The sequence below is a fragment of the Ovis aries genome, chromosome 4 (assembly GCF_016772045.2).
Source record: "Ovis aries strain OAR_USU_Benz2616 breed Rambouillet chromosome 4, ARS-UI_Ramb_v3.0, whole genome shotgun sequence".
NCBI lineage: Eukaryota > Metazoa > Chordata > Mammalia > Artiodactyla > Bovidae > Ovis > Ovis aries.
In genome coordinates this window covers 94,330,824-94,608,763 of record NC_056057.1, presented here as the reverse complement: position 1 = coordinate 94,608,763, position 277,940 = coordinate 94,330,824, and the positions used below count along the sequence as shown (strand labels likewise).

Sequence of the window (277,940 nt, the reverse complement as noted above, 5' to 3'; positions counted from 1 at the left end):
CCTTTAGAGTTGTTCACATGAGGAGAAGTAAGCAAAGAGCCTGTTCTGCTTTTTATCATGGTCACATCAATGATATTAGGACCTGCCAGGGCCAAAATTCATGTATACGCCAACTCTGACCCTATTCAGTCTCTTTAAGTCCAGTCATCTTTGGAGAGAAGAGCCAAAATTAGGGTGAGTGGGATACAAATACTTTTTTTTTTTTTCTTTTTCGTTAATTTTTTACCCATAGACTTGAGAGAGGAAAACAGAAGGTGGGAGAATGGAAAAAAGTGTTTACAGGGCTAACTATATTACTGAAAAATGTGGAAATTATTTGACTTCATGAGGGGTGAGGCAGGAGAGGAAAGCTGAAGCAAGCCCTGGATGCTTTAAAGGAATTGTAGCCCTGCACAGGCACTGGACACGAGGACATGTCCTGTCTGGTGGTGTTGCCATCTCAAGAACAAATCAACAGCAACGAAAGAAAGAAAGAAAAAAAAACAATAAATTTTTAAAATTTAATCAGTGTTTGTTTTTCCGTCCTTTCACTGCCTCATAAATCTGAGATGGTACAGCTGGTGACTGCCTGAGTGAAGTCTTAGTTGTTCTCAAATAGATGTCTGGGTATGGAGGTTGAAAGCCAGGTCCCTCCCACTGCCCAGACCCTTCATATTTCAGGGGAGTGGCTCGCTCTGCGTCTTTCATTCTTCCAGCTTACCCTAAAACTCCTGCTACATTCTGTCCTCCCGTATGGCCTCAGTGGGTAGGAGAATGGGTCACTTGGCATGTTAAACAGAATGTAGTGTGTTCTTTTTGCAATGGCCGTCCAAGTAGATTGTTTCCTAACTACTGAATAGTCAATCTTGAAAAAAAAAAAGAGCCCTGTAATGAAGAGTCATTGACATAAAATAAGCTGCATGTGTTTAAGGTATACAGTTGGTAAGCTTTTAACATAGGGTACACACATGAAACCATAAAGACAGTGAACCTAAGTTCTTCTCCCAAAAGTTTCTTCATGCCTCTTCCCATCCTCTCCCACACTCAAGTGACCACTGCTCTCCTGTCATTGTGGAGTAGTTTGCATTTTCCTGAGCTTTATGTAAATAAGGTCAAAGAGTATGTTAGTAATTGGGCTTAGAGCTAATAACCTTGACCACAAAGTTGCATCTAGCATTTGGAGTCCTTGAAACAAACCTCTCTGCATAATATCAGCTCCGAGTTTTATTCTCTAAAGAGGCAGTGTTACAAAGTGGAGGAAAAAAACGAGTATGGAACAGTATTTGGAATAAGATGATCAAATTCTGGGGATCAGCACCTTAACCTTAGTCATCCTGCTCATTTTCTGGCTAAACAAAATTTTGAAGCCTAATTCAGCCTTAGGTCCTTACAATGATCCATTGACTAGTCTGTTTAAGGAATTTGGCTTTTATCACAGAAAGTTGTATCTGGGACTGAAAAATGTGAAAGGCTTAATACGACTCCCCAGCCACCAAAAAGTAGCCTTTGGAATATATATCTTAGTATATATCAAGAACATCTCCACAGCTACAGTATTGAAAACCAGAACTGTTATTAATGGTTCTCATTGTAATCTTCAGTGTCAGATTGTTTATTTAATACAAATAGTCTTGCTAACAACTTTTGTCATAACAAGGATACCCACCTATATTTCAGTTTAAAAGGATCAGTTTACTGTTTGGGGTCAGGTATCCTAATATAATCCTGTCTTCCTGCTTGACATTGTCTAGTGGAAGCAGAATGAGTCTTACACCTGAATTAACCTGTCATAAAGTTCCCACGGAGCTGTTCCCTTATTTCCATGACTGACTTAGCCAAGTAATTTTAGTCATGATTGTGTGAAACACAAATCACCTATTGGGCCTATTCCCAGCAAGATTTTACTAAGGAGAAGTAACTTATAATTTTATGTACCTGTTCTATAAAGATCAGTAACTTGAGAGTGTATTGTAAATAAGATAGGATCTTTTGGATGGCATCCACATCTCATGAAAAGTACATGTCCACATTGTGTAGCCCTGGTACTAAGTCGCTTTACAAGGATGAAAGCCAAAAATCCAGAGAAGTTAAATATCCAAGATTTTGCAACAAGGTATGTCCAATTTTGGTGAGATGTATTACTAGCAAGTGAGAAGGTTGCCTTGTGAGAACACTCCTCTGACAAAAATGGGGGAAAGCTATTAATATTCTCTCCTACTGGACAAAGACTGAGAAGTTCTTCAGGTTAGTGAAAAGCTGAATAAGAGGAAGGAGTCTTGAATTAAAAGGGAGTATTATGTCGGATACAAGGATGAACTTGGGGAGGAGAAGCCTTGAAGAACTGAGGGAAACTACCGCATGCTAAAGAGGTGTATTCATCCCCAGCATCATGAGCATCAGTATTCTGTGGATTCCAACCTGCATGCTAGCAGAGGCCACCAGGGCAAAGGCCACTACCAAGGGGAACTGGAGCCTAGTGGAGCAGTGAGTGGCAACACGTTGTCCTGACTTTAACTCTGGAACTTAATGATATTCAGTATCTGCTACTGGGGGGCCGGCAGAGCGGGGAGGGTTGGCAGTGTAGCGGCTAGTGCTCCATCCGCCACTGGCTACTACAACACAGTCACCCTACGGGAAATGATGGCCAGGCGTGCCAGGGTTTTTTGCTTTTTGCTTTCATTTTTGTTAAGAAATCAAAATGTAAGTAGAAGCCAAAGGAGGATCCTCAGCAGCCACTGCACTGCCTGCAGTATTGGAGAAGTCAGTCCAGGGAAGGTCGCCTGCTTCATCGTTTTCATCTACTCAGGTGAGAATGGCAATTCATCTCTGTGTTTTCCTTGCAAATAACCATGAGAGACATCAGATAAATCCAGACTGAGACATTCTAAAATGTACCCTCCAAGCCATCCAAGTCATCCAAAACCAGGGAAGTCCAAGAACCAGTTAAATCCGTGATAGCTAGGGAGACACGATCACTAAATGTAAAGTGATCCTTTGGATAAGGTGCTAGAACAGAAAAAGTATGAGATTAAAAACTAATGAACTCTGAATAAAGGGTGGAATTTAGTTAATGATGTATTCATTTAGTTTCATTAGTTGTGACAAATGTTTCATAGTGATGTAAGGTGTAGTGTAAGATGTCAACAGTTGGGGGAACTGAGTGTGGGTCGTATAGGACTCTATTAGCTGCTGCTGCTGCTGCTGAGTCGCTTCAGTCATGTCCGACTCTGTGACTCCATAGACCACAGCCCACCAGGTTCCCCTGTCCCTGGGATTCTCCAGGCAAGAACACTGGAGTGGGTTGCCATTTCCTTCTCCAGTGCATGAAAGTGAAAGTGAAGTCGCTCAGTTGTGTCCGACTCTTTGCGACCCCATGGACTGCAGCCCACCAGGCTCCTCCATCCACGAGATTTTCCAGGCAGGAGTACTGGAGTGGGCTGCCATTGCCTTCTCTGACTCTATTAGCTACTTTCCTGTAAATCTAAAACTATTCTAAGATTATTTTTTTTTAAATCACTAAAATCTGCACAGGCCACTTAACCATATGAAGATGCTCATCCTTGTTCATAATGAGAAATGGTAGACATACTATTTCTCACCTATCAGATTGGCAAAAATCCAAAAAATTGGCATTATAACCTTGTTGAGATTGTGGGGAAACAGCTGCACTCAGAGATTTATCTGGATTTTGCAAATATTTAAAATTAGACCCATTTTTATCCTTTGAGCCAGAAATCCCATTTCTGTGGATTCATCCTAAAGATAAACTGGCAAAAGTAATAAAAAGACATAAATATGCACAAGCTTATCCACTGTAGTGTTGGGAACTTAGATGAGAAAGACTATAAATTGATAATTATTGAAGCTACTACATGGGAATTTTATACCATTCTCCCTACTTTCACAGATGTTAAAAACATTCCATAATAAAAAGATAACAGCAAAATTGTTCAGGTCAGAAAATTACATCTATAAGCCAGATTCAAACAATGAGCTCCCAATTTGTATGCATTGTCCTAATATATTTAATAGCGTATGAATATACATGAGGCTAACAGATAGTAATGGTCCTTAGTTGAGATCCAGCCCCTTTTCACCATTATGGGAAAATTGATTTGGACAGGATCTTAGACTCTGCACACATTTAAAAGTCCACACCCTTGCTTCAGCTGGCTTCCTCCTGGAAAGCAAAGCCAGCCAGCTGAGTGCTTGTGAAGGCCCCACTGACTCATCAGCCTGGAAGGCAGGCCCTCCCTGTGTCAACAGCCCCAGAGCAGGAGGGCAGGTGCTGGGGTAAAGAGAGCTAGCTGGCAGGAGAAATACGGTCCAGTAAAACAGCATGGGAGCAACTGGTGCTGAAAAATAATAACTGAGTCTGTTTTTAATATTTATTAATCCAAAAATACATAAATGTCCCCTTTCTATCCCAGGTTCTTAGTTTCTCAAGGGAGGTAGCTGCCAGACTTAGTATCTGGTGTAATACTTAATCTGTCTCTGGATGTTGTGAGGAAATGAGGCTCAAGCTGTGTGTGTGTGTGTGTGTGTGTGTGCTCACGTGTGCGTGTGCGCACGCGCACTCAGTCGCTCAGTCATGTCTGACTATGAACCCATGGATTGTAGCCCAGCAGGCTCCTCTGTCCACGGGATTTTCCAGGCAAGAATACTGGAGTAGGCTGCCATTTCCTCCCCCAGGGGATCAACACTAAAGCTAGGGAACTCCAAAATCAGGCCCATGTCCTGCAGAGGACCTGCCAGGGAGGTCTGACCCCCAGCACTTGGCTCTTCTTGCCAGAAGAAATGAGGCAGCCACAGGAAGGGACTGCTCTGGGGCAACTCCCTCTGTACAACTAGGCCCCCTGAGTTGGCGGAGTTCCTTCCCTCCACACTGATGCTGATGGCCAAGTTCCCCCAGAACCAGTCCAGGAGAGACATATGCAGGAAGACAGAGTCCTCAAAGCAAAACTGGCTTCCAGCTTCCCTCAGCTTCTGAGGAGAACCTGGATCTCAGGCCTCTTTTCCCTCTTCTTCATGACCCAGATCCGCTTCTGGAGACCCCAAGATAGGACCCTGCTGCTCATCAGGTGCCCCCTGGGAACTTTCGCCCTCCACATCTCCGCACAGCCACCCAGGAAACCTGGGCCAGTCACTACATGCAGCCTCCTTACTGCATGCCAACTGGGTGCATGGGCCAGGGTCCCTGTGCAGCACTGAGGCCTGGCATGGCAGGGGTTTGGGCCACAGGCTGCAGATGCTGCTGAGACAGCCAGATGTGATGGAGCTCCTTGAACTGTTCCACCATGCGGTCTTTGAGGTCTGGGTTTGAGATCTGTAGCCGGATGCTATCAGCTGACCAAGAAAGCTCCCCTGAGAACATCTCCAGCAACAGCCGGGCTGCTACGGGTACCACCTAAGCGGGTGAAGAGGAGACAGGACAGGATGAACTGTCTGGATTGGCAGGGCTGTCCAATCGAGTTATACATGAGGGGATCCACCAGGGGCAGGTGGTAGTTCACATCTGCCAGAAGAAGGGGCACCAATTTCTACTTCATAAAAAGGCAGCTTATGTGTGAGCAGTGCCGGTCCTCATTTAACACTGACTGCTGAATTCACCCTACCCAGACAGTCCTGCCCCTCCACCCTGGGGCAAGGGCCCAGGATTCCCCAATATCCAAAGCAGAGTTCGGGAGGTTGAAGATGGGCGTATACCTGTACAGTAATGAGCTTCTTCTCCCGGGGCTTGCAGTCAGGCCACTCCTCCCCAAAGCAGAAGAAGATCTCGAATGGAGGCGGGGTGTTGGTCTGGCCCTTCTGGAATAGGATGAGCTCTGCATGGAGAGCAAGACCCTCAGTCAGAGGCGAGCACAGGCCCCTGGGTGAAAAGAGACCCAGAGGAACACGAGGTGGGGCCCTCACCATTGAGAAAGTCCTCCAGGCTGAAGAGCTTGGTCTTGACCTCCCGCTGGATGGGGTTGGGGTGCGAGCCATGCGCTGAGGCGCAGGGCCCGCTCCAGAACACCTTGCACTGGCACAGGCGGATGGCATACAGATCCTGGCCTTGTAGCTGAAGGATGAGCCCACGGTCCAGGACGTCCAGCAGCTGGTTGGTGTAAAAGCGCTGCTTCTCACTGGGGATGTCCTCAGGGCTGGGGAAGCGCACTTGCTCCAGGCTCACCGGGCCAAAGAGCTCCACCTGCTCCTGGGTGGCCTCCAGTTGGCTGTAGAAGAGCCGGCAGCCTTGAGGGTTGCTGATGGTGAGAGCCCGGGGTGGCCGCCCCCGGTATTGGAACTTGATCTCCAGGTCAGTCACTGCAGGACAGAGAGGCAGGCCCGCCCCGCCCATGAGCCCCATGCCTCCGCATTCTGCCGCCCACTGATCTTCTCTGCCCTCTCTGCCCTGCAGCCAGGCCATCATCGGTCCTCCCCACTTCCCTCCCAGCCAAGCAGGGATTGGTATGGGCATTTTTGTTCTTCTCTTCATCATCCTCCACCCTCCCAGCTGCTCCTCCCTGCCCGCCCTCCACCCCCGTCCCTTGGATTCTTACGAGGCAGCATGTGGGGGCTGATCAACAGGTCAGGCAGGAGTTGTTCGCCTGCGGGGGGCAGGCTGGTAGACAGGGGCCCAGGCTGCGGGTGCGAGCTCGGCAGGACCTCAGAAAACACCTCCCCAAAGTCAGCGGCGTTGCCAGGAGCAGGGACCAGCAGGTTGGGGCCTGGAGCAGGGGGTGCCAACACCACAGGCGGCTGGAGAGTGGGTGGCCACTTGACATCCTCTTTGGGTAAAGAATAGGGTGCCATGGCAGGGCCGGGCTGCACTGCTTCTATAGAAGGTGGGAGTGGACAAAATTTTAATGTCACTTCTAGGAACTGCCTCCAGGCTTACCTACTCCCAGCCCTGGGCCATCCCCCAGCCTCCCTTCAGGCCCCTCCCAGGCACCTGTGGTCCCCGCAGCTCCTCCTTATACTAGACCCCCAACCACACCACCTCCCAGCCCCACCTGTGATGCTCAGGCCTGGTAACATCTTCTGGAGCTGAAGAGAAGACACAGGCAAAGGAGGAACGAGGAGGCCAGAGAGAGAAGGGAGGACAGGTTATTAAACTGATCCGATGCTGAAGAATGAGACCCACGAGGCAACTCCCTGGTCTTCAGCTCAGGCGAGGCCAGACCCTCAGGCCCAGCTCTGCCATCCAAGGCATGTCAGTAGGCTCTTGGTGCCCCAGTTTCTGCTTCTGCAGGTGGGAATACCTACTAAGCCCCAACTACTGAGGCTGAGACCATGCATGAGCATGTTTTCTACCAACAGAGTCCCAGGGAGGTTCAAGGTGGTGACTTTGTTCCTGTCCCAAGAATCCCAAGAGAAGAAACTCAGAGAAGGGCTGCAGAAATGGCAGCAGGCTCCAGAGGAGTGGAACTGCCCAGTCCTGCAGTGGAGTGGGACAAGCAGCCAGGCCTAGCGAGGCCCAGGGCAGTGGCACAGGCTGCCAAGCGCACCCCCAAGCTCACCTCCTCCTCTTCTTCCTCCTCAGCATTATCCTCACTGGGCTGTGACTCTTCAGGGGGAGACAGAAATAACAGACCGGAAGGGAGTCAGTGGGGGAGAGGGAGGAAGGCCTTCAGGGCTCCGGGTGGCTTCTCTCCTGCCCAGAGCTGCCCAAACACAAAGGGAAAGGCCACACAGCCACCAGCAATCACTGGGGACACTGCCCCTGACCCCACGGCGCTCCCCTCCCTGGGTCTCCCGACCTACATTCACTGGAGCCAAGAACCAGGATGGGGTGAGGAAATCAAACCCGGCGGGGAGGGGCCTGGTCCATGCCAAGCCGCTCCTAGCCTCACCAGTGATCCACTTCTGGGAGCCCTGGGTTACTGCCCGAGCGGCACATCCCCAACCACTGCACGCTGGAGGGGCCCCAGGCCTCCGTGCATAGCCCCCTAGGTGGCCCACATTCAGCCAGGCAGAATACCTGCGGGAGCTGGGCCATTGGTGCAGACCTCGTAGATCTTGTAGGGCTGAGGCGGCATGTCCCGGGGCCCGTCATAGATGAGGCGGAAGTCACGGCTCTTGTTCAGGGCACAGCGCAGGTTGGCCTTCCACTTGGCAGGATCAGCCTCGTCCACCCCCTCGGTGTACTTCCCCGTCTCCTTGGCCCAGGCCTAGGGCAGGAAGACAAGACAGACAACCACAGAGAACCACGCCCCTCACCGAAGCCAGCCCCTCTGGGCTGGGGGCAGTCACTGCTGTGGATGAGACCATTACACAGGCGGAGCCCAGCGCCCATCTGCAAAGTGGGAGTTAGGAGGCCAGTCTCTTAAGGCTCCAGCAAGCTAGAGGAATTCTAGATGCTTTGAAAGGCATCATACTCACTGGTCTTAAGATGGCAAACAGGTATAATCTCTAAGGAGATGGGATAACATGGTGGATAAGAGGGGTCTGGAGAAGAACTGGCTTTGGATCGGAATCTGCCACCGCCACCTGTGTGCCAGGCCATGTCACTTTGCCTCTCTTTGTTTTGGTCTCCCCATCACAGCATCTGCCTCACAGTGTGGTGGTGGAGACTCAGGCTTAATGCCCATAAAGCGCTCTGAACTGTGTCTCCCCTTGGGATGGACTCTGTACACTTGGGCTGCTGGTATTATTATAACGATTTTTTTTTGTAGGGTGTGCCTCACCATGTGGCTTGCGGGATCTCAGCTCCCTGACCAGAGATTGAATCGGGCCATGGCGGTGAAGGCGCTGGAGTCCTAACCACTAGATCACTAGGGAACTCCCAGTACTGTTATTTTGGAAGGTAATTTGGTTGATCTCAGGATTACACATTTCCATCCTTTAACCCAGTAATTTAACTTCTGGGAATTTATCTGACAGATAAAGATGCATCCACACAAAAGCTTGCACATATAAGCTTATTCACTGCAGCTCTGTTTCTAAAAGAAAATGACTCTCAATTATCTAAATGTCCATCAATGGGGGCTGGTTAAATTATGACCAACCCATAAAATGGAATATTGGGCAACAAGAAAAAAAAAAAGGAGGAAGTTTTTTATATACTGACACGTTGTAATCTTCAAAAAATGAGGTGCAGAAGCATCTACCATTTTTGTCAAAAGTAGGGGAAAGGATCGGAGAAGGCAATGGCACCCCTCTCCAGTACTCTTGCCTGGAAAATCCCATGGATGGAGGAGCCTGGTAGGCTGCAGTCCATGGGGTCGCTAAGAGTCGGACACGACTGAGTGATTTCACTTTCACTTTTCTCTTTCATGCACTGGAGAAGGAAATGGCAACCCACTCCAGTGTTCTTGCCTGGAGAATCCCAGGGACGTGGGAGCCTGGTGGGCTGCCATCTATGGAGTCGCACAGAGTTGGACACAACTGAAGTGACTTAGCAGCAGCAGTAGGGGAAAGGATAGGCACATATTTGCTTGCATATGTACAAAAATCCCTCAGGAAGGATAAACAAGAAACTGAGAATACGAACTGTCCCAAAGGAGGAGGTTGGGTGTCTGGGAGACCGTCTCCCATTTGGGAGACTTTTTGCATTTTACACTTTTTTAAATGTTGAATTATGTGACCATGTTACTTATTCAAAAATGAGAAATGGATTTGAAAGGAACCTTGAAAAGACAAACACTAAGCGCAAAAAACTAAGCAATACATGGCCAAAACTTTAAAAATAAGCATTCTCTTCGACCCAGAAGTGTTCAACTCTAGGAACTAATCCCAAAGGAAACCATTTGAGATGTGCCAAGGATAAGAGTTTAGAGGGTGTCCATGGCAGTGTGATCTTCAACATGGAGACACTGAAAGCAACCTAAGGTGTCCAAAATCTGGGACTTGGTGACTAAAGTGTGCTCCCTGCTCCGATGGAATGTTCAGTGGCATTTGAATGTGGCATTTGTTGGAACGGGGAAGCCGGTCCTGATGTTGGGTGGAAAATGCAGGTTACAAAATAGAGTCTATAGCTTGATTCCATCTTTGCACTTCATATACACATGGAGAAAACTGATAATACAAGCAAAAAAATATTCATAGTATTGAGATTATGGGGGAATTCTGTGGTCCTTTAAGTGCATGTGTACACCAAATGTGCATCCTGGACAGGCGCTCACGTATGATGAAAAAGTACAAAGAGGGAGAGGGGGAGGAGTTACCCGAAGGTCTCCTGGGGCCCCTCAGTCCTCACCTTGCTCCAGGGATCTGGTTAGAAAGGTTGCCCAGCGGTGATGCCTGCAGCCCTTAGCCCCGGCCTGGGGTCGCTGCCCACAAGGCAGCTGGAAAAGTGGCCAGTCTGATGTAGGGGAGAGCCCTTTTCTAGGGAAGGGCCTTCAGAGGCCCAGGGCTTACCTTGAAGATGGTGTTATCTCCGTCATGGCTAGGGCCGTGCCGCGTGGCGTGGCGCCAGGGGATGTAAAACAATTTCTTTTCCCCGTTGACCCACTGAAGCCCAGGGTACTGGCAGCTGTTGACCTGGGCCACCAGCCAGGGCTTCAGACGCACGCGCCGGGGCGGAAGCAGGGTGGCGGGGGCCGGCTGGTTCATGGCACAGGCGTCTGCTGGAGAGAGCGGGGGCAGTCAGTGCACATCAGAGGGCCGAGCCACGGCCCGCAGGACTCCGCCTTCCTCCCAGCACAGGAGGCCAGAGGACTTCCCCTTCCTCCCAGCACAGGAGGCCAGAGGACTCCCCCTTCCTCCCAGCACAGGAGGCCAGAGGACTCCCCCTTCCTCCCAGCACAGGAGGCCACAGTCGCTCCAGCCTGTCCAGATGCTTGAGTCAGTTCTCCTCTCCAAGCATCAGCTTTCCTGTCACAAGGTCCCTGCGTCTGGGCTTTGTCTGAGGGAAAGGAAGGAGGGGTACACAGCTGGAGTGGACACTGTGGGTGTCCCACCCAGACGTCCTGTGTCCGGCGGGGCAGCAGTTCCCCAGCTGCTGTGAGTCCCAGCACAGCACGGAGCTGCCCATTGCCGGAGAGCTGCCCTCAGCTGCCCCCCTCCAGGGCCAGGCCACTCCTCCACTCTGTGGGGCAGAGCCCACAGTCAGTGACACACAGGGACAAAGGGCCGGTCCCCTTGCTTCAGGCGGAGCAAATGTGCACTCCCCACAGACTCTAGCTGAAGCCAGTCTCCGGCTGAGCCCACATCCTTGCTTAGCTTTCTTCCTGCTTCCCCTGTTCCCCTCCCTCTCCCTCTCCAAACCAACTTCCAAGAAACCCCGCTAAGACAAGGCAGAAGCTGTGAGTCAGGGAGGGGTTTCCACACCCAGTCCTCAGAGCTTCCTTCCTTCCTTGGTTTCCCTCAGGGATGAAGCTTCCCACCCTCCTCCGACCTGGACATCTTGAAAGAAATCCCATGAGCCAACTCCATCTACCGCCTGAATCGCTGGCAAGGACAGTGGCCACCAAACTTAGAACTTCTGCTTTTCAAGGCAGCAATTTCCTAGACTCTGGTTCCTCCACCAACCATGCATTCATTCAGCAGCACCTTATGTTCGCTGTGGGGTCCACACAGATAGGGTCTCCACCAGAGCGAGTGCCACCCCCCACCCCAGGTCACAGACTTGCCTCCCTGGTCAGAGGCCAGCTGGTCACAGGGAGTCTCTGCCTCCTCCACTGCACCTGCCAGCCCCTCTCCAGACCCCGGACCGAAACTTCTCTCCACTGTCCTGAGCCTGCTTTCACTCTGCTCCACTCCTGCAGGGTTTCTCCCCTGCGCTTGCCCCTCAACTGTGAGCCCGGGGTCAGCAACAGAAGGGACGGGGCCATCATAGCCCCCCCGGGCTGAGACTCAGAGGAGACTCTGTCGATGGGCAAGGAAGGAACAAAGGGCTGAGCCACGACGAGAAATGAGGCTGCCTCCCACCCTGGGCCCTAGGTTTCTGAGCACATGTGAGTTAGGTGGGCGTGCACTTGCGTGTGTAAGAGGACACACACTGCGCAGGTACCATGCTCCTCTCCCACTTCCTTGGTCCACCCGTCCCTGTAGAAGACGCTCCACAAGTGATGGAGAGGGAGCGGCCACGACGGTGGCATAGGGGTGGGGTGGGCCGGGGTCTTTCGCAGAAGTCGTGCTTCCTGGAACAAGGGTGCCAACACTAGCCCTCCGGGCTGGGTCCTCCAACACTCACAGCTCCCTCTCCAAAGTGCCACGGGCTGCCCTGGACTCTCCTCCACTGAGACAAGTGGGGCTCCTATTCCGCCCTGCCCAGCCTCCCCCACCCAGACGTCTCGCTTACTTTCCAGGTCAGTGGGCGACCTCTTCAAGGGCAGGAGTGCCTCCGGGTCTTTCTTCCTCACCACTCTCCCCTCTTGGGCATCTGCATTTACTGGGCCAAAGTAGGACCTAAGGAAGGCCAGCCAGATGTTGGAAGCGTCCGTCCTCCAGCTGTTTATCGCCCCACCCCCACCCGGCTGCCACCCCAACCAACGCTGCCCTCCCCAACCAACCCTCCCCTCCTCTGACTCAAAGGTGAGACCAGACCCAAGAGGAAAGCTGTGAGCGCTGTGGGGCAGTGAGGGTCTGAGGTGGGCAGGCCTGTCCGGGAAGGGATGACTGAAGGAAATGAGGTATCTGGGTGGCTGATGTAAACACTCAGTGGGGTGGGGATGAGAAATACCCCCGTGTGGCAGAAAGACTAGGGTTCAAGTCAAGACCAAGACAGCCTCCCCTGCGACAGACTACATCCTTGCTGAAGAACCTTCTGACAGCTAAAGCCACCCAACCACAGGCTGAACTGTTGCTGGGAACAAAGGCTTCTGGGAGTACAGAAGTCTTGGTGGGCTTCCTGGCCTGCACTGGGATACACACGCACACACACACACACACACATACACACACCCCATCATCCAAGCCTGCTTCAGAATGTCCCCTGAAATTCCCTGCCCAACACCTTTCTGGGTTGTGGCGCCTAAGCGCCACCTCCACGCTGCTAAGGATTCTTGTCTGTGGGCCTCTCCCCAGAGCAGTGACCAGCACTGGGCTGAGACAGAGAGGATGGGAGAGCACCCGGCCCTGCCCCCTGGTCTCAGAAGATGGGTGACTCGGTTCCCCTTTCTGCACTAGCCTCCACCCAGCCCTAGGGGAAATGAAAGTGGCCAGACCGGACAACTCGGAAACCTGACTCACTATGAGCTGGGGGAGGGAAAGGATGGGGAGAAAAATCACATTTGGGTCCCCCCGACCAAATGCTCCATCTCTCATCCTGTAGCCCTTCCCCCAACCCTCAAGCCCGCTGGCAGTCGTCGTCCATTGTGTGATTCACAGCGTTGGAGAGCTTCATCCAATTTGTGTCTGCTGCATCCCCACGCCTCCCAAAGGCCTGGGTCCTAGAACAGACGGGCGACGGTCACAGCAGCAGGCCATGCTGGCTGCGAGAAGGTGGACCGGGGAAAGTTCTGCTGACAGAGGGCAAGGCAAGCTTCCCTGATGACCCCCACACATGGTCTGGCCTGCAGCTGTGCCAGAGGTGGTGAACTGGGAAGCCAGGAAGGTCGATTTCTCTGCCCAGGGCAAGGAGGGTGTCAGGGCAAGTCCAGCTGCACCGCTCTACAACACCAACTCTGAGCTCCTGGCAGTAAGGTGCAGCCCCTTCTAGCAGCACAGGGAAGGGCTCTGTAGAGGGCCTCCCACCAAAAGCCTGGCCGTGGCCAAGGGAGGGTCTGCCTAGCAAGCCACACAGGGAGCTTCAGCCACAGTCTGCCTTGTATCCAGGGTCATCAGGACCAGGCTCAGCATCAGCTCGCCAAAGAGGCTGCTTCCTGCCTGGAGATGGACTTAGACCTGATGCAAGCTATCCCAATGCCAGGAGTTCTGAATTTCAGTGCCCTTGTGCTCCATTCCTACTTCCATCCTGAAAGAAGCAGTCACTCAGATTCCCAGGGGGTCCCAGAAGCATAGCCCTGAGAAAGTCCATTCTACATCCCTCCCTCATCAGGAAAGTGGCTCACGAGGTAAAGAATCTGCCTGCAATACTTTGCTCTAGAATAACAGGTCCTATCTCTGGATGGGGAAGATCCCCTGGAGGAGGGCATGGCAACCCACTCCAGTATTCTTGCCTGGAGAATCCCCTGGACAGAGGAGCCTGGTGGGCTATAGTCCATGGGGTTGCAAAGAGTCGGACACAACTGAGGAACTACACACACACACACACACACACACAGACGCCCCTCGTGGCTGCTGGGAGGACTTGACATCCCATCAGGATGCAGGTTGGTCAGGGGGTCTGCCCTGACTCCTCAACAGCTGTGCAGGTTTGCAACCCCCAGACTAGCCTTGTGGATTAGAGCCCTGAAAGATGGGGGAAGGCGGGATGAGCATACATCAGCTTCCATGGAAACATCAAAGGAGGAGTGGCCTGCTGAGGACCTGAGGAAGGCCCTATTATAGGGGAAGGGGCAGCCCAGGAGCATCTCCGGAGGTGCACAGGCCCGGCAACTCCTGAACTCCCAGGAGCCAGCCACAAGGGAAGCCTGAACACTGTGGGCACCAGGGACCTCCTAGGGGAGAAGGCTCTGCAGCCCCCAGCACTGCGAGATCAGCAAGCCCTTGCACCTCCTGAATTTGATTCAGACGTTTCCCGAAAACTCCACACCAAACTCCTGAAGAAGGCATGGGTGCCCGGCGTCCAGCGAGACCTTAAGCCCCTCCCCCTCCAGGGGAGACGAGCTGAGACTCCAGGGCGGCAGATGAGGGCAGAAAGACGCTTCCCTCGGCTTCCTCTGGGGGCACGGTGGGGTAAGGCCAAGGCGCAGGTGGGGAAACCCCAGGGTTAAAAAAAGGGTGGTTTCCCAAGGCTTCCCTTGACTTGCTGGGAGCCCCAGTATCCAACCCTATAACCCTGCTCTGGCCTGGCTGCCTCTCCCGGGAGACTCTAGCTTTCTCCATCGACTCCCCCCCGCCTCGTCCTTACTGGTCCTGGTCACTCATCCCCGCTCTGGGCGCGCAGGGAGCCCCAACTCGGCTCTGCTCTCAAGACCGTCCCCGCAGGTGCCCGGCTTGGCCGCGCCTCCTGGCCCAGCCCACTGAACTACCCCCACTCCCTCCCCGGCCCGGAGCGCTGGTTTAGGGTCTGCCTCTCCGACCGCTCCTCAGGGTGGAGGAGCCCCCGCCCTCATCCCCGCTCTGCTGGGGGCAGGGTGGCGGCGAAGGCAGGGAAGTCCCCTCCGCCTCAGGTCCCCAGGGCCAGATCCGGTGCCTCCGGGGCCACAGAGACAACTGCGCGCCCGGGCCGCGCAGGTGTTCACCGTCTCCTATCCCGCAACACGGTCACACTGGTCTCACTTTCCCTCCACTTTTAGATTCTCGATTGTTTCCTTCTGATGCTCGGGGGAAGGCTGTAGAGAAACTAGTCTAAGAAGTATCACGTCCGTGGTTCTCGCTTAGGAGGGTCAGCAGCTGCTTTCCTCCGCTGCAAGTAAAAGGACAGCCGGCGCCTCGCCTGACACCATCTTCCCAACCACTCTCTGCCCGAATTCTTGCCATTGTCTTAAGATCCAGGGAGAGATGGACCTCTTAAACCTCATTCTCTTACTGGAAAGGATGAGGGGAGGGCTGCCCAGGGAAGGGGGATCGGAGCGTACAGAATTCTAGGCGGAATCGGGGCTTTCCCTCCATGGCCCAAGCCGGGCGCTGCCCATCCCATGGCAGCCGGGCGCTGCCCATCCTCCGCGAAGGCCAGAGGAGGGGAGAGAAGCAGGAGAGCTGGCGCCCCCGGCCGCGGTGCGGACTCCGCCGCCCGCGCGTCCGGGCTCCTCGGGTGCCTTCTGGACCAAGGCTGATGGTGCGGGGCACCCCTCTCTGATCAAGACATAGGAGGCATCTTGGGGACCCCCACAACGGCGGGGCGCGTCCTGCCTTGGGCGTTCCCCACCCTGAGCTCGGGCACCTGGAAGAGCCGGACGCTGACCCCTCCCGCGCGCCCGCACCGCTTCAGTCCCCAGCCCGCCGCCGGCAGGTGCCCCGCGGGCGCGGAGAGGAGCGCGCGGCCGCCTGGACTTACCTGTCTGCCGTGCGCCCGCGTGGCTGCGCCCGGGAGCCCCGGCCAGGCGGTGGGGCCGAGCTGCGCTGTCCTGGAGCCGCGCCGGTCCGCCCGCCCGCCCGCTCGCCACTTCCGCATCACCCGCCCCCGCCCCTGGGCCGCGGCCGCCCAGCCTTGGTGCGCCGGCAGCGCCCCGCCCTTCCCCGCAGAGCCACCCTGGGGTCCCCGCGCAGACTCAGCGACCGAGGGACGGGGCTGAGCCCCGGGCCAGGCTGGTTCCCCTGCAGCCCAGGGCCTGGCGGAGATGCGCGGCAGCGCGGTGGCCTGGACGGACTGCTGGGCTCCGTCAGAAATCTGGAGGCGCAAGAGTCGTTCGACAACCTCAGCCCCCCCACCCCACTCTGCCATAGTGATCGGCTGGGCCCGGGAACTTTCTAGCCTGTCCCTCCGGGACCTCTAGATTGGTACGGACACTGGCGATCAACCGATCCACATACGAGCGCGGTGGGGGTAGTAGTAGCCCCTGGCGTTCGCCCCACGAGCCCGCGAACCCTTCCGAGGGTCGCCCAGTACCCAGCCACTGGCATCCAGACTCAGACACTCCCTCCACAAGGTGCCTACAGACAGGGATGGTCAGGCTACTCTCTTTCTGATCCTTAACCTTCGCACCTGCCTGCCCCTGCTCCCCGTCCCTGATCGCCTTGGGGACCTCTGTGGGTCAGCACCTTGGTCTCTCGTCCCACCTCTTCACTCACCGCTACCTTGACCATCCGTCTGCCAGTCTGAACGTTTTTTGGTTCCGCAGGCAGGCCTCGTTCGCTGGTTGCAGCCCTCACATTGTCCAGTTACCACTCCTGGAGCAATCTTCGCGTGGGAACTCCTGCTCCTCTTCAGATTTTGTTTCAGCATCACTCCTTTGAAAAGCTTACCTTGACTTTGTCTCCTAGGTAGGGTTCCCAGACCCTGAGGCTTATCTTCACTGGTTTTCACTTAGGAGTTTAATGTCTGATTTCCACTAGAATCAGCTTACTCAGGAACCATGCCTGTCTTTTCATCTCCTATTTTCTATAGTAATTTTTAATAAAAAAATTTTATATGAAGGAAATTTATGTCAATCGATTACATCTTAGATAGAAACTAAAATATATAAGTTCTAGAAAGTACTCTTTGCCCATTAAAGTTTAGTGCCTGTATTTTTAACAAACACAGGGGTAGCAGTTAGTGGATGAATCAGAACTTTGACCTTCCCTTCCCACCTCCATCTCTGTAGAAATACCTGGGTTAATCTTCACCCCTGATCTGTTTCATTGCTCGTTACGTGCTGTCCTTTTTCTCCTCTCTTGCATTTCTCTCCTTCTCCCCAACTCTTGTAGCCCTAATATAAAATAGAAATATAATCTTATATAAGTATTGTATTATTTGTATCTGTTGAATATGTCGCTACTTAAGATTTTTAAGATTTAAAGTGTGAATGCAGAAAATGAGGATAGGGAGATTGTTCTGTATTTCTTTCTTTAAAAGTGAAACTGCTATTTAAATTGAAAATAGTTCCCCCCAAAATACAAACCTTTTTCATTGGAGGTGAGTCGTGCTTAATAGGAAGTATTCTATGTTGGACTAGAAAATATATCTGGAATGATTGTCAAGAAGAATCTTCTAAATGTCCCACACACACAGTCTAAGGGAGACTAGAACTAGGATTCTGCCCACCCCCACGACTATCCCCAGTCCTCAGGTGAGGCCCCCCACCCTGTGAGCCCCTGAACTTGGTCTAAAACCATTTGGGGGATTTCCCTGGTGGTACAGTGGCTGAGACTCTGCGCTCCCAATGCAGGGGGCCCAGGTTTAATCCCTGATCAGGGACCTGGATTCCACTTGCTGCAACTAAGACCTGGCACAGCCAAATAAGTTTTAAAAAAAGAATCCTCTGGAGGCCATGTGTAGAAGAGGGGGCACTGCCCTTGAGCTTGCATCCACTTCCGCTGTGTTCAAGCTCAGGGACCTTAGGCAGGTCCTGTGAATCTCATTTCCTGCGGTGAAAGGGGAGATGATGGTACTATTGAGATCGCAGCATTGGCATGAAGTTCCAGGGCCAGGGGCTATGCAAGGGCTCCACATCCCTTGGGTCCTGCCTTCCCCAGGTTCAGGGGAACCCGAACCAAGAAGCACTCTGGGCCAAAGACACGGCATCAGGAGGACGGGGTGGGGACAGAGAGCATCTCTCAGACTCTTCCAAAATTCAAGGGTCCCCTTGCTTCCGGATGCTGACTTATGGTGAGGCTCAAGCAAAGGAGAAGTGAGACTGAACCAGGGACCCCATGTGATCACTCCAAGTTCCCCCGCAGTGGGGCCAAGGCACACGGGGAACGAGGAGACGTGGCCTCCACAGCTGGGAGCCTTGGTAGAGATGTGTGTCCACGCCTCTCATTTCCAACGGTGAGACAGCCCCTGCCCCCACTTCCCCTGGTCGGGGCATCAGATTGAGGGTGTGGTGAGAGGCCTGATTCCGGTTGAAGCCACAGTGCGTGTGTGTATGTGCAAGGGTTGGGGGTGGGGGGAGCCACATCACCAAAGGGAACCGAAAGCCCAGTGTGAGTGGTGGGGAGAGAACCTAGAGGTCCTGCAGGCAGCCGGACAAGACCCCCTCCCGACTCTAGACCCGTCCCCTCAACACAGGCCCAGGACCCAGCCCCCACACCCTCCCTCAGTCCGGGCTGTCAGGCTTCCCCGGGGCTGGCCTGGCCCTTAGATATTCACTCCCATTTCTGGGAACTTGTTGGCGAGACACTAGACTCTGGGATCCAGCTGCCCCGAGCCACACCCTGGCTCTCCCCTCAGGAATGGTCTGATCCTGGGCAAACCTCAGACTCCGAGGACCCCCAAGTCCTGCCCGTAATGTGAGAATGATAACCTGAGAGTCACAGTGAGCCCTTCAGCCGTGCCAGGTGAAAGTGGCCAACCAAAGTCCGCTCGGTCTAAACACCCCTGCCCTCCTGGAGCTTCCATTCTGTGCAGCCAGACAGGCAGTCAGTGCCTCAGGAACAGAGCTGGGCCAAGGGCGCCCCGTGGTCTGACCACGGGCTTCATGCTGCCATTCTGGCTCCTGCCTGCAGAGGACATGACACCGTATCTGACACGCACCGCCATGGCCCAGGACACCGCAACTGGGGCTTCCTTCCCCTTTCTCACTAAACCCTCCTCCTCGGAGCACTCTGAGGTGTGAGCTGGAAGTCCCCCACTCGGCCAGCACTGTCACACAGATGCCTCTAGACCTCACATCCCCCTTCTCCCAAACCTGCTCTCTTTCTTCAAATGGCCTGAGTCCCAGGAAGCTCCGTGGCCGCCCTTGTCCACCCCCAGGCCCACTGAGAACCAGTGCTACTTCCCTTCTCCTGCATGGCCAGCCCCTCTCCTCTCCCTAATCCTCGGCAATCTGGCTCCCACCCTGTGCCCATGGATTCTGCTCTGGGCCTTGGACCCACAGCTCCAGCAGCCCCTGAAACCCCCAGGTATGCCTCAGAAACTCCAATCTCTGAGTTTCTTTCTCGCTTCAACCCTCAGGTCCTGAGACTTCACTATTGCTTGAGTTTCTCGCCATCCACTGTAAATAAATGCCCTGGCAATCTGCTCCTAGCTCAGCTCGGGGTCTTAGTGTCCTCCTCTACCCCACGCCGCCTGCCCCTGCCCTGCCTCTTGGTGCAATCATCATTGGTCCTTCTGCCAACTGTCCCCCGACTTGTATCATGTGCCCCACTGAGACATGAGGATGCCTATCGCCCAGATCCTCGTCTTCGCGCCCCTTCCTCCATCTGCCCTTGGTCTGATTCAGACTCTCCTACAATATGCTTAGTTCAGTGCTTCACTCAAACCACTTCCCTCCCCTCTCCTGGGCTGTGTCAAGGAAGGGGCCAGGGCCTCCATCCTTCCTGCCAGTCTGGAGGACTCACTTTAGAGCATGCAGCTGTTGGACAAGGAGGAAAAGAAAGAGAAGGAAGTCCAACCTGGAAACCGCAGCCTTCCAGGGCTCTGGCAGTGGGAATGGCTGAACCCCTGCTCTGTGGGTACGGAGGCCACCCCAGTCCCACAGGAACCAGCAATGGACTTCAGTGTTCCTGCTTGTCCCAAACAGACTTGGCCGAAGCCTAGAATTCATAGGTGTCCCCACTGGAGAAAGGGATCCCATCTAGATGCATGAGGACCACTCATCATCGATGTGAGAGGCAGGAGGCCCCGTGGCTTCTCAGCCAGGTTCATCTCAAGTCCCTGAAACTTACAACCAGGGCTCAGGATCCCCCTTGGGGCAGGGACTATTGTCCCTCTAAGGTGAGGGGTGGTGTGTGTGGCTCAGCTGTGTCCAGGATGGCAGTGTCAGCCCAAGGACACAGGGGGCCTCTTCTCAGCTCACATCTGGCCCTCAGGGTGGTGGAATGAGGCCAGAGCCACCATGGATGGGAAGGGACACCCACGATGGCTCTGGGAGTCCAGAGGAGGCACTCTCTGACCTGGAGGAGCTGGCACGTGAGATTATGGGAGGATATTTGTCCCACACAGCCTCTCAACACTTTATCGTGGGAAGGGGATGTCCAGGCTGTCCCTCTGGCCTCCTAAGGGGTGGGCTGGCTGGGGGTCGTGGCATGAGTACATCATGTGTGTAGCAAAGGCAGGGCAAGGAGCTCCTGGAGGGCCGGGAGCCAACGGAGCTGTGGGTACAGGTATTTGGTTCTTCCCAGCCAGGTACCCTTGGGCCAGAGCTACTGCCTTGTAGGAATCAGGCCTGGGGGCCCAGTTGGGGAACCCCTAGGCTGCTCTGCTGCTATGGCCTCTGATGTTGGGGGCAGAAAATCAAGAAAGCAGAGAGCCCTGAAGGCTGAAGGACTCTGGAGGTGGGGAGGTGGGTTAGGCCTCTCTGGAGAGGAATCCAGAGGAAGTTCTTACCAGGCCAGTGTCCTGGAATCTCAGTGTTTCACAGTTTTCCAAGTTGGGAGCCAGCTGGCACTCTGATACCCACCCAGGACCCTGTGCCAGGCAGACTGGACCCATAAGGACGCTGGTGGGCATGCAGGATCCAGGAGTCTTTGCTGATCTGTGCTAGTCTGTGGACCAGTCTCCCCTACCTCTTTCAGCCTGCCCTCCTCCCTTTCTTCTGAAGCAGCACTTCCAAAGCTGCAGGGAAGGCGACATGGCCTGACAGCTTGTCCAGGCCCATCAGTGACTTCCAGGACAGGGACAAGAACGAGGAACCTGCTCAGGTAGAAAAGAGCTTATGGGGGCTTCCTCATCACCCCTCCACATACTGCAAAGGCTTTGGTGGCAGTAACAGATCACAGGGATGCCCAAAAGGACTCGGCAAGAGGGTAGTGAGCCTGAGGATCCTGGGTCCATCTGGAACTCGGCTGTCTAGAGAGCACGTGTGCTCAGTCCAGCCTCCTCACTGTAGTTCAGGGTCATGGTGGTCAGGAGAGAGAGAGTAAATGGCAGGCCTCTTGCAAAGGGACAGCCCATCCCAAGCAATGGGGAAGAACCAAGAGAAGTCCGGCCAGCCTGGTGAGTGAAGGCCCTATTGTAAAGGGACGTGGTGTTCTGGGGAGGGCAAACTGCATGCTGGGCTGGGTGGAGGAACCCATGTGTGTGCGTGTGTGCATGCTAGGTCGCTTCAGTCAGGTTCAACTCTCTGCAACCCTAGGGACCATTCCTCTGTCCATGGGATTCTCCAGGCAAGAATACTGGAGTGAGCGGCCATACCCTCCTCCAGGGGATCTTCCCAACCCAGGGATCAAACCTGAGTCTCTTACACTTCCTGCATTGGCAGGTGGATTCTTTGCCACAACCAGGTAATGCTATGAACCCCCAAGACATGCGGGACACCACTAAGCACTTTTCATACATTATTGCATTTAACTGTCACACCGACCACCATGAGATAGGTGGGCATCATTCGTACGTGTCCCCATTTGCAAAGAAGCAAACTGAGTGACTGACTTGCTAACCTTTCGAACCTGAGCAAGTTACTCAACTTCTTTGTATTCTTAGCCTTATCTTTGGTGTTCCTCGGCTTGAAGAAGCATCACCATGATCTCTGCCTTCATCTTCACATGTTGCTCTCCTTGTGTCCATGTCCCTGTGTCCCAATTCCCTTTTTTATAAGGACACCAGTCATACTGGATTCGCACCCACCATAATGACCCCATCTTAACTAATTACACCTGTGAAGATCCTATTTCTAAATAAGGTCGCATTCAGAGATACTGGCAGTTAGGACTTTAATTTGCAGGGAGGACACAATTCAACCCATGACAGTATTTACCGTGCAATCCATTATCCACCAAACATGGGTCACATTTGATTCTCATAACAGCTGTGCAAGGCAGGGATATGTACTATCTTCATTTCATAGACAAAGACATTGAAGTTCAGAAAGGTTAGGCAGTTTCCCCAAAGGCACACAGCAACTAGTAAAATGAGGCACTTGGATTTGAACCTGACTACGAGTGATCTTTGTTCACTTTAAAGTCACACAGATCTTGATGTCAGGTCGCAGCTGTCTGATCTTGGGCAAAGCATTCAGCCTCTCTGAGTCGCAGTGTCCTTGTTTGTAAAGGGGCTTAACACCCTACTGCCAGGAAAGAACTGCTATTCAGTAGTAGGGTTGGGTGGTCGGGTTGTCTAGCCCAGCGCCTGGCACACAGCAGCAGAAGTGATGATAATTTAAACATAGCAGCAGCTACTCCCCAGAGTACATCCTGTGTTCTGATGGTTCTGGGTGGCTGCCTCACTACAGCCAGCTGTCCTCGCTGAGTCCCTGGGGTAGGCAGAGCCAGGGAGGCAGGCAGATCCCACCCTCTGCCAGCCCAGAGCGTGTTGGGGCTATTCCCCCACCTCCAGCCGCCCGTCCGACATGCCTTCCCCTGGGAGAGGAGAGGGAGCCGGCTGCTAGGGGCCTCCTTCCTCACTCTCAGGCCCCAGGGGGTTGTCTGTACAGAAAATGTGGCCTGTGTGTGCCGGGGCATGCTCATGGCCCCTGAGAGAGGCTGCCCACTCCCCAGCCGCCTCACCCTCAGAAACAGGCCCAGGAGAAGGTGTGGGATCACAGAACAGAGCTGGGTGGGTGGATGGGGGACTGTGGGGAGGGGCTGACCGCCAAGGCGGGGGCAGTATGAAGTGATGGGAAGGGTTCTCTATCCTGATCTGATTGTGGTGACAGTTATACAACCCTCTGTATATTCCAAAACTCAGAACTGTGCACTAAAAAGTTTTCACTGTATGTAGGGCATTAAAAATAAATAAAAAGGGCACCCAGAAAATCCAAATTCTACATGTCAAGAAGTTTTAGGAATAGAGACTTCCCTGGGGGTCTAGAGGCTAAGACACTGTGCTCCCAGTGCAGGGGCCCTGGGTTTGACCCCTGGTCAGGGAACCAGCTCCCACATGTCACAAGACTTTGCATGCTGCAATGAAAGATCCTGCGTGTGGCAACTAAGATCTGGCACAGCCCAATAAATGAATAAATAAAAATAAATATTTTTTAAAAAGAAATGTATTAGCTTGTAATTTTCTTTTCATGGAAGCAGAAGACCTATATATGGTAAATAGGCCTTAAAGAACTCTTCCAGTAAGTCTTAGATAAAAATTCTAAATAATTTTAAAAAGAAAAGTAAAAGAACAGACTCATCACACAGACGCTGGGGTGGTAATTGCCCCAACCCTCTCCATTTCTTCCTCCCTCTGCCTGGCTCTTCCGCCCTTCCCCTGCTTGTCCTGCTGCACCTCTACTGACTTCCTCCCGCTCTCAGGAAGCTGAGTACTGTCTCTGGGGTTTGATGACTTCTCACAGGCCCCCCGACTGCCCCAGGGACTCAGAAAAAGGGGACACCTCAGTGTGGGCAGCTCCAGATAGGAGGCGTATGAGACGAAGTTGTGGCAGGATGCAGGTGAAATTAAATGGAAGCAAGTTTAGAATGTTTGCAGAGATGTGAACAAGATTGGGCTTCCCAGGTGGCGCTAGTAGTAAAGAACCTGCCTGTCAAAGCAGGAGACATAAGAGATGCAGGTTTGATCCCTGGGTTGGACAGATCCCCTGGAGGAGGGCATGGCAACCCATTCCAGTATTCTCGCCTGGAGAATCCCATGGATAGAGGAGCCTGGTGGGTTACAGTCTGTGGGGTCGCAGAGTCAGACATGACTGAAGCAACTTAGCACGCACGAACAGGATTGACGAAGCCACTGTGAAACTTTCAGGCCCCCAAGGTGAGCATCAGAAGGGAACTGTCACCATCCACAGAGGGGCTGCCCTCCAGGATCCATGGCCATGCACAGTCAGCGTGGGTTGGGGGGGGGGCAGGGGGCTCCATCTGTGCCACCCTCCTGCCCTCCTATTTCTTTCCAATGCCTCCCCTTAGCCAATTCCACCCAGAATTCAGAGGCCAAGGGACCCCATGTCACACAGGCCCAGCAGCTTTGGGGAGTGAAGTAGAACAGAGAAAAGCAGAGGGTGGTACCCGGACCGGAGGTGGTGAGGATGGGGGGGCAAGAGGTGAGAAACCAAAACCCTGGGAAGGGAGGACCCTCCTGGGGAAACTGGGGGCATACCCTGGTCCCATGGTTGCCTCAGGCTTCTGCCGAGGGCCAGCCAGCCATCCTAGCTCTTCCATGGCGGGAGTTCCTGGATGAATGAATGATGGACGGGAAAAGGCGTGGGTGACAGAATGAATGGGAAGGGGTCTGTTTCCATCCGCACTAAGAACAAGGTGAGTCCTGTTCCCGAGGATTTCCACCTTTCCAGGACTTTAAGGACTACTTCCTAAGTACCCACTTTGGGGCCTTACAGAAGACCCTGAGCAAGACAAGCTGAGGTCACGGGCTGGGCAGGACGGGGCGCGGTGGGCCATCAGGTACAGGGGGAGCCTGAGGGTCCTGCAGTATAAAAGGCCTGGCTCCTCCTCCGTCTCCCTGGAAACCTGCCCCGGAAACCTTCCCTCCCCAAGCCCCACCTTCTCCATCAGGGTTTCTCAAGGACATGGGCTGGGTTCACTGGGCTCAGTCAGCCGTTGGCTGCCGAGGAGGGGAGGCATAGCAGGGTGGAAACCAAGGGACCTGTCACGCTGAGTAGCGCCCGTGTGCTCATCCGCGGAGCAGCAGCCATGCTCCCCAGAGCGGGCCTCCTGGTGGGGGGAGCAGCGCCTGGCCTTGCACCCGCACACGCTCTGAGTGCCCTGGGAGGCGGGGCTGGTAGCTAATGGGGAAAAGGAGGGTAGCCTCCATTCCCAGTGAGCCCTGCCGCCTGTTGGTCCCTGGGGGCTGAGGGGAACTGTGGACCAGCTCAAGGATCCACACTGGGAGGTATTTGAGGAGCAGGATGGAGCCTGACTACAAGGCTACCAATAAGTCCTGCCTGGATCTTAGAATACGCATTTCCCTGAATGTGGACCTCTGCCCGTGCAGCCCCACAAAGCTCCATCACAACTGCAGCCTGTTTCCTGGGGCTACCACACTGTGGCCATCTCCCTGGTCAGTCCGGCCTCCTGTGGCCCATCTCTAAGGCCATCTTTCTTCAGGCAGCTCTCCTGCCCACTTGCTCTGCCCAGGACCTTTCCTGGGGACAACTTACCTGGATGGGATAGGAAGACAGTAAACTGTCCACAAGTAAACCCTAGAATAACCGCTAAGAAAACAGGAAAAAAGTTTTTTTTAAAAAAATCATTAAAGGAATAATTAAAATGTTATACAAGAAATTACTGACTTGGAACTTGCCTGGTGGTCCAGTGATTAAGACTCCATGCTTCCAATGCAGGGGGCATGGGTTCAGCCCCTAGCTGGGGAACTAAGATCTTACTTGCCATGCAGCACGGCAAAAAAAAAAAAAAAAAAATTTCACTTAATACAAAAGGAGGCAGTCTAAGAGAAACAGAGGAACAAAAATAAGAATGATATATTTAGAAAACAAGTAAAATCCCTAATGCAAATACAACTATATTAGTAATGTGAATGAATTAAACAGTCCAATCAAAAGGCAGAGATCATCAGATCAGATTTAAAAACAAGATCCAGCAAAATACTGTCTATAAGAAGCATACTTTGAAGATACAAATAGATTTAAATTAAAAGGATGGAGAAAAGTTTTATCATACAAACAGCAACCATAAGAAAACGGGAGGCACTATAGTATCACCAGACAAAATAGATTTTAAAACAAAAAACGTAACTTAAGGTAAAGATGGACATTTTATAATGATAAAAGTATATTCCATCAGAAAAGTGACAATTATAAACATATGTGTACCTAACAACAGATCCTTACTCCATGTACAAAAACTAACTCAAAATGGATCAAATCCTATATGGAAGAGCTAATACTATAAAGCTCTTACAAGAAAACACAGGGATAAATTTTTCTAACCATACACATGTCAGTACGCTTGCCTGGCAAATCCCATGGACGGAGGAGCCTGGTAGGCTGCAGTCCACAGGGTCTCGAAGAGTCGGACATGACTGAGCGACTTCACATACACTTGTCTATAGTCAAAGCTATGGTTTTCCCAGTAGTCATATACGGACGTGAAAGTTGGACCATAAAGAAAGCTGAGCTCCGAAGAATTGATACTTTTGAATTGCGGTGCTGGAGAAGACTCAAGAGAGTCCCTTGGACTGCACGGAGATTCAACCAGTCAATCCTAAAGGAAATCAATTCTGAATATTCATTGGAAGGACTGAAGCTGAAGCTGAAGCTCCAATACTTTGGCCACCTGATGTGACGAGCTAACTCATTGGAAAAGACTTCTGTGAAAGATTGAAGGCAAAAGAAGAAGGGGTTGGCAGAAGATGAGATGATTAGATAGCATCACTGACTCAATGGACATGAATTTGAGCAAACTCTAGGAGATATCAGAGGACAAAGGAACCTGGCGTGCTGCAGTCCTTGGGGTCGCAAAGAATCAGACATGAGTTAGCAGCTGAACAACCACCACCATATACTAGGCAATGATTCCTTAAATATGACACCAAAAGTACAAGCTACAAAAGAAAAAAACAGATAAATTGGACTTTACCAAAATTAAAAACTTTTGTACTGCCAAAAAAAGAAAAACAAATCATAAAAAATGAAAATGACCCACAGTATGGGAAAAAAATATTGGCTATCTATATACTTGATAAGTTACTTGTATCTAGAATATATAAAGAACTCTTACAACAAAATAATAAAAAGACAAATAACTCGATTTTTTAAATGAGCAAAAGACTTGAATAGACATTTCTCCAGAGAAGAAACATAAATGACTAATGAGCTCATGTAAAGATGTTCAACATGATGAGTCATTAGACAAATGCAAATCAAACCACAAAGAAATACCACTTCACGTTCACTAGATGGCTATCATCCAAAAAATCAGATGATAATAAGTGTTGTCAAGGAAGTAGGGAAATTAAAACCCTCATACATCACTAGGCTTCCCTGGTGGCTCAGACAGTAAAGAATCTGCCTGCAATGCAGGAGACCTGGGTTCAATCCCTGGGATGGGAAGATCCCCTGGAGAAGGGAAAGGAAACCCACTCCAGTATTCTGGCCTGGAGAATTCCATGGACAGATGAGCCTGGCAGGCCACATTCCATGGATTGCAAAGAGTCAGACATGACTGAGCGACTTGCACTTTATCACTTATCACACCCCTGCTGGGAATGTGAAATGATGCAGCCAACTTTTGAAAACAATTTGGCAGTTCCTCAAAAAGTTAAAGTCTTAGTTACCATATGCTGTAGCAATTCCAGGCCCAGTAATATCCCCAAGAGAAGTTACGGTGTCTGTCCTCACAAAATCTTGCACATAAATATACACAGCAGCATTATTCATAGCAGCCAAACAGCAGAAACAACCCAAATGTCTATCAGCTGATGAGTGGATGAATAAAGTATGGTACATACACACAATGAAATATTAGTTGGCAATAAAAAGCAGTGAAGTACAGATACATGGTACAAAATGGATGCATTATGACAACATTGCGCTAAATGAAAGGCCGGACCAAGGGCTACTTCTATGAAATGTCCAGAATAGGCATATACATAGACAGGAAATGTAGCTGAATGGTTGCCTAGGACTGGAGTATGGATGGTGGCGGGAAATAGTGGGGGAAATGCTAAAGGGTGTGGGGCTTATTATAGATAAATGTTCTAAAACTGATCACAGTGATGACTGCACAACTGTGAGTATATTAAACTATCCAATTGTACACTTTAAACAGGTGAATTTATGGTGTGTGAATTATATCTCAATAAAGCTGTTACCAAAAACCCCAGACAAGTAGGAGTTTGAGATCAGTACTGGGTGCCAAGACATCTGGGGCCTCAAGATGGCCCCAGCTGTGGCTTTGACCCACTGGCCTCCACTCCCTCACCCTCTGACCCCCTCTCTTCATATGACCTGGAACAGACAGCTGCCATTTCCCCTCCCTCAGCCTAAGATCTTGCTTGTGTCCAAACTATGGAGTGGAGCTATGGTGCTGAGTGAGGTCAGGGCCTTGTCCAGAGGCCCCTGGCAAGTCCTGGCCCAAACTCCTGCAAGATTCTCTCTTCTGGCCAGCCTTCGGGGGAAGGTCTGCGTGGGCAGTTTCCTTCCTGCCTGCAAAGGAAGTCAAGAGGCAACCATTCAATTACATTTCTTTGCACTGCCATCTGGGGACGGGGCCTGGAGTCATGGCAGCCACATGGGGCTGTGCGCTGCGCAGCTCGAGGAGGCCTCATCCACATCTCCACCATTGTGGACCCATTACAAAACTTTCCCAGCCCGTGGAAGGGAGTAGGCTGTCTTGTTAAGCTCTCCTTTTCACTAATTTGCACAAATTTGCCTTACAGTCTGAATATGTGCCACGTAGCCACTAGCTACATAGAGCTATTTGTATTAAAGTGAGTTAGAGTTAAATAAAGCTAAAAATTTAGATCCTTAATTGCATTAGCCATATTACTACTAGCGGCTCAGGAGCCTGGCAGGGCTCTTGTATTGGACGGGGCAGATATAGAACATTTCCACTGTCACAGAAAGTTCTATTGGACTGTGCTGCTCAGAACCACCAGCGGAGGTTTTATGGGATCTTGAGAGCAGGACTATGAGGCATTGGAAGAAGAAAAATGGGCGGGAAGAAGAGGAAACTGCATGCAGGAAGCCACACACATTTCCTCTCCTCTTTGCCCCCCCTCTCAGCGTCTTCAAGCCCTAATGATATTCCCAAGGATCATTCTTTGTGAAAAAGAAAGTCAAAAAAGAGGTTGGGGAAGTCCCAGTTTCCCCAGTCAGCCCAAGGCTGATTGGCAAGCTCCCCTCCAGGCTGGAGAACCTCGTGGCTTCGAGGTCCCTGTGTGGTGCCTGGAAATATTCTGCCAGTACTGCCCATCTCCAGGTGCTGGCTCTGTGGCAAGGTTCAGACAGGCAATCTGACTGCACTGGTCTCTCTTTACCAAAAGACAGTAACAGAAAAACACACACACTCCTAAAATCCCAGCAGGTTCCATCCAACAAGGAAGTACTGAGTTCCTACTCTGCTATTAACCTGTGAGCAGTGATGGTCAAGTGTGTGGGCTGACACTGGTACTTGAGTAGGCATGCTGCAATTTGGCATGATCCCTGGAATACAGTGAGATGCACCCCTGCAGGCATTTTAAGGGACAGAAGAAGTCCTTTCTGGAAGGGGCTGGCAGCCTAGTTATTCTGAATCAGATGGAGGGGTGGCCAGCTGTGGGATACAGCTGTGGAATTAGAATCAGATCTGAGATAAACAGCGCCCAGTCAGTCAGGGTAACCTTTGCCTGGGGTGAACATGATGTTGTGAGGGGGGAGAGAGGGTCCTGGGTAAATAGGGAGGTGGAGACAGAAACCACCAAGAGAGGAGTTTCAGGGGCGAGTGTGTGACTTGCAGGGGCAGACTGGGGTGGGGGGGAGGGATGGGATACTGCACGGCCTGTTCCCAAGCGCCACACCCAAACGAAACCATGTGATGCTCACAGGCTTGCATGTGGTCATGTGGGCCAGAGGATGGGTGTGGAAAAATGGACCTTGTTACCATTGGTCACGCTGGGGGGAGTGATAAGCAAGGACGGGCTGAAGCAGGTGTCATGCTGCGCTTTGCCTTTATAACATTGTGATGGCTTACTTCGCTTGTTACAACTGGCGTGGTTTGAAAGGTTGCTGTCGTTTAGTCAATAAGTCATGTCCAACTCTTTTGCGACTCCCTAGACTATAGCCCGCCAGGCTCCTCTGTCCATGGGATTTCCCAGGCAAGAATGCAGGAGTGGGTTGCCATTTCCTTCTCCAGGGGATCTTTCCGAGCCAGGGATCAAACCCGAGTCTCCTGCATTAGCAGGTGGATTCTTTACTATCGAGCCACCAGGGAAGCCCCAGACTTGAAAGGCATTAAGTACAAAATTTAACAATTTCCTCATCCCTATCTCCCTCACTCCTTACAGCAACCTTTTGCTTCCAGCCACAAAATCCAGAGGAAAATCAACCTGCTGCTCTTGTCAGTACAACCCACAGGAAGGGAAGAAGAGAAAGTAACTTATGTTGGGTTCTTTTGTGTATCAGGAGCCACACATGTGTCAGGCACACATCACATGTACATTGCCTCACTGGACTCTCCCAACCTACAGCAGTGGTTATTACTTCCTTTTACAGATGAAGGGGCTTCCCAGGCTCAGCGGTGAGAATCTGCCTGCCAATGCAGGAGATGCAAGAGACATGGGTGCAACCCCTGGGTCCAGAACATCCCCTGGAGTAGAAAATGGCAACCCACTCCCGTATCCTTGCCTGGAGAATTCCAAGGACAGCGGAGGCTGGCAGGCTATGGTTGCAAAGAGTCAGACACAGCTGAGCACTCGTATGCACGTATTACAATACAGATGAAAGATTTTGGCTTAGGGAGGTAGAGTATACGTGGTAAGGTTAGCATATAAGCTAAAGGACCAGGAGAAAAGAGAATTCCCCTCCAAAGGGGTTAGCTAAAGAGAAATTTAAGAAGGGACCATTTACAGGTCTGCAGATATGGTTAAGAGAATCACCAGGGATGCTGAAGGCCAGGAACTTGTTAGCAGGGATCCACTGCCACCCTCTGGGCTGAGCAGATAAGGGACAGGAATAAAGCGGTGAGCAGGAGGCCAGGAAGAAATACCCCAACCACTCTCCTCTTCTGCCTGCAGGTCCTGCCTGTGCCTCTCTTCGACTGACCCAACAGGAAGACAGAGGGCATGAAAGCCAGAGTGAAGCAGTCTGTAGGGCGTGGAGGGGGAGGATGAATGGAAGAGGTAGACATGGAGATCACTCAGCACAGACAGTAAGTGGTGGAGCAGGATTTGAACTCAGGACTTGCTGACTCTAGACCCGGAGCCCTTCTGCTGCCATACTGAGCTACACACACTACTGTGCCCACAAGCCCTGCTGAGTCACAGACGTGGGGACACCCTGTCAAATAAGGACTTAAGCCTGGGCCAGAGTTATTCCTTGTTTCTCTAGCCAGAACATTCCTGGCTAAAGAAAACAAGAAAGCATTGGTTTTTGGTGAGGATGGTGGCATCCGGTTCCACTAGCTGAGCAGAGAGATATGAGCCCCTTAGCCTGACACTTGCGTGCACCGTGTGTTCGTGCCCCTCCCTCCGCCAGGGGCCTTGTCCCGCATCCCTCAGCCTGGCCCAGGGCGTTCTGCCCATTGCTCTTCCTGATTTGTTCATTCCTGTATTCCTGTATCTGGCTCGATACCTGGCGCCAAGAGGCTACGATCAGTCGTGGTTGAAACTCAACTGCCTCTCCCAAACAACACCCTTTCCTAGGTTTTTATTTCATAGAGTGACTTTTCCAGAAGTTTCTGTACCTTCTGTGGCAGACAAAGAAGCTAATATTAGCTTTTCAGGTTGGGCTTCAGCAGGAGATGACCATGATGTCGATAAAAATAATATGTTTTGGGTGCTTAACACGTGCCGAATACCGTGGAAAGACTTCTACAGGCATTGTCTCATTCGCTGGACACCTCTTCTGTGAATTCTTTCAATTCAGTTCAGTCGCTCAGTCACGTCCGACTCTTTGTGAACCCATGGACTGCAGCATGCCAGGCTTCCCTGTCCATTGCCAACTCCTGGAGTTTACTCAAACTCATGTCCATTGAGTTAGTGATGCCATCCAACCATCTCATCCTCTGTGGTCCCCTTCTCCTCCTGCCTTCAATCTTCCCTAGCATCAGGGTCTTTTCCAAGGAGTCAGCTCTTCACATCAGGTGGCCAAAGTATTGGAGTTTCAGCTTCAGCATCAGTCCTTCCAATGGATATTCAGGACTGATTTCCTTTAGGATGGACTGGTTGGATCTCCTTGCAGTCCAAGAGACTTTCAAGAGTCTTCTCCAACTCACCTGCACCTTAATCCATTCTCCGAAGCAGGCAGGTCTGCAAACACGCATCCTGGCAGTGTCTCGCCTCAGGCCCCAGCTGTTAATTGCTCCCATCTTGCTTTGGAGCTTCCCTGTTGAACGGCACTGGACACTTTAGGAGCCCACTTAAACGCTTGTTCACACCTGACTGGGAGCAGTGAATGCCCTGCGAGGCTAGCTCAGGGGAAAAGTGCTTCCTCTTTCCGTCTGAGCTGCTTTCATACAGATGGACCTATGGGATTGGACACACAGATGCCCAACACAGTGATCAGCTCCTCAACAAGGCGGTCTTGTGTCAGCTTTCCATCCTTCCCACCCCTCATTCCTGCTCCCTGGGATCATATTCCAAAATAAACCTACATGTAAGCCTTTGTCTCAGGCTCTGCTTTCAGGAAACCCAGGCTAAGACAGCCCTTATAAGAATCACAAGGGAGGTACTATTATTACCCCTACCTCACAGGGGAGGGACCTGAGGCTGAGAAAGGTTTGATAACTTGCCAAAATCGTATAGCGGATGAGGGTGGGGCCACTGAAATAGTTAGGAAGGAAGGCAAGGGTATGAAATGCTCCTCTTGGGAATAGGAGATTGGATTTACCAGGGATTTTTTTTTTTTTTTTAATTTTTGGCCTCTTTGCACAGCATGTTGGATCTTTTTCCCCAACCAGGGATCGAACCTGGGCTCCCTGTAACGGAAGCATGGAGTCCTAACCACTGGACCACCAGGGAGTCCCCTTACCAGGGAACTGGAATAGAATTTCTGATGGTGTTGCATGTCCACTGAAGTTTGTAGGTATGAATTTGAAGTGAATGTAGTCACCCAAGGGCAGGGATGTTCTCCAGCGATACTCAGGTGCTCTGACAGAGGACGGAGGGGATGGAGTGGGCACAGTGGGAGGGTAAGGGTGTGGGGGGTTGGCTAGAGCAGGAAGCAGCTGGGAGCTGGGGTGGCTGGGGCGGGTGCTTGGGCTCCTGGTGGTGATATGGAGTACGGGCCCTGGGGCCCCAAGGGCCTGGCATTGAATCCAGGCTCCGTGGTTTACTCCCAGGGTGACTTACCTGACTTCTCAGATTCTTCATCTGTAAAGCGGGAATGATGGGGTGACCGACATCCCAGAGGAGAAGCGATAAGACCTAATGCCTATGTGCCAGGCCCTGTGCTGAGTCCTCTTCCCAGCTAACTTACTAAGCCTCACACACCGATGAGGTGGGTGCCATTAGAGCCACAGAGAAGAAAAAGTAGCCACTGAAAGTTAAACGACTTGTCTGAGGTCACAGCAGAGAGCATCAGACTCTGGACTGACCTGGAGTCTGCTCTTAGCCTCTCCTCCACCCAGCCTCCCGGGGCCCTGCTTCTGACAGACATCACTTTCCTTAACCCTGGTGGGAGCACAGCTGCCACTTCCTCGTTCCTCTTCCAGCCAGCTGGCCCTGGCGCTCTTCTGCTCCCGGGAGCCTGGCTCCAGGCTTAGCCAGGCCTGGTCTCAGTACTGGCCCATAGCTGCCCTCCCTGTCCCCTGCTGCCATCTGCTGGGGACCTTTCAGGGGTCCACACTCAGGGTGGGGGCGTTGGGCGGGGGAGGAGACATACCTTTCCCTTGGGGGGGTAGGGGGCAGGGGGAGGGAACGACTGCTATGGCGGGATTCGTGGCTCCACCCTCCATGTCCCTGGCCTGTGAGCTGGGGCCCATTCCCACCTCCCCTGCTTCCCAGCTGCACCAAGGAGTTTCCCAGGCTTGAGGTCCACGTGACCAGTGTCTCTCACTTCCTCCCTTCTTCCCCCTCCCCCTGCAGAGCCCAGGGCCTAGCCCGGCCCCCTGCCTGGACTCACAACGCCCCCCTCCCGAGGCCAGGCCTGAGCCCAAGATCTGGAAATGGGTTGGGGAAGGAAAGTCTTGGCATTTGGGGCCCAACCTGGGGCTATCAGGGTAGATGGGAATGGTGGGTAGAGTCCAGGAAAGAAATGCAGAGGTGGAGAGAGGAGGAGGAAACCAGGAGTCCTTGACTTTGGAGACCTGGAGCATCACCACTTGTTTTCCTTTGTTTACTGAGCACTTAGTCTGTGCCAGCCACTACCCTACCCTAAATTCCTTATCTCCATAGTTTCGCTTAGTCCTCACTGCAAGTCTATACAAGTAGATATTATGGCCAGTTTACAAATAGGGAAACTGAGGCATGAAGTTAGAGGCTTATGGGCACGTGGAGTTGGCTGAGCCGGGATTTGAACCCAGCTCATTTTGCTTCTCCTATACACAGGTGAAGAAGGGAACCCCAGGGTGGCAGAGTGACCCAAGGGTCAGGGAGACCAGCGGTCCCAGAGCCCGAGAGTGACGAATTTGTGGGGTTTTTTTTTTAGGGTTGGCTCCTGGACCTTATGCAGGAGAAGTCACCCCCACTTGCTTCCAGCTTCTGGCCCCCCCAGGCACTCTCCTGCACCTCTGATCCAGGGCTGGGTCAGGATGGGGCCTAGGGGCCCCGGGTGGAGGTGCCATGAGGGAGGCAGGCACCACAGGCCTGGATGACAGACACCAGAAGCCCTCCCTGAACAAAGGCTGGGTGGGAGGCGGCCTGGTGTGTCCCCACCCCCCCTCCCAGTGCCTGCTGAGCCAAGACCACAGTCAGCAAGGCGGGGCGAGCATGGCCAGAGCCGCTGCCGTCCTGCTGTCCCTCATTCTGCAGCTCACGAGCGGGACACTGGCCCCAGGGACCGGCCGAGGTAAGTTGGGGTGCTGAGGGTTTGGGGACAGCCAGGTGGGACCTCACCTCTTGCTCAGCCCAGTCTGAGGGGACAGCTGGGCTGGGAGGGGGCTGCCTCCCGGGGCCCTGCCTTGCGGTATGTTCACCTCTCCAGCCGGCCTGAGTCCTCCCCATCGGTGGAGGAGCGAACGTGGGGGCGGCAGCACGGAGACTATGGCATGGGGTTCCGGGGTCCCGGAGCAGGAGGGGGCTTCCTGCTCTGGCCTCGGGAGGAATTCCTGCAGGCAGCGGTGGGGGAGAGGCTGCCCTGGAATCTGGGAGTCTGAAGTTAATTATTTGTCTCGAGAACGGAGGGGAAAAAAAAGAAGGTCCGCCATGGGAACTGGCTTTGAGTGTCTGTATCTGGCTTTCCTCCAGCAGGACCGGCAGGAATAGAGGGGTCAGTGCATGGATTGTGTCGGGCAGGGGTGGGGGCGGGGAAGGGAGGGGAGCTGAGGACAGTTCCATGGGGAGCAATCAGGCTTTGCACAACAACCAGGAGCTCTTCTCTGCAGGTCTCTCCAGGCGAAAGACTGGCCGGATCTTCCCTGAGGGTCCCAGAGGACCCCAGCTTCTCCTGACCCCCTGACTGTGTTTGCTTCAGCAGGCGGGCTGTGGCCTGAAAGAAGGAATCATGGGGCATGGGGTGTAGAGCTGGGGTGAAGGGTGTAAGATACCAGGACCACCTTTGGCCACCCTTCATGGGGCCGGGAAGGGAGCTGGATCCCACACCAGGACAGAGGGCCATTCCAAGTGATGACACCCTTCCCAAGGTATGGGTGTTGGGGGGTAGGAGAGTAGGCTGAAAAGATAACGGGCACTTGGGAAAGGTCACATTTGGATTTGCCTTCAGATGTGGGATTTAAACCAACTGTGCCAGGAGAAGAGGAGCAGCTGGAGGCAGGGAGATTTCAGCCTCAAGAGTGGAGATAAGAGGGGAGAGGAGTGGAGCTGGGGAGATGGGGTGGGGGGATAACCGGCTGAGACCAGAGACTGATGGGGTTTGGGAGGGGTACCAAGAGGGCAACCAAGCCCCAGATTTCTAGGTAGGTGGGGGTGGCATCAAGCTTCCCAGGTGGCACTAGTGGTAAAGAACCTACCTGTCAATGCAGGAGACCTAAGAGACGCAGGTTCGATCTCTGGGTCAGGAAGATCTCCTGGAGGAGGAAATGGCAACCCACCCCAGTGTTCTTGCCTGGAGAATCCCATGGACAGAGGAACCTGGTGGGCTACAATCCACGGGGTCGCAAAGTCAGGCACGACCAAAGCAACTTAGCACGCACCACAAAGGTGGCATTAACCAAGCCAGGGAACTCAGGACAAAGCAGGTTTGGACAAAAGAAGACAATTTAGGTTTCGGACCAGACTCTCCAACCCACTTTGGTGGAGGCAGTCGGGGGCTGGGGAGTGAGCAACATTGTGCCCTTGCTTCACTGGACTAGCAATCACCAGAAGCCCTTTCAGCCACCCAGGCCAGCCTCACTAATGAGATGCCTCTGCGGAAGGACTCTTCCCTGTCCCTCCTCCCCTTCCTCCTCCTCACCCCCTTTCCGCTCCAGACCTCTGCTGCCCGGCCCACCTCACCCAGAGGAGGGATGATGTTTGGGAACCAAGCCTGGAGTCAGACAATCCCCATCTGCATAATCTTTATTTTCCTGACTGGAATAGAGACCAAAGTGAGGTGAAAGTGGCCTTCCCCAGCCCCTCCTAGGACCCAGTGTCGTGTAGAACCCAGGACTGGCTGTCTTCATTCTGATGGAGCCTTGAAAGCTAGTAGGGGCCCTGGCAGCACTTTCCCCAAACCCTTCAAGAAATGCAGCCACATCCTGCTTTCTGGAGCACACCCTGCCCAGTGTGGGTTCCCAAGCCCCTCTGTCATAGGCCTGGAAAGGAGTGGCAAGGCTTGGGCGTGATAGCAGGGGGAAAAGTTGCCCATTGCTGTGCCCAGAAGCTGTGTCCTTTCTGAAGATGAAGCCGAGCGGATGGAGGCGGGGTTTGCTCACAGACACCAGGTCCCTGGAAGCAGGCCCATCTTGCACTGGTCTGTCTCCCTCTCCTGCTGACTGTGCTGACTTGCGGGCCCTCCCAGCATGACATGTCAGTTCCCCAGGCTGTCCCTGGCAAAGACCCTGGTCTGAATGAGGCTGGATGACCCTGGCACGTTCCCTGTGGCTGGGGACCCCTGCAGAGTCAGAGCAGGCTACAGGGAAACCTGGTCTATATCCTCCCCCCAGGTCCCCAGTGAGCTGGGATCCCTTGGGCTTATACCTGCCTGAGGTTCTTGTTACTCTTATTCAGTCAGTAAGTTGTGTCTGACTCTTTGATACCCCATGGACTGCAGCACACCAGGCTTCCCTGTCCTTCACTATTTCCCGGAGTTTGCTCAAACTCACATCCATTGAGTCAGTGATGCCATCCAACCATCTCATGCTCTGCCACCCTCTTCTCCTTTTGCCTTCAATCTTTCCCAGCATCAGTGTCTTTTCCAATGAGTTGGCTCTTCTCATCAGGTGGCCAAATTATTGGAGCTTCAGCTATAGCATGAGTCCTTCCAGTGAATATTCAGGGTTGATTTCCTTTAGGATTGACTGGTTTGATCTCCTTGCTGTCCAAGGGACTCTCAAGAGTTTTCCCAGCCTCACATTTCGAAAACATGAATTCTTTGGTGCTCAGCCTTCTTTATGGTCCAGCTCTCACATCCATACGCAGCTACTGGAATAACCATAACTTTGGCTATACAGACTGTTTTTTTTTTTTTTTTTTTAGTAAAGTGATGCCTTTGTTTTCAATATGCTGTCTAGGTTTGTCATAGCTTTACTTGGGAAAACTGGTCTGGGTCACTTTTGTCCACCCCGGGAACCCTCCTCCTCCTCCCATGCTTTCACTCCAGCCCCTCACAGACCATCTCTCCTCCCCAGGACGGTGGGTTTGGCATGTGGACAAGGGTTGGGTATAGGACTGATATCATTGGGAAGACAAACCCAGGAAGCCTTGCTAGCCCCCTCACCCATAGGCCCTCCCTGGATCCTTGTGCCTTCAGGTGGGGCTGTCTCCAGGGAGCCCCTTGGCTTTGCTGACATCCACGACTACCAGTCAGAGGGGCCAGCCCACTCCTCAGCCCCTGCTGGGATCCCCGAGGAACGGTGGCGCCCCCTGGAGGAGCGGCTGGAGAGGCTGGAGGCTGAGGTCACGGAGCTCAGAGAACAGGTACCATTGAAGGCAGTGGGTGTGCCAGGGGCAGAGCAGGCCTGGTGTAGTGGAAAGAAAGGAGGGAAGGGGAGCCTGTGGGCCCCTGAAATAGAGTTTTGTTTTAAAAGCACATAGAAAGGCTCTTATCTGAACAATTAACATCGATTCTTTCTTACATGAGAAGGACCTGCAGGTATCTGTCAACCAGATTTTCATTTTCTTTCATGTACTTGGTGGACATTATGGAGTGCCTACTTCATATAAGACATTGTCAGGGAAGATTTTGGATGGATAAAGGTCTTTAACTGGGTAATGAGGCCTGGGTCCCCTTTTGTCTAAAGAAGAGGACTGGGGACCCATACTCCTCTGGGAGCCCGTCCAGACCCCAGGCTGTGAGAACTGGTGCTGTCTGATCGGGATGCTGCCTGGAGGTCGGCCCACCTCTGCTCCGTCAATTTTCCTTCTCATCCTGCCCTGGCTTTCATACCCTGCGGGAGACGGTGGGGAAGGCTGAACCAGTGCCTCCTGCCCCCACCTCTTCCCCAGAACAAGGACCTGCAGGGCAGGGTGACGCAGCTGGAGTCCTGTGAGTGCCACCGGGCTTCCCCCCAGTGCTGGGGGCTGGGCCGGGCCTGGCCCGAGGGGGCTCGCTGGGAGCCCGACGCCTGCACAGCCTGCGTCTGCCAGGACGGGGCTGCAAACTGTGTCCCCAAGCCTGGCCCGGCCCGCTGCCATGGTGAGTGCCATCCGCCTGCCCGTGGGCACCACGCTGGGGCTTGGAGATGGCCCTGAGTGACAGCACCGTGTCCTCCCTAGGCTGCAGCCACAATGGTCAGGCCTATGGCAATGGGGAGACCTTCACCCCAGACGCCTGCACCACCTGCCGCTGCCTGGTGAGTTCTCGTGGACCCCCAGGATACCCCACCCCTGTCCCCCTCACCTCAGCTGCCTGTCACTGCAGCTGGTGTGCAGAATGTATAGAAGTGGGGGGTTCTACCTGCCATCCCTCCAAGCCTTGCCTCTGGCAGCCTTCAGTTGATTCTGAATTGTTGTGCTTTCTGGAGCTCAACCCCCGCAACACACACGGAGGGGTTCTTATCCTCCTGTACCCGCTCCTCACCTGTGCACCCTCAGTGTCCCCCACTCATGCGTCTGTCCCTGTCATCTATCTGCCTCTTCTCCCTCACTTGGCTCCACCTTCCTCCAGCCTTCCCTTCTTCACCCCTCCACAGCAAGCGTTCGGTTCCCTTCCCAGGATCTCCCCACTCTGGAGATGTGGGTGGCTCTTGAAAGCGCTGGTTTCCGAGGGATGAGAGTGGCAGGAGATGATGGGGGTTGGGGAAGGACATCCCTTTTCTGCCCTTGGGCCAAGAGTAGCCTGCAGACTCTGAGCCTGCTCAGCCTCTTGCTCCTCCGGTGGGGGGAAGTTTTGGTTCTGGAGGACCACCCTCCAGAGTTCTATCACCTGCTTCCCCACAGGAAGGAGCTGTAACTTGTACCCAGAAGCCATGCCCAAGAGGACCCTGCCCAGAGCCAGGAGCATGCTGCCCACACTGTGAGCCCACTCAGCTTCCTGTCTGCCCCAGCCCCACTTCCCACACTGGTTCTGGGGCCCCCAAGCCTGGCCTGCCCCCTGCCATGTGCCCAGGGGGTGCCCGCCTGCTTGCTCCAGTTTAGGGAGTTTAGAAGTGAAGTGCAAGTCAGCAAATGCTGCCTCTGGCCTGGGACTGAGCCAAAGGCTTGACATGATCTTCTTCATTCCCTCCAGGAGCTTCTAATCTAGTAAGAAGATGAATTTATATAGCTAGTGCAATATAAGATTTAAGAGCCAGTGAACAGATTAAGAGGATGCAGAGAAAGGTAGTAAGTGGCTGGTTGCCAGAGGAGAGGGCAGTAAAGCAGGGAGGGCTCTATGGACGATGGGTCATCCAAGCTGGGTCTTCAAGGGAGAGTGGGGTTTCCTCAGAAAGAGGGTCCTCTGTGCACCAGAATGTGGAGACATGTGTCACAGCAAATCAGCCTGGGAAGGCCAGTGGAAACAGGCTGCTATAAGCCTTGCAGTTTGGACATTCTTTTGTGGACAATGGGAGCCACTGAAGGCTGCAGAGCCAGAGTGTGGCATGTTCCAAGAGGCATTTTTGGAATATTCATCTGGTATGGGCTAGATGCAGGAAGACCAGGTAGGGGTTATTGCATGCCCAGTGGTCTGGGCATGGAGCCAGAGGCGACAGTGGGCTGCAGAAGGAAGGTTGTTCCTAAGGAACATGGTTGTATGCCATGGAAGAGTGGACTCTGAGCTTCAGGAGACTAGGAAGGCCATGGGCCAGTGACATGAAGAGAGCTGGGCAGAAGTGGAGGCAGTGACTTCTGGGAAGTATTACTAGCTCATAGTTAGGAAGATAAGGTTTTCAGGTTCAGCAAATAAAAACAGGATGCCCTGTTATATTTGAATTTTAGATAAATAGCACATATTTTTTAAAGTATGTCCTGTGCAATGTGACTGGTGATAGAAGCAAGGTCCGATGCTGTAAAGAGCAATATTGCATAGGAACCTGGAATGGCAGGTCCATGAATCAAGGCAAATTGGAAGTGGTCAAACAGAATATGGCAAGAGTGAATGTCGACATTCTAGGAATCAACAAACTAAAATGGACTGGAATGGGTGAATTTAACTCAGATGACCATTATATCTACTACCGCAGGCAGAAATCCCTTAGAAGAAATGGAGTAGCCATCATGGTCAACAAAAGAGTCCGAAATGCAGTACTTGGATGCAGTCTCAAAATGACAGAATGATCTCTGTTTGTTTCCAAGGCAAACCATTCAATATCACAGTAATCCAAGCCTATGCCCCAACCAGTAATGCTGAAGAAGCTGAAGTTGAACGGTTCTATGAAGACCTACAAGACCTTTTAGAACTAACACCCAATAAAGATGTCCTTTTCATTATAGGGGACTGGAATGCAAAAGTAGGAGGTCAAGAAACACCTGGAGTAACAGGCAAATTTGGCCTTGGAATGCGGAATGAAGCAGGGCAAAGGTTAATAGAGTTTTGCCAAGAGAACGCACTGGTCATAACAAACACTGTCTTCCAACAACACAAGAGAAGACTCTACACATGGACATCACCAGATGGTCAACACCGAAATCAGATTGATTATATTCTTTGCAGCCAAAGATGGAGAAGCTCTATACAGTCAGCAAAAACAAGACCAGGAGCTGACTGTGGCTCGGATCATGAACTCCTTATTACCAAATACAGACTCAAATTGAAGAAAATAGGGAAAACTGCTAGACCATTCAGGTACGACCTAAATCAAATCCCTTATGATTATACAGTGGAAGTGAGAAATAGATTTAAGAGACTAGATCTGATAGATAGAATGCCTGATGAACTATGGATGGAGGTTCATGACATTATACGGGAGACAGGGATCAAGACCATCCCCATGGAAAAGAAATGCAAAAAAGCAAAATGGCTGCCTGAGGAGGCCTTACAAATAGCTGTGAAAAGAAGAGAAGCGAAAAGAAAAGGAGAAAAGGAAAGATATCTGAATGCAGAGTTCCAAAGAATAGCAAGGAGAGATAAGAATGCCCTCCTCAGTGATCAATGCAAAGAAATAGAGGAAAACAACAGAATGGGAAAGACTAGAGATCTCTTCAAGAAGATTAGAGATACCAAGGGAACATTTCATGCAAAGATGGGCTCGATAAAGGACAGAAATGGTCTGGACCTAACAGAAGCAGAAGATATTAAGAAGAGGTGGCAAGAATACACAGAAGAACTGTACAAAAAAGATCTTCACGACCCAGATAATCATGATGGTGTGATCACTCACCTAGAGCCAGACATCCTGGAATGTGAAGTCAAGTGGGCCTTAGAAAGCATCACTACGAACAAAGCTAGTGGAGGTGATGGAATTCCAGTTGAGTTATCTCAAATCCTGAAAGATGATGCTGTGAAAGTGCTGCACTCAATATGCCAGCAAATTTGGAAAACAAAGCAGTGGCCACAGGACTGGAAAAGGTCCATTTTCATTCCAATCCCAAAGAAAGGCAATGCCAAAGAATGCTCAAACTATCGCACAATTGCACTCATCTCACACGCTAGTAAAGTAATGCTCAAAATTCTGCAAGCCAGGCTTTGGCAGTACATGAACCGTGAACTTCCAGATGTTCAAGCTGGTTTTAGAAAAGGCAGAGGATCCAGAGATCAAATTGCCAACATCCGCTGGATCATTGAAAAAGCAAGAGAGTTCCATAAAAACATCTATTTCTGCTTTATTGACCATGCCAAAGCCTTTGACTATGTGGATTACAACAAACTGGATCACAAGACCCTGTGGAAAATTCTGAAAGAGATGGGAATACAGACCACCTGACCTGCCTCTTGAGAAACTTATATGCAGGTCAGGAAGCAACAGTTAGGACTGGACATGGAACAACAGATTGGTTCCAAATAGGAACAGGAGTATATCAAGGCTGTATATTGTCACCCTGCTTATTTAACTTCTATGCAGAGTACATCATGAGAAATGCTGGGCTGGAAGAAGCACAAGCTGGAAACAAGATTGCTGGGAGAAATATCAATAACCTCAGATAGGCAGATAACACCACCCTTATGGCCGAAAGTGAAGAGGAGCTAAAAAGCCTCTTGATAAAAGTGAAAGAGGAGAGCGAAAAAGTTGACTTAAAGCTCAACATTCAGAAAACGAAGATCATGGCATCTGGTTCATGTTCATCACTTCATGGGAAATAGATGGGAAACAGTAGAAACAGTGTCAGACTTTATTTTGGGGGCTCCAAAATCACTGCAGATGGTGACTGCAGCCATGAAATTAAAAGATGCTTACTCCTTGGAAGGAAAGTTATGACCAACCTAGAGAGTATATTGAAAAGCAGAGATATTAATTTGCCAACAAAGGTCCATCTAGTCAAGGCTATGGTTTTTCCTGTGGTCATGTATGGATGTGAGAGTTGGACTGTGAAGAAAGCTGAGGGCTGAAGAATTGATGCTTTTGAACTGTGGTGTTGGAAAAGACTCTTGAGAGTCCCTTGGACTGCAAGGAGATCCAACCAGTCCATTCTGAAGGAGATCAGTCCTGGGTGTTCATTGGAAGGACTGATGCTGAAGCTGAAACTCCAATATTTTGGCCACCTCAAGCGAAGAGTTGACTCATTTGAAAAGACCCTGATGCTGGGAAAGGTTGAGGGCAGGAGAAGGGGACGACAGAGGATGAGATGGCTGGATGGCATCACTGACTCGATGGACGTGAGTTTGAGTGAACTCTGGGAGTTGGTGATGGACAAGGAGGCCTGGCATGTTGCAATTCATGGGGTCGCAAAGAGTCGGGCATGACTGAGCGACTGAACTGAATTGTGCAATATTTTCGGTGTACTTATACTAAAAAATTTTGTGTTGTTCATCTGAAATTCACATTTAAGTGGGTGTCCTATATTTTATCTGGCATCTGCACTGCAGGAAGAATAGCAGCTGGTAGTTTGAAAGGTGGGACAGGGGCCCAGGCACTGGTTGAGGTCTGGCAATGTAGCCTGAAAGTCTTGGCCAAGGTGAGATGAGGAGTAATGTCTTTGGAGTCATTAGATCTCAGAGAAAAGGGACACACACACATACACACATGTGCTCGCACGCGCACACACATAGCTCATAAAATAAATGGTGCCTCAGGGCCATTGCTAGCCCATATGATGTCTTAGAGAGCTGACTCTTTTGAAAAGACCCTGATGCTGGGAAAGATTGAAGGCAGGAGGAGAAGGGGATGACAGAGGACAAGATGGTTGGATGGCATCACCGACTCAATGGACATGAGTTTGAGCAAGCTCTGGGAGTTGGTGAAAGACAGGGAGGCCTGGCATGCAGTCCATGGGGTTGCAAAGAGTCAGACATGACTAAGCAACGGAACTGAACTGAACTGAACTGATGATGTCTTTGGTGAAATTTTTAAAAAGTCACTCTTCCCTCACTGCTTCCATGTGCTGTAAAATGATGGACCTACTGATATTAGAGTCAGACACTATACTGCCATCTGCTGAAATGTTGTAGTAAATATACAAATCTGATTCTCACCTGAACAGTGCCCCTTTGATGTTTTGTCCTTGTCTTTTGCCCCAATTCTCTGGGTCCCTTACTTGAGGGCGTGGCCCTGGTTTTGCAGGCTGCCCTGGAGGCCGCAGAGATGGGGAAACGTGGCAATTGGAGCGCTGTGTTATCTGCACCTGCCAGGTAAAGGAATCAGAGCCTGGCCCCAGCTACCACCTACGTCCCTGCTGTCCAGCATACCCCAGGCCTGGCAGTGCTAAGCCTGACCCGGGGGCCAGGCAGGGCTCCTGCCGCCACCCTGGCACTGAGCCCTGGAGCTATCGAGGCCTCCACTCAGCTTGGGCAGTGGAGAAGGAAGGAGGGCTCTGTGTCTGTCCTGCAGGCAGGGACAGTGCGGTGCCAGGGGCCCTCATGCTCAGAGCTCAACTGCGTGGAGAGCTACACCCCACCTGGGGAGTGCTGCCCCATCTGCCGGCCAGGTGACCTGCCCTTGTCTTGTCCACCCCGCCCCTGCCCCTGGCCTCAGCCCCAGAGGGTTCCTTATGTACTTGGTGTCATGCCTTCCCCTGCGTGATGACCACCCACCTTGCTCTCTGCTGACCAGCTTGTCTTTCTGGCAATCCTCCCCAGGCTGTGAGTATGAGGGGCAGCTTTACGAGGAAGGGGCCAACTTCCAGTCCAGCTCCAACCCTTGTCTCCAGTGCTCCTGTCTGGTGAGTCCTCGGAACCTTTGCCCGGGCCCTGCTCCTCCTGGGATACCCGCGCCTGCTCTGGGCCGCACCTGCCACTCTTTCAGCCCCTCACATACCACCCAAGGCCTGATGCCAGAGAGATTCTCCCTCCATCCCCACCCTGTGGCCCAGTCTGCTCTCTCTGGGAGCCAGAGCCTGAGGCAGCACAGCTGTGGGTGTGTTATAGAGGAGCCTGGTTCGCTGCGTGCCCACGAAGTGCCCACCCATCCCCTGCTCCGAGCCAGTCCTGAGGCCTGGGCACTGCTGCCTGACCTGCCAAGGTGAGAGCCCCTGCCCCTTCCCTGGTGGAGCTCCAGGTGGGGCTATTAGGCTGTTTCGTCAACCCAGAGCCCACTCTGCAGACCCCTGACCTGGGGGTCCCGTCAGCGGGGGAGCCGTGCCTGACCATGCCTGCTCCAAGTTCTGCCCTTGACACTTAGCACCTGTGTGCCCCTGAGGGCGTTACTCCTGTCTCAGTTCCCCATCTGTAAAAGGGGATGATGATACTGTATACCTGAATAAACATTGACTGTTACCTGCTTTGTGCAGACACCCGGTGCACCCTTGAGGCAGACCACCAGAGGGTGACACTGAGTCACAAACTAGGACTGGCAAAGGCAGGATTAGATTACACACAGATACTATGGAAACTCAGAGGAAGGAGACCTAGTGGAGACCTGGGCATGGAAGGGAGGGCGTCCTGGGGGTGGTGGGTCCGGACTGAACCTCAAGGCTAAAGAGCAGTTCGCTAGGTGAAGGGCAGAGGGGATGCCAGGAAGAGAGGGCAGTTTGGGACTAACCCTCCATGTGAGGTGGGCGTGTGTTGGTTGGGAAGGAGCTGGCAGGTGGGCGTGGCTTACACTGAGAGGTGGGGCGGGGCCAGAGACAGGTGGGCGGGGCCATGCTGGCCCTCGAAGACCTAGAGAGTCAGGCCAAGGAGCTGGGGCTTGACCCTGCCTGGGGTGCTGGGAAGCCGGGGCAAGGGGCCCAGGCAGAGGCAGGATCTGGCTGGGTTTAGGCTCCGAGGAGGACCCTCAGAGGGCATGTGGAGGAGGGAGGGTCTGGCTGAAATTTCCACCAGGCTTCCTCTCTGCCTGTCTCCCTCAGCTCAAGGCTGCACAGAAAATGGTTCTCACTGGGAGCATGGCCAAGAGTGGACCACCCCTGGGGACCCCTGCCGGATCTGCCAGTGCTTGGTGAGTCCCCATGCTGCTCCTGGGTTGCCCCCACCACTCCCCGACCCCGGGTCACCTTCAGTCCACTGAACACATCCCAAAAGGCACTGTGAGGGGACAGAGATGGAGGAGACCTAATTCTGGAGGCCGTGAGGCTGGGGAAGGGGTTGTGCCCCGTATGTCCAGTTCCAAGCAGAGTAGGTGGGCAGCATGTTGGTGAACCCAAACCAAGGCGCTTCAGGTTACAGGAGGAGTGAGGCTGGGCAGGCAGGATGTGACGGGGGCACAGACTCCAGGGACAGAGAAATACAGGTGATCTGAGATGTCCAGAGCCCTGCTGCCTGAGCAGGAGCCACTCCGTGTGGACACTGAGCCCTCAAAATGTGACTGTCCTGTTTGAGATGGACGTAAAGGGCAGACTACGCACTGGATTTCAAAGATGTATTATGAGAGAAAGAAGCATAAAATGCCTCTTAACAGTTCATGTTGATTAGATGCTGAAATAACTTCTTGGATACATTGGTTTGAATGGAATATAATGTTAACATTTAGTTCCATCTGATTCTTTTTCTTTTTGAATTTTAACTACCAGTGAATTTTAAATGACATATGTGGTTTGTGTTATATTTCTGTTGGGCAGCACAGATCTAGAAAAAGTTCAGGGTGGGGTGGTGTTTACTTAGGTCTGAATGAGTGAGTAAGATTTGAGCAGGGAGGAATGGGGGGACACTCCAGGTGCTATAGACTGAATGTCTGTGTGCCCCCCTCACATTCATATGTTGACATCTTAACCCCTACATGATGCTATTAGGAGGTGGGGCCTTTGGGCGGTGATTACTTCTAGAGGGCAGAGCGCTCATGAATGGGATTTTGTTGCTGTTCAGTTGCTCAGTCATGTCTAACTCTTTTTGACCCCATGGACCACAGCACACCAGCCTCCCTGTCCATCACCATCTCCCAGAGCTTGCTGTAACTCATGTCCATCGAGTCGATAGTGCCATCCAACCATCTTGTCCTCTGTCATTCCCTTCTTCTCCTGTCTTCAATCTTTCCCAACATCAGGGTCTTTTCTAAAGAGTCGGCTCTTCGCATCAGGTGGCCAAAGTATTGGAGCTTCAGCTTCAGCATCAGTCCTTCCAATGAATATTCAGGACTGATTTCCTTTAGGATTGACTGGTTTGATCTCCTTGCAATCCAAGGGACTCTCAAGAGTCTTCTCCAATGCCACAGTTCAAAACATCAATTCTTCAGCACTCAGCCTTTTTTTATAGTCCCAACTCTCACATTCATACATGACTACTGGAAAAACCATAGCTTTGACCAGACGGACTTTTGTTGGCAAAGTAATGAATAGGACTAGTGCCTTTATAAAAAAAAAAAAAAGACCCCAGAGGGATTTCCCTGGTGGTCCTGTGGTTAAGACTCCATACTTCCACGGCACGGGGCACAGGTTTGATCCCTGGTTGGGGAACTAAGATTGTGTGTGCCACAGAGCACAGCAAGTACAGCCAAAAATGAAAAAAGACCCCAGAGAGCTCTCTTGCCCCTTTCACTATGTGGGGGACACAAGCAAGAATACAGCAGGACTGGGAAGATCCCCTGGAGGAGGCCATGGCAACCCACTCCAGTATTCTTGCCTGGAGAAGTCCATGGACAGAGGAGCCTGACAAGCTACCGTCCAAAGCATCTCTAAGAGTTGTACATGACTGAAGTGACTTAGCAGGCACTCATGCTTGAAGCAGGAACGGGCCTCTCACCAGACATTGAAACTCCTAACACCTTTATTTTGAACTCCCTGGCCTCCCAAACAGTGAGAACTAAATATTTTGTTGTTTGTAAGCCACCCAGACTACAGGATTTTTATTACAGTAGCCTGAATGGACTAAGACACCAGATATAGGGAAGAGTCAGGGCAAAGCCTGGGGGAGAAAGGCAGGGACACGAAGGCCTCACGTCCAGGCAGGGTGCACGCCAAGGAGGGCTATGATTCAGAGGGCTGAAGCCAGAGCCACAGAGCTTCCTGACAGCTCACCAAAGACTCTCAAGAGTCTTTTCCAACACCACAGTTCAAAAGCATTAATTCTTCAGGGCTCAACTTTCTTTATGGTCCAGTTCTCACATCCACACATGACTACTGGAAAAACGATAACTTTGACTAGACTAGGATCAGTTATACGTATACACATGTCACCTCCCTCTTGAGCCTCTCTCCCACTGCTCTAGGTCATCACAGAGCACCGAGCTGAGCTCCTTGTGCTATCGCAGCAGCTTCCCATCAGCTAGCTATTCACACATGGTAGTGCATATATCTCCGGAGAAGGCGATGGCACCCCACTCCAGTGCTCTTGCCTGGAAAATCCCATGGACGGAGGAGCCTGGTGGGCTGCAGTCCATGGGGTCGCAAAGGGTCGGACACGACTGAGCGACTTCACTTTCACTTTTCACTTTCATGCATTGGAGAAGGAAATGGCAACCCACTCCAGTGTTCTTGCCTGGAGAATCCCAGGGACGGGGGAGCCTGGTGGGCTCATGCCGTCCTCCCCTCCCCCACCCCTTCCCCGTGCCATAGGACCATTCTCTACGTCTGCATTTCTATTCCTGCAAATAGGATCATTCTCTTTTTTTCCAGATGGGTAAACTGAGTCACAGAGAACTTTAGGTGACATGCCAGGTTATACACCTGCATTTGTTTTTAGGGCTGCATAACAAAGTGCCACAAACAGAGTAGCTTAAACAGAAATTGGTCCTCTCATGGTTCTGGAGGCAGAAGTCCAAGATCGAGGTGCCGGCAGGGTTGGTTCTGACTGAGAACTGTCAGAGAGACTGTTCCAGGCCCCTCTCCAGCTCTGGCGGCTGGCTGGCAATCCTTGGCAGCCCGTGGCTTCTGCCTTCGTTTCCACATGCTGCTCTCTCTGTGCGTGTCTATGTCCAAATTTCCCCTTTTTAAAAGAACACCAGTCATTGGATCAGGGGCCACCCCCTCCCAGTCTCACCTCATCTTACGTGATTACATCTGCTACGACTCTATTTCCAAATAAGGTCACATTCTGATGGAGTTAGGACTGCAACATAAGAATATGAAGGGGGACACAATTTGCTTATAACAACATCTAGTAAATGGATAGCTGGGACTTGAAGGCTGTTTCTGCTACCTGGCTGCGTTCTGATGGCCCCTTCCTCTGTCCCCCACAGGAGGGCCACATCCGGTGCCACCAGCGGGAATGTGCCAGTCTGTGCCCATACCCTGCCCGGCCCCTCCCTGGCACCTGCTGCCCAGTGTGTGATGGTGAGTCAGCAGGGGGTAGGGGAATCGGAAAGTGGATGGACAGCCTATCACAGGCCTCCTGAGAAGACCAGGACACTGACAGGCACGCGTCCCTGAGGAGGGTCTCAGGCACTGTCTTCCCAACAGGCTGTTTCCTAAATGGGCGGGACTACCACAGCGGGGAGCCCGTGGGCTCTGGGGACCCCTGCTCGCACTGCCGTTGTGCCGTGAGTGTGGCTGCCCAGCAGGGAGGGGCTGGCGTCTGGGCCTGCCTCTCGCATGCTGACCAGGCCTTGTTGGCAGAACGGGAGTGTCCAGTGTGAGCCTCCGCCCTGCCCACCCACGCCCTGCAGACACCCAGGCAGGACCCTGGGGGAGTGCTGCCCTGTCTGTGACAGTGAGTGAGGGTTCCAGTCTCCAGGGGGAGGGCTAGCCGCTGCCCCAGGAGAGGCTCTGGGTCTTGGGGTGGGAGTGGTTCCCTCCACTGAACCTACAGAAGCCCCCTTGAACGAACCTGAGCTCTGTCACCAAGGGTGAGGGACGAGTTCTCACCTCGCCTCATGGCATGCTGGGCACCTGGGGGCCGGCAGAGGCTGGCAGGCAGGGCTTCCTGGAGGACACGTGTGACTGTCCTTATCAGGATGGGAGGTGGAGGCCTCAGGTGTGGTGAGGCTTCCCCATCAGCCCCCAGCCCTGTCCCCCTGCCCCTCTGTCATCTTGTCCAGGCTGTGAGTACCAGGGACACCAGTATCAGAACCAGGAGACATTCCAACTCCAAGAGAGTGGCCGCTGTGTCCGCTGCTCCTGCCAGGTAGGCAATCCTGCTGTCTCACATCCCAGGTCTGTCTTGTCCCCTGAGGGCCTCTCACCCAGCCTCCCTCCTAGGCTGGCGAGGTCTCCTGCGAGGAGCGTGAGTGCCCAGGCATGCCCTGCACCCTGCCTGACTCTGGCCCCCAGCTCTGCTCAGGTGTGTGTATTGGGGGACGGGGTGGGGGACAACCATGAAAGGGTGCTGCTCCCAGCAGCCAGGAGTGTTTCTTCACAGTAAGGCAGGGGGCACATCCCTAAGTCCACCAGCCATTCCAGAGTGGGTTCAGAGGCGGCTGTGGGGATGGCGAAGCTGGGGTCCTGGGAAGGGTTCTGGGTGGTCTGGGAAGGACAGGGATGGATGGAGGTGCCTGGGTTGCCACGGTGACACCCGTTCCCTGCCTCACACCACTGTAGTCTGCGTGCTTGATGGAGAGGAGTTTGCTGAGGGTGTCCAGTGGGAGCCTGACGGCCAGCCCTGCACGACCTGCTCCTGTCACGCTGGGGTACCTGTATGTGGGACTTTGCTCTGCTCCCCAGCTCCCTGCCAGCACCCCACCCAGCCCCCAGGTGAGTGCCCTGCCCCGAGCTGGCTTTCTCCCCTGTGCCTTGACCAGTTCACCTTGATGGGTAGGGCTCTGACCCACCTGCCCTGCCCAGGTGCCTGCTGCCCCAGCTGTGAGAGCTGCACTTACCACGGCCAGGTGTATGCCAACGGGCAGAACTTCACAGATGCAGACCCTTGCCACACCTGCCGCTGCGAGGTACCTCCCTAGGCTTGCCGCTGCCGGGCTCAGCCCCTCCCAGGACCCACCGCCATTGCCCTCTCACCTGCTCCCAGGATGGGACCGTGACATGCTCCTTGGTCAACTGCCCTCCCACAACCTGTGCCAGGCCTCAGAGTGGACCCGGCCAGTGCTGCCCCAGGTGCCCAGGTATGTACTCACTGCACCGTGTGGCTCGGGGGACCCTCGACTCTAACACTCCATGGCCCCTTGGGCCCTTAGTGAAAGTGAAAGTCACACAGTCGTGTCCAGCTCTTTGCTACTCCATAGACTGTGGTCTATGGAATTCTCCAGGCCAGAATACTGGGGTGGATAGCCTTTCCCTTCTCCAGGGGATCTTTGCAACCCAAGATTTAACCCAGGTCTCCTGCATTGCAGGCAGATTCTTTACTAGCTGAGCTACAAGGGAAGCCCAAGAACACTGGAGTGGGTAGCCTATCCCTTCCAGAGGATCTTCCCGACTTAGGAATCAAACCGGGGTCTCCTGCATTGCAGGCAGATTCTTTACCAACTGAGCTATCAAGGAAGCCCCCCACCCTGGGGCCTAAGCCTAACCCTAACTTTAGACAGAAATGACTTTCTAAATTGTTTTCAGTCCGACCCAGCTTGGAACTCTCTGGAACTCACAAGGCAGGGGTGGGAGACACGGTAGACATCTGTTTGTCCCTTTGTGTTACTACACCCACCCTTCTCTCCCATCTTGTACTATTTCCTCTTCCACTGCCCACACACCCGGACCTCATGTATCTATCTGTACAAGACTGGTTCAGATGACAAGTGTTCAAGTTTTCCATACCATAGGCTGGAAGCTGGGATGTGGTGTGCCCTGATCCCCACACACATGGAAAGTGTTTGGGGTGCAAATCACAAACACAGGCAGGCACGTGCACTAGCCCTTCAGCTCTTCACCCTCAGAGGCACACACATCTGCCTGCAGGTAAAGGGGCTACACACATACGCACGTGCACGTGTGCTCACAGAGATACCCTTGCGTGTGTACACAGCCCCTCCTCCTCCTCTCCCTCCATGCGGACAGCTTCCAAGTGGCACTTCCGCAGTGGCTCTGGACTCAAGGCGGGAGCGGCTGTCAGCCTGCTCCTTGCGCTGTCTCTGTGCCCCCATCCTGCCCACCCCTGACCCCACTGTGCAGACTGCGTCCTGGAGAAACAGGTGTTTTTGGATGGTGAACGCTTCTCGCATCCCCGAGATCCCTGCCAGGAATGCCAGTGCCGGGAAGGCCATGCCCACTGCCAACCCCGGGTCTGCCCCCGGACCTCCTGTACCCACCCTCTGCCTGGTGTCTGTTGCCAGAACTGCAATGGTGAGGCGAGCAGAATAGGGGGTGGTTTCCGGGATTGCTTGGCCTTTAGGGCTGGAGAAGGCAGCGTGCCCTTGGGGGAGGAGGGCCTGTCCTGGGCCTCTAGCTGCCCTCTCCTCCAGGTTGTGCCTTTGGTGGGAAAGAGTACCCCAGTGGGGCCGACTTCCCCCACCCCTCTGACCCCTGCCGTCTGTGTCACTGTCTGGTGAGTCTGGATGGGAGGAGGAGTCGGGGAGGGAGGGCGGGGATTGGGGAGACCAGGCGAGGTCAGCCAAGATCAGGGTGGGAAGGCGTGGGGTGTCCTCCACCTCCTACGCTAACTGGCCCTGGCCTGGTCCACCTGCAGGGAGGCACCGTAAAGTGCCTGGCGCGCCGCTGCCCACCCTTGCCCTGCCCAGAGCCGGTCCTTCTGCCCAGAGAGTGCTGCCCACGGTGCCCAGGTAGGCGCTGCGCCCCTCGCCGCCTCTCCAGGGTGGATCCCTTCCGCAGCTTGTCCCCAGCCCTGCTGATGGAGGCGCTCCCCTGCAGCCGCCCCCTCGGGCTGCCCTCGGCCGGGGGCCTTGGTCCCCGCCCGCCACCAGGAGCACTTCTCCCCGCCCGACGACCCCTGCCGCTGCTGCCTCTGCCTGGACGGCTCGGTGTCCTGCCAGAGACTGCCCTGCCCGCCTGTGCCCTGCACCCACCCGCGCCAGGGGCCCTGCTGCCCCTCCTGTGACGGTAATGCCCTGGCTATCCCCCTCCCTGTCCTGTCCCCACTTCTTCCAACTCCACCCCTTGCCTTCTTGGTGCCCCTCTTCCTCCACACCCCTCTTTATCTTCAGGAGGGTGCCACCTCCTCTCCCCACTTTCTCCTGGCCTGCCCTTCCCACATTGGTGTTCTCACTAAGAAAATGGGGAAACAGTGCCCACCTGATCCACAGGGCCTGGCAGAATGGGGGGTGGTCTCCGGGATGGCTTGGCCTTTAGGGCTGGGAGGGCAGCATGCCCTGGTAATGCTCCTGGTACTCCATGAGCCCCCAGCCTCTCACCTGCCCACCGCCCACCCCCCCCAGGCTGCCTGTACCAGGGGAAGGAGTTCACCAGCGGGGAGCGCTTCCCTTCGCCCACTGCCAGGTGTCACATCTGCCTCTGCTGGGAGGGCAGTGTCAGCTGTGAGCCCAGGGTCTGTGCACCTGCCCAGTGCCTGTTCCCTGCCCGGGGTGACTGCTGCCCTACCTGTGATGGTGAGGGGCAGGGACTGGGGGGTGGGCTGGGAGGACGGGGTCAAAGTCTTCTTTACTGCCCAGTGTGCATGCTAAGTTGCTTCAGTCGTGTCCGACTCTTTGTGACCCCATGGATTGTAGCCTGCCAGGCTCCTCTGTCCATGGGATTTTCCAGGCAAGAATACTGGAGTGGGCTGCCATTTCCTTCTCCAGGAGATCTTCCCAACACAGAGATCAACCCAGGTCTCCTGCAATTGCAGGCAGATTCTTTACCATCTGAGCCATGAGGGAAGCCCCTTTACTGCCCTCAGTTCAGTTACTCAGTCATGTCCAACTCTTTGTAACCCCATGGACTGCAGCACGCCAGACTTGCCTGTCCATCACCAACTCCTGGAGCTTTCTTAAACTCATGTCCATCGAGTCAGTGATGCCATCCAATTCACTGCCCTGGTGTGGGTCAAAGATATTTTTTATTATAAGAAAAAAAGCCCCAGACTAAATTCTAGGTGGATTTTCCCTATAGACTGGACAGGGGGCTTCTCTGCAGACCAAAGGGAAGAAAGTCTGTCCTTTGGCCAGTCCATCCATCCCCCTGCGCACCGCCCACCCCCCACTGCCAGGACTGAGCCCACCCTTTGCCCCCAGGTCTTTGAGCCCTTGAGCTCAGGCCAGGTCCAAGCTCAGAGCCAGATGACTGGTCTCCTCTCTGATTTCCGCTCCTCCACCTTGGCCTCCCTGTCCTCTCTTGAAGGCTGTGAGTATCTGGGGGAGTCCTACCTGAGTGGCCAGGAGTTCCCGGATCCCCGTGAGCCCTGCAACCTGTGTACCTGCCTCGGAGGCTTCGTGACCTGTGGCCGCCGGCCCTGTGAGCCCCTGGGCTGCAGCCACCCGCTCACCCGAGCTGGGCACTGCTGCCCGACCTGCCAGGGTAGACCTGCCCTCCCACTGCCCCTGTCAGTGGGTCTGGTCACTGTCACCCTCCCCTGAGACAGCCTCACAGCAAGCCCACACCCTGGATTCTCCTCGGGTTCCTCACCCCATACTCAGCCTCCTCTGGGTCTCTGCTGTCACCTCACGCTGACTGTCGTACTCACCAAATGTGCAGAAGGGCTGTGTGGCCAGACCTTCACGGCCTCTGGTTGCCATCCTGCCTCCCTCAAACATGTCACGAGGCTCGAAACCGTTCAGTGGTTCCCACGGCCCTTGAGTCGCCCAGCACGCCCAGCACCTTCCCTCCCTCCTGGCTTCCTTCGTCCAGCCTCCCGAGCCCAGCCCACCTCTCACCTTCATTTCCAGGTGCCCCTCCCTCACATCCTCCTCCTACCCTGGCCTGTGGTCTGTGATCTCACTCTCAGTCCTCCCCTGCTTCACGCACACAAGTCTCTCCCCTTCCCAGCCACTCACCTCTCCCTTTCGGACTGTTAGCTAAGCTTTGGTAGAGGACCCCAGGCCCGGATGTGGTGTGTGGCCCGGTGTGTGTGTGTGGAGTGGGGGGTGGGTGGAAGGCTCCACCGATTGCAGCGCCTTCCACTGCATTCCCTTTTCCGCCAGGATGCCTCTATCATGGGGTCACTGCCGCCCCTGGAGAGACCCTGCCTGACCCATTAGACCCTGCCTGCTCGCTCTGCACCTGCCAGGTGAGGTGGCCCTCTGGGGGCTTGGGCACCCTTCATCCCTTGATCCTCCTCTCTGGCCAGAAAGAAGGTTGTTCCTCCTTCCGGGCTGCACTCTGCCTGTGACATCCACTGGGAGCAGGATTGGGTTCAGGTGTCCCGGGGCGGGGGAGGGGTCAGTATGGGTACCCCCACGGCGGGGCCGTGTGCAGCCCTGTTTGAGGGTGTGATGGCACGGGAGTCAGGGCATGGCCGGGCGACCTCTCTCCCCCAGGAAGGCTCCATGCGCTGCCGGAAGAAGCCGTGTCCTCCGGCTCTCTGCCCTCGCCCCTCTTCAGGACCCTGCTTCTGCCCCGTTTGCCACAGTGAGCGCTCGCCTGCCCCCAAGCGCTTCTCTGCCCCTCCTCCCTCCCTCTGTGCCAGGCCTGAGGTGGGACGGGGCAAGGTGGCTGGGCCCGCACCCTCACCCTGGACACGTGTCGCCCACAGGCTGCCTCTCTCAGGGCCAGGAGTACCAGGACGGGGAGGAGTTCGAGGGGCCCGCAGGCAGCTGCGCGAGCTGTCGCTGTGAGGTGTGGCAGGGAGGTGGGGAGGGGCTGGGGGCGGGGGGAGCAAGCCACTGAGCCTGCCTCTCCCGCAGGCTGGCCAGGTCAGCTGTGTGCGGCAGCGCTGCCGGCCCCTGTCCTGCCCGCTCCAGGTCACGGAGCAGGGGAGCTGCTGTCCTCGCTGCAGAGGTGCGCCGGGCTGGTGGGGCTGCCCCCCTGTTTCCGTTGCTGGGTCTGGGTCCCGTGTCCTTCCATCTGCCCCACCGCCCTCCCCTCAGCTCTCCTCCAGCCTTCCCATCTCCCTGTCCACCCTTCTGGCCTGCCCACACCTCAGGACTTGAGCTCTCACCATGCCCACCTTCATCTCTTCCTTCCTGTTCCTGCCCCTGGCCTGCTCAGCCCATTTCTCCTTCTAGACTCTTACTGGAATCTCCTCAAAGCTATCCTGTTCCTAACCACACCCCATTCATATTGGTTCGGTTCAGTTCAGTCCAGTCACTCAGTCGTGTCCGACTCTTTGAGACCCCATGAACTGCAACACACCAGGCCTTCCTGTCCATCACCAACTCCCAGAGTTTACTCAGACTCACGTCCACTGAGTCAGTGATGCCATCCAACCATCTCATCCTCTGCCATCCCCTTCTCCTCCTGCCTTCAACCTTTTCCAGCATCAGGGTCTTTTCCAATGAGTCAGTTCGTTGCATGAGGTGGCCAAAGTATTGGAGTTTCAGCTTCAGCATCAGTCCTTCCAATGAATATTCAGGACTGATTTCCAGGCTGTTACTGTTTCCATTGTTTCCCCATCTAGTTGCCATGAAATGATGGAATCAGATGCCGTGATCTTAGTTTTCTGAATGTTGAATTTTAAGCCAACTTTTTCACTCTCCTCTTTCACTTTCATCAAGAGGCTCTTAAGTTCTTCTTCACTTTCTGCCGTAAGTGTGGTGTCATCTACATATCTGAGGTTGTTGATATTTCTCCCAGGAATCTTGATTCCAGCTTATGCTTCATCCAGTCCAGCATTTCTCATGATGTACTCTGCATACAAGTTAAATAAGCAGGGTGAAAATATACAGCCTTGATGTACTCCTTTCCCAATTTGGAACTAGTTTGTTGTTCCACGTCCAGTTCTAACTGTTGCTTCTCGACCTGCATACAGATTTCTCAGGAGGCAGGTCAGGTGGTCTGGTATTCCTATCTCTTTAAGAATTTTCCATAGTTTTTTGTGATCCACACAGTCAAAGGCTGTGGTTCATACTGGTAATCATGATAGCTAACATTTATTGAGTATATACCATGTGCCAGACCCTGAGCTAGGCACCTTATACATAACATCTCATCAGGTAGGTATTATGATTAATTATTCCCATTTTACAGGTTAGAAAACTGAGGTACAGAGAGTTAACATAACTTACCTGTGGTCACTTAGCCAATAGGTGGCAGAGTCAAGATTTGTATCTAGGCTGCCTGGTTCTAGAATAGGAGTCTTTTTTAGCCTATTAAGAAGACCCTCACCCCATACAGTGCCCCAACTGGTATAAGAACCATGAGTGTCTCCTTAGCCTGGGAGGTAGGCAGGACAGAAGAAATCTCCATTTAATGGGTAAGGAAATTGAGGGTTGGAGAGATGGAGTTACCTTGGGCACATGGCTAGTGATGGAACCTTTCATTCATCCCGTGCATGCCTGCTAAGTTGCTTCAGTCCTGCCCGACTCTCTGCAACCCCATGGATTATAGCCTGCGAGGCTCCTCTGGCCATGGGATTCTCCAGGCAAAGATACTGGAGTGGGTTGTCCTTTCCTCCTCTGAGAGACCTTCCAGACCCAGGAATCCAAGCCGTGTCTCTTGTGTCTCCCGCGTTGGCAGGCAGGCTCTTTACCGCTAGTGCCACGTGTATGTATTACCCTCCTACCGCAGGCCCGGTACTGCTGCTGGTGCTGGGCTGTGGCGGACAGTGCTTGCCGTCTGGCTCAGGGTCTAGCAAGCAAGCAGGAACAGGATTAGAACCTGGGTGTTCTGACCCCGACCCAGTGTCTTTCCCCTCCATCACACACAGGGGTTCTGTCCCATCTTCCTACTCCAGCCCTGAAGAAGCCCCTCCTGGTTACCCACATGCCCTACTGACTACGCAGGGTGGGGCAGAGGGTCGGGGCAGACATGCAGACTCAGAGCTCACCCCTGCCCACCTTGGACACAGGCTGCCTGTTTCATGGGGAGGAGCACCCCGAAGGCAGTAGCTGGAAGCCCCCTGACAGCCCCTGCTCCTCCTGCATGTGCCATGAGGGTGTCATCACCTGCGACCGCATCCAGTGTGTCACCTCCTGTGCCCAGCCCCACCAGGGGCCCAGTGACTGCTGCCCTCGATGCTCTGGTATGCCCTCGATGCCTGGGGAGGGGTGAGACAGGGGTGGCAAGGAGGCAGAGCCAGTCAGCATCTCCCTGCCATTGCCCTGGGCTAGGTGGCCCCCGTTCTTATACACACTCCAATCTCTGAGGTTGAGGGTGGGGGTCCAGGGGGCAGAGAACCCCACCCCTGGCATGGCAGCCAGTCTGAAAGTTCCCTGGTTCTATTCTACTCTTACCCCACCCCACCCGCACCCCTCCTCCCCTCCCCACCCCCCTAACCTTCACCCTCCAACAAGACTGTGAGCATGAGGGTCGGAAGTATGAGCCGGGAGAGAGCTTCCAGCCCGGGACAGACCCCTGCGAAGTCTGCGTCTGTGAGGTAGGGGAGGGCACCGTGGAGGGGCAGCCTGGGCACTGTGGGGAGCAGGCACTGTGGGGTCAGGGACAGGCGTGTGTCCCTGAGGCCAGGGAGTGAGGCAGGGGCTTCAGGGGAGGAGCCAACAGGGCCAGGAAGTCTGGGGTTGTGGGGCAGGCAGTGCACAGGCCCGCCCAGCTGGACTGGAGGGTGCTGTGGGTAGAAATCTGGGGGGAGGCACCTGGGAAGTGGTCAGGGGCCCTGTCAGGGAAAGTCTGTTTGAAAGAACAGTGAGCCAATGGAAGGGTTTTGAGCAGGCAGATGATGTCATGGGTCGGGAGACTAGGCAGTGGGGAGGGAAGATGCCTTGAGCTTGCAGAAGGCTCAAAGGTCACACAAAGGCTCACGCCCAAGTGACTACAGGAGCAGGCACCCCATAGGCCATCTCTGAGGACTGGGACGGGGGATGAGGGGCAAGTCTGGGGAGAGGTTGAATCTCTCTTTAGACCGGAGTCTGACCTGCACAAGGCAGACAAGAGGTGCTTGGAGTCCAGGGGAAAGGGGGCGGCTCTTGGCTTCCGTGGCCCGGATCCCACCCTCTGCTCTCTCGTTCAGCTGCAGCCTGAGGGGACACCCAGCCTGCGCTGTCACCGGCGGCAGTGCCCCCGCCTGGTGGGCTGCCCCGCCAGCCAGCTCCTGACCCCAGGGCCCCAGCAGTGCTGCCCTACCTGTGCCGGTGAGTCCCCGGACTGGGGGCGGGGGTCAAGAGGGCAGGGCTGCCATCCCCCAGAGTGACACCAGAAGGGCCAGCCAGCTCTCCTCCACAGTCCCAGCCCCTTCCTGAGTCCATTGGGTTGTTCTAGAAGCCCACACCCTAGCCAGTGAGACCTGTACGGCCCTAAGGGGAAACACAGGTGACACCACCCTTATGGCAGAAAGTGAAGAGGAACTAAAGAGCCTCTTGATGGCAGTGAAAGAGGAGAGTGAAAAAGTTGGCTTAAAACTCAACATTCAGAAAACTAAGATCGTGGCATCTGATCCCATCAATTCATGGCATATAGATGGGAAAACAATGGAAATAATGACAGATTTTATTTTCTTGGGTTCCCAAATCACTACAGATGGTAACTGCAGCCATGAAATTAAAAGACGCTTGCTCCTTGGAAGAAAAGCTATGACAAACCTAGATAACATATTTAAAATCAGAGACATTATTTTGCCAACAAAGGTCCATCTAGTCAAAGTTATGGTTTTTCCAGTAGTCATGTGTGGATGCAAGAGTTGGACTATAAAGCTGAGCACCGAAGAATTGATGCTTTTGAACTGTAGTGTTGGAGAAGACTCTTGAGAGTCCCTTGGACTGCAAGGAGATCCAACCAGTCAATCCTAAAGGAAATCAATCCTGAATATTCATTGGAAGGACTGAATGAAGGAAGAAGCTGAAGCTGAAGCTCCAATATTTTGGCCACCTAATTCAAAGAACCGACTCATTGGAAAAGACACTAATGCTGGGAAAGACTGAAGGCAGGAGAAGGGGACGACAGAGGATAAGATGGTTGGATGGCATCACAGACTCGATGGACATGAGTTTGAGCAAGCTGTGGGAGTTGGTGATAGACAGGGAGGCCTGGTGTGCTGCAGTCCATGGGGTCACAAAGAGTCGGACACGACTGAGCGACTGAACTGAACTGAACTGAAGCCTGCTGCCTCTTGTCCAGCAGGTGGTGCTACAGGGTTGCAGTTGTGCAGGCTGCTGGCTTGTTGAGCACAGGGATCTTAGGACCAGCGGGGCACTGAGTGGTCCAGCTACAGAGATGGGGAGAGCTATCCTTACCAACCAACACCTGCTAGAATGTGCTGCAGGGGGAGAGAAAAATAATAATACTTATTAAGCACCTACTTCCCAGGTGGCTCAGATGGTAAAACGTCTGCCTACAACGCTGGAGATGCGGGTTCAATCCCTGGGTCGGGAAGATCTCCTGGAGAAGGAAATGGTAACCCACTCCAGTATTCTTGCCTGGAAAATCCCATGGACCAAGAAGCCTGGTAGGCTACAGGCCATGGGTTCGCAAAGAGTCGGACACAACTGAGCGACTTCATTTTCACTTTCACTTTTTCATTAAGCACCTACTGTATGCCACATACTGCTGCTGTTGTTCACTCAGTCAAGTCTGACTATTTGCGACCCCATGGACTGCAGCACGCCAGGCTTCCCTGTCCTTCACCATTTCCCAGAGCTTACTCAAACTCATGCCCACTGAGTCAGTGATACCAACCAACTATCTCGTTCTCTGTCATCCCCTTCTCCTCCTGCCTTCAATCTTTCCCGGCATCAGGGTCTTTATCAATGAGTCAGCTCTTCAGATCAGGTGGCCAAAGTATTGGAGGTTCAGTTTCAGCATCAGTCCTTCCAATGAACACCCAGGACTGATCTCCTTGAGGATGGACTGGTTGGATCTCCTTGCAGTCCAAGGGACTCTCAAGAGTCTTCTCCAACACCACAGTTCAAGAGCATCAGCCTTTAAGGTGCTCAGCCTTCTTTATAGTCCAACTCTTGCATCCACACATGACTACTGGAAAAAACATAGCTTTGACTAGATAGACCTTTGTTGGCAAAGTAATATCTCTGCTTTTTAATATGCTGTCTAGGTTTGTCATAGCTTTTCTTCCAAGGAGCAAGCATCTTTTAATTTCATGGCTGCAGTCACCATCTGCAGTGATTTTGGAACCTAAGAAAATTTAAAGTCCGTCACTATTTCCATTCTTATTAAGCACCTACTGTATGCAACACACTGTACTTGGTGCTTTTAATAAAGTTTCACATTTAATTCTCACAGTTACCCAGTGATGAGGAATTTTACAGATGAAGAAACTGAAGTTCAGAGAAATTGATTAACTTGCCAAAAATGGCACAGGCTCTGAGTGCTGGAGCCAGGATTGGAACAGGTGTACCTGGCTCATTGTGCTTCCTTCCAGACAAAATGAACAGAAGTGGGAGGGGTAGGCCAGGCAGCCCTATGGTCCTTAGTGACCTCAGGCTGAGGAAGCCACACTTTGTCCATTTCCAGGCCCCCCGTCCTAGCAGGGTTCCTTGTCAAAAGTCCAAACTTTTCTTGGCTGAAACAAAAGGAAAAAGGATTTATCTTCCCTGGATTGAAGGTGTCAGGGCTATAAGTATATCCTGGGCTCAAGAAATCCTGGGGCACAGTAAGGGGGCAGGCGGTCAATGGGGCTTTCGTCCCTGCTCCCCCAGCATCTCCCACACTGCATTTTTGTCTTCTCAGAGGCGCTGAGCCACTGCACAGAGCACCTGCTGGGGTCTGAGTTGACCCCACCAGACCCCTGCTACACCTGCCAGTGCCAGGTGAGCCCTCTTTCCTTGGGGACCCCTCCAGCCCCCTCTTTTTCCTGCTCTGTAGCTGTGGCTCCTCTGTTTAGCACCTCCAGGCTTCCCAATCACCCCAACAACGTTCGCCCGTTTATCCTGAATGTCGCATTCCACCTAGGCCCTGTGCCTTCCCTGCAGTTTCCTCCTGTGCTGTTCCCATGCCCTTCCACAGGACCTGACTTGGCTCTGCATTCACCGGGCCTGTCCTGAGCTCAGCTGTCCCCTGCCTGAACACTACATACCCCCTGGGAGCTGCTGCCCTGTGTGCCAGGGTTCGTGCCCAATTTTGTTCTGCATCCTCAGGACATGAGCCGGGAGGGAGACAGGAGGCGTGGCCTCTATGGGCCAAGCGGGCAACCTGGGGTGTGCACTCCGAATGCAGGCTTTGTTCTTTTATAGAGATGGAGGGCTGTTCATTAGAGGAGGGACCCGTGAGGTGGAGGGAGGCAGGGAATGGAGCCTGGATTCTCGAGGGCTGGCCAGAGGCTTGTCAGGGGGCTCAGGGACCCCAGGCCCACTTAGCAGGGCATCGCACTGCTGAGCTGGCAGCCAGACCAGAGGAAAGTTCCAGCCTCTGGCTCTTTCAGTTTCCGGGACACTCTGGATATCCTGGGCACTGGCATAAGGTCTGCCATTTAGTCAGCCATGGTGCTGCTGGTTGAGGAAATTAACACCCTCAGGGTACTAATTAGATTGGGGGGGGGGCACCGCCCTGCCCTGGGCCTTCAGAGTGAGCTCATGCAGCCAGAATGACAGTGCTTCCCCGTCCCCATTTCTTTGTCCTCAGAATGTGTGGTGGAGGCTGAGGGCCGGACAGTGGCCAATGGAGAGAGCTGGCGGGACCCCAGCAACGCCTGCGTCTCTTGCACCTGCCATGTGAGCTGGGGGAGGGGGTGGGGTGGAGGATCTTACAGACGGTAAAGTGAAGGGCCTCAGGACACTGGACCAGAGAATATGGGGTCTTTGAGGTAATTAGAAAAAGGCGCCCCCTCTGGGTGAGAGGGCAGAGGTACCCCTGTGTGAGGGCAAGCAGCTAAAGGTGATTTCACCCCCTACTTGATCATGCAGTGGGTGCCCTTGTGGGAGAAGGGTTGCTTGCCCAGTCCTTGATGCAGAAGCGTGAGGCCAGGGACTCCAAACCCTACCGGAAGTCCCTAGAGCAATGACGTCTGTCCTCAGCGGGGCCACGTGGAGTGCCGCCTGGAGGAGTGCCAGGCGCTCACCTGCCCGCGCGGCTGGTCGAAGGTGCGGGAGGCTGGCAGGTGCTGTGAGAGGTGCCAAGGTGCGGGCCAGGGCCATGGGGCTGGGGGTCGGGGGCACGGAGCGAGACCCAACGTGAGGGACTGGCATCTGTCTCGCCCCTTCCCGTCCCCTCAGCCCCCGCCCCGTCGTGCGCGCACCAGGGCCGGCAGGTGGCCTCCGGAGAGCGCTGGGACGTGGACGCCTGCACCAACTGCTCCTGCGTGGCAGGCACCGTGCGCTGCCAGAGCCAGCGCTGCCCGCCGCTCTCCTGTGGGCCCGTGAGTGCCAGAGTCTGGGGCGGTGGGATGGGTGGGCACGTGGCACGGCCCACCTGGAGCACCGGGGAAGTAGGAGACCAGGTTCGCCCGGGTCGTGCAGTGTCTGACATGGCCACGAGGTGGCGTCCTGACCTCCTCCAGCAGGAGCTCGGGAGCCCGGGAACCTCCTCGGCTGCCGGGGAGGCTCGGTCTTCCCGGGAGGCTTGGCGTGGGGCCCGGCCGGGAGGGCGGCGGGTCTGACCGTGTGCGGGGCGGAGGCCAGGACGAGGCCCCCGCCCTGAGTCCCGGCAGCTGCTGTCCCCGCTGCCTGCCCCGGCCCGCTTCCTGCATGGCCTTCGGAGACCCTCATTACCGCACCTTCGACGGCCGCCTGCTGCACTTTCAGGGCAGCTGCAGCTACGTGCTGGCCAAGGACTGCCGTGGCGGGGACTTCAGGTGCGCCGCTCCCTCTGCCTTTCTCCCTGCCCGCCTCCCACACCCAGCCCTGCTGACCCCTGCACCCGGGCCTCCCGCCGCAGCGTGCACGTGACCAACGATGACCGGGGCCGGAGCGGCGTGTCCTGGACCCAGGAGGTGGCTGTGCTGCTGGGAGACGTGGCCGTGCGGCTGCTGCAGGGCGGGGCGGCCACGGTCAGTAGAGCCAAGGATCGGGGGGCCGGTCGGTCAGCGCTGTCCCCTTCTCTGTCCCGACCTCACTCCTCCTCCCACGTCTCTTCTCCAGGTGGACGGGCGCCCTGTGGCCTTGCCCTTCCTGCAGGAACCGCTGTTCTATGTAGAGCTTCGGGGACGCACGGTGGTGCTGCACTCCCACCCGGGGCTCCAGGTGCGTCCAGGGCCAGTGCAGGGCAGGGGGCGCCTCGGGCCTGTTCTGTAGGAGGGGTATTACCAGGCCATGGGGCCAAGGAGCTGAGAGAGTTCTGCTGGATTCTAGGGGGAAGAGGAATCAGGGCTAGAGAACCCCAGGTGTGATGAAAGGAGTTCTGAGCCTAGTTTCCAGCCTCGGATGTGCTGGGGCTCTTAGGCCATTATCTTAAGCCAGTCCTCTGAGTGACTGAAGTTGCTCAGTCGTGTCCAACTCTGATCCCATGGACTGTAGCCTACCAGGCTCCTGCATCCGTGGAATTTTCCAGGCAAGAATACTGGAATGGGTTGCCATTTCCTTCTCCAGGGGATCTTCCCGATCCAGGGATCGAACCCAGGTCTCCCACATTGCAGACAGATGCTTTACCATCTAAGCCACCAGGGAAGCCAGTCCTCTGGGACTCAGCTTTCCCATCCCTCAAGCAGGGAAAGGGGGAGGCAATGTCAACTACCCTCTCCTAGATGGTTTCAGAGATTCCAATTCCCGTGTCAAAGAGTAATTCACTCCCCTGCCTCCACCCACAAGCACATTTGTAAGTACACAAAATATGGCTTATCTACACTTAGGATGGGGCTTCCCAAGTGACACTAGTGGTACAGAACCTGCCCGCCAATGCAGGAAACATAGAAGACGCAGGTTTGATCCCTGGGTTGGGAAGATCCCCTGGAGGAGGGTACGGCAACCCACTCCAGTATTCTGGCCTAGAGAATCCCATGGACTGAGGAGCCTGGTGGGCTATAGTCCATGGTGGTTGCGCAAAGTCAGACACAACTGAAGCGACTTAGCACACACGAAAACAGGATACAGACCCTATTTGTGCTTTGTCCTCTGTAAGGCCTGAATGCCCGTGAGGGAGTGAAGCTCTGGAAGTGGGTTGCATTTCACAGGGAAGCCTAGCTCAGGGATGATGACGGGAGAAGGTGCCCTCCTGAGGGAGCTGTGTTCACCTCTTCACTCTTCCGTGTTTGCCCAGGGCTGACACCGCAGGTGCCTTCCTGTCCTTGGCCCGAGCAAGCCTCCCTTCCGTGAGGCACTCCACCTGTCCTTTCTCCTCCCCTCCTGCAGGGGGCATGCTGACACACCACCGAGACGGGCCCTGGGCTTCCTGGGGCCCTTGGCTTTCTCCTGCTCTCCAGTCCCCACCTCTCTGCACAGGTGCTGTGGGATGGGCAGTCCCAGGTGGAGGTGAGAGTGCCTGGCTCCTACCGGGGCCACATGTGTGGGCTCTGTGGCAACTTCAATGGCTTTGCCCAGGATGACCTGCAGGACCCTGAGGAACTGCTCCAGTCCACTGAGGCTGCGTTTGGGAATAGCTGGCAGGTGAGTGGCACAGAAGTGAGGGGTTGGGGGAGGCACAGTTGAGCCTGAGTCTCAGAGCAGCCCTCTGGTAAGGAAAGGAGGGGTTGGGCTTTGGGGCTTTCAGGAAGGTTTGGGGTCTTTTTGCCTGTTACAGTGCTGGGGGGGTGGGGCAGGGCACCTGTTGGAAGGGATCTCCTCAACTGAATCCCCAAGGCCTGCTTCATCATTCACTGACTCTAAGTCTTGGACAAGACACTTAACTGCTCTGGGCCTTGATTTGCCAATCTGTAAAATGGGGGCAAAGGAAAAGTAGCTGATGCTTTCTTTGCTGTTCTTGTAAGGAAGTTTTTGAGGCTACAACAAAACATTTAGTGCAAAGCTCTTGGAAGAACATAACACACAAAGGTCAGCTGCCAGTGGATGCTGTCATATCAGGGCCGCCTTCCCCATCTAGGTCCCAGAGGGCCCAGGACCTGGTCGGCCCTGTTCCCAGGGCCGTGAGGTGGATCCATGCCGGGCAGCAGGGTACCGTGCCAGGCGTGAGGCCAACGCCCGGTGTGCGGTGCTGAAGTCCACCCCGTTCAGCCGCTGCCATGCTGTGGTGCCACCAGACCCCTTCTTTGCCGCCTGCGTGTATGACCTCTGTGCTTGCGGGCCCGGTTCCTCCTCTGACGCCTGCCTCTGTGACGCCCTGGAAGCCTATGCTAGCCACTGTCGCCAGGCAGGGGTGACACCGGCCTGGCGGGGCCCCACACTCTGCGGTGAGGGGGTAGCGCCCTGTGCAAGCTGGGGAGGGGGTGACACAGAGGGCTCAGGTCTGGACAGGAAAGGTTCAGGGAGGGTCACGGGGTTGGGGGGAGCCTGGGGACTGGATGGTGACCCTTCCTTCCACTCCATCCGCAGTGGTGGGCTGCCCCCTGGACCGCGGCTTCGTGTTTGATGAGTGTGGCCCACCCTGCCCCCGCACCTGCTTCAACCAGCACGTCCCCCTGGCAGAGCTGGCAGCCCACTGTGTGCGGCCCTGCATCCCCGGCTGCCAGTGCCCGGCGGGCCTGGTGGAGCACGAGGCCCACTGTATCTCACCCGAGGCCTGCCCCACCATCCTGCTCACTGGGGACCAGCTGCCCAGCACTCCGCGCCACCCCAGCCAGGAGCTCCAGGGGCCAACCTGAGCCAGGACAACACCGACCGGGACTCATCCGGACATGAAGTCTCCCCTTGGCGAGCACCTCCCGCCCTGCCTGGGTGCTGGGAGGCTGGGCGTGGCTCCCACAAAGACCCCAGCTGTGTTGCATTGGAAACAGTAAACTCAGGCTCCACCCTGAGGTTTCCTTGTGTGTATGTGTGCTTCCTCCTGGTGCTGGGGTGGTGGGGGCGCTGTTTGCAATGTGGGGTCCAGAGGTCAGTGTCCAAGAATTGGGGTGGTGGCAGCAGTGGGGACTCAGACCCAGACCTTACACACTCCCTGAGCCTATATCCCTGGGCTGCCCTGCCTGCCACACCCTGGGCTGCCTGGGAAACCCTGCCATGGGCAGGAGGAGGACCCAGGAGTCCCATCCCAGCCCTGTGCTTACATGTCATAGGCACAGCCTGTGGCCCCTCTGCGGGGGCTTCTGTGGATCCTTGTACAATCGTGCAGGGGCTGAGGAGCCCGGAGAAAGGACTCAGTCCCTACATTGCATCCCCTCTCCTCGTGGTTTTGGGGATATTGAGAGCTCAGGCACCCTGTGGGCCACTCTAAGATCTGGTGACACAGGGACCCCAGGCCTGGGGTTGAGGAACGGGACAACAGTGTGTATGTGATGACATACAGGCCCATGATGGACTACACACACAGACCCTCAGAAGCCCAGATAAATCCACACACGCATCCCGTGTGTGTTCGCAGCTACACCCACCCCCGATGGACATGGAGGCAGGGACACGTGTGCAACTTTCAAAGACATCCTTACAGGGAAAAGAACTTGGAGTCTGAAAAAAAAAATCTCTTTTGACAAGAAAAATCTCTTTTCGAAGAGAACTCTGAGTTCTCTCTGCCATCTATCAGCTGTGTGATCTTGGTGTTTTAGGGACCTTAGCTAAATGATTGGGGCTGGGGGACTCAGTTCTCTTGGTGGCGCCCCCAGTATTCCAATAGGGTTGAAGGGAGAGCCAGCTGAACTGAGACCCCGTGCCTGCTTGTTCAGCCCACTTCTGCTGGGGCCCCTTTCACAGAGCTGTTCCAAGACTCAGGCAGGCCAGGATACTCCTGACAGCAGGGGAAGATGACAGACCATCTCATATGCCCTTTCTCTCCCCTTGTCATAACTTACACAAACTGTGTCCTCACCCTCTTTATCTCCTATGTTGCGGGGAATAAGCAGAATGACCACGGACAGTTTGGAGCAAGCGCTAGGGAAGTGCGTTACAATTGACACTTGGGACCACATTTTCCTGGAGCCTGTTTCTTGGGCCGTGTGTCTCCAGATGAGGGAGACAGTGCCCTGTGTTAATTAGGGCAACTTACTCTCTAGAGCCTGATCTTCTCATCTGTGAAATGGGGATGAAGATGAAACAAGTTGCTTCATAGAGTTGCTTCAAGAAAGGATCACACGTCCGTGGCAGCATCTTGTGTCCTGGCATACAGTAAGCTGTTGGGAGCTGCTGCCTGTTTGGGCATGTTGTTGTTCAGTCACTAAGTCGTGTCTGACTCTTCGCGACCCTATGGACTGCAGTACACAAGGCTTCCCTATCCTTCACCATCTCCCAGAGTTTGTTCAAACTTCTGCCCAATGAGTTGGTGATGCCGTCCAACCGTCTCATCTTCTGTTGTCCCCTTCTCCTCCTGCCTTCAGTCTTTCCCAACATCAGGGTCTTTTCCAATGAGTTGGCTCTCCGCATCAGGTGGCCAAAGTATTGGGTATCAGTTCAGTTCAGTTCAGTCGCTCAGTTGTGTCCCCATAAAATATCACATCACTAATGCAGTCGCAAGCTTCATATATACAGTTTTTTTTTTAATCTACAAGCTACTTTATTTCCATTAGAAAAATATTATCTCTATAAAATTTGGTCCAGTTTCTTCTCCTTTACCTCTACCATTCAAACTTTAATTTTACTCAAGTAAAAGCAGAAACACATATTTGACATAACAAAATAATTCACATCATTAAATTAAGAGTTTAATTGAATTAGGTGTGCTCATTCTTATTCCGCAGGACTAGTAACTCATCTTTCCTACATGTTACTTCCTTCTATTTTTATTTTTCTGAGTTAAGTTAGGTATGTCTGTTTTCCCACACCCAGCAATACAAGTGTTATAGAAGTGTAATTTATAATATTGGTAACTAGATTCATCATTAATCTTCAATTCATGTTCAGTTCCCCTTATTATATGCTATTATATGGTATTTTCATATTTCAACCTTACACTTTCCAACAAAGATTAAGCTATTAGTTTAAAAATATTATTAAAATTCCAGACTAAAGAACACTGGGCCCACTTAGAGTCATGCTATTGTGAGAGGTCCTTGCACAGCTATTGCTTTGATCTCAACACAATCTCCTTTGGGCAAAGCAGCAACCTGGTAAGCAGCTCAAGCAGGAAAGCTCCTCTGGAAATATTGTTTGTAGATGTCATTGACAGTATTGAAGTCATTTATGCCAGCCAGCAAAACAGTTGTTTTTACAACATTCGTGAAGTTGTGGCCTACTGCTTTCAGAATTTCACCCATGTTTGTAAGAGCCTGTGTAGTCTCTTCTGCCGCCCCTCCTGGCACAAGCTGTCCACTTGCAGGGTCCATGCCTAGGTGTCCAGAAATGTAATGGTCCTGTTGACTAACACAGCCTGCGGGGACCAATGGCCATGGGGGCTTTTGCTGTGCTGATCACACTTCTGATCAAAGATGACATGGCTAACCTTTTCCCTTGCTGCCCCTCGGAGACAACTACCCAGTATACGACTCTTACTTGTGCCTCTCGGGACTCCATGTATAGTCGACATTTGAACAACATGGGGTTGAACTACACAGACGCACTTATACTCACAATTTTTTTCAGTAGTAAATACTACAGTACCACACCGTCCCCAGTAGGTTGAATCCTCAGATACAGAGGGAGGATTGTAAGTTATATATGGATTTTTGACTGCAGCAAGGGCTGGGGCCCCAAACCCCTGTGTTGTTTAAGCATCAACTGTATACACAAAGCAGATGTTCGTGTGGGGCTGCAAACGAGCACCTGCACACACCTCTCTGTCAGAGTCACAGTCCTCACCCGACACTGCCACCCACGTGGCCAAGAAACCTGGATCCAAGTCAGGCCAGCGTCTCTATGAGACTTGGCTGAGGCTCAGGCCTGGCTCAGATGTCAGGGCCCTGCGTTACTGAGCTCAGGAGCCTTTGTCTCCTTCTTGCCCCTGTCCCCAGCTCCTGGTCCTTCTCTTCTCCAGGAGCAGCAGGGAGTGGGGTGGGGGGGACACCCTCCCAGGCCCCCAACTCCATGGAGCAGGCAGCCACCCTGGGGAACCTAGGGCTCCCTTGTAGCCCCAAGCAGGCCTTGGCCCTGTACCAGCACCTCTTCCGGTGCCCTGCAGGCCTAGACCAGCTCCAGGCTGCCCTGCGGCAGGTGAGGAGCACAGGGCACCATCTCTGAGAGGGCAGGTCTCTGTGGGGTCTGATTCCACCTTACCTCCCCAGGTGCAAGAGGGCCAAGCCTGCCCCTCCGTCCTGGAACTGCCCACCGTGCTGCTACAGATGGAGCGGAGCCGGCGGGGCCAGGAGCAGGTAGGGGCCGGCCGGCCGGGGGTGCGGCAGAGGGCAGGGCGAGTGCCACTTCACATCCCGGCACCCCACCTTCCTGCAGCTCCTGTGGGATTTGGAGCTGCTCACCGGGGCAGGGCTGGGCCTCTTCTGGCCACCCTGGGCCCAATTCTGTGGTCTGAGGGCCCAGGTCCAGCACGCACAGAACCAGCGCAGCAAACCCCACAGCAGGACAGATGACAACTCTGAGCGGCTGTCAAGTGGGGTGAGCTGGGGCTCAGCTGAGAGATGGGGGGTCAGTGAGACACTGGGGCACTCACAGTGGTCGAAAAGTGGGAGGAACGTGGGCTTTGGAGACAGATCCAGGTTCAAATCTCTGCTCTGATGCTTCCTGTGAACCGGAAGCCTGTTTCCTTCCTTGGCTACAGGATGGGAAAGATAAGAGCTCTTTTCAGAGGGCTGCTAGGAGGCCCGTGAACTCATCTGTGTAGAGAGTTTAGCACCCTGCTGGACATATAGGACCGTTCCGGCCTGTTACTGTTCCATAGTGAACTGTCCTAGTCCAATCAACTGCATGGTGACGCCACACTTTAGCCATGGCTGCAGTGAGAGAGGAAAGCAGGGCTGATGGGGCCCAGAAGACAGAGGCGCGGATGCCCAGGGTGCCCCTGAGATGGGACTCCAAGTAGCCCCAGCTCCGGGTCCCTCCCTCCAGGGCTGGTGGCCCTCCCCCTGGCCCACCACCCAGCTGCATGAGGCCCTTTGGGCAGGTTAGTAGCTGTAGCAGGAGTAGGTGTTAGTCATGACTACTGAGGAAGTGTCCAGCAAACAGTTTTGTCCAGGGCTGCAGTCTCATCTGAAGGTTGGAGTGGGAAGGAGGGATCCGTCTCCAAGCTCCTTGACTTGGAAGGAAAGGGGAGGGGTCACACAAGGGCACAGAAGCCAGGAGATGGATCCCTGGGGGCTGTTTTAGAGGCTCCCTACCACACTGGGGGATTATGCCCTGCGGGCTGGGGCACCCCCCCAATCCTTCCAGAATTCCAGGCTGTGCCCACCACACCAGACTGAGGACTCCCTGAGCCAGAACCATCAGCTTCTGGAGGGGTAAGTCTCCCATGGAATTCCATCCACTCCATGTTGCCACATAAAGTGACCAAACCCAGGACCTGTTGCCCTGTTGCCCTCCAGAGCCCTGCCCAGCGACCCCTCCTCATGCCCCTAGCTCCTCCTGAGGCTTTTACTCAGTTAAAACCACATGGTAGCCCCACAGTCTCTGGAAAGGATAACCTCAAGTTCCAGGTCCTAGCAGCCAGTGGTGGGTGCAGACGAGGGGGAGGGGAGGCTGCCATGGGCTGAGTTTGGGTGGTGGGGTGGGAAAATTCCTGCAGCCTGCTGTGGGTGGGGAGGCCTATGCCCCCCCCCACACACACCCACATACACAGCAGAATGCAGAAGCAAGAAGTATGCCTAAGGCAGTCCTTGCACTTCTGCAGGCGGCAGGCAGCGGACCCACCACCAGCCCCGGATCTGAGCGAAGCCAGCCTGGATGCAGACTCAAGGCAGGAGAGCCCTGGCTTGCCTGCAGAAGGGCCCACATCTGGTACTTTGAGAGGAGGGGTTGGCAGCCAGGAGAACAGAAGCCCCTGGGTTAAATTCAGTGAAATGGATGCTGTGAGCTTAGGTTGGGACAAGCCGGGAAGCCATCACCCCAAGTCCCAGGATTCTGGTTCATCCTTACCCATTCTTCCTCTCATACCTTTTTGTGGGGGTGCCGGGGCAACCAGGGACAAAAAGTAGGTTTTCTTTTTAAAAAATAATTCTATTTTTGTGTGTATGTTTGGTGCGCTGGGTCTTCTTTGCCGCACAGGCTTTTCTCTAGTTGCAGCAAGCAGAGGTTACTCTCTAGTCATGGTTCAGGCTTCTCATTGCAGAGGCTTCTCTTGTTTCAGAGCACAGGCTTCAGTGGTTGCAGCACTTGGGCTCCATACTTGCTGCTCCCAGGCCCGAGAGCACAGGCTTTATAGTGGTGGCGCACAGGCTTGGTTGCTCCACCGCCTCTGCTATCTTCCCAGTTCAGGGATTGAACCCGCGTCTCCTGCCTTGGCAGGAGGATTCTTACCACTGAGCCACCTGGGAAGCCCCAGGTTTTATTTTCTATGCCAACTCCACCTGATTGGTGCCAGCCATCTCAGGCACTGTGTCCAGGAGGATCCTGAAGCTAAGCTGGGGCTCAGAGGAGAGAGTGCTGGGAATGGCTGGCTGTCCTCCCTGTTCTCCAGCAGGGATGGAATGGAATGGCAGCTCCAAGCTGCCACCCTCATGTCAGGCACTGGGGAGATACAAGGCACAAAAGAGACTTGGCCAGTCACTTGTCCTCATCTCTGAGGAGATTGCAGCCTAGTGAGAGAGTGTGACAATAAGCAGGTGATTAGAATTCATCAGGATGTATGCTGTGAGCCCTGGGCCTGTTCATTTAAATGAAAGAGGCTCTCAAATGATTGGTTAAATAATAAGCCTAGCAAAGTCACAGGCTTTTTAATTGTGACATCATGTATGGGCAAGAGGAGGAAAGTATAAATGATTATTTTCTGATTGACAGAAATTTTACAAGTATATTATCTTTTGGGACTACATCGGCGGAAGATATCTATTACAGCATTATAACCAGTGAAATAAACGATCCAGTAAGACAACAGATCAGAATTACAGAGGGACGGGGTTGGAGGTTATTTTCACAGTTCATGGCAATAATTTCTGAAGGCTTGGGACTCTTACCAGATGTCTTTGTTCAAAACTCTTCCAAAGACAGATTTGTTTTCACAGAGAACATTCCCATTTGGTTACTGTTATGAATATTCACACATCCATGTTGCATAAAGATGGCATTTCTTGTGAGAGTTCTTAATTTAAGACCTTATGAAATCAGGTTCTTTTAAGTGTTTTTTTATGAATGCAAAACGATGCTCCTTCCTCCACAGCTGCAAAGGAGCAGTGACATTTCATCTCTTTTTTTAGATTCCTTTTGTTAATTATAAAGACTTGCAGTTTTTAGACTAGCCTCTGGCCTAAAATTCCACTTCTTGAATTTCATTTGATTTTGCCTTCCAGAAACCAAAAAAGAGCTAAAGAGGATTATCCTTAATAACAGAAAAGCAGGCACCTATTGTGGGGCTGGACAGGACTTTGTGTCTTTGACACAAGAACAAAGTAGGGGTGTCCTTAAGAGGGACTGGTAACCCTGGCAGACTGTCCTTTCCTGCTCCTGGGCTGCCTCTGGCAGTTTTGAGGAAGACGGTGTATAGGTTCCTCTGAGGTGGTCCTTGGCTGGGAGGATGAGGAAGATGGGGGTCAGCTGTTGGCAGGCAAACCTGACAAGTATATAGCAGGCTGTGTAAATAAAGGTGGGATGGTGAGCTGTGAAGGCCATGAAGTTCCAACGCCAGCCCTCAGGGTACCCTACCACCCCCACTCGGTTCAGTCCCCTCACCTGCTGGGGACTCCCTGGGCTTCCTGGTTCCAGTTCAGGGGTGTGCGTGTGAGGGGCTGGGACATGAGCAGACATCTGTCTTTCTCCTTCAGGTTGCTTCCAAGAGCTGAACATTACCACCAGCAGTAGCCCTGGAGAACCAGGAAACTCAGAGTTCAAGGTGAAAGGGGGAAGTTTCCTGGGCAAGACCCCTCGCAGATGGGGGATAGCAGAGGTGGGGTCTGCCTGGGAGGAGACTGCTGGGATAGGAAGCCCACAGCCAGGTGGAAGAAGGGGCCATTGCTAAAGCACTTTTTAAACTACATAACATGGGTTTAGGGCTTCGCAGGCTATATAGTCCATGAGGTTGCAGAGTCAGACATGACTGAGTGACTGACCGCAGCACAACCTAACATGGGCTTTACGAATTCAGGAGTCAGGGCAGGGGCCTAATGGAAGTAAGGCCCACTGGGGCCCTGGGGTCTCCAGGCTCCCCTGGGGGAGTGGCCCTGGAGGAAGGATTCCCACACAAACCTGGGACAAAGCGTTCTTCCTTCCTAGGGCCTGGCCCAGAGGCCAGAGGGGAGCCACGCAGAGCCCACGCCTCAGAGGCCCCATCAACCATCATCTGGAAGCCTACAGGAGAAAAAGCTGGCTCAGGGAGCCCCAGGGCCCCCAGGCCTCCCCTCCCCAGGCCTGCCAGAACCCCAAGATCCCCTGGAGGGGCTGGGCTGGAGCCTGGGCCAGGAGAGAGCAAAACAGAAGAAACTGCTAAGGACTGAGATTCCTCACAGTCAGAGAGAGGGGGACCCTCAGGGTCAGGGTAAGAGAGAGAAGACAAACCAGGGTCTGAGCGGGGCTGGCACTCAGGCTCTGATGGAAGAGGTCTCTCAAGGTCAAAGATGGGAGGGCCTCCAAGGTGAGCACAGAGGGGCGCCTCAAGGTCAAAGCGAAAGTTGCTTCAAATGCGGGAGAAAGGAGGCCCTCCCGGAGCCGAGTGCAGATTCTCCCCGGGGTTCGGGAGAGAAGATCCTCCAGTCTTCCGAGGGCAGAGACCGTATCCTACCAGCCTGGGAAGCGGCTCGGGGAGAGGGGCCCCGGGAGAAAGGAGGCTCCTCGGGGGACTTCTGCAGGTCCCTAGGGGAACGGATGCGGCAGCCTGAGGGAAGGGAGGGACCAGGGCCCCGGGGAAGGACCACCCAGCTGATGCAGGTTAAGACCGATGGCCTGAGAGGAGGCAGCGCACCGGCCCTGGGAGCGCAGGCGTCCCTCCGGGAAGGGTTGCGGGCTCCGCTTCCACTCGCTGGGCCCCCGACCCGGCCACTGCTCCCAGGCCCAGGAGCGGTGATGCTAGCGGCCCCATACACTGGGGGCTCCGGGCAGCGGGAGTGCCCCGCTGCTCTCCCAGGGCACCTGGGCCCGCTGCGCGATCCGCACTCGCTTCAGGGCCCAGGAGGAAGCCCTGGTCCCGCGGAGCAGGAGCTGGGTGGCTCCACGGGGCTTCAGGGCGCCTTCGGGAGACCGAGGGTTGCTGCGGAGGCCCCCAGAACCTCGAAGACCGCCTGGCCCGAGCCCCCGAGCAGAGACCGGGCGTCGGTGGGCGTGAGCGCCGCGCAGCAGGCGTCGGCTCTGCAGCGGCTGCTGGAGCTGAACCGCGAGGCCCGGCGCCGGCGGCAGCGGGACCGCGAGCAGCAGCGGCTCCGGGTGCGAGGCCGGGCCAGGCGGGCGGGGCCCCGAGGGGCGGCCGCTGGGCCGCTGACAGTCGCCTCCTGCAGGTCCTGGAGCGCCTCCGCATCGCCAGGAACCGCCACTGCCGGGTGCACCCCCTGGAACCCTCACCGAGCCCAGCTCAGCTCCCACCACAGGCAAGACCCCCAGGAGAAAGCGGTGGGGCCAAAACGACCCTGCCGGGGCGGGGGCCGGTGGCCGTGCTGTGGCGCGACCTGGATCGCTTTGACTGGCGTCTATCCCGCACTTGCGATAACATCTGCGGAGCGGGCCGACCCGGGTGCTGCCCTCTGCTGGCCGCTTCGAGCCGCGGGGGCGGGAGGCACGGGCGGGCGCTCAGCGTTCCGTCCCGCCCCAGGAGGACGCCGCAGGGCTACGACGCGCCCTACGGGAACAGCTGGAGCAAACGCACCGGGAAAGGACCGGGCGGCTGCGAGCCCTCGGGGCCAGGTGAGGGGACGGGCGGGGAGGCTTGTGGAGTGGTGGCGGTCACTTTTTCCTGACATCTGGAATGAAAGTCCACTCTTCCCCAGGAACACCCAGAACTTCCAGCAGCTACTACGGCCCCCCGACGCCGCGGAACCTGAAGAGCATTGCTCACCCTTCCGAGGCCCCTCTAAGTCTCTGATGAATCCTCAAGGAGATGATTAAAGAGACGGGGGTTAAGGGAAAAGCAAGAGGGCAACCGGCAGGTCAGAGGGAGTTTCAGAAAGGCCCAGAACGCAGCCTCAGCGCCTGGGAGAGCCAGACACAGACATACATGCAGCTTCCCCCCACCAGGAGGTGTGTTATTTCTTCTTCCCTCCCCTAAGCCCTCTGCGCTGCTCAAGGTCAGAGGGCCAAATCCCGGGGATCGAGTAGCGCGAAGGCCCCATTCTTGCGGAAGAAAGAATCAGTGCGGCACATCTTGCAGGAGACCAGTTCTTGCTTCACTGGGGGGCCTGGGAAAAGATGTCAGAGGCCAGGAGTGGGTTTCTGGGAAAAGAACCGGCAGAGCACAGCAGCCCTGCCTGCATAGCCCTAGGAGTCTGCCTGCGTTGTATCCACTTTGTAGGTGTGCAGAAATAAAAAGAAATGCTTCTGAGAAGCGGGAGTTACATGGAAACAGGGAGCTGGCTGGCTGCCCACCCGGATCAGCAGTGATGGCCAAATGCCAGTCAGCTGTGTGCCAGCATCTCCCCCAGCCTCAGAATCCTCCACAGAGGTGGGTGGTGGGACTCCCAGCTGTGCTTGCTACAGGGACAGACAGAGCTGGACTTCTCTGGGGCAGATAGGGCTTCTTTCTACCTTCTGCTTTCGTTTGGAAATGGTTCCCTTTCCTCTCTCTAAAGGGAGAGGAAATCCTGGGGCAAATCCCCCTTGGGCCCTAGTGGGATTTTTTGTTAAGGCCAAATTTCAACTGTTTATCCCTCAATCATCCACCTTTTCTGTGCCAGAACTGGAGAAAACACCTGACTGAATAGTCTCACTTGAAATTCATGATCACAGACAGCAAAGGAAGTCTCATCAGGCAGCAAACGCATGACACTCCCTGGCATATTCTCTGTCCCACACCTGACCCTTCAGCTCAAACTACACCATTGCCTTCGCTCCTCTCCCACCCAGCTGACAACCATGAGTCAATCCAGACGGACAGCCTTCTTGCCAATACCATGTCCTTACATATCACTGTGTTCCCCCTCAACCCCGCACCTTCTCCCTGCATGATCCAGCCTCTGGAGCAACCTGGGTGAGTCTACCCACTCTCAAGGCTTTAAACAGCACCTATATTCTGATAACCCCCAAACTGTGTCTTCAGCTCTGACCTCACTCCAGAGGGCCAAATCACCGACACCTCCAGCACAACATAGCCAACGCTGACCTTCACACCCCCCAGCACTCTCCCTACCCCCAGTCTCCCCTGCTGTAGCTGCTTTAGTCAAACACCTGCGTGTTGCCATTGCATTCTCTCCTGTCATTCAAACCACCAGTAAGTTCCATTGAGTCTTCCTCCAAATCACATCCAGAATAGATTTCAGCTCAACTGCTAATTGGAGAAGGCAATGGCACCCCACTCCAGTACTCTTGCCTGGAAGATCCCATGGACGGAGGAGCCTGGTAGGCTGCAGTCCATGGGGTCACTAAGAGTCGGACACGACTGAGCGACTTCACTTTCACTTTTCACTTTCATGCATTGGAGAAGGAAATGGCAGCCCACTCCAGTGTTCTTGCCTGGAGAATCCCAGGGACGGGGGAGCCTGGAGGGCTGCCATCTATGGGGTCGCACAGAGTCGGACACGACTGAAGTGATTTAGCAGCAGCAACTGCTAATCACTCTAGCCCAAGCCACTGTCATTTCTTGCCAGGATAACTCAACCATCTGCCAGAGTTTGTTTTTACCCCCGAAAAGGCCACTGCCTACAGAATAGGTAATTTTTTTTTTTTTTTAAGTAAATCAGTATCATTCACCTGCTTAAAACTCGCTGCGGCTTCCCCTTAAACTTAGAATAAAACCCAGGCTCCTCCCCCTCGTCAGTTAGCTCACTCTGCCTTTAGGTCCTGAGAGAGGCCTTTCCTGACAATCCATCCTAAAGCGGCACACGCCCCTGCTTCCTCGCCCATCACGCCGTTTCATTCTGGAACTTGGCCCTCTCTTGCTCTTATGTTTCTCCACTAGAATGAATGCCCCCAAGAGGTGTGTCCATGTGTCTAGTGCCAAGAGCGCTGCCTGGCTCGTGGCAGGTTCTCTGTGTCTGTGAGGTGGATAATTTCTGGGAGGTTGGGGCTCACCCAGCTGCCAGCCATATGTGAAGCTGGTGGTGATGGGGAAGAGGTAGCGTTTCTCTGGCATGTCCAGTTTTCGGGTGCTGAGGTAGCGGTAGCGGCCCTGGAAGTCGTGGGAGATGCCTTCGTACAGCAGGGCCCGGGTGGCAGGCGGGACTGGGTACATTTCTGACTGAATAGGAGCCTCCAGGGCAGGGCTGGAGGCCCTGGAAGGAACTGCTTTGGGGGCAGGCGGGGGTGAGAGTGGAGCTCTGGGGGGCAGGGCTGGCAGCTTGAGCGGCAGGCGGGCTGCAGCCTTGGCCTTCTGCTTGGCCTTCACCAGGGACCCGTACTTGTGGTGCCACTCGCAGCGCAGCATCTTCTCCCTCAGGTATTCCTCCTTCCAGAAGTTCTGCCGCACCGTGTCCATGCTGAGTTGCCGAGACATGGTGGCAGAGGAAGGAGCAGGCGCGGGGTGCCTGCCACCAAGGGGTGAGCACAGCAAGCAGAGTCCCTCTGACAGCAGGTGGCTGCCCAGGGACAGTCACTCGGCAACCGCGCCTCACCTCACACAGGGCCATGCCCTCAGCATACTTCACCTGCCTTGCTTGCTGAGGCAGCCTCAGGCCAGGGCCCACTGGCTAAGAGCCTTGCCCCCCAAACCTCTTGCCAGACTCAAGCCAAGTATCTCTGGCTTCCAGGTTTGCTGTGGCTCCTCCTTCCATCCCTTGAGATTCCAACCCCTCCTAGCCCATACAGACTCAAGCAGGGGCACCAGGGGTCTAGACGCAAGCCTGCTTCCATTCCTCCCTGCCAGAGCTGGTTACCTTTAGTTCAGAAGACCAGGCTGGCACAGTCTTCCTGGTCTAACTCTTCTAGGCCTGGGTCTTTGGCAAAACCTTTTCCAGCCCTGCCAATCAAATCCCCCCCCCACCAAGAGTCTCCTTCCACACATGTCCTTTCTAGCATGCAGCCTCAGATTGGAGAGAAGCAAGAACGTTATTTTAATTTAACATCAATAATGACACTGTGTAACAGCACAGGGAAGAGGCAGTGGAGAGAAGACACTCAGGTTTCCTGTACCCCAACCAGCCTTAATTTTAATGGCAGAGCCCCAGCAACCTGGAAGCACCTCAGCTCTGGTGCCTGTCAGTGGAGTGGGAAGGGGCAGGGAATTGGAACTCAGAGGCTAAGATCTTAGAGACGGGCTGATGGCAAGCCTGGGGAGAGGCTGCGAGGCGGAGGGGAGTCCTCTAGCGCAGGTCTTCAGCAGTGAACATGCCCCTGGCCCTGCGCAGAATGGAGTCCTTGGCAGCATCATACGGGTGCTCCTTGGATGGGATCTCCAGTACTGCCGGAATGGAGCGCTGGTGGGCGTCAAGGGCATGCCGCACCATCTCTGCGATGTACTGGTTGATAAGGATGATGCCGATGTCATCCCGGTTTAGAAACTGCCTGGAGGGAGAAATGAGAAGGGAGTCCAGGGTGGCCCACTCTGAGTTGGTGGCTGGGCCACAGACGGAATGAGCTTAATCCAGAGAGCACAGTGGACAAGAAAAAAGGGTGCTACACTAAACTCTCCACTTTGTTTAGAGTCAATTTCATTCAAAAGTTACGGGCATGGCTTCTACCCCACCCCCACCCCGCCGCCTGGAAGACTCCCAAATGATCTGCTAATGAAGATAAGGGTTGGAGCTTGGTGTGTTCCTTATGCTACCTTCAGGTAAGAATGGGAGAGGACAAGACTATATATGCCAGTCTCTTTTTACCTGCATAAAGAAAAAAAGCAGAAAGATGGAAAAAAAAATACATGACGGAAGTAATGAAGTAGAAGAGGTCAGGGGTTGAGAGTGTGACTTCTCAACGTGTAGATCTTTTAAATATTAATTTGTAAACCACATGAACATGTTAACTTTGGAAAAGGAAACAGATTAAATTTCTAAACACATACACAAAAATTTTTTGACCACACCATGTGGCATGTGGGATCTTAGCATCCCAACCAGGGATCGAATCTGTGCCCCTTAAGAAACAGAGTCTTAACCACTGGACCGCCAGGGAAGGCCCCATAAAAATTTTTAAGCGGGGAAGGCACTGTTCAGACCACTTATGGTCTATGCTGATGAGGTCGGGGGTGGATCAGAGGGGAAGTTTGGCCTGAGCCAGGAACACAGCATAGGAAGAGGAAAAGCAGTAATGAAGGGACCACACTTTCCACACAGAAGGAACCTGGCACTGGGCTCTTACTTTCTTGTGATCACCCACACATTCATTAATTTATTTACTCACTAAAAACTATTTACTATTAAAAAATAAAAACTATCTACAGAGTAGTTATTTTTTACCAGACACTAAGGCAGGTTCGATTGGATGATTTCAGAGGTCCCTTTTGGTTGGAAACTTGAAAAGATCTTGATGTAAAATTTGTCCTTCTCTCATGACAACTTGAGTCACTTTACCAGACTGCTTAGAGATCAGCCTCCTGGGTCAGAGCTGATCATACCCCAGGCAACAGGAACCAGTCTCAGCCAGCAGCTTAGGGCTGGACTGTTTAGGGGAAAACAGGTGGGAGAGGTTTGTTGCTGGCACTTGGCATAGGGGCTCCAGAGAAGGGGTGTGGGAAAGAACAGGGGCCTGGTGCTTTCAACTCTAGTCACCAGGTCACCTCCTGGATTAAGGGACATGCCTGCACCCACAGCTTGATGTTACTGCTTTTAACCCAGGACAGGAAATGAAGACTTGAAGCGCAAGGTATCAGTAGAAGGTAGGACAGTCCTGATATTCTGTCTGCTGAGCTCAGGACAATGGGAAATTCCAAAGCAGACTAAGAGCTGAAGGAGCAGAGAGTTGCCCTGGCTTAAGAAAGGCAGAAAATGTGAGATTGGGTTCAAATCTTTGCTCCATCTTTTTCCGAACTGTATGACTTTAGTGTGTACCTGTAACCTCTCTGAACTTTAGTTTTCTTACCAGTAAATGGGAATAACCCCTACCTTACATGATGATTGTGAGCTTCTAAGGGAGATGAAACACTTGACAGCCCGAGCCCACTGCCCAGGTGTTCACTGAGTGAGTGGTTCCTTCCGGAGTCAACTCACAAGACTCCAGCGCTTGCAATGACCAGGGCCTGCTCTACCGGTGAACCGGGAGCTGAGAGTGGCCCTCTCCAGGCCTGAGCACTCAGGAAGCTCAGCTCTGGCGGGCCAGCTTGGACCAAAGGGCGGTGCCCGTTCGTCATGAGCTGTTCCCCTTCTTTCCTGACACACGGTCATGTGAGGGGGCCCTTTGTGGACTGGTCCCACCGAGCCCCCAAAGGGAACTTGGGCCGCAGTGGCCTCCTCTCCAATCGGTGGACCGACTTCCTCGACCCTCGAGGACGGGGTCTGACACGTCAGCCGGTGCCGCCCCCCGCCCCCTCCCCTCCCCGCGCTCCCACCAGGCAGCAGAGGGTCCAGTTCAAGCCTCGCGGGCTACCTTACCGGAAAGTGTCTTCGATCTCATTGATGGTAGTATCCTTCTCCACCACCAGGAAATTAGGGTGGCGGTTCTTGTTAAGCTCCCCGATGCCGCCCAGCAGGAAGCCAGTCACAGTGTCCTCGTCTCCGATCACCGCAATTAGCTTCCCCCTCCCCGCCATCCTCACAGACGAGCCGAGGTCCTCAGCGACCGCCGGGTGTCACCGAAGCCCCGCCTTCGCAGCGCACCGGCTTTTCGGCCGCACCCCCACGCTTTAGACATGCGCACTTGTACCACTCCGCCTCCTGGGACATGCGCATTAAGAGGAGAAGCGCCTCACTCAAAATACGCCTGCGCCATAATGGGAGCCCCGAACCCGGGGACTACGATTCCCAGAAGTCCGCGCGGCACAGTCGAATCGCGCAGGTCAGTTCGCTGGCTCTTTGGCCAGGTGAGGCAACTGCTGCTAGACGTCTGAACGCCGAAGGAGAGATGGTGTCTGTTCTCCAGGGTAAGGTCCGAGTCTTTACCGTGTATGTATGTAACTATGGCATGTAGTTAACAACTAGTACATATCTACTCAATTAATAAAAGGATAGATAAGTTAATGATGATACTCTTTAGTGAGTAGTGTGTCAATTGCTAAAATGTGAAACGTACGTGGAAGCACCCATCAGGTGTAACTAACCCATGGGGGAGAGGGGGCGCGCGAAGAAGGTCGCTAGCTGGATGAGGCTGGTAGCGATGAGGACAAGAGGGTGCTGTTAGGAAGAGAAACAGCACGTGTGAAGACTTAGGGACTAGAGAGAACTAGTGCCTTCAAGGAAAGAAAAAGAATTTGGAAGTTATCCTGAGGACAGAGTTATTCTGAAGCCACTGAAGGATTTTAAGCAAGAGAATGATACGGCCAACTTCATGTATTAGCGATAGGTTGAGACCTGTGCTGTGTGAGGAGGCAGGACTGAAGGAAGAGAAACCGTTATGGGAAGAGATGATGGTGGGCAGAACCCAGGGAGTGGGAATGGGGAATGTGAGAGTCTGGTGGAGCCAAGAAATATTTAGAGTCAAAGAGGATGGAATTGGTATTAGATATGTTTGGGGAAATAGACAAGGTGACTTCCAGGTCTCTGGCCTGTGCAGCTAGGTGGACGGGAGTCACATTCCTGAGAGAGTGAACTCTGAGATGAGTATGTTGAAGGAGAAAGGTCCACTTGCTCCCCCTCCCTTCTAACAAACAGGCGTCCTGGCATCTGGCGTTTGATCTACGGGTTGAGAGCACTTGAGCCATCCGGATGGTCTGGTCTGGTGGTTACATGTGTGATAGGCTCAGGATTTTAACCTAAGTGGTATGAATCTCGCCCTTGCTACTTAGGGGTATGATTTAGGACTCGTCACCAAAATTCTCAGGACCTTGATCTCTTCAGGTAATAATGTGCCCATCTCACAGAGCTGTTAGGATTAAGTGAGATAGAGTCCTTACATGCTTAGCAGCCGAGGCCATGAGGCCATGAGGGAGAGCAGCGGGACTGGATATCCACAAACACATCCCCTCACAGGTGGAGGGCAGCAGAAGGAGGAGGAGGCCGGCAACCTGGCAGGAAAATGCTCCCATCTTGGGGCGAGGTGAGAGGGGAGGCATAGAGTGAGGAAGGATGTGTTTAGAAGCACCTGGCTCGGTGGCTGGCACAGGGCTGGCCCTTAATGGCCATGAATGGCTGGGAACTTGAGAAGGGATCTTGCCTTCAAGGGTCTGTCAGGTGAGGGAGGGAGCTGTGAGAGCACCCCATTCATCACACACACCTTCATTCAACCAGCCTTTATCAACTGTGGCCGTGGAGAGGCTGAGGACATGAGATTGATAAAATACAGTTTCTGTCCTCAAGGAGCTCTCTCGGGACTGAGGGGAGAGTAAAAATATCACAGGGAGGGGGATGGACTTACAGAAAGAGAGGCCCTGGAGGGGTCTTGAGGGGGAAGAGAAAGACGAGAGGAGCCAGGAGGCAGACATCCTTTGAGTGAAGAGGTGGGGGATGGGCGTATTTGGAGCCAGGCCACGTGTGTTGGGTTTTCTCTGGTCAACCCACCGCTATGTGCCGAATGTCTGGAATGAGTCTAAAGCTGGGGGATCAGTTGAGTGAAGCTGCCTTGCCCTGCTCTGGCTACGCAGTTGCTCATTTACTCGTTGGTCACAGCTGTCTGTATTGGACTTCTTAGGTCAGGGAGCGCAGTCTGGTGGGGCAGGCCCGCCCTCAGATTCACTGTTACAGATGAGGGTAGTAGTAATAAATGCATCCAGAGATGTGTCCTAGGGCAGCATGAGAGCTGGGGGGTAGGTCTGGGAGGATAGGGAGGGGTTCAGGAAAGCTTCCTGTTGGCCAGGAAGGTGAGGAGGGTGGAGAGGCAAGGATGTTCCGGGGCAGAGGCCCAAACTGCAGCACGTGGGTCTGGGAATCTAGAAGTTGTGAAGAGGGTAGGAGGTGGAGGGTGTGGTGAGAAAGGGTACACCGCCAGCTTGGCGGGAGGTTTCAGTGAGTGGGTAGGGAGGCTTTGGGGGCCTTGTTAGAACACGTAGACTAGTCTGGAGAGAAGGGAACCACAGAAAGGACTTGGACCAGAGAGGGCCACAGTCCTATAATGTGACCACCCTCCTCTGGCTGCAGTGTGGTGAGCTGGAAGGAGCTGCTGGTGGATCAGGAAGGAGGGACCAGTTCAGGAGGGAGGCCCTAAGCAAAGTCGGGCTGGAGGGACAGAGGAGACCCAGCTTTGACCCAGGACCTAGCTGGAGTGACAGGTTCCTGGGTTTGTTTGTGGTTCTGCCTGCTGGTTGAGGAGCATTCCTGCATGAGCCAGGGTGACTGTTTTTTAAGGTCCTGATTTTGAGAACATCCTTGAGATCAGGCAGAACAGAAACTGGCCTCCCGGTGGTCCCCGGGGCAAGCTTCTACAACACAGTGCCCCCCTCCCTTTCCCACCCCCAGCTCTCCAGGAATCTGAGGACCAAGCCCACATCCCTGACATGCCCCCCTTTCTTTGGAGCATTCTGTCAACATTCCAGATCTTCCCAAATAGATGGCCCAGTGGGGTGCCTCTCTGCCCCAGGCCCTTCCCCTGGACCTGACTCAGTCCTCCAGGGGACAGGCAGCCAGCCTCTGCCTCCCAAGGCCTGGTTCAGGGTCAACAACCAGAGCTGGCCAGCCAAGGAGAGCACACACACACAAGGAACAACCACGCCTCTGCGACAGGCCGCACTTTATTTGGAGTTTTCCGCCTAAACGGCTCCCAGCTGAGCCGCATGACATGTGCAAAAGCCCCCCAGAAAGCTGGGCCTCGCAGTGTGTAAAAAAGGCCCCCCCATGGGGCAGAGCTGTGCAATTATTTAAAAAAAAAAAAAAAAAGAGAGAGAGAAATCAGTCCCCCAGAAAGCCTGGCTGGGGTCTCAGTCGCCCAGGGCCAGGACATGTGCGCAGCTGCCGCTAGGTACACTTTCTCTTCTGACTGTGCTTCGTTTTCCAAGTCGTAACGCTCTGGGGTTGTGGCCACCAGAGGGGCTGGATGCAGTCCTCAGTGGCTAGGAGGCCTGGCTGGCAGTGCGATTTCAGGGTGACCTCTCTCACACATGCAGACACCCCCAAACACGTGCTCCTCCACTGGCCTCAGCCCCACCAGAAAACACAGGGCTTCCCTGGCCCCCCAACCCCCAGTTCACCCTCAGGTCACATTTGAGGCAAGGGACACTGCCCTGAAACAGACAAGGCCCTCCAGCCAGAGGGCCTGGCGGCGAGGGGCCAGTGCCACTCCGTCCACACCCCAGGGCAGGTGTTTGTGGTGTCTGATTCTGCGAGCGTGCATCTGGGTGTGGCCCATTTGTGTGTGTGTCTGTGTGGGTGTGTGTCTGTGTGTCTGTGAGTGTGTTTGGCCAGAGGTGGGGGCCGAGGCTGGGGGAGGCACTTCTGGGATTCAGGGCACATTGACTTTGAAGGGGCTTCCGGGGACACTCTCGTCGCCCCACTTGACGATGAGGATGTAGTCCCCTTTCTCCTTGACGGTGTAGGTGACGTTGTACACCCGGTTCCCCATGTGCTTCACGTACACCTCCTCGCAGGGGGTCTTGGGCCCGTGCACGCCCACCATCATCATATTGGTGCCTGGAGAGAGAGGCGGCGAGGGACAGGCTCACCCCCAGCCCTTGGCCCCATGTTCGCGCACACTTGCCCACCCCGGGAGACCACCCCCTCTCTCCCGCTCCGCCCGCTGCCTGCCTGCTTTGCTGCAGTCCACGGTGAAGGAGTTCTTCTGGCCCACAAAGGCCTGGGACAGCCCGGGGCCCCGCGTCACCACCTTGCTGGCATCTGAGGAGAACTTGGGGATGGAGCTGTAGCTGGAACCCCGGCTTGAGGACGACTTGGTCACAGTCTCCACCAGAACCGTGGATGTTTCATGAAGGCTGTGGCCTCCAGAGAGCCGGGGACCTGAGGGGCAGGGTGGGGTGGCCACGAGCCGGGTCAGAGGCCTGCTCTCCCCGAGGCGGTAGGCCCCGGGTGGCGGTCCTGACAGCCCCGGCCCCCTTCCTCAGCTCCAGCATCCTGGGAGCAGCGGCCCATTTCACACAGAGCTCTTGGGCAGGCTCATCACCAGGTCTGGGGCCTCCATGGCTCTGTCCACCCACCTCCAACCCTCTGGCTTTGTCTGGGACCCCAAGTCACACAGTAAGTAGAGCCCTGCTTTAAAAAGGAACAAGTATCCAACCAATCCTTCACACAGCTTCCAGAAGGAAAATCAGGTAAATGTCTGCTGAGCTCTGTATTCCTGGAAGCCAGAAACGGGGATGCCAGGAGGGCAGAGTTCAGTGAAAACTTGGGGAGCCACCGCAGGGAAAAGATTAGTCAAGGGATGGACAGTAGAGAGGGATTTGATTTTTTTAAAATGATGTACACAAGTCCACACATAGAAGGTGGAGAATGGCACATTGTGTAAAGCCAGCCCCACTTTATTCCTGGTAACCTGAAACACTGATATTTGGGGCCAACTCTGCCCTGGATGTGAATAGCCACTGGAGCCAGCCCAGGATAGGCTTCCAGCCCAGGGTGAGACCTCACCCCACCCAGGACGCTCACCTGTGACTTTCGCCTTGAAGGGGCTGCCCACGATGTGCTGGGGGCCACCATACTTGATGGCAATGAGGTAGTTGCCAGGAGCCATGGGCGTGTAAGTGACCACGTGACCCTCAGGACACTCCCGACAGTCCAGCTGCACCTTGGATGGGCCGTCAATGGTGACAGACAAGGCCCCTGAGCCTGCATTCAGGGTGTTGACGATGAACTCTGACGACACACCTGGGGACCAGAGGTAGCAAGGATGTAGGCAAGAAGGGCTTGGGGCCCAAAGCTGGGATGGGCCCAGGCTCCCCGGAGCAGACCTCTGCCAGGACTTGGGGCTCATCAGCACTGTCCACCCCTCTCCCCAGCCCCAGGCACTCACCTGTAGTGCCTCCCTCGAGCCCAGGACCATAGGCCGACACCAAGCCTGGGTCCCCAGCCTGGCTCTGCTCCCCAACTCGGATCTTGAAGGGACTGCCAGGGATATGGGCACCATTGAACTTGACGTCGATGGAGTGGACGCCATTCTCATGGGGGATGAAACGGATGGTGTGCTTGTCTGTGGGGACAGAGGTTGGTCAGTGAGCCTTAGTCTTTTCCCTCCCCTTTCCAGAAGGTCCTAGCCTGGCAGGGACAGGCCAGCTCACCACTGTCCAGCTCGGAGACGTAGCACTCCTCCACTGCACCTGAGGGCGTGTGTACCCTAGCATCGATCACGCCCCGTGCGCCATTCAGCTGCACCGCAAAGGACGCCGGCTGGTTCACCTTGAGCCCGGTCTCCTGCAGACACCACAGAGGGTGCTCAGACTTCTGGGAGGGCCTGGAGGGCTCATGTCTGCAGCCTAGCACTGATATCCCTTCCTGCCCAGCCTGGAGGCTCCCTCCTCCCACCCCCAGCTGCCCCCTGCTGCCTGGCCCAGCTCAGGGAGGCTCTGAACAAGGCTGCGATGGGAGGCAGAGGCTGGGTCTTTGGCCTTGGCAACCACCTGCTATGGGGTGGGGCCACCTGGCTGTGCCCGGCATGGTTGGGGACCAGAGATGATGTGCCCTGTCCTGGCTGGGGAGGTAAGACCTGGATACTATAAAGCCGGCCTGATAGAGAACCCAGTGCTGGGACAGCATTGTGTGGACTGCGAGAACTCAGTAGCTGGGATGGGAAAGAGACATGTGGGCTGGACTGCCCTGGGGGCACTTGATGGAGAAGGTGGGGCTGATTGGGCGGCTTGAGGGCGGGTAGGTCGTGAAGATGAGGCCAGTTCTAGGATGGGGAAGGGGGAGGAGGGACACAGTGGCACCTGAGGCTTCCAAGACTACCCCAAGGGGCAGCTAGTATAGCTAGAGCCCCCTGTTGTCCAAACACTGGGAGAGAGGGGCCATCTGTCTGGACCTTCCAAGGTCACTGCTAAGTCCCTGGTCACATGGAGCTGCCATCCTCTACTCCTGCCCATCTCTCAGGGTGGCAGGAGGGCCTCATCCCCCCCTCCACCCCGGGCACACACCTGGAGGCTGGTGACAGTGAGACGGCGAGCATCATCTGAGAGGGAGGCCACGGGTACCACGAAAGGGCTGTCTGGGATGTGCTCGTCGTTGAACTTGATGGAGACCTCGTAGTCACCTGGGGAGAGAAGACCAGTCAGCGCAAGCTCCAGGACGGGGGGCAGCAGCAGGGGAAACGACCCCACCCTGATCTCAGGCCCGGACAAGCTCCTAGGTCGAGCTCAGCTCTGGAGACACGTGTTCCTGGGGGTGTAGGGTGGAGGGAAATGGGCAGAGAAACTGCAGTGGCCCAGGTGAGGGGTTGGTTTGGGAGCCCCATCTCCTGCCGGGCTGAGCAGAAGCCTGGTCTGGAAAGTCAGGCAGGCCCAGCAAGATGCCCACCTGGCTCCTGGACGACATAGGAGACCCCACATGAGCCATCCTTGCGATCCTCAAATGCAATTTCCGCCTTGCTGGGACCCTCCACAGCAATTGATAGGCCCCCGGCACCTGCTTCTCGGGTCCAGATGCTGAACTCAGCTGGAGACAGAAATGGGACGGGGCAACTCTTAGCACTGTCGCCCATCCTGCTGGCTGTCCTGCCCCCATCCCTCGTCCCGGGCACCCGCCCCCTTACCTGGCACGCCAGCCACCCCTCGCTCCAGCCCTGTGCCTCCAGCCCGCACCTTGTGGGCACCGCCTTCACCCAGCGGCCCCACGGTGAACTGAAAGGGGCTGCCTGGCACATGCTGGCCGCGGTACTTGACAGTGACTGTGTGGGGCCCCATCTCCTGGGGCACAAAGCGGACGCTGTACGCGCTGTCCTCCCCCTCCACGATCTCGGCGGCTTCTGTCTTGCCCGACGGGCTGGTCACCTGTGCAGTCATGTCCTGAGAGCTGGCCTCACCTGCAGGGGGTGGGGAGTGTCAGGGCGACACCGGGGCTGCCCCAGGCCCTCGCCCTTCCCTCCCTCCCTCCCTCAGTAAACACCCCCTCCTCTGCTCAGACCAGCAGCCTCCCCATGCTGTCCCAAGGGACAGAAGGCCCACCTCCCTGTGAAGAGCCCAGCTGGTGCTGCTCACCCTCCTGCTGCCGGGTGATGCTGCCAAAAGAGCCCAGGCGCTCCCGGCCCAGGAAGTCCCCGAAGACGGCGGGGAAGGGGTCTCCGCCAACCTGGGTGGACTCCTCCACCCGCACCTCGCGCTTGGTCTCCCCGCCCCGCGTCTTGCTGATCTCTGTGCGCTCTGTGCGGGTGTATGTGTGGCTGCTGCGGGTGAAGGTGCGTGTCAGGCGCTCCTGGGCGGACACCATCTGGAACCAGTTCCCTGTGGGACAGGTAGAGCCGGCGGAGGGGAGGGAGGTGAGAAGTTAGCCAGAAGGACAGAGGCCCCGGGGACAGGCTCTGGGCCCTCCCCACAGCCCCACCCCACCAGGCTCTTCCGGTGCCCACCTGGGATCTTGAGGTTGAGGTCACAGGTGCTGCCGATGGTGGCGATGGACGGCGCCTGCCTGCGCCGGGTGATGCTTTCCTTCATGCGGCCCTCACCAGTGACCTTCACTGTGAAGGGGCTTCCTGTAGGGACAAGAAAGAGCGGGTCAGCCACCTCAGGTCACTCATCTCCGGCCTCCTGGCCTGTCCCGGCCACAGCCCAGAGCCTTACCAGGCACGTGCTTGTCGGCGAACTTGATGTTGATGATATAGGTGCCAGGTTCGGTGGGGCAGTAGGTAACTTTGCACGTGCCATCCTCCATGTCCTCACAGTTGATGTCCACCTTGCTAGGGCCTTCAATACTCAGCCCCAGGCCCCCATAACCTAGTGGGAGGCAAGGGACACGTCTCCCTCAGTCCCCACTGCCATCTGCTCTCCCCTCCCCAAACCGCAGGCTCTGCCCAGAACAGACACCCAAGGGGCACCGTAACCACTAAGGAAAGATAGCTCAGTAGAAGAAGGAGGGGTGAGCCAGGCAGTGACCCAAAGGGTCAGGGATAGGTAGTCTGGAAATTTCTCTAAGGCAGGCCTCTTGGGTTTTGGTGAGCGAAGGAGAGACAAACTCAGGATGGCTGAGCTTTCTCTTAGACACAGAAGTGACAGGGGGACATTTATTCTTCCCAGGTGGGCCCCAGAATGGGAATCTCAGCAGAGACTGGGCCAGGAAGTTCCGGAGGGGAGGTTATGGTCCGGGGCGCTGGGAAGGAAAGGACTGGTCCCAACTTGAGGCACCAGCTGCAGTGAGGGGTCTCCGGGGCGAGAAGCACCTGCATTCCGAGTGTCCACGATGAACTCCGCCACCTGGAACGTGTGTCCTTCGGACAGGCCCTTGCCCCAGACCCGCACCTTGCTAGCATCCCCAATCTCAGACGGTCCCACCAGGATCTTGAAGGGGCTGTTGGTGACATGCTTGCCGCTCTTGCGCACGCTTACCACATGCTCCCCAACTTCTTTGGGGGTGAAGGAGATCCCTGTTGCGGGGGAGGTCAGGCATGAATGGAGCTCTGGGGCTGGCAGTAGTCCTTTCCCAGCTCCCCCACCTTTCTCCCCTGGGCCCCTCCCATGGCACCACGCTCACCGATGTGCCGGTTGGGCAGACGCTTCAGCAGACAGGGCTCCTCGTTGCCCGAGGGGGCACGGATGCTGGCGGTCAGCTGGCTCAGGTCACTCTCAGTGATCTTCAGGGACACATCCGTGGAGGTGCCCACGTTCAGCTGTGACGTCCTCATTGAGTCATCACCTAGGGGAGAGTTGGCATGTCAGGCAGGGTGACTCCAGGCAAGCCCTTCCCTTGGTATCAGGAGACCCCCTGGACTCAACAGAGCCTTTGCCTGCCCCCCTCAACCCCCAAAGCAGGCACAGAGAGACCGGGGAGAGCACAGTCTCCGTGCACATGTTAGGGGCCCAAGATTAGGGATGAGTCAGCACCCCAGTCCTGAATGGGTTAAACCCCTAATTTACATAAATTTAAATTCCGAGTCAGGTAACTTGGTAGAACCAAAAAAGAAAACTGAGACTAAACCACACACAGCCCAGATCCCTTACCTGCTGTGTGTTGCCCCTCCGGGCCTACTGGTTTCCTCATCTATCATCAACATCCTGACTTAAAAGACTGCGAGAGTGTGTTTTCAAAGGGTGGCTGAGTGTTTCTCACTTGCTGTAGAGAATAGCGTACTCCTTACACATATCCAAAAATGCCCTCTTCCACCTCGAGGGCACCCTACCCTAAACACCCCAGACACTTGAACGTGCTGGGCTTGCACAGCGTCATGTGCTGGGGTGAGCCCACGCGTCCCCCAACCTGTGATCTTGGCGGTGAAGGGGCTCCCGGGGATGTGCTTGTCGTCGAAGCGCACGATGATGCTATAGTCTCCGGGTGCCGTGGGGAGGTAGGACACGGTGCAGGTGCCGTCCTTGTTGTCCTTGCAGGTGATCTCTGCCTTGGACGGGCCCTCCACGGCCAGGGACAGGCCCCCTGTGGGTGGAGGCGGGGCCGCGGTCAGAGGTCCTCACCCCTGCTCCGGCTGCTCGCCCCCAGCCCCTGCCGGTAGCTCCCCTCACCTTCCCCGGCATCCTTGGTGACAATGGTGAAGGTGGCCGGCTTGTTGACCATGCCATGGCTCAGGCCTGGTCCGTAGGCACTGACGTGGCGGCTGTTGATGGCGTCCACATAGAACTGCAGGGGGCTCCCTGGGGGTGGTGGGGGAAGGGGGCTGGGTCAGCAGTGAGCACAGGGCTGCCTGAGCCCCCCTCGGACCCCCACCCCTTCCCACAGCCTCCCCACCAGGTCCTGCATCTGTGCCGATGGGGCCTCCCACTAGGACACCAGCCTTCCTGGGGCCTCACACGTGTCTGCACAGAGCACAAGCTCAATAATTATGAGTGAAAGAAGGCCGAGGAGGAGGAAGTCACTGTGGCTCCCCTCAGCCCAGCTCAGCCCGGCCCCCGACTCACCGGGGATGTGGTTGCCGTCATACTTGATTCCCATCTGGTGCAGGCCCTTCTCGGTGGGCGCGTACCTCACTGTGATGGTGCCATCCTTGTTGTCAGTAATGTTGGGCCGGGCGGTCTTCCCAGAGGGCATCCGTACCTCCCCTGCCAGGCAGACATGGGTATGTGTGGGACCCCAGTTTCTCCCAGCTCCACCCCTTGCTGTCCCAGGCTCCCCCCAGCCAGGTACCAGGAGACAGCCAGGAGGCCTCAGGATGAATCCTGACCTGGGAGACAGAAGGCTGGAGTCTCGAGTTCCAGCTCTGCTCAGCTTGCTGTGTGACCCTGGGGAGCTTACTTCCCCACTCTGGGCCCCAGCTTTCATCTCTTAAGGAGGAGCTGGGCCTGGATATATGTCCTCCCTTGGTGCCATCCTGCCACAGGGCCCTGGGGCAGTACCTGTGAGTTCCCCTTTCTGCACAGTGAAGGGGATGACCAGGTTGAAGGGTCTCAGCATGGACTCCATGGGTTCCGCAGGCACCACCGGCTCCTCTGTGGCCTGTGGCGGGGGAGAGGGAACAGTCACCTGGCTGGGAAAGGTCTAGGGAACTTGGCCCGAGCCGTGACTGAAGTCAGAGAAGGTGAGGAAAGAGCAAGATGGTTAATGGTGAAACCAGAGGGCAGGAGAGGCGCATCAGCTGCAAGAGAAGAGGTGCCGTGCCCAGCTCCGGGATCCGTCTGCCCCGCCTGACTTCCCGCCTGCTCCCCATGATGGCCCCCAAACCATGCCCCGGCCCTGGCTGCTGAAGAAGAGAAGAGATGAAGGAAGAGGAGGCGGGGGTCGAGTGTGGCCCAGGTGGGAGGGGCAGTACCCAGTGTGTGGGGTAGGCGCTGGGCCGGTGCAGCTGCGGCACATCAGGGGGCTCCTCCACGCGGGGCATGGCCTCACACGCCTGGGAGGCAAGGCATGGGAGAGCACGGGCTGTGACAGGCCAGTCCCCGCCAGCTGGGGTGACCACAGGCTGGCCCAGGAACCTGATATCCCGGGCTGCCCCCAGGGCAGGATGGCTATCTCGGGTGCTTTACTCTCCCGAGGGCTTCCCTGTCCTGCAGGGCCACCTGAGGAGATGGACGGGGACAGTGGGCCTGGGGGTCAGAAGGAAGATGGCAGGTTCTACCAGAGAGCTGCCTGACGCCCAGAGGGGCCAGAGGCAGGGCTGCATGCCTCCTGGGTTGGGAGGCTGCGGGAAAGCACACGCTCCACCCTGGAGCACTCTGGGTCTAGGATCCATCAGACATAGGTACAGGTTCTGGGGTTCCTTGCTCCCACTAAGAGGGCCTGGCCCCCCTCCCCTGCCACCGCCAGCTCTGCTGCAGCCACTGAACTTACCAGCACGTGGAAGGGGCTGTTGGGGATGTGCTCGCCTCCGAAGCGAATGGTGATGACGTACTTGCCGGGCTCGGGCGCCGTGTAGTAGATGTCGAAGGTACCGTCGTGGTTCTCGACCACGTCCACGTCGAGTTCCGCCCCGTCGGGTGTGGACACCGTGCACGTCACCTTCCCCTTGCCTGCTGCCTTGGCATCTACTGTGATCACTGTCTCCTCCCCAATCTGGATGCGAGGGCCCAGGCAGGCGCCTGCAGCACACGAGTGCCCGGTCAGGGGTCCGCGGGACCTGTGCCCACTCCCCCCGCTCAGTTCCCAGCTGCCCCCATCATCTCAGCCCACAGCAAAAAGAGAAGAAAAAGGACACTCACCCAGGCCGTGACCTCCAATGGACACTGGAAATAGAGAAAAGCGTAAGCCGCAGTGTTAAGGATGAGCTGGGGTGGGGGTGTGGGTGTGTAGGGAGGGGAGGGGCAGGGGTGGGGGCCCACCTGTGACCAGGCACTTGCTGGCGTCCCCAGTGGGCAGAGCATGGATGCGGAAGGGCGAGTAGGGGATCTCATCGCCGCCATACTTGATGGTGATGGTGTACCGGCCACTCATGTCTGGGAGGTAGGACACGGTGTATGTGCCGTCCCCGTTGTCTCGGATGTTGGCCTTCTTGGGCTTACCCTCAGGGTCCTGGGGGAGAAGCAGCGGTTAAGGCCTGCTTGTGCCTAGACCCTGACCTGAGAGGTGGGCAGCACAAAGACTCACCAGGATCTGGACAGTGAGCAAGCCCTCCCCAGCATCCCGGGCATCGATGGTGAACTCCACAGGCAGGCTGGCTGGGATGCCAGAGGCGTTGAGGCCGGGGCCGCTGGCCCTCACCTTGCTGGCATCGTGGGCTGGAAGCACCTTGATCTTGAAGGGGCTTGAGAGGCAGAAGGGACAGACAGTTGGCTGAGATTCAGGGGGAGAATGAATCCCATCTCATTTTGGGCCTGGAGTACCCCCTACATTCATGAGCAGGGGAGAGGAGTCCTGGCAGGGAGGAGGGACCAGGTCACAGCCTGGTCTTAGGGGAGTCTTAGGGGAGGGTCACAAAGGTATACCCCTGACAAAGCCTGGGCATTTCTTCTCCGTTCTCTAGGAAGATGCTTCAGATGGTTTAAAGAGGAGGCTGCAGGAGGCTGCCCTGTCACACCTGTTTGTAGCTACATGGTGCCTTTTCCCAAGGAGCTGATTTTGTAGCTAACTAAGGGGGACAGCCCAACCAGAAGAGAGCCCCTGGGGCTGTGCCACCTTCAGGGTGGAGAAGAAGATGGGCAGGGGACTCTGAGGAAGAGTGGGATGGTGCAGCAGAGAGCAGATGAGGCGTAGACAAATAGGGGAGTGTTTCCAGGGCCCGGGAGTGGCCCTGCAGCTGTGGCCCTGGTGGGAGCTCCCCAGAGCCCAGCAGAAGCCCCAGGCTGGGCCTCACCTGCGTGGCACCTCCTGGTCAGCGTACTTGACGGCTACTGTGTAGGGCCCGTCCGTGGCTGGAGTGTAGTGGACAGTGTGGGTGCCATCCCCATTATCACGCACCTCCACAGGCTCAGCCACACCTGGGCAAAAGGAATAGTCAGAAAAGCCTCCGAGCACCCCTTCCGTCTCCTTCCACCCGGCCCCAGACACTCCATACCTGTGGGGCCCAGCACGGCCACCTGCAGGGGCGCCCGGCCAGCTTGGCTGCAGTCCACTGTGAAGGTCTGGGGTACCCGGGCCCTGACACCAGCTCCCAGCCCTGGGCCCGAGCACTTCACCTTTCCGGGGTCCACCACGTCCTTCACTGGCACCCGGAATGGACTCCCTGCAAGGAAGACGCACGTCAGCCCCAGCCCACCTGCTCCAGAAGGTCTCCCCGACTCAGAGGACACAGGAAAGCGAGGCCTCCCCTGCCTTTGAAATGCCCTGGGGAGACCAGACCAAATGTGCAAACACTTAGAAACTTGCTAAGGAAATATAACAAGGAGAAATAAACTCAGCTACAGAATACATAACTCCAATAAAAATTAATGAAAGTAAAATTAAAAAACAAAAACCAAAAACTTGGCTACAGGCTAAAGCAGGGTGAATCCAATTATTTAGGCCACATGCCTGAAAGAAGGCCCTCCTAAATTAATAAATTGCTAAAAGAAGTATTTGTAAAAGAAAATGAATTTTTTCCAGCATGAAATTAGATAAGTGGGGTGGGGCGAGTCCCATTTCAGCAAGCCCGGGTAATGTGATAATTGAAGACACCAACCATTCCCCACCCCTGCTGGAGGGCAGGGGGGTTCCTGGCTTTGCAGACAGAGCAAGAGGGTGTGAGAGGCTGTCCTGACTGAGCCAGCGACACTGGCTTGGACTGTGAGTGACAGAACTCATGAGATCTGGTGCTCCAGGCAAAAGGGCCGAGACACCAGTGCTGGGCCTCTGGGAATGCTCTGTACCCACCGCCCTGCCTCAGCCCTAACCGTGGCACCCGTGACTGCTTGCTCCTCGTCCCTGCTGCTGGTTCGGAGCTTTCCTCCTCCTCCTACTTCCTTCCAGTTTCCCTCCCGAGGAGCAGGGCCCCTGCTCGCCTCCCCGACACCCCTCCTGCCCCCTTTGCACACCTGGAATGGGCCGGCCCCCGAAGGTGATGTTGACGTCATAGTCTCCAGGGGTGAAAGGGATGTACTCCACGGTGCAGCTCCCGTCCTTGTTGTCCTTGCAAGACATCTTGGCTTCCGACGGGCCCTCGATTGCTAGGCCTAGGCCCCCGGTGCCAGCTCCCCTACAAGATGACACCCCTATATCAGCGCCTCAAGGACCAGTGAGTTGGGATGGAGAAGCAAGCAGGTGAATGGGGGTGCAGGGCCAGTTGAGAAGGGACCAGCAGCTACAGCGGGGAGGTTTGCAGCCTTGACAGGGTGGGTGGGGATGAGGTACACACAGGAGGATGAGGGGGGAGGGCAGGTGGCTGGGCTCAGTGTAACCACAGCATCAGGGTCAAGGTTATGAAAGGGGCAGGCGTACCTGGTTTCCACGGTGAAGCGGTTAGCCTTGTTGACCAAGCCCCCCTCCAGGCCTGGCCCAAAGGCCCGGACACGGGTGGGGTCACAGCCCTCAGTCACGCCCACCCGGAAGGGGCTCTTGGGCACTGCCACGTCATCGTACAGCACCTCCACCAAGTGTGCTCCTGGAAGTCAGCCGCACGGCGCAGGTCAGAGTGTGCGCGGCCCCCACCACCCGCCCCTCTGAAAACGCTGGGGCCAGACCCCCGCCATCCCCGCCCAGCCAAGCCCCTCACCCTCTTCGTAGGCCGTGTACTGCACGCGGTAGGTGCCGTCCCCGTTGTCGGTCACGTAGGTGTCCGTCTTAGCGCCCGAGGGGTTGAGCACGCGAGCCGTCACGTGGTTCCCACCCGTGGCTGTCAGGGATCTCGCGTCCACAGTGAACTCGGTGGTCACTTCACGCAGGACACCTGGGTCCCAGGAGACGAGTGCTCAGCCCTCACCCGGCTGCCCACCCCTGCCCTCCCTCCCCAGCTCCGAGGCGGCTCCTCTCCACCTGCTACTCCCCAGCCTGGACCATCCCCACAGCCCAGGCCCTGCCTCCCACAGCCCCTGTCCTCCCTCCCTTCAGCAGATAGTGACATTCTGCTCACCTGAGTCTCCCCACCCAGCTGTGGGCCCCTGGAGCATGGGGCTGGCTCTTGCAACCCTCTGCATGCCCCCTCCTGCCTGGCCCAGGGTCTGGCCCCCAGCAGATGGTAACTCAGTCACTGAACTGAGCTGAACCATCTCCTGACTCTCGTCGCCCTCGACCCCAAAGCCTTCCCTCTGTACCATCAAGTGCAAGATTCTTTGATTTTCAGATCGGCTGATGAAAGTTGAGGATCTCCCGAGGAAAATGGCCACAGGCAGAAGCAACCTTGCCACCCAGACCAAGGCAAAGCCCCACACCCTGCCCTTGGCTTTGATACCTTCTCAGGGGTGTCTGAGCCCCCGGGACGCCAGCGCTGCCCTCTAAGCCCTCAGCCCTGCTTCCCTCTTCCCCTGACCGGTGACGTGACCAGCTCCAGGTTTCTCCCACTCACCATGCGGCTCCACACCGGGCCCTGAGACCTTGACCCCGCTGGTGTCGACCGCGGGCTGCACGTGAACGCGGGTGGGGAACTTGGGTACAGGGTGCCCGCCGTACTTGATGGTAATGGTGTAGGTGCCGGGGAAGGCGGGGCTGTAGGTGATGTGGTAGGTGCCGTCCGCGTTGTTGTGGATCAGCACCTCGGCCTTGACGCCGGCGTCCGACAGGATCTCAATGGTCAGCTCGGCCTCGCCCGCCTCCGAGCAGTCCACAGTGAAGGTGGCCGCCTCCCCAGCCTTGCCGCGCTCCAGGCCTGGCCCGCTGGCCCGCACCTTGCTCGGGTCAAACACGGGCCGGATGGTAGCCTTGAAGGGCGAGCCGGGGATGTGGGCTTCGGCAAACAGGATGTTGATAGTGTACTCGCCCGGCTCTGTGGGCAGGTAGCTGACGGCACAGGATCCATCCCCATTGTCCTGGCACTCGATCTTGGCCTCGCAGGGGCCCTCCACGGTCAACCCCAGGCCACCGGTGCCCGCTCCCTTGGTGTCGATGGAGAAGGGAGCTGGTGTACCTACCAGCCCGCCCTTGAGACCAGGGCCGTAAGCACAGACCTAAAAGAAGGAGCAGGTGTGTGGGTTACCTCGACTGTTCCCACGTCCAGCCTTCGTGGTTCCCAAATCAGCTAAGCACTCGCAACTATAGCAGCTCCCACAGGCTGAGTCCTGATTACAATTCCAGGTGAGGAAACGCAGGGAGATTAAAACCTTTGTCCTGGCTGATGGACTTGGGATTGAAGCCCAGATCAGATCCAAGGCCAGGTTCTAAATAACTAAGCTGTCTTGATATGAGTTTTTATATATGGAATAGATAAACAAGGTCCTACTGTATGGCACAGAGAGCTATATTCAATATCCTGTGATAAACTATAATGGAAAAGAATATTTTGTAATGTATGCATTTGTATGCATATATAACCGAATCACATTGCTGTACAGCAGTAATACAACATTGTAAACCAACTATACTTTAATAAAAATATAAAAAACAAAAACTAAGCTGTCTCATAGGCAAGTCCTGAGTTGGGGGACTGCCTCGGCTCTGGGCCCTTGGCTGTGCTCACCCCAGGACATGAGGCCTCTGGCCTCGGCCCCTGTGAACTACCCACCTTCCCTACAAGCCCCCAGCTCCCACCCACCCCTACTTCCTCACCTTGGAGGGGTCAGGGGGCAGGACGCCCTCCACGGTGAAGGGGCTGCCAGGCACTGGGTGACCATCATAGGTGATGTCCACTTTGTAGGGCCCCTCCTCAGGGGGCATGTACCGCACCGCCTGGGTCTCAGCTCCACCGCCAGGCTCCAGCTTGCAGGGGATGGGTCGTCGGGAGGGAGAGGTCATCCGCACGTCCAGCTGGCCCTGACCGCCAGCCCCTCGTGTGTTCACAGAAAATGACTGTTCCTGCCCCACAGCCACCTCTGTGTGAAGGGTGAGGGACACGGTGAGCAGAGATTCCAACCCACCACCCCCCTCAACCCTCCTCACTGCATGGGCAGCTCCTGCCCCACTTACTGCTGTTGAGGCCTTGAACCTTGACTTTGCTGAGGTCCAGCGGCGGTGCCACATTCACCACGAAGGGGCTCTTGGGGACAGGGTCTCCACCATAGGTCACTGTCACCGCCATGTTGCCCTAATGGGTACAGCAGGACGTCAGAACTGCCAACATGTCCTCGGCGACACAGACCAGAGGCTCAGAGACCCAGGGCAAGAGAGGATGGGGAGGCAGGAAATGGGCCAAGACCCCAAACAGGCCCTCTGGGACTGGAAGAAGGAGCTCCACGCTCCCAGTCAGCCAGGACAGGAGGGCCGGGGGGCGGGGCACACCTGCTGCACGGCCGTGTACTTGACGGTGTAGGAGTAGTCATGGTTGTCGATGATCTCGAAGTCTCGCACAGCTTCTCCCTTGGCGGCCCCGGCAAAGTGCACGTCCAGCTTGGCCTTGCCAGCTCCCTTGGTCAGCACCGTGAAGTGAGTGGGCTTCCCAACTTCCACACCTGGAGCACCCATCCCGAGATGGTGGTGAGGGATTGGTGGCCATCCAGCCCAGCCCGGCCCAGCCCAGCCCGGCCCGGCCCAGCCCCGCACAGCCCAGATAGCTACCTGTGCGGTTCAGCCCAGGACCCTCTGCCTTGACCTTGCTGGCATCGTGGGATGGGTCCACCTTGATGTGGAAGGGGCTGGCGGGGATCTCCTGGAGGGAGAAAAGGCTTGGTCAGGGTGGACATGGACAGTGTCTGAATCGAGTCCCTTGTCTCTTTTGCTTCCTCTGAGGCACGTTGTCCACACACAGGAAGTGCTCAATCAGGGGCAGTAGAATTGTCCCCAAATGACAGCCTCTCAAGCTGCTGGTTGGGATGGGGTAAGGGGCTGAGGTTAGGGTTGATAACCAAAACCCACGCACAGGGTACCTGGTTGGCAAACAGCACCATGATAGTGTAGCGGCCCGCCCCTGGAGGTGTGTACTTGACTGTGAAGGTGTCGTTGTCATTCTTAATGATGTCAAAGTCAATGTCAGCCTCTGCAGGGCCCACCACGCCAGGGGCGCACTTGATGCCAATGCTCACATCGCCTGAAGGGAGGCAGGCACGAGGCCATGAGTCAGGGGCTCGGCAACCTCCTGCACGTGACGGGGACCACTCCGGGGAATAGGTGGAGGGTACCAGCGCCTCCTGCCCGGACACCCCCAGCCCCACCCCCACTCCCTGCTCCTGCACGCACCTTGCCCTGCCTCGCTGCAGTCCACCGTGAAGTAGGTGGGCTCATTAGCCTTGAGGCCTGTCTTCTCCACGCCGGGGCCATACACCTTCACCCGCTCGGGGTGGCTGCCCTCTCCCACGTTTACCTGTGGGGAGGAGTCGACGGTCAGCATGGGGCCCCTCCCTCAAGGTCCATCCCTTCCCCAGCACTTCTAGGCGTGGTCTTAGCCTCTTCCCAGGGGTCATGAAGTGGGGAGTCGGGACAGGGCCCAGGGACAGCCAACATTCCCCCGCTTGGGGTTCCACCCTCCCTCTGGGGTTGCTGGCAGGGGACATGGGGCTTGGAGGACACACCCGGAAGGGGCTCTTGGGCACGTTGACACCTCCCCAGGAGACGATGATGGTGTGCTTAATGGGCTTGGTGGGGACGTAGGAGCAGCGGAAGGTGCCGTCGCCATTGGGGATGACCTTGATGTCGATGGGGCAGCCGTCGGCGTCCTGTGGGCATCACCCAAAGCAAGGTTCTTAGAGCGTCCCAGCCGTCTCAGAGCGCCCACACCCTCTGCTGGGCTGCTTGCCCACTATCAAAGCCCCTCCCTGCAAACAGATCACAGACCTCCGACCACTGGAGCCTAGTGCCATGAGCTCTGGTGGCCAGGGCACACACTGGAGAGCTGAGGAACCAGGTTCGAGGTCATCTGTGTGACCTGGTCTCTGAGCCTATGTCTCCAAAATGTGTTGTCAGAGGAAAAGGCTCAGCTAAACCAATGTTCTTAAAACTGAATAAACAAACTTTCAAAAAAGAAACATCCTCCTGGACCAAAGAACATATTCGTTAACCTCTAGGGGTCAAAGAACACCATTTTGAGAAACTCACCTGGAAACCAATGTCTTAACCCAACCATCTTTAAATTGTAAATGATTAGCATAAAAATACATATCTGGTAAAATGTTTTTTAAGATTATCATCAATAAGAAAACACAAAACTTTAGACTTCCCATAGTTCAAATGGATTCATGAGAATCAGTCCTGTGATGCCTTGAGGCCCTTTTCTCTAACCTACCCTACCCTCCCAGGGTCCCCACTCTGGCAGCGAGGGGCAGAAAGATGGGGCAACATCCTACCTGGGCGTAGAGCTTCAGGTCTCCCTTGCCAGCAGCCCGGGCATCGATGGTGAACTCTGCTGGCTTGTCCACGATGCAGCCGGTGGGCTCCAGGCCGGGCCCAAAGGCCTTCACCTGTGCAGGGGCAAGAGTGGAGGGCTGGGTTGGGGACTGGAGGAACGTCTGTCCACCCTCCTCCCGGGTGCAGGAACTGGGGACACACCTTGTCCGGGAAGCAGTCGGGTGGAGCTGGCTGGATGTGGGCGATGAAGGGTGAGTCTCGAATGTCCTCGTCGTCACAGATCACGTGCACTGCGTACTCCCCGGGCTCCGTGGGCCAGTACCGCACGTCGCAGGAGCCGTCTCCCTTGTCATCACACTCGATCTTGGCCTGCGAAGGCCCCTCAATGGAGAAGCCTGGGTCAAAGGTGGGGGAGGGTCAAGAGGCACCAGAAGCGACTTGGACCTGCACCAGGCAGGTCCCTCATCACTCTCCCAGGATCACCACCCCATTCACACCTTCAGTGCCTGTCTCATCTCAACACTGGCCCAAATTCCTGCCTCCTGCCCCCCAGTCACTCCCCAGTGTCCCTCCCTCACACCACTCCCTGGAATTCCCACCTCAGCCACTTACCCAGTGTCCCCACCTCTGTGCCAATGGCCTCCACCACAAAGTCGGCTGACTTGCCCACCTGGCCAGTTTCCAAACCGGGACCCCAGGCCCGGACCTTCTGCATGCCTGCCTCTGGGCTCACCTGCACCTCAAAGGGGCTGGGCAAAGAGGGAGCTGGTGTCAGCGCCCCGAGGTGCGCCCACCAGAGGTACCCCTCTTCCTTTCGCTTGGAGCCCCAGGCAGCCTGCCTCCCTCCACCCACCCTGTGAGGGCCCGGACTGGAGGGCTCAGGGCTGCATGGTGCTCACCTGCGGGGAATGGCGTAGCCGCCCCATGTGATGGTCACCACGTACTTCCCAGGCACCACGGGGTAGTACTCACACTCGAACACGCCATCCCCGGCCTCCCGCACCTTCACCGGCTCTTCTGTGCCTCCTGAGGAGACGTGGGAAGAAGAGGGAGCAATGATCTGTGCATCGCCGCACCTCAGTCCCCTCAAGGACCCTTGGGACAGTGCTGTGGGACAGTCCCTGGCTGAGGACACCGCTGCTCACAGGCACCGTGGAGCAGGCACCGTGTAACAGCCTAGTGCAGCCTTCCCAGCTTGCAGCCTGGGAGACTGAGCCAGGCAGGGTGGTTCACCTGAGGTCCCACGATGTCAGTGCCTTTTTGGAGCCCCTCCCCCCAGGGGGGGTGCACAGTGCTGTCCTTGCCCTCAGGGGGTCAGAAGCACTGGTTGCCTTTCCTCCCAGCTCCCCGACCCCCCACCGTGGCCCTGGGCCCTGGTGCTCACTTGGTCCCTTGACTGTGACCTTGAGCTCCCCACTGCCAGCACCCTTGGTGAACACCTTGAAGTCAGCCACTTCTTTGACACGCACACCCTTGGGCTGCAGGCCCCGCCCAGAGGCCCGGCAGGCGTTGGGGTTACAGGCTGGGAGGAAGAGGAGAGGTGAGGTTGGGGGTGCTGAGGGGCCCTAGACGGAGCCTCAGCCCTTACCACCACTCATCCCCACCTCACTGTGTGCAGTCCTGCTGACCGACCTGCCCACCCCCATCCCTTTCCCCCAGGCACAGGCCGTGGCCTCATGCAGCCCTCCCCTGTTGCTCCCTGGTGCCCCCGACACAACTGAGAGCCATGCTGGGCAGGGAGTGGCCACAGCGCCCCCAGACGTCCGTCCCCAGGCTGGTTATAAGAAACCCTTCCCTCGGGGCTCCTCCGAGTCAGGGTCACCTGGGACAGAGGCCAGGCGGAGCCCAGAGCTAAGACAGACCAGGAGGGGCCTTTCATCCACTCCACGGCCATCCACCTAGAGCCATCTGAGCCTTCTTGGAGCCACCACAGCAGCTTCAGGAACCGAGTCATGCCACAAAACACTCAGCCACACCATGGAACAAGGCAGGGTCGTGTAACGAGAAGCCTGCCACAGACCACAGGCAATGCATGACGGTCAGCCTGCTGCGGAACGCTGCCGGTGGCAATGACTTTGCTGCCGAACACAGACCAAAGGACGGGGACCTCAGCCTGCCACAGGACACATAAAATGGCATGGAGCCCACGGGGCGCCACCCGACAGGCAACAGTGTATCATCCATCCAGGCCTGCCCCGGAACACAGACAAAACGGCCCAGTGTCCGGGGACTGCCACAGAACCCAGACCCTTCTCACAGAAATCACCAGGCCAGTCCCAAGAGACGAGAGCTGCCACAGAACAGAGGCAAAGGCGTGGAACCTGGGGCCTGTCACAGAATGCCACGGGAGGGGGGGCGACTGCACCCAGCTCGGGCCATGCCACACAGCACAGGGGAGGCCAGTCAGCTATGGCCATGCCCAGCCCGCCTCCGCTGGCGTGTACTAACGCGGCACCACTCTCTTGGCCTGGTGGACGATGGGCACGGAGGGGGCGGGCGGCGGCGGCAGGGGCTCTGAGTGGCGGAGAGAGAGTGGGGAGTCACTGCCTGAGAGCCTGGTGCAAGGTGCTCCAGTGAATATGCCCTTCCGCCCACATGGTCCGGTCGCTTCCCCCTCGGCCCTTCCACCGTGGCCCGTCTGGTATCCTTCACAGTGACCTGACCGTCCTCAGGGGCGGGGGCTGGACAGACGAGCTCTCAGGAGCCCCACCCTGGGCTCTTCTTTCTGCCCACTTTAAGCCTACAGAAGGCTCCCCCTGACCCCATCCCCACCCACCCCACCCCCTGGTTGCGGTGCTTCATTTCCCGTAAGTCCTCAGACTTGGTGGCAACACTCTGCATCCTGGCCTTTGGCGAGGGGGGTCACGGGGGTGGGTGAAGGGCCTTTACCTTCTGCCACGTGGACGGGGAAAGGACTGCGGGTGATGGGGGCTCCGGCGAAGGCCACGTGCACCGTGTGGGGGCCCTCCATCACGGGCCTGTACGTGCAGCGGAACGTGCTGTCGCCCTTGTCCTCCAGGGCCACCTCCACCGTGTCCCGCCGGCCCTGCGGGTCCACGATCACCACGGCAACATCCCCTGTGCCAGCCCCTGTCACGGCAACGGCTGTCAGCCCCTCCTGCTCGGGTTCCCTCACCCTGAGACCACGGCCCCCAGGCACCCCCTCCCACCCAAAAAAATAGTCATGGTGTGTCCCTCCTGCTCAGGCTCCCTCACCCTGAGACCACGGCCCTCTGGCCAGGCCCTGCCCCTGGCCCCCAGGTCCCCCACCATGAACAGTCATGGGGTGTCTGGTGGAAGGGCCAATCCCCACCTGCAGTGTAGATGTCAAAGTACGTGGGTTTGTTGGCCACATTGCCCACGGGTTCCAGGCCGGGACCACGGGCTGACACCTTGTTAGCATCTCCCAGGGCCATGCCCACGTTCACCTCAAAGGGGCTGCGTTCGATGTTCTGACCAGCAAAGAGCACGGTCACCTGGAGGTCAGAGGCCAAAGGTGAGCTTCTAGAAGAAAGCAGCTCTGAGAGGGGGGTTGAGGGGCGGGGCAAAGCCAAGCAGGATGAGAGGCGGGTGGGGCTGGTGCATGAGGGTGGGGTGGGGTGTGAGCTGAGAGAGGGGTCCAATTCAGCCAGATGCAAGGATGTGAATGGAGTAGGGAAGACACAGGAGAGCCTATAGAGGGATACCTTGTGCAAGCCGGCGACCTTGGGCACGTAGGAGACAGCGTAGGTGCGGTTCTTGTCATTGTTGGGAACCACCTTGGCCTACAGGAAGGGAAACGATCGGCCGTCAGAGCTCCTCCTGACCCCACGCCTTCTGCAACCCCCATGGTGAGGCCTCCCCCTTCTCCAGTGCCCCAGCAGCGATCTCCAGCCCATTCCACTGTTGGTCTGTGCTCTTGTCCGGTCTCCAGTGGCCTCTCCATACCTCCTCAGTGTGGCCCTCAGGATCCTCGATGTAGACCAGAACCTCGCCTATACCAGCGTCCACTGTCTGCACGGTGAAATGGGCAGGCTGCAGCACGGTGTTACCCTGGGGCTCGATCCCTGAGCGTGGAAGGCAGAGCCACGGAGTTTAGGGAGAACCATCCCAGGCCATGTCCAGCTGCCCAGGAAAGACCGTCAGGGCTCAACACATACCAGGCCCATAGGCGATGGCCTTCTTGGGGTTCACTTGCTTGGAGCGAACAGGGGCGCCAGGTTTGAGTTTGGCCTTGGGGAACTGGGACAGGTAGGTCATGACCGAATGTTCATCCACGTTGGGGTCCACGATCTCCTCGGGAGCAATCACCTGCCAGGGAGGAAGGGAGTCAGAAAGTGTCCTCTGTCCCCAGCATCCTGCCCAGGTAGCTTCACAGACTCAACCCCACCCCTGGCCCTCTCCGAGTCCCTTTGCTCTCCGCCTACCTGGGGCACCCCAAGCCAGTCGTCCGCCTGCTGCATGGCCTCCCGGGCGTTCTCCACAGGCTGGTTGGGGTCCCAGGCCTCCCAGTCAGGGCAGAGGCCTAGAGAGATGGTGGAGGGAAGCAGTGATGAGGGGGCAGCGGTCAGCCAGGACGCAGAGCACTTGCTCCACCAACACCCTCCCAGGCCGTGGGTTCACATTCCCTTCCCATACGGCCCCAGGCCCCTGACCAGCTGGGTTCCTGCTGACCCCCAACCTTACGGCCCTTTAGCTGGGATGCCCATTGCTGTTTAGACGCACTGCAGCCCTCCCGATCACCAACAATGAAGCCTTTCTGCCCCAGCTGACGCAGCCTGGCACCAGTCCTGCCAGCCGGCCTCCGGCCTGCCCAGGCCCCAGCACCCACCCTGAACACCAAACTCCAGGGAGCGCACCCCTCACAGACCCCCCGCCTCATTCCAGCAGCCTCAGAGGTGGGCAGTCCCCGTCCCACAAGTGCCTTTGACCCATCTCCTGAAAGGTCTCCTCACAGCTGCCCTGAAGCCCTAGGTGTCCATGCACTTCCCACATCAGCTGTAGAGCATAAGGCTCTCTCTGCTTCCTAACTTCCGCCTCGGGGAAATGAAGGGACTGAAGAGCTTGTTTGAGAGGCCGAGTTCTTTTTGGCCGCCCAGAACCCAGCCCTCCTGATGGGAGGACTGCTGAGGCAGCCAGGGGTCACTCCTGGGAAAGGGTGCAGGGGTTAGGGGGTGCTGGGTCCCAGCCAGAGCTGGAGGAGGAGGGTGATGCTCCCTGGCGGGGAGGGGACCAGCTCAAAGGCTGGAATCCATGACTGGCCAGAACAGCTGAGCTCACTGCTGGCAGTCGAGCCAACCGTGGGCAATGGCTCAGCAGCTGGGAATGCTTCCCAGGAGGCCGGTGCCCCCTCCTCCCACCCCTTGCTCCCCAGCTGACCCCAGGCTGGGGGAGGATTCCCCCAGGGGGACATGGCTCCAAGAGGTGGGGAGACGACAGATCATCTCGTGAGACGAGGGTCAGAAAGAGAGCTATACGTGGGGTACTGTTCTCATCTGTGATGTCTAAGTCTTCTCATGGGCCCTTAGTGGCCCCCGCCTGCCCAGGCCAGGCCTGGGTCACCTGGCACTGGGGCAGTATCCCACCAGCCTCAGACCACATCATCCTGGGCCTCAACCCCTTCTCAAAGCTATCCCAGGGGCTTGCAAAGAATAGCCTTCTCCAGGCCTAAAGTTCTGGCCTTCTCTCTATAAGTCCCACCACATTTTCTTTCTACTGGCTGAGCAGAAATGACCCTTCTGTAGCAAAATAGGAAGTTCATGAAGCAGGGAGCGCCAGGTCCCCACTGGCATCTGATTCAGTTCTGCCACAGATAAGCTGTGTGACCTTAGACAAGTCACTGGCCTTCTCTAGACCTCAGTGTCCTTGCCACTGCAGGATCTGGCAACTCATCGGGAAGGGTTCAACTCCAGCAGTGATCCTCAGCTGGAGCAGGCGGCCCTGATTCCCCCAGCCCTGGGACACACATTCTGACAAACACAAGCCTTGGCATCGCCAGCTCATCCCGCACCCCTTCCTGGCTCAGGGAGCCACAGTGTGCTGCTGGGCCACTCACCAGGGGCACAGTTGTCCACCAGGGCACCCAGAGCTTTGCCGTCCTGCCAGTCCCGGTTGAAGTTGGTGATGGGCAGCTGGGGCACCTTGTTCTGGATCCAGCCGAGTAGGCGCTGCTTGGGCGTCTGCTTGCGGGCATCCTCGTCATCCTCGTCCTCCCACATGGGCATAGAGATGGAGTAGTGTAGGATCAGGGTCCAGATGAGCCCCAGGATCAGCTTCAGGTTCCCATCCACGATGGCCTTGCTGTCTGCAGGGAGGAGGAGACAAGCAGGGCTCATGAGGGTCCCACTTCTGATGCAGCGCCCTCCCTCTCCTGGCCCAGCTTCTGAGGCTGCTGCTTGAGCGTTGGGTCTGGACTCCTCCTCCTGGAACCTACAGCTTCTCTGCCTACCACATTCTGCACCCCATAAGGCCCAGCCCTTGATTTATCTCCCACCCTCCTCAGAACATGGCTGCGTCCCAATATGTCCCTTGGGCAGGTACATTCAACTCTGACGGCACTTGCGTGGGCCTCCTATCAGGCTACAAGCATCTATACAGTTATGCAAGATTGTAAGTCTCACCACCCTTATGGCAGAAAGTGAAGAGGAACTAAAAAGCCTCTTGATGAAAGTGAAAGAGGAGAGTGAAAAAGCTGGCTTAAAGCTCAACATTCAGAAAACGAAGATCATGGCATCCGGTCCCATCACTTCATGGGAAATAGATGGGGAAACAGTGTCAGACTTTACTTTGGGGGGCTCCAAAATCACTGCAGATGGTGACTGCAGCCATGAAATTAAAAGACGCTTACTCCTTGGAAGAAAAGTGATGACCAACCTAGATAGCATATTGAAAAGCAGAGACATTACTTTGCCAACTAAGGTCCGTCTAGTCAAGGCTATGGTTTTTCCAGTAGTCATGTATGGATGTGAGAGTTGGACTGTGAAGAAAGCTGAGTGCCAAAGAATTGATGCTTTTGAACTGTGGTGTTGGAAAAGACTCTTGAGAGTCCCTTGGACTGCAAGGAGATCCAACCAGTCCATTCTGAAGGAGATCAACCCTGGGATTTCTTTGGAAGGAATGATGCTGAAGCTCAAACTCCAGTACTTTGGCCACGTCATGCGAAGAGTTGACTCATTGGAAAAGACTTTGATGCTGGGAGGGATTGGGGGCAGGAGGAGAAGGGGCCGACAGAGGATGAGATGGCTGGATGGCATCACTGACTTGATGGATTTGAATCTGAGTGAACTCCGGGAGTTGGTGATGGACAGGGAGGCCTGGCATGCTGCGATTCATGGGTTTGCAAAGAGTCGGACACGACTGAGCGACTGAACTGAACTGAACTGAGGGGCAGACACTGTTTTGTTTTGTGTCCTTTCTTCTTTGCTGTGATGTACAACAAACTGTACATATTAGAAAGTACAACTAGATACATTTTGACAATATGTGAAAAGTGAAAACGTTAGTCACTCTGTCATGTCCAACTCTTTGTGACCCCATGGACTGTAGCCCGCCAGGCTCCTCTGTCCATGGATTCTCCAGGCAAGAATACTGGAGTGGATTGCCATTCCCTTTTCCAGCGGATCTTCCCTACGCAGGGATTGAACCTGGTTCTTCTGCACTGCAGGCAGATTCTGCACCATCTGAGCCACCAGCGGAGCCCTACCTTTGACAATATGTGCATAACCACGAATCAAGACAGTAAACACATCCACCCTTCCTCAAAGTTTCCTTTCTTTTGTGATCCATCACTCCTGACCCTCCTAATCTATCCTTTGAGACAACAACCAATCTGCCCTTGGTGACTATACATTAGTTTGCATTTTCCAGTTTTATATGAATAGAATCATAGAGTATGTACCTTTTTTGTCTGCCTTCTTTCACTCTAGATACTATATTTTTCTCTCCATATATTCAGAGCCTAGAACTTAGTAAAATCTCAATAAATACTGGTTGAATGAACATTTTAAAAACTGAAGTTGGAGAAGACCTGGTTCCAGTGAAATTCTCCTTTGAATGCTATAAAAGGCTTTTGGAACAAAGTTCTGGGAGGAGGGGTTGGGGACAGTACACGTTCTGTTAATGGCAGGGACCAGTGAGATTTCACAAGAGCTCGGGGAGTGTTACCCATTTGGACTCAAGTCTCAGGAGCTGAGACTCTAGACCCATCCCCTCCCTTGATAAATATTACGGACCAGAACTCCAAGATTTGGGGGTGGGGGGCTGCCTAGTTCCCCTGTAACAGCCAGAGAGAAACATCCAGGAGCTGGAGGTGGTCTAGAGTATAGGTCATTGGAAACCAGCTTACTTGTAAAGGACAAGGCAGGCCTGAAATCCACCAGCTACCCTGAGCACTGCTTTCAGGAGGTTGGGAGGGGGTGACTCAGCCTTGTTTACTGGGGTTACCCGAGAGATGGGAAAGGGTGGTGTTGGAGGTGCCCCCTTACATATCTTTTCCTGCCCACCGCCCCCCCTCCAAATCTTGGGAGACAGCCTTTAGAAAGTTAAGATCCCAAAGGTGTCTCCCCTTACATATCTTTTCCAGAATGCGCCCCCACATACACCCTGTGCCCAGCATTTCCCCAGCCTGCCCCTGGAGGGGAATCTCAGTCTCTCTGTCCCTCTGATCTTGGGCTCTGGCCCCCTTGGCTCCCCCACCCTTTCACTGATTCATCCTTCCTTCCCCAGCAGCTCCCCAGGCCCGCCCCCTCTCCCCCTGGCTCTGCTGCAGCACAATGGTTTGGCAGCTTGCAGATTCCATGACACACTCACTCCCGGCCTCCCGGTGCTTTGGTGCGGTCTCTCTCAAACACACACAGGCCCAGGACACTTTCACACAGCCATGACACCCAGGGCCTCACGGCCTCTCACAGCCCTGACAGCCTACAAAGCTGGTGCTCACACACCCAGAAGTGCTTCTTGCAAACTGAAGCCAGATTCTTGGGAGGGAGGCCCTGAGGCCGCCAGGATCGCCAGGATTGGGAAGGGGTGGGGGGGCGGGTGAGGGGGGTCATTCATATTTGCTGCAGGGAGAGATTTCTCCCCAGCAACTGGCCCTGGGCCAGACAGCAAGTGGCAGGAGAGCAGTGGGTCCGGAGTCCCACTCTGGGAGCAGTGACCTTCCTCGCCCTCCTCCCCCTTGGAGGCCAGGCAGAGGAGGGGAGCTCTGCTCAAGCCAGGCCTCTTCCTTTGTTGCACCCCACTGGGGATACCACCAAAGGGGTGGGAGGAGCTCCAGAGCCAGTCCCTGAGGGCACCCCAGGCCTTGCACGGAGTGGGGGGAGAGGAGAGGACCAGTGAGGGAGGGGCCGGGACAGCTGCTGCCCCCTCCAGCCCCTCCCTCAGCGGTTGGCTCCAGGAGAAGGAATAGCAACTGGGGAACAGCTGCGGGACGGAGCGGCCTGGAGGCCTCTTTGTTCGGAGGGGCGGAGGGGGCGGTGCGGGTAAGGAGGGCACACCGCCCCTTCAACCCAGGCTGTGTACCCAGCCCTCCTTCAGAGGGACTGCTCAACGCCCAGCTCCCACTCCACTCCTGGAAAGGGATGTGGGGTGCCTAGAGGCTCACATTCAGCCCTGAGATGGTACCCAAAGAAGCCCCCGTCCCACCCCCTTCCCACCACTAAGCGGACCGAGGGAATCAGAGGAAGCAGAAAGGGGGAACCCCTGACACCTCCTTCCTGATGGATGGGTAGCTGCTTCTGTCTGTGCCCCCTCCCCTCCAGCCTCCGCCTCGGGCCCAGCAGCTGAATTGCTGACAGCTTATCTCATCAGCCGCGCGAGTCAGCCACTTGGCCCAAATGGGGAACAGTTCCCCGCAGGAACGGGAAAGAAGGGTTCCTTCCCGCCCCCAAGGCAGCTTTCCCTCCTTCCCCCTCTATTCTGAGCCGGCCTCTCCATACACAGTTGAGCCAAGCGGGCTGGAGCCAGAGGCACCACCGTGGGGGAGGGGAGAGGTGTGCACTCAGGAAGGATGAGGCCAGGAGAGGGGCCAAGCGCCCCCGCAGCGGGAAGGGGAGGGGGAGGCCAAGCCATTTCCTATAAAGTCTTGGTGAGGCCCCAGGCTCTCCCTTCGGGATCCCACCTGGGACAATCAGTCCCCGCGGTCAGATCGCAGCTGCCAGGGGGGTGGAAGGGCCCAGGGCTGACTCCTCGATGACCCCTGGCCCCCCCTCAACCACACACACTCGTGGGCAGCCCTCAGTCCCACTACACACACCAGGGTGGCCCCCTCCCCCACCCCCTGTCCTCAGCCTTGTCCTCTGGAAAGCTCAGAGACATCTGCTGTGTCACGGAGGCAGGGCTATTTCCAGGCCGGAGCGGGTGGGGTTGGGGGGGCAGTATTGGGGCAGGAGAGGGTAAGGCGTAGAGAGGACTGGACAGGGCCAAAGGGCCCCAGACTGACCTCAGCTACTAATTCAGGAGGCCCAGAGATGCCCTGAGGGAGGCTGAGGATGGACAGACCTTCAATTATCTGAAGAAATCTCTGGGGCAGCCTGGGGGTGGGCATTGGGCCCCCTGTGAAATTCCCCTTCTGGGGCCCTGGGGTGCACCTCATCAAGGGGCGCTTTCCTGAAAATCACATCAGGACACTTAAGAGCTCACCATAAGGGTAGGGGTCTTGCCCAGGCCCCCAGCCTGAAGGAGTGACTGCAGAGCTGAGAGGGAGCGGCCAACTCCTAGGCTCTCAGAACCCATCCTTGGCTCCCCCAGCTCCCCAGCTTGGAGTGCCTCCCCGCCCCCACCCAGTACTGACACACCTTCCAAATCTGGTTACACTCAATGACTTCCTCCCTTTTCCAGGCCTTGCCTCCCTCCCCTCAGCCCAGATCATTAGCTGTAGCCAATCGGGGCTTAGGGGGTGGGCTGGGGCCGGGAGTGGACGGGAGGGAGCCCCCTCCCTGGCCTACTGAAGCCGATGGAGGACAGGCAGGGGTTAAGGCTGCCTGCGCTCGCTCAGAGCCTTTTTAGGTTTCCGAGGCCAGGCCCTGCCGGCTCTGGCCCCTGGGCCTGAACCCAGCTGCCGAGCACATGCCGGCGGGGGGCCCGGGCCCCACGCCCGCCCGGCCACCCGCTCTCCCGCTCTCCTTGGGATCCCTGGGACCGGGCAGCGATGGGGACCTGCCTTCAGCCTCTCCTCCCCGGTGGAGGTGCTGGAAGACTGGGAAGCCATTTGCTTTGTCTGGGGTGGAGGGGGCGCCCCCGGGAATCGGCAATGAGCATTGATTGGCCCCATCCTCTCAAGCCTGGGCTGCGGGTGCGGGTGTCAAAAGAGGAGACGAGGGGGTAGAAGCAGGTTGGCCAAGAGCGTGCGAGGGGAGCTGAAGCTGGAGGGCTCAGGAACGGCCGGGGCTGGATGCCCCCGGGGGGCCCCCCTCGGGATGCTGGCCGACCAGAGCGGCGGGTGAAGGCAGAGCCCCCTCGGGGCTGGCGTGGGCGGGCTCCGGGAGAACCGGGTCAGGATCCTCCCCCGGTGCCGGGCCCCCCACCCTCGGCCCTGCCTCGGCTCTCCGCGCGCCCACCCAGTCCCGAGCACCCTGTCCCCGTGGGCCAGCCCCTCGTCGGGGCTCTGCCCCCTCGCCGCACGCACTGACCGATGGACACCAGCTTGATGTGCTCGCGTTCGAGGAACTCGAGGGCCACGGACACGTTCTCCAGCTTCATCTGGCGGAAGTTGGGGCGCGGGTGGAACTTGCGGTACATGCGCTTCTGGCTGAGCACCTCGAGCAGCGCGATGAGGCGCAGCCCGTCGCTGAGGTCGCGCTGCAGGTCGGTGAGGCGCTTGCCCACGCACTTGAGGTGCTCGTTGCACCAGCGCGTGAACGTGTTCTGCTGGATCTTCTTCCACGGCGCGTCCTCGGCCAGGTCCTTCTCCGTGGACGGCATGTCGTCCACCTCGTCGCCCAGGCCGAAGCCCGGGGCCTCGGAGTAGCCGCTGTTGTTCATCATGCTGGCGCGGGCTGGGGCGGGGGTTGGGGGCCGGCGGGGCTCGGGCTAGGGGGGCGCTGTCCGGGACGGGACCGGCGGCTGTGCGCTCCGCGGCTCTGAACTTCTTTCGCGCCCCTGGCTGGCGGGACTCGGGCGGGCCTCCTCGGCTCCTCGGCCGCGCTCTGTCTGTGTGTGTCTCTCTCCCTCCGGGGGCGGAGCGGTGCTCTGGAAAGTGCGGGCCGGGCTGAGGCGGGGGGTTTAAGAAGCCCCCGGGCCGCGTCCCCCCCGCAGAGCCCGCGGCCCCCGGGTCCACGTCAGAGCGCCGGCCTCCCAGGAATGCCGCCCGGCCCGCGGGTGGGGGCCGCGCCGAGCCCGCCGGCCCCGCCTCCCTCCCTCCCTGCCTCCCCTCCCCTCCCCTCCCCTCCCCAACGCGGCCCTCCGTCCAGGCTGGGGTCCCGGGTCTGCTACCTCGACCCCCGGCGAAGGAGGCTCTGGCCCGAGGCCGCCAAGCTGGACAGATGAATAGTGGAGCTGGAAAATTAGGGGGAGTGAGGGCTCCCAACACCCCAAAATTAAGCATCGCTAGTCAGAGATGAAATATATACCCCCCACCCTGCAGGACTAAAGAGATGCAAAGGGAAACTGAGGCCAGTGGTTAGAGCAAAACTCGCTGATCGGGTGTTGACAGAATTTTCTGGACTGGTTGGTGGCAGGGCTGTTGACAGGGCCGGGGAGACCTGGCTGCTAGCCCAGGGTATTGTCCACCTGCGGACCGGCAGGGGAAGTGTGTGTGCTTGTGTGTAGATAGACTGAGAGGAAGCGACAACTCCGCTGCAGGCCGATTAGGGAGAAGGCCTGGGGTGGGGGTGTTCCACATTACAGGTAGAAAAATCTCCTCTGCAACCAAAAAAAACACACAAAAAACCCCTCTGCAACTCCAGGGTCCCAGGGGAAAGACGGAGGTTACCCCTGACTCAGTATCCCTGTCACCAGTCCGTTTGTCCTCATCCTCTCAGAATGAAGCTGAGCTCAGGAAAAGTGTACCCAGTGAGTCACACTGTGACCCCTTCCCCCAAGTCTGACTCAACTAAGGTGACGCGAGAGGAGGCAGAGCCTCTGCCCTGTACTACCAGGGAGCCCCCTGGGCGTTGTGCCCATTTGGGCCGCTGGGCAGATCCTTCCAGTCAGAGGGCAGGTTAACCAGACAAGAGACAGAGAGCCCTGCCCAGAGCAGCCTCGGGGAAGTGTGATGGGGGCTGAGGGACATGGAGAGCCCTAGGGAGCCCGCCAGGAAGTCTGGGCAGGACTGGGCTCAGGGTAAGCCAAGGGCAGCTGACATCAGGGAGACTGAGGCACTCAGAGCAGCTGGCCTGGATGAGGTGAAAAAGTGGTAGAATATACTTACATAAAGAGACTATGTATTCTGAGATTCTGTAGGATAACATGTATTCCACACCTCCTGGTACCCCCTTTAGGCCAAGTTTCCCCCACTTTCCCATCCTTCTGGACCCTTAAATTTGGGCCCCAACTCAAGTTGTGTGATGACTGAAATTGGGCACGTTTCTGGTGAATCATTTGACCTTATTGCTCTTCCCCAACCAAGCCAAGTGAAAAGGGAAGGGATGGTGGGCATCTGAGAGGAGTATGAGGGAAGAAGTTCAGGAGCTTGGCGGGGTGTGTGTGTGGGGGGGGGGGCAGCGCTACTGGTGAAAGGGCTCCATGAATTATTTCTTCCCCTTCTCATCAGTTAGGGAGGGGGAGGAGGAGAGAAAGGACCAGAAAGAGAAAAGGGACCTGCTGTGTGTGACTTCAGGGGGGAGCTCTGGGGGCCCTGAGAGTGACAGGAGAGATATAAATAGCTTGGGCCCCGCGGCTCATGTTCTGTCGGCTGCCTGTGACGAGGTGCTCAGGAATTCCACTCTCCTGTTGGCACCCCCTTGCCTGTCTCCAGAACTCTCGCTCCCCCCATGCCACCTTTGTCCCGTGGCCAAGACCAGCCATCAGCCATCAGTGCTGTCTGTCTGCTTGAGAGGCTGAGCTCCCCTGTGGAGAGATGCCCAGCTCCTGGGGACACATGACATGTAGCTGGGTCTCACAAGGGAACTCTGTGTGTGTAAAAAGGCAGACTTCTGACACCCAACCTTAGGTGCCAGTTTGGGGTTCAATGATGAAGAAACTGAGATACATAGATCTGGAAAAGGATGGATCCCTCTCCCTGAACTCCTAGGGAGAAGAGAGAGGGATTGGGTGGTTTTGCTTGGAGCTGACAGCCTTTTACAAACCCTAAAGGCTCACAGTCTTGTTTTGAGGGTGTTTCCCAAGGTCCTCCAGTAAGTTGAGGTTCTCTCTTAAGGTGGTGGGAGTTCAGAGGGAAGCCAGCAAGTGGACAAAGGACTCCCCTCTCCCACTTCTCATTCCCTCTCTTTGGGAGAGGTCTGTGTGCAGTGAGTGAATGGTTAGCAGAGGGTGCCCGGTGCCAAGGATGGTTCCCGGCACCCTTCTCACACCTCCCCTCCCCCCTCACCCCAGAAACCAGAGCCCGTTGCTCTCCAGGATAAATCAGGGCCTGACTCAGGCCCCAGCCAGCCAGTCACAGTCAGCTACCCAGGCACAGGTTGGTGACTCAGCCCTCAATATAGCCCATGAGCCCGGGCCGGGCCATGAGAGCTGGAACAGGCCGTGCACAATGCTGGTCCTGGGGCCTGCCAAGCGGGGGCCCCCTCCCGGAAGAGGGCTGATGTGCTCCTCTCAGAGCCAGGCAGGGGCTCCTGGAGGGGCTTACGGGGGCTTTCATCAGCTGAGTATTTGGGGGCTTTGCTGCTGTGGCTACAGACTGTTTATAGCCCCCTGACTCACCACCCGCTGACCTGTCTCAGGAGACCAGGTCTGGCCTTTCACCTGGCCCTCCCTTTCCTACCAAGGGGCACTATTTCTCTGCCACCAATGCTGGCCATATTTAACTTGAGCTGAGAAGCATCTGAGTGAGCGAGTCCATGTCTGAAGGGCCATGTCTGAAGATCCTGTGTTTCCATAGTCACCTGTGATGGCACCAGGCTGGCCAGGCTTCCAGCGGGCACTTTGTTCAGTCTGTGATACTGACATGGCTCTGGCCCAGGTGTGGTAGGGTTGGGAAGGTACCTAGGCTGAATTCCAGCCTCTTCACCTCTGGTTCTATAGCCATGATCAGGCAATGTAACTCTTTGGGCCCTCAATTTTCTTATCTGCAAAATGGAATTAATAGTACTCTCATATGGATTTTTTTTTAATGAAGATGTAAAAGTAGATAACAAGTGAAATGATTAGCATGGTGCCAGGCAGCTAATAGGTGATCAGAAAAAACAGTTTGCATCCTCTGCTGGTATCCTGGGGACCATGTGGGTTCTAGTGAGCTGGGCCCTCCTCACAGCTACCTCTGCCCCGTGTGGCATCCACTGCCAGCATCTTCCTTGGCTCCCGTTTCCTTCCTTGCATCCTAACACTCTACCTGCCAGAATCAGAGCCAGAGAACTACTTACAATCGTTAGATCCACCCACCCTGCCTCCCAATAGCAGCTGGTCGTGGACAGAGGTGGCAGGTGGTATGCCTACCACGTGGCCTGGGAAGGGAAAGCAGAGGGGGGGCCTGTGGTGCAGGGAGAGAGCAGAAAGGAAGCAGTTACATAGAGGGCAGTAGAGGGGGGAGATGGAGGCCCCTGGAGGTGTTTTGAGTCCTTGGTTCTATCTGTACCTGGGCCAGGGTGCGTGCTTGCCTGTGACATCCCTGTAGATTTAAAGCTAATTCAAGGGACTGTTTAACATTCACCAGGTAGATCTCTTTAATCTACTCTGGTGACCGTGCACCTGCAAGACCAGAAAGCAGAGTCCACATCAACGAAGAGCACGGTCTTCTAAGATGAGCCCACAGGGGCAAGCGTCCTGAAGGGAAGAGCTCTATATTCTAAACAAAAGGACTGAAGAAAAGGACTACTTCCCTGTCATTGCAGGTTCTGGGTTTGGGCCTGAAAAGGACCAGATGAAAGTCCTTAATGGAGGCTGACTGCCTCCCAGAACATAACATCCATCTTGGCTTCAAATTCGAAGTTAAAGCAGTGATACTCAGTGGTAGGTAATCTTCCAGTCCTTTCCACCGCACGTTCTCCAGCCAACTGGTGGCTGGACTAAACTGGATAAAAAGCACAGTCTCAACAAGGGGACAGGGTAGCAGGTAGACTGTGAAGGAATTTCGATTAGGTTACAACTGAGAATACACAATCTAATATAGTTGAAGGCAGTGCCGCTCAGATTTTTTTTGTGCATACTAATCAACTGAGGATCTTGTTAAAATGTAGATTCTGTGTCTGGGCTTGAGCTAAGGGGCTGAGATTCTACCTTCCTAATGAGTTAACAATGCTCATGCTGCTGGTCTGTGAGCCACACTTTGAGTAGCAAGGGGCCAGTCCCCTCTAAATCCCTGTCTTCAAAGAGGAGTCATTTAGAGGGAGGCAAAAGGGACCTGTGGCACTGCCTTCAATCTGCCTATGTGCAACCCTGTGTATAGGGGCTGGTCACCACTTGGGCCCTGGCCCCAGGTCTCCTAGGGGTCCCAGTCAGCCTTGCCACTCCTCTGGGCTGCACATAATTTTAAAATCTCCTAATTCTAAATGTCTTTGCTACTCCCCCTAGGAAAAGACTGTGGAAGAAATGAATTCATTTAGTGCTCAGTGGTGCCCAACCCAGTATATAGGTCCCCCCAGTGATAGGTATGTGCTGCTTTGGATATTTGGAGAAATGAAACAAATTCCATTGCTATCAAGTAGAAAGGAGGCAGAGATAAGAGTCCCAGGAAACCAGCAGTTATGGGGACCATTGTCCACCATGGTGTATGAATACACTTGGGGACTTTTATTATTAATTTATGCTTGTGCTGGGTCTTTGTTGTTGTGTGTGGGTTTTCCCTAGTTAGGGCGAGTGGGGGCTACTCTTCATTGTGGTGCGCAACCTTCTCATTGTGGTGGCTTCTCTTGCAGAGCATGGGTTCTAGGGTGCATGGGCTTCAGCAGTTGAGGCTCGCGGGCCCTAGAGCACAAGCTCAGTAGTTGTGGTGCCTGGGCTTAGCTGCTTCACTGCACGTGGAATCTTCCTGGAGCAGAGATTGAACCTGTGTCCCCTGCATTGGCAGGCAGATTCTTATCCACTGTCCTACCAGGGAAGTCCCTGTGGGTTTTCACATGGTAACATCCATGATGAGAACAACAACCTATCACAAAGGGTTCTGCAGGAATGAAGGTCAACAGGAACGCTCATAAATTATTCTCATCATTCTGCTTGTTCCCACTTAGACTGACTCAGTCCTCTGCCTTGCTCCAAACTTCAGGAGGCTGGCCTTGAAGGACTGTCACCTGGGCACCTCTGCTCTCTGGCTGCTAGCTGGGATCTGCCAATGAGACACACCAACAGAGAACTGGCAGGTGAGAGGAGGGCGGAGTAGCACATACACTCCCCATCTCGCCGTGGCTCTGACAAAGGTTGCAGCCCCTGTAGCCACTGTGTGTGCCTGGCCCACGCCAGGTCTCCAGCTCCTGCTTCCTCCCCTTCCCCCTTCAAGCCCATGATGGCAGCATTTTTCCACTGTTGCTGGTGCCTGGTGCTGGCTTAGTTGTTCAGTCGTGTCCAACTCTCTAGGGCCCTATGGGCTCTAGCCTGCCAGGCTCCTCTGTCCGTGGAATGTTCCAGGCAAGAATGCTGGCATGGGTGACCATTTCCTACTCCAGGGGATCTTTCCAACCCAGGGATCGTACCTGCTTCTCTTATATCTCCTGCGTTGGCAAGTTGATTCTTTACCACCAAGCCACCTGGAAAGCCCACTGGCACCTGGGGACTTCGCCGTTTCTTGTTGGTTCTCCTACCTCTGCCCTCTGCATATAGTCTGTTCACTGAAAACTCTTCAGTTAAAACTTTTTTTTTTTTGGTCTGCACTACATGGCTTGTGGGATCTCAGTTCCCCAACCAGGAACTGAACCTGGACTGTGGCAGTGAAAACCCAGAATTCCAACCCCGAGGCTACTGGACTCCCTTCAGTTCACTGCTAGGAGCCTGGATGATTTTAAGTCATCTCTGAGGGTAAATAGCTCAAGAAGTTGTAAGAACTAAGCCATGAAGGCCCACACACAGGTCTTCTCAGGGCATCCTCCTCACAGGGTCCATGTGGCCCCCCTCACACACAGCACCCAGATCATTCAATTTCTCTACACTCAAATGAGTTCCTGGAGATTAGGGTGAGTGTGGACAGAACAATCCATTTGTGACTTGGCTGGCCACACAAGGAGCTGACCTCATTGCTGAGGTCATTGGCAGGGTTAGAAATTGTAGGCAGGAGCCAGACCCTTAGTGAGTACCTGGTTAGAGGGGAATCACTCTGTGCTGGTTGTGTTGTGAGATGCTGAACAAGTGAAAAGCCACAAAGTCTCGTAATTCAGTTGACATTTAATTACAAGGAACCCAGGTTCTTAGATAGGGCAGGCGATGGGAGCCAGCAGTTCCCCGTAAGCCTGAATGGTGGAGGCTAAGGAGATGGGGACAACGCGGAACACATGGGTGGGGTGGGGTCGCTGGCAGTGTGTCCTGCCCAAAGCTGAGGGTAGTGGCCACTGGGAGTCTGCCCCCTTGGCTGGCCCGGGCCTGCCATCACTCCATGAGGCAGAACTCTGTCTCCTGCGGTCGCATGTTGGGTAACACATACAGAGCCACAGCTGCAAGAGCCAAGAACACCACAGGCTTCCACATCCCAAACATGTTCTGTGGGGACCAAAGACAGACGGTGAGTGCCCAGCCTTCTGAACCCTTCCCTAAGCCAGAGAAGGCCCTGCTGACTGGTGCTGAGAGACACCTCAGCAACATCATTATGGTCCAGTCTCTCTTACCTCCTGGGTGACCGCTGCAGACAATGAGGGCTTAGCCCCGGCACCACTAGGTATCTGGAACAACACTATGTGGATCACCTGAGTGGGCTGCCTCTACTCACGTCCCGTGGTGGAAAGAAAACCAGCCCCTGTGTGTAGGAGGCAAGCTCAGGAGCAGATTTTAGAGCATCCAAATGGTTGCCACAAAGGATTAGATGCTATGGCAGGAAGAAAGAGGGTAACTTTGGGTCCTTGGGAGAAGCAGAAGCATCATTAGCTTGATGGAGGAAAAGTGAACTCAGAGTCAAGAAGGAGGATGATAAGACGGGGGGAGAAGTGAAGAAACTGCACCACGGAGTATAAGCCAACGTGAGGTTCTCATGCCGCCCAGACTGTCTGTGGAGGACAACGTCCTTGAAGGATGAATTCAAGGAAGCCGGTCACTGGCCCTGGGAGGCAAACACCAGGGTCATCAAAACACCTCCAGTCACCGGGCCTGGTGACTGGCTTCCTGAGCATGTGCTGGAGTTGCTGAGGCTTCCAGACTCTGCAGACCACAGCAAATCCTGCTGATTCTTGGGACCGAAGGAAAAGCATCACTCAGGGAACGTGACATCTTGAACAAGAAAATACATATACTTGGGAAATTGTTCTTATTTTATATTCCTTTTTTTTTTTTTTAACTTAGAAGACAATTTGGATTTTGAGTCATAAGTATAATGGCATTAGGCATAAAGTAACAGAAGAATGGTTTTAGGTAAGGACAAAGAATAACTCACTACACTAAGGATGCATTTGCTCAGGGAAAAATGGGTCTAAGATTTTTTTCCTGGGGAGTGCTGCCTTATTTCATTGTGGCATCACCGTTATACCTTTTAGGTGTACTATTTTCACATTTATTTTCTGTTTGTCCTATTGTTTTCTGTTCTGTTGTTCTCCTTTCTTGCCTTCCTTGGGTTAATTTAAAAGTAATTATTGAATATTATCTTTTGGCCATACCTCTGTATTCTAAAAAGAGGATTTTTAAGCCAAGTATAAAGATCAAAGAAAATCTCCTACCTTTGTAGAAATAGGTACTGAGAAGAATAGAAGATGTGAAATGAAAGAAAAGCAAAACCATGTTGGAAGTGCAAATACAGAGTAATTCATGTGAGAAGATAACTGAAAAGGGAGCTAGTAAAAACATTTATTTACTCAGATGCTTACAACCTAACATGCATTGTGAAAAATGTCAGTCTGGGACTTCCCTGGTGGGGCAGGGATTAAGAATCTGCCCTGCAGTGCAGGGGATGTGGGTTCAGGACCTGGTCAGGGAACTGAGATCCCATGTGCCGCAGAGCAACTGAGCCTGTGAGACACAACTAAGACCCGACGCAGGCAAATAAATTAAGAAAAGAAAAATATTAGCCTGATGTTCTTAAAGGAGGAAAGAGCTGAACCCATAGATATGAACTGGTGGCCTTTTACACTGGGCAGAGGCGAGACTTTAGACTGGCTGAGGGGAGGGTGGGTGTGGATGTCCCTAAGGAGTGAGTCATGTCAGGCTTTCCTTTCAGACTGCATTACTGAATTGACTGATCAAGGAAACCCGTGTTTTGGGGACTTAATCAAGGTGTTTGACAAGATTTTCCATGCTATCCTTGGGAAGAATATGAGAATCCAAGAGCAGGCTGACAGCAGCCTGCTGCATGAGCACTCGCGTGTGACCAGTGAGCCTGAGAGCCTGCAGACGGCCTCCAGAGGCTTGCCCTCCCCTCACCTGTAACTCAGGTGAAGATGAGATGGTGGCCGGTCATCCCTGAGCATGAGGTGAAGCTGGGAGTGAATGTATTTTGAAACCACAGGGCCAAGAGAAAAACAAAAACAACCTATAGGTGAGAACAGTGGACAATGGACTAGATTTCACAGAGCTGAATGGAAAATTCTGTCTTGGATCCAAAAAATCAACTTCAGGCAGAGGACAGGGAAAGAATGCTCAGCATATGCAATGTGCAAAGGGGTTTTATAAACAATACATGAAATAAGTTAGCAATGTGGTATTAGTTAGCATGAGAGCCAATGAGATCTGAGGCTGCACTAAGAGGCTGCTGAATGGTGTTTTCCTAATTACTTGGAAGTAACCAAGGAAAACTGCTCAAAATGAGGAGAAATACAGTGAAACAGGATGAGCATTCTTTTTCATTTCTTTTTTGGGTCACACAGCATGGCATGTGGGGCCTTAGTTCCTCAACCAGGGGCTGAACCCACACCCTACCTGCAGCAGAAGCACAGAATCTTAACTATGAGACCACAGTGAAGTCCAAGAGATTAGAATTTTATCTGATGCTAATACTAAGACCTTAGAATCGGATTCACAACTTACTGGCTGTATTACATAACCTCTCTAGGACCTTAGTTTTACCATGTATAAACTGACGATAGCTACCTTGTTGGGTTGTTGCGAGAATTAAATGAGTTGATACTTACAAGGCGATTAGAACAGTGCCTGGCATATCGTATGCATTATGTAAGAAGAGTATGCGCTCATTATTATTTTTGTGGTGTTCTATCATTTATAAAATATTTTCATATACATGAATTCATCTGTTCCTCATATGAGGAAGCCAGAGGACTTACCATCTTTTGCTTACATTTGAAGAGACTAATGTTCAGATTATCCATTTTGCCCAAGACAGACTCAGCCAACGTCCCTGCCACACTTGCTACTCAACTCTGAAGCCTCAGTTCCTGGATGGGGGGCGGCATACTAGGGCGCAGCCAGGCTCTGGGCTAACAGGTTCCTCCCAGAGGACCCTTACCCAGGAGTTCCTTCAGCTCCCTTGGACCAGGCCTGGTTGGGTGTGAGTTGGTGAAAGGTTATGGCTGAGTGCACTGGGTCTCATCCCACAGGGAGGGACTCAAAAATCCGGGAGTGTAGAGGGATAGAGTCCTCACACCAAAAGAGTTAAAGACCATCCAAGAGGAGTAACTAGAAAGTCTAACAGAAGGGAGGAGACGGGTTGAAGAGAAAATAAAAGGTGAGGAGGAAAACAGGAAGGAGAGAAGAGGAAACAGAGATAAATGCTACGACGAATGGTCCAGCAGTTACTCTGAACCTGCGTGTGCTCTGAGCCAACTGCACTCCATTTACAGGGATGTTAGAAGAGAGGGTGGGCAATGGAAGTGGCAGGCGGAGGATGAGAAAGGAGCCAAAATGGGCCAAGGGAGAATAGTTTTTGGGTTCTGGAAGGGTTCTACCTTGGGCTGGTCTACATTCTACCTCCTGAACTTGGTGTCCTGTTAACAGATCAGATTACGTGGACTGGTGCCCAGAATATATCAGTTTGGTTCCCTGAGAACACGGCATCTCTGGTGAATGGAAACTTTTCACCAATACCACATCCTCTTCAGAAAGTCTAGCTTGGGAAGCCAATCACAACAGAATCTGACCCCCCAAAAGAGATGTGGCTTTCTTTTTCTGATTTTTTTTTTTTTTTTTTTTTGGAGACCAGAATTCCCAAACCAGAGAATGTCTCAGTAGGAAGTATATAATATGGTGGAGTTTGATGCCAAGGCTGACAGACAACCGAGACTGCCCTCATACAAATGACCCTGGGGCTCACAGCTCTCCAGACCTCCTCTCTCACCCAAGGGGGGAAGCAGTAATTAATGGTTATAGTGAGAATTTAGCTCTAGGGCTAAACAAAGACAAAGAGCAGCCAGGTGAGCCTTGCAGTCAGACATCGCTCATTGGAAGTAGCTGAAGGGGCTCTGGAAGCAGCCACAGGGCTGCAATCATCCGGATTTTTCCAAGCCAGAGGACAGAAACTCAAACTGTGTCAATGGTGAGCATTCCAACTCCCCACACATTAGGAAGACATGTTCCAAGATGTTATGGGCTTTGTGGTAGCCCAACGGGAAGCCAGGACTAACACTCAGTCATTACTGTCGCCTATTGTAAAATGGCAAAAGCAAGCAGCAAGCTGCTGACAGAAAGGGTGAAGAGGAGAGGCCAGGGCAACCTGCAACCCCCTCTATCCCTCGGAAGGAGAGGACGCAATACCAGTACCTGCATTAGGACGACGTCTCGGCCCACCAGCACCAGAGCAAAGCCGATATGACCACCAGGCCTACGAGAGGCAAGGAGAAGATGGGGGGATCGGGGGTGGGGGATGACTGCAACATGTCAAATGAGGAAGAGGCACGAGGAGAGACCAGGAGATGAGAGATGGTATAAAAAGACAAACACACATGAATCCAACAGATAATGAAGATGATAAAACAAAGGGAAGAGAGAAAGAGATCAAAAGGTTAAACAACAGGTCAGCAAGAGCAGTGGTGTTTCTTTTCCACAACTCAGGCCTGGCTCTTCCCGCAGGTGGCCTACAGAAGACGCAAAATTGAATGGGTTAAAAGCAGCAGCTTAGGTCCAATTCGGGACCAGGTTTCTGGCTTGTCATATCCCACTTGTATCTTATCAAGCCAGGGTTATCTGCAGCGAGACATTTCTTGTGGATCAGTACCTCTGGGAAGTAAAGCTCCAGGGGGTAAAGCTGGGCGCTCCAGATGTGCAGGATGTCTGCTCCGCTTGGGTCACTCTAGGAAGGGCAGTCTCCTGCTAGGCTGCCTGGCCTTTTGTTAGCCGTGTGTTCTGGCTGCTTTCCACCAAGTCTGTGTTCTGGGCTCTGGTCCCTACCATCCCCTAGGAGTCTGATGCTGTCACTGTGAGACAAAATGCACTAAAACAAGCTGACAATGGAGAAGGGCTAGTCATGACTGCAACCATCTTCCAGAGAGAAACTGGATTTGCAGGTAGTAACACATATGCCGGAGAAGGCGACGGCACCCCACTCCAGTACTCTTGCCTGGAAAATCCCATGGACAGAGGAGCCTGGTAGGTTGCAGTCCATGGGGTCGCGAAGAGTCAGACACGACTGAGCGACTTCACTTTCACTCTTTACTTTCATGCATTGGAGAAGGAAATGGCAACCCACTCCAGTGTTCTTGCCTGGAGAATCCCAGGGACGGGGGAGCCTGGTGGGCTGTTGTCTATGGGGTCGCACAGAGTCGGACATGACTGAAGCAACGCAGCAGCAGCAGCAACACATATGCCAGTTATAGCTGCCTGTAAAAGAGGCAGGGCCCACGGAGGCAAAGGAACATCTCCATAAGCAGACACAAGAAATGTACTAGATTTTGAAGTAGAAAAATCCAGGCAGCTGTCTAGAAAGATGGCACATGAGGCAAGGAGATCTGTGAGGAGGAGGTTCTGAACAGGCATGTGGTGGGATATAAAGACTTCAAAGAAATGGAACCCTGAAGGAGGGGCTGAGCTTACTCCTACTTCCCACATCCTAAGTCAAGGTCCTCTGCCAAAAGATTGACAGAGAACTGTAACTGGGTCCTTAGCCAGTGGCACAGACTAAACTGACAGAAAATTCCAGAAAACCTTACAAGTTGACTGGGACATCCCACCATAAGAGACTTACTACCCTGTGTTCAAAGGGACAAAAAGAATCAGTACTATAAACTGAGGACTTCTTCAGATACTAATCAAACCCTTCAGAAATCAGAGCCCCCAGTTAACTTCAACCAGGGCAGAGATTCAGCTAGTATGTTCCTATATAGATGTACCAGTTGTTAAAATATAGAAATGCTTTTGTTCTGTTGGTATGTTACCCAGGACACTCCCCTCCAACCTCCCAAGATCTGGTAACTAGAGGGTTAGGGCTCTGGTTGGCCTCCTGAGATTGGCCAACGGCCCTGCTGTACAGATGGAATGTCCCAGCACTTCTGATGGGCTCCACCCCCTTCCTCATGCCTGTAATACTATATAGAACCCAGGAGGCACACCAGCCTCTCCACACCCCTCACGGCAATAGAAGTCAGCCCTAGGGGTGCACCCTGGGAAATCAGGACTGGATAACTTGCCCCGGCTGACAGAAATGGCCATCACTGTCCTCAGCACAGCGCTAGCAGAGGGTGAAGAACCCTCCTGAAGTAACAAGGGCTACCCTGTAGATGAAAGAAGGTGGGACTCCAACCAGTACACTGCAGTTCCCAGAAAATGTGGTCCCCACCTCCACTCCCACTTCCCCAGTGTGGTGCCTCAGAGCTTGCCGGCCTCTGTTCCTGCCAAAGTCCATCCAAGGGCTGGGCCACCCCCAAACACTGGGCACTTGCAACCAAGAGCCCATTTCCCACACGATCTAGCCTTCAGCTATGGTTACCTTTTTGCTCTCAGAAAGTTTGAGGGGGTTGCTTTCCTCTGAAGCTTCTTCATCATCCTCCTCCTCCTGGTCGTCTTCGTCCTTACCCTCCTGGTTGGGGAACTCTTCGTCTTTCTCCTCCTGATCGTCTTTGAACTTAACCTCTTTAGGACCTGATGGCTCAGAAACCATTCTGTCCTGGGACTCCTCCTTTGTTTCCTCCTTCTTTTCCTCTTTCTCCTCCTCCTTTGTTGGACCATCCAAGGATGTGTGGCTGGCCTTATAGTACAGCACCACCTCCAGACTCTGTGGGCGGGGGCAGGACCGGGGATGCTGCTATGACCTTCACGATGATGCTCAACCACCTCGGGAACACGTGCTTCCTGGTGTGTCATGGTGCGTACACAGTACTGTGTCCCGGGACCCAACTGATGCCCCTGTGCACCATGTGGAGGGTAGCCACACCCAACTTCTCTGTGCCTGTACTACACCTACCTGGGACCACACACCTACCTGGGACCACATGTCTACCCAGGACCACACCTACCTATCCGGCCATTAGCCATTTCCTGTAGTTCTCAGAGCTAAAGATCCTACACCTCAACTGCTGTTTCCTACCCTTGCATGGTGGCTCCCATTTTATCCAATCCTCTTCCACGTATGTGTACACAGGGCTTTGAATAAATTCCTTTCTTTTCATCCATTTGGTGCTTCTCTTGGGCATGTGATCTAGGAAAACCACCTCCCACCCCTCCACAAATTGCACTGGGCTACCTGAAACAGTCATCCAGCCTGGGGGCTAGAGCTCCAGATCCGAGTGGTCCGTATTCTACCCTCCCCTTGACCTCACAAGAAAAGGGAGGACCAAACCACTACTAAGATGGATCTACTCTAGACAAGAGACCCCAGAAGCTTCTCTACAGTGACCTCATCTGGTCACAACGGTGATGGAGATGAATTTTCTTCCCAGGATCTCTGGTAACTTCCTACTCGTCTGACTACTAAGGTTACTACTCACCTTTGTAGTCTCAAGGCCGCTCTCAGTACTCTCTACGCTTGGCTTGGCCACCTTTTTATTTTTCACCCCATTGGCGTTCTTGTTCATGTTCTTGTTGCCGTTCTTGCCCCTGATTTCCTTGGTAACAGAGGACTTCTTCTCTTTGAGCTGGCGGAGCTCTTCCTGGCAGCACTGTAGCTGCCCCTCCAGCTGCTCCTGCACGGCCAGGAGCCGCCCCTGCTCATCCATGCTGGCCTGGTACTGCAGCTGCAGCTCCCGCAGCTTGGCCTGCAGTTCCTTGATCTGTTGGTAGTGGAGAGCCCATTACCCGCAGCTGGGCCTACGTGATTAGTCTGGCCCCTGCCTGGGGGTCCTGGCCTCAGAATCTCCCTGCTAAAGCCCGGGGGGAGGCAGATAATACAGAAAAAGTGAAAACCATGGGAAATTAGCCTCAAAAGCAGTTTTACAAAGAGGTTCTCCCTAATTTGAGGCACCTGACTTACAGCTAATGTGATTTAAAAAAAAAAGGATGACTTAAATTACGCTTTTTCTATGAACTGGTGGGGGAATGACTGCTGGGCTAACTGAACCATGGGGCTTGATTACCTAGTGGTTTTTGATAGGAACTCCTACTTCGCTCAGGCTATTTCTCTCACAGGTCAATCATTACTATAGGAACTGCGTCATATCATTCTGAGACCGGACTGGGCTCTTGCACCTTGCCCTGGAAACAAAGGCAACCGCCAACCCTGCTCACTGCTCACTGGTTTTTGTCCTTCCTGGCTTCTGGCAGCACACTGTGGCCTCTGAGGCAGGTACCAACACTAAGCAACTGAGGCCCATGTGTTTCCTGCTCTCTGAGCTTCTCCCATGTGCACAGTGACCCCCACTGGACAGTGGACTACTCCTGGTCAGAGTCAATGCCCTCTATCCCATTCTTAGGGATGCAGAGCACTCTGCTTGGTATTATGAGAAATCCAAAAGACCTGGCCCTGTCCTTGAGGGGCTTACAATCTAGTTAAAGAGACAAAGTGGAATATACACAAACTAACTAAAGAAAATTGGCAGGTAAGAAAATGCAACTCTACAGAAGTGCTCTAGGACAAAAGAGAGAACAAAATGGCAGACGGGAAAAAAATCATTTCAAGGGGTCTTGATGATCAGTAAATTCCAGAATAGCGGGCACCTGAGAAATGCCTGTCAGAGGCCCAGCAGACTGCCCTGCTGCCTGGAGTTCAGCCCCTACTCCGTCCCTCCACCAGGAGGATGGCACCTGAACAGAGTCAGCAGTGAGCTCCCGTCTCACCCTCAGCCTCTCTGAAAGGACTCCAACCTCCTTGGGTTCTGGGGACACCTATGAGAAGCCCTGCCTCGCTGAAAGCAGTTACCTCATTCTTGTCCTTGTCGTTTTGGGAGGCGACGGGCTTCTCAAGGCCTTCCATGCACTCCTTGAATTCCTTCTCGCAGGCGTCCAGCTCCTCCTTGAGCTCTTTCTGCTCATCCAGCAGCTTCTTCATCCGCTGCTGCAGCAGCTTGTGCTCTTCCTGGCTGAGCTGGTACATGGCCTGCACACCCTGCAGCTTGATCAGCACCTTGGCGACCACGTCCTCAAGGTGCTGTGGAGGGCGAGGAGTGAGGAGGGCACCCTGAGGAGCCCCTGCCCTCCACCCGCTCTCTTCGCTGGGCCCTTTTTTCTCATGGGTACAAAACACTGGCCGATAGGATCTGAAGCTGCCCAGGGGGAGAACACTGGATTTCTTCCCATGAAGAGCACATGACTGTGTTGATGAAAAGTCCAGAATCTTAGACTTCCGTCCAGATGGAACTGCATCTCCATAGGAAGTGGGGAGAGCACCTCATTCATTTCCTGACGGTCACCCAGCTCAGCTCTGAGCCCGCTGCCCACTTCACCTCTCGGGCCCTTCCCCGTGGCCTCTCCTAATGAGACAAGAACCATTGTCCCCTGTCTGACCGGACACCTGACTGCCTTTACCTCCACATCTCCAGGCTCGGCCAGCTCGTCGTCCATGCTGCTGCTGACGTAACTCTTGTGACAGGTGACGGAGCTGCTGCTGCTGCTGCCATAGCTCCTCTTATAGGTGTCGGAGCTGCTGCTGCTGCTGCTGAGGTAGCTCCGCTGACAGGACTCGCTGGCATCTGTGCTGCTTTCGTAGCTCTTGAGGAGGCTCTCTTCACTGGCCTGGCTGCTGCCGTAGCTCTTCTGGTAGCCCTCATCGTCATTGAGGTTGCAGCTCTTGTGGCAGTTCTCGTTGCTGGTGGTCGTGCTCGCGTAACTCTTCCTGTAGGAGTCCAGGCTCATCTTGATTGCAGGGGACTGGTCTTGGAGCAGCTGCATTTCTTCCAGACAGAGCTGCAGGTCGGCCTGCAGCCTCTTCCGCTCCTCCAGAAGCCGCTCCTGCTCCTGCTGGAGCAGCTCCTGCTCGGTCTCACTGGCCTCGTACAGCTCCTGCAGGGCCTGCATCTGGGCGATGATCATCTTGGACTGGCGGGAGTGGGTGGGGAGACACCAGCGTTACTTCAGACGCTGCGATCCTTCCAGCGGAACCCCTCCTGGTGAGGATGTCTGAGATCCCAGGTCAAGGAATGGCACACCTGGCCCTCCCAGCTCACCGTGGCCCAGGACTTCCACTTAGCCTGCAGGTACCTGGCATGATTCAATTTCTTACTCACTGGAGAAAATTTCCTAGGGCAGACACTCTGCAATTTCTGGGCTCTCACTTCCCCTGGCTTCTATGCTCTGGTAACCTCCTCTCTCCCTGGAGTAGCACTGAGTGGGTCTCAAGGTCACTCAGCCTCCCTTCTCTCTTCTTAGTCAGGTGGACCTATTATCCTGATCTATGGGGCTCAGTCCCCTCCTCCACCCCCAATTCTAAAATCACCCCTGGCCACGAACATGAGCGTACAAAGAACTCCTCCCTTGGAAGATGCAGACTTCCAATCAGGGTCTCACTATGAGTCCCTCTCCTGCCTCAATTCCAAATCTGGCTTCTGGCATGCTTCCTGGGCCCTCTGGGCCTGGCTCCTTGGCAGCTGATGCCCAGGATGAGATCTGATCTGTTAAGGAAATATTTGCTATTTCCTGGTCTGGTTCCTGGTCTCTGTTATCCAGGCTGAAATCGGATGCCCCTGGAACCTGATCAACCAAATTGCACAGTTTGGACTTCTGCTGCTCCATGCACCTCTGCCTGTCTAGGCTAATATCTGGACAAATCAATCTCACTTAAATGGAAACTGTCTTCCTGCTCTTCCTTGCCTACACTGAGGCCTCAGACCAAATGCATCTCCCAATCCTGAACACACTTGTTTAGAAATTTCCACCAGTATGACCTCAGAGGCCTGACCACTCACTGGTGCTTGAGACACATGGATTCTCTAGTCTAATGCCTCTGACCTGGCTGTTACTGCTGCAAAGTTCCAATCCAATGAAGACAGTGAGGTCAGTACCAAGAACCCCATATGCTGGGAATTTCTGTCTTGGAAACAAATGGCCCCAGATATGCCTCATGTAGAACACCAAAAGGTTACAGATTTGGATCACTGGAAAGCGAACATCTCAATTATCAACCAGCTCATGAGGAAAAGACATGTTTAGAGTCAGTCCTAAAGAACCCAAACACTAGGTTGATCTACCTCCAACTACATCTGGAAAATGAGGTATTAAAGAGACTGAGTTCAAAGGATCAGGAGATCACAGACTTCCTGGTCATCACAGTGCTTCAGCTGGGCATCCATCCAGAGGAGCAGCTCAGGCCAGCCCTAACTAAGGAGCCCATGAGTGGGCTTTAGCTTCCTCTCTGCTCCTGGCCTTCGGAACTCAGACCCTGCTATGGAGCCCCTTTCCCTAGCATGCTGCTACCCCCAGAACTGTCTCCCTACCTCTTGCTATGGTTACCTTGTTGTGACCACACTTTGAGGACTTAGGCCATTTGGGATCCTCGGGATTCTCCAACACTTCCCGGAAGCTGGACTCCTTGAAATGGTGCAGGGCTCCTTGCAGTTCTAACTGTTCTTTTACTATGTTCTCTTGGTTCTGTATCAGTTTCTTCTGCTCCTCCTGCATGCCTTGGTAGAGCATCTGCACTTCACACAGGTCCTGTAACTTTGTGAGGAGCTCCTGACTCTGTGAGGTGGAGCGGAAGGAAGTGGGCGGCACTGTGATGGTTACACGGAAAGACCTCTGCCTCCTTCCCTCTGGGGACCCTTCCCTCAAAGGAGTTGGCTTTGCTCAGCCCACCTGGGACAGGAGGGGAGTCTTTCTACACAGACCTGCTAGTGGAGGAGTAAAGACCTCCTGTGGGTGGATGTCTTTTGCTTTTTATAAAGTGATTTCAAGGACATTTTCTCCAGATGGACTAAATGTCTAAAACGTTGGACAGATTCCAGAGTTGAGGATGTATTTCAAGATTTAAAGCCCTAATCGGCTATTGTGAGCAGTTTTGTGAGAGGAGACTGGCGAGAAAGTGAGGAGTTAAGACAAAGTTCCATTTGCTCCCTTTCACTTCTCCTCAGGTCGCTCACATCCGGGAAGGGCCTCACAGCTGACGGCCGCCCTGGCCGCCATTACCTTGTGGAAGAGACCAGACTTGGGGAGCGGGAACGTGAGCCTGTGCAGCTCTTCTTGTAGCTGGCCCTGCTCCTCCTGCATCCTCCTCTGTTCCTCCAGGAGCTCGCACTGCTCCATCTGCATCTGCGCCATCTCCTTCTGGCTGGCCTTGTAACTCTCCTGCAATTCTGTCAGTCTGAAGAGCAGCGCGTCACACTGTGGACGGGGCAGGGCACACAGGGCGGTCAGCGGACCACGCCTGTGTTCTGTCCTGTGATTCACCAGAGTCTCCTGCCCTGTGGTCACCTTAGACTAATCACCCCAAGCTCCACTGTGCCCTCTAGAGGCCTAGATGCTGAACGGGAACCCCAGCAGGCCGCTCAGGGCTGAAGTTTGGCCATGCTGGATATTTTGCCTACTAGTCCTCTCTGAGGGTGGTTTTCAAGAGAGTGTTGGCAATGCCCCTCCCTTCTTACCTCCCTCCTGCTTCTTTCCTCTGGTGAAGACCATTTTCCCACCGTGCTGGGAATTCTAGTTCTCCAGTTGTTTCTATAACTGATTATGTTCCTTACCAATAACGATGTATTTTCACCCTAATTTTCCCCCATTTTTGTGTTCATCATCAGCTTCAAGAATCTTTAGAGAAGTATGAACTATTGCTGAGCTGGGGTTGAGAAGACTAAAGTATCCTATGATTCCAAAAACCCAATCTTCTAATATTAGACTAGTCTCAATGCTCTTTTAGGACTAGAGAAAAGACCGGCTCTGTGTGCCAGCATCCTTCTCCCTTCCTATGGTCCCCTCCCCTAGTAGAGGAAGTGATGAGCAGGATATGGACCCCTTGGACCTCTCAATGCAGTCGGTGTGGCGGGAGGAGAGAAAGTGAGCCTGGGTGTAGAAAGGCAGGTGGACTACTAGGGCAGCCCAAAAACCATCTCCAGCGCTGTGTCTTCGGAAGGCCTTCCCCTGGAGACACAGCATGCTGCAGCAGGAGCGAATGAGTATTCAAGCAGTATTTTGCATCATGTGTTGGCATTTTTCCATTTCCTGTCAGTGATCAGGAGCTGAAAGTACTCAATAAAGCTAACCAATAATGACTTGCCTTTTACACACTATGGAGAAAAGGGAAAGGAAGGAAGGAAGGCCTTATTCATCATCAGGATTTTTCACTAAAACAAAGTGAGGTAAGAAGTATTCTGCTCAATTTAAAAAGGGTAAGATTCGAGTTGAGAATTTAACTACTCTGAAGTCATGGAATAAATCCTGGAAAAGCCTAGGTTCTTCTAATAACCAATCAGCGCTCAGGGCACCAACCATGCCTTCTGACAAGAGCACCTACAATCTGCCTCAGAAAACTGGACCTTCTCTTTCTAGTTCTAACAGTCATAGTTGTGTATATGGGCCTACATGTATGTTCTCCTCCACAAATGACAGGATATCACTATAGTTCTAATAATAAAGTATAAAGTCTACTCTCATGGAGTCATGTGTAAAATCTTCAGGTGTTCAGACTGGACCCAGATGTATTGATTCTACTAATCTGTAGCTCAGGCTTAAAGTGAAGGTCAAGTCAAAGTCTTAATGTTAACAGCATGGGTTCTGCCTCTGTTCCCTGCCTTTCCACACTCAGCTGTGACGGGACAGGAGGTCCATCAAGCCTCTCGTTTGCATGACTTCATCTCTTGCCCCTCTACTTCCTCTCTCCAAGGCTCAGGAGACCTCACCTGTCTTAGTTACAATTACCTTATTAGCACACTTCCCCTTGTCCTCTAGGATGGACTGGGTGCTCCTGAGCTGCTGCAGCTCCTGCTGGCAGAGTAGGAAGTCCTGCTCCAGCTGGTCATACATGTGCTTCTGCCGGTCCAGCGTTTCCTGGCTGCACTGGTACAGCCGCTTCGTCTCCTGCAGCTGGGCGTGGACCTCTGCACTCTGGGGTGGGGAGGCACACCCCGCCATTATCCCCAGAGCCACATGGCCACACTCTCTCCTCTCAGGCAGGGGCTAAGGGGTCTTACCCTGTCCTTTCCAGGTCTGGGGTGGGACTCCCTGAGATGGACCAATCCCTAACAGGCTCTCCACAGACACTGGGGGCTTCCTCTCTGGGGAGGCAGGGAAGGGAAAGGGCCTCCTTTCTACAGTCCTTTCGGACTTGACATCACAGGAAGCCGAGCATGTTGTGACCCTCTGAGGTCACCTTTCCACTGAGCACAGTCATAGTTGCGCATATGGACCTACATATATGTTCTTCATGAATGACAGGATGTGATTATGGTTCTAATAGTAGGGTAGAAAGTCTCCTCACCAACAGCTCCTCCACAGAACTACCATTCCTTTCTCCTGCGGACCCAGCCTCTCACGGGAGGGTCTGCCGGGCTACCTTCTCCCTCGCCTGAAGCCTGTTTTACCTTCTCGCTGCTCTCCTGGTAGGTGGTCACAACACCCCTGAGGTGCTGCACCTCAGCCTCGTGGCAGCGCAGAGTGTCCCGCAGGTGCTGCTGCACGTCCAGCAGCTTGTTCTTCTCACATGAGATGCTGTGGCACTGCAGCTGCAGCTTCTGTAGCTGGCACTGTAGCTCCTGCAGTGGAGGGGGCCTGGGGCAGTGCCTCTGCAGTCCTCCACCCACTCACTCTTCTGCTGGAGTCGCCCTCAGACATAGACAGTCTGAGAATCCACTGGTCCCTGCCCTGCGCTTACAGGCTGCCCTCTGGTCCAATGGGGGACTTGAGGGCAGCTGGAGTCCTGGACCTGCGGTGCCATATAGGTAGCAGCTGGAGCTATTTCAATGCTCTACTTTTCTCCCCACCCTGCCCAAACCTCCTGGCACCTAAGCAGCCCCTCATCTTGGGTTGCTGTTACCTTCTCACTCTGGCTTTCTACTGTGCTTTTCATGACTTTGAGCTGCCGGAGCTCAGCCTGAAGTTGTAGCTGCACCTTCAAGAGCTCACTCTGCTCATCCTGGCTAGCATCGTACTTTTGCTGCAGGGCACAGAGTCTGGTCTTCAGCTCCTCGTTCTGTGGTGGGGAGGATGTGGGAAGAGTGGTTACTCTCAGAAATCAGCAGACCCCTCTCCACACCAGAGTGGTTCTTTTTGCCGAGCGGACATTTTGAGGAGCTCCCCTGGGCATTAGGGTTTAGTTTCTTCTCTGCAGCGGACGCTCCATCATGACTACCATTCTAGAATGCAATGCTGTGTGACTTCTCCACTTGCTCTCCAGTTGACCATATCCCTGGCTGCAGGCCAAGAATCAGTAGAGCGCAGCCCGCCTCTGCCTTCATCCTCCCTGGAAGTGGCAACTCCAATCAGGCCCTTCTGCCCTCCCCTGGTGCCCGGCCCTATCCGTGTTTACCTGGGTGACGCTGTGGGACGTCTGAAACCGAAGCACCTCATTCTGTGCACACTTTAGCTCCCTCTGCAGCCGCTTCTGCTCCTCCTCACTGGTCCGGCGATGGTGATGTAGCTCTTGCAACTCACAAGTCAATTTCTTACACTGTGTGGGAAATGGAACAGGAAGCCTGAATTACTACAGGGACCATATGCACTCCAGGAATGGACCTAGGCAGAGTATGGCAGTCCTTTTACTGGAACATTCCATGAAAGGCACACAAGTGAGACCCCAGAGTCTGATCTCTTGCCATAGCACCTGTCTCCCTGGTTAGCCTTGTGTCTAAGGAGATGCTGCTGACACAGGCCAGGAGAAGGTAAGAGAGAGGCAGTGAAGGAGCTGGCCTTTCCCTACCTTGCTCTGCATGTCATGCATCTGCTCCTTGGCTCCCAGTAGCTGCTGCCGCAACAAATGCATTCCAGGATCGGGCTCCAGGAAATCCTCTTCTGAGGTCTGAGACTCTGCTGACCTCATAGTCCGTAGCGTTTGGGACTCCAGCCATCTTTCTGTTGCTCTTCGTGTCCTGTAATTCAGAACCCCAGAGCCACGTTTGGGAGAATGCTCTGCCCAGCACCACCTGCGAAGTATGCCTGGTCCTGATGCCTTCATTTTAGGCAAAAGACAGTTAAGGAGACTTCTCTTGTGATTTACCTCTCAAATACACTTGAAGGATGACAGAAAAAGTCCCCAGCATCTCAACCTGCAAAGGCATGTCTGGTTCTGGGAGACCCTAAGGGTACTAGTCCAGTCAGGCTCCAGGCTGGGACTGGAGTCAAACCAGCTCCAGTTTGGAGGCAATGCGTCCTTTGACTGGATCAAGTCTGGGAGGACAACAAAGGAATTGCTTCTCCTCTGCTCCAGAGCAGAGCCAACCAGACCTAACTGCCTGGAGTGGAAGAAAATGAAATTTCAGAACTTGCCCAGCTCTAGTCCTGAGACATCTGGTTGGATCCCCATACCTGCTTCTCAGCAGTATTCAAACCCTTCAGATACCATGGGAAGGACCAGCTCTCCCACAGTGGAGGAAGGCAGGGGAGCCTGACATCTGCCTTCTCCGGTCCTACTCAGGGAATAGCCCTGTCCTAAAGAGCCCTGTGAGCCTGTGGGCTGTACCTCTCACTCTCCAGATCTGCAAGCTGCCCTGTGAGGCTGCTGTTGCTCTCCTGCAGGGCCCGGTACTCCTCGTTCAGGAAGTGGTAGCGTTCCCGCAGTTGCTGCAACTCTTCTGCAGAGGACAGGCAGAGAGGTGAGACCCCCAGGGAGGAAGCACAGATGACCAGCCCCCAGTTTTCCAGCCTAGAAATCTGGCTGTGGAAAACTGAAGTTTCTTTTTCTAGAGACAGATGAGATACCCCATGCAGAGGTTTAGAAGATGGGGCCCGGAAAGTTTCAAGTTGCAATGGGTCTTTGTCCTCTCAGTGTGCTGCCCATCTTTTCAAATTCCCAGAAGACTGGCCCTGGGTGTCCATCTTCAAAACTTCAACCAAGAGGGCTGGGGTTGGGGGGTGGAGGTGGCAGGGGAAATAAGCAAAACCAACCAAGACAGTGTCTTCAGATTTTCAGCTTTTGAGGGTTTAATTAATTGTGAGGGTTTTTGGTTTATTGTATTTAAAGCTCCCATTCAACTGTTTATGGTTAGGGTCCTTACACTTTTAGTACAAAAAGCTGAGAGTGTGAACTGCCAGTCCTCGGCTTTCAGAGACAACCCAGGCATCCTTGCATTTCTTGTTGTCCTTTTACTTCCTTTATCATCGTACCCAATCCATCGGCCTGCACATGGTCAAGAATTCTTTCTAATGATCTTTTTTATCTGCTGACGAAAAAGCCCACCACAACCGAACCCACAAATCATACATCCACAAGCGTCAGCAGAGATCTGGTTAAAATGCCCCAGCACAAATCCTAAGTTCCATATACCAATACTCTTTCATGATGTGAAAATAGAAACACACATATCTGCTTTTTCATGATTAAGAATTAATTCTCTCAGAATACTAATTCTGCTGATGTTTAAAGAACACTAACTTGCTCCAATTAGAGCCCAAGGCCTATCTTTCCCGCTGTAAGAGTCAACACCCCGACATTCACTTTTAGTATTCCTTCTTTAGTCCAATCAAAAGTCTTCAGCATACTCCAGTTTACCGTAGAAGGAAGGAAGGAAACTCATCTTTAATAAAAGCTAACCATGTGCTAAGCATTAGACCGGATGATTCCCGCCTTGGAGTTAGTTGTATGTGAGTGCTTTCAGCATACTAGGCATTTCATTTAATCCCCAAAATAGCCCTATAAGGTTTTCTTTCTTTCTTCTTTTTTAAATAAACTTTTAATGTTAGAATAGTTTTTGATTTACAGAAAAGTTGCAAAGATAGTGCAGAATTCCCTGGGAGTATTTTTACCCAGCTTCCCTTCTTATTAACATCTTTCCATGGGTACATCTGTCATGAGTAAGGAATGAACACTGGTACATTACTGTTAACTAAACTCTATACTTTATTCAGATTTTTCTACGTTTTCCCTAAGGTCCTTTTCCTGTTCCAGAATCCCATCCAACTATAAAGTTTTATTAATCAATTTTCACAGCTATGGAAACCATGAGATAATAACCAGGCTAAGTTTATCCTGCTAATTAGCAGAGCTGAGATTCTGAACAGCCCAAGCCTTCCCACTGTGTTAGCCTCCTTCTCAGAGTATATCAGTCCAAAGGCGCTTCTGAGAGGCCTATTACAGCTGGGAAAACTTGCAGTTCTTTTGATTCCTTGTTGACTGCCTTTGCTTGACCTGGCCTAGTACAGGGCCTCCCATTATACTCAGATCATAAATCTAGCCTCAGAATAAAGGCAAAGTCTCTGATGTCATGAAGCCTAGCAACTCACTGGGAGACTCTGAGCAGAGCTCTAAGCTTTTGTGTACCTCATGTATTACTGGAAATAACCTCTGTTCCTCTCCAGCTGTCTTGTGCTCTGGTTTGTTGCCCCCTAAAACTTCTACTTGGGGAGAGCTGTGTGCTATGCTGTGCTTAGTTGCTCAATCGTGTCCAACTCTTTGTGACCCCATGGACTGCAGTCCACCAGGCTCCTCTGTCCAAGGGGCTTCTCCAGGCAAGAATACTGGAGTGGGTTGCCATGCCCTCCACTCAGATTCTTTACCATCTGAGCCACTAGGGAAGCAGGAAGGGCTTTAGCACAGGCAAATCAACAAATGTACAATGGCTCTGTGAGGAAGAATTCTCAGGGGACATCTCCATGGTGCTGTTTCTTATACCATCATAGACTGGTTACATGACCTCAAGCTTTTCTCTCTCACAGTCTTGAATCCCACCTAGAAGTTTCTTCTACAGGTTCCCAATTCATGATCTAAGCCCACCTTCTTGCAGCCTAGCTCCCTTTGCTTGATTTGACTCATAGACCGGGAGGAGGGCTTGCTTTCTCATACCTTGCATCTCAGAGAAATCTGAGAGACTGAAACTATTGGAAGGGTCAGAGTTCTTCATGTCTATTTCTGCACGGAGGGAGGTGATCTCCATCTCATACTCTCCTCGGATTCGGTCCATGTCCTCGAGTTCATTCTGCATCCGGCAGATGTCCTCCTGCAGGGAGGCTATGTCACTGTCGTGTTCAGTCGCGGAGTCCTCCGCTGCTTGCCGCAGAGTCTGGATCTCAGCCCGGGCTAAATGCAACTCCTGTTCTATTTCCTTAAGTTCACATTCTTTTTCACGCTCTAACAGGGAAATTTCCTCCCGCAGGGACCGCAGCTCACCTGCAAAGCCCAAAGATGATACTGAGATGATCAAGAGGATAACCGACTGTATTCTAGAGGCACAAAGTTAAAAGGCAGGTTTATTTCTTATCTGGAAACTCCTGACAACCAGGTCTCTACCCCATCAGAGAAGTATAGCTTCACCTGATGTGGAATAAAGGGAATACCTAAGAGAACAGAGTCAATCTAGGTAGTAAGGTGCAACAGGAAAGCAGATCTTGAGGCTCTGCATGAAAAACAAATTAGGCCAAAAAAAACAAACAAAACAAACCCCCAAAGACAAACAAACAACAACAAAAAACAAATTAGGCTACCCCAAACAAAAAGTATTAGGTACTTCTAAGAAATCACCTAACAGTTAAAGACCAGACCTAATTTTCAGCATTTTACTTATGCCCTGCTGCTGCTGCTGCTACTGCTGCTGCTGCTACTGCTGCTGCTGCTGCTGCTGCTGCTGCTGCTGCTGCTGCTGCTGCTGCTGCTGCTGCTGCTAAGTCGCTTCAATCGTGTCCAACTCTGTGTGACCCCACAGACGGCAGCCCACCAGGCTCCTCCATCCTTGGGATTCTCCAGGCAAGATTGCTGGAGTGGCTTGCCATTTCCTTCTCCAATGCATGAAAGCGAAAAGTGAAAGTGAAGTCGCTCAGTCATGTCTGACTCTTCACGACCCCATGGACTACAGCCTACCAGGCTCCACGGGAGTTTCCAGGCAAGAGTACTGGATTGGGTTGCCATTGCCTTCTCCGACTTATGCCCTGAGTCTTCCCAAAACGTATCTACTAAAAAAACACTTATAGACTATTCTCATCTATTCAGCCTTGGAGCTTAGAAATTACAGAGGCTCAGATTTTCCACAAACTGCTTGTGTAAGTACTGGTCCCAAAACAATGTGTATTTAGAGCTCACAGCTGAAATTCAAATGTAAGCTCATGGCAAGGTAATCAAACAATGGGGAAATAAACTAGATGCCAATCAATAAGGGACTGTTTAAACTGAAGAAGATGAAATAGAATATTGGCTGCCATTTAAAAGAAAGTGGCAGATCTATAGAGAAAATATGAAAGGGTTTCCATAATATACTAACTAGAAAGAAAAATGAGCTGTAAAATACATGGTATTATCTCATTTTTGCAAAAATATTTCTATGTATAATATATAACACAAATATATAAAGACACAGAAAAAGGTCTGGAAAGATAGAAGTCCTCAACTGTAAAACACCGTTGCTGCTAAGAAATGATTCAGCATGTGAGAGGGACTTTTACTTTCCACATTATATATATCACCGCTTTGATACTTTTCACAACAAACCTATATTTTATAATATGTTTTAATGTACAAAATAGACATGTCAGAGCTCTCAGTATCTGTGGAGCATCTCAGGGTTTCTGAACAGAGGTACCCATTGGGAATCAGGAGAACCTAAACGTGGAACAAGAGTAAAAGATATTGCCACCAATACAGAATTCAAATTTAGGGGGTCAGGATTAGGAAATTAGGATTGAGTTAAGAGGGTCAGGACCTTCCCACAAACTCTTTGCAAACCGTCTCCCTAATCCTTGCCCCCAACTCCCTTCAGATTTCAACCTTCCCTAGCCTCTCCCCGCACCTTCTCAAAAAATTAAGCAAAGTCCTTCATTAAATGCTCTCATAGCCCCTTGTACTTTGCAGTGTGTGTGTTATTAAAACACTGGCCTCCCCTTCACTTGTAAGCTTCATGAAGACAGGAATCATGTCTGTTTTGCTCACCATTATAGCTCCAGGATCTGCCAGAGACCCTAACATAATGCACTCAATAAATATTTGCTGTATACATGCATAAATGAGGCAGGGGATACCTCTAGTTCACAAACTTTTACTGAGGACCACAGGTGCAGAATTGTATGTTTGGCTATTAAAAAAAAAAAAAAAAGAACAAACAAAAAAACCCCACTAGAACAGAAAATGGAGGTTTGAGAAGAAAAACTTGGACATACTACAGACATAAATGCTGAGCCTATGGGGAGTCCGGAGGCATGGGGGAAGGTCTCTAGCCCTACACTGCCAAGCTCACAGGTGCGATTCTGGGCACACCTTTTCCCAGCCTTCCTCTCTCTACAAGCATCCTAGCTGTCTCCTCTACTTAGTCTATTCAACAAGTATTAGTTGATCACCTCTGTGCCAAGCCCAAACATCCCTGCTCAGATTCTCTGACTTCTTTCCTTTTTGAAGGAAACAAAGTCCTTGCTCTTTTTACTACTGAACAGTCTGCCCCTTGGAGCATATAGCCTAGTGGGGGAGACACACAAGTCATCGGCCATTAGGATAAAGGCCCGGGTGGGTTTTCTGTTAGAACCCTTCACTTCCCCACTCTACCCCTGATGTTCAGGTTCAAGTATCCCTGAGGTTTTCCTCTATGTCTTAAAAAAAAAAAAAGACATTCTCAGATCCACTGAAGAATGGCGAAGGGTCCCTCTCAACCTTGAAAAGCTCTTAATTGGAAACACACAGGGGCAGGGAGGTGGCGCTTGCAGAGGGGTGGAGCTTGCGGGCACCAGGGAGGACCTTATCGGGAGGCTGGGCGGGGCTCACTGGGGCGGCCTCCCTAGGAGTTGGAAAGGCCGGACTGGGCTGCTGAAGAGCCGGCGCCGGTTGACAGTGAGACTGGGGCCATCAGGGCGACCCCGAAGGCCCTGGAGCCGGGCGAGGGGCACAGAAAAATCAGTTCTCACTCACTGCTTATGGCCTCCATCTCACTGGCCCGCCCCTCACCAAGAGGTCTCTCTGCGGGGGGCCCTCCCGCCGCCGGCCGGTCCCAGCCCCCGAGGGGCTGTACCAGCTACCTCTGAGGCCGCGCGCGCCCCCTCTTGGCGGAAACGGGCAACGCGCGTGCGCAAGGACTCCGCGGGGTGGGGTTTGGGCGCCTTCCCCAAACCTTCCCTCATAGCTCAGTGGGTAAAGAATCTATCTGAAAGGGAGGAGACCAAGGTTCGATTCCTGAGTCGGGAAGATCCCCTGGCAAAGGAAATGGCAACCCACTGCAGAATTCTGGCCTGGAGAATCCCATGGACAGAGAAGCCTGACAAGCTACAGTCCATGGGGTTGCAAAATTTGGACACGACTTAGTGACTAAACCACCAGCACCCAGACCTGCAGCATCCCCCCACCGCCGCCCCATCTCACCCCTGCGCTAAGGTGAGGTCTAACGCTCTAGCAGATCCTTTCTTTCACCATACCAACATGATCCAGTGTGACCCATCCCCCAAAAACAAAACACCAGCTGTCCCCTGACTTCCTTTCCGTTGTTTCTCTGCTTCTCTCCAAGACATGACTACTGGAATTATGCGTACTCACCTTCTCCATTTCACTTCCCCTTTCCTCTTCAAGCTCAGTACAGTCAGGCTTCTATCTTCACTGAAACGTCTCAGAGCCCTCCATCTTGCCCAATCCAATGGCCATCTTACTTAGCAACTTTTGACAGTGCTGATCACTGTCTCCTTGAAGCACTTTCTGCTCTTGGCTTCCAGGTCACCAAATGCTCCAGTGGTTCCTCGTACTTCAGTCTCTATTCATTTCTCCTTGCCTGTGAGACTTTTAACTTCCAGAGCAGACCCTTTTCTCTCCTTTTCCTGAATCTCTCCATGTGATTTCACTGTGATCTCCCATGGATTCAAATGTAATCTATATGCTAATGATGCCCAAATTTATATCTCCAGTCTTGACTCTCCCCTGGTTCTAGATTCATATATCCAACAGCTGCCTTTAATATATTTACTTAGATGTCAATAGCCATTTCAAACTCAACATGTAGAAAATATGTCTTAAAGAGTTCTCCTAGCCCTGAAATTTGTTCCTTGTCAAGTTGTTCCCAATCCAGTAGATGACACCACCATCCATTCAGTTTCTCAAGGCAAAGTCATCTTTCATGCCTCTCTTATCCCCCCATCCAATTCAGCAAGTCCTGAGAGCTCTAAATTTCAAGTTGTATTCTCAGTCATCTCCATTTCTCCTGCTCTAATCCAAGCAACCACCATTTCTTTGCTGGACTATTGCAATTATTTGCTGACCAGACTCAACTGCTTTGACTCTCTTCTTGTCATTCAATTTCCACAGAGTAGCCAAAGCATTCTTTTAAGAATGTAAAGTGGATCATATCCCTCCAGCCCTGGCTAATACCCTCCCATGTTTTCCACTATACTTAGAATACAAGTCAAACCTCTCAGCTGACTTATAAAGTCCTCTGTAATCTGAACTCTCCCACTTCTCAGAACTCTCTCTTAGCAAAATCCTCCACATGCACTTTGCTCCAGCCACGATGTCCCTCAAACACATGAAGCTTATTCTTGCCTCTGAGCTTCTGCAGTTGCTAGTTCACCTGCCTGGTGTGCACGTCCCTCAGATATTCTTCATGATTCAGGTCTTAGCTCAAATGTCCCTTTCTCAGACATTTCTAACTACTTTATCAAAAATATACTTCCATCTTACCCCCATCCATATCATATTGTTATATTTTCTTCCTAGCATTTATTGTTATATTTTATTCCTGAACTGATGGTGTTTGTCTGTTTTCTGCCTTTCCCATCAGAATGTACTCTTCATTAGGGCAGGGATCTGATCTATGTTGTCCATAGCTAGTCCTCCAAGTATACAAGCACTCAATAAATGGTTGATAAAGCATATAAGTCAGCCCTATTTTACAGCTAAGGAACTGAGTCTCAGAAAGATAAAAGTGACTTGCTCAATATCACAAAGCTTGTTATGTGCCAGAACTGGGCTCAAGAATCTAGGTGACCTGAGACCAATGCTCACACTCTTTCCCCAGAGCAACATGGCTCCTGCAGTTTCTCTCCCTCCCTGAATGGCAATCCACTCCAGAATTCTTGCCTGGAGAATCCCATGGACAGAGGAACCTGGTGGGCTACAGTCCATGGGGTCACAAAGAGTCGGACACAACTGAGCGACTAACACTTTTACCTCCCCTCCCACCTCAGCGCCTTTATTGTCTACTTTTCCTGTTATATTTTCTACCTTTGCTTACGTCTTCTTTCCCTCCTTCTCTCCCACCTTGGCTTGCTCTCTCCAGGCCTGCTTGCCAGCCTTCCTTATTTTTCCATTTATACTTCTCTTTTGGCTTGATCTCAGTTCTGCCTGGAGACTCCCTGCAGTTTTCTAGGGCAGCTCCCCCAAATCTTCCCAAAGCCCACAGATGTAACAAAACCTGCCTCTTTATTTCATGGCACAGTGGACTGTAGGATGCTTGCCTTGCTGCTTCCCAGAGACATGGGCTTTAGAAAAAAAAGGGCTTTGGGGGCCAGTAGCTCGGTCCTAGGTAGCAAGAGAAACGTTCTCATCTGCTTCCCTTAAAAGATGCACTGAGTCCCCTCCTGTCACTTCTCACTGGCTCACCACTCTTCCCATGATGCTCTTGGAGGGATGGGGGGAAAGGTAATATGGTTTGTAATTCAACCCTGACTACATGCCCCTGGCACTAACCAGGAAAACAAAGAAAAAGGGATGAGAAGGGGAGAGACTGAGGGGAGAAGAGGGAGTTAGCCTCAAGGAAAGGGAGTGAAATGGGAGGGCAAGAAAAGGGAAGGAAGAGGGGAACACAAGAGTCAGTTAGAGGTGCAAAAAAAAAAAAAAAAGGAAATTAAGAGGGTAATGGAGAGATGAGGAGAAAAGGGTAAAAATAGTAGAAGAAACTGAGGAGGAAGTACCGAGTTCGGCTCCATTGGTCTGCTGTGCCTCTGCTAAACCCTCAAGACACAAGTACTTGGATGATCGCCTACCCGCCAGTCCAAGTGCGAGGACTTACCCTGGAGCTGCTGGATCTGCTTAGTGAACACCTCTGCCTGCTGGGCGCTGGCCAGCCGCTCGTCCTCCAGGAGCCCTGCAGGGACAGGGGAGCTGATGTCAGGGTGGGGACCCAGTGTCTTTGGGACCAAGCCCTCCAGTCCCATCGCAGGTGCTCACCCTGCAGCTCCAGAGAGTCATCTTCGTGCTGCCCTGCCAGCTCCCGGGTCTCCTCCAGTTCTGCCACCAGCCGCAGCACCTGAGCCCTCAGCTCCTCCAGCTCCGTCTCCGTGAGGCTCAGGCCTCGGTGCTTGCTAACCGACAGGGAGCCTGCGTTGCCGCCTTTCTGCCCTGGATCATCCTCTTCTTCCATCTCTTCTTCCTCCTCCTCCTCCTCTTCCTCCTCGTAGAGAGCTGGGAGTAACACTTCCCCTAGGAGAGACCCCCGCAACATCCCGCCAGCGAGTAAGAGCCAACTTTCTTACACAGTCCTTAGAGGGCCCTCCACCTCACTGTCCTTAGAGGACAGAGATGGTATAATAGTGCCACCTGGTGTCCCCCAAGGAGCCTCTGGGCAGCACCTGCATGCCTGAGGGGCCCTGAGGTGTGAGAGTCAAGTTTGGAGGTATCCATCCCCCTCCCAGGCACTTCCTGGACCAATATTGCCTCTGGGGCCTCCAAGGACTGCCTTCAGGTGGACTGAACAGCCAGGGACTGGCTTGCACAAGGATACCTTGCTTCTTCTATCCTTGTCTCTGGGCACAAGTAGTCAAGAAAGGATTCAGACACTGGGTGTGTCTTTAAGCCAAACAGGGCAAGAATTACAGTTTGGGGGTTTGTACAAAGTTTACAAACGATCCAGGTGGCTTGTGAGAAACTAGCCTTTCCATTATATGAAAGTGTTGCCTGTCAGTAGGCAGAGAAAGAGAACATCTGAATGAAATGATCTAAAGGATTTACTGGACAAACACTGGGGCCCTTCCAAACATATTCCATTGAATAGACTTTTTGAAATTTTCTACCAAGTCCACTTTTCTTTTCCCTGCTGAGTGTCTGGGGGTCTCACTTCCTCCCCTGCTGACCACAAGGCAGTTTTTAGGGGAAAGTCATAGGTTGTACTTGTGTGTAAAAGAAAGCCTGCCATTTTAATGAGTTAAGAAACTGGGGTGTGTTGGTCCCCAGTCTCTGGCTGGCAAGCACCCCCTCCTTTACTGCAATGCAGTTTCTCTAAATAGCAAAACCTTATCTGGATGGCAATTGTTTTAAAATTCTGAGTCTCTGGCCTGGTTTTGTCCAGTAACCACAGCCTAAGATTCATCTGGGACCCCTGGCATCATCTGTCTCCCCGGGGTCAGTGGAGGTGGGGGGGGAAGGGGCAAGATTGACCACACTAGATGTGCACAGGGACCTGGGGACCCTTCACGGGAAGTCCTGGCAACAGGACTGGCACCCTTCTAGCATCCTCCTGGTGTTGGCAACAACTGCCAAGTCGCATGGGTGTTGTGGGAATACACATGTGTTGGGAGGTTGGCCTTTTCAGCAGCCCCCTTCCCAGGCTCCCTCTTTCAGGCAGTAAGATAGCCTAGAGAACCAAAGCCACCAGGCTTCCATTTGAAGTCAGTGGTGGCAGCACCAGAAAGACAGTTCACGTGCTCACTTCCCTGCTTTTCAAAATAAGAGACAGCTTGGGATCTGGGTCGGGAGGCAGAGAGAACAAACCCCCTGCTGAAAGGCTGCTTCAAAGCTCTGTCCAAAGAGGCCTCTTTCTCTGTCTGGCAGCTCCCTCGGGACACACAACCTGGTTAGCTGGTGATTAGAACCCCAAAAGGATGTACCTTGAACTTCCCTCAAAACCTGAGCCCTGAGGAGGGCTAGCGGGTGCTGAGCTGAACTAGGGGGAAGGTGTGTGTCCTGGCTCAGAGTTCTGGAGGGTCAGAGGGAGGAAGGAAAATTGGGTGAGGGAGAAGGAAAGAAAGCTTTACAGGAAAACTCACCCTCCATAGCTTGCATCCCCCGCCGTTCCAAAGACCCCCAGCGTTGGCCCTTCTTCCTCTCACAACCCTCCGACACCTCATAGGAGCCTAAAGTGGTCACTGTGGGTCCTGTGAGCAAGGAGAGAGAGGGATTGTGGGGTGCCAGGGTGGCTGGGGTGAGGCAGGGAGGGGAAGGGACACACCTTCTAGCCCTTCGGAGCCCTGGGGGTTTTTATCCCGGTGGAAGTACTTGGCTCACTCTGCCAGGCACTGCGACTCCTCTCCCCAAGCTGCCCCTTAGGCTGGGCCTCTGGGGACCCCGCCCTGCCCTGCCCATCCTCCTCTGCAACCTCTGTTCCAGGCTCCTCTCCCTCGCACAGGTAGAAAGGGTGTGTGTCTCTTTAGCCCAGAGGGGACAGAGGGGGAAGATGGACAAGGATGGCAGAGGGTGGGAGCAAGTAAAGAGGCTGAAAGGGTGAGGTAGTGCGCCTAAGGGGAAGGTGGGGAGGGGGCCGGCGATGGCTGGCGGGGGTCGTGTGGACCGGACCCCCTCCCCTCCCCTCCATCTCTCCCTAGACTTCGTCCACCCCACCCGCGCCCCGCGCTCAGAAGCTTTAGGGGTGCGAGCGGGTGCAGGATCTATAGAGCCCCTAGGGCTGGAAGCAGTATGAGGCTGGAGAGTCGAGATTGAGAAGGCTCAGGGCAGGGAATGCCAAGGAGGATGCGGCCGGTGTGGGGAAGACCCAGCCGGGAAAGATGGAGACCGGGCCCGGGTGGGGGGCGGGAGGGAGGGAGGAGGAAGACTTCGGCCGTCAAGGTGGGGAGTAGCGGAGGGGGGAGAGGCCGTGGGGGTCTGGGGGGAGGAGAGATGGAGAAGAGGAAGGAGAGGCAGTGGAGAGGTGAAGGAGGGGCGCTCTGACCTGGGCCCGGGCAGCTCCAGCCCGAGGCGCCCGCGCCGGCCCCGGCGCCCGCCTCCATGGCCGCTCTCGCCACCGCCGCTGCCGCTGCCGCCGCCGCCGCCGCCGCCGCCGCCGCCGCCGCCGCGAGGCCGGGTACCGGAGCCGGGTGCGCAGGGGAGGGAGGGCGGGCCGGCCGAGGGGGCGGGGCCTGGCCGGGCCACCTGACACCGCCCCCGCCGCCGCCCGCCCGGAAGCCGGTCGGCCGCCGCAGCTCCCGAGTTCCCCGAGGCCGAGCGAGCGGGAGATGGGAGGAGACCCGCGCGGAGAGTGCGAGCAGCCAGGAGTCGGCTGCGCGAGGAGACCCCCTCTGCTCCGTGTGCCAGGATCCCGTCTAGCTCGGTGATGAGGCAGGAAAACCAAAAGGATGGACGGATCCTCCCGGCTTGTTTCCTGCAAACACGCGGATGCTTTTCCACTCCCCTGGCTCCCTATGGCGCAGGGCGCGCCCCCCAGCTCTGCAGTCGGCGCGGACCCCGGCCACCCGCCCCAGAACTGCGTGAGGGCAGGAGCGGGGAAACTGAGGCCAGGATACGTGAACTCGGGGCCCTGATCCCTCTGTTGTCCGTGCGTGCGCCCCTCACCAAGCCAGAAGCAGGGACCCTCTTAGGAGGGGCGGCTCCGTGGCCCTACACTGTCCTTAGTGTCCGAAGGCCGCCTTTCTCCACCGCTTGCCTTCCCACGAGCCCTACTCCCGGTGGGCTGCGAGAATGACCCCCACTCATCATGCACGCATAGCCTGTTCAGGGTGGGCACTGCTGATTTACAGTTAAAAATGGGAGATGTGAAACTTACGCGGGCTTATTTCACTTAACTTCATCATTCATTCAAGGAACGTCTACCAGGGGCCAGGTCTTGAAGAAACAATTGTTCTCACATCTCTGAAGGTCTTAGCTAGGAAAAATATGGGTACACTTGAGAACTGGGGCGTCCCAGGACATCCAGAAAAGCACTGGGAGATTCCTAAGCCAGGGACACACACCAATCCTTTCTCTCACCCATCCACTCACAAGGTCTTTGGCATATATTGTCTTTGTCACCGCCACAGGCTCCCAGGTTCACGAGCCCTCCATATTCTTCAGGGGAGAACCTTTCTTCACCTGGACATCCCCTACTTACCCTTCAACACTCAGCAGGGAGTCATCCCTAGGCAGCCCTTCCTGATGCCCCCTCCCACCCCATTATACACACCCTCTCCTCCTTTCTCTCTAGGGCATTGCCAGTCACTCAGGGTTGTCAAGGTCAGATTTTCAATTTTCTGTCTGCCCATTTTCTTGAAGACTGGGAGTTAACATGGTCTTCTGTATATCTCTGCTGTTGCTGCGGCTGCTAAGTCACTTCAGTCATGTCCGACTGTGCGACCCCATAGACAGCAGCCCACCAGGCTCCCCCGTCCCTGGGATTCTCAAGGCAAGAACACTGGAGTGGGTTGCCATTTCCTTCTCCAATGCATGAAAGTGAAGAGTGAAAGTGAAGTTGCTCAGTCGTGTCCGACTCTTAGCAACCCCATGGACTACAGCCCACCAGGCTCCTGTGTCCATGGGATTTCCCAGGCAAGAGTACTGGAGTGGGGTGCCATTGCCTTCTCCTAGCATCTGACAAATTCTCTTACACGTAGAATGAATGAGTAAAGGTAAATCTCCTAACTTCACATCTGTATACTCTGCTTATCATTTAGTATATAATCTCACACTCAAGGAGTTCAGTGTTACCTGTTAACAATAATGTTGCCTCTCAGCCTCTGTCTGTCTCTTTCCCTCCCGCCACACCCTGCCTTCTCTCCTCACCTTTCTTCCTCCCTCTCATACTCCCAGCCCAGTATGTGCTCAGGGAGATGGTGAGCACAGATCAAGATGTTTCTTGTGCTCCCTGGGGGATAGGGCTCCACTCCAGGCCTGTGGTTAATGTGATCCAGCTGTGGGGAAAGACTGCTGAGCAAGTCCACCCAGACCCCTTCCAGAAGGACTGCTGCAGACTTTAAGTTTGTCAAAACTTGGGGAGCAGAGTGCTTGTCAGGGATGGTGGAAAGGGGTTGGCATCAGGGAGATGAAGGGCATAGGGTTCCCAGAAATGACGGAGTCTAATGCTGGAAGCAGAGTGACTCTTTGTTCTGCACCAGCCCAGCTCCTTCTGGTTCTGACTGACCAGCAGGGTCAGTTGGCAGACCTTGACTGCTGACCTCTTGGCTAATAGAGGGAGGGACTGGGAAGGCAGTTGTCAACTGTAACATCCAAGGGTCCAGGCTCTCCTCAGGGAACTCTGATCCTGAGTATTAGGACTAATCTCTCCTTGGCTCCTGGGTGCAGGTCATCATTTACCCTTGATTTGAGGAGTATTCAGAGGACACCTGAACCAATCTATTCTAGGGACCCAAATGTGGGTAATCCCTGAGCAGAACAGTACTGGGTTGAATGTGAGAGTGGAGATAGGAGGCAGGAAGTATGGGGGGAAGTGGACTGTGGTCCAGAGATGCATCTCTGAAGGGCTTGGAGTGCTGGGAATGCCAGCCAGGTGATCAGCTTAGGGGGATGATCTGAATTAATCCTCATAATCCCTGGACCCAGGACTCAGCCTCCCTCCTAATCCCATCCCAGCAGATTATCCTCTCTGAGGACTGATGCAGCCATTTATCCCCATTTACCCTTATTTCTAAATACCTAGATCCTTTCATTAAAAAAAAAAAAGAAAATATTTTAAAGATGCATAAAGTACAATACAGAAAGTAACATAATAAATATCCATGCACTCACCACTGAAATCTAACAACTGCTCATTTCTTGACACATTTGATTCAGATAGCCCATCTGTTATATATTTACTTAAATATATGTATTTATAAACAATGGACAATATATTGTCACTCTGGTTATTTAACTTATATGCAGAGTATATCATGTAAAATGCTGAAATGGATGAATCACAAGCTGGAGTCAAGATTGACAGGAGAAATACCAACAACCTCAGGTATGCAGGGGGTATCACTTTAATGGCAGAGAGTCAAGAGGAACTAAAGAGCTTCTTGATGAAGGTGAAAGAGGAGAGTGAAAAAGCTGGCTTAAAACTCGACATTCAAAAAAACAAAGATCATGGCATCTGGTCCTATCACTTCATGGCAAATAGATGGGGGAAATGTGGAAACAGTGTCAGATTTCATTTTCTTGGTCTCCAAAATCACTGCAGATGGTGACTGTAGCCACAAAATTAAAAGACACTTGCTCCTTGGAAGAATATCTATGACAAATCTGCTGCTGCGGCAGTCGTGTCCGACTCTGTGCGATCCCATAGATAGCAGCCCACCAGGCTCCTCCATCACTGGGATTCTCCAGGCAAGAACACTGGAGTGGGTTGCCATTTCCTTCTCCAATGCATGAAAGTGAAAAGTGAAAGTGAAGCCTTTCAGTTGCTTCCGACTCTGCGATCCCATGGATGGCAGCCTACCAGGCTCCTCTGTCCCTGGCACTCTCCAGGCAAGAACACTGGAGTGGGTTGCCATTTCCTTCTCCAGTGCATGAAAGTGAAAAGTGAAAGTGAAGCCTTTCAGTTGTGTCCGACTCTGTGATCCCATGGACGGCAGCCTACCAGGCTCCTCTGTCCCTGGCACTCTCCAGGCAAGAACACTGGAGTGGGTTGCCATTTCCTTCTCCAGTGCATGAAAGTGAAAGGTGAAAGTGAAGCCTTTCAGTTGTGTCCGACTCTGTGCGATCCCATGGATGGCAGCCTACCAGGCTCCTCCAACCATGGGATTTTCCAGGCAAGAGTACTGGAGTGGGTCGCCATTGCCTTCTCCAATCACAAATCTAGACAGTATATCAAAAAGCAGAGATATCACTTTGCCAACAAAGGTCCATCTAGTCAAAGCTATGAATTTTCCAGTAGTCATGTATGGGTGTTAGAGTTGGACAATAAAGAAAGCTGAGCACTGAAGAATTGTTGCTTTTGAACTGTGGTGTTGGAGCAGACTCTTGAGAGTCCCTTGGACAGCAAGGAGATCCAACCAGTCAATCCTAAAGGAGATCAGTCCTGGGTGTTCATTGGAAGGACTCATGCTGAAGCTCCGATACTTTGGGACTTGATGCGAAGAATGGACTCATTGGAAAAGACCCTGATGCTGGGAAAGATTGAGAGCAAGAGGAGAAGCAGGCGACAGAGGATGAGATGGTTGGATTGCATCACTGACTCAATGGAAATGAGTTTGAGCAAACTCCAGGAGATAGTGAAGAACAGGAAAGCCGGCATGCTGTAGTTTATGGGGGTCACAAAGAGTCAGACACGACTTAGTGACTGAACAACAACAAACAATAGACAATACTGGTTTGTGTGCTTTAAAAATATATTTATTTTTTAAAATTTAATTAATTTATTTTACTTTACAATATTGTATTAGTTTTGCCATACATTGACTTGAATCCGCCATGAGTGTACATGTGTTCCCCATCCTGAACCCCCCTCCCACCTTCCTCGCCATCCCATCCCTCTGGGTCATCCCAGTGCACCAGCCCCGAGCACCCTGTCTCATGCATCGAACCTGGACTGGAGATTTGTTTCACATATGATAATTCACATGTTTCAGTGCCATTCTCCCAAATCATCCCACCCTTACCCTATCCCACAGAGTCCAAAAGACTGTTCACTACATCTGTGTCTCATTTGCTGTCTCACATACAGGGTTATCGTTACCATCTTTCTAAATTTCATATAATGCGTTAGTATACTGTATTGGTGTTTTTCTTTCTGGCTTACTTCACTCTGTATAATAAGCTCTAGTTTCATCCACCTCATTAGAACTGATTCAAATGTATTCTTTTTTAAATGCAAACATTCATGTTATTTCATATAGTACCAGTTCATAAATTTTAACTGCTGAATACTGTTTCATGGTTTGAATATACCACAATCTATTTATCCATTCTTCTGCTAATGAGCATTTAAGACGTTTTCAGTGTTCCAGATCGTAAGCAATGCTGTGATAAACAGTGCTGTGTGTGCCTCTTTGGCATATATGTAGGCACTTCTCTAAGGTAGATACCTAGAAGTAGACTTTGTGGATCATAGGATACATGCACCTTAAACTTTACAACGGATTGCCAAATTGTTCTATAAAGCAGCAGGACCAATTTACATTCCACCAGCAGTGGCTTTCAGTGCTTGTTTAGATTGACGAACATATTTATCAGTCTCTTTGCTCATCATTGCTTCTCGCATTTCATGCCTTTCTTCTTATTTCAGTTTCCTTCTTATGAAGTATATCCTTTGGTGGCATTTCAGACATCTCTGAGTGGCAAACATTCTCAGTCTTTGTGTTAAAAGATCTTTTATTTCAAAACACAAATGGCAATTTAGTGGGCATAGATTTTTAGGCTGACAGTTTTCTCTTGGCCTTTTGAAGATATTCTATTTTTTCTATAATATTTTGCAGTGAATAAGAAGTCAACTGCCAATATAATTGTCCTTCTAGGCGAACAGGCTTTTTTTTTTTTCTGGTTGCTTTTAAGGTTTTTATTTTTCTATTCAATATTCTGCAGTTTCACCACAATCTGTTTATAAGCTCAGTTTCAATTTGAGAACTGTGTCTTTCTTCTTTTTGGAAAATTATGGATCATTATCTATTGGAATATTACATTCCCTCATCCTCTCTCTTTCAGAAACTTTATATACATATAAACTTTATATGTATATAACTGAAATCAGATTGATTATATTCTTTGCAGCCAAAGATGGAGAAGCTCTATACAGTAAGCAAAAACAAGACCAGGAGCTGACTGTGGCTCAGATCATGAACTCCTTATTGCCAAATTCAGACTGAAATTGAAGAAAGTAGAGAAAACCACTAGACCATTCAGGTATGACCTAAATCAAATCCCTTATGATTATACAGTGGAAGTGAGAAATAGATTTAAGGGACTAGATCTGATAGATAGAATGCCTGATGAACTATGGATTGAGGTTCGTGACATTGTACAGGAGACAGGGATCAAGACCATCCCCATGGAAAAGAAATGCAAAAAAGCAAAATGGCTGTCTGGGGAGGGCTTACAAATAGCTGTGAAAAGAAGAGAAGCAAAAAGCAAAGAAGAAAAGGAAAAATATAAGCATCTGAATGCAGAGTTCCAAAGAATAGCAAGAAGAGGTAAGAAAGTCTCCTTCACTGATCAATGCAAAGAAATAGAGGAAAACAACAGAATGGGAAAGACTAGAGATCTCTTCAAGAAAATTAGAGATACCAAGGGAACATTTCATGCAAAGATGGGCTCGATAAAGGACAGAAATGGTCTGGACCTAACCGAAGCAGAAGATATTAAGAAGAGGTGGCAAGAATACCCAGAAAAACTGTACAAAAAAGATCTTCACGACCAAGATAATCACGATGGTGTGATCACTCACCTAGAGCCAGACATCCTGGAATGTGAAGTCAAGTGGGCCTTAGAAAGCATCACTACGAACAAAGCTAGTGGAGGTGATGGAATTCCAGTTGAGTTATCTCAAATCCTGAACGATGATGCTGTGAAAGTGCTGCACTCAATATGCCAGCAAATTTGGAAAACTAAGCAGTGGCCACAGGACTGGAAAAGATCAGTTTTCATTCCAACCCCAAAGAAAGGCAATGCCAAAGAATGCTTAAACTACCGCACAATTGCACTTTTTTCACATGCTAAAGTAATGCTCAAAATTCTGAAAGCCAGGCTTCAGCAGTACATGAACCATGAACTTCCAGATGTTCAAGCTGGTTTTAGAAAAGGCAGAGGAACCAGAGATCAAATTGCCAACATCCGCTGGATCATGGAAAAAGCAAGAGAGTTCCAGAAAAACATCTATTTCTTCTTTATTGACCATGCCAAAGCCTTTGACTGTGTGGATCACAATAAACTGGAAAATTCTGAAAGAGATGGGAATACCAAACCACCTGACCTGCCTCTTGAGAAATCTGTATCCAGGTCAGGAAGCAACAGTTAGAACTGGACATGGAACAACAGACTGGTTCCAAATAGGAAAAGGAGTATGTCAAGGCTGTATATTGTCACCATGCTTATTTAACTTTTATGCAGAGTACATCATGAGAAACACTAGACTGGAAGAAGCACAAGCCGGAATCAAGATTGCCGGAAGAAATATCAATAACCTCACATATGCAGATAACGCCACCCTTATGGCAGAAAGTGAAGAGGAACTAAAAAGCTTCTTGATGAAAGTGAAAGAGGAGAGTGAAAAAGTTGGCTTAAAGCTCAACATTCAGAAAACAAAGATCATGGCATCTGGTCCCATCAGTTCATGGGAAATAGATGGGGAAACAGTGGAAACAGTGTCAGACTTTAGTTTTGGGGGCTCCAAAATCACTGCAGATGGTGATTGCAGCCGTGAAATTAAAAGACGCTTACTCCTTGGAAGGAAAGTTATGACCAACCTAGGTAGCATTTTCAAAAGCAGAGACATTACTTTGCCAACAAAGGTCCATCTAGTCAAGGCTATGGTATTTCCAGTGGTCATGTATGGATGTGAGAGTTGGACTGTGAAGAAAGCTGAGCGCCAAAGAATTGATGCTTTTGAACTGTGGTGTTGGAGAAGATTCTTGAGAGTCCCCTGGATTGCAAGGAGATCCAACCAGTCCATTCTGAAGGAGATCAGTCCTGGGTGTTCTTTGGAAGGAATGATGCTAAAGCTGAAACTCCAGTACTTTGGCCACCTCATGCAAAGAGTTGACTCATTAGAAAAGACTCTGATGCTGGGAGAGATTGGGGGCAGGAGGAGAAGGGGACGACAGAGGATGAGATGGCTGGATGGCATCACCGACCCTATGGACGTAAGTTTGAGTGAACTCTGGGAGTTGGTGATGGCCTGGCATGCTGTGATTCATGGGGTCGCAAAGAGTCGGACACGACTGAGCGACTGAACTGAACCGAACTGAAACTTTATATGTATAATATAACAGTACATTGCATTTATCAGTTTAGTTCAGTTGCAGAGTCATGTCCGACTCTGAGACCCCATGGACTGCAGCACACCAGGCTTCCTTGTCCATCACCAACTCCCGGAGCTTGCTCAAATTCACATCCATCACTTCGGTGATGCCATCCAACCATCTCATCCTCCGTCGTCCCCTTCTCCTCCTGCCTTCAATCTTTCCCAGCATCAGAGTCTTTTCCAAAGAGTCGTTTCTTCGCATCAGGTGGCCAAAGTATTGGAATTTCAGCTTCAGCATCAGTCCTTCCAATGAATACTCAGGACTGATTCCCTTTAGGATGGACTGGTTGGATCTCCTGGCAGTCCAAGGGACTCTTAAGAGCTTTCCACAGTTTGTTGTGATCCACACAGTGAAAGACTTTGGCATAGTCAATAAAGCAGAAGTAGATATTTTTCTGGGACTCTTTTGCTTTTTCCATGATTCAGCGGATGTTGGCAATTTGATCTCTGGTTCCTCTGCCTTTTCTAGATCCAGCTTGAACATCTGGAAATTCACAGTTCACGTATTGTTGAAGCCTGGCTTGGAGGATTTGAGCATTACTTTGCTAGTGTGTGATGTGAGTGCAATTGTGTGGTAGTTTGAGGATTCTTTGGCATTGCTTTCTTTGGGATTGGAATGAAAACTGACCTTTCCCAGTCCTCTTTCTTATGAAGTATATCCTTTGGTGGCATTTCAGTGAAAGTCTTTGAAAGTGAAAGTGAAAGTTGCTCAGTCACGTCCTACTCTTTGTGACCCCATGGACTGTATAGTCCATGGAATTCTCCAGGCCAGAATACTGGAGTGGGTATTTCCCTTCTCCAGGAGATCTCCCCAACTAAGGGATCAAACCCAGGTCTCCCACATAGTAGGCAGATTCTTTACCAGTTGAACCACCAAGGAAGCCCAGAAATACTGGAGTGGATAGCCTATCCTTTCTCCAGCGCATCTTCCTGACCCAAGAATCAAACCGGTGTCTCCTGCATTGCAGGCAGATTCTTTACCAACTGAGCTATCAGAGAAGCCCAGAAGTCTTTCATATTTTGTATTTCATTACTTTCCCCTTTCCCCCCTTATTTTCATCAGCCTCATCTTCCGGTTCATCAACTCTCTTTCCAGCTGGGTCAAGTCTACTGTTTAATGCATTGAGTCTTTAGTGGTATAGCTTTCATTTCCTAAAGTTTTGGGTTTTTTTCCCTCAATGAGCTGCTTTTCTTCACAGTGCAATATTTTCATTATTGTTTACTTTCTTGTCTTTCATCTTTAACACTTTTAAGAAAACTTGTACAGTGCTTGTCATATTTTTCTATTATGCACCGTTCTTAGTGTGTTAATTGTTCTGTCTGCTGTGTCTGCCAATTCTTCCTTATGATGGAATTGCTTTCTTGTCTAGCTTTGAATATTTTATTAAGAATTCTTTTTCAGTAGGTGTTTTTGACTTGTCACTTTTTAGTGAGATTTCCATTTATTTAGTGAGATATACCTCGGGTTATGAAACATGCTTGGAGAGCTCTTTCCTGCTTTCTGTGGCTGTGTGGTATTCCCAGGGATTCCTGTGGTATTCCTTTGCGGTATTCCCAGGGAGTCCTGTGGTATTCCTAGGGATTTTCCTAAACCAATTTATATTGAGTTTCTTGGCTTGAGGAGTCAGCATCATGCAGATATACCCAGAGGCAACACAAGCATCTTCTCAGGCTTGGAGTTCAGTTTCTCAGAGCTGACTTCTATTTCTCCCCCTTTTTTCTCTGCTTCCTTGAACTGAGGTGTGCCATTTTTAGTCTTCCTGCATGGATAAGGTAGATCTTCAATGTTCTAAACTTTAACGTAGAGGGTTCAGTCCCAGCTCTTTGTCTCTGCTGGGCTGAGGGGACATAGCCTAGAACTGAAAGCAATATATCTGTTATCTGTGTCTGAAATAAACCATGGGCTCCTGTGATAGCTCTTTTCCTTCTTCCCCTCTCCCTTCTTTGTTTTCTATTCCTTTTTTTTTTCTTTCACTTTTTGGCCACACAGTGCAGTATATGGGATCTTAGTTCTCTGACCAGGGATTAGAAGCAGAATTAGAAGCAGAATCTTAACCACTGGATTGCCAGGGAAGTCCCTTGTATTCCTTTTTAAATTCTTATATCTGGAAATTTCAAAGTCAATTTTGCAACTGTTCATACTTCAATTTTTAAATTCTGCTTTATGCAATATTTCTGTGTGTGTTTTAGGGGACACTAGGTGAAGGGAGAGCTACGTTAGTTCAGTCTGTCACGTTGTCAGAATTTCCTTTTTAGATTCTCTTTACCTTTAGTAGTATTCCTAACAATCCCTGTCTGTAAGGTACGTTATAGTTTGCAAAGGGCTTTCACATACAGTTTCTGATTTAATTCTCCCAACTTTGAGAAATGAATATTATCGTTCCCATTTTACCAAGAGGAAAGCTGAGAATCCAAATTGTAACTTTGATCCTAGCTTTTGGACTTTGAAGCCAGTATATTTCATAGCTTGGATTTTGCATGGCGGGTTTGCCTTTTATTGACCTCCAACTCAGACCTACTCCTCAGTCCTGACCCCCTGCTCTTTCTCTGAGGCTGAGAGGCTTTCTGCCCGACACAAGGCAACATTTGTCTCTATAACCTTCTCAGGTTCAGCACCTGGAGCTATGACAATCTCTTTCTGCTTGGTTTGGCCTCAGTGGGAATAATGGGGTATCTATAGGACATGGCTAGTGGGGAAATTGACTGGCAGCTTGTCCCGAGTCCTTTATTCACTCACCATCGCATCATCTCTGCTTCTAACTGTAGAAAAGGCAGGCAGTGTATACTTGTGTGTGTGGTGGGGAAAAGGGAATGGAAAAAAAGGAAAATCCAGGAAAAACAGGGCTCGTCCGGGATTTGAACCCGGGACCTCTCGCACCCTAAGCGAGAATCATACCCCTAGACCAACGAGCCACTGATGGTTATCTCTTTCCAGATGTGCCTTCTCTGCCACCTCAGCAGCGGCCACAGTCTGTGGTTCCTGGAAGAGTTTTTTCGTCCAGGCTGGCTCCCAGCCCAGGCCGGCTCCACTCCAGCAGGCCTCACCCCTCAGCGCTCTCCGCTCTTCCCCAGCCCACTGTGGGGACTGTTCCATCTTCCCTGTGACCATCCAGCTCTCCCCCAGGCTGCCAAGTGGAGTTCATGGGGTGCTGCTGGGGAAGGGCAGAGAAGGGGCCAGGCTCCTCCAGCCGCCCTTGTGAGAAGCCCAGGGCTGAGGGGAGCCAGTTTGGTGTCTCCTGCACCCGGAATAAACCATCCTTCTTTCTTATCTCATGATTAGAGCAACAGAAAAAATCCTCCGTACTCATCAGTCTCCCAGATGGGGACCGAGAAGCCTGTCCTCAATCACCTTTGATTAGGTGACAGTCGCTAAATGACTCAGTTTCTTCATCTGTCAGTTGGGGAAGGAACCCCTGCCCTGTCTCACAGGGTCATTTGAGGATCAGGTGAGAAAACATAAGTGAAAGCACTCTACAGGGACTTCCCTGGTGGTCCAGGGGTTAAGACTCCCCTTCCAGTGCAGAGGGTCAGGGTTTGATCCCTGGTCAGGGAGCTAGGATCCTGCATGTCTTGTAGCCAAAAAGCCAAAACATAAAACAGAAACAATAATTGTAACAAATTCAATAGACTTAAAAAAGAAAGGAAGTATGCTGCAAACTGTAAAGTGCTGGAAAAGGAAAGGAGTTATGATGGTGTAATCTGAGGGCAGGGAAAAAAATACACACTAGGAGAGCTGCCACTTAATGCTTACGGTAGGCTGAGCGGTGTGATCTGCGCTTTACAGCTCTTTCTTAACTTCATGGCAGCCTTGTGAGATAGCTGTCACCCCACTGTAAGAAAATGAAACTTGGCAAAACTCAGCTTACAAGGATCACATTTATCTGAATCCAAAGCCTGTTTTAAACACAGTACACATGCTACCCAGACTTTCTAGAAAACCAAAAATGGGAATACATTCTGTAAATACACACACTCCCTCCCTCATCCCAGCCTGCCCTGTTCATCCCATTCAGGGAAGCTGCAGGGACAAGCTGGCCCATCAGCTAAGGGTGGCCAGGGTGGGGTTCTTCAAGCTGGGGTTCCCCAAATGAGAGAGAGGGAGGAGGTCACCCCTCTAGAAACTGGGGCCTTGTAGGAGACCCAGGAGGCTCTGCCACAGCACCACACCCATCACATCCCAGGACACTTGCTTGCTTCCAGGGTGGGGGGTGCCCCCTAGGAGGCTGGGGACTTCTGGCGGGACAGAGATCTCTCTTATTGATCTCTGGATCTAGGCTGACATCTGGCACTCGGCAATACTGCTGACAAAACAAACGACTCCCAAGCACTTCTGTGTGCCTGGCCTTTGGTAAGCACTCTATCAGATTAATCTCATTTCACCCTCACAGCACAGTTGCTGCTGCAGATATCTCTCAGCAAATGACTGTGGAATTAATTAGTGCAAGAATGAAGAAAGAAAGTCAGGGGTATACACACACACACACAAAAAAACCCACCAGGGGCAACAGATACTCGGATCGAGGTAAAAACCATAAGCCTGAAGAAACCCTCTCCACCATCCACATAAAAATAGGCTTCCTAATAAACCAACCCCTTCTCTTGGATAGGAGGAAGAATGGTTCTCTCTTTAGAGAACTGATTGGCCAACATTCCTTTGTACTCAGGGGATCAAGTTTTATTATCTCCATCCAGGAGTGTCTGGACCAGATGACTGACTCAGCTAACTAGTCATGGCCAGAGAGAAAAGCAACAGCTCATCTATTCTCAAACCAAAGGGACTTTTTTGGGTAATTGTTCCCCAGCTTCAAACTGGCTTATAAATAAAAGCCACTCAACACGTCATTCCATTACCTCAGTATGCATTCCCTAATTGTTTCTCTCGCTGGGTGTGCCAGGGAGTGAGGTGGCTCCTAGTAAGGGCTCCAGGGGGACTTGGAGAGAATGTTTCAGGGCTGAGACTGGGGTTGGGTCCCAGCCCAGGCTTGTCTCTGGGGGAGTTGATGGAATTTGAGGCCGGATCCTTCTCAGTGTGGGCGGTCTTGAGCAGTGTCCTGCCTAGTCAATACCAGTAAACCCTTCTTTGCCCAGAGCCATAAGACACTCTTTTCCCACCCCACACTTCCCTGGGCCACCCCTGATGGCTCAGATGGTAAAGAATCTGCCTACAATGCAGGAGATCTGTGTTCAGTCCCTGGGTTGGAAAGATCCCCTGGAGAAGGGAATAGCTACCCACTCTGGTATTCTTGAATAGCTATCCACTCCAGTATTCTTGAGGCTTCCCTGGTGGCTCTCAGATGGTATAGAATCTGCCTACAATGTGGGGGATCTGGGTTCAATACCTGGGTCAGGAAGGTATTCTCATCCCCTGGAGAAGGGAATGGCAACCCACTCTAGAATTCTTGCCTAGGAAATCCCATGGATAGAGGAGCCTGGCAGGCTACAGTCTGTGGTGTCACACAGAGTCAGACACATCTGAGCATGAAATGTGTTATAGCAGTTTTAGCTTCTTTGCCAAGAGCCATAAGACATCCTTTCCCCACCCGCACACTTCCAAATGCCTCCAAGATGGTGGGGTCAGGGAGAGGATTGCTTTCCTGGTGGCAATCCGTTGGCATCTACCATGCGTTGATTTCCAAAGTGACTGCGGCCTGGCTCTAGGCAGTAGGAGTTCAGGCCCTCAGTGACTCATTTGTCTCTGCATTTTAAGGCCAGCAGATGAAATTCTCTAGGGAGAGTCATGATTCTGCCTCCGGGTGGGGATAGGGGATGGGGGGTGGTTTCTGTCCTTTCCTCCCAGATATGAGGATGGCATTTGTTCAAGTAAACCTTGGATGAAATCTCATTTTCAAAAGAGCGTGTGTGAACCTTTCCCTTATCTCACCACTTCTCTGGAGAGTGACTGGTCAGTATTTAATAGACAACATTGTCACAACACATGATTTCAAGCTTGTTGTCACCTCCTATGCAGGAAAAACACAGCAAAAAACGAACACTGGTTGCTTCTGGAGAGGGAAATTGGGAGACTGGGTGGGAAAGAAATGTATTGTTCACTGTATATTCTTTTGTACTTTCTGAATTTTGAGCCCCGGGCATATACAATCCACTCAAAACAGGAATTAAATGATAAAAAACTAAGCAGAGAGAAGCAATGATTCAAGCCTCCAGAGAGTTGAAATGTCCTGTGGATCAGAGCAGCCTGGCAGAGCTGGTATTTGGCCCCCCAGGGAATGGTTCTGGTTTATGTCCTGTTCTGAATCATGCCTTGTGTGGAGCCTATATTGAAGGTACTAGTCAACAGTAGACCCGGGCCAGTGAAACTGGTGGTTGTGCTACTCAGGAATGTTGTTAAGGACCTTGTTTATTAAATCACACTGATGTCTCCTCTGTGAACCCCCCTCTTTGCCTCTCATAATCCGAAGAATGGTTAGTTTGTGTTTGCTTTCTAGACATTGAATTTTGTAAATGGGGCCCCTGGGGAAGCACGAATGTATGGTCCATCAATAGTGAGCTCCCAGAGTAGTTGTATTTCATTCTCGCCCCTGAACTTGCTTCTGTTGTTTCTCTCTCTCTCTCTTTTTTTTTGCTTTCACATTTGATTAATAATTTTTCATTTATCCTATATAGTTCCGTAAGCCTTCCTTAAACTATCTCTGGAAAAGGTGGGAGTATATATGAATACACTGCTGCTGCTGCTGCTAGGACAATAGGGGGATAAAAACCCTGAAACAAATCAGAAAATCTCCTCTTTCACTAGGACTTCCTTTTTTTTTTTTCTGGATAATTTAAAGTACTAGAAAAACATAATTTCTCTTGATTGTTTTCTGTTTGGTTCTGGGCATTTATAAGTTCAACTTGAAATCACTGGTTCTCAGTTGGAGGGGAGAGGAGCAGGGGGGCAATTTTGCCTCTTGGGGGGCCATTTGTGTCTGGAGACATGACCGGGTTATTACCACGGGGGTGGCAGTGGTGCTTCCATCATCCAGAGGCCAGGGATGCTGTTAAACATCTTCCATTGCACAAGACAACCACCCCCCGCCCTGATCCCCCCAGATCATCCAGTGTGGTGGTAGTGCTGAGGCTGAGAAAACCCTGGTCTAAATGTACCTGACGTGATATTCTGTAAAGCCTCAGTGTATTGTCATGTTCCTAAATTAATAAAATAACTTGAAATCTGAAAAGGGTACAATATTATATATTAAATATACAGTTGCCCTTTAAATATACAGGGGGATTGGTAAGGAACCCCTGCAGACACCCAAATCCTCTGGTGTTCAAATCCCTTATATAAAATAGCATAGTGCTTGCATATAATCTCACATTCTCTTGGATACTTGAAATTATCTCTAGATTACTGACAATACCTAATATTTATAATACCTTGTAAATAGTTATAAATACAATGTAAATGCTATGTGAATAGTTGCCTGTATAACGCAATTTTAAGTTTTGGTTTTTGGAATTTTCTGGAATTTTAAAATATTTTGGTTGACCCTTGCAGAAGCGGAGGGTCCACCATACCTAAAACGTCTTCAGTTTTTATATCATTACCCTTCTCCGATACCACTTGTCCTCTCCTTAAAACCTCCCCTCCTCCTACTCCATGGCTTCAGTGACTGGAAATTTTTATCCCTTGCCAGTGAGACTCTATGCTTGAGTAAGGCTCGGTTGGCCTGAGCCCCACGGGGGCATCTGCCTCCTTTCAACTGTGGCTGCGTTGCCCTCAGCTGGGGCCCATTGCCCCTTCTTCTGATGTGGGGTGGAATAGAGAGGAAGACACTGTCTGGGAAGTTGTCAGGACCACAGTGGGAGAGGCTAAAGATGCAGCCACTTGGCCTAAGGAGTGAGCGTAAGAGGCCTCTCTTACCCATAACGGTTGGACTGACAGCCCAAACCCAGCGGGCTCCTGTCAGAACCAATTGCAGAGGTGGGTGCCTCAGCAGAGCTCTGACAACTGAGGGGGACTGAGTCCACTCAGCCCAGGCTGACGCATTGCTGTGTGCCCTGCCCAGGGATGGGCACTTAAAACACTGTCTCCAGGGGGACCTCTGGCCCTGGTCTTAAGGACCCAGGGCACAGAATATGGCAACTCAGGCAATCTAGTGGGGACCAACTGGCCTTGCAATTCCTGGACAGTTAGCTGGCTTTCACCAGGAACCTCCGTGAGGAATCCTACCTGTGGGTGAGTGTCTATGTGGAGTATGTGTGTGCTCATGCACACGTGTCCCTGTGTGCCTGGAAATGTCAGACTTTCAGAAATGGCTGACATGTCTCCATCTAGTATTTCTAGTTCAGGATTCAAGGGACAGATTTTTGTCCTAAAGTGTGGTTTTCTGGGAGTTTCAACTGGAGAAGCTGTAGTCCTTGCTTAACTTGTCTAACTTGGAAGGAATCAAATATAAACTCTTTCTCTCCTGCAGTAGGTAGCAGCCCATATCTCTGCTGAGCTTTCAGACCTTCAGCTCTTGCCTTTTGCTGGGCTCCTCGTAGATTCCTCCGGGCATAGCACAGCAGTCCTCTTAGGATTTGAGGGGAGTTTATATGCAGATTTGAAGGCTTCTCCTTTCATGGCTTCCTTCATTCCCAGAAACCCACCTTCAATTTCCAGCTGCTCTGGAGTCCCAGGCTCTGTCTTGTGACTCTCCAAGTCAATAAAGGCTGGACTTTTTGCTTGAGGAGTCCTAGCTGGTCCTTGCCCTTTAGATGGGGATTGTCCTTAGGAAAAATCCATTTGAATGTAGATAGTAGGTAGTTCCTTTCATTCAAGGGTTGAGTCCCCTTTAGTTTCTGCCTGTTTTGAGGGTACTTTATAGTGCTTTCAAATAGTTTTTTTTTTTCACATTTTGTCCAGAGTTTATAACTTTTATCTATGATGGGATTCATCTGACCTAAATGACTGCCATTACTGGACCATCCTTTCACTTTTAACTTATCTATGTATCTATAGTCACTCTTATCTATATATCTATAGTCTACTGAGGTTTGGAAGAAGATACACTCATAAAGGCTGAAGTGTAGTGTTGAGTGTAAGTGCAAGCAGAGCTTTAAGTATTTTATTTTTTTTGGCCACTCCATGTGGCATGCAGGATCCTAGTTTCCCAACCAGGGATCAAACCCGTGGGTACCCCCTGCAGTGGAAGTGCAGAGTCTTAACCCCTGGACCACCAGGGAAGTCCCCACACAGAATTTAGACTGGAGCTGGGGTCACCAGGGTGGGCTTCTCAGCAAATCAGGCTAAGAGCTGGGCAGGTCTGGGATGGGCAGACAGGAGGAAGTCTGGCAGCTTAGGCACTGCTGAGTCAACGGCAGGGGCAGGTGTGAACATGGTGTGAGAGGGACCACAACACACCAACCTGGACCTGGCTGGGAAAGTTCTGCGCAGGAAAGGTTCCATCTCTGGGGTGACTCGCCATGAAGAAACTGGCAGCCTGGGATGCCTTAGACCTCTAGGCACTGTCAAGTTACCCCTGGACTGTTCCATGAAGGCTGTTCAAGAACACTCTCCATCCTCTACCCTTTCCTGCAGCCTGAGGCTGGCTGAGCCCAAGACCCCTGGAGAGGGAGACTTAGGGGGCACCTTCCACAATGAGGCAGATGGTGTGCAGACACCTACAGGGATATAGTGGTGCCTGAAGCGAAACGAAGAGGCTTGCCTTCAACAGTTCCACTCGAAGGGAAGAAGAGTGGTGGAAGGGTCTTCATTAAATATGGGTCAGCATCTCCCTACTGAGTCCACTCTTATTTATTCCAGCCTGCAGCATTGCATATCTGGATTCTGTGAGCCCAATCTTTTATCCTCTGAAGAACACACAATCGGCTTTGGGGCCACAAAAGGTTTAGGTGGGGGTTTGGGGTCTCTAATCTCAAACTTTGTCCTTAGGAGGCTTAGGATCAGTACTGATCTTTCAGGGAGCCCCAAAGTGGCTTTGGAGGAGAGGCTCTTTGGCAGGGTGGGGGAGAAGTGGTGGGGGAGGATGATCTATAAGAGGAATCAGAGGGGGTGGGGGACATCCCATGAGCAAGATGTCAGAGGAGGAGGAGTTTTTTCTGTTCAAGAACATCTCCTTGGTGGGGCCGTGGGATGGACCTCAGTACCACCTCGCCCCTGTCTGGGCCTTCCACCTCCAGGCAGCCTTCATGGGTTTTGTCTTCTTTGTAGGGACGCCACTCAATGCCACGGTGCTTGTGGCCACACTGCGCTACAGAAAGTTGCGGCAGCCGCTCAACTATATTCTGGTCAACGTGTCTCTGGGGGGCTTCATCTACTGCATCTTCTCTGTCTTTGTCGTCTTCATCAGCAGTTGTTATGGGTACTTCATCTTCGGCCGCCATGTCTGTGCCCTGGAGGCCTTCCTGGGCTGTACAGCAGGTACTGCAGGCGAAGGGAGCTGGAGGGACGGGAAGGATCCTGCTTCAGGATGGGAGCCAGGGGCCAGGCTGTTGGGTTAGAATGGACCGCTAAAGAGGACTCCAGGGGGAAGAAGTTTGGCGTTCTTTTGAATGCTGAGGTAGAGAGCCACCCGGAGGTCTGAGCAAGTCCCAAACTCTATCTCACTCTCCAGTCCAACCCTTACTCTCTGTGCTTTCTCCACACCGCCTGTATTCCTCTCTGCCTGCCAGGATGAGCGGAGCTGTTTACCCCATTATCCGCCCATTTCATCACAGGTCTGGTGACAGGCTGGTCACTGGCCTTCTTGGCCTTTGAGCGCTACATCATCATCTGTAAACCCTTCGGCAACTTCCGCTTCAGCTCCAAGCATGCCCTGATGGTGGTCGTGGCCACCTGGACCATCGGTATTGGTGTCTCCATCCCACCCTTCTTCGGCTGGAGCCGGTGAGAGTGCAGGGCAGTTATGCTGACTTAGCTACAAGCTCAGGTTCTCAGGGTGGGAAGAGAGTGGGGCATGGTCATTGTTCTCTAATTTTTAAAGAGCTGGAGGAATAGAGAAGGGAAAGGGCTGTGGGAGACAAGTGCTAAGGTTTACTCTGTGGTTGGAATTGCCAAAGGTTGGCTAGTAAGGACAGAAAATACCCTCTGCCTGACATAACTCTGGGTTCTAAGCAGAGAACACAACCTAGGAATCTCAGCTCCCGCTCTACCAATTCTTGCTGTGAGCCTCACAGTGAACAAGTGCTTGGTCCCTTGCAGATTCATCCCTGAGGGCCTGCAGTGTTCCTGTGGTCCCGACTGGTACACCGTGGGCACCAAATATTACAGCGAGTACTATACCTGGTTCCTCTTCATCTTCTGCTACATTGTGCCTCTCTCCCTCATCTGCTTCTCCTACTCTCAGCTGCTGGGGGCCCTCAGAGCTGTGAGTGGCTTTTGTGAGGGTCAGGGAGGAAGGGGTCACAGGGCTCTAGATGAGAGGGAAGAGTGGGTATGTGCTCTAGAACACAAAACACCCAGAAATGTCCACAGCCAGTGAGGGGTATCCAAAAGCAGTGCAGGAAGCAGGGACAGGGAGATGAGGGGATGAAGAGTGAGGTGGTCATCCCAGCTCAGATGCATCGAGAGATGCATGTGATTCCATCCAGTATCACGGACTGGAGAGAGAGCTGGCTCCATCTTGCCTTCCTCAAGGAAAGGGGAACAGAGGAGCTAGGTCAGAAGGTGGGACGGCAGAGAGACAATTAGAGCAGATGGCCCCCTGGTTGAAAAACGTCCAGACTTGGGGGTTCAGGGCCAGGGAGCAGAGGGTGTGATGTTTTCTGCGCTCTTTCCAGGTTGCGGCTCAGCAGCAGGAGTCAGCTTCGACCCAGAAGGCTGAGCGGGAGGTGAGCCACATGGTGGTGGTCATGGTGGGATCCTTTTGTCTCTGTTACACACCCTACGCTGCCCTGGCCATGTACATAGTCAACAACCGTAACCATGGGGTGGACTTACGGCTTGTCACCATTCCTGCCTTCTTCTCCAAGAGTGCTTGTGTCTACAATCCCATCATCTACTGCTTCATGAATAAGCAGGTAAAGGCCTCTTTTTAAAAAAACTTTGTTTGGGGCTGTGCTGGGTCTTTGTTGCTGCCCACGGGCTTTCTCTAGTTGTGGTGAGCAGGGGACTTCTCACTGCGGTCACTTCTCTTGTGGAGCACGGGTTCTAGGCTCAGGCTTCAGTAGTTGTGGCACATGGGTTTAGCTGCTCTGCCTACCCCAAATCCTGTATTGAAGCTAATAACCCAAACTCAGACAAATCAAGGAGGGTTCCTGTCTTATAGAGCCAAACACTCAGCTTTGAGAATTACTTTGTTTCCTCAGTTCCGGAAGTGGATTAAAAACTAATGAGGAAGCTCCTGGATATTAACAGAACTGGCAGCCCTTTCCTAGCTGGGAGCACTTTCTAGTAATGGTGGGTGGGGGTACTGTGGGGTCACTTTTGACAGTGCTCTCCTGGCACCCACTCCAGCATTCTTGGGCTTCTTGTGGCTCAGCTGGTGAAGAATCTGCCTGCAATGCGGGAGACCTGGGTTCCATCCCTGGGTTGGGAAGATCCTCTGGAGAAGGGAAAGGCTACCCACTCCAGTAATTCTGGCCTGGAGAATTTCATGGTTTGTATAGTCCATGGGGTTGCAAAGGGTCAGACACAACTGAGTGACTTTCACTTCAATTTTCTGGGACAGGGTGCTTTGTGAGGCTTCCCAACAGTGAGGCCTCAGGGTTAGCCAGAACGTGTAGGGATTATTATTGTAGATCCCGGAGAAGTGAGTAGTGTTAGCCTGGACTAGCCAGCTCTGAGGATTGAGAAGACATAATCAGTGCTGCTCGAGGAGATCCCATGCATAAGGCACTGTGTGAGGCTATGGGGATACAAAGGTCTTTTTTCTCGCGCTTCCGGATGTTGCCTCCTCCGTACTGGTCTGCCAAGATGACTCTCTGCTCTTTCCCTCTAGTTCCGAGCTTGCATCATGGAAATGGTGTGTGGAAAACCCATGACAGACGAGTCTGAAGTGTCTAGCTCCCAGAAAACCGAAGTGTCTACTGTCTCTTCTAGCCAAGTTGGCCCCAACTAAGGAGCCCTACTGGCCTGTGTGCAGTGAGGACTTTACATTTGAGGACATTTCTACTTTCTGTATCAAAAACCAAACCACTACCAACACAGAAAATGGGAAGGGGAGTGACAGCAACTTGAGGGGTCAGTTTTCCATTTTCCTACTGTTTTCTTCCTACCTACAAAGCAGCTGTTCCAGCTGGGTCTACTTCAGACCACCTCAAGGGCCATTTACGCAGTCATCAGTGTCTACTCTTAAGTGGCACAATTTATAGCGTTTGGAGAACAGACTTCTATGTACAAGGCAATTGTAAAGGAATATGGCTACTTTTTCAGCGTACAGACAATTATTTTCCTTTTCAGTAATTTTTTCCCCCTCCTGGGGATCTGTTCAAAGGTGATACATTTTGAATCAGAACTTAGGAAAACACCTTAGAAATGAGACATTAAAAAAAATTTTTTTAAACCCTTTAGTAGGTCCCAAATATGAGTTTGAAATAACTTTCTTATGCTGTCACTGCCGGTAATCGCTATCACTTTGACAGTGACAGTCATGCCCATAAATGCCTGCACCAGCATGAATTATTCCAGGTGCTTCCTCCCCCCTGCCCCCACATCTCTTATTTGGCTAAACTGATTTATCTGTCTTAAGCTGTGTATTTACTAAAGTCAATGGTTCAACTCCCTTCATGTTCTCAAAATGATTGGCGCATCTCAATACTGTTTATAAACTATACAAAATGTTCAAAAAACTGTTTTACCTTATATTCCATCTCCCCACCCCCTGAAGAAGAGCCTTTTTGAAATAAAAATCAAGATAAATGTGTGTACATTCGGAAATGGCTGTGTTTGGTATCAGACAATTATGTAATGAGCAGCTGGGCTCCTCTCCAGTTACATGGCCTAAAAGAAGCCGAGAAAGGTTACGGTTGTATAAGGATGCTAAAGATTTCAGGAATAGAAGGAAAGAGAAACCAATTTGGGAGAAGGTAGCAACTTCTCTGGGTTGGGGTGGGATAAACCTTCTAGGAGAGGTCCATTTTCTGTGACATTTTATAACCCCATAATTCTAAGCAAGAGTTCCATTTCTTAAGAAAATAAAAGACATACATACCCTTCAGTGAATGTAAACAGTTTTATTTAGAAACAGATAGGTACCTGTTTGCATTATAGAATATAAAACTTGGTTTACACTCTATAAAAAATAATAACCAGTATCCAAATTCAAGACAGCTAGCATTCACAGAACACACAATGTGGGTGTGTAGCTACTGTTCACCAGCCTCAGGCTTGATTCAAACCAAAAAAAAAAAAAAATCCAGGAGGGTCATTAGAGATTAGAGTACAAATGCTTATTGATGAGCACCCAGCATCCAGAAATTGCTATCTTAGCAGATGGAGGTTTGCTTTTTAGGTGCATGACTTTAACGTGAGGCCTGGGTTCTCTGCACCTAGTGACCTGCGAGGCTCTCCTGCCACACAATTTGTGCTGTGCCCTCTCCAAGCCAGGGTTGGTGGCATTATTAATCATTCCTGGTCTTCTTAACAATTCAAATGGGGAATCTGGAAGGCAGAGAATTCCCATTTCCTTATACTGGGGTTCAAAGAATGTATCCACTCTCAAGAGCAAAGGCCAGGGTGAAGTTACATATCTGGCTTTTTACCAGGCCAAGTAGCCCACCTGAACATGATTATGGAAGACCTAGGTTCAGATTATAATAATCACCCAGCACCACCTGAATGTATTATCCAGAAAGATATATGAAATAATAAAGGTTATATATATATATATATGTCTTAGTAACCTGAGGGCTAAAAACTTGGAATACATAATTCTTCTCAAAAGAGGTCCATGTGTATGAAAGGGACCAAAAAAGGGCAGTTTCTTGTTATGTAAAATATAGGTGAGTTGGGAACAGAGGTGGTTTCTTCAGCTCTTTCTACAATGTCCCTCTCTTTGATAAGGATTGGCAATGTTGATCCATGATAAACATTTTTTGGCAGCGGGGAGATGGGGACATAGGGAAGGATGAGTCAAAGGCAGGAAGGGTGAGCGACGGTCCTCAAACCAAAGAGCCCTCTCATCTCTGAGCCTTAGCTCAGCCTCCTCAGCTGACAGAGAAACAGGCCTGGTAGATAAGTGGTTAGCATTCTGAGGTATGAGGATCCCTGGTAAATTCAGCAGCATGTGGTTTTCAGAAATCAGCCCACAAGGTAAGAACACTGCAACCAAGCCCCTAACTAATACTGCTATTGAACCACTGTCCAAAAGAGAAAGGGAAGAAAAAATCCCCACCACAACAGGAGGTTCTAAGCTTTCATTTAAGGTGGTCCAAATCGTCTACTTTCTCTTTATCTTAGGGTTTCTTAAGAGAATCCTCATTCAGTGACCATTTCTCTCATTAAAGGCACTTTCAATGACACGATTGGAAAGGAGCACATTTTGACAGCAGTGAAATCAAGATTAGTTCCTTGGAACACTTGGGGAAACAGGAACTGAATGGGGCACTGACTGATTGAATAAAGACAGGCTTGAGCACTTCAATAGATGCACACCCAGAAAAAAGCATGTGCCCTAAGAACACTTGGATTTTTCTTTAGTTTTCCAGCTGTTTCTATTTATATCTCTGTAAAGAGATCACACTCACTACTTGATTGATATTCAAGACACTGGCCCCAACTTTTCCCACCACAGCTGTGCTTGACAAAATTAGCAAACAGCTAGTCCCACAGGGAAGGGGGGGGGGGGAAACGATGAATGAAATCAAGTCGATTCAAGCTTTCTTATAACACAGGGATCTGTCCTTGCCCAGATAATGCTAGGACCTGGACATGAAGCAACTGAATGGAACATGTGGCCCCTACTACTTATGAAATATACTTTTCAATAGGCAAGTTTAAGTGTTATCTCTCTAAATATAAATTGTGGGGAATATTTCTTCCCTTTTCTCTCTCCTGAACATTTCTTATTGATCTCAGGCTTAAACTTAAATCAAAATTATAAAAAATTACATGATAAGGGTTGAGAAAGAGTGAAGGGCTAATGTTTGCCTACAAGTGTGAGTTGAGGATGTTGATCCTTCATATCATACTCTCAACCAGAGAACAAATACAAAAATAAACACACATGTTATACATAATACAAAGTGTAAATCTACAAACACAAGTGTACTAATTAGAGTTGTTCCTCAGAAGCACGGTTTCCCTCCTGTCCCTCAGAGAGGAGGAGGAATGGGGACGGGATCATTTCTGTTACAACTTTTCATGTCTTAAAAAGTTTGTAATAACAGTCTCAGTAGCGCAATTTCATGTGAAACCAGAAGCTGTAAAAATAAATTATTTTGAAGAAATGTGGGTTCCTCTGTCTGCAGCTCAGAACTCATCATGTCGTACTAAGGCCTCACCAAAATCTGTGGCCTGGCTGCCCACAAATAAATCATACTTGTCAACAATCTCCTCCTTGGTAAGCTTGCCATCCTAAAAGCAGAAAGAACAGTGAACTGAGGCAAAATAAAAGTTCCCATTTCAAATTCAGAAACACTGCTATCATACAATAGGGGATCTAAGAATTGCCAAGATTTAAGATTCTAATTCCCACTAAATTAAATGTGAACTCAGTACTCATGGCCCATCCCCAACACACACACACACGAAGAAAAGAGCAATTAATATATTTCCTTATCAAGAAAGCTAAAAGGATGAAAATAATACATCTGAATAGGTCAACACCAGCGGTACGGGTTTATTTCTTGGGGAGAAAATGCTCCCTTTTCAGCAAAATGTGGGATACCTCCTAGATATTGGTAAGAGATAGTTAACAAGAGCCAGGAAAAATACTTCAAAGTCAATCAAGTCACTGTCTAACAGGGACAATGAAATCTGTTACTATCAAGCATAGTTTTCAACTCCAAAATGCCCTAGCTACCAATCAGATTCCAGACAGAACCCCTAATGGAGGTCCAGATCTTATCTCAAGAATTAGCTAGGCCAGATTCCCAAGGGATGACTACACGAGTTTCCTTTCCTCATGTCTCAGCACCTGGCTACTGAAGAGACTGAGCAAGAACACAAAACAGACCGACCCTCAAAAAGGCTCAACGATAAGAAACTACATAAAAACCAAACATTACTCTAAATAAAAGAACATTCAGAATTCTAACCCCCCCATCTTTAGACTGATTTTCAGTCTGCTCTAGGACGACATTCTCTGAAAAAGGTGACAGGGCTCAGTAGTAACACCACTCTTTCAATGAACCAAATGCCTTCTGAGATAACTGGTCAAGGACTGATGCTGAAGCTCCAATACTTTGACCACCTGATGTGAAGAACTGACTCACTGGAAAAGACCCTGATGCTGGGAAAGACTGAAGGCAAGAGGAGAAGGAGACGACAGAGGATGAGATGGTTGGATGGCATCACTGACTTGATGGACGTTGAGTTTGGGCAAGCTCTGGGAGTTGATGATGGACAGGGAAGCCTGACGTGCTGCAGTCCACGAGGTCACAAACAGTCAGATACAACTGAGCGACTGAACTGAATTATAATAGAGAAAAGCTGATTTATAAGCTACAACAAGCATGCTTGACTTAAGAATGAAATAATCAGCTTTGAGTAGGCAAAGTGAGCCTGTAAAAGGTAAAAGAACCAAGGAAATAACAACAAAAAGGCAAAGAAAATATCTTGGGGTTCCAAAGATAGTGGATGAGGCACGCTGGGCACAGGCTATATCGAGAGGCTCTTGCTGAGCCTTAAATTCCTCCAACGCTAAGAACATTGGGCAAAGGGATTTCTAAAATGAGGGAGCATAGAGCTAGTGCTGCCCTGTAAGTTTCAGCTGCCAACTTTAGCTCCGTAGCAGACTTAGACTAATTAAAACCTTACACGCTCTATGTACGTTAATAGGAATTTTTTAAGCAATCCCCTAGAGACAGACTTGGACCATTGCTAGATTGCTTGGGCCTGGTCAGACCTACCTTGTTTTGGTCTGATTCATAGACCAGGTGCCTGGCTTCTGCCTCAGCATGGTCATAATCTGAGGGGAGGATCCAGTCTTTGGTCTCCTCCTTATCCATCTTTCCATCACGGTTCTTATCTCGAAACTCAACAAACTGTTCTCTCTCCGTCTTGACCCACTCTGGCTCATCAGCATTTCCGTCGTGGCTGTACATATCACCTGTGTGAACAGACATCCATACATAAGATGGCTATGTCTTCTCTCAAAGCTTGCCCCATGAAAATCTGATCTGACCTTTCTTCCTCACTCATTAGTCTGGAACCTCACAGAAGTTATAAGGGTATTTTAGGTTGGAGAGATATTATGAAGTAAGGCATTTTCCTGATGATCTTGCAAAAAGAATATTTCAAGCTATTGCTCTTGAGTGATATGAGCAAAGAGAACTGTTTTAAAAAAAGGCAGAAACTGGGATTTTCAGGTGGTCCAGTGGTTAGGAGTCCATCTACCAACGTAGGGGACACGGGTTTGACCCCTGGTCTAGGAAGATCCCATGTGCTACTATGGGGGAACTAAGCCTGAGAGCCGAACTGCTGAAGCCCGCTTGCCTAGAGCCCGTGCTCTGCAGTGGGAGAGGCCACCACAGGCACTGCAACTAGAGCGGGCCTGCGTGCAGCAGCGAGGACTCAGCGCAGCCCTAAGCGTTTTTTAAAATGCAGAAACAAAGGCAGATGACTAGCGTCAAGAAAGGTAAAGACCAACTTTCATAAGACACCTATTCCCCGCGTTCCATTTCACTACAAGGCAGCTAATTAACCTGACCACTAGTTTTAGACAGATGTGGTTGTAAATCCTCAGGAAAACCTGAGAGATGTAATAAGTGTCTGTAAATGTGAACAGTCAAACTGTCTACAACCAATGCCTAAGTATACTTTATAATATATCTCTTAAAATGATGGGCATTGTCTTATGCTACTTTCCATCACATGAATTGTGAAACAATTTGGTCAACTACTTGGTAAGAGGCAGCTCCTTTTTTTAAAGCAATGGGAAAATCTTGCAATTATTTTTGAGGATAATAAAAATAACTTTAGGGACTTCCCTGGTGGTACAGTGGTTCAGATTCCATACTGTGGATGTAGGTTCAATCCCTGATTGGGGAACTAAGATTCCACACGCCAGCGGTGGCATGGTGGAAAAAAAAAGAAAAAAGCTGTACTTGAGAGAAACTGCCTTGAAGGTATAGCATCTAAAATAAACAACTGGGAATTCCCTGGCAGTCCAGTGGTTAGGACTCCACATTTTCCCTGCCAAGGGTGGGGTTTGATCCCTGGTTGGGGAACTAAGATCCCATAAACTGCATGGTATGGCCAAGAAAAGGACAAAAGGAAACAAATCAGAAAACCTCTACAGAAAATACAAACAGAATACAGTGAAAAGGAATGACGAAGAGGAACCAACAACTCCTGGTTGCTTACTCACCCGAGTGTCTCTCTTGTTCTGCTCCCTAGTTTCCCAATACCAGTCTAGGTTCCCTACAACTCCTCAGTGTCAATTCCATAGGGCATCTGGGATGCGCTATTCTAGTGCAGTCCACTACAGCAGCCACCGGCCACATCAGGCTATGAGGAAAGGAAATGTGGCTAGTCTAAACTGAGATGTGCTACAGTGTAAAATACACTTTTGAAGACTCGTGTGAAAAGAGAAAAAAAATAACCCTTCATAACGTGGAAATTATAGTATTTTGGAATGTTAGATTAAATAAAATACACATGTGAAGTAAATTCCATCTGTTTCTTTTCATTATTTTTGATGTGGCTAATAGAAAAGTTAAAATTACATTTGGGGCTCACATTCACATTTTGATTGGCCAGCGCTACTCAATACTTTATCATGACCCACTATTTCCCATGCTGGTCTGAGTTAATGATGTGCTAAGAGCTGACCCACGGGGCAGATTATTTTTATTGGTGGACATATCTTCCAACGTTTCCCAGCTTCTTCTAAGAAAAACAGACTAGAAACAGACTTACCGATATACTCTTCCAGATCAATGAAACCATCAGCATTCTTATCTATATCTTCCATAGTTTCCTAAACAGAAGAGAATACTTAGATCTCGTATCTGGATGAATTAGTTCAGGCAATTATTTAGGACAAGAAACTGTGCTTCATTAAAATAAACACACACGTATATATGTGTTTATGTATATATATTCAAGTATGGTTAAACCATAGGAAAGAGAGTAAGCAACAAAAGGAGAAAGTTTCCCCTGAGAATCCTCACTCTTACCCACCTGTACCACTATATCCTTCATGTAGTCATACTCCTCAGGGTGCAGAAAAGCTGTGAATTCCTCCTTTGTGGCAATGAGGTCTCCATCCTTGTCTGCCATTTTAAACCTCCGCTCATCTCTAACCATCATCTGTTTATAGTTAAATCCATCATCAGGGTCTGGATCATCTAGGAACAAAAATTTAGGTCCAATCTTAAAAGACTTCTAGAAAACATGAAAATGTATGGAAATCAATTTCCAAGAACAATACACCTAGCATGGAAGAATTAACTTGGTTACTCAGGGAAAACTACAGCAGTATAAAGACATTCAGTTTTGGTGATCAAAGACTACAGAGTCAGGTCTGAACTGAATGTAAATTCAACATGGAACCCTGGCTCTTGGCCTATGTGATCCGTTACATAAATGCTTCACTGTTATCGATATCAAGGCTACTAGAGGGCTTCAGTTTTCTAGTTATATCCAAGGGGCAGCAGTGGCTCTAAAGTCACAGGGTCTGGGTTTGAATCCTAACTCTACTACTTCTTAGCCATGTGACCTTGGACAAGTAACTTAAGTGTGCTTCAATTTACTCATCTGCAGAATACAGACAGTAATAGAGTTGGCCTCACAGGATTGTTACGATGTTAAACAAGCAAATAAATAGAAGTTAAGTGCCTCGAACACTGCTTGACACAGAGCTGGCTTTTAATACATGTTAACTATTGCTATGTTTATGAAACATTATTTAAACATTTATTAAACATTAGGCTCTCATTAGGAAGCCAGATATCAAAGGCCTTCTTTCTCATTATAGGCCATCTGGATTCAATACCAGAACAGCACCACTCTGAAAGGTCACATTTTAGTTTCTTTGGTTAATTCAGAAATATACCATGAGATACAAGTTCTGTTCACTACCCCCACTTCCTCCATTTTTATAAAATTCTAGAAAATGCAAACAAATCAAGTTACAGAAAACAGATCAGTGGATACCATGGGACAGGGCACGAGGAAGGTGAGGACTATAATGGGACCAAGGAAGCTTTTGGGGGTGATGGAAATATTTAATTATAGTGAGGGGCTCACTGATGCATACACATATGGCAAAACTCATCAACTGTGCATTTTAAATATGTGCAGTGCGATAAACTGTATGTCAATTATACTTCAACAAATCTGTTACAGAAGATAAATATTAGATTACAACCAAATTGAATTTGGACCTGTTAGGATGTTGAACTGCACAAGCAATAGTTATTGTGGCTCAGCTGGTAAAGAATCTGCCTGCAATGAGGGAGACCTGGGTTCGATTCCTTGATTGGGAAGATGCCCGGGAGAAGGTAAAGGCTACCCATGCCAGTATTCTGGCCTGGAGAATTCCATGGACTGTGTAGTCCTTGGGGTTGCAAAGAGTCGGACACGACTGAGTGACTTTCACTTCACTTCATAAGAATCTAGAAAAATGAACTTTAAATTGAAAAAAAGTGAAGGAGTTCATGGCAAAAAAGGGGGAAAAACAAAAACTTTTCCATCTGAGTTGCTAGATGGACCAAAATAAGATAACATGTGAAGATATTTTGAAAAGTAAAAGTCACCACATTAAAGGTAAGAAATGATTGTTCCCAAAACATATTGATCAAATAAAAAAAGATATAGCACTAGTTTTTATTAACAAACAAACCAACCCACAGGGCCCCTTACTAACACTACACTATTGAGTTTCGATATTGTAGTTCAATCTTTCCATACTTTAAGTATGGTCAAAAACAACAACAATAAACTACTGCTCTATTTTGAGTTGAGCAACTTGAAGCTTCATTCTTTGATGAGGGTCAAAATTCAGTAAGACAGTTTACTGATTAAACTGGGGCTCTGGGGACCCTATGTGTATACTCAAAGCCATAATAGATTAGAGACTGAGAATTTAAGGAAAATACTACCTCACTCAGATACTAAGTCATTTCTTCTAAACAAATAATCAGTACAAACTATGTAACATAAATAAGATAACAGAAGGCAACTTACATATTAAGAGTAGATTCTTAACTGAGAGCCCTTCTTTCCTTAGGTAAAACTTGGTGACTAGGATCACATACACATATATAAGGATGAAGAAGAAAGCTACAGAACTGTATTTGATGACTAAACTCGCATGCCTATCATCACTGCTCAGTGCCCTATCTATCCTAAGCACCAGTTTACTGGGCCAGCTGGCTTGCACACAGTGAAGGGTAGGCTCGTGATCTAGTTTTGGTTTTGGTATAGGCAGGACAGATCTTAGCATCTCATATTTTACTTGTGGCAGAGATGGGGTTAACGTCCCTTTTGTGGAAAGCAGATATTAAGACAGACCCTAATTAGAAGCTAAGATGATTTGTACCTTAACTCAACTGAGTCAAGAACACATTTTCACAAAAAACTCCTCAGCACTTTTGGAAGGCGCCTCCTTACCCCAGCATTGTCCACCCCTAGGCCGCCAGAGAAAGATGCCTTATAAAGACATTGTTTCTCTAGCCAGTGCTTCAGCTTATGCAGTTTCAAGTCAGTAGAAATACTCATTACATTGAATCACTGGCCCTGTGAGGTAACAAAGCTCTCAACAGATTTGTATGCACATAATCATAAAAAGAGTTTAAAACTCCTTCTGGACAGTAAGTGCCTAGGTCTGAGCTGAGATTTATTAACACATCATTCTGTTGAGATCACCAATAGCCTAACCAGTGCTTTGTATTTATAATTAATCCCAAACACATCAGGAAGCTCTGGGTCTCAGCCAGAGAGCAAGAAGCATGGATGTCTCTCTATCTGCACTGACTTTTTGATACACGTGTTCTTAATTGGGAGGATATGTTTGGTTCTTGGCTAAGTGTCAAGCATGAGAGAGGTGGCCGCTCTTGTCTCAGGAATGAGAACAAGCCCCATACAGAAATAAAAATCTGTTCACCCGAAATGCACGCAGTCCTGTAATTAACATGGACAGCTGGTTCTCCAGTGGGGGAAACAGACCATCATACATTCATCGCCTGTTAGTCAGTGATGGAGAACGCCTGCTTTCACCCAGAAATTTATTTAATTTCCAGAGTAAAAATGCAAGAAGTAACATTTATACATTCTTGTCTCATCTCAAACTGTGACCACGTACAAAAAAGGAATATCACTAACAAAAACACTCTAAGTCATCAATTTGGTAAGATCGCCACCTAGCATTTAACAGCAGGCAAGTGGAATAAGTAAAAGAAAATTACTAACAGGTGGCCCAAGCATACAAGCTACCAAATCAACAAAAAGCAATCAAAGTCACATTGATTTGCCTCGAAGCATTTGCAAAGCAGGCTAATAAACTCATGTGTCAGAGAAAACAAATGGGAAATACTCATTTCTAAACTTCAGTAAGCAGACATATTGAAATAGTTAAATTTCATCAAGGAAAGCCATTAGACTTGACCTTTATTTTAGCAAGGCAAGACAGTAATTTTCCTCCTATTCTCACCAGTTACAAAGAAATCTAATTTGGTTTAAATTTCAGGTCCAACGCTTCAATATGACCATGTCAAGAGACATCTCAAAGCCTCCTGCTTTGCACTGTTGGTACAATGCAGCCTTTTGAACGAGAATTTACTCCAAAAATGGTCTCTTTGAGGGATGACAGCAAGAAAAAAATGGGGAAATACATCTGAAATGCTAAAAGATGTAAAAGATGTCAGACCTTAGAAAACCAAAATAAAACAAATTTTTAAAAATACATAATATACAAATTCAAAATTAATAAAGTGAAGGAGAATCAGCACAGCATCAAACTATCTAAGATAAGTGTGATTTCTTCCTTTCCTTCACTGCTTGACCCATTTGTTTCTTTGACTCAAGACCATGGTCTCCACCAGGCTGACACCTTGCCCCTTACCCAGGTAAGTGCCATAAGTCACGTTTCTGTACTCATCCCAGGAGATTAAGCCGTCTTGATTCAAATCAAACTCCTGCCATTGGTTTTCAACATTGTCATATATGTATTTCTTCTGGGCGTGCTTAATCCAGGATTTCAGCTCCCCCTCCGTCACAAACCCATCTTTATCCGCGTCTATTTTATCTACAATCATTCTACAAGACAAAACAGTTACGTTTCAAGGTGCCGGCTCCACAAGGCTTTTTCCCCCAGAGAGTAGGGACCTACCTAAAACGTAGCCGTAGGTGGCATTTTTATACTCCTCCCAGGAAACGAGGCCGTCCTCATTGAGGTCATGCCCCTTCCACTGCCGCTCTACGTCCTCGTAAATCCAGCGCTTTTGTGCAAATTTAATCCAGTCTTTGAGCTCATCCACAGTGACAAACCCGTCCTTGTCGCCATCTATTTTACTTACAATCTTTCTGTAGAAAATGCAGAGAAATCCAGCAAGAAGTTAAAAGGACACAAAGCTCTGGACTTAGCCAGATGTGTGCTATGGCCACGGGTGTTGCCCAGGGCTAAAGGATGGAAATAAAAATTGTCTCCAAAACAAAACTGCCAGATGGGCAACTGAAAATTTTTCTCTTGAGTGCCTGTTGCTGGTCTGAAATGAGTCATCCAGATAAGACAAGCACAGTCCATGGATGGTGTACTTGGAACCAAAAGCAAACTATGGACTATCCCTAAGAGGCAGGTCTCAGCCAGTGGTCAGAATTTTGGAGTGAATATCCTTTCCTATCTGGGTTCTTCACTCTTAGTATCAAACAACATGCAAATTTTTATATTTGTTCTTTATTGCTCTTAGGAGAATCTCTATTTCTGGGTAAATAATCACAACCACTGACTTGGTTTTCTAAAAATTCAAAAATGGTAACCAGATTAAAAAAAAAATGCAGTTTTTTTAAAAAACCAAAACGCCTTTGCTAAAAATATAAAGGTATCAAAAATAGTTCCAGGATCACTTATACCTGAAGTCAAGATTTTTCTTTTAAACCCCAAAATAGGTACAGAGACATAAGCATGCTTATACATTAAAAAAAAAAAAAGGCTAGCAGTTATTACAGACTATATTGAATTGGATTTTTACATATAACCACAAAAACAGAGAGCTCTGAAGAAGTAATGTGGTAAGAATGTACATCCTTGATTATGAGAATGTTAATAAGCTGAGAGGGTTAGGGTGCAGATGATAAACCAAACTACAAGGCTAAAGAATGAATATACTTTGCGCTTCATAAGCTTCTTTCTTCCAGCAATGTCATACTAATAACAGACATTTTGAAAAGACTTAAGGACTTCAAAATATGTGCATGATATGAAAACTGTTTAACAATGCAATTGCTTACTTATAGAAGCTAAGACTGCCTATGTAAAGTCACAAGAATTTTTTTTACAATTTTACACACCAATTATTTAATGGCCTAAGAGTAGTAATATTCACTGACTACATTTTTTAAGAGAGCCAGGAAAAGATCATGTAAACACCCCTTGGCCCTTTGTAGGGAGGATCAAGTCACAAGAACTTTAAATCAAAACTTCTAATGGAACTGACACAGTAGAAGTCCATTATGCACACTTATTTCATCACATGGAATATTTTAGAAAGAATTCAAGGGTCAAGAATTAATAAATAATTTTTCTACTGTTAAAAAAAAACACTTCTATTGGAACTGAAATCTTGGCATACCCCTATGCTCTGTTATTTGCAGGATTGAAAAAGACTGTCATTTGGTAGCTTATGTCGTTTCCCAATCTGTATTCTTATGAATACAACATTGGAAAGTGATTAGAATCAGAGAATATGAGACACAAATTCACCTTGATATTGATATGCTTTTAGCCATGATTGTCTATTACTTAAATCCTGTAATTAACAAGCATTTTCCTTCAGAGAATCTTACAGTTTTTACTCTAAAATATTTTTTTAAAAAGGTGAAACAGTAAGTAAATGTTAGTCACTCAGTTTTGTCTGACTCATTGCAACCCCATGGACTGTAGCTTGCCAGTCTCCTCCATCCATGGGATTCTCCAGTGGACTGTCATTCCCTTCTCCAGGGGATCTTCCCGACCCAAGGATCAAACCTGGGTCTCCTGCATTGCAGGCAGACTATGGTTTGAGCTACCAGGGAAGCCCCCTAAAATACTAAGAAGTCACCTCAAATACCCTTCTGTATCTACATGGACACAGGACAAAAAATTTTTTGCAACTTGAATCTGTAGAATCTTGACAATACCAATAAATTAGCTTTTCTTACTTTTGGGGGGCTGTGCTGTGCAGCATGAGAGGTCTGAGTTCCCTGACCAGGAACAGAACCCATGCCCCCTGCACTGGAGTGCAGCATCTTAACCACTGGACCGCCAGGGAAGCCCCAACAGATTAAGTTTTACCTGTTCAAAAACCTCTACATTATCTATAATAGAATCCAGTTTGTCTGAAAGGCATTGGCTACCAAGAGTTCCACTGTACTGTTAAGAGAAAAAAGGCAATTCTCTTATTGCCAAAAGAAAATTTTAAACTATTATTAGTAGCCTAAAGAGAAGCATCACTTAGATTAAAAAGGCATATGACTCTTTTAAGATGGGCTTTTCCTAATGAAGTTGGCTGAATGCTATTCTATTCATCCCAACAGAAATATCCCAAATGGTTCAATTCAGACATTAGCAAACTTTTTCTGAAAAAGTCAGATAAATATTTTTCACTTTGTGGGCCACATATCATCTGTCACATATCTTAAAAACAACAGTAAAAATAACCATGCAACCATTTAAAAATAAAAAAGCTATCCTTATCTTTCTAGTTAACCAGCCTACAGGCAGTTGTCAAAGTACACTGGAAGTGGGCACAGCCTATTTTTGGCATGAAGCTCTAAACTCTGATCTTTAAAAGCCCATGTTAATTTATAAAGCTAATGGTATTGTATTTCTATGACACTGGAGAACCCTACAAATGCATGATGCCACTAAATAAGCATTTACTCTAGGACAGACACAATGCACTAAGTGGATACTATGTCATTTCTAAGAGGTGACATATGCCTCTACATTTCAAAAGGCGTAAAGCCAAATCCTTTGGCTTTTTAAGAACCTCGGTCAATAAAAGGATTCCAGGAGGGTTCAAAATATTCCAGAAATTTTCAGCATGCAAAATTTTACATATATTCATATACTTGCACTTTAGCTTTCATTAGACTGCCAAAGGGATTGGGCCTGTGACCCAAAAAAGGATGATGAACCACTCAACTTCATTTCTATATCAAAATAAGTGAAAATTTTACTAAGGACCACCACCTCAAATTGGATAAATCATCATGTGAAGGACACATAAATGAAAATTAAGTATATTTAGACTGCTTAGGGGTGAGGTAAGGTTGAAAATACACAAGGAAAAAATGTTCTATTTGATTATTCATAAGAAAAAGAAACTAAAACCTGGATGTTAAAATTGTTTTTAAGTGCTTCCTGTAGCTTTTTAGATATTATTACTAAAGATTTAAAAATAGTAGTGAATTTTTGCAACTAGAGGTATAAACAATGATCTTATTTCCTAATAATTACTGGCCTCCTAGATAGATGGAAAGGGGAAACTGTCGTACCCAACCTCTGGTGTACAGTCACATACCAATGTTCAAAAATGCCATAGTAAGCTAATTTAAAAGAAAAAAAGTTCACTTGGAATTCTTGCTTTCAACAGTATATCACCTTAATGCGCTATTTGTTATTATCTCCAAATGTGGGAGAAGCAAACCGGACTTGGTTCATTCACACATTCCAGGAAAAACATCATTTTACCCATCTTATTCTTATCAAATATGGAGTCTGTGCACATGTTGAACTTTTGATATTTACTGAGGACTAAAAGAAATGTTTTTTTGTCTACTGAAGGCTGTTAGCAGAGCAATTCCAATACCTTCTCAGGGCCAGAACACCGACTGACACCAAGCCTACAGGCCCTTTGTTATTTGACAGTAATTCTGCAGAGATGTGTGCAGACCAAAATCTAGGCTGGACATGCATGTTATTAACAGGCAAGACATGAAGACTGAGAACACCCTCATGCACCCCTATTTTCAGCTTGGAATGTTAGCACAGTTAGGAGATTAAAAGTGAGCACAGTCCTTCAAAGTTAAAACACAACCTAATAGAAGACTCTCTCGGATGCGCTTGTTTTCTCTATTTTCAATGTTTTGGGGAAGTTTCTCATTCTACACGGCAAAATCTTTTGATTATTTCTGTCAGTGTTTAAGAATACTGTATCCTTCAGTTGGCAGATAACTCACTGAAAGAATAAATTTATTTTAAAGTACCACTCAAAGCAAACCCAAAATGTCTTCTAATCACAGCACTATCCGTGGGGAAAATATTTCTGGAAATCACCTATGGGGTATAACTTTTCCAACAACTCTGTTAAATTTAGTTCAGAAAGCTACACAGATAGCCACTATTCATTGAGGAGAAAATGTTCACCAATTAACCTGCATTTCCTTAAAAAGCAAGCCTTTGAAAGAATTAAAAAAGACATTCTCAGACCCTCGGAAATAATCAGCTGGAATTCTACCCCATCAACTATTTAGGTAAAAAGATGCCTTCAGAGACAGCCACAGAACCTGACTATGGCCCAGCTGTTTACTGCAAGAGCCAACGCATACTCTGACATTAAGAGCACAGCTTAATACAACCTTGTGAAAGCCAAGGTTGATTTGGTTTTGCTTTTAATTAAGCAAATACCTGAGAATGAACCAAAGAGGGTGAAGGACATCCTTGGAAATCATAAACTACAGAAATTAGTCAGTCCAGGGGTCTAATTTGCAATTTATTATCCACTCAAAGACTTGGCATGGTCAACAACAAAGAGGTCACAGACTGTTTTTAAAAGTTAAAAGCAACAGTGTTGAGAAAATTCCCATGTGATGTTCCTTTGGGATCAAGATGATGTGGTTTAAGCTGAGTCCTACAGTATCTGGCACTTTAATGCATAAATGACTTTGTTTTGTAGAATGAGGTAAAAACTGTCTTCAATGGAGAAATGAGGAAAGAGATTAAATTTTAGCGGTAGCAATTCTGTGGTTAGCTTTCAGCAGATGTAGTTCAGTACAGCTTTACTGGGTGACTGAGATAGAAGAGAAAAAAAAGAATGAGTTGATTTATAAAGAAAGGTCATTATTCTAACTAGCCCCCTGAGAGCTGGCACCTTACCCAAGTCTTTCCTTGCTCTCTTCTGGCGTTAGCTGATCAAAGGTTTTTGCTTCTTCAGCACCCAAGAAGGCGTCGTGGTCATAATCAAAACTTTGAGCATCATTGTGAACTTTGTCACTGAGCTGAGGCTCATGGTGTACACGGTCCTTCTTTTCTGTGGGCTTGCTCAAGGCAAAGGCCGTGCACAGGGACAGGCACATAAGAAACTGTCGCAGGTCCATGATAATCAGATCTTAAAGAAAAAAGAAAAGTAGTTCACTCAGCATGCTTAAGAATTAAACAGGAGATTAAAAGCTCAGACCCAGTAAAATTATCAATTTGACATTATCCTAAATACAATTATTTAACCCATAAAAAAGTATGCTAGAACATGAGACTTTCTAGTTTTACTCGGAGAAATTTTCACCACTTTCCTTCATCTGATTGTAGGCTGACAGGGAATTATAGGAACACGGAATTACAAGGAACATCCATCTTATAAGTAGTCTCCCTTTATGCAGACACAGAAAACGAACCTACAGACACGGAGGGGACGTGACTGAGCACGCATGCATGCACATGCTTCTGAAAGCTTATCAGTGTTTTTGCATGCTATTCCATCAAAACACCCAAATTCATATACAAAGATGCTCTAATCGATGATGATATCTTATGGTTAAAAAATGAAAAATTAACTAAATCAAAGAATTAGTAAATACATATTAAACCACCACTACCACCACAAAGTAGGTATAGTGACTGTCACATTCCAGCGAAGTCTATGAAAACAACAAAAGCATGTTGCAAAACAATGTCAAGATCTCATTCATAGAAAAAGCAAACATCAACTAACCTCTCCAGGTTGCTTATATTTGTATAAAATATATATATGCACGAAAAATGGTGTGGAAGGATAAACATCTATCTATAAATAGCAACAACGCCCTAGGCTGAAGAAGAGATGGCAGTGGGGTGGTGAGGCTGGGATGGAGTAAATTTTAATACTGTGCTCTATTGTGCTATCTTCCTTTTTCTAAACGAGTACATTACCTTTTTGTGTGTACTTTTTAAACAATATGATAAAAATTATTTTCATTGTTAGGTAGCATACATTTTCAAGCCACTTCTCCTGACTGGAAAAGGAGACATATTTATTCTTAAGGAAAAAACACATAATTATTCCTAAGACACAAATGCTATTTTTCAAGTAAAATAACACTGCCCAAGGAGAAAAACACTCCAGGCTACTTCAATAATTGAACTAATCAATCAGATCAGTGGAATAGTAGAGAGAAAATTAGATTTAGTGGCTCTCTCAAACGTCACAGTGAGTATCTCTTTATTTTAGGACAAAATGAAACTTTCACTGCAAACTACAAATAATTCTTTAGATAAATAAAATTCTTTAGAGATAAGGAATGAGTTTTATCCTGTTATTCTGTGACATATTCAAATGATAGCTATGATATTAAAGGCTTACAGAATCAAGTAAAAATCAAGAGTCATAGTATCTTCCTTACGCCTATTAACAAAGTGACCTCACATTTAGGAAAATTTTATTAATTACTAATTACATCCCCAAAATAACAGCCTACCAACTCTTGCATAATACCCTGACAGCTTTTGCAAACCGCCATTGTTATAATATAAATTAATGCTTAAACCTGGGAACACTATCAGGGCCTGGGAGGGATACTGTGTAAAGTTTTGATACTGTGTAACATACAGAAATGTAACAGATTGACTCACTGGGATTTAGAGGGAAAACTATTTAAGATTGAGACTCAACATCTTGATACAGTGATAAAAGAAGAAGGTCAGCATAAAAGCCAAGTGATTCAGCTTTATTATTTATCCATTTCTCTATCCTTTCCCTTCACAATTAAACTCAATCCTGCCCCTCTACAGGTTCCTTCATTCTGTCAATCAATACTTCTCAGGTCTTCTTAATCCAAAATCAGTCTTTCTCACACCGCATATTACTTCAAGCGTGCTCTTCCCTGTTCCTTCACTCACACGGTGTCCAGAAACTCGTCTCTGTTTCCAAACCACCTACTGTCTCCCTGCAATCTGGGTTTCTACCGACTACTGAAAGTACCTAAAAACATCACCAAGGACTACCTACCAGACAAAGCAATGGTTTCACCTTCATCTCTCTGCAGTGGGCAATGAAAAATCTGTACTTTAGTAGATATTTAAAAATATACTTTTCATGCCCACATATATCAACTCCTGGCTGTTCGTGCTTGTGCTTAGTAGAGAGTTTGACTCTGCCAGTAATGTTTGACTCTCATGGACTATAGCCCACCAGGCTCCTCTGTCCACGGAATTTCCCAGGCAAGAATAATGGAATGGGTTGCCATTTCCTCCTCCAGGGGATCTTCCCAAATCAGGGACTGAACCTGTGTCTCTTCCGTCTCAGGCATTGGCAGGTGGGTTTGTTACCACTAGTGCCACCGAGGAAGCCCCCTTGGCTGTTAGAAACTTTCAACAAAAGGGCTCTTGTTTTATGAATACAGACACTAAAAAAGACTACCAAATGTATTTAAATCCATACATATAAAAATGTCCATTAGAAACAAAGGGTATCTCCCAAGACAAAGGACATATAATGTGGAAAGATGTGAAGAAAGTATAGAACAACTTATACAAGGCTCGTGAGGAACTACATCAGCACAGTTATTTCTGAAGCATCTTTCTCTTTTCAACCAAACTGAAACCAAGTAATAGAAAGCTAACAGACCCTTTTTTCTCCATCACGATAGCTTGCTTGTATGGCTTTTTACTGCATGATCTAGATGGGCCTGACCAGAGGTTTATCAATTTTGTCTACCCTTTCAAAGAATAGGGAAACAAAAAAAGGCTTTTGGTTTTTTCTATTTTTGAATCTCTACTGCCTCTGATCTTTATTATATCCTTCCTTTTGCTGACTCTACCCATCCTCCCTGGTAGCTCAGATGGTAAAGAAGCATCTGCTTGCAATGCGGGAGACACAGGTTCAATCCCTGGGTCAGGGAAGATCCCCTGGAGAAGGGAATGGCAATCCACTTCAGTATACTTGCCTGGAGAATCCCAAGGACAGACCATGCGGTTGCAAAGAGTCAGACACGACAGAGCGACTAACTCTTTCTTTCTTTGCTGACTTTAGCTTTTGTTTTCTTCTAATTTATCTTAGGTGGTAGGTTAGGTTGTTTCAGATTTTTCTTGTTTTTTCTTTTCTGAGAAAGGACTGTAGACATGATCTAAAGGTAAATCAATGGTTGTGAAAAATTCATCTTCCCACTTCCCTTTTTCAAATGACTCATAAGTTTCTCTCATTCAAATTCGGCCCCTCCCTCACCAAGGGTAACATTTAATTGTTGATACTGTTCAGTTGCTAAGTCATGTCTGACTGCATCTAATTTTTTTCTTAAAAGAAAAACAAAACCAGACAACTAGACCTGCACTGTCCAGGATGAGAGCTACATGTGGCTACCAAACACTTGAAACATGGCTAGTGTGAATTAAGGATGTGGTATGTTATACTTTATGATAAAAGAATGGTACTTTTGTATGTACTGGATTAAATAAATTATTTAAATTAATTTCACACGCTTTATTAACAAATGTTCAGTCGCTGAGTCATGTCTGACTCTTTGTGACCCTATGGACTGTAGCCTACCAGGCTCCTCTGTCCACGGGATTTTCCAGGCAGCAATACTGGAGTAGGTTACCATTTCCTCCTCCAGAGGAATCTTTCCAACCCAGGGATGGAACCCACGTCTCTTGCATTGGCAGGCAGATTCTTTACTGCTATGCCACCTGGGAAGCCCCTTGTTTTAAATATTCACTTAAAAAAAAAAAAAATTCCCCCTCCCCGCCCCCCACAAGCAGGAATCTGACTGGGGACTGAACTCATGCCCCCTGGCAGTGGAAGTGCAGAATCGTAATCACCGGACCACCAGGGAAGTCCCTCACCTGTAAATTTAAGATTACATATGTGGCTTGTATTATATTTCTATTTCATTGTGCCATGTTAGAGACATAAATAAAGGGCTAGAACAGAAAACGTATCAAGTTACTACCATACTTTTCCACTATGTCAGCCATAATGGTTTCCTACAAAGTTATTTTCATGACTTGTTCCAGTAAATTTATAAGGAGAGAGAGGCAATAGCATAAACTTGAATTTCTTTCAGTAACAATGATAGCCTTAAGAATCAGTTTTACCTATTCAAAAAAATATTTGGAAGCTTTAAATTCTTGCCATTTCTCCTTTTCTTCCCAGTCATTTCTAATAAAAATGCGCTGGTCATAGAACAGTTAAAATTAAGTTGATTCAGGGAAATTTAGAGGTTTGGATTAAATTCAGCTTCTCAAGAACATTAACAATGAGTGACCCCACAGTTATTCTAGTTAACCAAAGACCCATTGCTCAGTGTTAACAGTGGGAAAAATGGGCGTGGTGGTAAAATTCCAGATCTGTGACTTGGATAAGGGGGGGGAGAGGGGGGAGGCATTCCTCTATAGTGCAGCAAAATCGGAATCTCAATGCTTAAGTGTCTACTTCAATTGGGAATTGAGGGCAAGAGTCTGATAGTAATTTAACAATACTAAAGTTCTTGTTATAAGGTCTAGGAATTAAAGCCACCTGGGGATCTACCTGACATTCTTCACTTCCAGACTTTAGTACCACCAATGGATCATACTAAGGTAATAACTTCACCCTTCATGATTTGATGAGAGTTATAATAATGACAAACCATTTATTCAGCATTTCTCTAGCAATCAATGGAACAAACTGTTCATTAATACATTCTAATTAAATCATTTGTGTGACTGAGGGTATACATTTATAAGCTAGCCAAGTATATAAAAGTGCAAAATTTGGCTGTAGGAGAAAAGCTTTGAAATGGCTACTACTTAGGTTTCATTAATTCTATAACCAAAGCAACCCAGTGCAAACTTAAAATTTTTCTTGCTGCAGAGTAAAAAAAATTTCCTTAAAAAATAAATTCAAGAAACCCTGGGAGAATGAAGGTTTCCTTTTGGCTGATGAAACTTCAATAAATTATTAACTGCCAAAGGAAAGCTATGTAAAATGTAGGGGCAGGAGTTTTGGTTTCTAGTTGTAATTTTGCTGTGCATATGTAACAGGCACAAAATTCTTGGGAATTTGGTAGTTATTTTAGCTCAACCTTCCTTTAGTGCCAGATGTAAAAAAACAATTTAAAATCCTAGATGAAACGACCTATCTACTATGATCACTCCAGCTTCAAGTGGTCTGTATATATTCCTCTAAAGAACTTTATAGAACTTGTTTGTACCACTCCACAATAATGATCATAGGTTATCTCAAGTTGTCTCCTTTGCTCCTCTATAGATGTACTTTAGGAAGGCAGGGGTCTCAGCTAAATATAAATTAATACTCATCTATAATCCCTGCAGTCCATGGGGTTGCTAAGAGTCGGACACGACTGAGCGACTTCACTTTCACTTTTCTTCACTGGAGAAGGAAATGGCAACCCACTCCAGTGTTCTTGCCTGGAGAATCCCAGGGACAGGGGAGCCTGGTGGGCTGCCGTCTATGGGGTCGCACAGGGTCTGACACGGTCGCACACGACTGAAGCGACTTAGCAGCAGCATAATCCCTAACGGACTTCCCTGTGGCTCAGTAGTGAAGAATCTGCCTGCCGATGCAGGAGTTGCTGGTTTGATCCCTGCGTCGGGAAGACTCCTTGCAGAAGGAAAGGGCAACCCACTCTAGAATTCTTGAGTGGAAAATTCCAAGGACAGAGGATCCTGGTGGGATACAGCCCATAGAGTTGAAAAGAGTCAGACATGACTGACTGAGCATCCATCCTCGTAGTCTCTAACACTGTGTCTTGTGCTTTTTGTATAGTAACACATTTTCTTGCATTAGTTGGACTGTACTTGGCAACAATATAGCTCCTGCCTGCCACCAGTGCTCCCCATCCCCCAGTTCCCCTTACTGGATCTGGTCATCAGCCAGCAACAAAAAAAGTGCTATTTCAGCTGTCTTAACTCTAATACATAAATTACAACATCAACAACAACCATATTTAAGAGTTCATAGAAAGACTGGAACTAGGACCTTATGGCCTAGCATGCATCTCCAGTAGCTATTCCTGGCTACCCCTCTGTGCTTCCAACACCCCTGGCACAACCAGAGGAAATGCATGTGCCACACACAGAGGAAAACGTGTGTTAAAATCAAAGAACTGATCTCTCGTACTGATGCAATATACAGAAAATGCCCTAAGTGTCTTTTGACAGATCACTGGATAAATGTAGGCAAGTGATTACATTAACAGTTGATGATTATAAGTTTACTAGCCATTCAGGCATACTCGATCATTCTTTGTTAGCTCGTGTTTCTCCTAGTGATTCTCAAAACAGTCCTGCTGGATATCCCTGAATCCCTGTAAATCTCAGATTTAGGCCAAGATACACAAACTCATCTTCGCTCCACACAAATACAATTTGCAGGTTATGTGTGGAGCCGCAATAGTACTAGATATACATAAATTCTTCAGCGATGACCATCGTTTGGTCCTTGGTTAACTAAATCTATCAAACGAGGTCCAACGTGCATGTGCCTTGTGTCAAGTTCCATTCTATAGCAAAAAAATAAGTTATCAGAAATCCTATGGTTCTCTACCTCTCAGCTACAAAAACAAATCATAAAAAACCTTATTTCCAACTCATGCGTATTTTATGGTTCATGCCAGGAAGTGACTGCAATTCAATTCTCAAGGACATTATTCTGGGACTTTATACACTTAGGACTTCAGATCAAAACTCCTACTAAAGTTTTAGCAGTGGATCCAGGGAGCTTTTTGCCTTGAAGCAAAAGCACCTTTTGGAACTGAAAATCACTCGACTCGATCAGGGCAGCTGTAGGGAATTAAGTTTACTTATGAACCCAGCATGCTAAAAATCAGAACTAGAATCTGGGTCTAGAAGCAACAAAACCATGTAATAATACAGTACCTTATTGGAGTTTTTTAAAACTATTTTCCATCGCTGACCAAGGCATGCAGCCAAACATGCTACAGATATTCGTCTTTTCTTTAAAATTATAGACAACTTTCTTTAAAAAAGCACATAAGGTCTGCATGCTTTCTTCCCCCCTCGTTTCTACACCCTCCAAGTCAGCGAACACGACTTTCTTGGCAGATGCAGATGTCCTCTCGGGATGTGGCCTTGGGGCGGAGCTGGCGGACACAAGCAGGCCCAAGCGTGGGAAGTGGCACGGAGCTGTAACAATAACGCTATCTGACTGCTCTCCGACCTTCAGGAGACAAACAAGCGTGACCCTTTAGGATGAGAGACCTGGTGACTGGCGGGGCCCACAGCCAGAGGACGTGGCAAGCAAGGAACAAAACAGTACCCCCACAAGACGCAGAGCGGGGAGCCGGAGCTCTCAGGGCCCCAGGCCCCTTCCCAGAGCGCGCGGGAAGGCGAGCGGCGGCCTCCAATCCAGGCTGCACGCCGAGGGCCGGGCAGTCACGAGCAGTGTCAGGCCCCAGAACCACAAGAGGACAGAAACGGGGACCCTGAGCCAAAGAAGCCCTGCCGCGCCGGGAGCGAGGCCCAGAAGACAGAAAGGAAGTGAAAAGGGAGGCGGCGGCAGCGGAGGTACTGTGCACCGTGATACCTACCTCTCTCCGTCGCACCCACTGCCCAGGCTGCCGCTGCCGCCGCTCTCCCACCGGCTTAGCTCTGGCGCGCAAGCCCCGCCCAGCCGGAAGCGGCTCCGCGCCCCGCCGCTGTCCTCCACGACGGCAGCCTCCAGACCAATCATCAGCCAGCCCGCCGCCTACGCGCAGCTTCCTCGGGCAGCCATTGGCCCCACGGTTGCGTAGTAGGGATTGGCTGGAAAGCGCCACGTCCCCGCGAGCGCGCCGGGTTGCGTGGACAGGATTCCCGCCCAACTTCTCTCCGGGGCCCTGTGGAGTTGGCGGTTTGTAACCCCTTACTCAGGTTGGCGTGTGGGCGCGGCTGTCTGGCCGCTACGTACCGGTTCGCAGAGCGTGACTCGGCCTCCGCAGGGCTTCTTAAATTATCCTAGTTATCTTCATGCCCACAAGAAACCAGGGCCAAATTACTTGAATCATTCGCCAAGTATGTTGAACAGCCCTACCCACTTCTTTCCCTTTAGCTCTGCCGCCTAGATGGGTACGTACCCTGTGCTATGACTGTCAAGAAATAGATGTTTCCAACTGCCCGCCCTTTCATATCTCTCTGTGCTGTACTTAGTCGCTCAGTCCTATCCGACTATTTGTGACCTCTGTCCATGGGGATTCTCCAAGCGAGATACTGGAGTGGATTGCCGTGCCTTCCTCCAGGGGATCTTCCCAACCCTGGGATCGAACCCAGGTCTCCCTCATTGTAGGCAGATTCTGTACTGTCTGAACCACCAGGGAAGCCCTTTCATTATCAACCGACAGTGAGTTCGTTTTCCAAATCCTCTGCCTTGTGAATGAAAATACAAGTCCCAGTTCACAGAAATCCCAGTTTGATGTTGGCTGTAAAAGCCTTTTCTGACCTTGCTAGGCATAACAATTCCTCCCTTATTTACCTTAATACACTTTGTATCTTTGGTATGTGTGTTCATGCATGCTTAGTCCTGTTGGACTCTTTGCAACCCCATGGACTATAGCCTGCCAAGCTCCTCTATCCATGGGATTTCCCAGGCAAGAATACTGGAGTGGGCTGCCATTCCCTCCTCCAGGGTATCTTCCTGACCCAGGGATAGAACCCTCTTTTTTGACTCCTGCAGTGGTTGGTGGGTCCTTTACCACTAGAGTCACCTGGGAAGAACAGATTTTGCTATAAAACTCTGTTTATCCATTTGTCCTCCAGATTAAGCTCCAGGAGAGATAACCTTTGTACCTGAAGCTTTCAGCTTACTGCCCAGTTCAAAGTAAATGCTTAATAATGTTAAGTGAACTGAATGGGTGGAACCCATATAATGTCCCAATTGAAGAGGAACACAGGAAATCATGAACTTATTCATTTTCAGTCATGAAATTAGAATTAAATAAGGATAGCTCAGTTGGTAAAGAATCTGCCTGCAATGCAGGAGACTCGGTTCAATTTTTGGGTTGGGAAGATCCCCTGGAGAAGTGATAGGCTATGCACTCCAGTATTCTTGGGCTTCCCTTGTGGTTCAGCTGGTAAAGAATCTGCCTGCAATGCAGGAGACCTGGGTTCGATCCCTGGATTGGGAAGTTCCCCTGGAGAAGTGATAGGCTACCCACTCCAGTATTCTGACCTAGCGAATTCCGTGGACTATACAGTCCATGGGGTCTCAAAGAGTCGGACACGACTAAGTGACTTTCACTTGCTTCACTAAGGACTACTATCTTTGCAATGTTAATGGAATATAAACCTACTGTGTTCTTAGCACATAAAGCCTTTATAGTTTAAAATCCAGTTGAGACAAGTAGTGTGCTCATTAGAAAGTTAAATACAAAGCAACTTAGTTTACTTTAAACATCAAGGTGAGAGATTGACCAATACTTTTGGGAATTCAAAGGCGTGGCCATAACCCTTGGTAACATCCAGAGAGGGCTTTCCGAATAAGGTGTGACTCAGGCTGGACTAAAAAATTCCTGAGCACTATTTAGCAAAAGGAATAACCAGAAAAGGGCATGTGGGGGACAGAGTAGGAGGTAAATTCTTAGGTCAGGTAGGGGATGAGGGAGATTAAAAGGGGGGATGAGGAGGGGAGAGCCTGAGCTCTGAGGAGCCTGAGCTGAAGGCAGTGGGAATTGTGGGTCTTCTGAAGGTTTCTAAGCTTGTGCCTTTGTGACAGATGGAATGAGGTTGCAAGTGTTCTGTCAGGGAGATGCATCTCCATACAGATGCATCTGTTAACTATAGAATAGGCTGCATCAGGAGCCACTTTAAAAATTATTTTGAAAATGCCTCCTTGAAGTCAGGCACTGTACTAGGTGCTGGTAAACCCACAAAGAATAGGACATGGCCCCTGCCCTCAAGGAACAGCTGCCTAGTGGAAATGCCACCATCTTGGAAGTGTCCTAGAAGAGGCTGGAAAAGGCAGTGGGACTCTGCCAGAGATGGGGCACCCTTTAACCCTGAGGTTCCCTGTGAATGAGGGTTTGGCCTAGGCAAAGCAAGAGAAATGCAAATGAACACTTGTATAGAAAAGAATTTTTAAAAGTGGGAATAAGCATTTCCGGGACTTAGTGACTGCTTGGAAGAAAGAAATGAAAAGGGAGCACTCACAAATTTAAAGTTTTAATTGTAGGAAACTGGGAGAATGAGCTAGGTGAATGGAAGATAGGGGAACGGAGTTGAATTAAAGACACGATGAGTCTAAGGTGATAGGAGAACAACTGAAAAAAATGAACCAGTAGGCTGGAGGACATACTTAGAGTCAGTGGCCAGGCAGCAGCTGGTGGAGCCATGAGAACACATGAGGTTTCTGAGGAGAGAGAAGCAGATTAGGCCTCTTGGGAGCCCTAGAGGTAGAAAGTCGGTAGAGGAGGAAAAGGACGTGAAGGCTGACACACGTCAAGAAACATCACCATAGCTGCACCCAAGGCCCATCGAACTGTTAAGGGAAGCGCCGAAGGACTCTTTATAGCAGATAGAATAATGTCAACCTCAAAGGGCGGATAATGCTCTTCAGACGTCCTAACTGTTCTCATATGGTGCTCCTGAACATTCCCTCTGCAAATGTATGGTTTCCTGTGTGCAAGACACTGTTCTAGGCACTGGAGGCACAGCAGTGAACAAAATGGACAAAACTCTCGCCATGGAATTCTCCAGACAAGAATACTGGAATGGGTAGCCATTCCCTTCTTCAGCCAGGGATCAAACCCAGGTCTCCTGCATTGCAGGAAGATTCTTTACCATCTAAGTCACCAGGGGAGCCCCAAACTCTCTCATGGTGCCTATATTCTGGAATGTGGCCTACAAACAATATACAAAAGCAAAATATATAGAATGAGAGGTGGCGATAGATGCTTCAGAATAAAATAAGGCTGGAAAGGAGACTTCCCTAATGGCTCAGTGGTTAAGAATCCATCTTGCAATACGGGGGATGCAGGTTCGATCCCTGGTCACGGAGCTAAGATCCTGCATGCCGAGGAGCAACTAAAGCCCGGCACTGCAACTACTGAGCCTCAGTTGCTCCAGAGCCTGCGCACCACAACTAGAGCCTGTGGGCCACAACGGAAGATCCCTCATGGCGCAACTAAGACCCAATGCAGCCAAATAAATGATTTTTCAAAAAATAAGGCAGGAAAGGAAAAAGGAAACGTTAGGATCGTCAGGAGTGGTTTGCAGTCTTCAAGAGGGTAGCCAGAGAAGGCTCGTGAAAAGGACCATACATGCGTGTAAGTGAACATCTGACTTTGGTGAAGAACATCCCAGGAAAAGGCAACAGCGAGAGCAAAGGTCCTGAGCTTCTGAAGCCTGCTTAGAGTGTTTGAGCAGCAGCAGGAAGTCAGTGTGACTGGGTAAAGTAATTGAGGAGAGTAGAGGATATGAGGTCAGGGAGGTAATAGCAGGGATGGGGGTGAAGATGAGAGGGACACCATGGAGGGCTTTAGGCCATTTTAAAGTCTTTAGCTGCTACTATGATTGAAGTAATGTGGAAGAGACTGGCTGTTTACCAAACTGTTTCCTCTTCATCCTGTGATGCAGCTGGACTACATTTCCCAGCACCCCCCTCTCAGGATATGGCAATGTGACAGAGCTTGGGCCAGATGATGTCCACTACTTCCAGTACTGGCCATGCAAACCTGCCACAGGTCATTCTCCAAGCTCTTGTTCTTTCTATGGCAACCCTGGGAGCCGTGTAGCACAGATGGTAAGTCACAAGATGGAAGGAGCCCAGGGTCCTGTTGAAGAGCCACTCTGAACGGGACACCCTTCTTGAACTTTTCCTGTAGAAATGAACTTCTGTTGATTGTTGTATGCCATTGATATATTGGGGCTTATTTCTTAGAGAAGTAGCATTACCTTAATACAGATGGGAAGCCATTTGAAGGTTTTAAGCAGAAAAGTGACATGCCTAAGATCTTAAAAGGGTCACATTAGGGACTTCTGTGGTGGCCCAGTGGCTCAGACTCCATGTTCTTAATGCAGGGGGCCCAGGTTCCATCCCTGATCAGGGAACTAGATGCTACATGTTGCAACTAAAGATTAAAGATCCTGTGTGCTGCAACAAAGACCTGGTTCAGCCAAATAAATAGGTTTTTAAAAAATAAAATAATGTTCTGTACAAAAAGTAGTATTAGTCACCCAGTCATGTTCGAATCTTTGTGATTCCCATGGACTGTAGCCTGCCAGGCTTCTCTGTCCATGGGGTTCTCCGGGCAAGAATAGTGGTATGGTTAGCCATTCCCTTCTCCAGGGGATCTCCCTGATCCAGGGATCAAACTGGGGTCTCTTGCATTTCAGGTGGATTCTTTAACATCGGAGTCATGGAAAAGTACGTTACCGTCAATTAGGGGGAAAAGAAAAAAATCAAGCCAACCTTTGAAAAAAAGGGGTCACATGAAATTGAAGAGGGTAATATTAGAAACAAGCCACTCATTTAGGTGACTTTTACAACAATACAGATGATGATGGCTTGGTCCAGGGTGATAACAGTAGAAATTCTGAGAAGTGTCAGATTGTGTGTATATTTTGAAAGCAGTTTAAAGGTGTTTCCTGATGGTTTGGAAATGAGATGGAGAGAAAGAGGAGTCAAGGATGACTCCAGGTTTGAGTAAGTAGAAATATGGAGCTGCCATTTACAAGGATAGAAAAGACCTTGTGGGGAGCAAGTCAGTATTGAGAGATCTTTTTTTGGACATGTTGAGATGCCTATTAGAAATTCAAATGGAGTTGTCAAGTAGGCAGTTGGCGATCACAGTGTTCTGGACTAGAGAGATACATTTGGGAGTAACTGGTTTATGCGTGGTATGAACCATGAAGTTTGATTAGAAGAGACCCAAGACTGAGTCCTGCAATTCTAGTGTTTAGAGATCGTGATGATGTTGGTGGTGGAGGGGTGTTGATGAGAATGAATTAGCAAAGGAAACAGAAGAAAAGCCAGTGAAAGAGGAGAGAATAGTGTTCTAGAAGGCAAATGAGGAAGTGTTTCCAGGAGAAATCACATATGTTACATGCTAACACAGGGGTGAGGACTCATTGGCCATTGGCTTTAGCAATGTGAAGATCAGGTTTGGTGCTGAAGTGGAAGAGTTCAAGAGAAAATGGGAAACCCTTTTAGGGAGTTTAAAAGGGGAACAGAGTGGGCAGAGAGCCCAAGAGAGGTTTTGTTTTATTTTTTTCATGTTTTTAAATGGAAGGAAAAATGCCAGCATGTTTGTTACTGATGGGAAGTCTCTAAGAGAGAATCAAATTGATGATGAAGGGAGAAGGGAGAGTTGCTGGAGCAATGTCCTTGAGTAGGTGAGGTGGGAGGGGACCCAGTACAACAGGGGAAGAGTTGGACTTTGCTTAGAGCTAGGAGAAGGCAATGGCACCCCACTCTAATACTCTTGCCTGGAAAATCCCATGGATAGAGGAGCCTGGTAGGCTGCAGTCCATGGGGTTGCTAAGAGTCAGACACAACTAAGCGACTTCACTTTCACTTTTTACTTTCATGCATTGGAGAAGGAAATGGCAACCCACTCCAGTGTTCTTGCCTGGAGAATCCCAGGGACGGGGGAGCCTGGTGGGCTGCCATCTATGGGGTCGCACAGAGTTGGACCCGACTGAAGTGACTTAGCAGCAGCAGCAGCAAGCAATTCTTTTATATTAACAAGGAGAGAATCTAGATCTGCTGGTCTGTTTCTAGGTGAGTGGTAGGGGTGGTCATGAGAACTTGGAGTTCTCTTTCAATTGCTACTATGTTCCCAGTGAAATAGGAAGCTGGGTCATCAGGAGGCACTGGGGAAGCCTCCCACCCAAAGGAGAAGTGAAATAGCCAATCAGCAGAGAGCAGATGAGGGGAACATAGTGTGAGCTCCAGGCAATATTAAGGACCCTCTTGAGAACTGAGATAATGTTGAGGTGAAACTGGGTAATATGGCATGTGATTTTTCTCTAGGCAAGCTTAGTGGCGTGGGAAACTCCCTAGTGATCCTAATGCAGGGGCCCTGGGTTCAACCCCTTGTTAGGGAACTAGATCCTGCAACTAAGAGTCTGAACGCTGAAAACTAAAGATCGTGCATGCCTCAACTAAGATTGAAGATCCCAGGTACCGCAACTGAGACCTAGCGCAGCCAAAAAAAAGTTTAGCGTCATGGTGGAGAGTTCGATCTGGCCAGTTAATAAAGTGGAAGAGGTGCAAAGGCGCTGAAGGGTACTTGCAAGAGAGTCGTGATATTCAGGATGGATCGTGGAATCTAGGCTGGAGGGGAAGGGAATGAGGATGTGAGGACAGGAAGGGACAATGAAAACCCAGCAAGAAATTGCAGGATTGGTGGGGTTGAAGGATTATCGGACTCAGGGAAAGACAGGAGATGGTATATAGTTGGAGAGTAGAAATGATGGGGTGGGGTGCAGTTATTAATGGCAAACTCTAGGGTAGATTGGGGGGGTGGTCAGTGGCTGAGGAGGGTTAAAGGACAAGGAGAGCGACTAGGGTATGGGAAAGATCATTTATGTGGGTACTGAAGTCACCAAGAATTAGGACATAGCTCACCCTTGGCTTGATCAATGATGATCAAGGAACTTACTTTTTAGCCCTCCAACCATTTCAGTCTGAAAACCGCTTCAGTGAAGAAAACTACCCTCCCCTAGGATAGCCTAAATCAAAGCAAGATGTCCAGAAAAGCTTTCCAATTGGAAGGCTGGGTACCTTTTCTGAAATACGTATAGTCTGGCTTTTATTGAATGTGCAATATTGTGCATTTTAAATAGAGACCAGTCCATGGTCTCTCTAGCAGACCCTCCTTAGTGACTCTCTTCATCCATAATTTGTGAACCCTTGATTTTACCTATACTTTGAGCCTGGAACCTCTGATTTACCTGTAGCTTGAGCCTGTCTCCTCTCTTTGGAATATCTAATACGTACTCACAAGATACTCTATTTCAAGGGGGTATGGTATGCAGAAGAAATTGAGCCAGTGTTGGTAGGGCTAAGACAATAGAAAGCCTTATTTGTGAAACTCAGGAAGAGAAACTCCCCCTACCACACGCACCTTGTCTTACAACCTCCTGCAGGAAACTTGTATAGCCTCAGACCCAAACCACCATTTGGAACAGCAGGGCCAGGCTAGCAGGTCCAAGTCAGGAAATGCACTAAGGAAGAAGGTCTAAGGCTTGAATCAAAACAGAGGGACTAAGGAGAAAAATTGGCAAAAAGGAACATTTAAGGAGAGGCCTTTGGCTGGAATTCATTTCTCTCCCCTTATCCTTGTCCAGAGGAGTCTGAGCAGAGAAGAAAACACATGTCTCCTTTGGTATATGGCCTTACTTTGAAGTTTTAAATTAGATAAATAGAAGCGTGGCGAGGCATCTCTCAGTGTGCTGCTCATTTCCTTCTGTTTCCACTTTTCTGCATCACCCCTCTTCTCTGTTTTCCGCCCTCCACCTTCCTCTTCAGCCCCGTTTTGTTCTCTTCCACCTCTTTTCTGGTTCTAGTTCTCTTTCCTTCCTTCTCTCTCTCTTGATCCTGGTCCTTCTGAGAGCGTATGTTCTTGTGCTGGAAGGGAGGTGAGGTGCGGTGATGTGTGGTGGTGAGGATGCAAAGTTACGGACCAGAATAATGCTTCTCGTCTGGGTGCCATGCTCCCAAGCGATTCTCCAGGGAAAGGCTATGCCGTCAGCGTGAGACAATTCTAGTTTTTCCTTAGGTGCAGCTTTTCTCCTCCCCTCCATAAAGACAGTATCCCACAGAAAGCTGAATGCTGCAGAGTGGTGTTGGCAAGGGTCGTATGATTCTCTCTACTGTGAAAGGGTAGCTCAAATAGAACTTCCTGTGAGTATAGGAGAGAAAAACTTTCAATAAGATGTAGCTTGCCTTATGAGCTCTTCTATCGGCACCTAGATACTTTGGTTAGTTTTTTAAATCATCAACTGTTGATAATAGGTAACTTATAAGAGTTAGTGGCTTATGGATAATATTTTACTCTGGAAAACATAAACCACTGTACCTTCTTTAAGGATCTCTCTCTGGTTAGACAGAGGCTCATAGGAAATACTTAATGAATGTTAAATGAATACATGGATGGATGGATGAGCCTTGGTGCATGGAAAGGTAAGGGCTGGGCCTCAGAGAAATTTGATCCTTACACCTCATCCCTCCTGGGCTTCCCTGGTGCCTCAGATGGTAAAGAATCTGCTTGCCTTGCAGGAGACTCGGGTTCAATCCCTGGCTCAAGAAGATCCCCTGGAAGAGGGATCAGCTACCCACTCCAGTATTCTTGCCTGGAGAATCCCATGAACAGAGGAGCCCGGTGGGCTACAGTCCATGGCGTCATAAAGAGTCAGAGGTGACTTTCACTTTCATTCCTCATGGACTTCCTCCTTCCCACTCTACACAGCAGAAGGTTGGGATTCCCATGGAGGCCAGAGAAGGAGAAGGAGCTCCTCCCTCTGCAGAGGCAGCCCCTCATGCCTCCCGCATAGCACGGAGAAGGCAGCTCTAGTGACAGCCGTGTCCTGCTAGTCTGTCTTTTGAGCCACTTGTAGGAAGCCCAGGGGCCTCTGGTAGCTCAGCCCAGTTGGAGGTAGAGAAGAACAGGGCAAGAAGAAAGAGGGTTGAGGTAGCTGTGGCTGGTCCCCGACTCCCAACCCACAGCCTCCTGGAATCATTCCCAAGACCCTAGAACCTGAACCCAGGCCGGTCCCAGGAAGGCAGTGGATGAATGCCGTCACCGTACCTATAAGTGGGGCCAGCTGGGGCCCAGTGGAGGCTGCCAGAGTGCTGAGGAGCGAGAGGGATTGCGGCCCAGAGGGGTTCTCTCTTTCCCACTCTCCGTAGGTGAACGAATCCCTCCAACTGAGGTCACGGGTGCAAGGGATGGAGTCTTCACTTGGAGAGGTTTTTTTTCCTAGGCCAAAAAGGAATGCAGTTGTTTGTACTTTAACTCACAGAGCACACTCACAGGTTCCAGCCAACATTTGTGAGGTGCTTATTACGGGCCGGGCACTCTTCCAAACAATTACACGCATTAATGCTCTTTTAACCCTCACAACAACCTCCGAGAGGTCAGTGCTGCCATAGTCCCCATCTGATGCATGAGGATTTTGAGGCCCAGCAAAGTGAAGTCACTTACCCATGGTCACATCGTGAGGAGGCAAGGCCAGAATCCCAAGCCAGATAGCCAGGCAACAGAGCCCGGGTTTTTACCACTACATCATGTCAACAGGCAGTACCCATAAAACGAGGCAACCAACGTGGCTTGGAGAGGTTAACCAAGTGAATTTCCCCAGGAGATTCAGCTAGCTGAACAGGCAATGCCCTTGAACCCAGATGGTCTGAAGCCAGAGCCTGTTCTTGGTCCACTTGGCTCGAGTTACTTAAGGGTGGCTTACAGCCCAGCAGCATTGGCGTCACCCAGAGCATGTGAGAAATGCAGTCTCAGGTCTGCCCAAATGCTCTGAATCAGAATCTACATGTTAACAAGATCCCTAGGGAGGTATTTGCACATTAAAGTTTTAGGAAGGACCATATAGATCACATCACCCACAAATGGGGAAGTGACATGTTCAACTACACAGGTACACTTGGGAACGCTGGCTTTTCCAAATGTAGCTCCCTCTCTCTCTCCCTCTGATCATCCAAAAGTTTTAAGAGGCTGGGGTGTGAGCGTCCTTCCAAACTGAAAGTGTACGCTACTTGGCCCAAAGAGAAAAGAGGGGTTCCTTCAGGTCCAAGGAAAGAACAGGGTCCTAAGTACATCCCAGGATCATTCATTGCAATCAGCCTAGGGACATCTTGGGAGCAACAGTTCCGATGACACAGATGTCCTATGACTCTGAAGTTCTAACTGTTTTCTCAAGACCTAGAAATAAGTTTGAAATATTCTGTAGCTCTATCTTCTTCAACACTAATCTCATGGGATATGTTTTGAGTGTATGTGTATGTACATGCAGAAAAATTGGCAAAAATTTGAATGTGTGTTTGAATGTATGTGTAAAAACATGAATGACTCACCACTGTATTAGCAATCACATAATATTAGAAAGCAATTCTAGACTTGCAGAAAATGTGGGCCAGCAGTCAGCTCCGCTTACCATAAAGAACAGGGGCTGAGAACTGGCAACCTCCAGGCTCACTTTGGTCTGCAGATACCTTTTGTTTGCCCACTAAGTTTTGGCCTATACTGTACTTTGTTGGGGAGGAGGCAATGGCAACCCACTCCAGTACTCTTGCCAGGCAAATCCCATGGATGGAGGAGCCTGGTAGGCTGCAGTCCATGGGGTCGCAAAGAGTTGGACACGACTGAGCGACTTCACTTTCACTTTTCACTTTCATGCACTGGAGAAGGAAATGGTAACCCACTCCAGTGTTCTTGCCTGGAGAATCCCAGGGACGGGGGAGCCTGGTGGGCTGCCATCTATGGGGTCGCACAAAGTCGGACACGACTGAAGTGACTTAGCAGCAGCAGTACTTTGTTGGGCTTCCCTGGTGGCTCAGATGGTAAAGGATTATCCTGTGATGCAGGAGACTCGGGTTCAGTCTCTGGGTTGGGAAGATCCCCTGGAAAAGGGAATGGTAATGCACTGCAGTAGTCTTGCCTGGAGAATTCTAAGAACCGAGGAGCCTGGAAGGCTACAGTCCATAGGTTCACAAAGAATCAGACACGACTGACCAACTATCACTTCCACACTATAGATTTTTATGAAGTGGGGGGTGGGGGTGTTTGTGACATAAAAATTCAGATTTTTGTTTTTTCTTGAAAAATCAGATTATCTGGCAATGCCAGGCCTGTGTTGCAGCATGGCAACCATTAATGAAACTTTAATTGAAACATTTGCTTTTTCATTGCCACAGTCCCCATCACTCCCTACTGTCTCTTCAGTGCTGAACTGTGTCAGACCAGCTGTTGTTTTATGACTAATAGGGATGAGAGAAAAATTAGCCATTTCTTAAATCTATGACACATAGACTCTTTACTCCTTTATAACACCTGCAGATGTTTGAGTTTGAATCCCTGGTTTGGATATAAGTTGGCACAGCTCCTCTGGGATCTATGCACTCCTCCAAATATAACATGATATTCTGGCTGCCTTATGAGCCGATTTGGAGGAATAATTCCTTAGGGATGTGGTGCATGAATATTTATTGAGCTCCTATTGCATTCTCAGACCTGCGCTTCCCACTGTAGGAATTCAGAGGCATACAAAAAAGTTTAGTATTGGTTGAAGAAATAAGACTTAAACCTATGAAACAATTAGGGAACTTATGTTATGAAAGAGAGGTTATGAGCAAGGCAAGATGTGCCTGGACAGGAAGGTGTTGTGAGTGTCGTTGTTTAGTCTCTAAGTTGTGTCTGACTCTTTGCGACCCCATGGACTGTAACCCTCCAGGCTCCTCTGTCCATGGAATTCTCCAAGCAAGAATACTGGAGTGGGTTGCCATTTCTTTCTCTAGGGGACCTTCCTGACCCAGGGATTGAACCCCTGTCTCCTGCATTGCAGGCGGATCCTTAACGCTGAGTCACCGGGGAAGCCTCAGTTGTTAGTGTATCTGGATGATTAGGCAAGATTTAGAGTGGCGTCAGGAAGAAGGGAGCAGAGGAGGATGAATAAGTCATGGGGAAGGATAGCTGAGCTTTGACCAGAGCAAAAGATTTGAGCTGGAGAAAAGGAAGCAGAGAGCTCCCAATTAAGGAGGAGAGAGTAATCAGGTGAGATGGGTAAGAGATGGAAAGTTCATGCAGGATCAGCCATGCCAAAATGAGTGGATTTAGGGTAAACTAGAACCTGAGAATGCATCGGGAAGTGGCTGCTGTTTCCAGGATGTGTCATGCTGTCTCACACAGACTCTGTCTCTTTCTAGGATCCCTGCCTCATCCGCCTCGGCCAGCCCACTTGTACTCATCCTCTGTGACTCAGCACAGACCCCAGGTCTTCCGGGACAGCTTCCCAGAAGGAGTGAGAGAGTTCTGCCTTTGTGCCCTCAAGACAGGAGCACCCCAGTCTTGAGCTTTGAATGTTGCCTGGAAGGAGAGGTTATGTGCTTTGGAAATTTACCCATTTGACTCCAAAAACTATAAACCCCTGAATGGGATGCTGTGTTTTTCTTCACTGTGACTCCAAAGCCTTCAACAGTGTTTGGCACTTACCGAGTGCTCAATGTGTGTTTTTGAATGAATGAATGAACTAGCAGGAGATTGTTGCAGTGGCCCAGGCAAGAGATGATAAAGTGGACTAGGGTGGGATCTGTGGGCTTGGAAATGAACTCAAGAATGTAAAGAATATTTCAAAGAAAGAACCTGGGGTGATGTGGTGCCAAATAGACGATGGTGACCGCAGATCCCAGAAGAACTAGAACCAAGGTCCAGGAGGAAAATGGTGATCCTGACAGCACAGGAAAGCTGGGATGGGGGGCTGGAGGGAATTTTATTCCTATGTCTGCAGAGCAGAAAGATTCTCCAAGATCCGGGTGCCCTGTGCCCTCCCTTACCTGAGCTGTCCTTATTGTTCTCTGTCTTTCTGCTGCTCCTGGAACTCCAGTCATTTCAGGATCAAGGAAATGAAGGTCAGAAGGAAAAGAATAGAGAGTGAGACTCTTGTTTTAAACCTTGTTTCTTGTTATATTTTTCCTGATGCAACAAAAGCTTTAGAGGCAGATATAAATATGAAAAAGGACAGCTGTGGCTAGACTGGGTGGATGTGACCCATATTAAAGCACCAGAAGGAAAACTAGAGAAGGGGGAGGTAGGGTGGGGTAGGGGTTTGGGGAGCAGAACCCTTGACTCCGACTTTGCTGAGGTGGAGTGGGCGTGACTCCGTCTGTTTGGCATCGCAGTCATTCCTTTTATTTGCTGTAAGCGGCATATTGCTGTTGATGTGCAAAACCTGCTAAAACTGCAACCAGACCAGAGCCTGCCTAAATGAGGAGAAAAATCATCACTCCAGGGCTTCATGCTGGGAAATGAAAGAGAAGAAACTAAACGTCTGTACAAAGTAATTGTTTGAGATGGGGAAGCAAAAATCAAATGTTCCCAGCTTCTCGCATCCTTCTGACCCGTCTTGTACATGACAGCCCGGACTCAGTTGCCATGGCTCCCTGGCTGGTCCCATCACACCTAGCCTCCCTGTTTTCAAATTGCTGTCACGAAGCAGCCAGCTTGACCTTTTAAAAATGTAAATGGGATCACAGCACTTCCCTATTTAAAATGCTAAGGTTCCCATTACACTTAAAAGCTTAAATCCATTCACATGGCTTCCCAGGCCCTGCCTGGCTTGGGCCCTGCCCACTTCTACATATGTCCTCCTACCAACATCCCCACTTTCCCACTGATCTTCCTCCCTTTCTCTACACTGACTCATTAGGCTTCTTACTCAGGGCGAAGCCTCCATCTTACACCCATTTGTTCCCTTAGTCTGCACAACTTTCCCCATCTTTTATCTGAGTTCTGTGAGTTTTTCCTTCAGGTCTTCACTTCTCTGACCTTTCAGAGATATTAAAATCTCTCTGTGCCAGAGATTGCCAGTAGATCCCCAGCATCCCTTCTTCCCTTCTGCTAAGGCAAAGCATCTAACTTTGTTTTGGGCCCATGGCTATGCAGAGTGGAGGCTTCATTTCCCAGCCTCCTTTGCAACTGGGTGTGGCTATTGTTATTCAGTCTCTAAGTCATGTCCCACTCTTTGCAACTCCATAGACTGCAGCACACGCAGCTCCTCTGCCTTCCACTATCTCCTGGAGTTTGCTCAAATTCATGTTCATTGAGTTGGTGATGCTATCTAACCATCTCATCCTCTGCCACCCCTTCTTTTGCCTTCAATCTTTCCCAGCATTAGGGTCTTTTCCAATGAGTTGACTCATCGCATCAGGTGACCAAAGTATTAGAGCTTCAGCTTCAGCAACAGTCCTTCCAATGAATATTGAGGGTTGATTTCCTTTAGAATTGACTGGTTTGATCTTCTTGCAGTCCAAAGGACTCTCAAGAGTCCTCCAGCACCACAATTTGAAAGCATCAATTCTTTAGTGCTTAGCTTTCTTTCTGGTCCAACTCTCACATCCATACATGACTACTGGAAAAACCATAGCTTTGACTAAATATAGGTGTGGCTAATGAGGTACAAACAGAGGCTTGTCCTAAGAGTAATAAAGAAAATCTGTGAGTTAACATTTTGAGACAATCAAAAAGTTGCTTCAGAATATCTTGTTCTGGGAATTCCCTGATGGTCCAATGGTTAGAACTCTGCACTTCCACTGCCTGGGGTCAGGAGTTCTACCCTTGGTCAGTGAGCTAAGAGCTTGCAAGCTGAGTGGTGTGGTCCAAAAAAAAAAAAAATTGCTGTATTAAGTCCAGAGCTCTCCTGTTCAGAATGTGATATCTTACCCTGGAACTTCTTCATTACAGATCTCTGTGTGATATACCGAGTGACAACCCCAGTATAAAAAATTATTTAACAGTGGGCAACTAATAAGTCTTTTTCTTGTGTTATCACTTTTCTACTTTCAGCCCAAGTTAGAATACAAGTTAATATTTGTTGAAAGTTAACTTATAACTGCCTCTAAATTTGCTGAGGACCAGCCAAGCACTTGATGCATTTGGGTTCATTTTATACTGACACTATCTGGATGAGGTTGGCATTATCATAATTTCCACTTTACAGATCTGAAAACTGAGGCCCAGCAGAGTTAAGCAATATGCCCAAGGGCTCATAGTCAGAGCAGTCACTTGGGTCCAAACCTATGTGAGCACTTACCCACTATGAGACTTCGCCTCCTCTGCACTAACCTGATTTTCAGTTTATTACTGGCACTCATACATACAAAAGAACTTTCTGTTTAAAATTCTCTCTCTGAGTTGCTGGTCCCTGTCATGACAAAATCTCCTTCTCTGGTGTCTTTCTCTCGTGGTGACATTTACTAACTTATTTCTGTTCTCTCTTTTCTTTGACACCACATGTCAAGTTCGCTAGGACTCCGGCTCCCACTTGATCTTCGCTCTCTGGCCGTGGTGCTCTGAGGTCTAACTGCGCTCTGCTTTTGTCTCTCTCATACACCAGTCCTAAGAGTAAACCCCAAGTCATCTGTACCTACAATGACTTTTCCTCAGACATGGAGAAGACAGGCCTACATGAGGGAGCTTTCCAGAAAACACTTAAAAAAATGACCACAGAAGCTCCATAGAGTCCAAGCAGAGGCCAAGTATGTAGGTAAAGGAACTCAGTGTTAGAGGATGTTTTAAACAATGTTTTGATTATTTCTCAGCAGGAAATCTAGGAACTAGATTAGAAATTAGGTTTTACACTTCCACTGTGTCACTAATTTATTCTTAATATTGAAGAGGTTACTTTTCATTTTTTATGAATATCCTCCTCTGAAGTCAAGCCCACAGTGCTTGTGGAGGACAAGCAGGCAAGGAGACCACAGAAAGGTTTCCCTGAGTCAAGAATACAGACTGGATTGGATATGGAAGGGCAGAATTTCATGTACTTCCTTGTGCCCCTTAACCAGATTACTTGGTTTCTGGGTCTCTGGGGCAGACCACCTGCGGACATCAAGCTGGCTGGATTTGAGTCATGTACCTGAACAGGTGGTGCTGATGCAAGTCCGCAAAGATCTGACAGAGGGCCTCACTCTCCCCTTTGGCCATCAGCTGCATGAGGCTCTCGCTGGGCTGGGAAGCTTGGGGTTTCTTCTGTACTAACTAGATAGAGCAAAGAAAAACAAAGCCAGGTTGTTAAGGTCTTAGCATCTCTGCACAGTTTCCTAATATCATGGTCTAGACCCTAAAGTGTTAGAACCTAAAGTATTCCATCAGACAAAGCCATGTCAGCAGCTCAGAGAGGCAATTCTGAGGCTATATCTGTGTTGATCTCTATTGTTATAAATTTCCTTTGATGTCCTAAGAATAATATTGTTAAAACATAATTTAGTGTAGATAAGCTATTCTTAACATACCTTACTATGTTATTGAACAGTCTATTAATATAAACTTTAATAAAACTTACTGTACTTGGTTTTATATTTAAATAGAGGGGGTTAAATGTTTATTGTAGAAATTTAATGTTTTTCAAATTCATTTCTCTAAGAAATATCCTGTGTTGGGGTGCTTTTTATGCCAAAGTAAAATTGCCTCTTTTCTTGTTGCCTGTGATGCCCCTCGGATGTTCTAGTTGTACGGGTGTGTGTGTGCACATGGCTCAGTCATGTTGGACTCTGAGGCCCCATGGACTGTAGCCCACCAGCCTCCTCCATCCATAGACTCTTCCAGGCAAGAATACTGGAGTGAGTTGCCATTTCCTCCTCCAGGGGATCTTCCTGACCCAGGGATCAAACCCATATCTCTTGCATCTCCCACACTGGCAGGCAGATTCTTTACCGCTGCACCACCTGGGATGTCCCCTAGTTGTGCACGCTGCTCATGTTCATTTAATATTAATATTTACTGAATATCAACTACTTACCAGGCACCGGGGAATCTCAGTGAAAAAAACAGATAAAAATCTCAGCCATTGTGGAGCTTCTGTTGTAGCTCACGTCAGGCTTCGGTTCATTAGACTCCAAGGCCTGAGGCAAAAAGGCTCAGGTGGCTTCCCTGATTTCTATCAAACATTTAAAGAAGTAGTAACATCAATTCTTCAAAAACTCAGAAACAGAGGAGGAGGGAACATTTTTTAAATTACTCAATAAGGCAAGTATTATTCTGATACCAAAACCAGACTATCGCAAGAACACTACAGACCAATCTCTCTAATGAACATAGGTGAAAAACTCTTCTAACAAAATGCTAGCAAACCAAATAAAACTATATAGAAAAGATCATATACATCGTAATGTAATGGAATTTATTGCAGGAACACAAGCCCGGTTTAACATCTAAGAATTAAAGTAATATAATACATGGGCAAAAAAAAAAAAAAAAAATATATATATATATATATAGGCTTCCCTGTTGGCTCATTGGTAAAGAATCTGCCTGCCAGTGCAGGAGACCTGGGTCGGGAAGATCCCCTGAAGAAGAAAATGGCAACCCATTCCAGTATTCTTGCCTGGGAAATCCTATGGACATGGACAAAGGAGTCTGGCAGGCTACAGTCCATGGGGTTGCAAAGAACTGGACACAACTTAGCAACTAAACAACAACAATATACTATATTAATAGAATAAAGAACAAACAATATGATCATCTTAGTAGACAGAGAAAAAGCATTTGCCAAAATCTAATACCCATTCATGATAAAAACTCTTAATAAACAAGAAATAGAAAGGAATTTCCTCTATCTTATAAAGGGCATCTACAAAAATCCCATAGTTAATATCATACTTAGTGAAAGACTGGATATTTTCCCCCTAATACCCAGAATGAGGCAAGGATGTCTGCTTTTTTACTTTTATTAAACATTGTACTGAAGGTTTTAACTAATGCGATAAGCAATAAACAAATAAATGGATCCAAATGAGAAATGAAATTAAGCTGTATTTATTTACAGATAATAAGAATGTATGCATATATGTAGAAAATCCTAAGGAATCCATGAAAACTACTACAGCTAATAAAACAATACACAAAAATCGACTATTTCTATATACTTTCAATAAGTGATACAAAATTAAGACAACACAATTCCATTGACAATAATAACAACAATCAATACTTAGGAATATATTAAACAAAAGAAGTGCAGAACTTATAAACTGAAGGCTGCAAACATTGCTAAGGGAAATTAAATTAGATTGAATAAATGGAAAGACTTTGTATACATATGTACTGAAAGACTCAATATTGTCAAGACGTCAATTTTCCCCAGATTGTTGTATAACTTCAACATGTCCTTATCAAAATTCTAGCAGGTTTGTTTGTGTTTTTTTTGCAGAAATTGGCAAGTTGATCCTAAAATTTACATGGAAATGCAGAGGATCTGGAATTGGCTATTCCAAAACAACTTGAGAAAGAGCAAAATTGGAAGATTTACAACACCCAATTTCAAATATTAAAATTCAAAAGTTTCAAAAAACTTACTATAAAGCTTCATTTATCAAGACATTGTGGTATTGGCACAAGAATAGGCAAACAGATCAATGGAACAGAACTGAGAAGCCAGAACTAAATCCTTAGGTTTATGGTTCAATGCCAAGACAATTCAACGTGGGAAGGATAGTCTTATAACAAATGGTACTAGAACAGTTATAACATTTACATGCCAAAAAAAAATTACTTAAAAGTGTACCCTTACCTCACGTCATACAAAAATATTAACTCAGGGATCAAAGACATACACGTAAGAGCTAAGTCTAGGGACTTCCCTGGTGGTCCAGTGATTAAGACTCTATGTTTCAAATGGCAGAGGCTCGTATTCAGTCCTTGGCTGGGGAACTAAGATCCCACATGCCACGTGATGTGGCCAAAAAAAAATTTTTTTTTAAAAGAAGTCCATACAACTTCTTGAAGAAAATATAGGATAACACCTTTGTGACTTTGGGTTGAACAAAAAGTTTTTAGATATACCACTAAAAGATCTATTAAAGAAAAAATTGATAAACTGCACTTCATTAAAATTTAAAACTTTGCTCCTTAGAAAACATCATTAAGAAAATAAAAAGACAACTCACAGACTGTGAAAAAACATTTACAAGTCATATATCTGATAAAGGACTTCTATCCATAATATGCAAAGAGCTCTTACAACTCAATTAGAAAAAATTTTTTAAATAAGCAAAAGATTTGAATAGAAATTTCACCGAGAATATATGTAAATGGTTAACAAGTCTATGAAAAGTTCCTTGACAGGAAATCCTAATTAAAAACACAGCATATCCCCTAGAATGGCTTTAATTAAGAAGATAATATCATTGTTGGTGAAGATGTGGAGAAAGCGAAACCCTCTCACATTCCTGGTGGAAATGTAAATGGTACAGTCACTTTGGAAAAAGGTTTGCCTGTTTAAACACAAACTTACCATATGACTCACCAATTCCAAATTCTTGGAATCTACCCACAACAAATGAAAACATACCCTAACATACATCTATACAAAAACTTGTACACGAATGTACACAGCAGCATTATTCATAATAGGCCCAAATGAAATAATCCAAAGGTCTCCCAGGTGGTGCAGCAGTAAAGAATCTGCCTGCTGATACAGGAGATGCAGATTTAATACCTGGGCCAGGAAGATCGCCTGGAGGAGGAAAGAGCAACCCACTCCAGTATTCTTGCCTGGAAAATTTCATGGACAGAGGAGCCTGGTGGGATGCAGTCCGTGGGGTCTCAAAGAGTTGGACAGGACTGAGCATGCATGCACGAAAATGATCCAAATGTCCATCAGCTGGTGACTAGACAAACAAAATGTGGTCTATCCATGCAGTGGAATACTATTCAGCAATAAAAAGGAAGAAATTATTGATAATCTGTGACTCTAACAGAGAGTTGGCCTCATGCTATGATATGAATGAACTTGAAAAACCTTACGCTAAGTGAAAGAAGCCAGACACAAAACACTGTATATTATAGGATTCCATGTATGTGAAATGTTTCAGAAATATGAGTAGAGTTTGAAGACAGATCAGTGGTTGCCTAGGGCAGAAAGTATGAACAGAATGACTGCAAATGGGCATGAGGGAATTTTTTAGGGTGATATTGTGGTGATGGTTGCAGAACTCTATACATTTACTGAAAATGCTGAACTGTACACTTGAGTGAATTTTAATAAAAAAAGTGATTAGAAAAGGCCTAAGGCAGGGATCACCTTCCCAGGGTGCTGCCATATCAGCTTACCAAAGCTCTACAGCTCAACTCTGGCCTTGGCTGGAGGAGGCCATAGTGTCCACATACCTGTGAGTCTCCTGAGGGACTGCAGCTACTCTTGGGTACCAGGCAGTGAGTGACAAGAATCCTGGGGTCTTTGGTGGTGATGGACAGGCCCTTCTGCAGAATTTGAATGAGCCGGATCCAGAAGTGGAAGACAGTCTCAGGATGGTCGGGGTGGAGTTTTAGATAGTATATCTTCTCTGTAACTGTCCTCAACCGCAGGACACGTTGAAGGCGGTCAGAGACCTGGAGCTCCACAAATTTCAATGGGAGAATCCTGAAGATGCAAGGGAAGACACACATTGACAACAAACATGGTCCAACCCTGTCTTCATTAAAAGGAAGAGTGTCTCCTTTAGGACCAAGGCTTTGGGGGTGGGTAGGAGTGAATGGTTAGCACAGTGATTCTCAAACTTTAGGGAGATCAGATTCACCTGGGGAGCTTGGTTAAAATGCAGACACCTGAAGATACTCCCAAAGATTCAGATTCAGTAGGTCTGGGGTTGGGCCCTGGAATCTGCATTTTAACCTCCACCTATCCTGCTACGATTCTCATGCTGGTGTTCCCTGAATCCTGCTTGAGAGGGGCAGCCTGGGAGTAAGGTAGCTGGCATCATAGGGATTTTTAATTTTCTTAGGAGCTGGGTCCCACTGTCCAGCTTGTCCATTCATTGACCTTAAGGCCTCAATTACTCTTCCCAAAGGAGCTAAAGTTCAGGGAGCTGGCTTTGGATCTGGGATTAGTCAGCTGAACTGGGATGCACTTGCTATAGGGGCTGCTTAGAACATAACGGAGAGGTTTATTATTGAAGCAACATGGAGCAATGAAAGGTTAACTTGGGCTTCTGGGAATTTCTAGAGATTCTTGAGATATCCTGCAAATTACTTGAAGAGGCTCAAGCATCTAAAAGGGCCACTGCACACTGCTGTATTCAAAACGGATAACCAGCAAGGGTATAACACATGGAACAATACTCAGTGTTATGCGCCAGCCTGGATGGGAGGAGGATATGGGGGGAGAATGAATACGAGTTATATGTATGGCTAAGTCACTTTGCTTTTCACTTGAAACTACCACAGCATTGTTAATCGGTTATACCCCGATACAAAATAAAAAGTTGGAAATCTGAAAAAATAAAAGGGCCATTGCATCCTGGACAAGCATAATATTACAGTTCCAAGAAAGACTTCATTCAATTCACTTTACCAGTAGGAAAACTGAAATGCATCAAGTAACTTGGGACTCAAAAATTGTTTTGAGTCTGCTGCTGCTGCTGCTGCTAAGTCGCCTCAGTCGTGTCCGACTCTGCGCGACCCCATAGATGGCAGCCTACAAGGCTCCACCGTCCCTGGGATTCTCCTGGCAAGAACACTGGAGTGGGTTGCCATTTCCTTTTCCAATGCATGAAAGTGAAAAGTGAAAGTGAAGTCACTCAGTGGTTTCCGACTCCTAGCGACTCCATGGACCGGAGCCTACCAGGCTCCTCCGTCCATGGGATTCTCCAGGCAAGAGTACTGGAGTGGGGTGCCATTGCGTTCTCTGGTTTTGAGTCTAGTCAGTTGCATAAGGTCTAGAACCTGCATCTCCCAACCAACACTTCATCTCCTAGACCTGTTGGCTTCTTTGTCCCTTGCCCCAGAGTAGAGAGTCTTCCTAAGAATTCAGTGCAGTGAATGCAATAAGAAGGAAAGTGGGGATGTAGACTGGCCCTCCTTCCTGTCCATGTTACATGCCTCCCACTTTGCCCTACTTCAGAATGCTCACCTCTTCAGGATGATCTTGGGGGCTGTGGATGGTTTGTTCCATGTCTGGTTCTGCTCGTGGTGCCATTTGACACTGGCCATGAGGAGGATATTGGGAAGAGGCAGGCAGGGCACAGAGGAGGTCACCCCCAGGGCCATGGTGTTGCAGGCTTTGTAGATGTCTATCCAGTTCCTGCCCTTTCTGACCTGCAAAGCAGTCCGCCAGGCACAGTCTGAGCGTTTGGCAGGAGCAGCAGCATGTTTCATGAGAGAGCTTCTCAAACTCGGCACTGTTCACATTTGGGGCTGGATAATTCTTTGTTTGGGGGCAGTGGGCTCTCCTGTGTGTTGTAAGATGTTTAACAGCATCCATGGCCTCTGCCCAATAAGATGAGGATAGCAGTGGCCACCCCAACCCCACCCCCAAATTGTGACAATCCGAAACGCTTCATTCAGACATGGCCAGTGGCTTCAGACATGGCTCCACTACTGGTGGGGGCAAAGTCATCACTTGTTCGGAACCACAGTTAAACCTATATTGGTTAAACAATTCTAACAGTGTTTACTTTGCCTATTGTGGGTTGACCAAAAAGTTCATTTGGGTTTTTTAAGCTGAAATGGAAAAATCGAATGAACTTTTTGACTAACCCAATGTTAGCAGTTGCCCACAAGAGTCTCCTGATGTGTCGCACTTCCACGGATCCTCCCCAGACTGCTTCCTGGCTTTTATTTTAAAAACTTGTCCTTTGGCACTTTCTTGAGGGGCCCTATTATCTCCTCCTGCATCTTTTTTTCACTGTCAGGCCCCTGTAACCCCAAAGTGCTGCTTATTCTGGGTCCCATCTGGCCTAAGGAGAGCCCAGGAAAGGAAACAAAATGCACCGAGTGCTCCTGTGCTGAGGCCTTTGCTTCCCATGTTTCATGGAACAGCCAGGTCAGTCCCACCTCTTTTACAACAGAGAAAACTAGTGCACAGGTCACCTGCTCCATGACGTCCCCTGACGAGAAAAAAGTGGACCAGACTCCGAGCCTAGATCTCTCTGGGTACCCGACTTCTATTCTTTCATCCATCAGCATTTCTGCTCTAAAGCCCTAAATAGCATCTCATTTTACTGCCTCTTTGTTCATCTGCTTTGAACTGACAGCCTGGAGGATGAAGTAAACTAAGGGATTCAGAGATCAAACCCTCCCCTCAGAGCAGAGAACCCTTGACCTCTCTCCCGAGTGACTGCAGGAGAAAGCCTATCTGGGGCTCTGCAACACCAGGGTCAGGTGTGGGTAGCCTTGCCTTTGGTTCCTCTCTTTGCCTCGGTTGTCACTCCACTCCAGTTCCAGGGACAGACTCTCCGTCACATTGTGGGAAGAGATTTAGAGGAATCAAGGAGTGCCATTCGGAGCAGCCCAAGAGTACCTGGACAAAGTTGCTTTCAAACACCACTGATTCAGGAAACAGGTTGAATTCTGGAGAATGAACCATCTGGCTGAGCAGTCCCTCCTCCACACCCAGGCCCACTCCAGGATTTGGTTCCCCATCTACAGGAAAGAGGCCCCTGAATTCTTCCCAGGCATTCAGGGAAGGGAAGGTTGGATAGGATCTTGTGACTTTTACTGTCTTCTTCGATTTGTTCCAAGTCTTTCTATGTGGAACTGATGACAACATTTCCGCACATACTCAGGGGCCTGCTGCGCATTTGTCCTGGGTCCTCTTTCTTCCCTCCTGGCCTTGGGCAGCCAGCCAAGCCCTGGGGCCACCAATCAGCTCACAATGATGAATGGATGACATCATGAAAAACCAGGGCCGGCCTGCAGGAAAGGGAAATGAAGAGGAGCCTCCCTTTTCCTCCAGAGTGCTTTCACAGCTTACTGCGTGCCCTGACAGGCCCCAGCCCCTTTAGGACCTGAGGACACAGAACTTGCTGACCCAGGCACAAAGCAGAGAAGGAAGGCTGTTAGGAAGCTCCTTCCGCTGTTAAGAGGAAAGTCCCCTCCCTGCCTTTCAAGCCTCCCTTACTCCAAATGTGACCTACCCCCAAAGAGTTTTAAGGGCGGTGGTTGATTTAAAACAGCTTTCCTGAGCTCTGTACCATGTGGGCCCCATGTGCCCTGGTCTATCTGCAGTAGCCTCTGCTGGTTCTGGGAGAAGCTGCAGGACTGTAGGTGCCTGCTCTATACTTTGCTACCACTGGCTGGCTACTTCTGTGGGGCTAATTTCCCTAAGGAAGTCAAACTGAAGAACAGTAGGAATAAGTGGTTTCTTACCCAGAGGCTGGCTGGGTGGGGGTGCCAGCTGAAAGGAATGGAATCCCAGTGAGCCTCTCGCTAGATCAACACGCCCTGCTGCTTCTCAGAGAGTGAGTCTGCCTCATCCCTGAGCCAGAAGAAAAGAGAGCCCACATCTTGGGGCAGCTAGATAAGAGGCAAAGAACCCAGCAGAATGACCACCACTCCTACTGACCACTACCACTATTTCAGGGAGAAATCCTTTTCCAGTTTGAACAAAATTCCAGACTCTATTAACCACCAAGGTAAATTCCCTCATCAAGGTCAAATGCAATCAATTTAGAAAAGCAATATGACAACCAAAATATGCAAAGTACAAGTGGGGAGGTTTATTTCTGTATTTCATTATCAAGCCAGGGAGAAGGCTGAAAGGTCACGAGGCTTTCCTTTGCTGATTCCATCACCCCCCTCTGGCTGTTTCTATTATACTCCGGCTCTATAGGCTGTCTCGTGGGCACAACTTCTACCCTCACGTTCCTTGTTTTCCATTTTTTACCGTGTGAGGAAATGTCTTCTCTGGTAACATTCTCTAGGGATGGGGTCAGAGACCACATCCGGTGGTTTACATTTCCCTGGAAACAACACGCAGTAAAAAGTGATGATAATTAGTACACTGATATGATGCTTTTCACAGCTAAAGCTTACATGCTGCAGTAAAGCTTAGATGTATGGTTTGGATATATTTGACCATTGGGTCTCTAGTAATAGAGCGTCTGGTTTTTAGCTGGCATGAGTTTGTGGAATAAAGATTGTGTTTCCTGGCCTCTCTCTCGGCTAGCTAAGGCTATAGGGCAAAAATGATGCAAGATCAGGAGTCGGATGAAATTTCTATACGGAATCATCATGGGAAGGGGGCATGCTCTTTTTCACTCATTTTTCCCTTCAGACTGGAATATAGACTTGATGGCTGGAGCTTGAGCATTCCTATGGGGCCATGAATTGACATGCTAAGGATGGTAAGATAGCAAGATAAAAGGGCTCCAGTTCCTTGAGGATCATAAAATTATACTAGTCCTGGACTCTTACCTTGAACTTCTTCTAAGTATGAAAGAAATAAAGGTTTCTTTGATTTTGAATCAGGCTTAAAACTAGCTGATAGAACTATATAAAATGCCTATATACTCCTCTGGACTAATTTTACAGGAAGTTATGGTACTATTTACCAATAATTCTAAGTAATGAAGAAAATAGGCTTAACTTTACAATAAAATTGAACCTTAAGAATGACAAGCAAGTAACTTTTGGGAAAAGTTGTTTAAAATATATTCTAGTAACATTCACTGGTTTTGTTGTTATGTGTATACACTGTTGTTGATGTTGTCACAATTATTGACTTTTGCACATTTACTGATGAGCACTTTGGTGAGAGTCTCCTTGAGTATGTCGATTGTACTTTGGTTTGAGGTTAAAGTCAACTTGTCAGGGTTAGGTATCATTTCAAAAGCTTTCTCAAGAATGACTAGGATACTTGGTTGTCAGTTGAGGCTAGGCCCAGGTTTTGTGGAGTTTAAAGCTTATAGAGGTTTGGAGATTCTTAACAATAAGAAGACTAGAGAGAGCGGTGAGTCAAGAGTTATTGTTTAATGGGTACAGAGTTTGAGTTTGGAAAGATGACCAAGCCTTGGAGATGAGTGGGGATGATATTTGTACAACAATGTGAATGTATGTACTACCACTGAACTGTAAACCTAAAAATGGTTAAAAGAGTGAACTTTTCATTATGTGTCTTTTACCACAATTTAAAAATGCTAGAGAAATCAAAAATGAAATTTAAAAATCCTACAAAAGTATGGTACAAAATTGCTAGAGGGATGTCCTCCTAGACCTTGTAAGGGCACATGAAAAGGGATCTTGAAGCTTAAGCTTTATTATCTTCATGGTAAATATTTTAAACATAAAAGTAAAGTGTTAGTTGCTCAGTCATGTTTGACTCTTTGTGACCTCATGGACTATAGCCCGCCAGGCTCCTCTATCCATGGAATTCTCCAGGTAAGAATACTGGAGTGAGTAGCCATTCCCTTCTCCAATTTTAAATATGTGTCACTATTGAAAAAAAACGGTATTACATAAAAAGTATATATATTAGAAAATACAGACAAGCTTAAAAACAAATAGCATAGTCCTACCACCCAGAGAATATCACTCACTATAACAGCTACCTTTGTGTGTACTAAAATGAGATCATACTGTAAAAATGGTTTTATAACATTTTTATACCTGTTTTGTTTAGGCAACACTTTCTACCTTTGTGTTTTAGTTATTTTATCCCATCTCATTTAATTTCCAGGCCATATTAAAATTTTTCTAATTATTCTTATCTGGTTTATTCATATCAGTATCAAATCAAGGACCATAATACCTGTTAAGCTTAATCTCATCCAATCCCTTTTTTAGAACACTTACTGGTGGAAACAATTGAGTCAGTTGTCCTACAGAATGTCCCACCTTCTGTATTTCTCTGTTTTTCCCTTATGTTAGCTTGCTTCTCTAGCTACTACATTTCCTATGAAATAGAAGTTATATCTCAAGGGCAAATGGATTCAAGTACTAGTCACTATTTCTTAGTAAAGAGCTACCATGGGATCTACGTGAGATACTATTCTCCTCTCCCAAAGAATGTCAATAGAAAAATACATGTAAAGAATACACATCAGAAGAAAAATGATTTCAGAAAATAGAATAAATTCTTTGAAAAGTATCACTCTAACTGAATACAATATGAGACCCTATGAAACAAAAATTCAGAGATACCAAAATTAGATTAAAAGAAGTCTTGGAAAGGTAAGGAAAGAAATAGAAGAAAAACACACTAAATATCTGAAAGTCACATTAGAAACCACAAGAAGCAGAGTTGCTATAACAGAAAAGTGAGTCAGCGCCGTGGATAACAGATGTGAGAATATCACACAGACACAAAAGAGAAGTACAAAGAGATGAAATGATTAGAAAGGAAGTGATAGCTATGTGAGATGTTTATATTGATCCAACATACAGCTAGAGTCCTGATGAAGGGGGAACAAATGAAATTTAAAAAGTAGTCACAAGCATAAAAGAAAAGCCAATTCTGAAACAAAAAGACTCAGCTTGGCAAATGAACAGAATTTCCTGTATTCCAGGTAAATTGAGTAAAGACACCATTGAAATCAGAATAGCTCTTGTGAAGCTCCTAAATCTTAGTATAACAAAAGCTTCGTACTATAAACCTCCCAGCAGAAGCAGCAGACCATCTACCAAGAAGAAGAAAATGAGACTGACCTTGGACTTCTTTTCAGCAGTTTTAGATGCCATAGGACAATGGAACAATGTAGAAAGAATGTTGAGGAGGAAAGGATGTGACTCAACAATTCCATAAGTGGCTAGAAATTAACTCAAGTGTAAAGGTAGCAAAAATGATCTTAAAACTCTAAGCACTCTAGAATAAGGAAAACCATAAGCTGCTTCTTTGAAAAAAAAATTAGATGACCCACTAGCTAACAGTTTAAGTTTTTAAAAGGAAGACAGAAATCATAAAACTTGAACTAAGAAAACACAAATAAGTACAAGTAGGAAGGACAGGTTCCTGGGTAATGGTAGTAATATAAAATAGGCAGTCAGAAGACCTCAAAATACAGTGACTTAAACTAAGCAGAATTTTTATTCTCTTACATAGTAGTCCAAAGGAATGCAGTCTACAGCTGGTAGAGTGTCTCTGCCATTCTCAACAGGTGACTTCCATCTCTGAGTTCCCTGACTGCTTTAGCTCCTGCCATCATGTTTTCATCCTGGCCATTGAGAAGAGGAAGAGAGAAGGGGAGTGTACACTCATTCCTTTTAAGGGCAAGACCTGGAAATGACATAATCACTTTTACTCACATTCCATTGGTTGGAATTCAGTCACATGACCACGCCCAGCTACAAGGGAAGCTGGGAAATGTAGATTTTTTAGCTGAGTGGGCATGAGTCCATGTAGAACTGGAAAGTTCTATTACTTATTATTTAATGATGAAGGATATTGATGGATTATCAGCAACCTCTGCAAAGAAGACATGTCACAAAATTACTCCCTCTGACACCCACAGTAAACACATAATATTTTTTAATAGCAAAATTTTAACTATTGACAGTCTAACCAGGAAAGAGGTTAAATGGTGGTCAAAGGATAGGGAAAACATAAAATCTGGGTGTGGCCTGATAATAAAGAAAGCAAGTAAATATAATTGTGTGTGTTCTCACAGATTACCTGCCACCCCCAACAGGAGAGAGACAACCAGAGAGATGAGTAATAAGCTTCAGGGACACAGCAATAAAGAAAATCTTCAAGAGTAGAACGCCTTATTGATCACAGCACTGTCTCTGCAGAGGCAGAAAAGCTCAGCTAGGCTCACCATTTTTCAGATTTCCAGGCTGAACTGACAAAGATTATTCCATGAGAACAGGGTGCATCTCCAGCTAGAGAGAAGAACATTTAAAAGGCCATCAGGAGAGAGAGCACAGCCCAGAATCTCACCTGGACAGACAGTCCAGAAGAGATTGGATATGTAAAGTGAGGGCAGAACAAGCAAGATGGAGCTGGGGGACTGGGAAGGGGTAGGAGGGGGCCTCGGCGGGAGCAATGGTCCTCCTGGGATGGCACCAGGGAGCGAGTGATGCTGCAGGAACTTGTTTCTCTGATAGGTAAAGAGAAGGTGTGGGACCAGCACAGCAAAGGAGCCTCTGGGAGTAGCCCCAGAGTGAGGAGAGAGCAGGAGAAAGTGGAGATAGCAAAGTAAGCTAAAAATCGTTATCTGTTCAAGTATCATCAAGTCAACCAGAAAATACCTGGAAGGTCAATATTCCAATATGATGGCATCAGCCTTGTCAGACTCAAGTTCCCTTTTCATGGTAAATATTTTTTATAATACATCTTTTGCTGTTCTGAAGTAAAATTCAGTGATTATATCCTTACAGAAATATATACATATGTAGTTTTAAGAAATCGATGTGCTTCAGTCTTATGTGGCAGCCTGAAGGGAGTGGAGTTTGGGGGAGAATGGATATACATACATATATATGGCTGAGTCCCTTTGCTTTTCACCTGAAACTATCACAACACTGTTAATTGCCTATATTCCAACTCAAAATAAAAAACTTAAAAAAGAGAGAGAGAAAGAAAAAAATCAATGTGTTAGCCTGTCATGTAAAAGGAAAAAAATATAATAAAAATATATATTCCAACGTGTAAATTTTTGCATACAACTTGCAAAAGTCACAATGAAATCTAATCAGAAACTTTTACTCAGAAAATAATGAAATCTAATCAAAGACTTAGAATGCAGCTGTAACAACAAAAAAATACCCTTGAAGATGTATTGAACTGGGTACTGAAAAGCAGTAGAACTCCACTATAGACAGATAATGAGGTTCCAAATAGTCAATTGGTTGGTGGGGCATTATTCTGAAGTTAATAAAATGCCTGGGGCTAGGCTACTCAGCCAAGGGGCTAGGAGACGCAGATCTGATCCACTGGGGTCCCGGCTGTGGTGTGGTGCCCCCTCGTGCAGCCTGCTTACCTAGGCCAGAAAGCAGGGCTTGGGCTTGGGTTGGGCCCCTGGTATAGCAACTAGGCTGGGCTAAGCCTGCAACCAAAGGTCTCAGTGATGATGACTAACAGAAATGGGCACAACAGGGATGGACACTCATGAAAAGAGGCCCAGAGGCCATCGACCCCACTGCCCTCTGGACTTTGAGACTCACGAGCTGCCCAAAGCTCATGCCAAGCTGTTCTGGGCTTTACTTTTCTCGTCTGTAAGGTATAGTTCAAAATAACAGCTATCATCTCACCCAACTGGGAAAATTACAGTAGACTGTAGAAGTGGAGCCACTTTTTGAAAAACCCAAAGCATTTACAAATGGAACATCCTGAGGATGGGTGTGTGAAGATCTCATACCACTAGGGGCCGGTTCTTGCATCCAGATGTGGCCCTTGAGAGGAATGCGACAGAAATTCCTTTCCTTTGTTGTGCAAGGCAGCATGCTTGACTGGAGACTTTAGGGGGCTATAAGAGGGCTTCCCTGATAGCTCAATGGTAAAGAATCCACCTGCCAATGCAGAAGACATGGCTTCGATCCCTAGGTCAGGAAGATCCCCTGGAAAAGGAAATGGCAACCCACTCCAGTATTCTTGCCTGGGAAACCCATGGACAGAGGAGCCTGGCGGGCTACAGTCTATTTGACTGCAAATGAGTTGGACACGACTAAACAACCACAGCAAGACCAACTTGGAATAAACTATGACTACTTGTTTGTCAAGGACACATGGTGTGTTTCCAGTTACTGTTGCAACTATTAACATTCAAAAACAGTGTTTTGTTTGGGAGCATCGTGAAAAAATGTATCTCTCCAATGGGGAAATTAATTGATTTATTCTAAGTCAAACAGGAATCAGAAACAGATTCGAAAACCTGAACTGAAACCTCTCGGTATATTTCTAGATTGTTGTGTTCCTCGTTGTTTCCATTCAAGAAATAGCTCCAGTAAGTGCCCTTAGCCTTAATAATTCTAAATTTTCATTTAAAATGTTCATTTTAGGGAGTTTTACCATTCTCAGTATTTGTTTTTCTCTTTTGAAACCATAGTCTTGGATTTCTCAAGGTTGACCCCCTGTGGGCTTTTTTTTTTTTTAAGTAAGATAACGAAGACTTTATTTGGGGCAGGAGGGGTGAGGGTTAACACAACAGGTATAGGGACCACCACGATGGAATTTTGCAACTGAGGAGAGAAATTGCATCAACTCTGACTACAGCATGGATGCGCGTGCTCAGTTGCTCAGTTGTGTCCAACTCTTTGTGACCCCATTGTTTGTAGCCCGCCAGGCTCCTCTGTCCATGGGATTCTCCAGGCAAGAATACTGGAGTGGGTTGCCACTTCCTCCTTCAGGAGATCTTCCCGACCCAGGGATGGAACCTGTGTCTCCTGCATTGGCAGGCAGATTCTTTACCATGAGTCACCTGAGAAGCCTTATTGGTGGCATTTTATAGCCAAAAAACAGGGTGGGGAGCAGTGGATGGAAATTTACTGGGAGGAAACATCAGGGGTAAGGAGGAAAGTGAAGAGGAACTAAAGAGCTTCTTGATAAAAGTGAAAGAGGAGAGTGAAAAAGTTGGCTTAAAGTTCAACATTCAGAAAACTAAGATCATGGCATCTGATCCCATCACTTCATGGGAAATAGATGGGAAACAGTGGAAACAGTGGCTGACTTTATTTTGGGGGGCTCCAAAATCACTGCAGATGGTGATTGCAGCCATGGAATTAAAAGATGCTTACTTCTTGGAAGGAAAGTTATGACCAACTTACACAGCATATTAAAAAGCAGAGACATTACTTTGCCAACAAAGGTCTATTTAGTCAAGGTTATGTTTTTTTCAGTAGTCATGTATGGATGTGAGAGTTGGACTGTGATGAAAGCTGAGAGCCGAAGAATTGATGCTTTTGAACTGTGGTGTTGGAGAAGATTCTTGAGAGTCTGTTGGATTGCAAGAAGATCCAACCGGTCCATCCTAAAGGAGATCAGTCCTGAGTGTTCATTGGAAGGACTGATGTTGAAGCTGAAACTCCAATCCTTTGGCCACCTCATGCGAAGAGCTGACTCATTTGAAAAGACCTGATGCTTGGAAAGATTGAAGGCAGAAGGAGAAGGGTACGACAGAGGATGAGATGATTGGATGGCATCACCGACTCGATGGACATGAGTTTGAGCAAGCTCTGGGAGTTGGAGATGGACAGGGAGGCCTGGCATGCTACAGTCCATGGGGTCGCAGAGTCGGACATGACTGAGCGACTGAACTGAACTGAGCTGAAGGAGGAGTCTAGCTAAACTGAAGTGACAGGATTCTTGCTGAAGATGAGACATGTGTTGTTTTGTTTTTCTAAATCAATGCTCTGTGGTTCTGGGAGTTCATTAGTGGATGCCTTGGTGGCCCCAGGATGCAGGTCAGGATGGCTCATTTCTACATATTCTCTGTCCCCAGGTTCTCTGCTTCTCCCACCTGCTGTCTCATCACTACTAGAGTCTTAATGGAATTGCTGTTGATTATTTTTCTTGAGATTTACAGGGCATTTGTGAAGCTTTCATCTCATTTCCATCACACATTTTAAGTGGGTCCCTCTTGGTATTATTCCTTGAGGACATTTTCTCTTGTCTCTGAATTCCATTTCAGAAACTTTAACAGGGATTCTTACATTGTTTGGGGGATGGGTTTTGCAAGTGTCATGTCCTGGTGGGCTCTATATGACTCTGGATAACAATGTTTTATTCCTTTTCCCTTTTAAATGATGTGCTTATTGGCCCTTAAAAGCTTTACTAATCCTTTATGTTGTGTTATTTTCATCTAAGAAATAGTCTCTGGGAAGTCAGTTTCACTAAGCTCATTCAGCAAAGATTATAGTTTCTTCCCTTGTTTCAGGGGAGGAACAATGTGGGGCAGCCAGGACTGGCCATGGCAGAAATGGATTCACTTAACAGCTTTTAACTGGGTATCTAGTAGGAACCAGGCACTGGAGGAAACAGATGAATAAGACACCCGTGTTTGCCATGTTTACACAGCATCCACTTTTCTGGGGATAGCAGCGCATCAATTAGACTTCATGTTTGTAGGCACAGGAAGCGACAGGCTCACCTAAGCAAAACAGAGTTCACTGGAAGGCTTTTGGAAGGTCTTGACAACAGCTGAAAGTTATGGGAACCAGACGAGGGATTTGGGATTCTTGGCAGGAATCGAAAGAGGACAAGAAGCTGGATGGATGCCCAGCCCTGTCACACAGCCAGCACTGCTTGGTCAGGAGGCAGTCCCCACCACCATACCTTCATTTAGTGGGGATGAGGGACACCCCTGATCAAGATATAAAATTCAGGAGGGAGCATCCAGTTAGCTAAAGTTCATAATGGCCCTAGGGGTGAGGGGAGGGCATGGTTACTGGAACTAGGAAAGAGAATTGAGTGGAAGAGGCTGCCACAAGAAGAACAATTTCCTTCTACTGAGGGACACACAGCTAGCCTCATGTTACTGCAAGAGAGGAAATAATTGTCTTGATTCCATTCTCCTCTCACCCTCTCATCTCCTACCTGGACTTCCCACTGGCCAAATCCATCTGGAGACCAGAGGCAATGAGACCATTGATGTAGTCTATGGTCTTATAGAACGGGCAGAAACCGTATAGTTCTGGCCACAGAGAGGGTGAAGAAGGGAGAGAGTGGGTTTGGATGGAAAAGAGAAGATAACTGGCACAGGCAGGCAACAAGGCCCAAGAGAGGTTCCTGGGACTTTGAATGTTAAATGGAAAAACATAAGGACGGAGAACTTGGTGGAGCCTTGTTCAAGCTGGTAACAGTGTCCCAAACAAAGTGTGGATTAAATCCACGTCCTGCATCCTTGGTGCTGCTCTGAGTCTGCATTTTCTATTTTTTTTTTTTGAGAGAGGGGGTTCTGCATTTTCTAAGCCTGTTTCTCTAATTGTCTCTGATTCTGTGCTGTGCTATGCTTAGTTGCTCAGTGGTGTCTGACTGTTTGCGACCCCATGGACTGTAGCCCACCAGGAACCTCTGTTCATGGAATTCTCCAGGTAGGAATACTGGAGTGAGTTGCCATGCCCTCCTCCAGGGGATCTTCCCAACCCCAGGGATCAAGCCCAGGTCTGCCTGCGTTGCGGACAGATTCTTTATCGTCCAGGGAAGCCCAAGAATACTGGAGTGGGTAGCCTATCCCTTCTCTAGGGGATCTTCCCAACCCAGGAATTGAACTGGGGATCTCCTGGATTGCAGCCGAATTCTTTACCAGCTGAGCTATCAAAAAAGTGAGGGACACAAAACCCAAGCTCCTTCTAAACTTAGAGAAATTCCTATTGCTTGCAACTGAAAGGTTATATGTCCCTGGGGAGTTAATTTTATCCTAACAAGACACAATAGAATTCAGCAAGATTCCAGCAATATTCTAGGTTGGGAACTTAACTGTCAATGGCCTGCAGCTAATTATAAGTTGTTGATAACAAGGATCATTTGTTGGCTGAGGGTATCTGGTGAACGAGGTGGCTGCTGCCTTCGGACAACATAAAGGGTATGAAGAGCTCCTGGATACCGGGGTACAATGGGTGCTTCTGATGACACTGAGTAACTCAAAGAAAGAGACAAAAAAGTTCAAAGAAAAAGAACTCAGAATCCAAGTTCCTTGGGTTGTTGAATTTTGAAGACTGCCAAAGTCATAGCTTCAATCAAGTCTTTAATGTAAAAGAAAGGCATGATTAAACAGAGTGAAAATTAGGGATGCATTCTAGAGACTTAGAAGATCCAAACCCTCAAATCCTTCTGGAAATTTCCCACTGCCTAATCCCTTATGAGAAGAAGGCTTTCCTTTCTTGCAGGAGGATGCTAAAATTTCCTCTCAGAGTTAGGAGACTGATAAGCAGAATTCAGTTCCACAATGCCCAGTGGGTGTGGGTAGGTAAGTGTAGGAATCAATGTAGGGAAGAGAAAGTATTTACCCATGAAAACATATGGTAGGAAGTTGATGATTTGTATGTGCAAAGTCTGGAAGTATCTATTATAATAAATTTAAGGCACTCCATCAAGGAGGGACAGCATAATTTTAGATAGAGCTGGTTTATTGATATGGGTCCGCTTACCACGGATTATGTAATGAATGCTATTTCTCCCAGCTCTGTGTGTTTCTAATTGTTTGCTGTGTTGGCTTAAATGAGCTTGGATTCAACCTGGTTTACATTAAAGAACAATGACAGGCCAGAAATTCCTTGATAGGATGTAGAAAAAGGAATTCAAGGCTTTGGGAGACAAGAATGCTGACTCATCTATCATGTATCTCCTCTGCCCCAGCCTAACTCTGTCCTTTGAGAAGACTCTGAATACTTATACATCTCCAAGGTTTTTGCAAATGTTATTTACTTATCTGGCTGCCTCAGGTCTTAGTTGCATCATGTGGTATCTTTCGTTGCGAGGCACAGACTTTCTAGTTATGGTGCATGGGCTTAGCTGCTCTGCAGCATGTGGGATCTTAGTTCCTTGATTAGGGATCGAACCCATGTTCCCTGCATTGCAAGGCAGATTTTTAACCACTGGACCACCAGTGAAGTCCCTATCTCCAAGATTTTGAGAAAGTATTAGAATGTTTAATTAGGCTAGTTGTAAGCCTGTAAATGGGCTCCACTGGAGACTTTAGTGGAGAAAAGAGGATTCTGGAAAGCACTTGAGGACCAGAAGCATAGTCAGGTTTGGTAATCAGAGGGCTTTTGAGATCTGGGACTGTGCTTACTTAATTAAGGGTGCTTTGGGGACATTTTCAAGACTTCTGGCTGCTGTACTTCTATTTGGGGATTTACACATCATGAGTTTCACTTTCCTGGGGAGGAAGCCAGACCTTACTTCCCCAGCCTCTGTTTCAGCTCAGGTACATCCTGTCACCTGGGTTCTGCCAAGCAGACTCACTTATTTGGGAGTGAGAACATAAGGAAGCCAGCGCTGCACAGTCTTGTTTTCCGGACCAGGTGGCTGTAGAAGTGTCTGATATTAAAAGACAGCGATGGCAGACTCTCGGCCTAGCATCACTGGGGGGAGCTGTAGTGTTTGTGTTGTAGTCGGGCATGGGGTCTTTGTTGGGGCAGTCCTACCGTGGGTGGGCCATCATTCCTTGTGCTGGCTGGATAAGCCTTCAAGCCATTTCTCTCTTGTCTTTCTTGAGAGTGTGTCAGCTACTGGATATCCTGTCAAATGTTCATTTTACACCTGAACTTCAGAGTTGGTTGTGGACACCTGAAAAATAAAAACTGAGGACTTCCCTGGTGGTTCAGTGGTTGTCTCTGGGCTTTCAATGCAGGGGGTGTGGGTTTGATCCCTGGTCAGGGAATTAAGGTCCTACATGGCATGTTGTTCAGTTGTTCAGTCACTAAGTTTTGTCCAACTCTTTGTGACCCCATGGACTGCAGCATGCCAGGCTTCCCTGTCCTTCACTCTCTCCTGGAGTTTGCTCAAACTCATGTTCATTGAGTTGGTGATACCATCCAACCATCTCATCCTCTGTCATAGTATTATGAATAATCACAGACAAGGCATATACTTAAATTGTACTTCTTTTTAGTACAACTTTTTCCTCTTCAAGTTAATAATTGTAACATTGTCTTATTTGCTTGGTTTAAAAAACTAATTATTTATTTGGCTGCACTGGGTCTTTATTTGGCTCACAGGATCTTTGTTGCCACATTCAAACTTTTAGATGCAGCATGTGAGATCTAATTCTCTGACCTGGGATTGAACCCCAGGCCCCCTGCACTAATAGCTCAGAGTCTTACAAACTGGACCACCAGGGACATCCCTACTTGGTTTTATATACTATTCCTAATGTACCTCTTCCCAGGTGGTGCTAGTGGTAAAGAATCTGCTTCCAAATGCAAGAGACACGAGACCCAGGTTTGATCCCTGGGTTGGGACGATCCCCTGGAGGAGGAGATGGCACCCCACTCCAGTATTCTTGCCTGGAGAATCCCATGGACAGAGGACAGAGGCATATTTAGCAGAGTCCTTTCTTGCTCCAATAAGAACTGACTGTTCTGCTGTCATTCTGGCATCTCCCTCCACCAACATCCTGGATTTCCTTCACTTCCATCCTACATTGAATCCATCCTTTTCCTGGATCCGTGTTTTCCTTCTTCTGAGGAATTTTAATGCAGCGCATCCTCCAGAAGTCTTCGAAGGAAGGGTTGTATGAAAAAAATTTCATAAGTTACATCTCCAAAGTTTGGGCCTTTTAATACCTAAGGATGGAAATGATTCCACCAGAGGCACAAAAATCATTCTACTGATTGAGACTGATGCTGCTATTTTGGGCTCCACTTGCCATTAGCGGAGCATGGTGATTATGTATAAAAGGGGGTTCTGGAGGCATTTGAGAAGCACTGACTCATTATCAAAGGCAAAAGTGTTGTAAAAACAACATGGGGGCAAGGAGGAGTAGGCATGGAGCCCAAAAGATCCACAGCACCTGCTCAGTTAACAGAAGAGCACGTGAGCCTACACAGCCAGACCAGTGAGGGCTTTAGGGGTTTGGTTTTTTTGTTGTTGTTTTGGCTGCACTGGGGGGCATGCAGGATCTTAGTTCCCTGACCAAAGGTCAAACCCATCCCCCCTGCAGTGGAAATGCAGAGTCTTAACCACTGGACCACAAGGGAAATCTAAACCTAAAAAATTGAGTTTTGAGGATTTTCAAGAATTAAGTCTTATGGTCTTCCTACCAAGAGAAGAACCCCATCTAGCTGAGATGCTTGTCAAAGCAAAAGGTACATGGAATGCGTAATAAAGAAATAAATGCTATCCTGTTGTCCAGTCGCTTAGTCGTGTCCAGCTCTTTGAGACCCCATGGACTGTAGCACACCAGGCTTCCCTGTCTTTCACTATCTCCCAGAGTTTGCTCAAACTCATGTCCATTGAGTCGGTGATGCCGTTTAACCATCTCATTCTCTGTTGTCCCGTTCTCCTCCTGCCTTCAATACTTATTAGCATCAGGGTCTTTTCCAATGGGTCAGCTCTTCACATCAGCTGGCCAAAGTATTGGAGCTTCAGCTTCAGCAACAGTCCTTCCAATGAATATTAAGGATTCATTTCCTTTAGGATTGACTGGTTTGATCCCTTGCTGTCCAAGGGAATCTCAAGAGTCCTCTCCGTACCACAGTTCGAAAGCATCAGTTCTTTAGCACCCAGTCTTCTTTATGACCCAACTCTCACATCTGTACACAACTACTGGAAAAACCATAGCTTTGACTAGACAGACCTTTGTCAGAAAAGAGATGTCTCTGCTTTTTAAAACATTGTCTAGGTTTGTCATAGCTTTTCTCCCAAGGAACAAGTGTCTTTTAATTTCATGGCTGTAGTCACCATCTGCAGTGACTTTGGAGCCCAAGAAAATAAATTCTGCCACTGTTTCCATTTTTTCCCTATCTATTTGCCATGAAGTGATGGGACCCAATGCCATGATCTTAGTTTTTGGGATGTTGAGTTTTAAGGGAGCTTTTTCACTCTCCTCTTTCACTTTCATCAAGAGGCTCTTTAGTTCTTCTTTGCTTTCTGCCATAAGTGTGGTGTCATCTGCCTATCTGAGGTTAATGATATTTCTCCCAGCAATCTTGATTCCAGACTGTGCTTCATCCAGCCCAGTGTTACTCATGATGTACTCTGTATATAAGTTAAATAAACAGGGTGACAATATACAGCCTTGATGAAATCCTTTCCCAATTTGGAACCAGTCCATAGTTACAGTCTGATTCTAACTGTTGCTTCTTAACCAGCAGACAGGTTTCTGAGGAGGAAGGTAAGGTGGTCTGGTATTCTCATCTCTTCAAAAATTTTCCACAATTAGTTGTGATCCACACAATCAAGCATAGTCAATGAAGCAGAAATAGATGTTTTTCTGGAATCCTTTTGCTTTCTCTATGATCAAATGGATATTGGTAATTTGATCTCTGGTTCCTCTGCCTTTCTTAAACCCAGCTTGTACATATGGAAGTTCTTGGTTCATGTACTGTTGAAGCCTAGCTTGAAGGATTTTGAGCATTACCTTACTCAAAAAATGTGTTCGTGTGTGAAATGAGCACAATTGTGCAATTGTTTGAACATTCTTTGGCATTACTTTTCTTTGGGATTGGAATGAAAACTGACCTTTTCCAGTCCTGCGGCCACTGCTGAGTTTTCCAAATTTGCTGGCATATGAGTGCAGCACTTTCACAGCGTCATCTTTTAGGATGCAAACTAGCTCAGCTGGAATCCCATCACCTCCACTGGCTTTGTTTGTAGTGATGCTTCCTCAGGCCCACTTGACTTCACACTCCAGGATGTCTGGCTCTAGACATGGTGTGAGTGAGTGATCATACCTCACTGAGTCATTAAGACCTTTTTTGTACAGTCCTTCTGGGTATTCTTGCCACCTCTTTCTAATCTATTCTGCTTCTGTTAGGTCCTTGCCATTTCTGTCCTTTATTGTACCCGTCATTGCATGAAATGTTCTCTTGGTATCTCTAATTTTCTTGAAGAGATCTCTAGTCTTTCTTATCCCACTATTTTCCTCTATTTCGTTGCTTTGTTCACTTAAGAAGGCTTTCTTATCTCTCCTTGATATTCTTTGGAACTCTGCATTCTGTCAGGTAAACCTTTCCCTTTCTCCTTTGCCTTTCCTTTCTCTTCTTTTCTCAGCTATTTGTAAGGCCACCTCAGACAACCATTTTGTCTTCTTGCATTTCTTTTTCTTTGAGATGGTTTTGGTCACCACCTCTGTTCAGTGTTACGAACCCCTGTCCATAGATCTTCAGGCTCTCTGTCTATCAGGTCTAATTTCTTGAATCTATTTGTCACTTCCACTGTATAATAAATAAATACTAGCTACTGCCTGGTCATCAAGATGCAGAAGCAAGAATTTCAACCTCTATTTCTTTCTTTGTGATGAAATATATTGTTTAAGTTATTCCTTCTCTCATTACCATACATAGGATGTATCTGTGGCATTTCAATTTACCACTTGGTATAGAAGTTTTGGAATATAAATGTAGGATAGCAACAAGCCAGGGGAAGAATGGACCTTGCCTCTTGAACCCAGATCTGGAAGTGGATGCAGTGATTGAGGAAGTTTTGTGTTTTCTCTAAAAAGAAAGATCCTCCCCATCCCCAAACATAGGCATTATGAAAGCTGAAGATTTTTTTTTCTTTAATATTTATTTTTATTTATTTAACTTATTTAGCTGCACAGGGTCTTAGTTGCAGCATGTGAAATTTTTTAGCTGTGGCATGTGGGATCTAGTTCCCCAACCAGGGATTGAACCTGGGCCCCCTGCATTGAGAGCTTAGCCACTGGACCAGCAGGAAGTCCCTGAAGATTATTTTTAATAGTGGAAAAATGATATTGGGTTGGCCAATAGTGAAAAAAATCAGACTGAATGTTGGGGTTTGGACAGTGTTGGAGACAAACCCAGGTCTCACAGAGGATAGCAGAGAGAAGCAGAGCAATGACTGCAAAGAAAACGACTAAGGAAGAAAGCAGACTGATTTACGACAATCCCAAAGGCACCCAAAGTAGACTCGCAGAGTGAATGGATGAAAGCAAGACAGTTTGTTACCAACAGCACAGCAAACAGAGGAGCCTCAGCATGATAATACAAGCTGCCCGGCCCCCAGTGCCCACAGAACAGGATGGGCCCAGTGAGCCCCATACCCACAGTGAACTGCGCTGCAGCTGAGGAACCAGGGCTGAGGGCTCAGCAAACAGCAACTGTAACCAAACCAGTGCCCGCTCCTAGAGCAAGTCATTGTAGTCACGGGTTGGTCACTTCCCCTGTTGAATTGCCTATGTGGCTAGCTCTAGAAATGGCTCAAGGTCATAGGAGAGTTAGGCCTAAAAACCTGGGCTTCCTCATTAAGGATATACAGACTTGCTTGAGGCTGATGGCAGAGCTCCTGTCCAAATTCAGAGCAAAGAGTCAGATTGTGGTGGGCACGTGTTATCATCCTCCAGTAGACATCCATTCCCCTAATTGCTCTTTCATGCTGCTGCTGCTGCTGCTAAGTCGCTTCAGTCATGTCCAACTCTGTGCGACCCCATAGATGGCAGCCCACCAGGCTCCCCCATCCCTGGGATTCTCCAGGCAAGAACACTGGAGTGGGTTGCTATTGCCTTCTCCAATGCATGAAAGAGGAAAGTGAAAAGTGAAAATGAAGTCGCTCAGTCATGTCTGACTCTTAGCAACCCCATGGACTGCAGCCTACCAGGCTCCTCTGTCCATGGGATTTTCTAGGCAAGAGTACTGTTCTTTCATAAGGGCCCTCAATTGCCTTTGGGGAAACCACACAGTCTGCTGCAGCATTTGAAGAGATGTTCAACTGGATATCCTTACCTGAACCCCCAGAGCTCTGCTGGTGTCAGCGCATTCCAAGACTGGCTCCCAAGACTGGCTTTCAGCTGGCCCTTCAATCCCATGGGCCAACTCATATTCTCCCAATAAGTTCCTTTAGGTTTAAATTAGAGTCAGCTTCTCTTATTGGAATCAAAAGACTTTAATATAAAATGGATCCTCTTCTTAAAGGTGTCCTAGTCCCTCCAAGGAAACAGATATGCAAGCAACTACAGTAATGTGAGAAATGCTATAGTACAGGCACACACAGGGCACAATGGTAGCCTAGAAGAACTCCATCATAAGGACAAGTATCTTGAGAGCAATGTGAGAACAAGTAGAAAACGCAAGAAAAGATATTTGAATCGAGTGAAGGATGTGCAACATCTTGCAACATCTAAACACGTGGTGCCTTACGGAAACCACAAGAAATTTGGCATGGTGGAAGCAGCTGACTCACGGGGAGCAGCGCTCAGTGGGGAGGCTGGAGAGAAAAGCCTGGTCATTTCATATCAGAGTTTGGTTTTATCAAGGGTGAGGTTATAGTCAGATCTGTGGTTCAGAAAGACAGCTTTTTAGACATATGAAAGGGAAATGGATTGGGAAGAAATCAGAGTCATCAAGAGTATGGTCTTTGCTCTGCTATCGGTCCCTTTATGGCCTTGAACAAGTTCTTGACCCCTCTGTCCCTCGGGTTCATCATCTATCAAAATGTGATCCTTAGAATATCTCTATTCCAATGAGTTGGGTCATTTAAGTGATCTTTGTAAAGTCTTGGCATAGTGTTTGGCCTATAGTAGGTTTCTAATGAAATTAGCTGTTACTGCTACAGTGATGACAGAATCTGGGAGCCCGATTGGAGTTATCACAGTAATCTAGGTGAGAGTTGATGGAGGCTTAAACCAAGGCAATAGAAGTGAGGATGGAGATCTCCTAAACATTTGTGAACACGCATTATTAGTAGAGTGATTCACTATTCCTATAGGGATGCTTTTGAGAGTGGAATGGGTTCATGTTAATAATGATACTAGAAGAACAGGCATAAATTGGGAAGTGTGGTCACCCTTCACATGAGTCTCTTCTAAGTTCTGCTTCCGGATGTCCTTCATCAGCACCAACAATGCTCGGCTGATTTGACTGTTAGCACGTGAAAGGAACATTTGTTGTTTTTATTGGAGGCAGAGAGAAACCAACAAACCCTGGGCAACCTCTTGGCTCAGATGTCTTTTCTGATCCAGTCTAGCCTGGATTTGTCCTGTGCCATGCTAAGTCACTTCGGTCATGCTGACTCTTTGCGACCCTATGGACTGTAGCCCTCCAGGCTCCCCTGTCTTTGGGGATTCTCCAGGCAAGAATACTGGGGTGGGTTGCCATGCCCTCCTCCAGGGGATCTGCCCCTCCCAGGGAAAGAACCCAGGTCTCAGGTCTCTTGCATTGGCAGGCAGGTTCTTTACCACTAGTGCTACCTGGGAAGTCCCTCTAGCTGGGATTTACCACTCAGCATAACTGAGTATGCACGGAGGCAGGGGGAAAGGGGGAGGGCAGTCATGCTCTTTCTGCCTCTCTCACTCTATTACGTGGAGAAGGCAATGGCACCCCACTCCAGTCCTCTTGCCTGGCAAATCCCATGGACGGAGGAGCCTGGTGGGCTGCAGTCCATGGGGTCGCTAAGAGTCAGACACAACTGAGCAACTTCCCTTTCACTTTTCAGTTTCATGCATTGGAGAAGGAAATGGCACCCCACTCCAGTGTTTTTGCCTGGAGAATCCCAGGGACGGGGGAGCCTGGTGGGCTGATGTCTATGGGGTCGCACAGAGTCGGACACGACTGAAGCGACTTAGCAGCAGCAGCAGCAGCAGCACTCTATTACGCACAACGTGAACTATATGGAAGCAGATCTTCCAAGCTTTGACTTGCAGACCAGGTGGCTCAAACATCCTGTCCTCCTGAATGGCTTTCTTGTGTCTCCAAAACAGGGCTCAGTGGCTCTCCCATTTGCTCCCCAAGTCAAGCATCATGTCCTTCTGTCCTGTTCTCAATAATATACCCAGCATCGAGTGCAGCGTCTGGCGCCTAGCTGGAGCTTGATAGATGCTTACTGAATGTTGTGGCGATATTTCCCAAGTCAGTATTCCCCATCTGCCCAGATGTTGGCCAAGGCTTCTGCCCCATCCCTGATCTACACAGTGTGTCTTCCAGGTGACTTTCTTTAGGTGCTGGGTCGGAAGAGTCAAATCGATTAGGACTTCAGTGATGAGTGATCACCAGCTTCCTTACCAGAAGCCCAGTCTTCATTAGCAACCAAAGTCTGCATGGCTAAGATGAGCCTTCATGAAATGGAACAGAACCATATGGTCCTTGCCGCCCGCCCCCCCAGCCCCATCATATCTTCTGCCTGCCTTTTGCCTGTGGGAAACTTTAGTCAAAGAATGAGTTTAATCAGAGAAGTGAGAAATGCTGAAACAAAGGAAAACAGTCTAAGGAGGCTAAATAATAATACTGTAGTCATTAAGCATGGTCAAGGACCTTTAGTTCTTTCTTAAGGGCTATAGATAATATTCTGAGGCATATCCTGTGAGCTCTCATAGAAACTAAAATCCCGGGTGGGAAAGGTCACTGCACGATGACCAGACTGTACCCAGGACATGAGCTGCCTCAATTCTGAGAACTGACCACAAAGAATTGGGAACAAGTGCACCCTGAAACTGAAGATGAACTGTACCTAAAACAACCAAGATGATGCTGTTCAGACCACCGATGACCAATTTGAAGATGACTGTTAGAAATGACTATGCTGTTTCTGCATGTAAGGCCCCTGCCCCAGACTCTGTCTATAAATGCTCTTACCTCTGCTTGTCAGGGGCAGGGAGTCTGCCTTTGGACAGATGTCCACCACTCTCCCCACCAAGTGGCAGCCCTCTAAAATGAAGCAAACTTTCCTTTCCACCAACCTGGCCTGCTCACTGGCTTTTGAGCAGCAAGGAGCCAGACCCCCCCCCCCCCCCCACCACGCATACCTTTATGTAACATTCATAGCTTTACACTTAACATAGGGTATGGGGGCAGGAAGACACACATTCTTGCTTGGGGTAAGTGGGGCACCACAAAAATATCTCCCAGTCAGTCGCCATCAGTCTCAGGATTTCTTTCACTTTGGGCTTGTAGCAACCCTGTCTCTGTTTCTCCGACCTCTCCCTTGTAGGAGAGAGTTGGATTTCTCCCCAGGCCCTTTCCTTGAGACTGGCTTTTTTGGCTTTGCTTGGCTGCTTTGGGGTTTCAATTGAGCAAACAGAACACTTTTTCCGCACTTGTTTGCCCAAGGAGTGAACTATTGCTCCTAATTAGTCCTTCTCCAGCCTAGGGCCCCACCCTCCCTTCCATAGCACAACCTACAACAATTAGGGACTCATCTGGAGGTTTACTGATGGACGTACAGAAGCAACTTGTTTTAAACACCATCTTAGCTCTCCCAGGGTCATTTGGGCCACAATAGGAAAACTGCCCTATAGAAGTTTGTAATAAGTGCACTGAATGAAGCTAGGGAAGACCACCCTGTTTGGGCCAGGTGTTAGGGTCCCCAGAAGTTCTCTCCTAAGGAACTGGCTACAGGAGCCTGCGTGTTGTACTCATCGGCATTCTCTTGTTCCCAGAGACTGTGGCTCAATGTGGCTCTCATGGGTATATTCGAAATGACCAGGGATGATGCTGGCAAGGATGTGTTGTCGTCGAAGTTGAAATTCTCTATTTCAGTGGCACTGCTGGTGTTTCTGGAGTAGCCCAGGAACATTGAAAGCAACAGAAGAAAAAGAAAGCATTGGTAAGAATCGAATTTTAAAACTGTTGTTTAATTATGTTTTTTCCAGCACAGATACCTTCAACCCAGATCTGGGTTGAAGTGAAAAGGCACCAAAAAGAAAGTTAAAAATAACACACACTTAGTATTCAGAGATAAGCGCGATGAGTTTTTTTTTCCAATGAAAATAATTTTAGGGTTTTTTAGCCAGAGACAGGTAATATGGACTAATAATCTAAAAATGTCTTTGCCATGAAACACCTATAACTGCTAGATAAAATATAATCCACACAATTTTAAATGTATCATTACATTTATGAAAACTAAAGTAAAAATCCCCGGGGCCCAAAATTAAAGATCAATGAGGTATGAGTTCAAGCCGGGCTGCCTGAGGGGCTGGCCAGTCTTGGTGACCCCGGCCCTGGGTTTGTTTGTTTACTGGGGCTATGCTGGTTCTTTGCCGCCATGCAGGCTTCTCTAGGTGTGCTGGGTGGCGGCTGCTCTCTCGCTGTGCGCGCCTGGGCTTCTCACTGCAGCGGCCTCTCCTGTTGCGGAGTACAGGCTCTAGTGTACAGGGATTTGGTTGCTCTGTGGCACGTGGAATCCTCCCAGAGCAGGGATTGAACTCATGTCCCCTGCGTTGAAGGTGGATTCTTAACTACTGGATCCTCAGGGGAAGTCCAGGCCTTGGGTATTTATGGCCATGTGGCCCAGGAGGTTAAGTATTGGGACCCAGCTCCTGGGACATTAACTTGAGAAAGTTAATTCTTAGATAGGTTGATAAGGAATCTGAGGCCCTCAAGGAGGAGAAGGGAACAAACTTTTTTTTTTCTATATTGCTTTATCTTAGTCACAGGAGACTTTTTTTTAAAAACTGTGAGTTGTAATGGCAACAATCTATTTCTTGTAAGACTAACTTTCTTTAAAGCCAGAGCTAATGATTACACAAAACAACACATCTTGCTCAAGGGTATGTTTTTCCTTCCCTGGTGGCTCAGAGGTTAAAGTGTCCGCCTGCAATGCAGGAGACCTGGGTTCGATCCCTGGGTCGGGAAGATCCCCTGGAGAAGGAAATGGCAACCCACTCCAGTATTCTTGCCTGGAGAATCCCATGGACGGAGGAGCCCGGTGGGCTACAGTCCACGGTCGCAAAGAGTCACTTATCAATGATTACACAAAACAACACAGCTTGCTCAAGGGTATGTTTTTCCTTAAGCTCTGTACTAATGATTATGTAATAACAATGTTTCTTGCTTGAGGACATGTTTCTCCTTCTTAACAGTAACCCTCTGTCTAATCTTGTTATCTTACGTTGTGGGAGTGGATCTGGTAAAACTTTCCTATTGTTTCCTATTGTTAGTTCTAATTCTGTTATCTTAAAATGTATGTTGGTGGATTCATGTCAATGTATGGCAAAACCAATACAGTATTGTAAAGTAAAATAAAGTTAAAAAAAAAATGTATGTTGTGGGAGTGGGTCTGGCAAGACCTACTCTTAGTGAAAGAAAGTGAAGTCGTTCAGTCTGACCCCATAGACTAGCCCACTAGGCTCCTCCGTCCATGGAATTTTCCAGGCAAGAGTATTGGAGTGGGTTGCCATTTCCTTCTCCAGGAGATCTTCCTGACCCAGGGATCGGACCGGGGTCTCCTGCATTGCAGGCAGACACTTTACTCTCTGAGCCACCAGGGAAGCCCAAAGTGAAAAGTGAAATTGTTAGTCACTCAGCCATGTCTGACTGTTTATGACCCCATGGACTTTTTAGCCCCCCAGGTTCCTCTGTCCATGGGGATTCTCCAGGAAAGAAAACTGAAGTGGGTTGCCATGCCCTTCTCCAGGGGCTCTTCCCTGTTGGTTACTAACCAACTTAAGAAGTATATAAAGCCTTGATAAGACTAGTGAGTGGGGCACTCTCCGTCCCCCTTCTGATGTCTATGTCAGAAGCTTTCTCTGTCTCTTTTCCACTGTAATAAAACTTCTGCCACATGAAGCTCTGAGTGCCTGAAGCCTTGGCCCTGGTTCTGAAGCTAAATTCTCTTCGGAGATCACGAATCTGACACTGGACAAGATATTTGCACAAGTCCAGGACTTTCAAAGCCACCTTCTTGACAAAAGGGGATATCAAGGACTTCCCTGGTGATCCAATGATACCAGGGAATACACCTGGTACCCAAGAATACACCTGCTGATGCAGGGGACACAGGTTCAATCCCTGGTCTGGGAAGATTCCACATGCTACTAAGCCTGCGCTCCATGGCAAAAGAAGCCACCGCAATGAGAAGCCTGTGCACTACAATTAGAGAGCAGCCCCTGCTCTCTGCAGCTAGAGAAAGCTCGCGTGTGTAGCAGTGAAGACCCTGTGCAGTCAAAAATTAATGAGTTAACTTAAAGGGGCAGGGAATACCAGAGAGAAATCCATCCAGTGTCAAAGCCAACATGGATTCTGGGTCAACGATTCCAACTTGGATTCTGGGTCAAAACAAAAGTCTCTGTTGAAAATCCTTATCCTTGGGACTGTCTCAGTATTGGTTTGAGATCTGAAATGATACAGGGTCCAATAACTTCCAAGCTGAGAAACTAATGTAAAAAATTTCTCCTGAGCCATGAATCTCTCTGAGGCATCCAACAGAAGCAAACTTACAATGGTTCTGTGGGGTCAAACCCTGCCCCTCCAACTTAGGCCAACATGAATCCCACAGACATAGGCCTGTTTGAGAAAAGCTCAGATAAAATATTGCAGCTACAGATAGCCCCAAGGCCCAGGGGGTCAGTATCTATGTGAGCGACAGCAGAGAGAAGCAGCAGGGCATCTGATGTGCCTGTAAACAGGAGGGCTTCTACATTGCCTGCAGCGTCTCAGGAGAAAGTGCAACCAGCCAATTTAGAAAGAAGGAAACTGGGGAAGTAAGTGCAAGGGGTCTGTGGCACAGTCTGAAGAGGCTGTTGAAGTATGTGCCTTAAGAACTCTCAAAACCACCAGAACATTCTCCCTTGCAGGACATGGCCTCTGGAAATGGAATCCAAATTGAGTAAGACAGGAACAATAGAAGAAAAGGAAAGAGAACAAATCAGCTAAAAATAGGAACACAACATGGGAATCCTAAAACGCTTAAGTCCATAAGTGAAAGAAAGTGAAGTCGCTCAGTTGTGTCCAGACTCTTTGCAACCCCATGGACTGTAGCCTACCAGGCTCTTCCATCCATGGGATTTTCCAGGCAAGAATACTGGAGTGGGTTGCCATTTCCTTCTCCAGGAGGCCTTCCTGACCCAGGGATTGAACCCCGGTCTCCCGCATTGTAGGCAAAAGCTTTACCATCTGAGCCACCAGGGAAGTCCATAAATACTTTACAAAAACAACACAAGAGGGAGCTCTGAGCCCAAACCAGACAGCTACCTTGACCAAGCCCTCACTCCCAAAGGTTTAGGAAAACCGTTTTCCGTAAACACAAGCATCAGAAAAGGATCATAATCCAAGATCATAATCCAAGGAAGAAAGAGGCTATGAAGCATCTTAACTCCTTACAGACAACGAATGCACGCTAAAAAGACGTGCCTGCAAAACAAACAAAAACCGCAACCCGGCATTTCAGAATGAGCTCAGTTAAGACAATGACAGAGCATATAGGAAAGAGCCAAGCCAGCCAGAACCTAAAGACTTATAAATGCGGTGACAAAATTGAGAAAAGCATCAGCCATTTCTAAAGAAACAAAAATTACTTCCAAAATGAAGGAACACGAAAACGAACAAAGCAGCTAATGCCTTAAGAGAAAGAGGAGAGCAAAAGTCCTTTCCTTGAGTTTCAGAAATAAGAAAGTGGCAGGCAATTAGATAGCAGATATGATCCAACCCACATATAGTGAGCATACCGTAAGAAGAAATTTTAATATTATAATTCAAGAAAACAATCTTGAAGTCAGAAAAAAAAAAGACTGCCAAGTACATGTAAAGGTGAACCATGGCCTGGGAGGTGGTGAAGGACAGGGAGGCCTGGCATGCTGCAGTCCACGGGGTCACAGAGAGGGGGACACAACTGAGCGGCTAAACAACAACAAATGGCCTGGGAGAACTGACCTGGCATGACCACCTCTGCGACCCCAGAGCGAGGCTATGGAAGCACTGAGAGACAGGATGTGTGGCGAGTCCTTTGTACAGAGCTGCTGCCTTGTCCCACCCCAGCTGAAGGAGAGAGGCTTTCTGCGACCACCCAGAGTCCTTGAGCAGTAGTCCCTAGGGTCTGGGAAACTCAGTAGTTGGGGCCACAACTCCTGCCCAGGGAGTATGGAGGGTGGGAGAAATGGGAGAGCGGGTTTCTTTGATGATGGATGGAGTGATGAGGATCTGTGTGCGTCTGTGTCCAGGAGGCACAGTCCCCCATCCAGTAGTCGGTCGTTTTCTGAGGACCAGATGTGAACTGTACCAGGGAGAGAGCAAGCCTGGAGCCACTGTGAACCCTGCCTGACTCCCTTAAAGGGCAGGAGACACTGACAGCTAGTGCCCGGTGGGCACGGATGCCTGCAGATCCAGGGCCTGGAGGGGGAGGGGTTGAGGGCTTGCCTTGGGGTGAGGGGTGTTAAGTGCATGGCGCATGCTAAGTTGCTTCAGTCTGTCTGACTCTTTGCGATCCTATGGACTGTAGACTGCCAGGCTCCTCTGTCTATGGGGATTCTCCAGGCAAGAATACTGGAGTGGGTTGCCATGCCCTCCTCCAGGGGATCTTCCCAACCCGCAGATGGAACCTGTGTCTCCTGCATCATAGGTGGACTCTTTACCTCTGAGCCACCGGGGAAGCCCGAGGGGTGGTAAGGAGGGGACTTCAAATAACCCAAGAAAGCTCCTAAGAGAAAAAGTCAGTTTCAAAATCAAGAAACAAGGGGCTTCCCCTGTGGTCCAGTGATTAAGACTCCACCTTCTAATGTAGGGGATTCGGTTTTGATCCCTGGTCAGGGAACTCAGATGCCTCAAGGCCGAAAAGCCAGAGCATAAACGACAGATGCAGTGTTGTAACAAGTTCAATAGAGACCTTAAAGATAGTCCACATTAAAAAAAAAAAAATCGTGGGGGCTTCCCTGGCGGTACAGTTCCCTGGCGGTACAGTTCCCTGGTGGTACAGTGGATAAAAGTATACAGGTCTGATTCCTGGTCCGCGAACATTCCACATACCGTGGAGCAACTAAGCCCACGAACTGCAACTACTGAAGCCCGGGCACCTAGAGGCCATGCTCCTCAACAAGAGAAGCCAGCACAATGAGAAGCCTGAGCATGACAACTAGAGCAAGCCGCTGTGCAACAACAAAGACTCAGCACAATCAGAAATAAATAATAAATACAAATTATATTAAAAAAAATCTTCAACAATAAAATCAAATCAGAAACCCGAAGGAGAGGAGTGACAACCCAGTCCCCACAAAGAAGAGCCATCATAATATAAGGCCATGCTGACTGAAGGGGGGTGATGTGGCCACTTCAGAATTTTGATAATTTTCAGGCACTGGATGTTTTAATTTCAGAATTGAGGCTGCTGTTGCAGTTTAAAGGGACCAAAGAGCCCTTTTATATTCTAAGAAGGAGCCCATATATGCTTAGGGGGCCTGCCCAGAGACCAGCTTTTACTCAGGAGCAAGAGGAAGACTTTTCCCACTGAAAAAAAATTATAAAAGGAAGAACAAATTTTTGCATTTTGATGATGCCCTCCAACTTGTACTTGTTCAATGTATTGACTGCATGATCTTGTGTTGGTTTTTCTATCACTTGTTACAGAAAGAATCTAACACAGTGACTTAGTAGATAGTAAAGCTTTGGAGCCAGCTGTAGTCTCCTCTATGGGTTAATGTCTGTCCATTTTACAGAATAGATAAATGAGGCAAAGAGGCCTCAGGATTGTCTTACCCAAGGGACCCTTGAGAGCTGGGACTGTCAACATCTAACTCCGTAAGTCTGCTATTATCACCCTTCTTTGAATTAACCTATTCATCCTCACTCCTTTTACTGAACATCTTCCATATGAAAACACTGGGGTTTGCCTAGGGAATATTTAGATCAAGCAGCCACAGATCCTGTTTCCAAGAACAGGCTTATAATAAAATGAAGGGGAAACATTACGTGTAAAAGCCTAAAGTGAAAAGAAGGAACTGAGGTGGGTAGGCAGAGGGTGTCACTGACTCTCCACCCCACCATGACTCTAGGCTGTGGGCAAGGGATGCCAGGGCAGCCTGCATGGAGGACCCACCTGGGTACTGTGAGCTGGGAAGTTCCTGAGAGTTTCAAGAAACGGTCACTGTTCTGCTCGGCAGCCAACAGCATGGAGCTCTCACTGGGCTGGGAGGATGATGGCAGGCTGCTTTCAGACTGGATGGAGAAATTGACAGTCAGATGACCGGGTCTGATCTCCAATAGCTCTTGGCCTTCTCAGGCCAGAACCTTGAAGAAATTCACTTATGTCTTCCAGCCTAGTCCCGGGAACTGTTCCTTAAATGTTAAGCCCTGGAATCATCAGACCAAAAGCAGGGCCCCTAGCAGGATCTCCTCTCCCTGATGGACTGCTTTGGCTACTCTGCCTAGAGCCAAGGTCTGATCCTTAGGAACGAGAGCAGCAGAGCTGTAAGGCTGACTTCGAAGTCAGTGACCAAGTACCTAAGGCATATCACTTAAATGTGATGAAGCAAGTGTTTAGATCTTGAAATCTGGAGGTTTAAGGCTATCTAATCTATCATGCTTTTCCTTCTTATGCTTCTACCCTAAGCAGGTACTGGGAAAGCCTTCTGTATGTCAAAAGAAGAAGGAAAAAAAAAACCCTTAAATAAACTAAAAGGGAAAACCAAATCCTTAGAACAAATATTTGCAAAAACTCATGAGTAAAGGCTTAAAGTTCCCGACATATAAAAAGCTCTGTTTTATAAATCAACTTAGAAAAATGCAAAGTTGCCAACAGGAAAATGGCCAAAGAAAGCAAAAGATAGTGCAAAAAAAAAAAAAAAAAAAGTTGGCGTTCAAATTCATTGACAATCAAAGAGCTGCTACTTTATTTTTTAACCTGTCATATTAGACAAGGAAAATTTATGCTTCTCAATTGTGATAAGGATACAGTGACACAGTCACTCATGTTATTAGAGAGAGTAGAATTTGGTATGAATTTCCTGGAAATAATCTGACAATATGTACTGAGAGCCTTAAAAATGTTCACACCCTTTGAATTCTGCTTCTAAATCTATTCTGGGAAAACCATCAGAAATGTGGACAATACATAAATGCTTGTTTTAGCATCAGTTACAATAAGGAAAAGTTAGGAATTACTCTGAATGTCCGATATTAGAGGAATGGTGAAGTAAATTTTAACTCATTCATACAATTGAATAGCATGAAATTATCAAAATGATGTGTACAGAGGGCTTTTGAAAGAAATGGGAAATGCTTATGATACATGATATAATCTAAACTGGAAAAAAAGCAACATTGAGAAATATATTTATATATGTAATGTCCTCAAAGATATAAATTAAAAATTAAGATGAAAGACTAGAAGAATATAGGCCAAAATGTTCCAAATGATTGCTTAGCGCTAGAGAGGAGTGGGGGTGATTTTTCTGTAATTTTCTGATTTTTCTTCAGTGAACATTATTCCTTTATAACACTGAGAAAAAAAAAACAAACCCAGAAAACAATTTTTTAGTGAGTTCAGTACTTTATCTCTTTTTAGGAAAATAAAATTACTTTTTAATGTCTGTAGATCTCAGTGTGGTGTGCGCATATCACTGATTTGAAAAAGAAGGCTGCTGATCCCCACGCAGTGCTAGACTCTAACATCCATCCATTCTCCAGAGACGGTACATCTCCAATTCCCAGCTGACCCTATGGATCTTGGCAGGATCTTGGTGAAACTTACTGTTTCTGCAGAGCGGCAGGGCAACTTGGGCACCAGGCAGTGAGAGATTCGGATTCTTGGATCTTTGGTGGTGATGGATAGACCTCTCTGCAGAATGTTCACCAAACGGATCCAGAACCGAAACACGGTCTCGGGGTGTTTTTCGTGGAGCCTCAGGTAGTAGATCTTTTCAGTCACTGTCCTAACCCTTAGGATGCGCTGGAGCCGGTCATAGATTCGCAGTTCCACGTACTTCAGGGGCAGAATCCTGGGCACAATCAGGAAATTCCCATGACAGAGGCCCCAGTGGTTTTAATGAAACCCATTAGACTCCTGCCTCTGGGGGATGCCGGAGAGCGAAAGCTTGTTGTCTGAGGGTGGAAAAGATCACTAAAACCTATTCTTCTCTGATTTCTAGAGCCTTGGTTATTAAAGAGTCTGCTCAAACCAATAACAATGGCTGATGGTTGATGTGTGCAATCTCATTTAACCCTCACAACAACCCCTTGATGAAGGAACAATAAGTAGTATTAATTCCCTGTTACAGAATTTGAAACTGTGGCTCAGAGAAGCTAGGTGATTTGCCCAAGCTTAGATCTTCTTAGGTAGGAACGGGAACTAAGATTTTCTGACTCCATCTCCAGGTCTCCTTCTCCCTAGATCCTGAGTAACTGTGCTGAAAGAGTAGCGAGAAGGATGGAGGTCTGGTGTTTTACATCCAGTATTTTTTTTCAATTTCAATACCTCATAATCCTATTTGACTTTCATATCGCTCACCTTTCTTTTTGAAAACTTCCAAGTCTATATTGACAAAACAAAAATAAGCAAAAGGAAGCCAAGATTCTCGAAAACTAGGAAGAGACAGGATCTGGTGCTCTACCCTAGCACCAAGTACAGCACTTGGTACATATAGACACTAAATAAATACTTGTTAAATGATCGAAGGAAGTCTACACAGTTTATGCTAAAGAACACTGTCCTTTCTTCTTGTCTAGAGACCAGTGGCAAAACACTTCAGTTGTTCACTCAGCCCCTTCCAGCACCTCCCTCAAATCTTCCTTTACCTGCTGAGGGTGATGACTGGGGCACTCCCAGGTGTGCTCCAGGTGGAAAACTGACCCTGGGGCCAGGTGACATTGGCCATCAGGAGGATGTTGGGTAGTGGCAAGGAGGGTACGGATGAGGTCACCCCAAGGATCACAGTGGTTGGCCCTTCACAGTCATCCATCCAGTTCCCCGGCTTAGTGACCTAGAAGTTAGCCCCAGGCACATGGAGTCAGAGAGAAACAGAAGACAGGGGTGGAAGATTACAGGTGCTAGAAAACGGCACTTCAACTTGGCAACAGGCTTGGAGCACCTGTGTTCTTGCGCACCGGGCTGGGCCATGACCTGCCGTCCATCCTTCCTGTGGGTTCTCCCCAAAGAGACTTTAGGTCATTGGCAACAGGAAGCTGGTCACCCTCCTCTGTGTCGTTTGCATGACTAACTTTAAAAGGACGTACTGGTAAGACAAAGCTGATCACCACTTCATTCCTCCGTCCTTGGGCAGAAGAAGGCAGCACAGGTTTCTAATGGTCTGGAAGGGGGATTATGCAAAGAAAGTTCCAGAAGGGGAGGAGAATGAGGAAAAAGCTGTTGAATGGGGAAGATCCAGGCAGCCCAACTTGAGAGAGTTTTGGGGAGCTTCCCTCAAGATGAATGATGGTCAGTCTGGCTTGCTGCTGGGTCCTGAGAGGAATACCTGTTCTCTTGCAGCGCTCAGGGCTGTGGCAGGACAGGAAGATGGCAGCCTGGCACTTGGGCGCAGTCTCAGCTGAGACACCCCCACGCCTCACTGTCCAGGACAGGCAGATAAGCACCAGCACTGTAGCATCCAAGAAAGCACAGGGATCAGGATCTAAGGGGTGAGCCCTATGTTCCCAAGACCAGAGGGCCTTCTCCCAGTGTCCCAGACTCTGCAAGATCATCAAGGCCATTCACAGCCTGCGATGGATCTGCAGGGGGAGAGCCCCAGCAATGCCTGAAATGTAGGTTTCCACAAGCCTAGTAGATGGTACTCTGAGAAAAGTGAATTTTGATTTTGAGAAGAAATAAGAGTAACATTTCTTGAAGCCCATGTTGTGGAATGAAATTCATATGTGCTACAAAACACGGAGGGCCACACACACAGAGTAATACATCAACGTTTGCAGGTGATGTTTCTTGGCAGTGATGGTAGCTGGTGACACTGAGGAGAGGGGAAGGAGGGAGCAGCATAACTCTGGGCTGGATCATTTCAAAGCAGCTTTTAGCTCTGACGAGCTAGCTTCAGCAGGCAGGCTTTTCCCCTCCCTGGCACGTCTGAGTCTCCTGGGGCAGCTCAGGGTTGGGGAAGACCTGGAGCTATGAACCAGCTCTCTGAGACCTGGGGGACCTCATCAGAAAGAGTCTCACTACTCTGTGAAACGGTCTCCAAATTAAGTTCAACACCCACCTCCGATTATTTCCACCCTCTCTCCCGGGGTTCTCATCACTTCTCAACTCCACCAAATAGATTCCTGACTGCAGACCCTCCCTGTGCATTCCAGCCTCCTGGCTTCACCCAAGAGCTTGAAAACCTTTCCCTCTGCCTGAAAGGTTTTCACTGCCAACTCTTCTGCTTACCAAAGTCTTAGGCACACCTCAAAGACGCGCTTTCCCAGAATATGGGGAAAGCTTCCACAACCGCCCATGTCGAGGGTTTGCTCTTCTCATGCTATAGGGCTCAGCAGGTCTAAACCCTCTGACATAGAGCTTTCTTAACAACTGCCATTTCACATTATGTCCGTTGAACCTCCAAAGTCGCAAGCTTCTTGGCCAGGGGCACTATCTCATCTCTCTTTGCATCTCCTGCCCCTCACACAGCTTGTTGACAAACTGGTGATCTATACCTGCCACGTAGCACAGGGGGTCACCAGCCAGACCACTGGGGGGGGGGAGCACCCTGGTAAAATGTCACATGGATTGAAATGACCATCCCGTGCTCTTGGTGGCTCCATGCTCCTGAGGCCACACTCACTCACTTGAGTGGGTCATATTACTACTCTTCTGGGAATCAGTAGAATCTGGGCAAGGCTAATTTGTCCAGGACCTTGCTCTCATGCAAGGGTGTTTGTAAGACATCCTAGAAAGAAGGAGTTAGGGTTTCAGAGCAGAGATTCTGACAGCCGCCTTCACCCCGTTTTACCAGTCGGTATGTACTGGTGGCCCCAGAACGGTGGACCCCCACCTCACCCCTGGAAAATGGGTCCTGCTATCTCCTTCTGCAGGTATAACTCTATTTCCCCAAAGTATCTGAACTGCAGGGAGGCCTGTGATGCTGTAGGCACAAACCGAGGTGAACTTGGGATCTAGACACTCCTGTTTTCTCTGGCTCTACCTGCTTCCCTGCTTCTTCCTCCTCCCCACGGCTTTCAAAGGCCATGGCATTTGGGGGCCAAACCCTGGGACTAGGCTTTGGGGTACAGGGGTTGGGGGGAGGTGAGGAGAGGGTCCCTGAGTGCACAAGGGTACCTGGACAAAGATGCTTTCAAACACCACTGAGTCAGAGAACAAGTTGAATTCTGGAGAATGAATCAGTTGACAAAGGAGGCCATCTTCCACCCCAAGTTCCACTCCAGGGCCTGGTTCCCTGACCTCAGGTGGGAGGCCCCGAATTTTACTCATTGGTTCTTGGGAAGAATGGGCTGGGGAACATCTCTGGGGCTCCACGCAGACCCAGCCCAACTCCAAGGTGATGTTGTGACCTCTTCTTCCCCCACCTCCACAGCACCACCCCTCCCGATGTAGGGCTGTCCCCCAGGCTGGGGGGGGTGGGGGATGCTGCGGGCTCACAATGGCAGAAATGACATCAAGGAATGTGACGGGTAACAACAGGAAAGGAAGGCAGACAAGAGGCAAGGAAGGGTTGGCAGTGAGCAGGGCGTGTCTCTCCCCTTCCCTACTCCCTACAGACCAGCAGCCTCCTCCATTCTTCACTCAGCCTCCTCACACACACACAAGGAAAACGAGTCTCCCAAGGCTGTGGCCTGATTGTGAGCTGCCAGAGTAGCAAGGGAGTCTCTCAAGCCTCCCACAAAAACTTTCTCTCTCTGTGTGACCTGCTCGCCCAAATGCCAGGCCTTCACCAGGCCAGGGGAGGTCAGGATGGGGGCCACAATGCAGCCCAATCTTTCCTCCCCACCTCATGAGATGAAAAAAAAAATTTTTTTTTAACATCAGGTTATTGATGTTTAAAAGCAAAGAGGTTTATTTATTTGGAAGCTGTGCGCGAACGAGGAAGTGTATGCTGGAGCATCAGTGAAAAGATCATGAAAACCAACTGTTATCTTTTTAGGAATTTGAACGAGCCAGTTAAACACAGCCATTATTTAAAATTTAATAATATAAACTGGTAATAGTAAATAAGTTATATAAAAAGCAAGGTCATAGATGCCCAAACTCATCACTTCTTAATCGTTTTACTCTATTTTATGTCTCTTTATTCCCTTGGGGTTACTGGTTTCTATTGGTAGAAATGATATATAATGTGCTACCATTGCGTCTCTCTTCTCAGGGTGTACAGAAAGTTCACAGTGGTTGCTGTCTTGAAACCAGCCATGCTGGGAGGTGTTTACATGATGGAAATCAGCCAGTGCTAAAATCTGGCCTTAATTTATTGCCATTGTGATTGTCTAAAGGGATAAAGAAAATGTCAGTGATGCCAATTAAAAGAGTGTCTATAGCTGTTACACTGTGGACACAAAGAAAAATCTGAGGAAATGACCTTCCAGGATTTGAAACGTATTATCTAAATTAGCAAAGAAGGTGCTGGTCATTATCCTTAACAGAGTTCCGAAAGGCAACTTTGTTATTTCACATTCCCCTTATTCACGAATGTAACTGGAAAAATTAGCCAGCATTCATGTCAGAACTACACTGGCTTGTTAGTTACACAGGTTGGCTAGGAACACAAAAATTCGACAAAAATCCATGAAAGCTTCCTATGAGAATCATCTGGCATCTGAAAGTTACAGTAGAATATTGCGTAGTCTATTGTTGTAAATTGTCTGCTTTAAAGTAAATTTTTATTAAGTAAAATGTTATAAAGTAAGATTTTTTTTAAAGAAAAAAAGTGTATACTTATATGTATTTCCCCTTTCTACCACCCCCTTGGAAAGCTGGTGGTTAGACAGTTAACAGCTCACCACTGTGGTGGTGCCAACTACTCCTCTCCCACTGCAATTCTTTCCCTGGTTCCAGGACACGAAACTTTCCCTTAAAGGCATCTTCAGGTTGCATGAAGTTGAGGAGGGATGAGCCATTTGTTACCTCTCTCAGACATTGGCTGTACAGCTACAGGCTCACTTGGTGCTTCAACAGGCCAAGGGGTGAGTTCTCTCATCTTTTAAACTCTCAAGACACACACTGCTGCAGTCCACCATGACTGCGCTTGAATCTTCTGCTGCCTCTCCTATCAGGAGGGAAACCTGCTTCTCATTGTTTTCCCAAAGCTGTGACATCAGAAGCAGGATTAGCTTATTTCTTCTTAAGACTCACTCATTAGAAGAAAAAATTCTTCTTTTATTGATGCAAAGTCTGTAAGACCAGGGATTTAAACTTTAAACACTTCAAGACTATTACTTTCCTTTTCTTATCTCAGTGCACTCTGTAACATTATTTCTCCTTTCCTTGTAAAAAGAAAAAACAAAAAACAAAGAGGAAACTTCTCTTACAATGTTTGTAGCATAAACCAAAAATTTAAACAATATAGAGAGCATCAGCATGACCGCTTATGCTAGAGTACCTCACTCACTTGCATAGGAAGTTCTAGTGTTAAATAAGTGGAAGAATGTTCTCTGAAACACTGTTTGCAGTAACAAAAGACTGGAGACAACTTAAATGTCCATCAACAGGGCAGCAGTTAAATTATGATACAAACCCTAACCTTAACCCTAACCAAAATCTATAATGTAATGGTTTGCAGCCCATGAAAAAATAGGTAGCTTTATATATACTGATAAGGAATGATTCAGTTCAGTTCAGTTCAGTTCAGTTGCTCAGTCGTGTCTGACTCTTTGCCACCCCATGAATCGCAGCATGCCAGGCCTCCCTGTCCATCACCATCTCCCGGAGTTCACTCAGACTCACATCCATTGAGTCAGTGATGCCAGCCAGCCATCTCATCCTCTGTCGTCCCCTTCTCCTCCTGCCCCCAATCCCTCCCAGCATCAGAGTCTTTTCCAATGAGTCAACTCTTCACATGAGGTGGCCAAAGTACTGGAGTTTCAGCTTTAGCATCATTCCTTCCAGAGAAATCCCAGGGCTGATCTCCTTCAGAATGGACTGGTCGGATCTCCTTGCAGACCAAGGGACTCTCAAGAGTCTTCTCCAACACCACAGTTCAAAAGCATCAATTCTTCGATGCTCAGCCTTCTTCACAGTCCAACTCTCACATCCATACATGACCGCTGGAAGAACCATAGCCTTGACTAGACAGACCTTTGTTGGCAAAGTAATGTCTCTGTTTTTGAATATACTATCTAGGTTGGTCATAACTTTCCTTCCAAGGAGTAAAGGAATGATTACCAAGACATTAAGTTAAAACAAGATGCAGAACACAATATATAATATGCCATCACTTGGGTAAAATGAATTTAAAAGAATATATACCCATATGAACATGTTTGAACATGCCCAGAAACTTCTGGGAGGATAAAAATGTGGTTGTGTTAGGAGGGGTAGGGCACTGGCAACTGTGGTGAAAAGAAAGGACTTATTTTTCACAGTATATATATAATATATACTATATTATATATTATATACTATATATAGCATATATAAAATATATAACATATACAGTATATACTGTATATAGTATATATATCATTATGTATATATATTATATAATATATAGTATATACAGTATATACTATATATATAGTACATATACTATATACAGTATATACTATATACACATATACAGTATATATACATATAGTATATATACTATATATAGTATATACTATACACACATATACAGTATATATATGTATAGTATATAAATATACAGCATATATACTATATACAGTATATACTATATATATACAGTAAGTATGTATATAGATGTGAATTATTTACCTTGAGCATGTATTATATTTAAATATTATATATGTATAATAATAATATATGTATATTAATATATATAGTATATAGTATGTATATACAGTAAATATATATATATGCTTGAATTATCTACCTTGAGCATGTATTTCCTTTTGAAATAAATAAATTTTAAAATAAAAAGTGTTAGAGAATTATCCTATGTATGGCCCTACAAATATTTGCTGAGAAGCAACTATGTTTGTCAAAGTATGCCACATATTGGAAGAACCATTACTAGCTCTAAAAGTAGTCTGATCAGGGTTGTGGACATGGTTAGGGCTGTCTTAGACATAACTCTCTACTTGTTGAGGCTAAAAAAAACCCAAAAACATATTTGAAGAAATAAGGGTGGGAAACTTTCCAAATGTAATAGAAGCTGTAAACCTACATCTATACAAAGAATAAGAACACTAGAAACTGTAAATATGTAAACTTTAAAAATATACATATTAAAATATATATTATAGGGCTTCCCTGGTGGCTCAGACATTGAAGAATCTACCTGCAACTCAGGACACCCGGGTTTAATCCCTGGGTTGGGAAGATTCCCTGGAAAAGGAAATGGCTACCCACTTCAGCATGGACAGAGAAGCCTAGAAACGGTAAATATATGAGCAAATTTTTAAATATGCATATTAAAATATATATTGTATATAACTTTAAGAGTTCTTTAAATAAGTTGTTTTAAAAATTACAACAATACAATATGTAACATCAAATTTAGAACACATGCAGAAGTAAAATACATGACAAGAATGGCACATTGAATAAGAGTGTGGTGATAAAATGTACTGTTGCATGGCTCTGACATTATACATGAGCGGTATAATACCATTTGAAGGTAGACTGTAGTAAGTTGAAGATGTCTATTGTAAATCCTAGAAGAGGGAAACCATTAAAAAAATTAAACGAAAGAGGTATAACTAATAAATCCATAGTGGAAAATACAACACTGAAGAATTTTCAGTTAATCCAAAAGAAGAAAGAAAACAGCAATAAAGACAGTTAATGCTCAGTGGTGATTTATTTTTTAAAACTATTTTAATATATGTTTTATTTTTTTCCATTTTGGCTGTGCTGGGTCTTCATTGCCACATGTGGGCTCTTTGTTGGGGCATGTGGGTTTCTCTTATTGCAGAACATAGGCTCAAGAGCACAGGATCAATAGCTGTGCCACACGGGCTTGGTTGCCCTGTGGCATCTGGGACCTCCATTCCCTGACCAGGGATTGAACCCAGGTCCCCTGCAGTGGAAGGCGGATTCTTAAACACTGGACCACCAGGGAACTCCCTCAAGTGATGAATGCTGAGTCATCAAATCGGCATAGGTTTGCCATATAAAGCAAATCAAGTTTGTTGGCATTATTAATACTGTGTGTGCAAAGCAGCACATAAAACAAGCATTGTAAGTTATAGGCCCTTTATAATTTTAAATTTTGTTACAATAAGTTTGCTTAGGAAAAAAAATCTCACATGTGCCCACATAAGAATTACCTCTAGGGTGATAAAACTCATTATTGACTTATTTTTCTTTACTGCATTTTGAAGTGTCCTTGAAAATGGAAAAAAAAAAAAACAAACAAACAACCAACCCTTGATGTAGACAAAAGAGCTGCATACTGGAAGAGACCATCAATTAATTCAATGACATCATCTAAGTTACTTAGTTTCCTTCTTTTTCCTTTGTGGTAAAATGAGAAGACATCACCCAATACACTAGCCACCAACCACATGTGATTACTAAGCGCTTGAAATGTGGCTAATCCAAATGCAGGTGTGTTGTAAGTGTAAAAGACTCACCAATACAAATACACACTTAGAACAAAAAAAAATGTAAAACATCTCATTAATAACTTTTCATGTTGATTACATATTGAAATATTCTTAATGTATTAGGTTAGCTAAAATTTGTTTAAAATACCTTTTCCTGTTTCTTTTTTCTTTTTCATGTGACCACTACACAATTTTAAATCATATATACGGCTTGCATCATACCTTTATTGGACAGTGCTGAACTAAATCGTATCTTCTAGTCCTTAATATTCTGATACTTATCCTAAGCTTCAGGAGTGCAGCGCTTCAGATCCAGAAAGCATACATTTAAAGCAGTTCATTCTCTTCATTCCATTCCACTAGATGGCACTAGAGTTACAGCTTCAAGCTAACAACATAGTTTAAAATAGTTGCAGTTCTCTAAACTGCTTAGTTTCAGCTCCACGCCCTTACTCACACTATTTTCTCTACTGGGAAACTCTTTCCTAACTAGATAGCCTATTCATTTTTAAAAAATTCAGATCCTCTGGGACATCCCTGTGGTCCAGTGGTTAGGATTCTGAGCTTTCCCTGCCAAGGGCCTGGATTCAATCTCTGGTTGGGAAACTAAAATCCCACAAGCCACGTGGCACAACCAATATAAAGAAATTAAAAATAAAACTCAGATCCTTAATATCCGTCTCCTGTCCATAAATAACTTTATGTAGCCACTGTCCATATTATTTATGTAGCCATATTATTCTATAGTAAATCCATGAAATATTGTTTACATGCATCCCCCCTTCTATCTTGCATGTTATCTGAGATAGGTAGTGATGAGATTTTAGTTGATGCCTGGCATCCGGCACGCAGTAGGTGCTATAAGCAATGTTATCAGGATAGGCCAAGTTAGCAAAAAGTCCACATCGCAGTAGCATAAGACAACAGAGGGGCACTTCCCTGGTGGTTCAGTGGTTTAGACTCTGAGCTCTCGGACCAATCCCTAGTCGGTAACTAGATCCTACATGCAGCAGCTAAGAGTTCACATGCTGCAGCTAAAGACCCTACATACCACAGCTAAGACCTGGCACAGCCAAATAAATAAACAGAATACAATGTATTTTAAAAAAAAGGCAAAGTTTTTTTCTTGTGTACATGTTCATCAGGGATCAGCTGAAGGCTCTGCTCCAGGACCCATGTTAATGGAACAAATCCATCTAGAGTTTTGCTGGTGACTATGGCAGAAGCAAAGAGGGCTCTGTGCCTGTGCTTTGGAGGTCTCTGAACCTGTGCTTAAATGCACCGACCTAGAATTGACACAAATCATTTCTACTCACAAGTTACTGGCCAGAACTAATTATATGGCCCAATTCAGTGCAAGGATATCAGAAAGTGCGATTCTATCATGTGCTTGGAAGGCAAGGGCAGAAATATTTGAGGAATGTTAATGATGATCTTTCAAGTAGCCATGTACGTATGTGTGAGTTGGACTATAAAGAAGGCTGAGCGCCCAAAAATTGATGCTTTCAAACTGCAGTGCTGGAGAAGACTCTTGAGAGTCCCTGGGACAGCAAGGACATCAAACCAGTCAATCCTAAAGGAAATCAACCTTAATACACATTGGACGGACTGATGCTGAAGCTGAAGCTCCACTACTTTGGCCACCTGATTTGAAGAGCCAATTCATTGGAAAAGACTCTGATGCTATAAAAGACTGAGGCTAGGAGGAGAAGGGGGCAACAGAGGATGAGATGGTTGGATGGCATTATCAACTCGATGGACATGAGTCTGAGCAAACTCCAGGAGATAGCGAAGGACAGGGAAGGCTGGCGTGCTGCAGTCCATGGGGTCACAAAGAATTGTACATGACTTATTGACTGAACAAGTGACTACTAATAACCCTTCTAGTCAATAACCTTTCAGCTATTTCTCCTGCAGGTAGAACACATTCACTATATATTCCGCCACAAAGGAAACAACCCAAGAATTCCCTTCAGTCATGTCAAGTTCAAATTCAAGAATCTGCATGATGCACAATAGTTGCTATTGACAGTTTCAGACGTGGCTGAGCTAGAGAACGATAAACTGAAACAAGCCATGTGCCGCACATCTAATGTACTCTGGTGGAACAGGGACAGGATAAATGCAGTCAAGGGAGTGGGGACAAATGGAAGACACAACAGCCTAGGGACTGTGATGTTCCACTGTGTGGATGTGATGACAGCCCCTTACCTGGAGCAAAGGGAATAGTTCTTGATTAGCTCTCAATTCTGCTTCTTGGGAAGATATCCTTCGGCCACTGTTCTCTGTTCTAAGCTGCAAAGTTTTCAGGGTGTTTGCTGCAGTATAACCTAATTTGTCCTGACTGATAAATCAGAACCTAGAGGGGGTGTTACATATTATTTAAAAAGAAACACTTAATAAGTGTGAATAACTAACGTGGAGGGCAGCAAAGATCTTACTGGAGGCTGGAAGGTCAGCAATCCATGTTATACAGTAGCAAAGCATTTGGTAAAATTGTGGCCTGCAGTAACTTAGTTATTTAATAACCTACCTAATAAGCTAGGAGAGTCAAGAGAATAGAATTTTAAAATTGGATACAGTTGGCTATCACTGAAAAAGCACCCCAGGATGAGTTCAGAAGAGAATTGGCCAGCTTGCAAGAAGGTAAAGGGATCAAGAGAGACTATGGATGTCACAGGGGTTCACAGAGGCAACTGCTTATTATCCCCAAGTGCATGCTCAGTTGCCCAGTCATGTCTGACTGCGACACTATGGACTGCAGCCCTACCAGGCTCCTGTCCATGGGATTTCCCAGGCAAGAATACCTTGGGTATTGTGAGTTGCCATTTCCTCCTCCAGGGCATCCCTAAACGGTAAGAGATAAAATGGAGATGCTTGGAGTGACAAAAATCACTCAAAAGAAAATTCAAACTCAGCTTTGTCGGTATGGTAACCAACAGTCCTGGTTTGACCAGAACCATTCCAGTTCTTAACACTGAAAATCCAGTAACCAAGGAAACCCCTCTGCCAGGCACAGGGACAGTTGTTTACCCTACTCATCACATCTCTGTTGAAACCTGTTAGTAGTTTAAATTGTTTTAGAGCCAAGACCTTGTTTAATTTGTGGCACTCAGTAAACAATTTCCATTAAGCAAAACTGCTTGGGAAAGAGACTTCAGGTGCGGGTCTCCAACCAAAAGATCAAAATGCCCCAAAGTAGTTGAAGAGGCATAAAAATGAGAAAAGACACCAAATCTAAGAAAAATGTCTACAAAAGGGCGGCTATGGCATGAAACTGCCTGAAATCAGAGATAAAAAGCCAACTATATTTCTGCTTCTTGGGAAGACATCATATATTTCTGAGAGTACTCTGCTACCAAGACAAGTCACATAAGTCCAGCCAATCACAAAAGACTAAAGAGTGCAATCTTTTATCACGTGCCCAGAAGGTGAGAAGCTGGAAATACTTGCCAACAGCACTAAGAATTATCACAGCACAATAAATAAAAGTGATGCCCAAACCACTTGTTTCTGGGCTATGTGTTAGTCACTCAGTTGTGTTCAACTCTTTGTGACCCCATGGACTGTAGCCAGGCTCCTCTGTCCACATTATTCTCTAGGCAAGCATACTGGAGTGGGTTGCCATTCCCTTCTCCAGGGGATCATCCCAACCCAGGGATTGAACTCAAGATTCTTTACCATCTGAGCCACCAGGGAAGTCTGGGGTAGTAGCACTTGCGTTTAAGAACACTCAGGAAGAGGGCTTCCCTGGTGGCTCAATGCTGGAGACATGGGTTTGATATCTGATCCAGGAAGACCCCACAGGCTGAGGAGCAACTAAGCCCACAGAACTATTGAGCATGTGATCTAGAGCCCAGGAGCCGCAACTACTGAAGCCCATGTGCCCTAAAACCTGTGCTCCCCAAAGAGAAGCCACTGCAAGTGTCCAAGCACTGCAACTAGAGAGCCGCCCCCACTCTCGTCAGGGAGCCCGCACAGCTGCAAAGACCCAGCACAGCCAAAAATAGAATAAAGAACATTCAGAAAGTAGAGCTAGTTTAGCAGAGGACACCATGCACCATTCTTACCCTTTAGCAAAAGTAAATCAAACTCACCATATACAAAAGGATGTGTGCCCCAAGATGAGTGTGTTAATTTCCATACACAGAGGAATGAATATGTTTCAATACTGAGTGGGGATGAAGGAGGGAATTCAAGGAAAAAAAAATCTCCATTTTTCTGGAAAGTCCAAGCTGTTAGGTCTGGGAGAGCAGAAACAATCATCAGTGAAGCACAGACATTTCACCAGCTGGCCCGGAGAACAATCAGAATTGAGTAGATAAGAACACAGAGAAAAAACACCTACTGGACTCAAGTCTTCTCCAGGGACTGAAGCTGAAGGGCTGTCAGAAAGGATCACTTTTCTTTTTCTTTAGAGATGGAGTCAAGAGAAAACTCTAATAGCCTTGGCCTAGGCTGGGACAACTTGTTGATACAGGGCAGCCCCAAGTGTACCTGCCTCCACGTTCAAAGGTTTATTTCCCTTATGTTTTAAACAAAGCGTTTTACATACTTTTCTGCTCCTATACTTTAAGATCTGAAACCTCAGATGTACGCATTAAAACCCTTGCCCATCACTAATTTCAAGCGCAGGAGTCAACAAGACGCAGAGTGGAAATATACATTCAACTTTATTTCATTAGAAAAACTTATTTAAGCCACATTGTGGCCAAAATACCCTTGTCCCAAGCAGGCGCTGTCATTCCCCTGCCCACTTCAGACCAATACACACACACATACTCGCTAAGTTGGAGGAAGAACTTTAAAAAATGTAAAAATGAGAACAGGACACAGAAGACTCCACCTTCCCCCTTTCTACAGCCAACCCACACAACTCTTAACTGTTATCTGCACACAGAAGAGCTCTCACGGGAAAAAAGCTGAATACCAAGTAAACTGACCATAAGACACCCAAGTCCAAAAAAATTGTTGGCAGATGCTTAGAAAGTACGGTTGAAACTAAGACCATCTCCCAACAGCTGAAGTTGCAGCACAAGTCCTCATCTAAGAGAAGACTAAGCCAGGCTGCTCAGGGAGTGAGATCACTCCATTCGACAGCCACAGGCCACCCACTAAGATCTGTGATTAAACAGGCTTTTTCCAGAACAAGGAGTATCCAGATGAGGTCCTTCAAGGGCCTAGTAACAGTTAGTTCTCTGATAACACTGATGTGGAGCTTGCCTGCCCAGGAACTGGTAGAGCTGGCGGTATTTTGGACACTGTTCCAAGGTTATAACCGGTGGAGGGAGGTCTTATCACACCCCTCTGGATGGATGGTCTGGAAGGCCCTTGGGGGCTCTGTGTTGGCAAGCTGACCTCTGGTGGCCCAGGAGCTCCCAGGAGACGGGCTCTCCAGTAAGCCCTCCAGGGACTCCATCAGTCTAATGAAGATGGAGAGCAGGGTCAGCACCCCACCTAAGAGATAGAGGTTCAACATATGCTTCATGGCTTCAAGGATTCCACTCCTCTGTAGAATAGAGCTGCCTTCTGCTTCTGAAAGGCCTCTGAATCCTGAGAAGAGAGAGGAGAGGTTAATCTCCAGCCTTCTGGGATATTCGTGCCTCTGACCTTGACCCTGGAGCTAAGCAGGTCGCCAGCCAGTCAGGGAGGCAGGGGCCAGGGCAGAATCTCCAAGTAAATTTACACTGTAAATGCATGGCTCCCACCAGCTGTGGAACGACTCAGCTTCTTGGACTAATCCAAGAGCATTCCTTAAAACTTTTACTTCTGCTTTCAGATATAGAGAATCCCTGTTCCACAGTCCAGGGACCACAAACCTTCCTGGATGTAAAAACCCAGTTCTTTTTGGGGGGAGGAATGGTGCAGGGGGCAGGGGTGGGGGGCTGGGGTCGATTGCGGGAATATAAGAACATGTCCTTGGAAAGCAAAAGCAACCTGCCTGGAAATCTCCTTCACGTCTCAGTCAGGTGTGAATTAATCATAAACTTTTTAGAAGTCTAAATAATCCTAACGGAGTAAAATATATCAAGTGCGCTTATTTAACAAGTACGCCCTGAACACCCACAACGTGTTAGGCACCCCGGATGGCACTAAGGCCACTCGAGGCCCTGCAGACACGAACTCGGCCCTCATGCGCCTTCCAGTCCAGGGGGGGACAGGCAAGAAAACGGGCAGTTCCTACAAACAACAGGAAGGAGATGCTAGGTGTGCTCTGGATGGGCACGGCGTGGGGTGAGCACACGGATCCTAGCTAGGGCCACCCCTGGAGAAAGCTGGGCGGGGTCGCTGAGTGGGGCCCCAGGTGGGGACGAGAACGGACGCTCCCCACAGCGCAGCCCCAGGCGGGGTAACGCCAGGAGGCCCGCGGGGCACGCAGCCCAGGGGATGGGGGCGGGGAGCCGGGAACCCTATAAAGCCGCTCACCTCCAGGAGGACGGGCCAGGAGCGGCCCACTTGCTGTAATAACGGGTCGCGCGGAGTCGGAAGGAAAGTTGACCCACGAGATGTCAACCCAGACGCCCCTCTACAGCTAAAAGCGCAGCTTGCAGCGAAACTCTGAGCTAGGGCCACACGGCCCATTTATACCCGCGGTGCGGCTGGGAGCCCGCGCGCGCGCACTGGAGCCCTGACGCAAGCCCACGGCCCCGCCCCTAGGCGAGGGCGGGCTCGGGTCTCAGGCAGTTCTCAGCAGCTTTGGTCAGGGCTGTTTCTTGAAATACGCGCTGTGCGACTCTGAGTCACTGAGGTGGACATGGCACCAGGCGTGTATATTAACTACAACTGCCTTTTCTAGCTGCAGGAAACGTTTGAGGGAATTAGAAAGTCATTATTCCCGCATACCAGGTAGATGGAAAACATCCAAAATGGTGCAATCCAAGGGCTCGCTGACTGCGTGGGATGAGATCCGGCGGGCGGCTGGGGATGAATTCTTCGCTGCAGATTTTAACAAAGCACAGATTGTCAGAGGGCCTCAGACCCTCGCTCCACCCCCACCCCACCCCCCACCCTACTGCCCGTTTCCCTTATTCAGGAACTGAAAAGTTGACATTTCTTCACTTCCTAGAAGTAATAGGATTCCAAACGCCCTCCACCCCCGACCCAGTCCCTATTCCGAGTTTTCTTTGCCATTGGTATCTCTGGAATGGCATCATTTTACATCATAAACCCTGCCTTCCATGAGAGTTTGTCACAGTACCAAAATGTGGAATACACACCTGGCCCTGGTGTCTGAGCATGGGACCGAGTCCTTTGGCAGGCACTGGACGTCAGTTTCCTCGTGTCCAGTGTGGCCACGGAACGAAGTCTGAGGATGAACGAAAGTCCTAGGTCACAGTCTAGGTGGTGGTTTAGTCTCTAAGTCATGTCCGACTCTTGCGACCCCATGGACTGTAGCTCCTCTGTCCATGGAACTCACCAGGCAAGAATACTGGAGCAGGTTGCCATTTCCTTCTCCAGAGCGTCTTCCCGACCCAGGAATCGAACCTGGATCTTATGCATTGCAGGCAGATTCTTAACCGACTGAGGAAGCTCCCACGTCTAGCTCCCATATTGGGGGCTGAGAAGGCTCACTAAGCACTACCCTCCCAGGGTGCTCCCGAATCTCATCCCTGCCCACCCGCCCCCCGCCCCCAAGTCCCTGGGTGTCGTGAGGGCACCCATTGGCAGATCTCGGGAAATAAATTGCTGGGGACACGCTGGGAGTGGGGAGGCCCCTGGGGAGGGAATGTCCACGCCGTGGAAGGAAGGCCATGAGTGGTTTCGCTGCCTTCCTTGTGGGGAGGGGAGGGGGGCAAAGCTCCAAGTTGGTGACTCTAGCAGGTCCCCGGAGCTTTAGGACTCTCGGCTTCGCTTGCCTGGACTGGACTAGCGACAATCCAGGCGCTCCCTCGGCTCCGCGTGCTCTGCGGAAAAGAGGCAGGACCAACCGGGAGTTGCCAAACCCCGGCTGCGACCTTTCACCTACTATCCCCGTTCCATCTGCTGTCAGAGGAGGAAGGGCGGGAAAGGCCGCCGAGAAGGGGAAAAGTTGGAGATGGGAGACGTGCTAGCAGGCAGGCAGGCACTGTGAAAGTAACTTTTCTACTCAGCTTGCAGGAATTTTTGGTTCTTCATTAAACCAGAGTTTCGTCTCTATTTTCGCTGGACTCAAGTGACTCTTCTCTTGCACTGTTATTTAGGAGGGGCTCCAGCTCTAAGCTATGAGGGAAGCCCTCAGATGTTTTGGTATATATACCATTTCTGGTCATGTCCAACTCTTTTGGGACTCCATGGACTATACAGTCCACGGAATTCTCCAGGCCAGAATACTGGAGTGGGTAGCCTCTTCCTGCTCCAGGGATCTTCCCAACCCAGGAATCAAAACCCGGTCTCCTGCTTTGCGGGCAGATTCTTTACCAGCTGAGCCACAAGGGAAGACCAAGAATACTGGACTGGGTAGCCTATCCCTTTTCCAGTAGATCTTCCTGACCCAGGTAGCTCAGATGGTAAAGCGTCTGCCTGCAGTGCGGTGTCTCCGGTTCGCTCCCTGAGTCGGGAAGATACCCTAGAGAAGGAAATGGCAATCCACTCCAGTATTCTTGCAAGGAAAATTCCACGGACAGAGGAGCCTGGTAGGCTACAGTCCATTGGGTCGCAAAGAGTCGAACACGACTGAGAGACTTCTCTTTCTCTTTCCAGCTCTGAAACTACTCTACGGAGTGTCCCCCACCCTTGCTAGTTAGGGGCTTCGGGTGAATCCTGTAACCTTTAGGCACTTCAGTTTCTCACCTGTGATATGGGAGGTGAACAGTGCTTACCTGGAAATTAAATGAGTTAAACCACATGAAGCACCGAGAAAGCTGCCTGGTACATGGAAAACATGCTGTAAGTGTTAAAATTATCTGTATTCTCTACCACAAAACTCCCAGTGAGAGACTTTGGTCGCAGTTGCCTATGTTCAGTGAGGCAACATAGGAATTCCGCAATAACCTGTTGGGCTCTGCTTATTGTCAAGTCTAAAAGTTTATTCTCATAGAGCTCGAAGGAAGAGATAGGCAGCTCTCTGACAATTCCCTCTCCCCTATTTACTGCCACTGTGCAAACATCATGCTAGATGCAGAAAACCAGAGTCTGGGTGAATATAGTCCTGGGCTTTCCCATTTATCAATTACAAATATTCTTCTACATCGTCTCCTCATCTCTGGGTAGTTACTGGGCCTACCTATATCAAGATTCTTGCCTGTTGTATCTGCAGGCCAAGTTAGTTAATCCTTTTGAGTCCCAATCTCCTAATCTGTAACATGAGAGAAACAGTATATAAAACAGAGTTATGAGGATTTGAACTAATACATGTAAAGTATGTGTCATGTAGTAGATGATTAATAAATCTTAGCTCTTTTTATTAAAACGAGAAAGGCAAGTTCTTGTCCTAAAATAAGCTTGTCACCTGGTTGAGTAAATAAGACTTAAGATAAGTAGCAACCGACAGCCTGGGTAGGGTTGTGGTTAGAAATCAGTTCAACTTGAATTTGAATACTGCTCTGTGATTTGCTAGCTATTGTCCTTGGCTTTGCTTGCTTCAGTCTCTTCATTTGTACAATGGAAATAATACTAGTTTGTACCGACTAAGATTATTATGAAGATTAAATAATGGGCGTAAAGTACTAGGTATCAGTTCAGTTCAGTTCAGTCGCTCAGTCGTGTCCAACTCTTTGCGACCCCATGAATCGCAGCACGCCAGGCCTCCCTGTCCATCACCAACTCCCGGAGTTCACTCAGACTCACGTCCATAGAGTCTGTGATGCCATCCAGCCATCTCATCCTCGGTCGCCCCCTTCTCCTCCTGCCCCCAATCCCTCCCAGCATCAGAGTCTTTTCCAATGAGTCAACTCTTTGCATGAGGTGGCCAAAGTACTGAAGTTTCAGCTTTAGCATAATTCCTTCCAAAGAAATCCCAGGCTGATCTCCTTCAGAATGGACTGGTTGGATCTCCTTGCAGTCCAAGGGACTCTCAAGAGTCTTCTCCAACACCACACTTCAAAAGCATCAATTCTTCAGCGCTCAGCCTTCTTCACAGTCCAACTCTCACATCCATACATGACCACAGGAAAAACCATAGCCTTGACTAGACGGACCTTAGTTGGCAAAGTAATGTCTCTGCTTTTGAATATGCTGTCTAGGTTGGTCATAACTTTTCTTCCAAGGAGTAAGCGTCTTTTAATTTCATGGCTGCAGTCACCATCTGCAGTGATTTTGGAGCCCAAAAAAAGTCTGACACTCTTTCCACTGTTTCCCCATCTATTTCCCATAAAGTGATAGGACTGGATACCATGATCTTCGTTTTCTGAATGTTGAGCTTTAGGCCAACTTTTTCACTCTCCTCTTTCACTTTCATCAAGAAGCTTTTAGCTCCTCTTCACTTTCTGCCATAAGGGTGGTGTCATCTGCATATCTGAGGTTATTGATATTTCTTCCGGCAATCTTGATTCCAGCTTGTGTTTCTTCTAGTCCAGCGTTTCTCATGATGTACTCTGCATAGAAGTTAAATAAGCAGGGTGACAATATACAGCCTTGATGTACTCCTTTTCCTATTTGGAACCAGTCTGTTGTTCCATGTCCAGTTCTAACTGTTGCTTCCTGACCTGCATACAGATTTCTCAAGAGGCAGGTCAGGTGGTCTGTATTCCCATCTCTTGAAGAATTTTCCACAGTTTATTGTGATCCACACAGTCAAAGGCTTTGGCATAGTCAATAAAGCAGAAATAGATGTTTTCTGGAACTCTCTTGCTTTTTCCATGATCCAGCAGATGTTGGCAATTTGATCTCTGGTTCCTCTGCTTTTTCTAAAACCAGCTTGAACATCAGAGAGTTCACAGTTCACGTATTGCTGAAGCCTGGCTTGGAGAATTTTGAGCTTTACTTTACTAGCATGTGAGATGAGCGCAATTGTGCGGTAGTTTGAGCATTCTTTGGCATTGCCTTTCTTTGGAATTGGAATGAAAACTGATCTTTTCCAGTCCTGTGGTATAGATTGGGGCAAAATGTATGGTATTTATTAATCTAATTAGCTTCTGTTGTTGTTTTTGTTCAATAAATCATGTCCAACTCTTTGCGACCCATGACTGCAGCACGCCAGGCTTCCCTGTCCTTCACCATCACCCAGAGTTTGCTCAAACTCATGTCCATTGAGCCAGTGGTGCAGTCCAACCATCTCATCCTCTGTTGCCCCCTTCTCCTCCTGCCTTCAATCTTCCAACATCAGGGTGTTTTCCAACGAGTTGGCTCTTCACATCAGGTGACCAAAGTATTAGAGCTTCAGTTTCATCATCAGTCCTTCCAATGAATATTCAGGGTTGATTTCTTTTAAGATTGACTGGTTTGATCTTGCAGTCCAAGGAACTCTCAAGAGTCTTCTCCAGCACCAGAGTTCAGAAGCATCAGTTCTTTGGCGCTGAGTTTTCTTCATGGTCCAACTCTCATATCCAAGCATGACTACTAGAAAAACCATAGATTTGACTATATCAACCTTTATCAGCAAAGTGATGTCTCTGCTTTCTGCTATGCTCTCTAGGTTTGTCATAGCTTTCCTTCTAAGGAGCAAGAATCCTTATTCATTTTTTAAAATTTGCTTGTTATATTTATTACAGTGTAGCTACTCTACCATGTTGTGTTAAGTTCTGGTATACAGAAGAGTGATTCTGTTATATGTGTGCATGCTTAGTCACTGAGTTGTGTCGGAAGACCCCGTGGACTGTAGCCCACCAGGTTCCTCTGTCCATGGGATTTTCCAGGCAAGAATACTGGAGAGGGTTGCCATTTCCTTCTCCATCAAGTGTCTTTTATTTTCACGGCTGCAGTCACCATCTGCAGTGGTTTTGGAGCCTAAGAAAATAAACTCTGCTGCTGTTTCCACTTTTTCTCCTTCTATTTGCCACAAAGTGATGGGACCAGATGCCATTATCTTAATTTTCTGAATGTTGAGTTTTAAGCCAGCTTTTTCACTCTCCTCTTTCACCTTCCTCAGGAGGCTCTTTTGTTCTTCTTCATTTCCAACCATTAGAGTGGTTTCATCTGCATATCTCTAAGGATGTTAATATTTCCTAGCAATCTTGATTCCAGTTTGTGATTCATCCAGCCTGGCATTTCACATGATGTACTCTGAGTAGAAGTTAAATAAGCAGGGTGACAATATACAGCCTTGACGTACTCCTTTCCCAATTTGGAACCAGTCATTTGTTCCATGTCTGGTTCTGATTGTTGCTTCTTGACCTGCATACAGGCTTCTCAGGAGGCAGGTTAAGATCGTATTCCCATCTCTAAAAACTTTCCAGTTTATTGTGATCCACACAGTCAAAGTCTCTAGTGCAGTCAATGAAGGAAAACTAGATGTTTTTTTGGAATTTCCTTGCTTTCTCTATGATCCACCGAATGTTGGCAATTTGATCTCTGATTCCTCTACCTTTTCTAAACCCAGCTTATACATCTGGATGTTCATGGTTCACATACTGCTAAGGCCTAGCTTGAAGGATTTTAATCATTACCTTATTAGAATGTGAAATGAGAGCAGTTGTACAGTAGTTTGAACACTCTTTGCCATTGCCATTCTTTGGGATTGGAATTGAAAATTGTGACCATTACTGAGTTTTGCAAATTTGCTGACATATTGAGTGCAGCACTTTTAACAGCATCGTCTTTTAGGATTTGAAATAGCTCAGCTGGAATTCCATCACCTCCACTAGCTTTGTTCATAGTAATGCTTCCTAAGGCCCACTTGACTTTACACTCCAGGTTGTCTGGCTCTAGGTGAGACCACACCATTGTGCTTATCTGGGTCATTAAGACCTTTTTTGTACAGTTCTTTTGTGTATTCTTGCCACCTCTTCTTAATCTCTTCTGCTTCTGTTAGGTCCTTACCTTTTCTGTCCTTTATTGTTGCTTGAAATGTTCCCTTGATATCTCGTTTTCTTCAAGAGATCTCTAGTCTTTCTCATTCTATTGTTTTCCTCTGTTTCTTTGCATTGTTCACTTAATAAGGCTTTCTTATCTCTCCTTGCTATTCCCTGAAATTCTGCATTCATTGCCTTTCTCCCTTGCCTTTTGCTTCTCTTCTTTTCTCAGCTGTCTGTAAAGCTGCCTCAGAAATTAGCTTCTAAGGTGGACATTATAGATGTCCTGCAGTGGGTGGGAGTCCAAAAATAGAGGAAGAGAGAGAACTGGGTGGTAGAGAAGTTGAAATAAGACCATAACTAGGGTGGCAATGCTTTGCTTTGGGATCTAGAATTTTAGTATTCCCTATGACTGAATGAAACATGGAAACAAAATAAGCATTCTGCAAGTAACCGACGTGCCAAGAATTTTGTTAAATATAGCACAGAAATTATTTGTTAGTTCTTATAAGAACTCAGTTCAGTTCAGTTCAGTCGCTCAGTCGTGTCTGACTGTTTGTGACCCCATGAATTACAGCACGCCAGGCCTCCCTGTCCATCACCATCTTCCGGAGTTCACTCAGACTCACATCCATAGAGTCAGTGATGCCATCCAGCCATCTCATCCTCTGTCGTCCCCTTCTCCTCCTGCCCCCAATCCCTCCCAGAATCAGAGTCTTTTGCAATGAGTCAACTCTTTGCATGAGGTGGCCAAAGTACTGGAGTTTCAGCTTTAGCATCATTCCTTCCAAAAGAAATCCCAGGGCTGATCTCCTTTAGAATGGACTGGTTGGATCTCCTTGCAGTCCAAGGGACTCTCAAGAGTCTTCTCCAACACCACACTTCAAAAGCATCAATTCTTCGGTGCTCAGCCTTCTTCACAGTCCAACTCTCACATCCATACATGAGCACAGGAAAAGCCATAGCCTTGACTACACGGACCTTAGTTGGCAAAGTAATGTCTCTGCTTTTGAATATGCTGTCTAGGTTGATCATAACTTTTCTTTCAAGGAGTAAGTATCTTTTAATTTCATGGCTGCAGTCACCATCTGCAGTGATTTTGGAGCCCCCCCAAAATAAAGTCTGACACTCTTTCCACTGTTTCCCCATCTATTTCCCATGAAGTGGTGGGACCAGTTGCCATGATCTTCGTTTTCTGAATGTTGAGCTTTAAGCCAACTTTTTCACTCTCCTCTTTCACTTTCATCAAGAGGCTTTTAGTTCCTCTTCACTTTCTGCCATAAGGGTGGTGTCATCTGCATATCTGAGATTATTGATATTTCTCCCGGCAGTCTTGATTCCAGCTTGTGTTTCTTCCAGTCCAGCGTTTCTCATGATGTACTCTGCATAGAAGTTAAATAAGCAGGGTGACAATATACAGCCTTGACGTACTCCTTTTCTTATTTGGAACCAGTCTGTTGTTCCATGTCCAGTTCTAACTGTTGCTTCCTGACCTGCATACAGATTTCTCAAGAGGTAGGTCAGGTGGTTTGATATTCCCATCTGTTTCAGAATTTTCCACAGTTGATTGTGATCCACACAGTCAAAGTCTTTGGCATAGTCAATGAAGCAGAAATAGATGTTTTTCTGGAATTCTCTTGCTTTTCCATGATCCAGCGGATGTTGGTAATTTGATCTCTGGTTCCTCTGCCTTTTCTAAAACCAGCTTGAACATCAGAGAGTTCACGGTTCACGTATTGCTGAAGCCTGGCTTGGAGAATTTTGAGCTTTTCTTTACTAGCATGTGAGATGAGTGCAATTGTGCAGTAGTTTGAGCATTCTTTGGCATTGCCTTTCTTTGGAATTGGAATGAAAACTGACCTTTTCCAGTCCTGTGGCCACTGCTGAGTTTTCCAAAGTTGCTGGTATATTGAGTGCAGCACTTTCACAGCATCATCTTTCAGGATTTGAAACAGCTCATCTGGAATTCCATCACCTCCACTAGCTTTGTTCGTAGTGATGCTAAGGCCCACTTGACTTCATATTCCAAGATGACTGGCTCTAGATTAGTGATCACATCATCATGATTATCTGGGTTGTGAAGATCTTTTTTGTACAGTTCTTCCATGTATTCTTGCCACCTCTTCTTAATATCGTCTGCTTCTGTTAAGTCCATACCATTTCTGTCCTTTATCGAGCCCATGTTTGCATGAAATGTTCCCTTGGTATCTCTAATTTTCTTGAAGAGATCTCTAGTCTTTCCCATTCTGTTGTTTTCCTCTATTTCTTTGCATTGATCACTGAAGAAGCCTTTCTTACCTCTTCTTGCTATTCTTTGGAACTCTCCATTCAGATGCTTATATCTTTCTTTTCCTCATTTGCTTTTCACCTCTCTTCTTTTCACAGCTATTTGTAAGGCCTCCCCAGACAGCCATTTTGCTTTTTTGCATTTCTTTTCCATGGGGATGGTCTTGATCCCTGTCTCCTATACAATGTCACGAACCTCAGTCCATAGTTCATCAGGCACTCTATCTATCAGATCTAGGCCCTTAAATCTATTTCTCACTTCCACTGTATAATCATAAGGGATTTGATTTAGGTCATACCTGAATGGTCTAGTGGTTTTCTCTGCTTTCTTCAATTTGAGTCTGAATTTGGTAATAAGGAGTTCATGATCTGAGCCACAGTCAGCTCCTGGTCTTGTTTTTGTTGACTGTATAGAGCTTCTCCATCTTTGGCTGCAAAGAATATAATCTGATTTTGGTGTTGACCATCTGGTGATGTCCATGTGTAAAGTCTTCTCTTGTGTTGTTGGAACTCAGTGAGGTATTTTTACCTCCCTTCTTTATGTGTTAACTATGGTTTTTCCACTAGCAGAAAAAGAGACTTCCCTTTAGCTAGTCTTTTTTCAAAGGCTTAGCAACTATTTTAATTGATTAGCTTATTTATTTTTTGGTGCACAGCCCAGCATGCGGGATCTTAGTTCCCCAGGCAGCATTCGAACCTGAGCTCACTGCATTAGAAGCTAGGAGTCTTAGTCACTGGACGGCCAGGGAAGTCCCCCTTTAGCTAGTCTTTTATTCATATTTCATATCTCAATTCAAACATGTTTCCTCTGGGAACCCTTTGCTGACCTCAGATACTTGCTACAGACTCTGGTAGTATGACATACATTGCCCTCACTGTTTGTTGTTACCTTACTCTTATTGTATTAAAATCTTACAGTCCTCAAGAGCCTGAAAACATTAACAAAAGGTCTATCTTGTCTGATTTTTTTCATTCCACCCTAGCATCTAGCTCCACATTGTAGGCTTTCAAGAAATATTTGTTGACTGAAGGAATAAATGAACAAATGATTAGCTTACCCAGCATCTTTAGTTAGTCCTCACTATTCCAAGGAAGGGTAGACAGAGTTCTAAAATGAACCCACTTCAGGTTCTACCTTCTCCTTGATAACTGCCAACCAAGGAAACTTCCTGACGAGGTGGGTCGTTATCCCCAGTGCCCTCAAAAGAAGTGATTCCATACTTGATCCACACAGGAGTACACACTAAGACTACATTAGCCTCACAAATCCGATCTTATGATTCTGGGTCCATTTAAAAAACAGGTACCACACTGCTGGTGAGTATAAATTGGTACACTTTCTGTGGAAACCAATTTGACAACACCTATAAAAATAAAATAATGCACATACCCTTTAATCTAGAATTCCACTTCTCGGAATGATCATTACAGACAAACTTCTGCATGGGAACAATAGAATATAAGAGGCAACCACTTCAGCACTGTTTGCACAAAAGATTGGGGGTAAAAATAGAACAGCAGCTTATCAGCAAGGGACTGGCTAAGTCAATGACAACTAGGAAGATTGCACATCCATACAATCGGATACCATGAAGCCAGCAAAAAAGAATAAGAAGTTTTGCACATCCTGATATGATTTCCACAAAATTAAATGGGAAAAGCAAATGTGTAGTGTGTGTATAGTATGCTACAATTTGTGTTAAACTCACAAGATAGGATGTACAAAAAGAGATACTACCTTCTACCCACTAGGATAGCCATATACACACACACATGCATATCAGTTCAGTTCAGTTCAGTAGCTCAGTCATGTTTGACTCTTTGCATCCCCATGGACTCCAGCATGCCAGGCTTCCCTGTCCATCACCAACTCCCAGAGCTTGCTCAAACTCATGTCCGTCGAGTCAGTGATGCCCTCCAACCATCTCATCCTCTGTCATCCCCTTCTCCTCCTGCCTTCAATCTTTCCCAGCATCAGGATCTTTTCCAGTGAGTCAGTTCTTTGCATCAGATGGCCAAAGTATTGGAGCTTCAGCTTCAGCATCAGTCCTTCCAATGAAAATTCAATGAAACACACACACACACACACACACACACACACACACACACACATTTAAATGTATTAAGGAAAATAAAATTAAAAGTGTTGATGAGGATGTGAAGAAAGTGGAACGCTTATATATTGCTCTTAGGAATGTAAAATGGTGTAGCTGCTGTTAAAAAGTTTGAGAGTTCCCCCAAAAAGTTAAACATAGAGTTATCATGTGACTCATTAATTCCACTACCCAGGAGAATTGAAGACATGGGTTCACACAAAAACTTGTACACAAGCAGCATTATTTGTAATAGCTAAACAATGGGACCAATCCAAATGTACATCAGCTGATGAACAGGTAAATAAAATGTGGTACAATAGAATATTATTTCATCATAAAATGAAGCACTAATATGGGCTACAAGAGGGATGAACCTTGAAAATGTTATGCTATGTGAAGAAGTCAGACGCAAAAGAACACATATTGTATGATTCCACTTACAAGCAATGTCCAGGGTAGACAAATCCGTAGAGACAGAAAGTAGGTTGGTGGTTGCCAGGGACTGGAGGGAGAAGGGAAAGAGGAGTGACAACTTTTGGGGGATGATGAAAATGTTCTAAAATTAGACAGTGGTGTTGTTGCACAACTCTGTAAACCACAGAATTACACACTTTAAATGGTGAATTTGGGTATGTGAATTATATCTGAATAGTAGATTTTATTCGTTAAAAAGAACAAAGATACCTCCATTGACTCAGATATAGAGAACAAACTAATAGTTACCAGTGAAGGGAGCAATATAAGGGGTGGGAAGTGGGAGGCACAAACTATTGGGTATAAGACAAGCTCAAGTATGTCGTGTACAGCATGGGGAATACAGCCAATATTTTGTAATAAATGAAGGTAGAAAGTAACTTTTAAATATTTTTAAAAGTTATAATTTAAATATAAATTTTTTTAATTTAAAAAAGACATCTTCATCTTCAGATGACAAACAAAAACAGAACTAACCATTATAGAGCCTTTAAATTTTTTTTAAGCTTATTTATTTATTTTGGCTTCACCAGAGCCCTTGGCAGTGAAAGTGTGGAATCCTAACCATTTGATCACCAGGCAATTCCCTATAGACCCTTATTAAGGAAGCATGAACCTAAGAAGAAAACTGAACTTAGAAGGAAATAGTAAGATGCAAGAAAAAGTGAGTAAACATTTAGAAACCATATGAATAGATCTAAATAAGTTGACTACTTGAAACCATTTTTAATAATAATGATTACCTTGGCAAAGTTAAGAAAACAAGATGAATTTTTTTAAAAATGGTGAAGGTTTAAGATGGGAACAGTGAGCAGAGAAAATTAACATGTCTTCTTTTGAGGGAGGAAGGTAGATATCGTTTAATTTTAGAACTTTGAAGTCTTTATCAAAATGTTAGTAATGTGACTCTTCCTCAACCTCCCTTTCCTGAATAATTCAGTCTTCAAGCCCTTGGATAGAACAGAGCGGGTGTCTGCAGTGAAGTGGCCCAGCCTGGAATGTCTCATTTTCTACTGTTTCCTCAATGTTGAGTAACCGTTGAGTGTATGGATACATGAATGAATGTCATTTTTCAGGGAGGCCTTCCTAATTCCCCTACACAAAACAACATCCCTCCCACCCTCTCCATCTCCCTTACTCTGCTTCATTTCATTTTCATAGTAATCAACACCATCAAACCTATTTTATATTTATATTTATAAAATGAATCATCTATTTTCCTTTACTGGAAGGTAACTCCTTGAGGACAAGACCTTGGACTACTTTGTCAATAACTCTATCCCTAAACCCAGAACAGCGCCTGGCATATAGTAGGTGCTCAACAAATGAATGAATTTATTGAGTGAATGAATAATAATTTTTGTGCCTGAGCTGTTTCATTTTTTTTTTAAAGAACAGCTGCTCAGCTATTGGTTCTATATATTTGTATTTATTGTGCAGCAACATTTTAACAACAGTCATTTCTGGGTGATATGGTTATGAGCTTTATTAATTTATAAATTAATTGCTTGTGCAGCATTGTGACAACGACACAATAAGGGGAAAACAGCCAAGTAAGTTTGGATGGGGAAATCGGGTAAAGAGCCCTGGCAACTGTCGGGGCTGGGAAGGCCATGCCAAGGCAGAGCTTATTCATCCCTGTCTGGGCCTGGGATCTTACCCTGAGTCTGCTTCTGGTACTAACTACCCACTGATCTGGGGCAAGGCACTTCTCCAGGCCTCAGTTTCCCATTTTGTGAAATGCAGGGCTGATAGACATGAACCATCTCTATGCTTTGCTACCTCAGAGGTTTGTAGTTCCAGAACCTGCACTTAGAGTCTACAGCCTAGACAGTGTGTGTGTGTGTGTCTGCGTGTGTCTGTGTGTATGGGAGAGAGTCTTAAAGTCACAATAGTCCTCTGTCTTCAGTCTCCACTTGGGAAATGCTGGATGAATCATGCAGAGTAAAAACAGTATTTAAAACTGTATGGGCCAGAGACCTCCCTGGCTGTCCAGTGGTTAAGACTCCAAGTTTCCACTGTAAGAGGCACAGGTTTGATCCCTGGTCAGACATGCTGCATTGCCGGGAGAAAAAAAAAATACACAAAACATATATGGGCGATGTAAGTTAACTGTGAAAAATGCATATATATTGAGGTCTTGGTAGGATATACTCTTAAATGCTAACAGTAACATTATTTTTCACTAGGCAGACCCTTTTATCCATTAGTCACAACAGGCACAGTGCCTGGGACCTATAGACTATATAAAAACTCAAAATATTTCAGATGGGTGGTTTGCTGGCTGTGCTCGACCTGTGACCAGCTGTGGGTTTCAGCTCTGTGGAAAAAACAAAGCCAGCCTGGGAGGTACGTGTCCTTGGACTGGACTCACACTGAACAAAGAGGAAAGAAATGTGCTCACACTCTTTAATGAAAGCTCTCACCCTTTCAGCCTATGAGAGAATAGTTTAAACCTCTTTCTGTGAAGATGTTTTTCCCTTAATGCGACCTGAAACTCACTAAAACTTGCTATGGAGTCTGTTACGGTTAAGCATCTCCTCAGGAAGCGTTCTGTGGATCTCCAGGAGATTATAACATCGTACAGAAGTGTATTGACAATTTATTTCCAGCCCAGGTATTTTAAAAGTGTTAGTCACTCAGTTGTGTCCGACTCTTTGCCACACCATGGACTATAGCCCACCAGGCTCCTCTGCCCATAAAATTCTCCAGGCAAGAGTACTGGAGGGGGTAGCCATTCCCTTCTTCCCTGGTGGCTCAGACAGTAAGCAATCTGCTTGCAATGCAGGAGACCAGGGTTTGATCTCTGGATTAGGAAGATCCCCTGGAGAAGGGAATGGCTATTCACTCCAGTCTTCTTGCCTGGAGACTCCATGGACAGAAGAGCCTGATGGGTTACAGTCCACGGAGTCACAGAGTCGGGCACAACTGAGATGACCTTAGCATGCAAGCGGTTAACTGTTAGGCTTTTAGTGGCTGGCCATTGAAGAGCAAACTTATATGCTTCTTGAAAACAGCGTCCTTCTTGAGTTTATAACCTTGCAAATAAATCTTCAGATCAGTTTAGGGAAGTGATGGGGAGCTATCTTCCCAACACATCTAAGAGCTCTATTGAAAAAAAAAAACTCAGATATGGAAAACACAATATATTGGCTTCAAAAAATTTTAAAGGCAAGATTAAGATGGCTAAACATTTAATCAAAAGTCTCCGAAATATAATATTATCTCAGCTAGACAATTTCATCTCAACTTGATAACTGTTGATGTGGGCTATGGGTACATTTTAAGTGATGGGGGCATTGTATGGAAGGCATGTTGAGAGTCTGTGGAAGATCTGTGGGTGGAAGATAGATGATGAATTCATTTCATAATCCCCTACAGTTTCCAATTTTCTACTGTAAGCATATATTGTAATAATAATAATAATTCAGTGAATGTTTTGAAAAAGCATGTTAATGAAAAAGTTTAGGAAAAGTTTAGGATGAAGAACCTGTGTTTCCTCATCTCAATAAAAGCTTGTGGATGGCCTAGTCCTTTCTTCTGTAGGTAATAAGAATCAAAGGGGAAACATTCAAAACATGTATTTAAGAACATTTGCTCTTTCTGGGCTCTCTACCAAATTATGTCCATCCAAGAGTCTGGGATAAATCTGAGTATTAACTCGGCTCTTTCCTTCCTTCGTAAAATCCTAAAATGATTAAATGTGAAAACTTAGATGAAGTCTTTTCCCCTTCTGTCCTCTTGTTTCATGAGCAGAGTGGGCTCCTTGAGAGCAGGGAAGCCCAGGCCAGCTGTGACCGAGCCAGACATGGAGTGAGCTTCCTGCCACCTGACAAGTGGCTGCGGGAGCCACGGGAGGGGGCAGCTTTCCTGCCATCTTACCACGGAGGTGGCAGTTGGTACAGAGAGCTTGGGAGGCAGTGGGGTTCTCCTGGTTTCTGTGCTGTTTTCATTCATAGTTACAATACCACTTCCCCCTCTTCTGGGTGACCTATACGCACATGCCCCATATTGACATATATGTGCACATGTGGGCATATTCTCCCCTTCCTGGCTGGCTGGCACCTTTCCCCCAGACACAGATGCCCGGCTATTTCGGCTGCCAGCCAACTAATTCCTCGGCTCTGCTCCAAGTCGGCTTTTGAAGAGGGTGGGAGCTGCCCTGCTGCCTCTTATCCCAGCTAAGTTGGAGAATAGTATCCAGCCAGAATCCGCGCCCATCTCTTCCCCTCAACATTACGGCCCAGTCCCTCCTGAGCCTGCCCCTCAATGACCTGACCTGACTGACCCACGGATCCTGAAAAGCAACTAAAACTACTCACTATCTCAGGCTCCCAGCTCTCTCTTTGGCTCTGGAAAGCTCACCAGACCCCGACACCTGTTTTGTTTTGTTTTGTTTGTTTTGCATATTCAAGTATTGCTTACTGATGTCGTAGCATCCAGTGTTTATGCTTCTTAATTGATAAGCATAAGCATGTTCTGTCTAAAAATTTCTTGTACTGTTCCTAAAAATTATCACAAATATTTTTCTTATTCATTTATTTCTGCTGTTAGGTTGTAACCACTTTGAGGGAAAGAGTTATTTTAAGATTTAAAGAGAATATATCATCTCCTTTGTCTGTGCCTTGTATAAACCAGATACTCAGGGGTTATCTGTTGATCAATCTCCTATCATGTGGAAGCACTAAAGGTCAGTAAGTCTCCTGAGCTCACCAAACCCTTTAGCTAAACTGAACCTGTACTCTCTCTGCCCATTCCACCCACATCACCAAACTCAGGCTCAGCCCCGCTCAGCCAGAGCAATCCCTTTCTCCTTCCAGCCTCAGGGTCTTCACCAATAAAACAAATGGACTGAGCTCTGTAATGTTCCTTCCAGCTGATTGCATTCTGTAATGGAGTGTTTTTAAGAGGTCCTGGCACCTCCTGTTCCCAGGCTTCTGGAATGAATTCATAGCTGTCCCCTGCCTCCTCTCTCTCTGCTAAACAGAAGAAGTCAAGGAGAAAGAAGAGGAGAGGGATGCGGACAAACTCCTTTCATAGTAAAGGAACCAAGCAGCTTTGGGACTTGCTCAAAATGGGGGCTACGCAAAAGAATAAACTTGGTGGGTGGCAGGATGTAGAGTCCAGGGTGCTCTGAGTGTGCACACCAAATGGGTGTGTGTATATCAGGGCAAGCGTGTGCACACTAGGAACCTTTGCACTGTCAGGGGTTCCAAGCCTATGGATATTACTGTTGGTGTGACTTCTGGTGCCCAGAGTGCTTGGGCTAGCTTTCACAGCGTCCTTGTGCTGGTCGCTTAATCAAGGAACATGTGACTGTTGGTGTTGCTATGCACCTGAAACTGTGTGCTGGGCTCATCACCGCAGGAAGTTGAGGTTCTTTAGCTGGATTAGTGGATCACCTAATAATAGTGGACACAGCCTGAAGCTCCATTACTTCTTCCAAGCCAGGAAAGGAGGGAAATCCCCCTAAGCTCCAGGGGTCAGCACACCTGAACAGCCCCTTCCTACAAAGGGGATGTACTGTGAAAATCATCCTTATCTCCTGAGGATGAGTTCTCAGTTATGTGATCCCTAATGGGAAGGGCATAAAATGAAAGTCATTCCAGGATCTGGGCCTGAAAGCAAGCTCA

General features: G+C 49.4%; 10 protein-coding genes, 2 long non-coding RNA genes, 1 other non-coding gene and 1 pseudogene across 47 annotated transcripts; 3 read left to right on the top strand and 11 right to left on the bottom strand.

The window, feature by feature from the left end:
• Positions 1 to 4,353: 4,353 nt before the first annotated feature.
• On the bottom strand, positions 4,354 to 17,136 carry IRF5 (interferon regulatory factor 5). 14 transcript variants are annotated; one of them, XM_042248804.1, is made up of 11 exons: positions 15,968 to 16,049; positions 13,096 to 13,295; positions 12,206 to 12,312; positions 10,321 to 10,529; positions 7,943 to 8,132; positions 7,482 to 7,528; positions 6,975 to 7,008; positions 6,522 to 6,797; positions 5,893 to 6,285; positions 5,686 to 5,804; positions 4,354 to 5,386 (listed from the first exon to the last, which is right to left on the bottom strand). In XM_042248804.1, exons 4-11 carry the CDS (start codon positions 10,513 to 10,515, stop codon positions 5,141 to 5,143), a joined length of 1,500 nt encoding a protein of 499 aa, XP_042104738.1. In that variant the 5' UTR covers positions 10,516 to 10,529; positions 12,206 to 12,312; positions 13,096 to 13,295; positions 15,968 to 16,049; the 3' UTR covers positions 4,354 to 5,140. The 14 variants fall into 14 exon arrangements, with proteins under 14 accessions (XP_042104738.1, XP_042104741.1, XP_042104739.1 ...); XM_042248807.1 differs by having other exon boundaries at positions 13,191 to 13,295; XM_042248805.2 differs by lacking the exons at positions 13,096 to 13,295; positions 15,968 to 16,049 and adding an exon at positions 16,702 to 17,136.
• A 17,810-nt stretch (positions 17,137 to 34,946) lies between these two features.
• Positions 34,947 to 76,552, top strand: KCP (kielin cysteine rich BMP regulator). 3 transcript variants are annotated; one of them, XM_042248800.2, is made up of 48 exons: positions 34,947 to 35,054; positions 38,115 to 38,281; positions 38,810 to 38,999; positions 39,080 to 39,156; positions 39,743 to 39,818; positions 44,440 to 44,507; positions 44,707 to 44,803; positions 44,955 to 45,037; positions 45,243 to 45,336; positions 46,163 to 46,251; positions 49,423 to 49,516; positions 49,643 to 49,722; positions 49,799 to 49,892; positions 50,221 to 50,306; positions 50,381 to 50,462; positions 50,720 to 50,872; positions 50,963 to 51,066; positions 51,144 to 51,237; positions 52,238 to 52,408; positions 52,528 to 52,610; positions 52,752 to 52,845; positions 52,934 to 53,122; positions 53,458 to 53,628; positions 54,359 to 54,535; positions 55,159 to 55,244; positions 55,495 to 55,585; positions 55,710 to 55,792; positions 55,861 to 55,954; positions 57,963 to 58,136; positions 58,408 to 58,490; positions 59,082 to 59,202; positions 61,751 to 61,830; positions 62,027 to 62,126; positions 62,642 to 62,730; positions 63,034 to 63,136; positions 63,232 to 63,374; positions 63,637 to 63,809; positions 63,893 to 64,004; positions 64,096 to 64,197; positions 65,392 to 65,556; positions 70,209 to 70,295; positions 70,375 to 70,536; positions 71,308 to 71,375; positions 71,765 to 71,871; positions 73,851 to 73,918; positions 74,299 to 75,441; positions 75,513 to 75,915; positions 75,999 to 76,552. In XM_042248800.2, the coding sequence occupies exons 1-48, from the start codon at positions 34,976 to 34,978 to the stop codon at positions 76,091 to 76,093; spliced, it is 6,624 nt and encodes a 2,207-aa protein (XP_042104734.1). In that variant the 5' UTR covers positions 34,947 to 34,975; the 3' UTR covers positions 76,094 to 76,552. The 3 variants fall into 3 exon arrangements, with proteins under 3 accessions (XP_042104734.1, XP_027824590.2, XP_042104735.1); XM_027968789.3 differs by lacking the exons at positions 70,209 to 70,295; positions 70,375 to 70,536; positions 71,308 to 71,375; ... (3 more) ...; positions 75,513 to 75,915; positions 75,999 to 76,552 and adding exons at positions 65,990 to 66,296; positions 66,439 to 66,860; XM_042248801.2 differs by lacking the exons at positions 70,209 to 70,295; positions 70,375 to 70,536; positions 71,308 to 71,375; ... (3 more) ...; positions 75,513 to 75,915; positions 75,999 to 76,552 and adding exons at positions 65,990 to 66,296; positions 66,439 to 66,860 and having other exon boundaries at positions 51,007 to 51,237.
• On the bottom strand, positions 69,021 to 69,464 carry LOC114114441 (2-iminobutanoate/2-iminopropanoate deaminase-like; annotated as a pseudogene).
• Positions 71,859 to 75,421, bottom strand: LOC132659761 (uncharacterized). The gene is made up of 3 exons (XR_009600530.1): positions 74,272 to 75,421; positions 73,759 to 73,889; positions 71,859 to 73,658 (listed from the first exon to the last, which is right to left on the bottom strand). It is a non-coding gene; the product is annotated as an uncharacterized LOC132659761 (long non-coding RNA).
• Positions 76,297 to 79,063, bottom strand: SPMIP1 (sperm microtubule inner protein 1). The gene is made up of 2 exons (XM_012177104.4): positions 78,235 to 79,063; positions 76,297 to 76,406 (listed from the first exon to the last, which is right to left on the bottom strand). The coding sequence occupies exons 1-2, from the start codon at positions 78,653 to 78,655 to the stop codon at positions 76,297 to 76,299; spliced, it is 531 nt and encodes a 176-aa protein (XP_012032494.1). The 5' UTR covers positions 78,656 to 79,063.
• Positions 79,064 to 79,187: 124 nt separating this feature from the next.
• Positions 79,188 to 81,885, bottom strand: ATP6V1F (ATPase H+ transporting V1 subunit F). Its single transcript, XM_004008049.6, has 2 exons — positions 81,684 to 81,885; positions 79,188 to 79,662 (listed from the first exon to the last, which is right to left on the bottom strand). The coding sequence occupies exons 1-2, from the start codon at positions 81,839 to 81,841 to the stop codon at positions 79,461 to 79,463; spliced, it is 360 nt and encodes a 119-aa protein (XP_004008098.1). The 5' UTR covers positions 81,842 to 81,885; the 3' UTR covers positions 79,188 to 79,460.
• Positions 81,886 to 84,894: 3,009 nt separating this feature from the next.
• On the bottom strand, positions 84,895 to 113,660 carry FLNC (filamin C). Of its 4 annotated transcripts, XM_042248797.2 has the most exons (49): positions 113,093 to 113,660; positions 107,521 to 107,769; positions 105,893 to 105,990; positions 105,626 to 105,776; positions 105,414 to 105,532; positions 105,173 to 105,250; positions 104,800 to 104,962; positions 104,376 to 104,576; positions 103,935 to 104,000; positions 102,871 to 103,008; positions 102,386 to 102,512; positions 102,099 to 102,235; positions 101,688 to 101,881; positions 101,486 to 101,599; positions 100,715 to 100,858; positions 100,383 to 100,506; positions 100,073 to 100,233; positions 99,765 to 99,855; positions 99,489 to 99,658; positions 99,177 to 99,294; positions 98,820 to 99,082; positions 97,624 to 98,221; positions 96,835 to 97,008; positions 96,561 to 96,723; positions 96,158 to 96,318; positions 95,203 to 95,370; positions 95,002 to 95,125; positions 94,296 to 94,452; positions 94,031 to 94,220; positions 93,911 to 93,934; positions 93,543 to 93,790; positions 93,025 to 93,105; positions 92,612 to 92,711; positions 92,177 to 92,317; positions 91,784 to 91,912; positions 91,524 to 91,697; positions 90,801 to 90,962; positions 90,490 to 90,693; positions 89,894 to 90,046; positions 89,683 to 89,805; positions 89,315 to 89,557; positions 88,870 to 89,139; positions 88,635 to 88,772; positions 88,256 to 88,371; positions 87,404 to 87,536; positions 87,139 to 87,315; positions 86,775 to 86,993; positions 85,920 to 86,129; positions 84,895 to 85,805 (listed from the first exon to the last, which is right to left on the bottom strand). In XM_042248797.2, exons 1-49 carry the CDS (start codon positions 113,445 to 113,447, stop codon positions 85,618 to 85,620), a joined length of 8,229 nt encoding a protein of 2,742 aa, XP_042104731.1. In that variant the 5' UTR covers positions 113,448 to 113,660; the 3' UTR covers positions 84,895 to 85,617. The 4 variants fall into 4 exon arrangements, with proteins under 4 accessions (XP_042104731.1, XP_042104732.1, XP_027824589.1 ...); XM_042248798.2 differs by lacking the exon at positions 93,025 to 93,105; XM_027968788.3 differs by lacking the exon at positions 103,935 to 104,000.
• A 6,208-nt stretch (positions 113,661 to 119,868) lies between these two features.
• On the bottom strand, positions 119,869 to 148,006 carry CCDC136 (coiled-coil domain containing 136). 6 transcript variants are annotated; one of them, XM_015095373.4, is made up of 19 exons: positions 147,860 to 148,006; positions 146,961 to 147,068; positions 145,147 to 145,398; positions 144,989 to 145,063; positions 138,871 to 139,194; positions 136,552 to 136,663; positions 135,793 to 135,961; positions 135,403 to 135,543; positions 134,911 to 135,066; positions 134,459 to 134,629; positions 133,797 to 133,982; positions 132,075 to 132,269; positions 131,403 to 131,630; positions 129,483 to 129,992; positions 128,878 to 129,105; positions 127,511 to 127,792; positions 126,514 to 126,798; positions 124,353 to 124,459; positions 120,184 to 120,200 (listed from the first exon to the last, which is right to left on the bottom strand). In XM_015095373.4, exons 1-18 carry the CDS (start codon positions 147,915 to 147,917, stop codon positions 124,358 to 124,360), a joined length of 3,582 nt encoding a protein of 1,193 aa, XP_014950859.2. In that variant the 5' UTR covers positions 147,918 to 148,006; the 3' UTR covers positions 120,184 to 120,200; positions 124,353 to 124,357. The 6 variants fall into 6 exon arrangements, with proteins under 6 accessions (XP_060271093.1, XP_014950858.2, XP_042104729.1 ...); XM_060415110.1 differs by having other exon boundaries at positions 119,869 to 124,459; XM_015095372.4 differs by lacking the exon at positions 124,353 to 124,459 and having other exon boundaries at positions 119,869 to 120,200.
• Positions 148,007 to 158,692: 10,686 nt separating this feature from the next.
• On the bottom strand, positions 158,693 to 158,764 carry TRNAP-AGG (transfer RNA proline (anticodon AGG)). The gene has a single exon. It is a non-coding gene; the product is annotated as a tRNA-Pro (tRNA).
• Positions 158,765 to 165,857: 7,093 nt separating this feature from the next.
• On the top strand, positions 165,858 to 169,663 carry OPN1SW (opsin 1, short wave sensitive). The gene is made up of 5 exons (XM_004008047.6): positions 165,858 to 166,217; positions 166,514 to 166,682; positions 166,998 to 167,163; positions 167,576 to 167,815; positions 168,736 to 169,663. The coding sequence occupies exons 1-5, from the start codon at positions 165,863 to 165,865 to the stop codon at positions 168,853 to 168,855; spliced, it is 1,050 nt and encodes a 349-aa protein (XP_004008096.1). The 5' UTR covers positions 165,858 to 165,862; the 3' UTR covers positions 168,856 to 169,663.
• A 291-nt stretch (positions 169,664 to 169,954) lies between these two features.
• Positions 169,955 to 220,884, bottom strand: CALU (calumenin). 12 transcript variants are annotated; one of them, XM_042248787.2, is made up of 12 exons: positions 216,247 to 216,548; positions 214,858 to 215,042; positions 213,117 to 213,369; positions 208,867 to 208,988; positions 205,787 to 205,830; positions 202,035 to 202,205; positions 185,197 to 185,428; positions 180,232 to 180,425; positions 176,082 to 176,248; positions 175,818 to 175,878; positions 173,807 to 174,006; positions 169,955 to 172,310 (listed from the first exon to the last, which is right to left on the bottom strand). In XM_042248787.2, exons 1-12 carry the CDS (start codon positions 216,493 to 216,495, stop codon positions 172,206 to 172,208), a joined length of 1,983 nt encoding a protein of 660 aa, XP_042104721.1. In that variant the 5' UTR covers positions 216,496 to 216,548; the 3' UTR covers positions 169,955 to 172,205. The 12 variants fall into 12 exon arrangements, with proteins under 12 accessions (XP_042104721.1, XP_042104720.1, XP_042104722.1 ...); XM_042248786.2 differs by lacking the exon at positions 180,232 to 180,425 and adding an exon at positions 179,965 to 180,158; XM_042248788.2 differs by lacking the exon at positions 180,232 to 180,425 and adding an exon at positions 179,965 to 180,158 and having other exon boundaries at positions 205,787 to 205,824.
• LOC121819426 (uncharacterized) lies at positions 193,111 to 209,430 on the top strand. The gene is made up of 4 exons (XR_006059674.2): positions 193,111 to 193,356; positions 196,858 to 197,023; positions 201,506 to 201,644; positions 205,160 to 209,430. It is a non-coding gene; the product is annotated as an uncharacterized LOC121819426 (long non-coding RNA).
• Positions 220,885 to 237,570: 16,686 nt separating the features above from the next.
• GARIN1A (golgi associated RAB2 interactor 1A) lies at positions 237,571 to 249,336 on the bottom strand. The gene is made up of 5 exons (XM_004008041.4): positions 249,184 to 249,336; positions 246,717 to 246,901; positions 245,674 to 245,920; positions 244,021 to 244,139; positions 237,571 to 237,769 (listed from the first exon to the last, which is right to left on the bottom strand). The coding sequence occupies exons 1-5, from the start codon at positions 249,334 to 249,336 to the stop codon at positions 237,571 to 237,573; spliced, it is 903 nt and encodes a 300-aa protein (XP_004008090.1).
• Positions 249,337 to 259,770: 10,434 nt separating this feature from the next.
• Positions 259,771 to 261,142, bottom strand: HILPDA (hypoxia inducible lipid droplet associated). The gene is given in 3 exon segments (XM_012177097.5): positions 259,771 to 259,920; positions 259,923 to 260,138; positions 261,012 to 261,142. Coding segments are annotated over 2 exon segments (189 nt in total). The 5' UTR covers positions 260,074 to 260,138; positions 261,012 to 261,142; the 3' UTR covers positions 259,771 to 259,882.
• Between the last annotated feature and the right edge of the window lie 16,798 nt (positions 261,143 to 277,940).

What these genes read in the sequence shown, in the direction of transcription:
- CCDC136 (XM_015095372.4), bottom strand. Translation starts at nt 147,917, where the DNA reads ATGGAGGCGGGCGCCGGGGCCGGCGCGGGCGCCTCGGGCTGGAGCTGC. An exon ending in TGACTCTCTGGAGCTGCAGG is followed by an intron (nt 145,064 to 145,146) that starts GTGAGCACCTGC and finishes CTGTCCCTGCAG; the next exon opens with GGCTCCTGGAGGACGAGCGG. An exon ending in AGTCTGGTCTCTTCCACAAG is followed by an intron (nt 131,631 to 132,074) that starts GTAATGGCGGCC and finishes TCCACCTCACAG; the next exon opens with AGTCAGGAGCTCCTCACAAA.
- ATP6V1F (XM_004008049.6), bottom strand. Translation starts at nt 81,841, where the DNA reads ATGGCGGGGAGGGGGAAGCTAATTGCGGTGATCGGAGACGAGGACACT. An exon ending in GAGATCGAAGACACTTTCCG is followed by an intron (nt 79,663 to 81,683) that starts GTAAGGTAGCCC and finishes TTCTCCCTCCAG; the next exon opens with GCAGTTTCTAAACCGGGATG.
- SPMIP1 (XM_012177104.4), bottom strand. Translation starts at nt 78,655, where the DNA reads ATGTCTCGGCAACTCAGCATGGACACGGTGCGGCAGAACTTCTGGAAG. An exon ending in CACATATGGCTGGCAGCTGG is followed by an intron (nt 76,407 to 78,234) that starts GTGAGCCCCAAC and finishes ATCTTTTCCCAG; the next exon opens with GCCCCCCAGTGAAGCAAGAA.
- KCP (XM_042248800.2), top strand. Translation starts at nt 34,976, where the DNA reads ATGGCCAGAGCCGCTGCCGTCCTGCTGTCCCTCATTCTGCAGCTCACG. An exon ending in GCCGGATCTGCCAGTGCTTG is followed by an intron (nt 46,252 to 49,422) that starts GTGAGTCCCCAT and finishes TGTCCCCCACAG; the next exon opens with GAGGGCCACATCCGGTGCCA. An exon ending in GCTCGCACTGCCGTTGTGCC is followed by an intron (nt 49,723 to 49,798) that starts GTGAGTGTGGCT and finishes CCTTGTTGGCAG; the next exon opens with AACGGGAGTGTCCAGTGTGA.
- CALU (XM_042248787.2), bottom strand. Translation starts at nt 216,495, where the DNA reads ATGTTGTCATCAGTTCCACATAGAAAGACTTGGAACAAATCGAAGAAG. An exon ending in TTGAAAGCAACTTTGTCCAG is followed by an intron (nt 215,043 to 216,246) that starts GTACTCTTGGGC and finishes ACTGCTTTGCAG; the next exon opens with GTCAGAAAGGGCAGGAACTG. An exon ending in ATGAATCAGACCAAAACAAG is followed by an intron (nt 172,311 to 173,806) that starts GTAGGTCTGACC and finishes TTCTGCTTTTAG; the next exon opens with GATGGCAAGCTTACCAAGGA.
- IRF5 (XM_042248805.2), bottom strand. Translation starts at nt 10,515, where the DNA reads ATGAACCAGCCGGCCCCCGCCACCCTGCTTCCGCCCCGGCGCGTGCGT. An exon ending in ACCAGGCCTGAGCATCACAG is followed by an intron (nt 6,798 to 6,974) that starts GTGGGGCTGGGA and finishes CACCTTCTATAG; the next exon opens with AAGCAGTGCAGCCCGGCCCT. An exon ending in CCTGGAGGACTTTCTCAATG is followed by an intron (nt 5,805 to 5,892) that starts GTGAGGGCCCCA and finishes CTCTCCATGCAG; the next exon opens with AGCTCATCCTATTCCAGAAG.
- FLNC (XM_042248797.2), bottom strand. Translation starts at nt 113,447, where the DNA reads ATGATGAACAACAGCGGCTACTCCGAGGCCCCGGGCTTCGGCCTGGGC. An exon ending in TGACGGCAACCACATCCCCG is followed by an intron (nt 91,913 to 92,176) that starts GTGAGTCGGGGG and finishes CACCACCCCCAG; the next exon opens with GGAGCCCCCTGCAGTTCTAT. An exon ending in TCACTGTCACCAGCCTCCAG is followed by an intron (nt 87,537 to 88,255) that starts GTGTGTGCCCGG and finishes TGGTGTCTGCAG; the next exon opens with GAGACCGGGCTCAAGGTGAA.
- GARIN1A (XM_004008041.4), bottom strand. Translation starts at nt 249,336, where the DNA reads ATGAGTAAAATTCGGGGCCTCCCACCTGAGGTCAGGGAACCAGGCCCT. An exon ending in TTGAAAGCATCTTTGTCCAG is followed by an intron (nt 246,902 to 249,183) that starts GTACCCTTGTGC and finishes GCTAACTTCTAG; the next exon opens with GTCACTAAGCCGGGGAACTG. An exon ending in CCAGTCATCACCCTCAGCAG is followed by an intron (nt 245,921 to 246,716) that starts GTAAAGGAAGAT and finishes GATTGTGCCCAG; the next exon opens with GATTCTGCCCCTGAAGTACG.
- OPN1SW (XM_004008047.6), top strand. Translation starts at nt 165,863, where the DNA reads ATGAGCAAGATGTCAGAGGAGGAGGAGTTTTTTCTGTTCAAGAACATC. An exon ending in CTTCCTGGGCTGTACAGCAG is followed by an intron (nt 166,218 to 166,513) that starts GTACTGCAGGCG and finishes ATTTCATCACAG; the next exon opens with GTCTGGTGACAGGCTGGTCA. An exon ending in ACTGCTTCATGAATAAGCAG is followed by an intron (nt 167,816 to 168,735) that starts GTAAAGGCCTCT and finishes CTTTCCCTCTAG; the next exon opens with TTCCGAGCTTGCATCATGGA.